The sequence below is a fragment of the Hirundo rustica genome, chromosome Z (assembly GCF_015227805.2).
Source record: "Hirundo rustica isolate bHirRus1 chromosome Z, bHirRus1.pri.v3, whole genome shotgun sequence".
NCBI lineage: Eukaryota > Metazoa > Chordata > Aves > Passeriformes > Hirundinidae > Hirundo > Hirundo rustica.
Genome location: NC_053488.1, coordinates 15,955,798 through 16,244,155, shown reverse-complemented (window position 1 = coordinate 16,244,155; position 288,358 = coordinate 15,955,798). Strand labels below are relative to the sequence as shown.

Sequence of the window (288,358 nt, the reverse complement as noted above, 5' to 3'; positions counted from 1 at the left end):
CCCTGTTAATGTTTTACTTTTAGCTCCTAGTACTTATTCTTTGAGCATATCTTGTATAAAGGCTGGGGGGAGGAAGAATCATAGGTTTGCACTTGACCATTAGAAAATACTCAAAAATAATTTTCTTCTGACTTTAGAATTAGAAATAAGAGCAAAAACTGATGCACATGGAGTTCCATCAAAACATGAAGAAGAACTTCATTTACTTTGTGGGTGACCCCACGCCGGAACAGATTGCCCAGAGAGGTTGTGCAGTCTCCCTCACTGGAGATATTCCAAAGCCACTTGGAATCAATCTTGTGCCATGAGCTCTAGGATGGCTCTGGTTGAGGAGGGAGGTTGGATCGGGTGACCCACTGTGGTTCCTTCCAAAATTATACATTCTGTGTGAAACTCTGAGAAATTCAGGGGTCGGCTTGTTTCTTTTTCCCTACTGCAATATTATACGCACATTATGAAACCACCTAAACTGACAACTTTTTTTGTTTTCCTCCCAAGTGGATTCATACTTTGTAAGGAAGACCTGGAAAGTTATGTGTTCTAATGGAATGCTGTTGGAAAATGTAGTTTTGATATAATACAGAACAGTCACTTAATCAGTCAGGGTTCTCCCACATGAAATGAGTTCTTGTCAGTGTGACTATGTATCGACTTCTGAACTTCAAGCAGAGTGTTCTGGTCCTGAGCATGAAATGTCTGAGTTTGAAAGTGTTAACACAAAATGTTCAATAATGTTCAAGAAGCTTTTTGGTAACTACCTTTTTCCACAAAATATTTTGGTTTAGATGAATTAATATTTCCAACGGAAACACATTGCACCAAAACTAAATTTTTTTCCTATTAGCCATACACATCCAGTATTTCCAAAACTAGGAGCTTAAAACTCCTATGTTAAACCTCTGAAGATTAGGAGCTTAAAAACTCAAATGTTGACCCTCAGAAGATCTTAAGAAATTTAGTACATCTGAGATTAATTTAATTTTCTCTCTGGTGCATGTGTTTCAGATTATTCTGTTATCAAAAGATTACTTATTAGCACAAAAGCGAATCATAAGGTTCTCATCTTATGAAACATAGTATTCACAGAATCACAGAACAGGTCAGGTTGGAAGGACCCACAGTGGGTCATCTGATCCAGCCTCCCTGCTCAAGCAGTCATCCCAGAGAACACTGTGTGGGATTACATCCCAATGGTGCTTGAATATCTCCAGTGAGAGAGATGCCACGGTCTCTCTGGGCAACCTGTTCCAGTGTGTGGTCACCCACATGGTCATTTTCTTCCTCCTGTTCAGGTGGAGCTTCCTGTGCATCGCTCATTGCCCCATTGTCTCTTGTCCTGTTGCTCAGCTCCATCGAGCAGAGCAGAGCAGAGCAGAGCCCTCCTCTGACCCCTCTCTGCAGACACAGACAGACATTGATGGGGTCCGCTCTCAGTGTTTCTTCCGATCCCACAGCCTGTCCTCATAATGCAGATGTGCTCCAGTCCCTTGGTCATCCTTGTCACCCTCCACTGGACCTGCTTCAGGAGTTCCATGTCTCTGTTGTGCCTGATGAGCCCAGAACTGGACACAGACTCCAGATGAGGCATCGTCTAGACAGAGCAGAGGAACAAAATTGTTGCAGCTTTTGTGATAATCTGTGTAACACTCATACCCAATCTGAGATCAAGAAAACTGCCCTCCATTCTCCTCATTGCTCTGTGCTCATTGCAGGAACAGGCCAGTGTGGAGCAGGGGTCCAGGGGCTGCAGGAGAACCAGAAAAGACCTGAAAGTCAGGCCTAGTCCAGGAACAAAATCAATAGAGGGTTACTGGGGGGGACAACTGCAGTAGACCAGAGGGTGTACAGGAATTATCTGGTGAGAAGACACCAGGACAGCGGATTTGGAATTTGGCGGGAAGAATGAATAATAATGAGCACCGGAGAAAAAAGGCTAGAAGAAGGAAAAGAAGCATCCTTCAAGTGGCTAGAATAACATGTAAATTTTCATAACATTCATAGCAGTCATAGAATCATAGAATGTTAAGAATCAGAAGGAACTTTAAAGATCATCTAGTTCCAATCCCCCTGCCGTGCACAGGGACACCTGACACTTGATCAGGCGGCTTAGAGCCTTATCTAACCTGACCTTGAACACTTCTAGGGCTGGGCTCTCCACATTCTCCCTAGGCAAACTGATCTGGTATCCCAGCATCCTGACAGTAAAGAAGTTAGTCCTTATATCTAACCTAAATTTCCCCTCTTTCACTTTGTTCCCATTATTGCTTCTCCCATCTCTACAGTTGCTGACAAAGTGTCCCTCTCCAGCTTCCCTGTAGGCTCCTTCAGATACTGGCAGGTTGTCATGAGGTCTCCACACAACCTTCTCTTCTCCAGGCTGAAGAGCCCCAATTTTCTCAGCCTGTCTTTTGAGGGGAGTTATCCCAGTTCTCTTATCAGCTTTGTGGCCTCCTCTGGCCTTGCTCCAACAGCTCCATGTCCCTCCTAGGTTGGGGACACCTGGGCTGGACACAGTGATCCTGGTGGGGGTCTCAAAGAAGAGTAGAAAATACTGAGAATTCATATCTAAGGATTCATATTATGCTTTACTGTAGTTACTGATTTGTTTGAGACAGAGAAAAATAGAGAGAAAAAAATGTACTCCAGGGGAAGTTTAAGTACAACAAACAAAGCAAAATACTAAATGTAATATGCAAACCTCATGTTTTCCATGTCTCACTCTTCTGAGGAGGCCTGTGTTCTTAATTTTGTTACATTTTATTTGACCTGCACTTTTTAAATTTGGATGTAGGCAGTACAGCATTTTATGCTTATGTTATGCATCAGATAAATATAATAATAAATTATTTAATTCCCAAGTGCAACTAATATTCTGTGATTGCTAAGATGTCTATCCCGTCAGCCAGTGATGGTTGAATAACCATATCCAAATATTTCTGCCTTGGTAAAGCCCTGACACTACTAAGAATTTTAGTGGAAAATAAAATGGAATAGATTCAGTATGTCACCTGCCAGTTTCACTCTTCTACCTATGATATGGATATCATATTTTTCCATTGGCTGGCCATATTTGTCATGGAAGAATATTGTTATTACAGTGGAGATTATTTTAAGAATTACAGAAACAAACTCATCTCTCCACATTTTAAAGATATTTTTAGGCTGTTTAGAGTTTTGCTTTGGAAGGAATGCATGTTTACTGTAAGGATCTAAACACCACAGAGTGGGAAATGTTATTAGGATTCTCTCCCCAAATCCCCAAGCAGAGCCTACCAAAAGTCAATTAATTCAGTAAATTAGCAAAGTAGTATGTCATCTGAAGGAGTGATTTAATTTGGAATACTTGGATATATTTACAGATGCAGTCTGACCCCAACCTCTAAGTTTACATAGCTAGGATTTTCTAAGCTGCCTGTGTTCTACATGACTTCTGTGAGACTACAGCTGCCTTCTCTTGATGGCTTCTCCTGGCTTGTGTGGGTGACCTTATATGAAAAAAAAAAATTTCCCGTTTTAAGACATGACCAGGCAACAGAATTCTGGTCCAGAGAACACTTTGTTGAATAAGTGAATAAGATATCAGTTCTTTAATAGTATTAATTAAATAGCATTAAAAAATAATGCTGCCTTTCTAACTGTATTAGTTCTAGACATAGCCAGGCATATCATGTGAACTGTGTGCTTCATTTTAGTGGCTGCTGTTCAAACATATGTTGAGAGGGTTCCTGCTCCCAAGATCCTTAGTCAAAATAGAAAAGGAAAAAAAGATTAAAGAATCACTGTAATCAGTGTCTGAAAGAAAACGAAATCCCAGTATTCTTTTGTTTATAGAAGAAGGTATGATTTGCCAAACCACAGCATTTCTGACTTTACCATAAGTTTCAACTTCACATAATTTATAATTGTCAGTAGTTGATATAAAAAATGTTATATGTGAAGTTGAAAAACTGCATGTTTTTCTTATTAGTAGGGCACTAAATTGTAATTTTTGAAAGAAAAATGTGAATAGGCTGTTATTATAAGAACATTTAGCTATTTTGTTCTATATTTTTCCTGCAATGTAATAGACAATGTAAATTTGAAATGCCTTCATTGTTGTAGCACATTAATTGGGTTTATATCATGTTTCATTTTTATATTGGATTTGTAATGTTTTCCCCTGTTCCCCTTGGAAGCTCTATCACGTGGTTTGTCCCTGCTCAGCAGTGCCCATCCTCCACACTGGAATGTAACCCAACTCTGTTCCACTCCCACCTTATCCCTGACGGGGTAGCGACTTGTTCCTGCCTCTGGGCCCGTTCCCCCAGGGAAAAAGCCCTGAGAGAAGGATGTGTGGTCTCTTTGGCATCAGAATGGGGATGAGGAAGGAGCTACTGGGCTCCGGACTCTGCAGGGGCAGGACCCCTAAAAATAAAGCCATGATTTCCCCCCGGAGAAAAGAGCAGACTCTCTGCCTTTTGCCATCGATGGTCGTCTGGGTCCCTCTAATGAACCACAACACTTTGTTCATTCAAAGTAGTTTTTAATGTTTGATAGACTTATGAAACAGGCATTTGGCATTTGGAATTTGGAATTTCATCAAACTCATGATGTTAGATTTAATACATGCCTCTCAAGCCGGGAATGTAGTATTTCAGCGAAATACTTACAGATCCTGAATATACCTGTGTGGACTTTAAAAAAAAAAAAAACAAAAAAACCATGAGATCATTCAAATTTGTTAAGAAATATCAAGACTGAAAGTGAATTCACAAGTGGACAGTGGGAAAAAGAACTTCAAAGTCCAGAAGGAGATTAATAAGTCCCTAAACAAATCCCTTTAACTAATCTTTTCTTAACCTTAAAAGAATTAGTTCAACATACTATGAGGTGTAGGGCACACAAACTCCTTGCCACAGGCATAATTGTATCATAGTACACTGAAGTCAAACACTGCTCAGTGAAAACATGTCTCCTCTCCATGACCACTTCAACCTGAAAAGACATATTCAACAGCTCTAAAAATTACTCCAGCCCCTGAGCTGGAGAGGGTTGCACATTCTTCCCATTCAAATTATTTGTCTTTGCCTGAAGAGGTCTAAAACAATTGATAGATGAAACTGAATGGTAGATAGAATATCAATGTGACTTTCTTTTCCAATATATGTTTTTCAGGTGGCAGAGGCATGAAGGGGTCTCCGTTTCCCATTGAAACTACATATAATTTACATGGAAAATGGCTGAATAAAAGGCCTAAGTAGAGCGTCAAGCTGGGCTGAGTCTGGGTGGGGCTGGCCTACAACCCACTTGACTGTGGGTTCCCGCAGGATGCAATAGTTCATTTATTCATGCTTTTCCAGTTAGGAAAGAATTCTGAGGAGCCAGAACTTCCAGAAAGCAGTTTTATGCTGACCATCCCAAGGTCAAGGACAATTGGCTTTCCAGCTGCATGTGACACAGAGGAATATGCACATTCCCCAGTCCACTTTGGACTTGTGTACTTTTCTGCTATGACGCACTTAAGAAATTATTCAATTTTTCCAACTTAACAGCAACACTGAAGAAACCTCTTCTTTCGTTTGCTGTTCTTAGGCCATTGTGACTATGAGGGGCTAAGATGTGTCTTTTGAAGGTTTATAACCAGTGCCAAGTTCTCATCTTCTCCTAGGAAAAGACTAGGTTGAGTATACTGTGAATACAGTGTTCTATGAGGGCTTCTAATCAACGGTTGTGTGTTTCTGCTAGAGAATGCATATTGAACAGGACCACTTTGTGCTTGAGTACAGGGCATGACAGCCATAACAACTTGTAGTTTGTGGAAAATTCCATCATCTGCCCCTGTTCCTTGAAAATTGGTGGCTTGGTGGAAAATGCCTGGATGCCTAAGAAGGTGCACAGTCACTGCCTTTGTCTGATAGCTGTAGGATCACAAAAGAATGTGTGTCCTTGTTCTTTCAATTTTCACAAGACCCATAAGAAGAGTGCTTGGAAACACAATACATTGTGGGGCCTGGTGGATAGCACTGTTGATAAATAGAAGGGTGATCCCAAAAACCTGATGTGAGTTGTTGAATGACATGAAATATAGAGAGGGTCAAAGATTTAAATTCCGTACCTTGTCATTCAAGAGATAAAAATAGAAATTGTGATATTTCATTTGCTCTGTAAATACATTAAATTATACCTGTGAAAAAAGGATCATCATAACCAGAGATCTGCACATCGGCTTTTGATTTGGAAATAACAACTCAACACCTTTGCTGAAAGGTTGGGAAAACCCACAACTTTTATATTAGGTGACTAGGACATGGAAAGAAAAATAATAATAAGGCACTGTAACTGGTTATACAAATAAATGGATGAGCTCAAGATATTAACTGGGGATTATTAATTCATGTTGCTTCAAACTGAGCATAAATGGAATGAGGGATGAGGTTAACACTTCCACAAAATCTACAAAATGCTTCACCTTATCGTAGCAACCCTAAGTAACTTGCCGGGTGTATTGTGCTATCTTAGCTGGTTGACACCAGCTGTGTCATCTGTCATTTTCATATGCAAAACATATGTATATGTAGTATTTCAGCCTTTTCCTTTTGCAGGACCATCTACATACCATTTTGTGCAGGGTTCTTACCGTGCTTTTTTCCAACAATCAAATACATCCTAGCCAAAATTTTAAAGGTTTGTTTATTCTTTATTTAACCTGATTTGTTTGCTTGCTTCTGTGTGTCAATATTTGGGCTCTTTGCTTTAAAGGTCCACCTTGTGTGGCAGACTACCTTTGATGCTCTGCAAGCCAGAACTCAGAATGAAGAATTCTTTCCAAAGTATTCTCTTTCATGCTTTACTTCTGCCTTATTTAGTACAGAAAATGACCTATAAAGGGTAAAATATCAAATAAAGTGGAAGATCAGAGTTACAGAGCAGATTCCTGTCATTTTGTCAGGGCAATGATGGTAGTTCGAATGACAACCAATTAACACTAAAGATAATATAAGAATTTGAGTAAAAAACGTGGGAAAATATGCTTACAGAAGGCATTCAAATGATACAAAAACAGGTGAGGAAAGACAGGCAGAGAAGAAAGACAAGAAAGACAAGAAAGACCAGAAAGAGAGAAAGAGGGGGAGGGGGAAGGGGAAGGGGAAGGGGAGGGGGAGGGAGGGGGAGGGGGAGGGGAGGGAAGGGAAGGGAAGGGAAGGGAAGGGAAGGGAAGGGAAGGGAAGGGAAGGGAAGGGAAGGGAAGGGAAGGGAAGGGAAGGGAAGGGAAGGGAAGGGAAGGGAAGGGAAGGGAAGGGAAGGGAAGGGAAGGGAAGGGAAGGGAAGGGAAGGGAAGGGAAGGGAAGGGAAGGGAAGGAAGGGAAGGGAAGGGAAGGGAAGGGAAGGGAAGGGAAGGGAAGGGAAGGGAAGGGAAGGGAAGGGAAGGGAAGGGAAGGGAAGGGAAGGGAAGGGAAGGGAAGGGAAGGGAAGGGAAGGGAAGGGAAGGGAAGGGAAGGGAAGGGAAGGGAAGGGAAGGTCATAGGCCCACACTTCTGCTAAGTGGGAAAGAAATGGATGATGAGGATTTTTTTTTTCTTGACTGCAAGCAGACCACATTGACTTTTCTGCTTCTGGTCTTTGAGCTGTACTGGAGCTGAGTGGATTAGGAGTGAGAAAGTTTTGGGGTTGTGTGGGTTTGTTTGTTTGTTTGTTTGGGGGGGGTGGTTTGCCTTTTTTTTGTTTTGTTTTCTGTTTGTTTTGTTTTGTTTTTTCTGCACCCCCCCTCTTTTTTTTCCCCCATTTAATAGAGATAATGAAATATTAATTAGAACAAGAACAGAACACCAGCTCTCCCTTCTCCTAGGAAACTGGTATAGTCACTAGAGCATGAAGTCATGAAAAGCATTACCATTTTCCATGAATATTCTACTATGCGACACAAAGTGAAAAGCACTGGGAGGACAGAACAGACTTCCATTCTAACACTTACAATATGTGTTTTTTTTTCAGGAGGTGGAACTTGTGTTTACATCCACTCTAGAAGACAAGAAGCTAAATCTGTAGCTTCTGTTTCTCAATGTTGGTCCAATCTTTGAGACAAGTGAAAAGGGCAAGCAAGGGGTTTTAAGCCAATTTTTACTTGGAACCAAGTCTGACAGACACATGTAATTGAACCCTGGGAAAACACCAACATCCTCATGAATCATAGTTAGGACTAATTCCAGGGAAACTTTGCAGACAATAAGTGGAAAACAAAGTACTCCCAGGCATGTTCTGAATAAAACTTAAGGATTTCTAATGTTCAGACAAGACATTAGCTGGGAGGAGTAGTGTTTTCTGAATGAGCTGCCTCTTGAGTTGTGTTGTGCAGAAATTGTAAGGACAGTGGTTTCACTGGCCTCTAAACAGAAAACTTAAATAATAGGAAATAAATTGAATAGTTCCTGCCATTCACTGGATTTATTTCTGTGGTGTCCTTGCAAACTGCAAGATGATACTTGCACCAATGATAGATGTTTAACACCAAGACTAAGCGAATCAAGATAAAAAGGTTTTTATAGATCAAGTTTTTCTGAGTTAATGTAGACCTTGTTGAAATCACTGCAATAGACTCCTACAATCAGTTCCATTCTGTTTGAATTACTGCCAGTATTTCCATCTATACTGTGGTTTTTACTGAAACAAGGTTTATATAATATATTTACAGTTGTCCTTTTTTTTTTTTTAATCTTCTTTTTGTGGTTGTATTTGTGTTAGATTGAGAAATACTTTATGCTTAAGGCCAAGGGTTCCTAATTTCTGATGTCTGAAAATTTTTCTTCATATTTATATCATGGTGTTTATTCATTTTTGTAGATTTGAGAAGTCTGAGCCTAATAGAACACAAATGCTACCTTTGGGGCAAGGCATTTGTATGTGTGTGTTTGTTTCTTTTGTGTTTGCTTTTCATGATTTTTTGTTTGTTTGTTTCTTACAAATTCAGGAAGCACTAAGAATGTAATTCCTTATTACAAACATTCAGTAGCAGCAAAACGTAGAATCCCAAAACAACATTGAAGCCTATCTATAGGCAGCCCAAGATTCTTAGATACTAAGCAAGTGAAGATCCTTCAAGAGAAATCCAGAATGCAGAGCAGAATATAACCAGTTCTGAGGCTTTTTTCTCTTTTCTTGTAGTTGAGCAAGAACAACTGGCAGTGTAATAGTGCCTATACATGTTTCAAAGCTGTGAAGAATAAGGCTAAAATTTATTTCAGTTGATCACAGTTTTGTCATTGACTTACAAGGTATCTGGATTTCATTCCAAGGAAGGTTAACAGTTAAATATATGTTTATGTTTTAACAAGAATTAGAAACCCATTCAGACTATTAAGAACAACAATCAGAGCTTCTAATATCTGCTGTGATAGTGAATATTAAAACAAATTGTGATATTCCCATTGCTGGGAGTGAAACGATCAGTAAACATTCTTTGCAGGCAAGGAGGAAAACAAAACAAAACCAATTATTCATGAGAAATATTGTTACGGACCTAATTCTGCCTCCCTTCAATTTTTTATTGTAGTGTCCTTGCAATGCCATAGTGCAGCATTTTGTCACAGTTATATGAGAGACAACAGATCTTTCAATATACAAGGTAACTGTTGCAGATTTTTCAGTGGTAAACTACAAACATACCTCCTTTTTCTATAATGAGAAAATACAAGTATTAACACACAGCTATGGAAGAGGAGCTGCAATTAAATAGTACTTGGACAGATACAAATTACCGAGATTTTATTTTTGGACCAAAACCATAAATCCCTATTTTTCCTCGGATGGAAAGAAACTTTCAAAAGAAATACTGTTTAGTGCATATTAAAAACAAGCTGACTGAAATGAAGGAGGTACTCCAAATCAGGTTGTTTCAGGTTAGGTGTGAATAGGATAAGAATTTTCCTGTCCAAGCTCTGGACATATTGCAGGTCAATTTAAAGACTGCCAGTCTGCAATACCTTCCCTAGGTGGGAGGATGTTAAAATTCTTCTGTAGCTCTATTACTCTGTGTTAATATGCATATTTCAAATTACTAGAACTTACATATCAAGTGAAATCCCTAGTCCCAGTGGGTAATAAATAATTTAAGCCCAAGGTTGTTTGAAAAATGTAGTGCTGATGTCTGGGGAAGAAAAAACACAATATATACAATGCATATAATTAGAAGAAATTTTTGGGAATGAATAATCAAAGTCAGGGAAGCAGTAATAAAATGTGATAAAAAGCAAATGGCATATATCAGTGCAGATTGTCTTAATACCTTTCTTCTGTAATTTTCCAGTCAAAACAAACACAATAATCTTCAGAAGGCTCTTACCTCTCCACTGAGCAACTGGCAATCTCAGTACAAGCAATTCCTTGCCAGAAGACACACATGGACTCAATGATGATGGGTTACAAACCAGAAAATATGAATATTCTCAGAAGTAGGATGTACATCTGAGGAGAACAAAGGGCATATTTCAGGCTAGGACAGAGGCTAAAAAGTTTGTGCTGCCATTCAACACTCAAAGGAATGGGAGATAGGAACCCAGGTGGTTTGCAGGTATCTTTGCAATAGGAAGCCAAAGAAGGAAGGGGAAAAAAGATTTCAAAAAAGAGGAGGTAAGTAACATCAGACTGAAAATACAGTGTATATAGTATCTTATTGTCTAAAGGGTGGATGGATGCATCATGTAGCCTGGTATGTGGTCTGATAATCTGGTATTTGGCTCTTATAATGGCCCAATCTTTTATTTCATTAACAAATTCTGAGTTTATTGCTTTATGGCTGCGAACACAATGAGTTTACCTACTTCTACAGTCAAAGTTCTAGAGAATTTCCCAGAAGCCATGGCAGAAGAGTTAAATTACTTTAGTTTTATTCTCTGCTCTGCTCTGCTGGGTGTTTGCCTAGTCTTCAGAATATATCCTGGAACTCTTCTATTGGTATTCGTGAGGCTTGAGAAGTGTAGGTTTTCAGCCTTTTTTGCTCCTTTTTTCCTTTTTATTGTTTAGCAGTACTTTTAAGGAAGGTTCAGCCTGTCACTGTAAAGTGAACTGTTGCAGTGTCCTATGTGCGCTGACCAGCGCAGCCGCAGGCTAGCTCAGCGGGTTTCCCACTGCGGCAACGTGGAATGGTCGGGGTGGCAGGCTGGGCAAGCCACCTCCTCCCAGTGGGGACTTGGATCCCCCACACCAGCGACAAGCACGACGATGGGAAGGCAACCACGGCAACCGAATAAAAGGCTGACTCCTCTGGACAGGATACACTGTTGGTTTATTGGGGGAGAGGGAGCACGGAGCTCTGCACTCTCTGTCCTGCTGGCCAGAAGAGCCCTGAGAGCAGGCGTGCAGCAACTTTTAAGGGGGGGTGGAAACAGGGGTGGCGACAACTGGTCAGCCAATTACAGAACTTGGGGGTGTAACCAGGGGTGTAAACCACAGAACAGGGGACCAACCACAAAATGCTGGGAGGGGATTTCCAGGGCCCCAGCCTATCACTCGACGCCCACCCTGGAGCTTTCCAGAAGCCAGGGAAGGGTCCTGGAGTGATAGACAGGGCGCTCAAGGGGAGAGAGAGAGGATTGACAACCTGGGTACAGGGGAAGGGATGATTGACAGAAAACAAACTGGGAGCACTTTGGAGTAAACAAGTCTGAACTATAACAGAAATAGGGGGGTACAAGGAACGAACCATTACATAAAACATGTATAAATTCACATAAAACAAATAAAACAAACTGCACACCACCACAGTGAATTTTCCTTTTTTTCTGTTCCAGCTTCCACAACCTTTCTTCAGGCATGTTTATAGAAAGACCCCTTCTTGTATTAATTTTCTGGTAGTTTTCATCTTGATCATCCATTTCCCTTCACTGCAAGGTGGTTCCTTTTCCTCCCACAGATTAAATGAGTAGGTGGATCTGCATGGTCTTTGGTCTACACTGGTCTTTGTAGCCCACAGAAAGTTCTGACCTTTCCTGAAATGTGAGATAGTCCTCTGCACTTCTTGCATCTTTCTTCAGATGCCAGTCATCCTTCTGTATTTTCTTCTTATTTTTGGCCACCTAACATGTAGCTCCATGTACTGATTTCTGATGCACTGATTTCTTTTGATCTTTACATATGTACACAATTTCCTCATTTTTTCTGTCCTGCAAAATACTATTTTTTTTATTCAATAGAGTGATGTGATTAGTTTTTCCACCCTCCATGTGTTTAGTAGTTACTAAAGTGAGGTATGACATATGTCAGCTTGCCACCCATCCCCAGGTGGAGATCCAATGCCCTCCTGCTGATCACTGACATGGAGGGTGACTCATCTTCCCTTCCTGTCCTTCCTAAAGAATCTGTATCCACCTATTCTAACACTCCAGTCACAGGAGCTATTCCATCACATCTCCATGAAGTTAAGAAGACCATAGCCCTGTTAAGATCATCTGATAAGTTCATAACCCTGGTAGACGTGAGTTGTGTCTCGCTCTTGTTTATTCCCCATGCTGAGTGCATTCCCATAGAAGCTGCCCTTGAAGCCAGCTTACTGCCTGGAGTGGTTGGAGTTACTTTGTGCTGTTCTCTTGCTGACCTGTGATCCTTCTCCAGACTCTTGGCTTCTCTTGTTGATCATGGTATGAAAATGGAAGGTGGTAGGGGTGGAGCAGACTGAGTGTCCCGTCCCCTTGCAAGTATAGTTTAAAGCCCTCTTCATCAGTTTACCAAGCCTGTGACTGAAGATGCTCTTCCCCTTCACAAATAGATGGACCCCCACCAGCCCTGGAACAGAAATTATGGGCAAGCTACTTAAAGGTTATACATGCAAATATACATGGTGTGAATCATTAATCTTTTTGCAAAATCTTTGTGACTCCAGGACCACCTTTCTCAGAGTTTGTCCATTTTGTCTCTTTGGGGTTTAAAGCCTACAGGAAGAACTTCCCTCTCCACTTGTGTATTTCTGCACAGTATTCTGTATAGTGCTGGCTGTGCTGAGATCCCAGTTTAAGATCTGTGTGTTCAGGGCTCTGTTTTTATATTAAAAAAAATAATCAAAGAGCTGTGTTTGTATAAATGAAGATATACTTTTCCTAGCACACTCTGTGTGTACTTGCCATACATCAACTATTGGATGAGTGGCTCTTTAAGAAGAAAAACATCCATATGCTATACAAAAGAACAGGGCTTTAAAATACATATGAAAAAAAAATCCATCCATTTTCAGCTTTCAACTGGTCAATTGCATAGATGAAAACAAGCAAAAAGTGAAGTACCCTGAAAACATTAGCTACAAGTTTGAATGTTTCTTATTTTATTACCTGCGGGACAAAATGGATTGTCACATTAACATGAAAAATAGAGAAATCCTAAGACCAAGCTTCCTGCAATTTGGCATATATTGGCTGAAAATCAAAGAGAACATTTGTTTTATTGTTGACATGACTGTGTAGGAGATGCAGATACAGACCATCAATAATGTTGGTATTATTTTTAACTGAAACACTGTAGGACCTTTATAGACATATAGCAAAAAGATAAGGACTTCAGCCTATAACTGAAATACAAAAAGCACTGAACAGAGGCTGGTAGCTTTCCTTCCATTTATGGTAAAATTGCAGCTTTTTTCAAGCAAGCTATAACATGAAAAGGAGTAAAAATTCAATGTCAGTAATATAATTTGGTGTCATATATCAGTGTTTCTTAGCAACAACCCAGTAATGTTCAGTGGAGGCTATGCTCAAATGAAGTAATATTGCATCAGTGGAGAATATTATCAATGAATGTGTATGCTTCAGGTTTTTCTCTGAAAAACTGTGAATGTTACAAGAACTTTGCTGCTCTACATTGAAAACATGAATCACTGGGTTGTTTTGTTTTTAAAAATCTGCATCAAACACAGCTGTGACAAAACCTGCTTCAAAATACTTCTCTTCGTTGTTAAGGAAGATTGTCCTATCAGGAAGTCTGTCTTTCAGCTCCTGAGATTCCTCGCGAGTAACAGACCTGGGATAGGCCCACAGTGTTGAATGTGTATGCGTGTAAAGCAACACTTGAAGGAAAGGAAGAAGAAAAAACTGGGAGGTTTTTTCCCCATGTTCAAGATGCATCATCTAAGATATGCCCGAAACCCTTCTCTCTTAAAGTTCAAGCCATTTTGGAAATCATATAAATCTTTAAAATTTCAGAAACTAGAGGGGAAATAATTTAATCAAATAATACGAGAAAAAGACAAGGAATGGAAGGCATGGAATACTGGTGATTACTACTATACTTTGATATTCTATTTTAATATTTTTATAATTTTGTAACTCTATAGTCACAGAGTCACAGAATGACTAGGTTGGAAGAGACCTTCAAGTCCAACCCAACCCTAACACCTCAATTAGATTAGGGCACCGAGTGCCACATCCAGTCTTTTTTCAAACATGCCCAGGGATGGTGACTCCCCAGGCAGACCACTCCAGTACTTTATCACCCTTTCTGTAAAAAAACTTTTTCCTAATATCCAGCCTATACTTCCCTTGGCACAGCTTAAGACTGCGTCCTCTCATTCTGTCAGTTGTTGCCTGGAGAAAGAGACCAACTCCCACCTGACCACAGCCACTCTTCAGGAAGCTGTAGAGAGTGATAAGGTCACCTCTGAGTCTCCTTTTCTCCAGGCTAAACAACCCCAGTTCCCTCAGTCATTCCTCACAGGGCTTGTGTTCCAAGCCCCTCACCAGCCTCGTTGCCCTCTTCTGGATGCGCTCAAGCATCTCAACATCATTCCTAAACTGAGGGACCCAGAACTGGACACAGCACTTGAGGTGTGGCCTGACCAGTGCCGAGTACAGGGGAAGAATGACCTCCCTGCTCCTGCTGGCCACACCATTCCTGATCCAGGCCATTTGTCATTACCCAAAAGACAGAAAACTGAGTGTGAATTGACACTGTTCTGACAACAATTTGGATCAGGATCAAATTCTCCTCTGCCACACACAGATGTGGCTTCATGGAGGTTTGTATTACCTGCCTCTCTGGTCACTGCATTGTCAAAACTTGAGAAAACACCTTCTGGAAATTTTCATGCCCAATGCACTTTGGAATTGTGGAAGTTCAATTCAGCTTCTCTTTTTCCTTTCTGATCCAAGCATTAGGGAGATACACAGTCTTAGTGCTTTCAAAATATCAATTTTTGTAATGGAGGAGTGCAGGTATAAAATGATTGGACTTCGATAAAAGATTGAGCCTTCCCTTGTCAGAACAAGTTAATATACATGTATACCATTTACTTCAAAATTGCTTTCCCAATCAGTTAAACAGCATTTAAAGTCCATCAGAAGACTTTAGCATCTGAAAAAGACACATTTCATTTCAAAGCAACAAAGCAGATAGGCAACACCTCTACTTGTGAGAGATAAAATCCTGATGTCATTCAGAGAGTATACAAGCACTGATTACTACGATGATGAGGTTCATAAATCCTGGGAGAGAAATAATTTATTTTTCTAAGTCATCATGACAAAATAGAAGCAAGCAAAGAAAGGGGCTCTCAGATGAAATAATTGCTTTGTGTCACACTGTGTAAGCAATCCTCACTCCAAGGCCATGCAGGGGACATGTTGACATAGGTGGATGCAGATAGGGCATATCTCTCTCACTCCTGCTCTGGCCAGACAGGTGCATACCAGCTTTGGCCAGGAACCCTTGAACTCATGTAAACATACCACAGGCCTATACTTTACTCCCTTTGAACAGTTCTATTTGAGGCCTGGCAGCACTGCAATGTTGCTGTGCAGGCTCTGAACGGCGGCCGGCTCCCAGCCGCCGCGCTGGAGCGGGCGCGGACGGACACGAGGGACGCACACGGCCAGCCTGGCACGGCGCAGCGCAGTCCAGGTAGGAGCGTGGGCATTTCTACAGGGCTTCAGGTGACCAAACCTGTACCTAATCCTGCTTCACTGGAGGCTGCAGGAGAAAGCATGGGAAATCTGAAATCAGCATCTCTAAAGCAATGGACCTGTCAGAGAAGTTCTGCCTTGTCTCCAGGGCTTGTCCAGTGAGACAGGAGGGGCTCTGCTCCTGCAGTTTATCCAGGTAAATCACCGTGTCCACTCTGAGCTGCTGATTGGGCTGGGGTTAGCAGCCAGCTTGTGACCGCCTCTATCTGCCTCTCTCTTCTCACATGGTTTTTCCCTTCTCATCTGCACTGAGCATGGTGAGAGGAGAAAATGTGGTCGGGGGAGAAGGTTTTAACAAATTTGCAAGTTGCAAAAGATCTCTGCAGAGCAAAATATACTTTCCATTTTCAGAGCGAAACAAGAAGCTGAAAAAACAGGCTTTTAAACACAGTTTTTCTCACGACAATTTTGTGATAAGCCTCAAAATTTGAAATTTAATTTTTACAGATTCTTTTTTCTTCTTTTTTCCCTGAAAGTTTTCTTTGGGAAAAATAATTTCAGTTTTATGTTTCTGCATAACAGTTTATTGTAGGTTCAGCAGCAAAAAATGAATATATAAATATGATGTGTGGCATAACTTTGAGAAGAAAACGAAATGAAATTTTTACCATTTGAAACAACATTTTTCTGCTGGGGAGACAGCACAAACAATTTCTTGGTTTTCTCATAATCGCATTCCAGTTTACACAGAGACATAAATAGGTGGTATGGAGATGTTACATTTGAGGAAATAAATTAAGTAACTTGCCTACTAATCAGACAGTCTTAAAATCATTTTCTTTAAATCAGTTTCAGGGGATCCTGTCAGGGTGAGTTCCAAGACTTGACTAATCTTGAGCTAATGCAGTAACTCACTGGGGAACTCATGGTCTCATGGCTAAGGTCCACGGTGGTGTTTCACTTGCCCTAAGGTAAATCCCGTTCTTTCAGGAATGGCCACTGCTGAAACATGACATATGTTTGGGAATGCTATGATTTTCTTGCCTCTTTGCAAAACCCCTGATTCTTCTGCTGCATATCCAGACATTTTTAAACATTGGCAGAGTGTTTAGAGTTCATCTGAAGTACACAGAAAATGCAGTTTCCCCACACACTGAAAGCAGGAGTACCTGGACTTCATGAAGGTCTTGCAGTGTTCAATCTAATATTTCAAGTGTGTCTTTTAAGTCTTTTCAGATCTAAAGTTTGACAATAGATTTCTTTGACACTTAGATTTTGACTTATTTAATAAGAGAAATTTTTGAGATGTAGAATGGAAGAATGTAGTTTTTACTTAGGTAGAATTATAAAAGATTTTCTGATTTCTTACAAAATAAAAGAAAACACAAACGTTTAATTTTGAATCACCACCAAATATTTCAAAATCTGTATCCACAAACTTAATAATTTTGTTTTCTTTCCTCTGTACTAAGCCCTTTTTATAAAATATCCTGGGGCAGTTTTCTTCTTTTTAAGAAATGAGAATCATAAACATACATATTTTCAAACTAAAATTTAAAAAATCTTGGTTTAGGCACGTCAAAATTATATATATGATTTAAAGAAATTTCAAAATTTCTTTCATATTTATTTTTCTAATCAAAATTGTTTATTGAAATAATCTCATTTTAATTAATATTTCAAACCAATATTTAATTTACTATTAAAACATTAAAATAATTTATCTGTACTTAAAACAACTGATGCTCTCTGCAGAAATTGAAACTGGTTTTGGTGGCATGTAGTTTGGTGACACAAGAGGCAAAAAGTCTGAAATATTTGGGATTCCTGATTCCTGAAGAGCTACATTCTACCAGATCTCTAATTGTAGTTCTATTTATGGTTTCTCTCATTCTACCATCAAATATTTTTGTAAGATATTTGTCTTAAAAACAAAAGTTAACTCCTTGGGAGATTTTACACATTACACAAGTATACTAAGAATTATGGAGGAACACCATCATGGTTTTGTAATCATACAATCCTTTGAAAACTCTGTAAGCTCTACTCCAGTTATTTCTGACTTCAGTGGTGTATGTTGACTCTTGTCTACAGTGAGGCTAAACTGGTGAAAACAAATCTGTGCAGAAAAAAAGCTTCTGTAGACCCAGCACTGCATCTGAACATCTTCTAATGGAATCCCTGAAAATGCTGCATTTCCCCAGGCACTAGGCACATTGCCTGAAAATGGAGTATGCTTTGAGAATGCCAGAATCTGAGTGACTCAGCAATGAATCCTTACATTACCACATAGTTTTCTTTAGCTGAGGTTTGGAAAGGATACTGAGAATTTGCCCAGAGCCTACTAACTATTTGAACAACAAGGTAGTTGTATCAGATTATGATATTCAGGTTACTGTGTGAATCAATAGTCATGTATTTACTGGCTAGAATAAGAGCTTAAACAGCTATGATAATTTGGTTATTGCCTCAGAACAGAAATAATAAGTTAATTTTTCCAGAGGAAAATAATTTTCATCAAAATTGTAAATCCCAGTTTATTTTAACTACAGACCTACAGAATGCAAGACTATTGGAAATACACTTGTCTTCAGCCAGCTTTTATGGCATTTGTCACTAAGTGGTGACATTATTTTATCTCATAACTAAAGTAGCTAATGACTTGGATGTCCCTGTATGGGCTTCCTCAGTTAACTTAGCAAGTTAGAAAAACTGGTATCCAGTAAATCCTTCATTCTGACTGCTCTTGTCATGCTTGGGCTCAGAAAACTCAGACATCCCGAACAGTAAGGTCCATCATTAGTGACCACCTGCATCCAATGTGGCAGAGAAGCATTGCAGCCATAAAACCATAGGACAGAAAGCAGTTCCTGCCCTACAGATCTTCTGTAATAAGCAGGGGGAAGGGTGCACAGTGAGCAGTGATTGATCTCAAGTCACATAAGCAACTACTAGAAAAATCAGGAGTTTCCTATTTGTCATGTTAACTATTTTGTTGTTGTTATTAAAATTCAGATATCCTCCACTATTTTTGCTATTAAAAGTCATTACTTCTGAAACAGGAGTACCAGTCAAATGGGAAAGCCACAGTGATTAGACTTGTCTTAGGTGCTTTGTTAAGCTCTTTAATCCTATTTTACTTTTTAAATATTAAAATTGAGATATAATTTTAAAATGAATATATGCAATGAATTGCAACAAGACAAACAGCAGAAAGTTTAGCAAAGAATGAACTCTTCAATCTAAACTAAAATTGAATATTTGGTTCCATTTTGAAACAGGAAGATAGTAGAGAAATATGATATATCAGCTTTCAGTGAGGAAGAAATAGTCACTGATTACTAAGCCATTTTCCTGGCATTAATATCATCTGTGGTATTTCAGTATCTGATGCCATTTTCTTCTGTCTCTATATATATGCAACACCAGAACAAATTCATACTGTTGACTTTTTCTGCACTATGTAGCTGGTGTCTATGGAGTTCTATCTTCTGCTAATATAAACGGGCCATTTATTGCATTGCTAAGAACAAAATGACAGAGAAAAAAATCTGTATGAGGTGGACTCCAAGGATCTCAAAGTCTGTGACTCAATTTGCAATGAATCAGGAGACAAGTAATCCAGGAACAATGTAATAGGAGAATCAGAGAAGAGAATGGAACAGGCTGAAGAGAGAAATAAATGTCCATGTCATTTCTGGACAAGAACACGACTAATTGCTGGCAGTGATCAGGAAAGCAGTGCAGCTGTGACAGGATATTACAAAGATGAAGGAGACATAAATTGAAGAGTTAAATTGCAAGTTTTATTTTTAGGTTCAATTTTAGGCTAGATAAAGGTACCTACAGTGCCTTTTTGGTTAGCTTTGCATAGAAATAACATGTATTAGCCAACCTAATTTAAATATGTTAATATTTCCTAGTTTTAGAGGAAATAATGTTTTCATTTTGCTTAAATATTCAGGAAATAATGTTATACTAACCCATGCTAAATCTTCAAAACATTGATTTTCTTGCTTACTTTATCTAATTCAAAATTGTCCCCAGCTGCAACTGAAGCTTTCACTCAGAACTATGGTTTATTTCAATTGTATTTGTGCAAGCCTTTTCATGTACTTGTGAACAACTTGTTTGTGTATTTGTGTTTTGTATTTGTGCTGTCATCGGGTTAAATGTTACCTGTTCTCATAATACAGAACATTTGTCATTCTCCTGATGACCACTCCTTCTTCCCAAGACCGTGAATATGTAAAATTTAATCTTGTAATCTCAGTTAATTGGAGTAATTAGCTCTAGTGTGGCTGCAAAGCTGAGAAGGATCACACACACAAAAAATTAGGATGATCGAGAATGCCTCTTCTCTGTATCCAATCCATGGCACAAAATAGCATGAAGATTTCAAGCAATGTGCACAGTAAAAGAAAATCCTGCTGCTTAAAATAACTTTGAAAGTTTTCTTGGACTTATTCTAACACATACAAATATGAATGCATATTATAGAAACACAAACATTAATTTTTAAAATTTTCAGAAATATCAAGTATACAATCTGAAGTTCTTTGTATTATGTGAGAGTATAAGACAGCTTCAAAACATGTCCAGACAATACCTTAAGTACTTAAAAAAACATAAGCTATGTTAGGGTTTCATAGCAGTGATGGATTGTTCCGCCTCATGAAGACTGCCTCTTTGGGCAGCTGAACTCTTTCACCTAAAGCTCACATCTTCATTCTTTCCCTGAGAGCCAAAAGAATGCCTGTGAACTGGGGGAGTCTGCAGGTATGAATGCCTTAGGCATGCCTGTTTAGGCAGTCTTTATTCTGACTTATTGCTAGCATCAGTTTCTAGTGAGTACTATCATGGTGCTAACCACAGTTTGACTTCTAAATTTTCTCTACTGATAAACTTCCAGCCAGGAGGAAAGCAATATCTTTTGCTTAATCTCTCTGGCAGCAGTAATTGTCCTTTGGGCATCTCATCTCTCCTGCTGCTCCTGTGAAGAGTCAGGCCCTTAAACACCTTGCACAGCACTGACCACGGCACATGAGGCAAGAGAATGGAACACGCGTATCACCAAAAGAGACACCAAGTCACCACACCACACCTTACAAAAAAAATCTGTCTTTAAATGCTGTATCATCTTGGCTTATAAATACTTATGTGTGGAAAACAAAAATTACTTTGCTGATGTCGGTAGCATTTCTCACACCAAATATTTACTGCACAAAGGCATGCTATGCACAGCGTAGGTTATGCAGACAAGACAGTGATAGCAGCCCTCATCTGTTTCTCTTTGGCTTGTTTTATTGCTTGTGATCATTTAACCTCCTAGACAAGAAGACTTTTCTGCAATATTCTGAAAATGATAGAAGGGGATATGGCAAGTTGTTCATTCTAATTTATTCATAAAATCCTATGATACCCTTGATTAGGAATACACAAAATGTGACATCTTTTGTACTGCTATCAACCTGAAAAGTTCCTTTTTCAAACACTGCTTTAAAATATTAATTTGTCAGAATTTGAGTGTTTTGCCATGTAGCTGATGTAACGCCAAACTCACATTGACAAATGTGAGTTTAAATAACAGACTACAGTAATCATCTCTATTGACTGCAAGAACCCTTTAGGATTCCTCTTTTAATTGGTGCTGCAGTTGTTCCAATGCCTTGAGAATTGTTAGGACAATAGTTACGGCTGCAATTGAATAGAGAGCAATAGTTCAGAAATACTCATGCCTTGGTTGGTCTTGCACTTCTTTTATTACATTAATACAAGTACCACTCAAGCATTTACAAAATCTTCTAAGAAAGAATGTGCTTGTATGTCAAAAATCCCAGTCATCTGAAGGGTGCTGTTTGGTGCCACTTACATACTAGTAAGTTGGCTCTGAAGTTGTCTCAAAACAATTTCTGGAAAAGAAATAGAAGTCCTTTGTGTTATGCATGCTAGGCATTAAAAAAAAAAAAAAAAAAAATTATCACACAACATGATCAATAATGTTACTTTAATAATTATAACAGCAGTATAATTGCCATACATAGACTAACTTTTCTTCTGAACCTTGGAAAATTGGGAAAATGTTTTAAATATAGTCTTTGAAACTGAAGTACTTTTTAAAAAATTAGCTATATTAAAATTCCCTCCTCTGATTTCACCAGGGACTAATATTTTTCATGGTTATAGGCACATCGTTACTGAATATTCATATACAAGCTCATCTGGACATTACAAGACCAGAACTTGGCTTCATCATAAGTATTGCAAAGTTTGGTCAATATTTGAGGTTTAGGTATAAATGGCCAGTACTGGTTCATAGTATGAAACTTACATATATATAGATATGTTAAGAACTATTCATTTGAATAGACTTTATTTTGAAAGCCTTGTCAGTTGAGTCTTGTACGAGACATACACAGATTGTGTTCAAAGAGGAGGTTAGAGAACAAGGAAAGGCCTGGATAGGGAGTTTTTGAGTTCTGGCAAGGCTAAGACTATTCTAGGTCAAATAGCTGTAAATAGGCTTGCACATGCTGTGAATGTATGTATGGGGAACATTTTCCGAAGAACCTTTCAGTGGTAAATCACCCCCCATTTTAGGACCTTCACCTGGTTTGTTAAGAATAAAACCCTACTTTGTCTCCCATCTCAGTCCAATATACTCTCACTGAAGCAGTACAGTCTTGTGGACAAGATAAACTGATTTTATTGTACCAACTTGACATCTGAATGGACATGGGATAGTCTGATAGGCTTGGACTATGTATTCTTTCGTCCCTGTAACACTATTATTTTCTCTACCTGGTTGCATCCAATTCTGTGCAATTTTTGAATCTCAGAGGACAAGTCCTTTTGACACAAGTCCTTTTAGCTATTATCCCTAATATATTGTTCTCTAGATGCTTCTTCTGTCATTAAATTAAGATCCCTTTAATGCCCTCAAATAATCATTGGTGTAAGCAGAACAGTAAAGTTAAACAAACATATATGTCTCCAGTGCTGTGAAGTGTGTATTCCAGTGGGCAAATGGTTTTTAAGGAAAGAGCAACATACAAAATAATGTTTCATATTGAGTTATAACTGTAAATTATATCAATGTGTTTCTATAAAAACTAAAATAACATTAAATGTTCAAAGTATTAATATTGCATATTATATATATTACATGCTGTTTGTTAATAACGTAGTAATATAATTAACAATTAATTGAAATGGCTATATGATGTAAAGGGATATTAATTAGGCAGCTACTATTAACTGTGCAGCATTTTAGACAGGAGATTATATTTAAAGGTGTAGCTCTTTTGTCTATATAATACAGGTTGCTTATTCTGAATGGTAAAAGTTCAGAAACAGCAGAAATGCCAAAATTAAGTCTGTTTAACCTTATGTCATCCAATGTATTACAGTGATACAGAATGTGGTTTGATAAAATACAAGCACTGTTATTTAGCTGAAAAGTCACTTAGATGCTCAGATGAAACCACTTGAACCTCTTCCTTAGTCCCCTAGAGAAGGTACTTCTGTGTTGTAAATGCAAAGTGCTGAATAGATATCATAATGTCATAATATTTGTTTTGGTTCCTCTCAGTCATTGCATAACTTTATCTTGCTTATTGTATATAATTTGAACCTTATGTCTACACTTAATGAGTTATTCTCTTTTATTCTTGTTACCATAGGATCAGAGCAGCCTACAAACAGAAATGAGTCGGCCATCTCAGCTCCCAGATAAATATTTGTCCCAGAGTCGAAGCAGCCTCTAAACTAAGTGTTCCATTACCTGTGTTCTTCACTGGTGATGCATGGAACTTGTCTGATGGCCACCAGTCACTCATGGCATCTGCTGGTTTCAGCTGCACTAACTTGTCAGCATCCAAGAAATGTAGACTGTGGCTGTCTTGGGCTGGGGACCCAGAAAGCAGGCAGCATATCATTAGTGGTCCAGTGTGGTTGTTTACCTAGTATAAAATGAAAATCCACAAATCTGCAGTCTGGAATCAGTGTGCACCACAGTCTGTACTAATCCTCCCTTTACTAAGTTTATACCTCTCTGTTTAAATTCCGATTGTTAACCTCATCCCTTGAAATAATGCATGCAGTTCTCTCCATTATATACATACCAGCTTCATGGGAAAATAGTAGTGCAATTCCTTCCAAGGGACAGGGTGTGCCAGTCAAGATGAATTCTTTACTTACATGCCTCACAAAAGTAAGTATGTCAGTCTTCTCATGTATAACACCTAAAGACATTCAGAAAACTTAAGGGAGCTGCTGTGATTAATGCCTATTTACTTATACAAGCAAAGGTCAACAAACATACTTTATTTAAGTGCTTTTTTCTGCATTAAACTAATGTGAAGAATCAAAATATTTTCATTTTCATTGGAGGAATCATGGTTGCATCTAGGTTGTGGTACTTTTCACTTCCATTAAAAATGCACCTGTTTATAAAACATTATAGAGACTTGATTAGAAAGAAAAGGTTTTTTCACAGAACAGGTCAGTCAGAACTTTGTTTCATATCCTCTTTTATTTGAAGATTCATTAAATAATCCTTTTAATTTTTCACCTTTGATAATGGGAGTATTTTAAGGTTTTCTTTCCTGGGTTTTGCTTTTGTTTTTACAAAAGCAATTTTTAAAAATTAATACTCTATCTATCCTCACACTTTGTTTTCTGTTTATTATCCTGAAAATGGCTAGAATCTGTATTTTTTACAACAGCCAAATATTAGTTATCTGGATTGCAGATTATTTATGTGACTTATGGAAAGACTGTTAAGGTTTGGCACAAGCACAGTTCTGCTTTTTCTCACAGCACTTTACCTCTGGGACTAGTGTTGCCACTGCACTGCAGCAAAACACAGGAAAAAAATCACCCTGGCAGATGCAACCTGGTTTCCAGCAAGCCCATTCCAATGAAGCACCTCCTGATCTCATTTTGAAGACCAGGGCTGCTGGGGAGTACAAATACAGCCCACCCCACAGATCTCCGAGTCCCAGAAGCTAGTTGAGTTCAATGCAAAACCGTGTGAACCTGGACCTGGCGCAGCTCTAGCACAGTGTTGAAGTCCAGCAACAAACCAGAAGCTGGGACAGCAATGCTGATCCCAAGGGACAGGGCTGCCCCCTAAAGAAAACATTATCTACCACATGTTTTTTCCTCAGAAGACACAGCCTATGCTCCTATTTATTGTACCTGAGTCTCAGCACTTCCTGGCTTCTATGAGGAAGTGCTGCCTTGAATGCCCCACCAGGGCACATGCTAGGTTTTGCATTTGCACTGTGCTGTGCTATGCTAGAAGCAAAAAGTCCATCCAAAGCACCAAGGACATGCACAAGAAGTGCATGGTAGTTGCTCTGTGCAAGGCAGATGAGGTCAAAACTTGTTAAACTAGAGCTAATAGAGAGTTATTTGTTGCCTGGTGGAGACACTGGTGGTGCTTTGAACTACATTCATAAGCTATACATCCCTCATGCAGTGCACTCCTACAGACTTTTCTCTTTGATCTGTAGATTATAGAAGGTGTGGCCAAATATTCTGAATTTATATATCAAATTCACATGCTAAGAATCACTGTTCCAAGGTGCCTAGGTTCCTCCACAGGCTGCTATAGAGAATTTAAGTTCCTGAATGCCTAGGTGTCAAGTATCAAGCAATCAAAGTAATTGAAAGTGGATTGTATATGTGTTTAGCAGAATGGGGTTCAAATCACACTATTCCCTCGTATTCTATTACCCAGAAAAATCACTTCAGAAATAATTATCTGAAGTTTACTAGAAAAAAATGCAGTGTTGAAAGGAAATTTCAGCTCACTGTTCTCCTTACTGGAGATGCTCTTCAGTTCAAAGTAAGTGGAAGTAGAAATACTCTATAGCTACCAAAGTACTCAGTGTGGGCAGGGACTTACCTGAAAGAAGAGTCCTCTCTTGGCACATGTTGAGAAAGAGGGGAAGTGTTCAGGGAACAGCTGAACAGACATCATTTACATGCAAGATGCGCAATAATATAGAATATTTCTGTTAGAGATAAAAAAATAAATTATGAAGTTGAAGTGATTGTAGGACTGCAATTCATGTCTGGAAACTTCCAGAAATGAAATCTTTGACAAATGTTCCCATAAACAAATGCTGCTCTGACAGTGGCTGCAGCCAGAAATGGGAAGGTGAAACATCTTGAGACAAGTAAAAATAATGGCCAATACTGTCCATTTTTGAAGGGTAAATTTATATTTCTTGTATGAGCAAAGCACTAAAGCAGTCTCCTGGAAGGCCTAGACGAACTCACTGGTTGAACCAAAAACAGCTGGGAAAGTTCTCTGGCAATGATGACAGACACGGGTAGGAAGGCAGCAGGAGTGGTGGTAGAGTTGAAGAGTAGCAGCACAAATAATAACAAATAACAAAAAACAAATAAATAACCCAGCAATACATGCCCTGGAGTTCCTCAGGTTTCTGAGAGAGAATCTTAACAGTTTCTTAAGCTTTCAGAAGAAACTGTTAGAATGTGTACTGGCTTCTTGAAAGTGTTAATGAGCACAGCCAGTTTATGATTCATACTGCCTAGCCAGCCATAAGCTTCCAATTCATCTTTATCTTTCATAACAAGACCTGGAGTTGAGCTCAACACCTTCCATGCTTGCTGAATTGTTTCTTTACATTTCTAGAAACTCTTACTGCACTGATTTTGCACTTATCAGAGATCTGTTCAGTTGCAGCGTGTAGTGTCAGTCTGAGCTGTAATTGTAAGTGTAGTACTTTCCCCTGCATTTGTAACTGCTTTCCTGGCTGTGTGGGTTTGTGGCTGTACCCAAACCCACTGAAATCAGTATAAAGGTTTTATGACTTGTGGGATTTGGATCTTATCTTTCAGACTGGAAACCAGTTAGTCAAATGTACATGAAAATCACAGCGGTGTTTTGAAGCACCTGTATATTGCCTACTAAATTAAGATGAATTAATCTGTCAGGAAGATAGATTTCTTTCTAACGAAAGGGTGAAGTAATCCTTTTGCAATACTCCTTCATGGCTTTTTACAGTGATGCTTTGTATTGCACCTATACAAGTTTCTCTGGCTCACTTAATCACCATTTACATACACTGAACCTCTACTATGGATAAGAAAAACCTCTTCTATGGTTAAAGGAAAACATAACACATTTGAATAGCCAGCCAAAGAGAAACAGTAATATACGGAAGAAATAAAGTTCTGAAATAAAGAATATAGGGGCAGTAATATTGTTGCTCAGGATTGAAATTTATTAAAATTAATAGCAAATGTAATGAGCATGTTCATCTTAATTCAAAGAGTGTACATGATGATACCAAAGGACAGCATGAGGATTAACTGTTCATCTCTCCATTTCAGGTTAAGTCCCTGCTATTAACATCATTGTTACAGGGTGTAGCTTACTCATCTCCCTCAACAGTATTGACAGAGGCTATGAAAATTCTCCAGGATACAATCTGTTTTAGCTCAGGTTAAGGTAAGGGAGTATTTGCCTTACAGCATATTAATCTTGTGGAAATTAATAATTTGTCTGTACATGCTCTTGCAGCATCTGACTACCACTGAAGTATCCTTAGAGCATCACTAAAAGGGTAGATAAGCCACTGAATGTGGACATTTGTAAGTGCGTTTCAAATCTCACATGTATGATTTTTCATTGCCTTCTTTTGTGCTGACTTCTAGGTTCTGAAACAGATTCAGATTTGCGTGTGAGGCTAAAAAATAGGCTCACTGCTTGTTATCACTAAGGGAAGAGAAGCTTCTTTTCTTGCAATGCTGTGTTTTTCTTGTGGGGAAGAAGGCTTATTGTAAAATTATAACAAAATAGTAAAATTGAACCAAGAACCCAGAACCCATAATGATGGATATAGAGAAACCAGGGAATTAGGAGGCTGCATGAATGTGGGAGAGTGGGAAGGAAATCTAGATATTATGCTGTTCAAAGAGGAAGAAATGTGAATGGATAAGAGCACCAAGAAAATAAATTAACAGGGACAATTGATAATTCTGTTGTAGGCTAGCCAGAGCATGCATATTCTGAAAAAGAAACAGGAGGGGAATGCATGGACAGATTGAGACTAGGATGGCACCAGTGAAAAGAATAGCAGAGGAATAAGGGTTTTCTCTTACCATGCCTTTCACTGCCAAGGAATATAAACAATAGGAATATTTGTTTGTTTGTTTGTTTTTCTTTCATTAGGAAGACAGCAAATCTGATACTCCCACCACCCTTCCTCTGGGGAAAAAAACAAAAAAACCCCAATAAATAAATAAATAAATAAATAAATAAATAAATAAATAAATAAGAAAAACCAAAAACACAAACAAACAAACAAACAAACAAACACCAAAAAAAACCCCAAAACATGGACCTCTTGAATTTATATGAAGAATTATTTTCAAAAATAATCTCTTTAGCAAATTGTTGCAAGCCAATTTCTTAACATACTCTTTTTACACAGCATTTAAAGATAATTCATCAGAAGTTATAATATCATTGTTATAATTATCCAATAGTTGAATTATGAAAATTAATTTCACTGACTTGCAAGACTAGACACTCAAAACTAGAGATGCTTCAATTCACATGTTCAGCCTAATTTTTTTTCCCCTGCAGTTGATATATGTATGACATCTGAACTTTATTGGGAAAGAACTTCCAAATTCTCTGGAGTGTTTGTTTGTTTGTTTGTTTATTTGTCTGTATTTTTTCTTTTCTGTTAAAGGCTGTTTGAATTAATGTCTTAAAATAAGCTAAATGTTCTCTGTATTATTTTAACCAGTTTAAAGACATCTCATGTATGTGCCATCCACCAAAATCCCTAATGCAACCGCCCCCATTCAACAGCCAGTCAAGTGTTTTCTTTCTCATACAAATTTCTGTTCTTGCAGCAGAGAACTTACAGGTTTATATACTGAATTTATTAAATTAAATAGACTTGTATTTTGTGCTCTGAACTTTACTGTTCACCTGAGAAGCTATATCTAGCATAGGCACCTGTAAAGGAGAAGTGTTACTGTGCAGCTATATTTTTGATGAACAGCATTTACAGTAGAAAATGCCTAGAATCTCTGACAACTCTGCAAAAAACCCGTTTGCGCAGTCTTGATTTTACTAGCAATACATCAGTTTTAATGTATCTTTTTAGTCAGGAAAGATTACTGTGGTACAGTGATGAAACTGATGCTCTTGCTACCTTGTAGATTACTACAGTCCTAGATTTCAATAGTGCTGTTGCACCAAGAGGTTGCTGTTCCTGTGCAGGTTCCCATGCTGGAGCCCTGAAATGTCTGCCTTGCTTTCTGCTCCTAAAATCTGTCTCTAAAGGGGACAAAGTGGATAAGTGGTTTAATCTTGAAAATTTCTACTGTCCAAAATTGGTTTATGGCCTAGTTTCAGGTTACAGTGTGGTTCAATTTGAATGCAAATATCATAAATATTCAATGATCAGTTTTCAAGATGTGCTAGAGGTTGCCCATGACTTTAAACTACAGTCCTCAGCTGCTTCTTTAGGGTCAGCTTGCTTTTGTCAATCTTGTCTCTATATTTATTTATACATTTCCAGTTAGTCATTGACTTATAATGACAGTGCAGTGGGAGTAGCTGTCTCTCACTGCCAAGTGCATCTTCTTTGCCTGGAGACCAACCAATCGTAAGAGGAAGCAACCCAACAAAATCACAATCATTCTCTTTGGTAATTTTTCAAATGATGGACCAATTGTCTTTCTAACTTCTTTTGTACCTTCTTGGTCTTTTACCAATAAATGCAAGGGAAATGAACGCTTTCTTCTGAGTCCAGAATATATCAGCTGCCCCTGGAAACCAAGTACGAGAAGGTGGAAATATTAACCCAACACCTTCAGTAATATTTTGGACTGCAAAACACTTATGGCTCAGTTCCTTCAATCATAAACTACTTCCTCTGCAGCTTTCAGTAAGAAATTCAGGACAAGATCTAACTCATGTTTAGATGTTGTAGTTCCTGCAGTTATCAAGGGTCTCTCTGCAGGCAGGAGGGATAGACAAATGTATACAGGGATGAAACTTTTAAAATCTCACCTTCTGGACACCTCACTTCCCATCTACAAGCAGAGAGAAGGGACTTCTCTGCATTGGAAATGTATTACTCATGAGGGTAAGTGCACTGAAGAATGTCAGGCATTTGCACTTTGACACTACAGCTGTGTCAGCGCTGGACACAGACCACGTTACGGAGGCTTCGCAACAAAAATGTCAGAAAACTTACTGTGTTGGGGTAACTGTGTGATAGGGAATAGTTTGTTTTGGCCCATGCTTCAGAAATTTCCTTAGGCATTAGTGAAGGCTGAGGAGTTGTGAGCTGTGAGCACAGTAATGACTTCCTTCAGATAGTGAGAGACTGAGAGCCTATTTGTCCGCAGAGATGAGCGTAGCTCTGAAAGCCAGATGAAATCAAGCAGAACCCAAAAATGGAAAATGAATAGTGGTACCAATGATCACAGGCAGTAATAACGAAATCGGTAAGCTGAGAAAGCAAGAATTTCTGTAATGCAAACAACCCTTCAATACAAAGACATCCACATTTTGTGTGAAGGCCTGTCTCTGAAGAATCTGGAGGGAATGTAGTCTTTGAAGATTGCCTAAGAAATAAGTGTTCAAAGTTCACAGGCTGACTTAATCAAAGCAAGTCACCCATTAAGACCTTCACATCCCAAGTGCTTTGTATCTCAAGGCATATTCCCTTTCTGCACTCAGAAAAGGTGTCTTTTTTCATGATTTTGTTAGTGATGGGGGATTTTATAACAAAAATACCATCAGAAAACCATCTGTGCCTCACATTTATGCTAGTGTTGGTTTATTTTGATAGGTTCTGTGATTTCTTTGGTTTGGCTGTCTTCTAGCTGAGGGTAGGATGTGTGCTATGGACTACCATGTCCATTGCCACTACCCCTTCTGCTTCACTTCCTGAAAATCTTGACTAGTCTGGTCAGGGAGGGTGAAAAGCTTTTGCACTGGCAGAGCAATGGCACCCTGCATAGAGCATTCTACAGTGAAATATTCTGTTCTCTTAAACCTCAGATTCTGATGTCTAGAGCAAAATTCTATTACTGGTAAAAATATGAGTGGGACTATGAGGGCTACCCAGCCCTTGGGAAAGGAGGAAGGCAAACTGAATCACTCAGCCTAGAAGAGTCAAATCCAAAGAAGCTTAAACAGCCAACAAAAAAACATGCACCTTCTGAGGCCTTTTCTGGGGGAAATCACTGTATTAACCATTCTCTCATGGTTAGTGGCAGAGGTGCTATAGGATCTTCATGTGGAATAGCTTCTAGTAGGACAAAAGAGTGATCAACAAGTGACTAGCTGGAGGAACAAGGTCTTTATTTAAATGCCCTTGAGGTGCCTTGGTCACAAGACAGTCTGGCAGGGATGCACTCATGTTAGTCCCAGACTCTGCCCAGACTACAATCATGGGTCGTGTCACAAACCCTGGTGACCTGGGAACTCTGCTGGTATTTATCATCCCAGCAAACAGTACACTTGCCAGCCCAATGAATTAAGTAGCTCTGGGGCGGAGTTGCAACACAGTAGGCTCATTAACTTATTGTGAAATAAGCAGAATGTTATGGAATAGCACAGAAGATCAGCAGAGGATACACAGGACCAACATCCCCTTTGTCCCTGCAGGAAGGATTACCAGGTAAAGGCAAACCTTTAGTAAGTCTTGCTGCTTCCAACACTTTTAGGTACATATCTGCTCTGATTGCTTTAACTAGTTTTGAGTCCCTGATCTGCTTGAGTCATACCTTTAGGGCAAATTTTTTATGCTTATGAAACAGTGAGGAGAAGAATGAGTATTGTGATGGTCAAAGGAGCAATTTGTTTCTGCTCTTCCAAGCGGCATTTCAGATTCAATAAAAATTTCATGGATTCTGCCTTTGAAAGAGAAGAGGGGAGCCTCATTCATCTCAAGGATGACGGTTTGATCTAAAAAAAGGAATGAAACCCCAACTGTAGTAGATGGAAGTTAGCTGTTCTGATGCCTATAAATGGCCAGGACACTGATAAATAAATAGCCACAGTGCACAAATAATGGAAACATTACTCTTAATAGCTCAAGGCATTACAAAATATTTTATTAGGCTCCATTATGGGAACTTGGAGGTTTTTTTTATTTTTTTTTTTTTATTATAAGGAAATATAAGAGGGAATTTTGGGATGGGGAGATGAATGGCTCAATATTTTAAAAGGCAGTTAAAAAGCAGTGAGAGACATACCAGCAAAGGAAATTTCCATGTCTAACATCCTGAGGAACTTCCATTATATCTCCAGTGAAAGCAAGAAGAGGTAGTAACCATGGTCTAAGCTGGCAGCCTTCTGAGGGAGAAAGAACAAAATGTTGAGATAAAGAAGAAAAAATGAGAGCTCAAATATTAAAAATTATAAGAAAGACAACGATCATATACTTTGGAGTATAGTAATACAACACTTACAGGATGAAGTGGCATATGTCTGAATGCTGCAAAGAGTCTAGATATATGAAGGAAAAGTGATCTCTCTCTTACTACTGAGGGGCAATGAGACAACAGGAGACATCCAGGTCATTACTACTGAGGGGCAATGAGACAACAGGAGACATCCAGGTCATTATAGTAGGAGAAAGACCAAAGAGATTCAGTGCATCTACTCTATTGCTATCAGTAAAAAATAAGTAATCCTCATCTATTGTAATCAAGTGTAATTAGGTAAAAAATTAGCAAGTGAGTATACTTCAGGCTTATTCTGTCAGCACTGGATTTTGTTTAAGACCTGTTTTTGCAGTTTTATTGGCTTTACATGCTTTGAAAGAGGCCATTTCAATCTGTGACCCAGGACGCTAGAGATATTTATTGTTCCTACTTTAACAAAACCATAAGGTCAAAATGGCAAAAGAAAATAAGCAGCAGAACTGTAACTAATACCATTCATTAGCTCATTCTGTTATTAATGAAAGCATGGTTTAACATCAATGTTGTTTTTCTGTCAAGTTTAATGACAGATTTTCTCATTGGACTCAAACTTTACTTTTGTAACAATTATCATAGTAATAATCATGTCCTTCATTTTGCTGGGAAAAAAAGTGTGATGATTACCACCCATGGGGATAGATGGGGATTAGACTGCTATACAAAATATTGTGTATATTTGTAAATTTAGTCCTTTTGTTTGAAAAATTCATTAACAAATTGACTTGAAGACTTGTTAGATATTATGCAAATGAGACTGGAACAAAAGTTTAGTTTGTTTTCTGTCTAGTCCCATAGCCCTGTGATTTGAGAGCTCACCACAGCTCTCAGCCCTGCTTTGATTATCAGACACCACGTACATTCTTGGAGCTGATTATCTCAGACCAGACTCTGTAGGCTGTGGAAAGGGTGTTCAAATGTTGGCAAGCGATGTTGGCACCCACCTAATTATTTATCTCATTAAATAAATGTCTCAGTGCAATACCTCTGTGTAGTGGCCATTCTGTCTGGATTCAGGTGCTGCATTTGTTGCTGCAGCTGCTGTGGATTGCAAAGTTGTCATGGGTACGTGATGGGCCTGGCCCTGTGGTGTGGCCCTTATTTGAACTTGGCAGATAAGGAAAAGCCAATATTTAAACTGCAGAGTTTAGAACAGTAACCATCTTCTAGCATTAAGGATTTACAGATTTTATTTTAATGATGTAAAAGAACAAGTTAATTCAGAATAGCATTAAACTTTAGTTTGTAACAAATCTTTCCTGTCTCCTATCCTCTAACATACTTATTCAGATGCATCTTTCAACTAGGTATATACAAAAAACTTCCAAGACAATAAATAAATCCTAAGAATGGGGAAGGGAAGATAGTTTCCGCCACCATGGGGGGAAGGAGTTAACTGATTTCTTATAACAGAAAAGCCTGCAAGTCCAAGGTACTGTAATCATGGATGCAGAGGCAAATAACAGGATGTTAAGAGATAACACAGTCTTCCTCCCGAAAATCTTTGAAATTTATAGTTCAGTTACAAAATGTGTAGTTACAGTTGTTCCCAGTTACAGTGCTGGGAATGATCATAAGGAGCCTCAGCCTCTGAAAACATTAACCTGAACCGAAGCAGACCTGTGCAGCTGAAAGCAAGGAATGAAAGAGGTGGGATCTGAAAAGGCTGGCAAAGATTTGGAAAGAATATTAATATATATAAATATTAATGTTTTTCTTTTACATAGAAGAGACTCTAGAAAGTCTTGATGTATGAAGCAGCACCTGAAAAGAGCAACTGAGACAATGAGTATTGCTGCTCTAGTAATTTTTATTCCAACTCTGTATTCCTGAACTGTGATCTCCAACAGCTGCTTCTGGATGGGGGAGGGGAGGCTGTGGTTGGAGATCATTAGCTGGGAGGAAAACTCCCAGGAGGTTACACAAAGCACCATTTAAAAGCTGAGTGCATAACTCAAAGAGAGGTTTTGGTTGGGCTGCATAGACAGAAGACTGGTAGATGTTTGGAGAGTATGACAAAACCACCCCTTTGTTTTCAAGCCATTAGGTTTTAAGTTATGGAAATTAATTAGAGACAGCTCAAGTAGGCAGATGACCATGTCTACATCTGTACTACTAAGTGAAACAGAAGCAGTCACTGATGGGCAATGCCCACACTTACATAGCTTTTGGCCATGGTTTCCTCTGGGCCCCCATCCAGCACTTCAGTACTTGTATAGTATAGTTATTATTTCTGTGGCCAGAATTGTGTGAAGGCTCAGGTTTCAGCCTGCCAGACCAGTGCTTTCATAGCGTGAAACTGCAGGAATGTGCTGCACACCCCTGACATGTACCATGTTGCATACCCAGGGATTCAGACACTGCTGGGACAGTGCTGGGAGAGTCTAAGAGCAAGGAGCCAGCTCCAGTGGTTCAGTCATCTCAGTACTTTCTACTGGAAACAGTTTCCAGACAGTGCTATCCCCCTGGCATTATTCAGGACTTGCTGAATCAGGTCAAAACTATGCCAAAGAGTGTGTTATGTGATGGGGTGATATGGGTCCCAGTGAGAAATCGCATTGCCATTTTATTTCTTTGTTACATTGAATTACTTTCACTAAAGAGAGCAGATGGGATTGAGTACAAGAGGAGTACAGGGGATGACTGGATGCAGTTTTGACAGCAATGGCTGGGGAATCAAGGTACATATGTACAAGTACTCCTCCTGGCACTGCCTGTCCTATTCTTCAGGGTGATAAGGCTTCTCATCTTCCTCTGTAGCAGTGGCCTCCCTTCTGACAGCAGTCCCCAGCTTCACAGCGTTGTACTGGCAGTGGCTTGCTCTGAAGAAGGGAGTGCGGGCAGAAAGATGGATCGGACAAGGGACTTTGTACAGAGATAAGGAAGTATTAATCACACAAAAAAACCAATTCGCAGAACAGTGTTTTTCACCCACTAAACATGTGATTTGGACCTTAAAGTCTCTGAGAAACCTCAGCAGAACCCAAGGTGGGGCTGGATTGCTGGGAGCTTCCCAGAAACCAAGCACTTTTCTCACACTAGGTTCAGCAAGAGGACAATGCCAGAAATGATGTGGATTTCAGATTTTGTGACTCCAGAGCAGCCAGATCTAATATATGTCAGCCAAGCACCTGTGTTTCACTGCTCCAACCAAAGTCACAGGCTTAGGACCTTGGGTAGCAGAACTCAAGTGACAACTGATCTTCAAGTGGGCAGCATTTGAATTACATTCTTTGAAGTTCAGTTCACAGGAAATTTCAAAATGCTCAGGTTTTGGTCCAAATCAAAACAAAGCAAACAAAAAAGGAGTAAAACAAAATATTTGCATTGAACTGGAAATTCTCCTTTTAGGATAAGTCAGCAGCAAGATTATTAGGAAAATGAAGTACAAAGCACTAGATGAATCTGCATTCCTATTAGAATTGTCTGTGAATTGTATCAGTCTCTGACCTGAGAGGCAACTAAAGCAGCTTGTTAAAATCAAAGTCAAAGCAAAGAGGCAGTAAGTATCAATATAGCTAGGGAAAGAATAGGGAAGGAAGTGAGCAATTTGAGGTGAGGATCAATTTTGACTCATGAAGAAAAGGATTTTTGCTGGCCATTAATATATTTAAGCATGAAATGCAATGAATACTGATAAGCACAAGAAAAGCTGAGATTTGATGCTACTATTTCAAAATGCATTGCTTAAAATGTGCTCTAAGAGAGTTTGAGAGGTTTACATGATACAAGAGCAGGAGATTGTGGACCCCTGTATATAAAATGCAGGGAGTATATTGAAGAACATCCATCCTTCCTCTCTGCCCATGTGAGTAAGAAGTTTGGAGTCAAGGGTGTGCATTTTTATCTTGTGATTCTTAGCTGTCAGGATTTAGCTAGGCTCTTTATGTAATACAGTGTGTCGGAGATGCCTCTGTTTCACTTTTCAGCAGTTATTCAAAACTCCCCACACTGTTCTGGTCTTCCTGTCTCTAAACTTCATTAAAATCATCAGGGGTGAGGAAAAAATAAATGAGGCAATCCCAACATATGAGCAGGTATACAGCCATAACAATATTTTGTTGAAACCACTGAAATATGTACATACCAAAGACAGTAATCTTACTATTGTAATCCTTGCCTGCCTGGCCCAGCCCGTGCTTCCCAGCTATTTTTCCACTGCAGATAAACGGATGGGGCTTGATGGTTCCAGTCATGTAGGCAGCTATGAGCTGCTGCTTCTTCTGCAGGGTGACATAAACAGTATCTGTGCTGCACAAGTAGCAGAAGCTATACTTTCTTATGAGATGTGTGTCCAGAATTACAGACTTCCCTCACAATTCCCTGTCCTTCAGTAAGTTAATGACTTGTTTCATATATTAAATTAAATTTCTTAATTAAATTAATTAAATACTCCCTTACCTCCCTTATGGAGAGGCTTTGACCAGGCATGGATTGATCTGAGAGTGAGGCCAGAGGCAAACAGACCTTCAACCCTGAGTCCTTCAGGCAAACAGACCTTCCAACAGCCCTGGCTGCTCACCTCTTCATTACATCAGGCCAATGTCTGCACTAGCAGTTATAGCTGAAAACAACTAATTCAAAATTATAAAAGTGGAAGATTGAATTTATAAAAAGGGGAAACAGCAGTTTTGTGGCAGTTTCTTACTAGAGCACAACTTCTGGGGTCAAAGTCATTAGTGTCCCTGTTAAACACCATGTAGCACCACTCTCAACATAACAGGGGCGTCCTTTTGCCTGTGTCAATGATTTTGTGGGATTATTTCTTCACAGACTATTTCTGCTTGTGGCCTGTGTCAGAGATTTGGGCTGGCTGGATATCCAAGTATATGTTTACAAGAGTCAGGATGGATGGAATGTTATCAAGTACAGTCAAATGCAGTTGGAAAGGACACATCTGTTGGTGCTCCACTTCAGGGCTACAATTGTGATTAAAAATAAAATAACAAAACAATGTTAGGTAAATGTTATTGCCATTGTTTGAAGCCATTTAAATGTTGCAATTGCAAATGACCTCAAGGCTGCTATCTAAACTCCACTAAACTCAAGTAAAGGATGAAAAAAAAGAGCACAGTATAACTTAGAATTTTGATAAAAGACCACTTTTCCCTGTTTGTCTGTTTGGTCTTTCTGATAGTCAGTAATGTAAAAATCCTGTAAAAAGTGTTTGAAGAAAAAGAACGGGGGAAAAGTTACATGCTTAGATCTAATAAACGTACTATGTGTTCACTCTGTATGGCTGCTCGATATTTTAGATATATAAATTCATTTTGAAGAAATGTAATTTTAAAAATTGTGTGCATTGGGGAGGAATATGAGAGGCCAAGTTGAAATAATAAGGATACACAAGAAATCAAAAACAGAAGTAAGGATACCTAAAACACGACCGCAAAAAAGACCTTATTGGCAAATAGAGTTATAGGCAATACAACGACATATTAGGGCAGCCTAATATTGAATGACATAGCCCTGAACAGTTGATGAACTCCAGACAAAGGAGAAAGCTGGACTCACCAAAGCCTGTGGATGATGGTGAAAGAAGAGGAGGACTCAGCTGCTACTGTCAGTAAACCAAACCACATGAACAGAGAATATGTAGTGGAAGCCTTAATTATGAATAAATGACAAATCATTTAACACCCCATGCACAGAAGCAGAGACTCACAAGAGAGTTTAACTATCCAAAGGATGGGTAGGAAAGGAAACATCAGGACACAGATCAATTAACAAGCTCTATACTGAAAAGCACTGGTTGCCACTTCTATTTCTGTGTTAAAAACTGAGACAAGAGGCTCTTCTGGATGTGTTTCTAGACCAGTGAAAAGTACCAGTGAAAAGCAGCTGTTTGAGAAAAGAGTGATGAATGGTGACTTAGTGACAGTGACTGAAATTATAGAGTATATAGTCTCAGGGAAGAAAATAGAGAAAAAGGAGACAATCATGGACTTGAAGTAGGCAACTTTCACCAACTCAAGTCAATAAAAAGTGAAAGGAAAAAGTAATTAAGTTGTAGCAGAAAACATAAGTTATTCTTACCAGAAGGGAAAAGTATTGAAAGAAAGCTTAAGTAAGACAGGAACTTATACTTGATCTCAAACTCACAAAGTTATATCTGAAAAGTGAAATTAGATCAAATTCTAAAACATATAAAATAACAGCATGTGTTGGTCCAATCAGAAGACTAAGGCATAAACCAAACACAGAGCTAGAGAAGAATTCAAAAGGAAACAAGCATTAAGAATAACAAGGGGAAAAGAAAATTATGATTGCTTTTCCTGCCTATTTGTGAAACTGGAGGCAAGGAAATTATATAACTGATGATCCTAAGAAGATTGGAATATTTAAAACTTTTTTTTTTTTTTTTTTGCATGTGACAAAAAGAGCTGCAGACACCTCACTACCATAATTAACATTCATGAAAAAATGTTAAGTACTCAATGTAAAACAGGAAGAAATAAATCAGGAGATCATTATGGAATGTTCTCAAGTCAACCATCCCAGACAGACTTCGGCCTGGGATATTTGAGGACTGAGGTGAATTCTTCAGATTAGCGATTACTTCAGAATCTGTCAAAATTGGCTAAAAAATATAAGTCTGGGAAATGACAAAAAATAACAGCTGCCTTATATAATAATTATTATAGGGGAGAAAGCAGAGGAAAAGGAGGCAGGAAATACTAAACTAATCAATCTAACTTCAACTCACAGAAAAAAAAAACCAACCCAGAAATAAATCCAAAACATATCTAGATTTAAATGATTTGCAAAGTATTTGCAAATGACTTAAATAAAAAGTAATAGCATAAAAACTAACTTGTTAATGAATGTAATTTTAAACCCATTTTCTTAATTTTGAATCATATCACAAAATTACAGGACCTTTCTTTGTTCTGACTTTATTCAACATTTTCTTAACAATCTGGATAACAGCCTTAATAAGTTAGCAGATGAGACAAAGTTGAAAAGAAGTGCAGACATGAATGTATCCAGAGACACAATTCAAATTCAGAATTGTCTTGAGAAATTGCAGTGGTGGAATGAAAAATGGATTAAATCTACATCATGGGTAGACTTAGGTGGAAAATCACTTATTCACTAAGGTGGAAATAATAAAATTTAATGCTCTGATTTATAAATAGCAGTATTGCCTTTAAGCCTTTCTCTTCTGAGCACTATTAGAACATCATGTAGAGAACTTGTTCCCTTTGGGGCATTATATTTCAGAAGAGACATGGGGCAACTGGAGAAAGCCCAAAACAGTGCACATGATTAGAAGCAAAGAGAATGTGATCCATGATGAAAGATTTTAAAAATAGAGACCCTTTGGCCTAGGACAAAGGAAAAATTCTAGAGTACATGGCAATTATTTTCAAACACTGAAGAGAATAATCTGATCACCATTTTCAATGTGGATAAAATAATTCTTGAATTAAAATTTTAGGAAAAAATAAAAGAGGCATTATGGAAAGCATTCTAATAATAAACTTGTGAATATCTGACACAGATAGCTTTAGTAGGTATGGGGTCTTTTCCACTGAGATATTTGGAAAGCTGGTCAAGAAAATACCAAGATTCGGAAAGGCAGGTAAATCCTGCTTTGGGATACATGAATGAACTACATCATGAGTAGCTAACTCATCGTTTTCAGCTGTATTTGGCTTCTCAGTAATTCAAGCCTGGTAACCATGTCAAAATAGTGACATGTCAAGGATGTCAAGCCCATGATGAGCAGGTGGGCTGTTCTGGTATAGGAGCTACTACTCCTACAATTTGAGACTCCACCAATGAAAGGAACTAGTTGTCGGATCCTGTTTAGAGTCACCTACTTTGCTGGAACCCAGCTTTACATTTGATCTTGCCCCAGATCCCATGACAGAGCTCAGGACTTGTCTAAGAACACTGCTGTTCACAGGACCCCTGCTCTTTGGCCTCCCCAAGATACATGGTATGCATTCTATGGCTTTCAGCTGAGGTAAGATATTGTTATGCAACTCCATTAACCAGAAAGGCTGGAGACTCCCCAAACTAGATGACTCTTGAGGCCATTTCTAAGTCAGCTGACTTGAGTCGTCACTGCCATCAGTACAGTTATGAGCACTAAGAATCATCAGAGTAGAAGCAAGCCGGATGAAGAGTTTGAAATAATCATATGCAGCAATTTCACCCAGGCAGTGATTGAGGGCTAGAGGACCACAGATTGTGCGGATGGACAGCCAAAACACTTTCTGTGAATGGAATGGGAAGTCCATGGGAGGACCTCATGGAGGAGAAAAACTTGTCATGTTAGAGTGAAAGGGCTCAGAGATCTGTATTTTGACTGTAAGGTGGTTATGGCTCCATTAAGGTTACTGATGGGAGAATTATCAGTGTAATCATACCTGCAGAAAAGGATCTTTCATAGGGAAACCAGGGAACTACAGACTTATGTGTCTGATTTTTACACCTGATTAGATGGATGATACAGGGTAGAGCTGGGAACCATGTGAACAAATACAGTCTTTCTAAAGAGTCAAAGTGCTACCATCCATCATCTTGGGAACTTCCACGTACACAAAGATAATCTGCTTTGAGAGAAACTGCCCTGTGAGTATCTGAATGACAAAATAATGCAAGTCAGGATTTTTCTCTGTTGATATTACCAGTTTCTCAAAACGGTGAATTGTTGTAAAAACCAAGCTCTCCAGATAATGGTTAATGTTGTCCTGAACAGAAGAGTACCCATTACGTAGAGATGGCAACAGCACATGTTTGATCAGTCAGACCATCTCAAATCCCTTGTTCACAAATGCTTAAGACCTGTTAACTAGAGACCTTAAGCTGAATCATAAATTAAAGGATGCTGCTGCTCCTGGAAATAGCAGACTTCTGAAAACAACAAAGTAAGTTATTCTCTGGCTTTGTTCAGGTTCTTAGATAGCCCAAGAAATTTAAGAATCATCCTTTGCACACTGTGACCTTCACCAGATTCTTGTCTATTGTCTTTTGCATGGCAGCACTACTGTTTTAGTGTAAAGTGTATTTAAACACACAAATAATCAAGCAAGGTCAAGCAAGGTCTGTTCCAGCCTCTGTGTTCTCTTTCCCACCTCAACCTGAGAAACAGAAGAACTTAAGGTGGAGAGCAGGAACATGCAGCAAAGGTTGCAGAAAAATGCGCATGAAACGTAGGTAGACAATGAGCAATAAAATGTAGGTAGACTCCAAGCGATGAAATGTAAAATACTTGGACAAGTGAACTGATTAGGTCTCTATCATGTCAGAATTTAGGAATTCAAGCACAGGAAAGCAACAAAGAAAGACTTGTCTGAAGTGTCTAAACCTTTGGGACACTTTAGACGAAAGCACTTTAGGCAGAAGCTTTACCAGACCCCTAAACTTGGCAGAAGGAAATGGAGGACAATGTGGACAAATAGGTGCAGAAAATGGTCTCAGGCTCTGGATTCCAGATTTGCAATATGTGCCCAGTCACAGTCTTCAAAAAAAACCCTTAACAAACTAAGGATGAGTTTCAGTTAAGATCCAGAGAGCAACAATAGCGCCTTCATAAAATAGTACACACACATACATACACATATACACATACACACACACATACACATACACATATATGTATACTTATACGTATGTGTCTACATGTACATACACATATACATACACATATACATATACAAACATGCATACCTATACATACACATATGTGTTTACATATGCATATACAAGTACATATACATACACATATACCTATACATATACACACACATACACATATGCATATACATGCTACAAAATTGATTGTTGTTTTTCACTGTTCATTTGGAGAAGTTCTTCTGCCTAATGTAACATCTAGGATGCAGGACAATCTGTGTAGTGCTGGAAACAAACCAGGACACCAGCTTTGATATTTCTTGCATTTAAAAAAGAACAGTGAATATATCAGTTGAACCAAAACCTCCATTTCTACACTCCTCCATCTCCCTTCTTCAGAAAAAAAATCAAGCAAAATACCACAATATACACTTTTCCCAGAGAACCAGAAAGTCAGTGTATTCATTACATAGCCACATAGGTTTTTATTTTATATTAGCTGTAGATAATGACACGATGGATGACATAAACAACAGAAAGCAAGAGCAAGAGACCTCAGGTTGTGGCAGAGTGTTCCTTCTTTTTTTACTTTCTTGCTTTGCCTGTGCCTTCTTATCCTGCATGCATGTTCACATTGACTCCTTAGAGATTAGTTCCATAGAGAAAATTTTCTCTTTCCACAGATATTTATTGGTTAGGTAATTATTCTGCTTTCATATAAAGTATTTGGGGGATCTTTGCTCTGTAGCTTTAAAGGAAGTTACCCAGACAACCCACAAACTAAATTTTTCCACATATTGAGAGACGGAGAACAGAGCTGCTATTAAACATTGTTTGTACTTTTACATACAGCAAGCACTCAAGCATTCCCAACTCTTAGTATATGTCTGATCATGGTTGGAATATGCATTTTATTAGTGTGGTTTCTTTTTGTGGCAAGCAATCATGTGTCATGTTACTTTTTTCTGCAATTCTACTTATGATGGAAATTTAGATTAAAAGAGAGCTTCTCTTCTTTCAGCTATTCCTTATTACTTACATGAATAAAGAACATTAAGAAGGTGAAAGGAGAAAAGAAGAAGAATTAACTTCCCCCTGTACAGAATTTTGACTTGCTATCATCCTAAACCCAAGTATTTTTGATGGAAAACACAGTAAAAGCCTAAAAGACTGATTTACTCTCTATAAAGGTTATCACCTAAGTGACCTTCACACACTGCCAGTGGACTTTCTTTCCTCTTAATATTTCTAAAACCGTGACATAAAGGGGGAAACACATATTAATTTGAATCATTCTCTAGCTCATTTCCAAAAGACCAACATGTTCCTTTTACATCTCCCGTTTTTTATTACCATCTAGGTAAGGTCAGTGAAGATTAATTGGAAAAAGGTGTGCTGTATTACTAAAAGCTATGAATTCATAGTCCCTGTGCTTGGGGGCCAGTAAAAAAACCTGTCCTGCTTAATATTTGCATCAATGACCTGGAGGAGGTACTGTGTCCTCTTAACAAGTGTGCAGATAACACCAAACTGGAGGCATCAGTCAATATGCTCAAGGGTGGGGCTGTCTTACAGCAGGACCTACAGAGGCTGGATGAGAGGGCTGATGGGAACTGTGAGACATTCTGCCAGGACAAATGAAAAATCATTTGTTCCCTTGGGGGAAAAGAAGCCCATGAGGTGATACTGAGAGATATTGCCAAACTGGAGTTACCCAGTGAAGCACTACCAGGATGCCCAGATCAGGAGTTGGAGCACCAGCCCCTCAAAAGATGTTGAGGGACAGGGCTCTTCCAGCAATGAGAAAGGAAGGTTGGCAGCACCTCAGAGCAGCCTTCTCCTTGCTACAAGCAAGATGTTTAGAAGACAGAGCCAGGCTCTCCACAGCAGTGCATGGTGGACAAAGGAGACAATGGGGTTAATGAGAACTGAGAAGTTCAGAGAGGAGAAGAAAGGAACCCTCTTGCCCCACAGGACAGTGAAGCAGTGGAGCAGGTTGCCCCAAAATGCTGTGTAGCCTCCAGACATGAAAGTTTTTGAAACCCAATGGGGTAAAGCCTAGCAATATTTGCTCTCTTCACTGACCCTGTATTGAGCTGGAGGTCGGACAGGGGAGCTCCTCAGAACCCTTTCAGGCTGTGCACTTTCTGTGTTTATGATTGTGTTAAACAAGAGGCCAAGAAAATAAGATGATAGATTTAAACTGAAGTTATGAATGCAAAATATTAACAATATCTTGATTTCATCTGTCTTCTGCATTTTTTCATGCAGTTTTTAAAGATAAAAACTCTTTTTGTAATGAGTATAAGTAGTTTTTCACTCAAGAGAAACATATCCATGCTCTCTTTAACCTCAAACAATAGGAATTTTAAACTACTCAGACTAAACAAGCTCTGCAGGTAAAGCAGTATCAATTAAGAGTGCATTTTCCACTTTTGTTGTAGCAAAACCCCAACAACAAAGCATCACTTTATTTTCTTTCAATACAAACTGCTAGACAAAGAAACCCCTTTTTTTCTAGCAAGGACCTTGCATGTGTACCCCATTATATTGACCCAGAAATATATAAATTAACATTGCTTTTGCTGACTATGGGCAACTACTGGCTGCTAAATCAAGCCATGGGAGTTTGGCTGACAGACTTTACCAATACAGCTACCTTTACATTGTAAAACCTCAGATTTTAGCTGTGCTCACAGTAGGCACTCACTGATAAGCAAGTCTGGCAGAAATTACAAAGAGCACTTGCTTCAGACACTTAACAGTGAAGGAACCTCTTTCAGATGAATGATCACAAACTGAGCTGTTGGAATCCTATTTGACACCCTGTTGATAAACACTGCATTATACACTATTGTAAACAGAGCACAAAACCAGACTCAGACATCCTTTTGTTTTCTGCACTTGGCTCCAGAGCATCATGCTCAGGGAGGACTGAACTTTCAACACACAGTTTGGAAAGGAGTGAAGCAGCAACTGCACATACAGTGAAAAGGGTAGGTGTAGGCATCCCTGGACATTATGTCAGAACAAATGGTCAGAATTCAGGTATCTTTACTGAATGTCCTCAAGCCAGACTTGCTTTTCCAGGCTTTTAAAGGAGACTGGAAGGAATCTGGAAGAATGATAATATAGCATAAACCAAAAAGTGAAGAACATGGGCATGGATGGAATTATACATAGTATTAAAAGTAGATATTTCCTAACAGATGCATTTTAAAATGCAACCAATATCTATATCATTGCCAAACTAAGATTCATGCTTCATGAGATACCAATCTTGGGTACTTTACTGTTAATTTCTCTGGGCGATTAAACTACTATCACAGACTAGCAGTACTAAATCTAGTAAATAGTTTAATATCCCCTGAAATCCTCCAAAGAAACTGAGAATAACAGTTATTAAAAGACAGACTCTTCCCCCCCCGCCCCCCCCCCCCCCCCCCCCCCCGATTTTAGTAAGAGACAAGCCAAAAGACCACTGGCCATTTATTATGCTATTTATTTGTATTGGAGTGACTGAGGAAACTCAAAGTCTTTATCCTACACACAAGTGACACACGGCCTTGTGCTTCCACAGATCCAAGGCCAGCTCTAGATAATGTGGAAACTCCACTCTTACCATCTCCTGTCTTTCCAGTCCCTCCACACCCTCAGAAGCTTTCTGATTGAAAAATACTTGGGCTGCTTTTGCCTAAATCTGGTCTTGCTGGTACTGTACTGTGTTTGACAATAGTCCCCATGAAACTAAACCACCTATCATGTGAAGAAATAAAAGACTTTATCTAGTGTAGAGAAAGTCTAGGCAGCTGTAAACCTAGAATATATAATAAATCTATGGATTTATTGTTACCCAAATTTATTTGTACATATAATGTGTGAGCAATAAATTATTTTCTCTGGTTTATCCATGTTATATTTTATATGTTCAGCTCTCCCTGTCACTTGGCTAATGCAAACCAGTTTGTCATAGTCTCAGCTGTTATTATGTTATAGGGATGTTGTATTAAAACAAACCTCATAAACATCTCTGGACCTGGAATCTGCCCCTTTTATCACAGTGCTTCAACCACATAGGGCCAGGATCCGATCTGTGGTTGCAATGTCTAACACAATGAGTTATTAATAATGCTTTTCCATAGCTTCAACATAAGAGGTTAAGAATGAAAGGCCTAACTAACAACCACTAGTTTGGCATCACAGGCATCTCCTGGGAGATGTGGGTATGAATTCCCTGACCAGTGGTAGGAAGTGGAACTTAATATCCTTTGCATATATATTAATGCAAAGACTATGGTATTGCTTGATACTGTTGGGAAAAAAAAAAAAAAAAAAAAAATCTGTTCCTGTGATTTTGAATGAAGAAAAGGCAAGTGATCATTCTGGTGTATGAATCTGTGTGCCCTTAGTTTAAAACCTCAGCAATACTTTTGTCATATGCTTATCAACATGCCGGATTTTAATTCTCTTAAGTCAGTTGGAAATTGATGAGGTCACATCTCACAGTCCATCTCACCCCTGGTACATGTCTTCAGCCCCCTAGAATCATCCTGTTTGTTCTGGGCAGAGCAAGCCTGTGTCAACTGCCCAGTTGGAGACAGATCACTTTCTGCTCACAGATCAGTCTTCGAGGAACACCAGCTTCCTAAGGCAAGCAGCTCCCACTCTGGGAGCACCTGGTTCAATAGCAAGGGAAGGGCAGCACCGACCTGAGCAGCCAAAGGTGCCAGGAACTGCACTGTTCCCAGCCACTATAGTCAAACAACTTCCATATATTGGCACTGCTATTCCTGTACACTAAACAGCAGAAAGCTTGGGCGAGATACAATTCTCTTCTATTCCCAGTCAGTTTCAGAGCGGGCTTTGTGACTTACCGAATGATTGTGAAACTCTTACAACACCGATCTGCGGAGCTCTTATCCCACCTCTGTTTTACGAGGAAGCCAGATGCTGAGCCATTTCGAAGGTGAGGGACACACACGACAGGGGGTCCGCAAGGTCCTTAAAGATCTATGCGTCACTGCTGAGGTCACCTTTGCACACATGCGTCTGCCTCTGGGACTTTGTCAATGCAAATGTTACCTAAATAAACTGATGACACTATGCTCCTTTTTAATGTTTTCTTTCCTATACTGTTTTTCAGAAGGAAAGTCTTTTACTATTTTAAGACAATCCCTAGAGACGCTCTCCGTTTTACTCTAGCTCCCTTCTACACTCACACTCCTCAGCTGGTCGCGGAAGGTGCCGTCTTCCTTTGAGCCATCCAAGACCACTTCCTTTCCACCTGGCAGCCGCGCCCGTGGCACGCTGACACCCCCTTCACCCTAAAATCCTGTTCGTCGCTTTTCCAACACAAACTCGATTGCTAGCCCTACTGAACCCCTGCTTCAGGAGCCCGGGCTCGCCCCCGACAGCCGTCGCGGGCAGGACTGCGCCCACAGCGCGGAGCGGCGGCCGGGGCCGCGCTCCCGCCCGTCCGGCCGCGGTGTGCGCTGCAGTAGCCGCCGTCCCCCTCTAGACGGAGCCCCGCGGCGCAGCCGAAGCGCCGGCACCGGCCGGGGCTCGGGCCGGGGCGATCCTCGAGTGGCGCCGAGCCGCCCCGCCCCGCCAGACGCGCTCCCCCGAGCCGCTCTGGAACCCTCCCCGCGGCGGAGGAGGAGTACGCGGCGATGGCCGCTGAGTGCCCCGCGCCCCGGCAGGGCAGGACAGTCGCGGAGCGGGCTGCGGCAAGCCGACCCAGCGCCAACGCCGCCGCCGGGGGACCGTGCGTGGGGAGGGGTGTTGGGGAGCGCTCCCCGCCGCCCCCGCCCCCGTGCTGACCTCCCCTCCCTCCCTCCCTCCACTCCGCTCGGCTCGGCTCACCGCCTGCCCCGCCCCGCCCCGCGGGAGGAGTGCGGGCTCAGCCCGCCGCCCCGCCGCTCTCGTTCGCGTTTTTTTTTTCTGCCGGTGGCTGCCGCCGCAGAAGTTGGGGCCGGCCGCGGCGGCCGCTCGCTGAGGCGCTCCCATGGTGCCAGCGCCCTCCGAGGGGGGGGCACTCCCGCTGCCGCCCGCAGCGCCGCCGAAACTTGGGGGAAGTTTGAGAGCGAGTCGGTGAGTACCGGGCGGCGGCTCCGCGCCGCTCCCGCCTGCCGCGGCCGCGCAGCGGCTTCCCCGCCTCCGGGGGCGACGGGCTGGGGTCCCGCTCCTGTCCGGCTTCGCCTCCCCTCGCCACGGGTTGGCGGCGTCTGGGAGCTTGCCCCTCGGTCCCGGCCGGTGTCGGAGCCGCTCCGGGAGCGGGACCGCCCGTGTCCCGCTGCTGTGGGCAGCGCGGCGCCAGCTCTGGCCGGGGCTGGGACGGCGGGCGAGAATTCCTGTCACGTCCCGAGCGGTGGGTGATGGAGGGGGTGCCGGGGAAGAGAAGCCTAGCCTCGGAGATCGGGAGGAACTGTTTTCTTCAGAGAAACCTTTTCTGTGTGGACTTGGGTTTAAAAAGCAGAGCAAGACTGGTTGATTAGCTGCCAGCGTCGCAATCTTCCCCGCTGTAATGGACCTAATCAGAGATTTTTTTTCTGTATGGTTTATTGCAGTTTATACAATCCCTGCAATTCCGCCTTTTTTTTTTTTTTTTTTTTTTAATGCCATTTGTCCATAATTTTGTTTCTTATGTGGCGTGCTGTAAGTGTTGCATAGGATAAAAAAACAGAGAATGTTTTGAAAAACAAATACTGCCAGAAGTATGCAGAGGGGTTATACAGCAGAGAAGTAACTAGTACTTTATCATACTAACATCTTCAGTAAAGCTTGTTGCAAACTCTCACGGGATTTAAGCTAGACAACAACTGAGTGAATGTGAATTTGTTACTCATCTTTTCAGTACAGTATATTCTATTTAGAGTATAGCGTACTATTATTAACTTTATGGTGTTCAGTCTCAGCTTTACTTTTCTCTTTGTGTAGCAACTACAGAAGACCTGCACCTGGTCATCTTTTTGGTCATGATTAAGTCAGAAGTAAGAACAAAGCAATTAAAAAACTAGCCCACTGCTTGAGTTGGATCTCATTTTATTGATGCTTTAGGCAAGTATTTACTGATACAAAAAATGGAATTCATTTTTTCAAGATATTTTTTGCTTAAAGACTCAACTATAGCATAGATTTGGATGCTTGCATCAGCAATGAAAATGTAGTTGGGTATAGAATCAGTTTAAGGAGATTTGGTAAGATGTATTTAAATGCTGGTGTTTACTTAAAAGATGCTATTTTAAATATTGAGATTAAAGTACATTGCAATTGAGATGTCTTGTGGCTCTGGGTGACAAATATAAGTATTATTGAAAGTTATTCAGGCAGCTTGAACAGTTTGAATAGAATGTGGTGTCTTTCATCTCCACCACATCTCAGTTTTGCATTACTAGAATAGCTACTTGCCATGTTAATTCATGATGTTAGCATGTTGTAAGGGTTATAAAGGATTGACAAACAAGACAGCTTGCAGTCCTTCTGAGGAGTAATTTCTGACATTGCCAAAAAGTGGTAGTGGTACTTTTATCAAATATATAACTACTGAAACTTGCAGAAAATCTATACCAATGTACAGAGAAGTTATAGACACCCACCAAATACTTTGAAGTATGGGCAGTAATTGTTTTCATTTCCATGGGCTGTTTCCTCTCCTGTCTTGATGTATTTGCACAGCACAGTGTAGCACCATTCAAGTGTGAAAAATCAAGGGCTCTGTGGAGGCAGCCTACAGTAATGCTCCCGGAGGGTACATGGGTGTCTGTGCCACACTGGCTGTGTTGGGGAAATCTATAGAGCTCAGTTCTAAACATCTTTACAAACTGAAGTAACATGTAAATGACATAACCGTATATGACCTCTTGTGCACTCTTCCAATATGGAATGATCAAAACCTCTGAAGGCAAATCTCCTGTTTACAAATTGGTCATAAAGTTTATTCCTTTTCATGAACTGGAAACTCAGGAAGTTTAAGTATATAGTGGTCCTTTTAGTGTATACAATTTCTACTAACAGGGTCTCTTTTACTTGACTGTATGTACCTGTCTAAGTGTTTACATTAACTGGAGCTAGGCCTTGCTCCTGTTAAATTAAACTTTTTGCGGCAGAACTTGTATTTTATCTTGCACTATTGAAAGGAACATTGAACTGAATAAATATAACAACATGTATCTTATTTGAAATGCCAGATTTCCACTAATAAAATAGAAGCTGCAAATATTTGTTATTAAGAAAGCAATGTAGGCAGAGGTGTTTTGATCTCTTTTTTTTTTTTCTCTTATTGAAAAATTAGTGCTTTATCAGACACGACAGCACTTGCTTGCATTCAGACCAGTTGAAGGTCTCGCAATCTTAAGATTTGTGTCAAAACTATTTGAAAGCATTGCAAGTGAATAAAAAATATAGGAATAACAAGAAGGGGAGATAAAGCTGGTGGGGTAAGAAAGGGCAAGGCTACCAGCAGTATAATAATGAGCCTTCTCAGTCCACAGGGGAGTCCTTCAATGATAGGTTATGTAGAGGGTCAGCTTTCTTTTAAATAAAGGGGTTTTCTTATCTTGTTACCAAATATTTGTCTGATGTAAAGACAACTCTTTGGCCCAATGGAGCTGAGGTAGTAAATTCTGGGGAGAGGGCAGTATGAGGAAAACAGGGAGAGAGGTAGTAGGGCTGCTACTTTGGTGTGGCGAAGGCAAAAGGCTGATGCAATGAGATACTAGCTTGGCAGGAGCAGATTTATGTCAGGGCTTGAAGGAACACTTTGTGCTCAAATTGTTTATCACAGGGGAAATCTTCCTTTACCGTACATGAATCTTAGTTTAAAACTTTTGTATGAGGTGGGTGTTTGTTTACACATCATTTTAGTTCATGAGAGATGGAACAAGCATTCTCTTATCAAAGAGCTGGTTTTCAGTGTATGAGAAACAATTTTTCCTGGAAAATTGTAAAGGCTGTTTTCTGACAAAGATGAATGTTGTCCATATCACATATGCTGCGGATGATGAATTGAAAATACATTTAAGCACATATTTTATTGACCTTTGGAAAGCATGTATTCTATTGAAAATACTTTAATGACTAAAATTAGTTATTTTCTTCATTATTAATAAGATAGTATAAACTTCAAAAATGCTTCACATTGGCAGGGTGGAACTCAAATGTCTCACTTGAACAGTATAATGTACCTTGCTATTTGCTGGGCATTTCAGATGTTGTGAGGATGCAAAAGACGGTTAAAATTACTCTTACTGAAGGAATAACTGCTGGAAAACACAACTGGTGATGGATGTATGTGTGCAGACACTTAGGTCACTGTAACTTTTCGGATGTAATATTGCCCACTTTGTTACCATGTACTCAGTAGCTACATGAGTAATCAAGCATTTCTGAGTTTTAAAATTCCATCTGCCATGCTATTTGTACTTACCACGCTAATTTAAACCATTTATGTTTTTCTTTTGACTTGCCAAATGATCCAGACTGCAATGCCAACATCCATACCTACTAAATCATGTTCGGCTTTATAAATTAGAGTTACAAAAGTACTCCTGTTTGTAGTGACACAGTCTGCAACATAGTCTTTTGTCCTGCTTTGCCCATGCTAGTGGTTAGGTTTTGTGGAAGGGATCATGGGGGAAGGTGACACAGGGCTGCATGGAGAACGCTGGAGATGTGGTGGAGACAAAACTCTCTGCACAGTGACTGCTGGTGAGAGGATATGAAACTCTGGTAAATGTAGCAGAAAATTTTAACCTGTCTGAATTTAGAGAATAAACACAGAACCCATTCTGTTGGTGTGGAATGATTTACGCTTCTCTGTTTCTCCTTTTCTGTAGCCATTTAACGAGACTCAGAGCATTAGTGTATTACGGTGCTAGACCTGCTCAGCCTCTGCATCAGCCACAGAGTTAGTACTGAGGATGGGTTCATAATGTGTGAAACCGAACTCAGAATGTGCAAAGCAAAGATGCCTTGCAGCAGGTTGCTGCCTCTGATCAATTAATAAGCTAATTGCTTTTAATCCTAGAACAAAGTTGATATATGAAATCATAAATACAAATAATCAGTTGAATTTAAATAAGACATTCACAGAAATGGAGACCATTAATATTTAGAACTTCAAAAGTTGTTTAAATACTGTCAGAAACCCATTATAGTCTTCAAACTCTGTTTATAAGTGGTCAGTCCAAACGTGAAATATTCTCTTGGATGCACAACAGATTTTATACCAAAAAAAGTCAGTAGTTAACAGACAACAGTTCTGAGGTGAAGTTGGGAAGAGATTATTAATAGCAAGTATAAATTTTACAGCATTTAAATAGAATTTGAGTTTTTACTGACACAAGAGAAAATGGATCAGTAAAACTCTATATTGCAATAAATTTCTAGGATGCATTGATGATTGGTAGAAACTGTACCTCTGTTAGTGTTAGTTCTGTGAACAGGTGTCTTTGTGCCTGACCAACATACAAAAGTTTTAGGGTTTAATCCATACACAGTCTATCTATATAACCTTATTGGTACAACAAAACAACTCCATTTGTACCTGTTGGAGTTTGGGGATAGTCTGACCATGAAATACAACCTGTAGGGCAGAAGAAGCAGGCTGAAAGAACCATCACATTTTAGTCCAACAATCTCAGTTAAATGAACATGCAGTCAGTTTCTGCCTCAAATGCCTGTTTCCCAGCTGCAGCAAGCAGTCTGATTTCTGCTATATTTCTTCTTTTTTTTGCCTGCCTTTTTCATAGGTGCGTTATGTTAGTGCTATCTAGAGAATGAGTTGGGCTGTCCTTCATTGCATGACTGAAAATATTGCTTGAATTTGTCAAGGAATGCTTATTAAACTGTGTTTGCTCAAGAGCCATGTTATGAGCCTCCTTTATAATTGTTCTGAGCAATGCCTTGTTTACTGTTTTCATCCAGAAGAGCTTGAACTGTTTGGTGTTTTGATGGTTTGTGGCATTGCTAATGGCTTTATGTGATGCTATAAAAAGTGAGTGAAAACAAAGCAGGATTCCTTCTAGATGGTGGTTCTTGTCCCTTGCTTTACATGCATTGAAGAAGACTGGTTGTGGTTACTTTGGGACCAAACTTTACCTGTTCTGCCAAGAATAAGGAAGATTTGATACGAGGACTGAGAGAAGAGTAATTAAAAGCTGCTGTATATTTTGGCGTTGATTGCGTTTGTGGCTAAGCCTGTTACAGTGTATCAGGAGCACTGTGGAACTTTTACTTAAAAAGAAACTGCTAAGAAAACCATAGCTTTCGTAATGAGCGTGACAGTTTGCAGTCAGAGAGCGTAGCTCTAAGGACTAAGTCAGATGTTAAGTAAACAGAAAAGAGTGCAACACGGTCAGGACTCTACCATGCCATCTCTTTGATAGGACACATAGATCAAGCCTGGTGAGCTGTGCTTATGCTGGGGCTTTGGTCTTGTAAGTTGAGTCCTGGATGTTTTAGGGCATAAAACAGGGGAGTTTAGCCACCTGAAGGAATGATTTGCAGAATGCAGTGGGAAATCCTGCTCTTTTTCTAGAATCCATTTGCAGGTTTTGGCTGGGGTGCACGTATAACTGCAACACATGCAGCTGAAGTGTTACAGGATGGTGCTTGTTCCAAATAGTGCCAGCCACACTGGTCCAGCATGTGTGAATGAGCTTATCATACAGCTGCAATGTTTTTGCGGTAGGATCAGAAAGAGCGTGTGAGACAGTGCTTTACACTTTTCAGCTGTGATTTCTGACCTTTGGAGAGCGTCAGTGAGCCTCTATGTCTGCTCGTGCTGGGTGTTGCTAACAAACACTGCACAGGAGAGGTGCTTGTTACGTGATACGGCCACTGCTGGCCGGCTGTACACCAGCCAGTTCTGCTGCTGCAGGACAGTGTGTACAGCACGGAGGGACTGCAGCCCGAGAGGGGGAGAAACAGCCCTCCACTGCCCTGTGAGAAAAGCTATTTTTGTGGAACTGTGTGATGAGCTCTGGTATCTTCCGACTCTGAGGTGCTTTAATTAGGATGGCCATATTAGTTAAGAAAACATTTCAGGAAAAGAAGACGCTGTTGTAAAGAAGCCTGTGCCTCATTATGGCTGGTTCTTAGGTAAGTATTTTGTTTAAACAGCTAATTTCCTTGAAATAATGGGTAGCTTTGAGAAAATTAATTTCTTCAGTTGTACTAGATCCAGATTTTCTTGGTGGCATGTAACTTCATCCACTACAAGGCACACACAAGCGTGTTAATTACAGTGGATTCTGCTGGATGGTTCTCAGGGCTCTAGCTGACCACAGAGGTGCTGGTGCTGACATTAAGGAAGCATGGCATTCACCTCTTTGAGTGTGAGGGGCCTGCCTAACTTGCATTGGAGCAAGAGGAACAATATTTGCTTTATACAGCATTGTAAAGCTAGCATGGCTTTATATGAAGGGGAAGTCTTGCCTGACAAATTTGATGACTTTTTGTGATGGAGCCACAAGTTTGGTGGACAGTGGCAGAACAACTGATATTGTCTACGTAGGCTTATGCAGTTGGACGCTGTCCTGCCATCCATCGTTGTCTGTAAATTGGAGAGACACAAATTGATAGATTAATCACTTGGTGGATAAAGAGCTGCCTGGATGGCCACACTCAGAGCTGTGGTCAACATCTCATTGTCCACATGGAGACCAGTGACGAGTGGTGTCCCTCAGGGGTGGGTCCTGGGGCTGATACTGTTCCACACCTCTGCCAGTGACATGGACAGCGGGATCGAGGGCACCCTCAGCAAGTTTCTGCTGACTCTGAGCTGTGTGGGGCAGTCGACACAGGGGAGGGAAGGGATGGCATCCACAGGGACCTGGACAGGCTTGAGAGGTGGGACCATGCAAACCTCAGGGAGTTCAGCAAGGCCAGGTGCAAGGTGCTACACCTGCACTGGGGCAATCCCAGACACACCCACAGGCTGGGCAGAGAGGTGATTGAGAGCAGCCCTGTGGGGAAGGACTTGGGGGTGGTGGCTGAAACTCACCATGAGCCAGCAATGTGCACTCCCAGCATAGAAAGCCAAAGGAATCCTGGGCTGCATCCAAAGGAGCATGGCCAGAGGGCCAAGGAGGATTCTGCCCTCTATTCTGCTCTTGTGAAACCCCACCAGGAGCATTGTATCCAGGCCAGGTGTCTCCAGCTTAAGAAGGACATGGAACTGCTGGACCAAGTCCAGAGGAGGCCACAAAGCTGATAAGAGAACTAGGATAACTCCCCTCAAAAGACAGGCTGAGAAAATTGGGGCTCTTCAGCCTGGAGAAGAGAAGGTTGTGTGGAGACCTCATGACAACCTGCCAGTATCTGAAGGAGCCTACAGGGAAGCTGGAGAGGGACACTTTGTCAGCATCTGTAGAGACAGGAGAAGCAATAATGGGAACAAAGTGAAAGAGGGGAAATTTAGGTTAGATATAAGGAATACATTTTTTACTATGAGTGTTGTGAAACAGGTTGACTAGGGAAGCTGTGGATGCTCCAGCCCTGTGTTTAGGGCGAGGCTGGATAAAGCCTTGAGCAGCCTGGTCAGTGGGGGGTGTCCCTGTGCATGACAGGGGAGATTGGGGTTGGATGATCAATCACAGGGCATTCTAACCCTTCATATTTCTATGATTCTATGATTTTTCAGGCTTATGGTGGATAATGGTATAAGACCTCTATCCGACATATAGGGGAATTAAGCAATACATTTGGCCTCTGTATCTTTGATGCAGCTTGTGGCATAGATGAGTGCATTTAATGGCGTGATGGAAAAAGTAATGTTGTTCACTGTTGTACCCATGTGTTTGTTGTGGCCTGTTCTATTGCCTTTTTTTCAAATACAAAAAGTTGATCTTTTATTAAGGTAATCAGGTGTATTTTGAAAATCATTTCAGGTTCCTTCTCCTCTCCTGTTCTACTACTGCAGGTGAAGGTGAAGAGCTCTCTCCGTAAAAATCCAAGGGAGCTTTGAGGAGCCAGTGTGAATAAAAAACCCATCTATTGAAAGGAAGGAACATGGATTTAGGAAGAGAGCCTCCTTCTGACTAGTTGTTCACGTTGACATTGAATGATATAATGGTAATTTTCATGCAAAACCTTCTACAGTCAAGCTTCTGTTTTCTTTGCTGAAGTTGGAGTTGCAGATTTAAAAAAATAATTTAAAAAATAATTTTGGCTTATTGTTTCAAGCCCAAGGAAACACGGAGCCAAGTTAATCACAGGAGATCTTCAATTAGAAGAGGGAAGAAGTTTTTCACGGTGTTAGAAAGTGTTCAGTGTTTCAGTTTACTAAATCATGCAGAAAAGGAGAAGAGGTTGAAGGATCAAGAGCCAGGGACTGCATATAGATTCTGGATAATTTGTGAAACAAAATGGAGTATGTGCAAGTAAGAAGACGTGAAAGCCTGGGGATCTAATGGCTGTTGGAAAGACTGAAGTTATAGGCTCTGAAGCATAAGTGGACATTTATGTGAACATATAAGTGAACATTAGGTGGCCAGCAATCAAAAGAACATGTTTAAGACCAAGGGTAATGATTTGTTTAAGGATGTTAGAGATGACTGGACTAAAATACAGTAGAAACCCGACTTCCTCAAGATGATTAAAAAATTATAATGTAATTTGAATTGCACCCAGAAGTATATTTTCATATCAATTTAATTTTTTAGAATTACTATTGTTATTGTAAAGATTAAAATGTTTCATGGATAGAACTATGCTAGGAGTAGAAATATTTTTGGTAGTGTAGGACTGATTTTGTCAGTGGCTTGCATCGCTGTGCTTTCCAAATTTCATACTGGTTGCAGCATTTTTTAGCAGCCTGTCAGTGCAGCAGCATGTAAAAATGGTATCTTTGCATCAAACAGCTGATATCATTCACCTACTCATTTTATATGTGAGCATTTGGCACACTTACTGGTTCATTTGTATGGCACTTTTGTGTTTTATTTACTAATGCTGGACTGCGAAAACAAAATGTAAGCTGTTAATTAAAAAGGACTGCCACCATTTGTTGTTAGGACTGAAATAAAAGAGCTGTCTCTCCCTAGTTACTTTCTTGTCTGGAGTTTCTAAACTTTTAAAAGGTTCTTTCCAGGGAACCTGATCTTACAAGAGGCTGCAACTGTTTATGTGAACTGTTCATATACAATCCCATTCATGAGAAGCAGAACTGTGGCTTTCTGGGCAAAAGAAGAATTATCCTTTCTTTCCGCTTTCTACATCTTGGACACCTGCTCTGACCAAGTATCTTGAAAATTAGAGAAGTACATTCATTGCCATTAAGACTGGGCAGCACTACAGAGCAACAGCCTCAGCTGTAGCTTTGGGGCCTGCGGGTCATACAGCTCTCTCTTCTCAGGACTTTTCATTGTTGCTTCATATTCCTGTAGACTGGTATTTTCCAGATGCTCTGAACACTCCCTATCCTAAGCATACAGATAGGTAGTCTTACAAAATGTTATTAAAATACCTGTTCAGAAGCAGTGTGCTTGTTTACGGGCTGTGCCTTGTGGAGCCTTTCAGACAACACTTTCAGGCTGAAATCAGCTTGGGGAAAGTGCTGGATATGCTCAGGCAGAGATGGCAGCTGCAGTTTCAGCTGAGCATCCAGCAGCCTGTGAACACAGCTGCCACCCCGTTCCTCACCAGTCCCTCTCCCTTTCCTTCTGCTGAGCAGAAATTTGTCTCTCTGAGTTTGGACTAATGTAGATGAACTTAGCAGTTGGTGGCCTCCAATACCAGAGAAGCAGGTGATGATCTAGCCCATGTGCTGTGTGTCCATACCTAAGAGGGGGCAAAGCTGCAGAAGACAGTAGAAGTGTGGCACCAGTGGAGGTGGAAACTTGCTAATAAAGAAGAGCAGGAAAGCTGAACAAACAATTATATTCGTTAATGCAATCACTGGACAGAAATCAGGCATTTTCTGGGGTAAGATGGATGCCAGTCTGTGTTTTGTTCCATTGGTGCAGTTCATACACAAGTGACTGGTAGTCATTTATGGATGCGATAGTCACACAAACAGTACTGGATGAATTTGGGCATTAGAAAAATTACAAGAAGAAGTACCAAAAGGACATTTAACAGGCTAGTATTGATACTTTACCTTGTGTAAGTTTTCTGGGATGCATGAAGGGACTGAGACATCAAGTAATTCTTAGAGTGTAGATCAAGGGTGGAGGGTGAGTACTTCTGCCTCAACAGCACTGACCTTTTGTATGTTCTACATTATAAATAGTTGCTTATCGGCATCTCTGGCTTTTCGCATTGATTTTTGATCCCTACTGCTCTTACCATTCATTTCTTTCTCTTTGTCTTGGCAGAGCACTTCAGTTACTACAGGAAAGAGCTAATGCCATTCATTATATTGTTTTGTTGTTTGAGAAAGTAAAAATAAATGCTCACGTTGCTTCGCTTTTTTCTTTGCAGACTCATGGTGTATAGGGTGGGTGAGGAATGATGCTTTCAAAACTGTCATTGTAACTCCTTTCTGAGAAATGACATAAGGCGCTAGGGAACTATCTGCAGATAATTTTGCGGATTTTAGGGGTATTTTGTGTAGTTTTAGTCCTTCTTGATATTGTTTGGCTCAAAAGATGTAACCAGGTGTGTTAGATACTGGCTGCTCTTCCGTGGATTACCAGCAAATCACTGTGTAGAGCATGGTCAATTAATTATTACAAATTTAAGCAAATGTTGAAATGGTAAAGGAGAGCCACACAGACCACTAGAAATATTTGTCATGGGGTCAGGAAGACCCACAAAGTAGCTTCTTTTCAGCTGTTAAAACAGTTGGGCATTGAGAAGTTGTGAAGGAAATTCAAAACAATATCTCCAAGTTTTGCCAAGATTACTCAGTGGAATCACTTGTTGCCAGATGCTCATGCTGAATGAAAGACAACAGCAACCACTGTGGTGGGAATTAGTTTTCTGAAATTGCTCAAAGCCAATTAAGAGTCCAGTTGTTTTATGGGATTATTAATACTCTGTGGACTGTTCTACAGTTTGAATGACAGAAAAGCAGGTAGAAGTTATATTTATGAGGGAAGTTTTTGTCACCTTTATCCTGTTAGCTGTGGGATTGCATACAGCATCTTCTATTTGGTATTTCAGTGTAGCTGTGAAAAAAGGACTGTAGCACAGATTGTGGGATCAGAGTGAAAGATTTGGTCAGTATTTCCCAAGCAGTAGCTCCTGGAAGCGATACGGAGCTTGTGGCTAGGAATGGAGCCATAACCCTGTCCATGACTGCATGGGAGGCTCTGCGCTAAGTTCAGAAAGACCTCAGCCAGTTGTGAGCCGTCGAAGCATGGCACTGCTTTCCAAACCATAGCAGAACCTCACAGGTTTTTTTCTTCCTCTTGGAGGAGGGGAATACTTGTGTGTTTTGGTGTTGTTTTGAGTGTATTGTGCTCTTAGTTTTTATGCAGTCTTGGAATTAGTAATTAGCCAGGTGTTGCTTTTGTTTCATGGATAGCATATCCAACCCAAGAGTCCAGGGAGCCTACAAAGAGACTATTTCTCTTCTAGCTGTTCTTTTTTTGCAGTAGCATGAGCTAAGGTTTACATGAATTAAAGATTTGTGGCTGAGTGTGAAGTTATCTGCTGATCAGACCCCTTTGCACAATTTGTTAACAATCCAGTGCTGTACTCACTGTTTGATTGCTTCAACGGTAGGTGCTGCTGGGAGGAATCTAGCATCCTTTCTGGAGTCTGGTTTGTTGATTATTGTATGACCCAGTTGGCAGCAAGCCTGTCCTATGAGGCACAGGATAATAATATGCTGCCCAGCTATTTTGCTAAGTAGTTGAAATACGATGCCAGCATTATTTGGGACAGATACATCTTTGATAACCCATTGCTGCCAAGTTGCACAATAAAAAAACCCTATTTTTTTCCATCATAAAACTTTACTCCATTGTTCATCAGCAAGCTGACCTTGAAGAGCTCTACTTCTGTTGAGATTTATGGGAAAGTTTCTAGTCAAGGTGTTAGTCCATGCTGTTGCTCCCTAGCAAATCTGCTTATATTAAATTTTCCATACTGTACTAGATCTCTAAACATTTGCTCAAAATTCAGCATCATTTCAGAAAAATTCACATTGGGCTGTCAAACTTATTTCAAAATTATTTTCATAAATCCAGAAAAACTAAAACCTCACTAGTACACATCCTCTAAAATAATCTTAGTTTGTAACTTTTATCTCTGCCACATGATGACATGCCTGCAGGAAGCAAACACTTCTTCACCAGTCTCAGAATGGCTAAAAACTTGCTCTATAGCAAAAATAGGAATCTGGCAGGCTTCAAGTACAAACCAGTCTCTTTGTGGAGACTTACTGCAGGCCCTCGTATACACTCGTTGCTCTGCAAAGTTAATTCAGTCACCTGGTGTGGTTAGTCTGATTTTTTCTTTTCTCTATTTAAATTTCTCTTTTGTTTGAACTCTGCCTGGAAAGTAGACTGGCACATGTTCTCTTATTTTTCAGATCAGTCATGCCAGCTATGCATAAAAGAGCTGGAGCAAAAGCATTCCATATCCGTTAAGTGTTTTATTTTCCAGACTGAAAACTGAATACTTGCAGCTTGTATGTCATTATATGCTTGTCATTCCTAATTACTTTCTGGCATGTTCCTGGGTGTTTTGTAGACAGGAAAATGCATTTGTTTTATTTATTTATTTTTATTTTTTTTAAGCTAGGCTTGGAAAAGGAGAAAAAAAAAAAAAAAAGGAACAAGGCAAAAAAAAATACTGCTACAAGAAAGCCAGAAAGGGACTTTTTACAAAGGCAGGCAGAGATAGGGCATGGGAGAATGTCTTTAAAATAAAAGATAATGGGTTTAAATTAGATATTTGGAAGAAAATCTTAACGGTGGAGGTGGTGAGACACTGAAATAGGTTGCTCAGAGAGGTGGTGGATGCCCTGTCTCTGAAGGTATTCAAGACTGGGTTGGACAGGGCTTTGAGAAACCTGGTCTAGTAAAAGATGTCTCTGCCCATGTCAGTGGGGTTGGAACTAGATGACGTTTAAGGTTCCTTGCAGCCCAAGTCATCCTGTCATTCTGTGAGGTAGAAAACTATTGGGAGAAAGAAATGTGTCGACTTAATACCTTACTCTTTTCTGAAAGAGTAAGTTGCTTTGTCTCTTAGTAAGCATTTTGTCTTGAAGAAGTAAAACTATTGGAAATTAATCATCAAGCATATCGTTATTTTCAAAGCATGTAAGCGTATTATTTTTCTCTGTAGGTATTCTGAATACTGTGGCATCTTTTACCAAAGGAAAACATGGTGTTTGCATATCAGATTTTATATGCACAAAATTGTAAATGTGTACAGTGAAGCAGATTTGCAGTTTTGACCCTTTAGATGGGCTACCAAGTAAGCTACAATAACTCACCTGAGGCTAGTGGTAAATAGAAACTGCACCAGTAATGAAAAGAGTTTCTCAGGTGGCATTTCCTTTGCTTCTTTAGATTTTGTTCTTTCTTGACAGTCACTTGACAGCTTGACTACTCTAGAAATGTGCTGGAGTATTGGAAGCCTGTTATCTCCTGAAATAGCTGTTCCTCAGACAGAATGTAAATTTTCAGAGTCACTGAAATTAAGTCTCATGCAGCTTTGCAGGGCGTGTGTCAATAGACAGGCTGCTTAGAATAGATTCAGATGTGAAATTACACTCAAAGGCTATGGCTGCAAATTACAGCCCAGATTGATTATTTGGGGTGGTTCTCATCTCTCTGCTGTGGGGGCTGTGGTGTAGGCTGCACGACATGCACCCCTGGCTGGGAGCTCAGTTTTCACTGGGCTGATGCAACTTGTCCCACAACTGCCTGGTACCAGGAGAGGCTGGGAGCCTGTGGCAGGAGCCTGCCTTGTCACCAAGAAGGGCTAGTCAAGTCCCTTTGGCAGCAGCCCACAGCAAGGTTGATTTTGGCGAGGCACAAAGCTGCTTTTTGCCAGCCCTATGTACCAGCCAGCACATGTGAAAGGTGACCTAATGGTAGCTTGTCTGTGTGGGTGGTCTCCAAAGTTTGTTAAAGTTGCTGAGGTGTACTCACATCATGTAGTATAAAGTGTCTCCACTAGATGCCTGAATTGTTGTTTTCCTTCTATAAAGACTCAGCAGACGATGAGAAGTGCAAGGCCACCTCGGCCACCTCAGTTTAGTGCCTCATTTTCAGTGGTACCTGCTGAATTTTGCTGGTAATGTGCTGTCTGCTGTGATAAACAGGAGCAAAGACTCCTGCCTCAGGTGACAGTAATTTATTACTTATCCAGTGCCACAGCCATAGTTTGCAATTCAGTCAGCTGTGCTAAACAAATATGAAGACACCTGCCCTAGAGAACTGGCAGCATTCAGGAACAGCAGGGTAATTAATGGTGCTGAACAAAACAAATGCAATCACCTGTGGCTTGTGCTGCATGGTGAATACTTGTGCTTTTGTAGACCGTATTCCTAATATAATGGTTACCGATAGTAGTTGCTTCTTTGTACCTTGTTAAAATAGCTGTAGGAAAATATTTTTCTAAAATCTGAGGTTTTAAAGGAATTTTGAATATAGCCTGATGAAATGACAGAATCCTGGAATCTTTAACTTACAGTGAAGATAATTAGTCTCTTCTGTGCAATGATATGTATAAACTTTTTATTATAAGCTTGTCTCTGACTGGATGAAATAAATAGTAATTTTTCTGGAAAAATTAAAGTTTTCAAGAAATCAAGACAGTTCCAACTTTTGGCTTGAATTAAAGTAATAGTTTCACCTCTCAGAAGTGGCTATGACTCTATAACTCATAAATGCTGGTCTGGATAAACAGATTTAAAATAAAAACCTTTTCAGTCTGAAGAATTATTTTAATGAGTTAAAAACCAGCTAAAAAACCAAGTCATTTCAAATAAATCAAACTAAGTTCAAATAATGTCAAGTGCATTCGTACAAATATCAAAAAATATTTTTTATTGCATAAAATGATACAAATTCACTAGAAATGAACATTTCAGTCTTCCTATATAATTATATATCACATGAATGAAACCAGCTGAATTTTTCTTCATGTCACCGGAAGGGTCTGTTACTGAACTGTTTTTTGCTGCAGGCTAACTGCTGTCAGGCTTTTTTTAATAGAGAAGTGCTTTTATAATGTTCGTAAAGATATTGAAATGCCTTGAAAAAGACAGAATTTTGATAAATGATTCCTTAGTGATGCAAGGTATTGATCATGCAAGATAGTACTACTGGGCAAGGATTGTGGCAGACATAATGCTGCTGCTGGTGCCATGGTGAGCACTGTGTGGACGCACCTCTGTCCCTTGGAGAGCATGCAGCATGCGTAGGTGTTGGAAGCTGTCACCTCCCATGTGGATGGGTCAGCAGAGCCCCTCAGTGCCTTTGAGTGAGCTCCACAGGGTCTGCTACAGGGTCGTTTTGCTTTTCTTCTTTACCTAGCTGGAGAAGAACAACTTCATCACCAACAGCGTGGTTTCCACGCTGCAACCCTTTGGGCTCCTCTCCCTTTTCCTTGCTGCCTCACAAGTCTTACATCTGCTCTGTAAACAAACTGTCACTCTCTAAAGCTTTATACGCAGATCAGGTTTTCTGAACATTTTATCTTCGTTGCCCTCTTTGGCACAGTCTTTCATTTGGCAGCAGTATTGGAAAGGAGAAGCCCTTGCACATGTGCTGCTCCCATTAATGCACTACAGAATTCCACGTGCCTCTGAGACAATGGCATTTTCTCATCAACTTTTTTCCCTTTTGATTTCCACTGGTTATGTTTTTTTTCCCCTCTTGTCCTTGCAAAACTGCTGCCTAGCCTGTAACTCTTTACGCTACCTTGATCCGTGGTACGATATTTAATCTTGTGATACAGCAGTGAGAAAAGCGTATTGAATGTGAGAAATCCCTAGATATGATCAGGTTTTGTTTGGTCTTTTCTGTTTTGTTGTGGTTTTTTTGTGTTGTTGTTGTTTTGTTTTGTTTTTTTCTTCAGATTCTATTCCAAAAAAATGTGTGTTAGAGGAAGCTTCATATTGAAAATTGCTTTAGTGAAACACACAACATCCATCTTTATTTCCAGGTTATGTGTGGGCATGAGAGGATTTGCTGTGGGTCTTGGGCAAATCCCATGCTGTATTAGTGTGACATTGATGCCCTGCTGAGCCAACATCAAAGTCCTGTTTGGTTTTTGGTATGTAAAAGTCTTGGCTTCCCTTTCTTCACGGCCTAAGGTGGTAACTGCAGTGGCCAAACTAAGCATCTGACAGTGCAGCTTGCCTTTGGATCCTAACTGCTGCTTACAAAGCTTTGCAAACATAGCTCCTAAGCTGGCAGGCTGCTTGTCTTCAGCTCCAGGGAGAGCCCTCAATAAAGGCTTTCACTCTCCCTGAGGTCTATTGCAAAATGAGAATGTTCCCTTTCTCTTTGGCATCAACTCAGGTTTGTAAACTTTGATAACAAAAGAAATACTGAGTTTATATTCCAAAATACTTGGAATCTGGTTGTTGATTTTTGGGTACATAGGGCTGTTGCTCTCACACAGAACAATTTTGCCTTTAGAATTCTGTCTGATCCCTTCACACATTTTCTTGTTTATTCTGTCAGAGGACTTATTCCTGGAAAACTTAATGGTAGGACAGTTTCCAAGTTGTGCTGAGGGTGATTGTTCCCTCTTGCTGTGAAAGCACTTGGTGGGATGCATAGTGGACATTTTCCATGTTGCTGATTTTTTTTAGCACCATGGATGGGAATATTCTCATTACCAGAGACAATGAATGGATAGGGTGCGTACCTAGAGCTGGAGATGGGCAGGTGGTAGCACATGGGTGTGATGTTTTGCTGGGAGTTCTGACTGTTGGGCAAGTGGGAAGGGGTGGTATCTGGGAGAGGCTGCAGGAGGTGAGACTTGCCAGGGGTCACCTACTGACCTTCATCTACTCGCCTTGGGCACAGGTTTTCCCCTTGTCCTCCAGCCTGTCTCCTTCTCTTGGACATCCCAGCTTCTTTTTGCCTTTGAGGTAGACCATGGCTGCAGGCATATCAAAAGGTGAGCTCCCATTTAGCATCCAGATGCTTCATTATTTTATCTTTTGGTTGTTATTTTCATGGATTTAGGGGGTAAGAAGGACAAAAGGCACGGCTGGGTTACAAGGACTGGTTTACAGAGGGTTTGAAGATGGGGCTGTTCCATGTTGAGGAATAATGTTTTTTCCCTGTACAGCATTAATCACTTTGCATTCCATTTCCATTATGACAGCTCAGATATAATTACTGATCACCATGGGCCACTTAAATGAATACTGTATATTCCTGTGAACCTTTTAACTTGCTAAATTAATCACATGGAGAAAGTTAATGCTATTTATATTTAAATAAAAATTTGCAAACCAGGCAGCAGGAAAGAGTGTTTTTGTACAATGTTACCGTTTATGCTCAACTGCTTGAGGGAGGCTGGTGGCTTTTTGAGAAATTACGGATATGAGCTTCTGCTAAAGCCAACTGAATGTAATAAAGGGGTTGTTTTTTAAAAAGGGCACTGTCCGCTTGAGTATTGTGATAGTGAGTAATGTTAAATGCCTTATGGGGCAGGGATACAGCCTCTCTTCTCGTTAGTCCTGTTTATTTATTGATAGTCATATTTGGAGGGGTTGGGTTCTGAAAAGAGTCGAATACATATAACAAGGTTTATTCTGTTTGGTTTACTCCCTATTTACCTCCATGTCCATTTAGCGCCTTGCTTGAGATTTGCTCTTGCACATGGTGCTATAAAATGCCTAAAAGTATTAATTTTCAAAGAGGTTCAATATGCATTTCTCTCGCTTTTAATAAAATTTTACAGCCTTCAGTGTTGCCTGCAGGATTTTGCAAATGTATCCTAAAGGCTGAGCCCCCCCCAAGAAATAAGAAAGCTCATTTTTGAGCACAACTTTAAGCTAGTGTCTAGAATGTTGAATGCCTGTGGTAAGCTTGGCAAGTCAAGTAACTTCTTAGTACAGTCCAATTCACCGTCTTTGGCATATGAATTCCTCAGCTATTTAAAACAAAGGAAGTAGAAACATCATCTTTTTCTACATCTTCTTTCTCAGCCCATGAGCAAACTGATGTACAGATATATATGTTGCAGAGTAGTTGCCTTTTCAAGGTGGGCACTACTTAGGTCCCAATTCTGCAGTGCAATTTCTCAGCATAAGCCACTGTAGAAATCACTGGTGCAGGATGAGAACGCATGCATCTCTGTGAAAAGGCCTCATTTCATGTCTGGGCAGTGTTGAGGGAGAGCAACAAGGCGCATTTAATCATGGAAATGTTGGATAAACTGTTTCAAGTGCAGGGAAGGGTCAGTAGTAAAAGTACTGTATAGGACTGAGTCATACTTGTTTAAAAACATAAAAAATCACTTTCCATGTTAAAATAACCAGCAGTTGTTTCCAGCTTCCTGCTGGAATTCATGTAGTTAAATTGTTATCTCATGAGAGTGTGCTCCCAGTTAATAGGATGTCAGCCAAACTTTACAAAGTACAGGAATTTCAGCATGTTTCACCACTAAGCTGCTTTTAGAAGTGAAGACGCATCCTGCCCTCTTTTCTTCATCCTTATCTTTAAGCAACAGTTAAACCATCTCAATGACACTCAATGCCATTTATCATTGTGAGATAGATGAACACTGAACGGGGAAACGGTTTTGCGCTTTGCAATTTTTTTGTCACTTCAGGATCGTGACAAGTGGCCTTTAATTACAAGGATAGACAATTATGTTTATTTGATTGCAATGGAGGATTTAAAAAAATCTTTTTTAACTGTACTACTTAAGATGTTTTCCTCTCAAAAGAAACTGATATATTCGTTTGTATATTTGTTTTGTTGTCTTAGTTCAAATACTAACAGCATTCCAGATCCTTCTTCTCTTGCAGGGAACGTTGCTGTTTATCTCCTGTCATCTCTAGCTCACACTGTTGCACCCAATCCTAAATTCTCCAAATCTTGATTACCCAGAACAGAGATTTGTTTTGTTTCTCTGCTGACCATCGGCGTCGTTAGCTAATACATTCCCTTTGTGTCTTCAAGTCAAATGCAGCTACAGTGTTATTTCTGTGTTTGTGTAACTTGCATGCTTTGTAATCATCAAAATATCAAAAGGGCACCCTTTTCAAAAGTACATATGAATTAATAAATGTGTTATTGATTTTTGTATCTACTGGAAGAAGCATTTAGAGAAGGGAGGAGAAGACTTTATTGAGAAATAACAAAATGACTCATCAGACATACTCGTCCTCTTTTCTTTCCCTTGTGTGGCTATTTCCATTATAAACTAGAGTGATCAATGCCTGCCTGAATGGAATTGAGGAGATAGCTCTCAGAAGGTGAAATATTTTGTAATTTTTCATCTCCCTTCACTATGTTTATACCTGCTAAAGGCTGGAAGAGTTTAGTAGCTCTGAAGAACATTTGTATGGTTTACCTGTGATGTATTTTTCTAAGGGGAAAAAAAAGAAAAAAAATGGACAATGTTCTCCCTTGTTCCTGAAATTCGTAACATAAATGTGTTTATCCCACGCTAGATGGTAAAGATGGACTCCCTCTGACAATTAAAGTTGCTCTCCATTAAGAAGTGTGTGTACTGCACCTAATGAAGCAGCACTTAGCTTTGCTAACATCACTCTGGAGCAGTACAGAAGTTCCTTTAACGCATGAGTGGATTCCCAGAACTCTTGCTTTGTAAATAATGTCTGTGCCCAGTGAGCCCTAATTGATAATGACTGTTAATGTAATACCTGCTGGCTAGGCCTGGTCTTTACTGAAAGAGCTCTTTGAAACTTATTTATTGATTGTTGCAATCAGTTTAGTTTAAAAAAACAAAGAAAGAAAAAAGCCACCAAAAACCCCAGACATTAATTTGATCTCAGTCTTCTGATAATTGTTTTTCTTATTTGAGAGAGTTAGCGATATTAAATTCTCAAAACCCTTATCTACCTTTTTACTTGTAAAGCATGTGGTGGTTTTGATTATGATCTCAGGAGTGGACAAATGTAATTTTCTGTGCAGTTCATGAAAGGCCACCCCAAAACAAAGACATAGAATTTGCCTGCTCTCTGTATCGTGAGGTTTTTATAAACTAATTACTATTTATTTACCTGTGCCGAAAGTGAGGTTTAGTCACAAGGCTGAGATGGCATTTTCCTCCCTGTCCTCAGGTTACTATTGCTTTATATTTGAACTCAGTGTACAGACATCATTTTGAACCTTTGTCCCATGATACAGACTATGGCCAGCTCTGCTGCTGTCTACAAAAGGGATGGGACTTGTGCTTTCATCCTTCTCATGCTTAGTGTTTCTTTACAGGTTTTGATTGGATTGCTATTACCAGAGAATGGATAATGCTTGACATAAATCATCCAATGGTGACATTCATGTCATGTTTTCCTCTTCCCTATCTCCCTTTGTGTACATTTCAGTAGTTAAATTATTCGTGCTGAATAACTTAATGGTTGCAAAGTGATCAGTTTATCAGGGATAGCTGTGTTTGTTTTCATTTTATGTATTTCCACTTCAAAAGTGATTTAGTTATCATTTCTTATGACTTGTACTAACTGATGTAGAAATACCTAGTGGGAGGTGAGATTTACTTCAAATGACCTGAAAAACAGTAGTCCGTAAAAGAATGCATGAAAAAGAATGAATTGCTGATTTTTAGTAAATGTTTAATTAATAAATAATTATTATTCCTTCTTTATTGCTGGATGGTTTTTGCTCTCAGATTTTCACTGCATTTTAGACTGATTTTTAGTATGTATGTCACAGTTTTATCCACCACTAACAAGGATTACAAGTACACTATGTAAAATTTGAAACATAGCTATAAAATCTAGCAGGATATTTGAGTTGGGGTGACTTAAATTTAAGTAGCATTTTGTTGAGAACTAGGTTCTGATTTTAATGTGTCACTTTAAGGGTTCATGTGTGCTTGGAGACTGAATTATGCCCTTACTCACACTGTGCATCTCACGTGTATTTTGGCTGGGCAGTTGCACTCTGAATCTCTTGTTACAAATGTGTCAAGCAAGTTGATCTAATCTGTCCATCCTGGGTCCAAAATGGACATGGGATCTTAGTGGTTCATAATTTTCTCAGAATTTTGCATTCTGCATATTCTGTTGTCCATCATTCCCAGCATGCCCTCTAATGAACCTTCACAGTTCTGGTCTTTGTTAATAGCTTCCGTTTGTTAATAAGACTGCACCTCTGCTGAAAGCGGCTTGACAGCTGCTGAGATTGACAGTATTTAAAACTAGCAGAGATGTTTGCATTTCATTTCAGGATATTAAAAAATATTTTTTGGCTCTTTGACGTGGCAGTTGCCCATCACTTCATGGGGATACCTTCCTGACAGCCCCATGGGATTGTGCTGGTGTGGAACGGGGCCAGCCAGTACTGTCCAGTTGTGTATCCTGTCATGCCAGGAATACATGACAAATGCTTTTGATGAACACCAGCGCCTGGTTTTCATCCTTCTGTCCTTTCTGCAGGAGAGCCTCATTAGATGACATATTTTGGGGGAACCGCAGGGGTATTTAGACTAAGGTCAGGGAGTGATAAGGCATGACTGTAGCATTCCTGGTGTTGTACCACAGCCCCTTAAAAATGGCCTTGCGGCATCCCTCTGAGATTGGTGTCTCCAGCAGGTGGAAATGCCTGGGAGCTGTGGATTGGTACTTTAAGCATACCTGGAACTGGAATCTGCAGAATGGCCGCCTCTTTACTATAAAAATGTTTTATTCTTAAAACACGCTTAAGAATTTTTTTTTGGCTGTGGAACTTGACCCAAGCCAGGGATCTGCCAAGGACCATGGTGAGATAAACAGCCTTCATGGGCAAGGGATAATTGTTCTTTCAGGAACAATGTGCTTGTTAACTCTCCTGTGTTTTTTTGACACCCAGCCCGAGTGGGGGAATATGATACTAATCCTTTTGTTCCTCTTTGGTCTTTCCATACTGAGGTCATTATGGCTTCAGCAATCTGGTAGTGAAGACCTGGACACTCCTCTGATGTTTTTGAGTAAAAAGCAGCAACCATGGTGAATTCCTGTCTTGGAGGAAGGAATGTCCTGATGGATGCTAAGGCCAAATTGACCAAGGATTTTGAACAGGAGGAAAGGCTTGATTTGGTGAAGGTTTAATTTAAAAGGAGAGAATAGCATCTTAGTTTCAATTTCATAATTGCATAAAACTGTTTTCAATGCCTTTCCAACAAGCTTTTTCTTTTTCTTGTGCTTATTAGATTATATAATTGGTTTCTGGTAGTATCAAAACACTAGGAACTCTCTCAATAACATAATTAATCTCTAAATGTTACAATTTAGTCTTAGCAAGGTCTGTTTTCCCAGAACCTCATATTTAACATCAAGACACTTTGAACTGACGCTTTGGTGCTGTCCTGTGGTTTTGGCAGTCAGTGCGGTATTCAAATCATAATACCTAGTGCTTGCATCGCCTCAGCTTTTGATGGCCACCACTATGTCACTGGGCAGTTGTGTCTAGTAATGCCTGGAGTTAATAGTATTCAAAAGCTTAGAAACACAAAGCAGCTTCCTCAGAAGGGTTGTGGGGTTCCATCTTGTATTAAAAATAACATAGCAGCCAAACTAAAAACATGAAGGCTTGGCTCTAATGGTCCTGGTTTTCAGAAAGTGAGCATTCAGGTCTATATGCTTTTATGTATCAATTACCACTACCGCTAGAATATGCATAAGTAGCACCTAAATACACAAATAAAACCAAAACAAAATCTACAAAACCCATGATACATATTGAACTTACTAGCTGCTTCTTAAACAAGATGGCTGCATTAAGTATGAGCTGTTTTCAGCATGAGTTTGCAGCGGGAAAATACCTGAATTCAATCAGTATTTTTTCCCAGCATATCTATCAAAAACTCCTGGAATATTATGCAGAATTCTGCTATACTGTATATAGTCTGCTTCTGTGGAAGCTAATGGGCTCTTGATGCTTCCTCTGGTACCTGATGCAAGTGGCATCTTCCCATGCTGTCAGGGTTGCCAGCACCTGTCCCCTTGTGCAGCCCAGAGAGGACAGAGCACTCTGCCCCAGTGCGGGTGGTGCAGCTACTCTGAATGTTGCTTGTAAATAATTTGGAGGGTGGAGCAATAATAAAGAAGTCATGTAGTTCTTGATGGAGGTATTTGGTTTGCCACAAGCCCAGTCTCTATAGACAATGATAGATCTCTGCCTTTCAATAAGAAAGTTTGTGTTGCACACAAAGGTAAATATATAGGCTGTGGAAGATTTTGGGTGTATTCATGCTGTTCACCCATAGTTAATTAGCAATTCATCTTGGCTCTGTTGAATAGCAAATTAATATGCATCTTTCTGTGTTTCCTTTCTAAAGCTGACAGCTGGCAAATAATTAGCTTTCAAAGCAAGGGTCTAAATGGAAAGGAATATAAAAAAAATAGAAACTGACTTGAATGAAGGTAGCATTTAAATACTAGGATTTTTTGGTGGGTAAGAGAAGACTCCTGAAAATAACTGTGGCTGATATTAAACAAAAGGATAGTAATTTGTACATCTGTGGCATGTTTTTCATATGCTTTTGAAATACCTGAAATACATGTTCTCCACAAAGGACAAACATGAGATTCTTCAAGATTTGGGCTAGAAATAACAAACCCAAGAACTACAAGTGTTACTCTTGAAAACACTGATAATTCTGTGAGTATGAAGTATTTGTCTTCAGAAGCTTAAGAATGTTTGCCTATTATTATTGCCTCGGGCTCTTGAGCTATGTCAAAGCTGCATATTGCATACCATTGTGAGATGCTTTCTTTTTTAATATTACAGACCTTTTTTTTTTTTTTTTTTTTTTTCCTAAACACTGTTTAAGGGGATCTTTTATTAAGAAAAGGCAAAGACTTCTTCTCACCATTACAACTTCTTCTAAAAGGTGAAAATATTCTTTTCCCATATTGATTTGGCTTATTTAAACTTGACACTCATGTAAACTTCTTAAGCATCTATACAGCTGAACTTTAGAGAAAAAAGGGGAAATTCACTTGAGTTCTTCATTCTTCATTTGAAGATTGTTGTAGCAAAGCCAGCTGGGTTTCTACGATGTTTTATATCTCTATAATAATTTCAGCTGAATAGGGATCTGGTCACGACATGTTTGCTCTCTGGTATAAACCTAACTGTTTCAGTTTTCTTCTGCAGGTAAGACCAAATCAGTATCTCTTGATGCTTCCAAAGATAATAATGCTCTTTAAATGAGCACCATTTGCTCATTGGGTGATTTGAAGTACCTATTTGATTCTTATAGTGCGGCAGGCCCTCATGCCCACACAGCTGCCAGCATCAGGGAGGTTTTTGAAGAGGCTGGTACTGCTCACCTGGGTGTTGGTATCTTCTCATAGCAGTACAGTAACTTTTCTTGAGTCATCATATTTATTTAATTGAAAGCAAATTTTCAAGTTGTTGCTGTGTTTAAGAGTAGCTAATCATGATACCATTTGCAAAATCTTTGTTTTACTACAAGACATTTCTGCAACTACAGTTGTGGAAGGTTTGGTGTTCTGGGCTGTTCCCTTAATGCTTTAGGCAGATGTAACTTGGGCTTAACAGGAGCAAGCCACAAGATTTCTGGATGGAATCCCAAACACAGAGTAAACAAATGGGAAATTTACCTCTGTGGGATTGCTGTCTCTCCAGGGTCAGAACCATACTAAAACAAACCTGATGGTGAAGAGAGGATTTGAGCAGCAACAGAGGAGCTACACACAACATTCAGGTCATTTTTCACTCACAGCTGCGCAGGACAGTGTGTAAGCACGGACTGGTGTCTGCCAGTGTTGCCATGCCATGCCATGTCCTTGCTTGGATAGGAAAGGATCTGATTAGTATGAACCATCAACTTCCTTCCCTGCAAGTCATAGATCTGTGGTTTATTAAACATCCAGATTCCGTGGTAAAAGTGCCAAGTGACCCCAGTTTTTTTTCTGTGCAGTTATTTTACAGGGCAAGTACTGCTAGGCTGTTTACCTGGTGTGATTAATCTTTTTTTTCCTCAAGATGATGCATAAAGAAGGCTTTATTCTGCATCCCTCTTGCCCAGTAATACCACAGTGACAGGAGTGCAGTGATGTTTATTGTAATGTTCTGAGTGTTTTGCAGCTGCATGTCAGTCATGTGGAATTAGTTTATTAATCTTGATGAGAAACCTCATCCAAAAGTGAGCGTAAGAAAAGAATGACCTTTTACACTTCTGGCTTGTTCATCATGCGTGCGTACAGAAGAATCTTGCCATAATTCACAGTCCTAACATGGCAGAGAGGGAAGTATCTGGCTGGTGTTAGTTTTGGCAGTTGGTTTCTTTGTAGCTTAAAGTCTCAATTAAACCTTTGAGAGCCTGAGGGATTACTTAAACATACATGGCAATTATCTTAGTGTTCAGGAATTTTATATGTTTATTTTTAAAGACCTTCCTTCATTCCTTTTCTAGGACTGGAATGGAAAAGAACAGATTACCATAAAAGTTTCTAAAATTATATTTATGTATAAAATACGTATTATGATAAAGGATTTCTCACTGGGGCTCAGATTAGGAATCATATTCACAATATTTTTCCTGTTGCTATTCCCTGCTGAATTTCTTCATCTGATAATATTACTGTTTAGGAAGTGATAACATACGCATGTAACAAGTTAATTGTAAAAGCCCAAAAGGGGTAATTTAATTGTGCTACTGAAACAATAGTAGTCAAGCATTTTGGTCTGTGGTTGCCAGTTTTAAATCACCACGATTGTTGTAAATCATGCAAAGGAATTGTGGGGAACAGAACTTTCAACTTTCCATTACAAATACTCCATTTGCTGTCCCGGATCACTCAGCCGGTCTGTCTGATAGACTGCAGTGCTGCTTCACAGATCATTCCCTCAGCAACCCCAGGCAGTAAGAGTGGGGTGAGGGAACATTCCTGAGTACTGCAGTATATTTGAAATCTTAACTATGCAGGTTTGTGGCTAAGAACTGAGTCCACTTCTCTATGTAAATGGTGCATAAGCAGGCACTGGGATTTTCCACATTATGCACACTTTGCACATATGCATAATTAGCTAGTTAGCACTGAAAATGAAAAGAGTATTTTATATGACCTCTGCTTTGCTGTATGAGATGCTTCTCTTTTCTAATTTTAAAAAATAGAATACAGCTCCAGCATACCTGAACTAATTTATTCTCTGCCCTTGTGTGATTTCACTAGTGTATCAGGACCTGGGAGCAACCTGTAGAAACATTCTGGAGAATCAAGAGGGAAAATATTACACTCTAAAGATTTCAGGTAGTGTGTAGGGGGAAATAAGTGTCAATTTTAAAATGTAGTCTTCATAATCTCCCATTTTCAAGCTTTTTATTTTACATACTCATGTTAGCCATGATGTTGGTATTGGACTGAGATGCAGGTTATTCCCAGGAAGACCTACTCCTGTAGTAGGTACTCTCTATTTGCCCTGTGGTGGAGAGAGGGAAGTAGTTCACACTGCTTGTGGTGGCTTGTTTCTTTCTGGGGCATTTAAGAAAATGGCACCTGAAGATAATTACATTTTGTTTAATGAGTTCTGAGCTAGGACAACAGAAGAATCTAGCTGGTAAGAGACTGAAATGCTGGTTCAATGTATATATAGCCCTACTAGTTTGTGCTGTCTAAAATTGAGGGAAGTTGTATGTGTAATGCCAAAATCTCTATTCTTTGTTAAAGTGAGTGGTATTTGGGTTAGTGTCTCCTGCCATTAGAAGGATTCCTAATGCTTAACTCTGCCCTGATCCTTCCTGTGACATTTGTACCGCTTGAGCACATCATATGGCCACAATGCGCATATGTGGGATTTGGGATTTCCAGGATGCTAGTTCCTACATCTGCCACAAATATGTCAGATGTTCTGGGATTCCTAGTCTATTATTTCTGCCTTCCACATTTCACTAACTCTTCTTCTCTTCACTGCTCTTCTTCTCTTAAAAAAAAACTTTAAAAAAATCCAAATAAAAATGTTTCTCTGCAGAAATTTACATCTGCCTTAGTACACATTGCATGGAAACATGTTCATCTCAGAGGAAAAAATACAGCAGTCCAGAATTATTATTCTAATAATAAGCAAAAAGTATTTTGAAAGGTAGGCAATTGCCATTTTATTTTAATAAATGCATATTTATGAAGTAATATAGATAGAACCTGTATATATCTCAATTCAGTTAACAGTAGAGTAACTGATGTGATTTGGTTAACCAGAAGCTAGTGTGATGTTGTTCTTAGTGTGGAGAAGGCTACTATCATTTAAAAGTGTTAGCTGTTTGTGCTTACCAAAGTGTAAGCAGTGATAGTAAAATGCTTTCTGATTGCCTTGGTTTTCTACTATTTTGGCAGCAAATAAAAGAAACAAAGTAATTTTCAGTGAAAAACTCATTGTATCAGATAGATATTTCAAATTTCCCTTTGTGTTCTTTTGTGTTGACATGGCAATAAAAAAACCTGTGCCTCAGCCGTAAGCAATCTTTCGTTAAAAATGAGATCAGTGGCTTATGAACTCTTAACTTGAAGATTTTCTTCTTTGTGCAGATTTAACTCGTTCAAGTAATTTATTTTCTGGAAAGAATTTCCCTTTTTTTTTAATTACTTGAGGACATGATTAATTTAAATTTGATTTGGATTTTAAATAGTATCTTTCATTTCAGCTGTCCTTTAATCTTTTAAAGTAAGATTTAGGTAAAATTTTAAATAATGTCTTCAAACAAATCATTGCCTTTTTGTATAATACCGCAGTGGATACTAAGTTCAGGGGGAAGAAAATAAAATTTTTGCAGATTTTAGCGCATCTTGCTTCTGTAAAATTTGGTTTATTTTCAACTTATTCCCAACTGTATTTTCAGTGTGACAAGAGAATTGATTTGGAGTAAGAGGTAGGAGGGAGTGTGCTCAGTCAGAAGATTTTACATATATGCAAAGTTCTGAGTGAGACTTGCAAAAGATAAGAGGGAAGGAGGGAGCACTGTGAGTGTGAAAGTGAGGAGCTCAACTGGAAGCCATCACAAAACCCCCACAGATTTATGGAGTTTAATCAGAACAGTGAGCAAAGGAGACTGAAAATAGAATTAAGATTCTGATTTTTTTTTTTTTTTTCCCAAAAACAGATCTTCAGGAACTTTCTTGAGGTGCAAAAGATCCATATTTTAAAGTCAGGCCCACAAACTGGATTATTAGACCTTTAGTGAGTGGATGCATTTGGTTTGATGAGTTTGAGGTTAAAATTGTAGAAAGACTCTTGACACTTCTGGGCTGGTAGAACAGAGGATTTTGTAAGATGAGAAATACATACTGAGCACATTTATATGGAGAAATAGAGACCCTAGATGGAAAGGTCAGAAAACAGCATGAGGGAGAGGAAGAGAGGAGTACTAGCACAGAGAGCAAGAGAAGGGAGATGAAGGACTTAAAGTAGACAAAAAAAAAAATTCATCTATGTAATACTTGAGAGAAATTTTTAGACTGTTTCAACACTAACCCACTCCTTTTCTCTTTCCTCCAAAAGGAAAGATATGAGAGGGGAAAGGTCGTAGATGAGTTGTACTGGCTGGTGACCTTGTGACAGCACTGGGACAATGGCCCATCTGGCGTAGCTGTGTGGCAGCTCCTTGGTGTATTTTACCTGTATTTTACCAGAGATCTCTCAGTGAGTAGGAGATTGGTGTGACCTGTAATTGCCTTCTCTTTTCTAGGCTCTGCCTTAGAATGGCTTGAATGTGGGCTTATAAAGGGAACACAAAGTTAGTTCACTGTTCTCTACAATGCCCCCGGAGCAGTTTTTGGATATCTAGAAAAGTTTGGCCTCTGTAGAAGAGTGACACCACCCATGCTGCCTGAATGATGCTTGCCTTGAGTCATCACCCATGTGGGAAGAGCTGATCTGTGGGCCAGCCTAGAGATGGACTGTTGATCAGTACACACTGTGCTGTACGAAACTGTGAGTTTTGTTCATCTGTTTTGAGTCTTTCTTGATTATTTTGAAAATTTTCTCATACACTGTCTTCTGGCTCATGTTGAATGAGAAATCCAAATTTTGGTACCCGACATCCAGTCACCTGACGAGCATATCTACCCTACCAAGCTTTTCTTGTCCTCTGTCTCGCCGTGCCAGTGCAGCCATCCTTGTCCCTTTCAATGAAGTGTAAATAGTGAATATTTTATTACTCTGTTAATTTCTCTACACATGTTTCATTCCACCCTCTTCCCAGGCTTTTTTACGCTCTTAATTCTTCTCATTCAATTTTTCTAATGCAGAGGGAGCATCATTTGAGCTCTTTCTTGCATTGTCAGAGTTGAATCCACCTGTGCTCATTCAGTTATGTCCTTATTTACACTTCCCTATGACAAATCTAGTTCTCAGAGATGTGATAGGACCCACCAAAAGCTGAAAGATTCTTAGGAGTCATTAATCGGGAGTATGAACTCCCTTTGAAGGATGGGACTGAGGGGCATGACATGTATTCTACCTGCCAGTCTTGATACATGCTGTAGTCAGTGTGGCAGCTGGGACATTCTGAAGGAGTGTGTCTGTGGTATGCTTATGAAAAAAAGAGGATGTACTGTTAGCTTGAAACCGCCTTTCCTATGTAAATTATTTAAGTGAATCAATTAATTGTTGGCATGATTTCTCCTGATGGATCTCACTTCAGCTGTGTTTACAGGAATAGATTGCTATTGGTAGGAGATGCTCTCACAGGATAAATCTCTTCCTACTTCAGTGTTCTGTGCACTAGCTTTCACAGGTGAATGAGTACAGCTGATTCTGTCTGCTGGGCTGTCTAGCAGGCTGATAGTCAGAAACAACAGATTCATGGCACGGTAACTACATCTCGCTTTGGTATTTGGGTGTGATTTTATATAATAATTTTTATAAAAAATTAATTAGTTTGGAGAAGCCTACTCGCTGTGGTGAGAAGCACTTTCAGTTTCTCACACTGCTATTGCAGTTTGAATTGCTAGAAAAAATTGCTTTCTTTTTAGGTCTTTGAATAATCAGCTACCAAAGTAAGTTATATTTTATAAAAAACTTAAATCATTGATTGATCTAAAGTTCCAAGTCATAAAATTACTGAAATGTTCTGATATCAGCACATTGTCTGAGGACTTAGTGCTAATTTAGAAGGAAATAAAGCACTCTAAAAATTGCATTAAACCATATCTACGCTTTTTTTTTAGATCTGTGACCAAATTCTGAAATGTTACTTCTATCTTTATAAACATTATTGTGAGTTTCCAGTCTGACAACGATCTATTCTATAATTCATGCTGCCCTGGTGTTCTAACTGCTATCCACTGTTCTGATTCATTATTTTTGGCAAGACAAGGTAGAATGCACCAGAGTTATGAGGAACAAGTTGAATTGAAAGAATTGAAAGTTTGAAATAAGCTGCCTTTTTTTTTTCTTTTTTTGCGGGGTGGGGGGGTGGGTGTGAGTGGAGGGTGCGGAGGGAGGATGTGGAGGAGAGAGAGTGGGGGAGAGAGATAGTGCGAGAGAGGAGATTGAGAGAGAGCGTTGCTCATGCGATGTATTGAGAGTAGGGTGATAGCTGTTTATCTTCTCTTTTTCTCTCTTTTTCTCTCTTTTTCTCTCTTTTTCTCTCTTTTTCTCTCTTTTTCTCTCTTTTTCTCTCTTTTTCTCTTCTTTTCCTTTTTTTCCCCCAGGGTTTCTTTTCAGTAAAACTTTTTTGTTTATCTCTGTATAGGTGACTTTTTTCATTCTGAGTTTGGTATATTAATGTTCTTAAATCATGTACAGGTTTTATTTCCAGAAAGCTGACTTCATTTTTCTTTGTGTCCAGTACAGAACTGCTTACACAAATAGCTTCTTCTAAATAATCTTTTCAAAGACTCACATTGTAACAAACCCTTGATTCCTTAGTCTAGGTTCTTAAATGCTGACAAGGTAAATTAGAGCTTCATTAAATTAATGATTCAGTAATGGCAAATGAAGATTCAAGTTTATAATAGTGGGTGAAGTATAATTGAACTCTGCTTTAAACTTACCATTAACTGAAAGAACAAGGAAACGTAATTTGCATCTGTGTAAATGCACATATTTTGTGGGAATCAGTAGTTGTTATGCCCAGAGGCATTCTTTGTTACATCTACTCAGTTACTGTCTCAGTTCACTTTGATGAAACTTCTGAAATAATCTGAGATTAGGGAGAACTAAAAAACCCACATCTCTTTGCTTTAGGTTCATTTTCTGTTGTAAATATTTGGGAGTCCTTGATAACTTTCAAGTCACTTCTATACTGAGGCAAATAAATTTACAAACACATTAGTAAACATACCTTAGAAATGCAAGAAAACTTCAAATCCTTTTGGTTTTAATAACATCATTTGCCATCAAGGTATAAGTATTTCCGAAGGAAGCTATTAGAGATATTCTGGTTAGGCATATGGGAATCTCTTCAGTGAAACTGAAATGGGAAGAGGAAGGCCTCTCCATTTTTTTTAATTGAAAATGTTAAGTGAGTTTACTTGATTGTCTTTTGCAATTATTCAGTATTTCTGTTGTGTACTGTATAAACAGACATGACAGAATTGCCAACAAATACCTATATGAAATAAGTATATGTATGTAAATACATAAGTAAATTTATATTCCTAATTCAGTCTAATATCGGCTACAGGCTGGAAGCTGAGTTCTGCCATCAGTGGTGTTCCTGCCAGCCCCTGAAAACAGCCTCTTTGAATTCCTGAGTCTGACTTAAGATTGTTGATTTAATATTTTTGGAAGGAAAAACAAACCTAAATCAATGGAGAAGTACTTGGCTGGAGATGTGAATTGCACAAGATATGTGCTCTCACTTGATACCTCAGGTATTCTGGAGGAATTCTCCATCCTTTTCCTATGTAAATTCTAACCCTGACCCCCCCAAAAATTCCTACCACAGATACTTTCTGTTCCTTAATTAGACAACCTTAATTTTTGATACTGATGGTCTTTTAGTTGAACTCCATTTTTCATTGGCTGGATAACATGTTGTCTTGCTCTTTTCCTGAGGTGTATAAAAAAGACTTCAAGCTCAAGAGGCAGTGTGGATGCAAATGTAAATGAAAATAAGAAGCAGAATTTAAGAGAAAATAAATGATGGCTATGACAAGAACTTACAACTTGAAACCAAAACTCATATTGTGTGCAGAAATCCTTTAATTTAAATGTATATGTATATGCAAGGCCAGGCAGGAAAGGTGGATGGAAGGGTACAAATTAAATGCTTAGATTTCCCCAGTGCCTTATTGTGATTGACTTCCAGGGAGGAATTCTGGAGCTGCATTCCTTCTTCTATTGATCTGAGTAATAAAAGAATAGAATATTTAAAATATAATGGAAGAAAAATACAAATTCTACTCTAGAGTGTCCTTTCCTGTATAGGCTTCAGAATTTGTGACGTCCAATTTCTCTTCTGGGTCTCTGTTTCCATGGGTGATACGGGCCACTAAAGCCATGTATAATCTTCATTGAGTTAAGGAACTGGATTGGAGATCTCCCTAGGCAAAGCATTTGGCTCTGAAATAAAATGTTGAGTGTCTTGCTTGAGACCTTTAAGAGATTTTTTTACCCCTGATCTGTTGGCTTCTTTGTTGTAGGGCCATTCTTCAGATTTAGATTTTAGAGACTAGAAATTTTGAAAGTATGGAGAAAGAGAAGACTAAAACCAACAGAAAATGTTTCTTCTTCAGCAATTTTTAGAGTTTGGAAAACAGCTATTAAAAGCCATAGCATATATGGCTCTTGTGGTTTTGTTAAAAAGACAGTTCTCTAGCATTAAGAGTATTTGTTTTTCAAATTTGTGGAGTATTACCACAATAGAAATATATTTAGGGTATTAAAATACATAAAGTACATATGTAGCTTGCAACAGAGGGCAATAGAAAAGCCACAACCAAGATGTAAATCTTAGTGACTCTGCCTGCCTGTTACATGATACCTCAGTGGTGATTGTTGATGAACAAAATTAAGACCAGTATTTTATATTAACAAAAAATTTATTTTGAACATGATTAGTACGTTCACTCATATTCCAGCAGTATTTGAGGCCACAAGTATCTCAACATACTTCAGGAGCAGCTGGTGAGGCCTTGGTGCCTAACTCAGCCTGTGGCTGGGGATCGAGAATGGATGGAAGGGCATTTTAGCCCATCAGCCCTACATGCCTGTGAGCTTCCCAGCCACTTTTCACTCTTGGCTGACTTCAACACCTTTCTTCTTAGCAAACTTGTGTAAACCCCTTTATTTAATGCTTAGTCTCTTCACAGGGGTTCCTTCTTGATAGCAGCAGTCATGCGGGGCTTGGAGCTGTGTGTGCAGTGGTGTTGGTTTTACACATTGCTCTGGATGGCCAAGTGGCATCCAGATTTCCCTGACTCTGAAACAGCTCTAAGTGCTGAAAGGACTGAAAAGCTGAGAACACTCTTCAAAAGTGTAGAAAGATCAGCCCATTATGCTACATAATTTTGAGTGAAACCCAAAATACTCAATAACTGATGAAGAGTTACATTTCTTATGTCAGTGAAATCTGAACCCTCCTAAACTGAAATGGCAAATGTTAGTTTTTTTGAGGAAAAAGAAATGACAGGGAGGCAGGAAATGGAGTAGCTGTATGGGGGTATGACAACAAAGTGGGCTTTTTGTATTTGCTGTTGGATGAAGAGAAGGTTGAAGAAAGTGACCACTCACAGGTTTGAATTTGACCAATTCATAAAACTTATAAAGCCAGTCATTTAAAAGTTAGGAATGCTTTGGGTAGCAGCCAAACTAAGCCCAAACATAGCAGTGATGGAGATAAGGTAAATTTGCTGCTATCCCTCAAATCCCTCTCCTTTGTTTTCAAGAACAGTGTGCAAATGTAGAACCATTTCAAAAATAGAGGGGAAATGGGAGCCAGGGAAGCTTCATCTTTGCCTGAGTTACATACTAAGGCACCAGTAAGCCTAAAATAACATTTGTATCTCTGAATTATAAACCCTGTACTTCAAAGCCTAAAATGTTTACCCACTATGCTGGTTAGTCATGAGCTTTTTTTGATCCAATAAATACTGTTTGTATGTTTCTGTATTAACAGTTTGCCAAGTCATGCTATACACTACATCTTTTCTTAGAGAAGTGACAGTTTTGGCAACATACATTTATCAGGTTATTTTCTTAATATGCTGTATTTGCAAAAATTCTGTATTTTTTTTCTTTCCCCCTTGTACAGTCTTAGTCTGTGAACCACAGTGTTTATTCTTGCTTTAGTTAGTATTAATAGATTTGTTCTTCCATAACAATTGACATTTTATGTATGTATTGAAAAATATTTTATTGAAAAGAGATTAATTGAATTGCGTTAATTTATCTGGCTGTAAAGAATGGGATTGGACCAGTCTGACAGTGTTGTGCTGCTTGAGTTTCTCCATTTCTGTTACACAGGTCACCAGTTACTTTTGTCCAGTAATTTGTTTACTTGAAAAGCAAGTTGAAGTGATGGAGATGTTTTTAAGATTGTTATTATTTATCTTCTAGTAAATTCCAGACTTGTTTCGTTTCAGCCTTGTAAAAGATTTTTTGTTCCCTATTTCTATTTTTGATTCCTCAGTGTCTCATATTTCATTAAAAAGCAATTATTGTTTCTTCCACATACGGATTATCATCAGGTACAGTAATCCATTATGTATTTTTTCTCAATTAACTGGCTATTACCTTGATTATAAGAAGGTACTCCAGACTTCAAAGAACATTTTTAGATCCATGCTCTTTTGAAGTTTGTTAGTCTCTTAAGCGTGGGCATAAGAACTGTCTACAATAATCCAGTAATAGATCTTTTTTCTAATCTTTTCGTTGGCATTTCCCTGTTAATTTATCAAAAGACTTTTCCTTTTAAGTTACCGATATGTCAGCAACAATTTCAGCTAATAGATTTCCGGATTTCCAGCTGCCCAGATCTCAAAATACTTTCTTACAAACATTGACTAAACTATTCTTCATAACTTTCCCCCAGCACAAAAAGATAAGTAGCTGTAGCTGGGAATATGACATATTTCACTTAAGGAACGTGGTCTGAATTTCTGGATAGCACAAGAGCTATCGTGTTTGTCAGGTGAAATTGCTTGGATTTCTGTTTGCATCCTTTACGATGCTGATGGTTTCTTTTAAAAGAAAGTTATTAATTCATATATTTGGCCTTGCACTGCAGTGTAGACCTCCTGACTGTCCTGTCCACATATACACTTGTAACCATAATGCAATGGAAAACATAGATTCATCTTTTATCCTACCATAAGTGCCAAAAAAGAATCAGTAGTTACTCAGCTTAGTGCCGCTAAGAAAATTTTCCGGTTATTGTTATGTCCAAGAGGCAAAGACTGCCAAGTCTGTAAGAACAGAAATGTGGTTCAGTGAAGTATTTAAAGCATGAAGGGCAAGATTTATTGTTAGACTCCTAAGGATATGAATAGATTGAGAAGGGGGGAAAAAAAAGACTCCAGTTTGGAACTAGAGTGTGATCTCTTGTCCAGATTAGATTGGTGTGACAAGTGTAAACAGAATCAAAGGTTTTGCTATCTGAATAGAAAAATAAGGGAATGATGATGAAAGGTTCTGATGTATTTTCTTAGTGTTTCCTAGAAGGAATTTAGGGAATTCCTATGCAGGGGAGAAAGCTGATGAGAGAATATAAGGAGTGAGTTCACAGTTGCAGAACATTTTCAGCTGAGGACATGAAACCCCATTAAGAGTTGGAAGGTAAGAAGTTTGAACGTAAGACAGAACACAGAATCACAGAATAGCTCAAGTTTTAAGGAACTTACAAGGATCATGGAGTCCAATTCTGCCCCTCTCAGGACCATATAGAACTAAACCATATAACCAAGAGCATTGCTCAGACAAACCTTGGGCCCTGACAGATTTGGTGCCATGACCAGGGGAGCCTATTGGAGTGACCAACCAGCATCGCAGTGAAGAACCTTTTCCGAATGTCAAACCTCAACTTCCCCAGTGCATTCTACTTCCTTATGTCCTGCCACTGGTCACCAGGAGAGATCAGCACTACCCCTTCTCTGCCCGCCATGAGGAAAGTGTATCTTGCTGCCAGGTCCCCCCTCAGCCTTCTCTTCTCCAAGCTGAGCAAGCCAACTGACTTCAAATGGTTCTCGTAAGTCCTGCCCTCCAGGGGTTTCTCCATCTGGGTCACCCTTTTCTGGAGACACTTAATCTGATCTCATTCTTACACTGTGGCACCCAAAGCTGTCCCCAGCGCTGGAGGTGAGGCCGCCCCAGTGCAGAGCAGAGGGGACAATCCCCTCCCTTGCCCGGCTGCCCAGGCTGTCCCTGCTGCCCCCAGGACACGCTTGGCCCTCCTGGCTGCCAGGGCACTGCTGGCTCTTGTTCAGCTTGCCATAAAATGGTTGGGATTACTTAAAAATGCATGGGAAGAGTCAATTTTTCCTTCTGTTTGAGATTAATAAAGTTTATTTGTAAAGGTTTAGGAAAAAGTCTTTCAAGACTCAGCAAGTGTCACACATCACAATTGATGCAATCTAGGGAAATAAAGTGCTTTTCAAATAAAATTAGAATACATCTCAGACAAATTGTTTTGTTTTCCTTTGAGTTAAGATGTAGAGTAGTGGTTTAACTGGAAATGGAGAGAAATAAAATACAGGAGAAATAGAACAGAGAGACAATTAGGATTGCTTAGATGAAATCTCAGAAGCACAAATGCTCTGGAAATAGGTGCCGTATTTCACAGGTGCCAGGAATCCTCTTATGCATCTGTTGGTAGCCCAGCATAATGGAGAAGCAGGAACTCCTGGACAATCTTGCAGGACTTGTGAATCCATATCATGTGTCTGCTTGGAAATAGTCCACTCCTTTTCAATGTTCCATGCAATCACAGGGTTTGCAATCTTTCTTCCAAAGTATGTAATTTATACCCTCCTCTTTTTCTGTCTGCTGCCTGCAACTTTTCATTTAGATATGTAAATACACAAAATTGTGGAATCATGGAATTACTGACGTTGGAAAGGGTGCCTGGATATCATCTAGTCCAACCTTTGTGCTCAGAGCAAGATTTCATTCATGCAGTTGTGCTTTGAGTCCATTGGAGTTTTGAGTATCCCGAGACTCCATATCTTCTAAGTAATCTCTTCCACTGTTTTGTGCCCTCTTCAATGCAAAAGGTCATTAATGAAGATAAACAGCATTTACTGTTGGGCTGATTCCTTAGTGGCTGTGTCTCAGCTGGACTTTTTGCCACTGTTTGAGCTGGGCATTTCAGCCAGTTTGCAGTACATTTCACTAGTTTACTTCATCATTAAATTTTTACATGAGGTAAGTTCAAAAGCCTTTCCCGCTTTTTTCAGCACTGGACCTTTCCTTAAGTGCTTTATTGAAGACCAGAAGAATTTTTGGCACATTTGTCCATTTCATCTTGTCCAGATTATTATTTTTTGGTAGGTTAGCTTAGGACATAGTGAGAAGATAATAATTGGGCAAAGATCCTCACATCCCAATCAAGGCACTGACAACTCTGAGTCTGTTTCTTATTTTGTGAAACAAACTAGTTTGCATGGGCCCTATCAACTCAGTGCTGTAATCCTTTTGTTTGCCATGTGGATTACAGTAATCAAATGTGCTTCTGACAAAATATGTGTCTCTGAAAAAAAAAAAGCTTCACCTGTATCACTTATTCACGTGAATCTATGTTACCCTTTCTGTAAAACTGCGGTTTTTCCAAGAATTATTTTAAAGGGAGACTGCTAATCATTTTAACATTTAGCTTATTACTTTACGTACAGTAATGCCTGTTTTTCACACATAATGAACTTTCAGAGCCAAGTGCAAATATAGCTGATGTTGAGCTTGTATGGCTGTTCTAAACTGTTGCTGCTGGCATTTTTTGTGCTATCACCCCTTGCTGCTGCCACAGATAGAGTGACTCACTTGACCTGCAAAAGAGAAGTAGCAATATCTTTATTGATGTAAAACAGCAATTTAACAAAGTTTGGTGGTAAATGCGTCAGCAGTTTAGCAGTATTTGATGGCAAGGTATACTTAGTGTACAGCACAGAGTCAGACAAAACTGTCTAGGAGACCATCCTGTTGAGTCATAAGGTTCAGAAAGGACTCCTCTGTGTTCTAAATTTTCTGATCAGAGTTTAGTTGTGACTGGGTCCAGATTTAGTCCCAGACTTGGTCAACACTTTATGGCTAAAAGATTGTATTGAATGTGCACATTCAATATTTTATGGTATTTAGGTAAGATTTCAAAGTTTAGCATGTTACTAATCACTTACCGAGAATCTTCTAAGGCAGGGAATCTCTCAGCCCCAAGGAGCTAAGGTCCGTGAGGTCCATCCTCTCTGACGTAGAGGGGTGTCCATGGTGAAGGGGATCTCCTGTCACAGAGTTTCTTCTATGCAGGAGAGCTGAACAAGCCTTAGGCTGTCCACTGTTTATGGAGTGAGATGATTGACTTATGGCCATATTTGCACAGCAGCCGTATTTCATTTGGCGCATGCTCAACTAGCCCTCAGCTGTTGAACAGGACTCACGGACCTTAGGCGTCAAGCAAGATTAATGGCCCTTAACTATTGTGTTGGTATCTGTGAGCCAGATGTAGCTGTCACAACCACCCCGGGTGGCTGTTGCGCAGGCAGAAAACAGCAGGGATTGGAGGACATCATCACAGCTGCCAAGAGTGAAACAAAATGTTCTGAGTACAATCAGGTAATCAGAAGTTAGGACATTTCCCTTTGTTGCCCATAAAGTAGCTGAGAGATCTTTTCTTCAGCTGAGCAGGATTTCAAAATATTTTGGAAGGACTACTGGAATAATTTTTCTGTCCTATTGTAATAGGATTCTGACTTTGTCACATAAAGGTCATTTCCCCTTTTTAATGCCATAGCGAGCGTTTAGAAAAAGTAATTTGTCAGTAGTCCTTAATAGTTCATTTCAGTCAACAGCTGGCTTAGACTTTATAACTTTGTTCCACACTAAACTGTCATTTCATTTTTGAAAAAGAGAGTTGTGGCTCACTGCTCAGTTATTGTGTCTGAAATTGAGAGTTCTTTCAAAAGTCAGAAATTAAATTAACACAAGACTCCTTGTAGAATTACATGTGAAAGGGGAACACAGTCAGTTATATTCTCAGCCTGCTTGAAGGTGAGCAGGCTCTTTCTGAAAAGTGTGATAATAGAATTTGTCTGCATATTATGAGGTAGACTAACGTAAAGACTTACTATGTAGGGACTTCTCTCATCCTCTTGTTTTATGATGTGAACCAGGAGTGAACCTGGTTTACTTACAGGTTTTACTTTGGATGACTACACACAGCATGATTTATTTATAGTAGTACTACATATTAGTCATACTTCTGCATGGAAAGGGCTTTCTGTTTATTTCAATTACCTGATTAATTTTTCTCTATGTTGAAGGATTTTCTCATTTGGCAGTTGGGGCGGGTATTGTTTTGGGGTTTTTTAGGTATAAATACAGAGGTGACAGCCTTTTACACATTGCACTGTAGAAGGATTACAGAGAAATATTGATGAAACTTTCACTCACAAGCACATTTTGCTTTCTGTTGTTTAGTGATCTCTCGGTACATTAAAATTATACATGTAACAGGGAGGAAATTCTGGGGATACAAAAAGATTCTTGCTGCTATTTTTTCAGCTAGTGCTAACTCAGTAAAGGAAAATTCTCTTTTAAAATATTACATTTTTCTTGTTTGGTCTAGGGCAGTATGATCCTAGGCATTCAGTTTACATGTACACAGTAGTTCTCTAGATGTTACTTGTAGGGTTTTGCAGACTGATTTTCTTCCTCCTGTTTTTTTAAAGAGCTTGATACTGTGAAATCTTTTTGTTTTTTTGTAGTCCCACGTATTCTTTTTGTTGTCCCACCTACTGGAAACCAGATTATTGTGAATTATTCAAATAATGTGTCTGACTTTTTAAAATGCTTTTAAAAGCTGACTTGCATCCTTGGGAAGAAGTAACTTTCCATGTTGAATCTATGTTATTTTTCTTTAACATATAAATGCTTCTAGTTCAGAACTGTTTGGGATGCTGCTGCTGTGCCAAAATATCATGGCAGCGAAAATGTGCTTAGGAATTCAGAACATAACGTACTACTTTTTTTTATCAGTGTGCCATCTTCCTGAGACTTAGATGCTGTCCTTTTAGAGAAAAATGAAATGTTATTTTCTTAATTTCACCAGTTTATAGGTTACTGTGCTGTAATTTATTGTATAAAGTGGTAGTAGTAGTAGCTGTTGTTGTTGTTTTGGTAGTGAGATACTACTCATCCTCTTGATGGTCCTGAGATTACTTCCCGGGCAGCGGATTTTCACCAGGAATGTGCGTTAAGAATAAGTTGATCAGTCACCTTGACCTCTCTTTGCCTATTAAATGTCTGTTCATTTTAATGTCAAGGTTAGCACAGGGTGCTGTGGCTTGGCAGGCCCTCAGTGGCACGGGTTTTCAGGCTGCTGCTGCAGTTTGAGTGAGAAGCCCAGGTGCTGCGCTCAGGGCCGCCAAGCAGACTGCCCTGCCGGTGGCCTTCCCTGAGGGACAGCATGACCAGGACACACACTGGATTTTGTCATGTTGCCCTCCCACCACAGGTGACCTTTGCTGTTCCAGAACTCATCTCTTGTCCGTTTCTCCTGTTTTAATGTAGGTGCTGGGATGGCTGGACATGGTTGTGATTTGCAGTCAAGCTGAGAGAGGCGTGAAGCATCGTCCATCCCCTGCTGACATTTGAGGTAGTGTAATAATTTTTATCTTACCTGCAAGTGGCTTTGTTACCAGTGTTGGCTAAGCAGATTGATCAGTAGTATCTGTTAATGCCCGGCAGGTAATCCACACAGATCCTAGGATTCATTCATGCATGAGGTGATAATTACAATAGACATTATACAAAATCCTGATTGGGATCTAATTGTCATATTTTAATACCCAAAACAACAGAGATATGAATAGAGACTGCCAGATTCAGTCCTGGTTAAATTGATGACTTCAAGCCCTTCTGTCAACCTCTTGTAGCCAGCATTTGAGACAGAGGGCTAGGTGACTCATAAAAGTGGTTAAAAGCCTTTTTTCCTTGTCAGAGAAAAATTATACTGCATTTTAATGAGCCATTTCCCACATAGAGTGTTATTTAGGATATTAATTGCCTGACTTTAAATGCATGCTATTGAAACAAATAGAGAGAGAAAAAAAAAATCTGTATTTTATGAATGAGGGAGAATGTGAAAATGGCTATCAGAACATTGTTGATAACAATGATAAATCATTGTTTAAATTACGCTTGTAAGTGTCATTGAGTTTGAAAGTACATATTGGTTCTATTTCATGTCTAATTCATTGGTTCTTTCATGTATTACTGAAATCCTAATCAGAATACAGTGGGGTAAATTTGAATCTAACATCACAGAAATACGCTATTGTGTAAAGGATTCGGACCTGTCGTTGCTCATGGCGTGAAGCTGAAAAGCTGTTATCTGGTGTTAAATTGCTGCATGAGACTTTACAGCTGCTATCTGTGTACTGTAGCACTTTTATGAGCACTTGAACTGGCTATTCCTGTCTAAGTGTGCGGTGTTGTACTGTCATTGAATAGAAGAGAAATTCTAGATATTCCTAGCTTTGGTTACAATAACAGTAGGTAAAACTTGCTGTCCTATGTCTGTGTTCTTAATGTTTCTGAAACCAGACGGTAGAGCTCTAGATTCATTCATTGCTCCATGGATCTCTGCTTGGGATATTTGTCTATACCATTTTCATCAAGAAAATTAGGTCAGAATAGTGAAAAGTTACTTGTAAAAATGCTTGTAAAGTATGTATAAATTAGTCATTAGTGACATCCTTAACCAAAGCTTTCTTTGCTGTGGGTACCATGCCTTTTCATACAGAGTTCAGCACACCTGGAAAACAGTTTATGAGTGACTTCTCTTATTTTATAGCTGAAACATGGCCAAACAACCATATAGAAGACTGTTTCTGTGCTCTATTTCCCTGGCTTTCTGTGCCCAGGCTGCCATTTGATCCATAGCTAGACTGCCCATTCCTGAATCCTCCGTGAGCAGCCTAGCATTGAAAGGGCACAGCTTGGACATGGGGTCTGGCCTTTCATCTGAACTCCGCCACAGACTCACTTGGATTCTGTCACCCTCTGTAACCTTGCTGTGTTTCACTTTCCTGTTTGTAAATGAAGGCTAGTAATTATGAACTTTCAGAAGGGAGCAAAACATCCCAGTCCCTAGGAAATGCTGTTTATTTGCACAGTGCTTGTGCACATCAACATCTGATGTGATGTTGATATGGTGTTACCAGGGGAGGATTTAAACCTTTTGCATTTAAGTGTGACTGGTTTTTGTTCTTTTAAGTATATGGATCTAGTCACTTGCTATCAAGTGTGATTACTGAAGAAAAACTTGTGTGCAACACGTGAATTCAAAATAAGGGCTGATTTATGCATCAAGGCAGTTCAAAGCTCTGTCTGCTGTGGTATTCCACAGTTTTAATAATGTTTGGAAAAATATATACTATGAGGAAGTGATTTATTGCATACAGCTGTACAATTTGGGTTGAACTTAAGATCAGTCAGTCTCATCACACTTATGTGAACATGGCTGCTTTCACAAGGTTGGTGTGATTGGTGTCATACATATTTTAGGAGCAGATAGTATCATTGCTAGTGACTTCTTAAAAGAGAAAACCTTTTATGTATAAAATGTATTCTTTTTTTAATTTTTAATTTCTTTTTTCTTAAGATGGAAGCATTTGTTCTCTCCAGAAATACAGCTTCTTGTGATATTAAATTTCTTCAGTACAAGTACTACAAAAAGAAACAGTCCCACTCTTTCCCTTCCACGCTGACGCTTTCCACATGGTCCTGTGGGTGAGGCTGCCATTCAGAGCCCAGGGCTGAGTGATGTGAGGGTGATTAGTGGTGTCCTGATTAAAGGGAGAGAGCCAGTTCCTTAGGCTTTTGCTGACAGGCATCTGTGCAAGCAGCCTTGCTCCTTGTTTCAGTATAAAAACACGTACTGAGCAAGGCTGGTCAGACTTCAGAGGAGTTGGGTGATGTGCTAGATGAGAAGAGCCCCCAGCAGGGCTTTACAAAACTCCCTCCTGTCTTGCCCTTTAGTCTGCTCCTTTTTTTGAACCCTGTGTCTGAGATCTAGCTTGGTATGGGGTTTATACTCGTGAACAGACAGCACAGAGTGGGTTTGTGTCCGAGAAATACTTAGAGTTGTTGTGGGTCAAGGCCCAGGCTCTGGTACTTTGTGAATTTTATCTGTAAATATCTATTTCCTCATGGTCCTGTGTGGGGAAAAAAAGTAACAGCAATGGAAAAATGTGAACGTAGTACTCGGTTTTAATGAACAGTTGAATGTGCTCCAAAGTTTCACTTTTTTAATGAGTTGGTATTGTGATGGAGTTCCTGCAGAGAAGGAAGTCATAAAATCAGCAGGGGCAGACGTGCTGTTCATTGGCCAGCCAGCCAGCTTTGCGCTGGGAGCTCTGTTGTTTATAGCACCTGTTTGTTGCATAGTATCCCATTTTGAGCTGATCAGTACAAAGTTCATGTGCTTTATGTGTCTAAAATCAAAGGGTGCAATGCTGAACTATGATTGCTTTTGTCTCCGACATTTGAAAAGTGGTATATGTGGTATGATAGGCTTACATCCACTACATTGGTGTTATCACAGCTACAGAGCACAATTCATTCCTGTTGTTTGTGAAAGACCTATACACTTATTAAGAAGGTTTTTCTAGTTGCTTTAGTGTTTTAAATGAGATTCTCTTTCTCTTAACTGCAATTATTTATGTCTTAATGCAAACTGTCAGTTTGTTGGGTTTGGGTTTGGGTTTGCTTTTGGGTTTGGTATTTTTTTAATCCACTACAGCTTTACTTTGTGCTGTTGAGATGGTGGGCAGTGCATCCACAACACTGTAATATTCTGTGGTAAGTAAGGAGGGGATTGTAGTCCATGCATTATTCTGCTGCTAGGCTGTGGTGTAAATGCAGACAAGCCATTCTCTTCCTAGCGTGTCCCTTTCCCTGACTGTTAAACGGATAATGCCACTGACTCCTGCTGCAGACTGCTTCAGGATTTGCTGATGTAAAATATTATCTGGCATCATTAAAATACCTCATTAGAAATAGGTCTCTCAAATTGCCTTTAAAATTAATATGGTTGTTTCTGTGTCTTATTTTGCAGACACTTCTTAATTTCTTCATTGGTAAAGTTTTCTTACCGGAAGTGATGGGCATTGGGACAAAGCTCTGTCAGTTTCCAATACACATTTCTAAGTACAACCTAGCATTTCTCTTTATCTCCACTGCAGAAAAAGCCATCATTGTAGTGCTATGATAGCTAGAGGTGCCCACACAGATTTTCTAGGAGGTAAACTCTTTAAACTAGTAACTGTTCAGTAGATCAGTAACTCTAGAGATTACCAGGCATGTTTGTTTGGATTATTCCTCTTAAAAGGCAGGCTTGCTTCATCACTCAATGAGCAATCCAAACTTCCTTAATAATCAGTCACATTTCAAAGCTCTTCTGGGTCCTGTCACATACCCTTCTGTCTCCAGTGCAGTAAAAAAGGCTTTCCATGAGCCTTCCTATACTTCTTGCTCATCAGATCTTTTGTCTTCTAACCCATGCTCATCTACCTCACAGGATGGAATCTACTCCTCTCATATATAAATAGTCAGGAGATATATATATATAGGATATCAATAATGAGCTGAGTGCTTGTGAAAGGTACACCTTCAGGTTTTGTCAAAACACCAATGTGCCTGTGTGCAAGTGTGTTTTAAGTGCATGCAAGCACATGGACACAAACCAGATTCCACTTCTGCTGCTTCCTTGGGAAGAATTCTTTCAGGATCTGTGACAACTGAAACAGCTAAAATTGTGCCATGGTATGTTTCAAAACATGAATTGGAAGAAGTTACTTGAAGCACATGAAAAATCAAGCCATGTACACAATTTGTAGATTAGATTGGCTTTCAGTAAATTCTGTCAGCAATTAGTCAGTCTTCCTATATTTGGAAATACTAGACGCCCTAGCTTCAATAAAAAATTAGAAGCATTCCTCCTACAGCTCTTGGCCTAAGAAGTGTCATCAACAGCTGTATCATAAAACTGCGTATCAAAGGGATTGTTTCAGTATAAAGGTTTTAGAGATCCTGTTTGGATGGTATCTAAAAATGCTTTTAAGCCACTTTGGTGGATGTGGGCATGGTTTTGCTCTGTATGTGAGATGTTTCACCAAAATATACTTTAAATTTCAAAGCTGGGTATTTTGTATTCCAGATCTTACCAGCGCAAGTGGAGGCAGAAGTAACAGACTTTTAAAGAATTTTATGAAAGGTTTGAATAGAGAGCAGCTTTTCTTCACAAGTTATTTCTTACCTCATGGAAACTTGTTTTGGCAGCACTGCATTTAAAAATACGGAGTGATCTCCACTTGCTGGTTTCATTCAGTACTTCTTTCAACTTTGTGCTGATTTTCACAATTAAGGATCTAGCTAAAAATCTTTTTATATGTCTGTAGGAAGTAGCTTCAGCAGTTGTTGAATGCAGTAAGCTACTATTTGGTAGGCGCCCACTGTTTATATATTCAGACTTGTGTGGACTCAAAGCACCAAATCAGCAGGAAATAGGGGAGGGAACAACGCTGGTATGATATTAGAAAAATAAAGCCAACCATACTGCTTCTTATTAACACAGAACTTCTTAAATAGATAATTTTGCTTGCAATTATTGTGAAAAACAGTTGCACTGAATAGGTGTGCTCATATGCTAACTCTGCATCAGTTTAACTGAAATTAAAAGTTGGCTGCAGTCTGCATATTACAGATTCAAAATAAATGAATATACGTCATCTCTTAAACTTACATGAGCTGCAGGACATACAACACTGCACCAAATTAAAATGCACTGATTACTGTTAAACCTTCTGTCAAGAAGATTATTCTTTTCCTGCAGATCAACTGATAGTAAATGTGTGAGTGCTTGGGAGTCCTGAGTGGCCATCCAGAAATGCACCCAGAAATGCTTTGTCTGTCATTTACTAGCTTTCACGTACTGTGCTATTTAAGTTAATGACTTCCTAAATGCCATACAGGCTCTGTTATGTAGTCTTTAATCTGATTAGGAGCACACGAACAATTTAGCATGCGATTAAACCATATAATTAATTTGTCCCATGATAATGAACTGTTAAGTAATTCCATTAGTCTAGGGTAAATACAGGCCTTGAACTTAAATTTTACAACTTCTTGAAGTTGCTTTTTCCTAGAAGAAATGTTTTTTTTAATATAAATACGATTTAAAATTAAAAGCCTGGTCTCTCTGTTTTCCTGAAATTGCTCTTTGAGCAAAAATGACTGGCTATTACCAAACTGTTCTGAAATGATGAAACTCCTGGTGATCTCCAGTGAAACAGAATTGTGTTGTAGCCAAGCATTTTTGAACAAAACATCCTCAATTTCTTCCAGTCACCTTGAACTCAAACCTGCCTTACAGACTTCAAAGAGCAATTTAAGGAAATCAGAGGGAGCGGGGTTTTCATGTTACGGAAAAGCTCCAAGAGATCAGATGTGGATTTATTTATGTTATGTACTGAAACCTAACCAACTATATTTGCCCAAGTACCAGGTAGGATGGTTTTTAATTTGAGTGATAATGCAGGTACTGGCACACAAGAGAAAGCTTGTAGAGATTATGCTGGCTGAACAGTGGAACTGACCTGCTGTGTAGTGACAATTCAACAGCACATGTAAGAGGGTTATTTATTGTCAAGCATAAAATTAATCCTGTTTGTTTTCCCTCATGTTCCAGCCTAAACTCCCAATGTCACACAGTTTGCTTTGCACTGTGACTCCTGTGCTTCATTATTTTTTCCTAATTTCTTTGAGGCGCTAAGCTCTTTCAGTGCTAGGAGAATTGCTTAGCCATGCCCTCATGTTAAATATATAATCTTGCCTGCTTGAAATCAGATGTTTTTTACTGCTTTGCTGGACTGGGCCCACACTACTGTAGTCCTGACAGGATTTGAACTTCAATGCTGGCAAGACACTGAAGACCTTTCGCTTTGTGGTTTAGGGTTTTTTTCACACTTGCACAAAATTTTTTTACCGAGCTGGAAATACCATTTAATCTCTTCATGTAAAGTGTGAATAATTATCTCAGTGAAAGGTTTTTGAGTAAAACCACATCTTTTTAGTACAGATTACTAAGGTATTGGTTCTAGATACAGACTTAGATATTTCTCTTTGCTTTCTTGACATGATATTGGACATTAAATGGATGCATTATATTTCTTCAAACAGACTGGAATATACATTTGCTTAAATAAAGAAATTCTAGCACTTTGCAATCATTGTACAAATAACAAAGCAAAGAGCAAAATTTTGTCTTTTAGATGACTGCTATCTAAATACTACTAATAATTAAAAGTTAAAAGAAAAGAAAACCCAACGAAAACAAAAACAAACAAACAACAACAACAAAAAAGGAAAAGTCTTGGAAGAATTAGTACTATAGTTGAGAAAGTGTTTCTATTTTGAAAAGATTTCCATGCTCATAAATAGGCCCGAATCTTCCTTAATGATACAACTATATGTAGAGCTGAATATCTGCTCAGCAATTCACATCTGCATGTTATGCAGCTAAATGTTTGCACTTTCATGTGAGATGCATCTATTTCACTGCTTTGATCTGTTTTGGGGGCTGAAAGGCAAAGAGGACAATTAAGTCTTTTCCAAGTTCAAATTTTTCTACCTGTGTAGTAGACAGAAATTTAAGACTATAATTGCCATCCTCTTTTAGGATTTTTTTTCTGATGGAGAGATCTACTAATCTTAGAGCTGTGTACCTAGTCCATTAGGTTACTGCTGTCAAAGTACAATACATTTTATTGTAAATAAAGAAGTGGTACACCATGTGCTACAGCTATCCTTAGACTTCTTAGCCAAGTTTTTGGAGATTGACTTTAACAGCTCTCAGTACAAGCCCAGAGAAATGTCCAAATGTGGATTCATTAAAGGGCTCCTTAACCAGATCAAAGAACTGATAATAATTTGGCCTGTTACAAGTTTAAATCAGAGTAATTAACAGACACATCAATCCACAGGAAAAAGAAACCAACTAAAAGCACTAAAGATGTCTCTTGCAATAGAGAGAGAAATGAACTGGGTGTTGAAATTAAAATTTCATATACTCTCTATTCAAAAATTAGAAGTTTTTGTAGGAAAAAAAAGTATTTTTTTAAACCCAAAGTGAGGAATTAATTCAGTATTGCAATTTTAACATTTAAACATTTGAAACCACTATAAATTATTTAGCTGACATAAAGACCTAATTAATAATATAAAGTTGCCTTGGTTCCATAGGTTTAGTTTGTACTTATAGTGTACTATTTTGTCATCCTCAAACTTGCATACAAACCTGCATAGTAAGTGCAACTTTATGTTTCTTTCATTGTTAAAGTTTTGACCTTTTTTTTTAAGTGAAATGTTCCCTTTATGTGGTTTTTGGTTGGTTGGCTTTTTAATTTGGAGTACGTAACTTCTGCTTCTGTGGTATCATTCCTTGTTCTTTCTATATCCAGGATAACAGTACACAGTAGGTGAATGGTGTGTTACTTATATCAGCTAAGACAACTTTTTATTTCTGTTTCTTGCTGTGGCTGAGTATAGAGCCCTGGCAAGGGCACTCATCCAAGGGCTGCTGATGAGTTAATCAAGCCGTAATATCATCAAGGAAGGGAAGAAGGCTTCAAGTCCATTGCAGGTTTAGTTTGTGTTGATCAGAAGGGGTAAAACTAATTTCAGTTGCAGTATGACTCCATCTTATTGGCACTCAGGGGAATGAGGATATGCAGGCAAAGTGATTTCAGCTATGCATGATCAGCTAAAGTGATGTGAATGTTTTTAGGCAAGCACAGTAAGATTACCTCTTGGTGTCAGTGGTCATGCCCTGAAATAACTTTTAAGAAATGTCCATACTATGAAAAATAAAGGCCTTCCTCCCAGAAAAATTCTGCACAAGTACATGCACACATATTTGGTAGTTGCAGTAAAAAAGGTTCAGGACAGACCTGGAGAGCCTGTAGTTATATTCCCTTCTCAGCATTTATTCTTGTTTGGTGGTGGATCTGCTGATGTGTATGCACATGCATGGCACACTGTTGTGCTCTTGCCTCTTTGTGATCTAATGGAATGATGAAACATCAGTGTACGGAAAACTCTTCAGATTAATCCTTCACCCAGTAATTTTGTGGTTTGGTTTGCAGCAGAGAAGCTACCCTTTGTTTTGTACAAGCTGCATATATGCTGCTGTGGCAAGCAATGCTAAACTGGAAGAGGTTACTGGGGAAAAGCTCTCATATTTGAAGCATCCTGAGTTAATGGTGGTGGCAAAAGCAGAAGTGCCATGATAGGTTCAATGTCCTTGTCTTTCTCCTTCCTTCTGGTCCTTTCAGATTCAGAAACTATGTGAAGGTCAAGGTCTCACTTCAAACAAAAAGTTTTCTTTATAAGCAAGACTTCTTCTGGTTAACTTTGAGTGTTAACATTTTTACCTGACCAGAGCAGATGCAAACAACTCAGTGTGCTGTGACTAAACTGTTTCTTTTCTCAGGGAGCTTCTTAGCCCAGTTTTGCCTGTTTATGCTGACTCTGTTCATGTCCCACCGGAGAGATGTTGTGTTTAAATTCACTTGTGATTGACCTTACTCCAACATTGCTATAGAAAAGGGCCAAGATATTTTTTTTCTCCTTTTTATAACTCCTGGCTCCCTTTCTGTACTGAAGTAATTAGCCTGAACTGACCTCTAGCCAAATGTTTCTGTGGTCAAGTTTCAGCTGGCTTGAGGACAGTCAGCTGCTGTAATTTTTTTTTTTTTTCCCGATTTTAACTCTGCTCATTCTTACAAGCTACTGGAGTTGGGTAAGACATAGTATATTATTCTTTAGGATAGTGTATATTACAGACAGTTGAAGGGTTATTTGTTGTTTGGGTTTTTTTTTTTTTTCTTTCTGTTGAATACGAGGCACTTTATTAGTGCCATTCATAGGCACATAGGGTAGATACGTCTGGATTGTAAAAGGTCAGTTTTGTCCTAATGCCTACAGAGAAGCTGTCTTTTGATAGGTTAACACTGAAGCCTCTGAATAAAACTGTTACTATGGACAGCAAGCTCACAAGAGTGTCTTAGAGAAAGGGCAGTGGGTCATTATGGAACAGATATTTGAGAACTTTCTGCAAGGCAAGTAGTTGTCTGATGGTGATGCAGGTGGCACTTCAGAGGACCCTTCTCTCAGAATTTTTATTCTGTACCACCAAAAGTGGTGTCATAATGGGGCAGCTCCTGAATTCCACCAGATTTTCTGCCATGAGTCTGGAGCCACGGCAGTATAGCTCTCACTTAATCTCAAACACTGCTAGAAGTGGCCGTCATGACTGCAGCCCAGCCGAGCTTTGGTGTTTGTGCTGGATGCAGAGGTCACGTCCCTGGTGCTTCACATCCCATGCAGAGCTCCATTTGCCAGGTGAGGCCTTGAGTACAAGCCCTGTCCCAAAGGCTCTGGGTTGCAGCTCCAAGGAGATAGCACAGCTTGGCCCTTACCGGGGTTCTTGCACAAAGGGGTAGATCATGATGCATCCATATTTTCAGATGGGAACAGTTACTGTTTTGAGCTCAGTCCTGTCCATATTGGGTATGTTCAGAGTATACCAGTTGGGTATTTTTCACAGACACAACTTGTCTGAATGGATAGCTCAGTGGGATATCCCATGTGGTTTTAGGCAGAGCCAAGACAGTGTTTTGTCTTGCTGAGATTCTGGCATTTGTAAGAGTCCGCTGAAGAGGCATGATTTGTTTCTACACTGCCTTTTACTAGCAAAAGGGCTAGGGATGAAGCAGCAACTTTGTTAATCTCTGAGGTTTAGGAATGCAAATTAATTCTGTGCCCTGTTTCAGATAGCTAGTTGTTTCGGTCAAGATCTATGTCTGAACAGAGAGTTTCCCAGTAATTGTAGAATAGCTCTTAAACAAGTAATAGCTGCAGCTGGAGGGTGGCTGTTCCCTCCCCTCCATGCTGACTCCTCATTCCCATGCCGGTGCTGCCCTGGCTCTGCTCCTGGGCTGTGTTTTTGGGTAGTCATGATAAAACCAGTCTGCAAACAGGTTCACTACAAGAGATGTTTATGGACTCATTTTAACTGGAACAATCTCCTGATGGAGTTCACTGTGTTGCAGGTATGTAAACAAGTCTGCCACTGCAGGAGGGAACATCAGTACTGGAAGAGGATTGTTTTCCTCTGCAATAACAAGACCTTACTGAAGTGCAGTGTGTTTGTTGACCTCTGTTATGTGTTTCCAGGCTCCTGGGTTAGTGCTTCAGCTGTGAAACCACTCTTCTTGGAAGGAAGCTGAGATGGCTGCCAGTCAGGTGTGCAGGGATGGAAGGGATAGTCATGCTGTGACAGCTGCATGTGGGAACCAACGCTGGTCCCACCAGAGCTGTTCGGTGTGGTTATGAAAAATGAAACAGTGTGCTCTGAATGATGGATTCTGATCGCATTTGTTCTCACAGGAGGACTCCTGTGAGGGTTTGGCCTTCTCTTGTGGCTGTTACTAGGCAGGAAGGAGTAGAAAGGCTTGGAAAATAGTGGTTGGAAGATTAGCAGAGACTGGTGGATGTGGGAGAACAGGAAAGTGTGAATAGGAAGGCAGCATGGGATGCCTGGGTGCTGGGAAAGGAGAGTTGTAAATAGAGTGACATTGTGCTCAGACCTGTGAAAGAGAAAATAAAACTTCAGGGAGAAAGTGGAAGAGCTGAGGGGGAGAATAGACTGATGGGGTACAAGTCGTGTAAGAGGAGAGGATTTGACAAACACAGAGGCACATTTTTGTACTAGATTTATTAACAACAGATAAATAAGAATCCTTTAAATATGAGTACAGATGAAGCAAGGGGACCAATTGAGCTACCTTAAAATGTAGCTGATCTTGGATGAATCTTGTACTGTGGCAGTGTAGCTCCTCTTCTGTGAATTAGGAGGATCGTTGGTCTGTGATTTGTGTTATTAGCTTTGTCTCAGGTCTGTGCATTCCAACAGCTGCAGTTGTCACTTCTCCTGGTCCTGCTCCCCAAGTGGTCTCACTCCCACGCTGCCCCAAATCCTCACTAAAGCACCTCTCTTCCTTTCCTCCCTCCCTCCCTTCCTCCCTTCCTTTCTTCCTTTCTTCCACTCTCCTTCCACACCCCTCTTTAGAGTGACCCATGTCCGCTTGGCAAGAGAAAATTCCTGCTGGTGCCTGGCCAGTCCAGAGTTCCTACAGCTCTTCTCTTCATGTAGCAGTCCCATGCCCACTCAGGCTGGCCCAAGCTTGTCTGGGTGGTGCTGCTGGACGTCCTTGTCCTGATGTGTGTGCTGTGGGGAGCGTTTCCTGTCTTGCTTTTGCAGGTCTGGTTTAGATTCTGCTAGTCGAGAGCAGTTTGAGTAAATGCCACTTATACTGAGCCTGAAATCTGAGAATTATTGAGGGGTTTAAGGAGGATGTGAGAAAATACCTTCTGATTTTCAAGTTATGAACTAAACAGCATGGATGAGAAATCTGGAGTTGGTAATAGTTTTGGGTTCTTGATTCATTCTCTTCTCTTGGTGTAAGAAAATTGAGGGAATTACCTTTTAAATTCAGCATTACTATAGCTTTACATTCTCTCCATTCTTGTGTTTTGTGGTCTTTAACCTTATACCAACTTTGATAACTGTACTAAGAAACTGACTAGTTTTTGACACCCAGGTTTGATAGCATGAATTGTTACTTGATAACACCTACTTAGAGATTGTTACTTATTAGCTGGCTTGGTTGTTTGTACACTTGTGATTTAATCTCCTATTAGGTAAAGAAAGAAGATCTCTAAATGATCACAGTCTGGTGTAGAAACAAGGTCTGTCATACCAATTTATGGTCAGATGTGGAAGTAGAGCTGTTCTCTCTCTGCCGCTTATCTGAGCGAGGTGTCAGTGTATTGTGCTAGTTTGGTGTCACAGAACAAAAAAATGCTGCCTGATTTGTTTCAACATCCATGCTTATTTAGCTTTTGTGATGTAGCTTTAGTTTTGAAAGTCTCTGGTAATCTCTATGGCTGTAAATGGTGAGGGCATAATCTATGGTGTGGATGCTTTCCCCATACTTTCTATGGACACCTCACAGGGTTTTTGGGAGCAAGGTACCATTTTGTGCAGAAGTATGCAAGTCCAGCATGGAGCAGCTGCTGCCCTTCACCATTGTTACCAGATGCTGGTGATAATGGCAGGAGCAAAGTAGTGCCTCAAAACAAGATTGTGTGATGAGGTTGTACAATATGTGTGTGTGTGTGTGTGTATGGCACAAGTGCATTGAGAAACACGAGGAGTGCGCTTTCTTGGGGAAATTGTAAAGGCTTGCTGGTTTGTGCTGGGATAAGTGCTTGCATTCTGGGAGGTTTTAAAGTCATTTGCAGGTGCAGTCTATCAATTGACAATAGTTTATTTTTCCTCCCTCTGTATTTAATGGACTAGAGATGCATAAGCTCTTCTCTTGTAAATACAGTATTTACTATCTGTTCTAGACTGCAAGATGATGTATTACTTTATGAGGCAATAAACAATAAACTAATTGTACTTCTTGTTTAAATCCAATCAAAGAATCAATAAAACTAGATAATAGCTTAAATGTTGTGTCATATTGGTAATATTTGCTTGTAAAGAAACTCTCTTACTCTCTTTTGTTATTACAGAGTTAGAAGTATGGATCTTCGGCATCTGCTGTTTACTTTGGCACTGATCTGTGCAAATGACTCACTTTCTGCAAGTGATGGTAAGTTTTATGATGCCTTTCCATGCCTTTGTGTGTGTAGCTATATATATGTAGCTTTATATAAACAGTATTTTTATATTGAATATTTCATGACTGTGCAACTTTCTTGACTGCAGTAACCCAGGTACCTAATGTGACAAATGCATCCGTTAATCTTTTTGTAAATATAGTGGATGAGGCTGGGACATGTTGCAGAATGAAGGTGAATTTCATAGACAGTTTTTGATGTGTAAGCAAGATGTATCAACGTTGGTGTAACACATCTGGATTTTATTTGCATGGATGTTGAAGTTATGAAAGAATTGTATGGGGTTAATTTTTTTAATGTGAACGAGTGGTTTTTCCTAAACAAGTCTTCTAGTATATTCATATTTTAAGTTGAATATATTCATATCTTAAGTATAGGACTTTTTGGACATACAGAGTAAGCCTTTAAAGACTATCTGCTTTGAATCTCAGGCCAATATGAACAAGTTTCATAAGAAATAAACTTCGTAATTCTTGGGTGGAGATTATGGGATTTCAAAAGAACGTCTAACCTCAACCAGCCAGCTGGGACTGGACTTTAATTCATTTAACAAAACCCATGAACACCAGTGGGACTTGCACGTTGTATCAGACTGATCTGCTTATGCTTGCTGTGATCTAATTATGTAAAGAAGTGCAGCTCAACCTGGTCGGCGCGGCGCTGTTCTGGTCCTCAGAACAGGCAGCAGTAACAGTTTTCCATAACTAATTTTATGTAGTCGTGTCACTGCTTCTCCCAAAGCTACAGAGCAGCTGCAGCCCTGTAAACAGGTGCCTCTCCTGACTTCCTAATCAAAATCTGTGTTAGCAGAGCAAGTCAGAAAGGGCAGTTTGTCAAGAAATGGAGTTAAAAGTGGGATGAAAACACCTTCCACAGCAAACTCTAGATAAAGTGATACAATCTTCAATGAAAATTTCTGACATCTCTCAATTTTTTTTTCTTTAGGTCTATACTTTAGTTTTACTGAGTGCAAATTAAATATCTATAGACTTGCAAGCCATGTTTCCTCAGCCTTTCTCATGATAGTTTTAGAATATGGTAGTAAACCAAAAGGCTCTGACGTAGTCGCCTGTAGTCTCAACTGGCTTACATTTTAAAGGTATAACTATAGCTCTTTGTCCTGATATGTTTCTGTATTTTCTTGGAGTTGCATGCTTTGAATTTCTAGGTATCTTGTATAGGAGAGGCATATGGGATGTTACTTTGATGTTAATGGAGACATTAAGCTGAAATAAGAAATAATTAAAACCCAGGTGATCAGTTCTCAGACAATTTTTCTATAAAATTCTTCATTCTGCTTATTAACAAACAGGTTTGGATAGAAAAACCACAAGTTTCTGTGTTTATTTACTTCAATGTGTATGTCTCACATGCTTGTCCTCTCTGTTATCAGAAAGAGAATCTGTAAGACTGCTAGTTAAGGCTTTTTCTTTAACATTTACCAAATATATGTACCAGCTTCTATTCATGGCCACCACAGAATGGTCAGTAGAACAAAAATAATGTGTCCTGACTTGATCATTTCCCCCGCCATGTCTGCATTTTGCACTAGACTCATTCAACAGTCAAGAATAATCCTCAGGGCAATCTACTGGACCAACTTATATCTCTCTTTAGTTTTAAGAGCACATGAGGATTATATGATCCTTGGCAGATGAGCTGTGGTCCAGATGTCCTAACTGCAGTAAAAATCTGTGTTAAAATAAAACCTGACCACAGCATCAACTTTGTGTGACTTTGTCAATGCTGATGAAATATTAACTTCCATGAGATTACCTTCAGAGCAAAAAAAACCCCCTAAAAATATTTTGTTGGTTTCTGTGCTTAAATACAAGACACAGTACTAAATATTTACATCCTGATTTGTCATACTATTGAAGATTGTGTGTGTGAAGGAAATCACTTTGTTTAGTGGTTGCTAATGATTGAATTGCTTCTAATTCTTTGGCACATTCATTCTGAGTTGGGTACATGCTCAGTTGAGAATGTAAGAGAAGGAAGTATGAATTGAACAGTGGTATTTGAGATAACAGCATGGAAGAGCATTGATTTGCTGTTCTTTTGTGATCTAGGACAGAGTATTAGACAAGGTCTCTTTATTACATGTTTGGGGGTTTTTTCCTACTATGTGAATGTGCTATATCTGAAAAAGTTCTCATGAGGATCCAGCCCCACTCAGGTCATGAATCCTGACAATCTTACTGTGCTCTGCCCAGCAAAGACTTGCTGACACCCTTGTATAAACTTAATTAAATGTGCACTATACTTGTACCATATCTGATATGTTACCTGGGACAGGATCTATGGTATCGTGGTTCCCTAAAAATTTCACTTCAGTAGTTCTATTTCTTCTGGCAGTAGAAGAAATAAAAATTACATATGTTTGGTAGTCTTGTACCAATGCGCAGTACTGAATGAGTGTAATACGGACTTGTACATGGGATGCTTTTATGTCTTGAAAATAAACAAAGCTTAAGTTCAGCCTTACAGGAGAGTGCTTGGAGCTGGCTTTGTGCCATGGGATCAGACCCACCCTAGACAGACTGAAATCCTATACAAGTTTCCTTCTGGCAGGATCAAGGGTATGCGGCCAGCAGTTGGCCAGGCAACTGCACAACATTTGAGACCAGATATTGGACATTTATGCACCTATTTGCTGTCTCCAGGCTGGTATGCAGCTCTGCTTGAGGCTTTCTATTGATTTAGCTTGTGTTTCATGCTCTCCTCTTGCAAAGAAGCTGGCTTCCAGTTCCCTAAACTGAGACTGCAGCTAGCATGAAGTGAGAGGGGCACCCACTGTCTCTGAGAGGGTGATGCTTGAAGTGACCAAGGGTGTCCACTGCCACTGGTCTTTCACTGTAATTCAGGGCTGAGCAGGTCTGGGACTTGCAGCCTTTCCCCAGGGCTGCTGACCCATGTGCTGTCTGTGCCCTTGAGCTGCCTGATGTACAATGACAAGGGCAGAACAGAGGCAGCGGTAGAAATAAAGTAAAGGCCACAATCGCAGGAAGGTAATTTCTAAAGATGCATAATTACCATAGGTAAATGGGTTTTGTGCCTTCAGGATTGGAAAGCACTAGGCCCATTTCGGCTGACAAAAATGTCTTCATCAGCTGTGAAAATGTCAGCCGAATTAGGCTTCTAGGTTGCTTTGAAGATGGGGAATTGTGTGATTTTGACATTTTAGTTTAATTTAGTTAATTAGGTACATAAACAAGAAAGAGTACTGCCTTGTAAGCAGATGTTCATCTGTACAGTATCAATTATAGTTCAGAAAAAAAAAGCTTATATTTGTGTACAGATACAGTCTGTATTTGAGATTTTACATTAGTGTTCAAAACCATATCCAGAATTCACCATGATATTTTGGTTTACTGTACCTGCTGACATCAGAAGCAGTTGAGGGGAACTGCTCCAGACATAGACTGAAATATGTTTAGCAAGCAAAATGAAAGCTGTGATATTGTTTGCTTGTTCCTTCTCTACAACTGATGAGTGTGAGTCAAATAAGGACATAGAGAAAATACTGAAAATTAGTCCCAGTTAATAAAACAGTACATAAGCTTAAGCAGCTCAAGAAAGTTTGTTTTCTTTCAAGAAAATTAATTTCTTCCCAGTGAAAAAACTGGGTAATGTCTTTTACCATATTTTTATGCTAGAACAAAGTTAATTTCAGACTATTGCAGTTACATTAATTTATCCTCTGAAACAAGTTTAGAAAGGCATTCATATTTAATGATAGCACAAAAAAAATTTTTTTGAGTGAACTGGTTTTGACAATTTTAAGAGCAACAAGCCTTAAATTATTGTTCATTTTATCTACTTGGATTTGAAAAATGTATTTATATTTTTTCATTACAACTTTTAAAATTATTTTATGAACATGCTATGCTCAAATATTCTATTTGCATAACTTTTATTTTAGAAACAGACTTAGTTATTTTCCTTTCTGAAGCAAATCCAGTCCAATTTTTATTTCCATCAGGATGTCCTTTTGTTTTACTGTCATTGTACTTTGATGCTTTGTGTGCATTACATATTGATAATAACCATCTATCTCTATGTATGTACTGGATATCAGTGCTCCAGTTGCAGAACTGGAGATTGAATCCATAGCCCATGCATAGGACTTCTGTGTCAATAAAGACATGCCTGAGTGGCCAAGAGTTCTGTGCAGGGCTCCCAGTGAAAACAGAGGACCTGCGGGACATCTGCATCTTCCTGGGATGATCAGAAGCTTAGAGAGCTCTATTAAAAACCATAAGGCTGGGTATCTGATACATAATTACCATATCTTTTCAGGCAATTGAATCGACTCTATTGGCTACCCTTTGTTCTGGGGCCTGTTTTGATTAACTCAGCACTGACTCCTGGGAGCTTGGACACTTAAGGATAAGATTCATCACAGGGATATCCTCTAGTTATGTAAAAAGTCTGCATAAAACTTGTAGATAGCACGGCTGTGCCTTTTAAGCAGAAGCTGGAAGACAGGCAGAGTATCCTGGGCAGTCAGATTTAGCTACAGGTGTTTAGGCAACTGGATTTTGCCCTATGTGGCATAAAGGGAGCTAAATTTAGGTGTCTTTATTTTGAACTGAGCCACATCTTGAACCTGCCTTGTTTCAATGTGCATAATTCTGCTTGCTTTCTTCTGGGTAGTGTCATAGCTGCTCAGCCACGTGTTGTAGGTTTTCTGCTACTGCCAAGGTGAGGGATCTTCTCACTGGACAAGAAAGCTCTCGAGGTGTTGCTGTCACCATGAAGTTTAGCAGCAGAACACATGTTGTCTAAAGACTTTTGTGACACATGAAGGAATTATTGGTATAAGCAGAAAGGTGCCTTTGAATGGCAGCATATTCTCTTCTAGGACAGGAAAATTCATCCATCAGTTCATGTAGTCATTTTCTGAATGGCCTGAGCCATTCAGAAAAATGATCTTGTCTGTCAACATGTTTTGTTATTTTGGTGAACTCAAATCTTATAGATGCAGTCAGTTACAAACCATTTCTCAAGTATTTGGGTTTTTTAAATAACGTCTTTCATAGCCATGAAGACTAGACATATTTGCATATATTACAATCCTAATCTTGTTAGGAAGGGACAAGAGGACAAAACCTTCCTTAGCTTAAGCTGCAAACATTATTGCCTTCTCTTGGCAAATAGTAGTGCCATAGGTAGTCATTCATTCATTTATTCATTCATTCAGAGTGGTCATTTTCTCTTCTTAATTCTTTTCGTTTGGTTTGTCTTTGCAATGGCCTTCCTCTGTTTTGCCTGTTTTCTCAGTTAAATGCAGCTGATATGGACCACAAGTCCAAGCAGAGGTGGCAGTAAAATCTGAGAAGCTGAAAACCCTGATCATTGTGGTGCATCCTGGATGTGGATGCAACCCTGGATGGGGACAGAACTGTTGAGAAGGCAGGTTTAAATCTTCCACCTGAAAACAAAGCCTTTAGAATAGTTGCCCTATTTGCCTATTTTAAGTGTTTCTGAGCAAGAAATGTGTTCCATTATGTAGAAGAAATTGCTACAGACACATTCCAAGAGCCAGAATCAGAAACCTTGGCAGTGAGAAGCATAAGTTATACCACTGTGATCTGGCTAAGCCATTTCAGCTAAAGAGAAGATTCATTCTGGCAGAGAGAAAAACAGTATTTCCATCATCACTTTCCATTGGGATTAAGGATGGCTTTGATGACTAGCAGAAAAATCTGAGGGAAGGCCAAGGAAGTGCACTTCTGAGTTACTTTTACCCCTCTTGCTTCCTACCCAGTAGTATATATTTCAGGTAAACCCATTTGTCTGGGCCTGTGTGAGAGTATCTTATGGAGAAGAAAGTATTTCACTTTGCCTGTCTGTCTTTAAGAGAAAACAATTTGGGATTTCTAAATGTGGAAAACACATGCTGAAAATTAATTGCAGACAGGGCTATATTTTATAAGAAAACTCAGAAAATAAAAAACATATTAAGGTATTTGAAGCATGAAATTTTGCCCCTGAAGTCTGTGTTTAGGCTTGTATCTGAGTAAATCCAGTGGTTTAAATGCTGATCTGGGATGCAGAAGAATTGTCTCCTTTGTCCTGTCCCTCAAACCACATCTGCGACTCCAGCATTTACTGAAGATTTTCAGGCCTTGGGAAATCTTCACCCGCAAGCCTGACAAAAACACTACACAGACAATCAGCTTCAGTCAGACACCCTGTAAAATAACGTACATGCCAAAGTTTTCCCATCCTGTTATCTCTGTCATCCTTAATATTTCTGCTGTTGTGTGTATTTCCTTCATTGCTCTTTTGTTGCTGTCCTATTTTCTTCTCTGTTAAACACAGACTTGCCAATTTGCTGTCCTCTGATTGCTGTGTTTTGAGGCAACTTACAAGAATTAGTAGCTCACCAGTGGTTAGTGCCGGGTGTAGTCAGAGAGGAGAGGTCAGTCTTTTCTCCCTCCCAGTGGCAAAGCTTGTGATCCCAGCAGGTCTTTTCTCTCCTGAGCAGACTTACAGACTGCAGCATAGCCACCAACACACACGCTGGTCCTCCTGTGAACCAGAACTTCTCCTCATCTACCAGGACAGAGCTGCACCCAGAACCACTGACTGATGGTGGCCACTTGTGGCTTGCTTTCAGAGGAGTGAGGCCAGTTTGAAACATGAACTTTTGCCCACACTTATGCAGTGAAGCCTTGTGTATTTATGGAGGAAGATCAGATGAATGAAATCATGCAAAAAACCTTGCACAGCAGTTTGTTACCACTGTGTAAGGAGCTAACAAGTGAGAAAATTCCTAGTTACAATCTTTAATTCCACTTTGTATTTTAAATGTAATTGTGTATTTAATGTGAATTAGAGAAACAGTATGTACTGAACTAGCCTAATCAATACAGTGCATAAACTAAGTCTGCACCAGGGGAAGGAAAAGTAGTCCTAGCAAATAAACACTAGTCTGTATTATAAAAGCGGACTACATGAGTTATAATGAATCGTTCCATGCAGTAAGGTACACACAGAGCAAATTCTTTCAATACTATCCATCTCTAACAGGAAAAAGCACCTCCAGTTCATAGTATACCTTCATAGTATTTAATGAAATGGTCATGAAAAGGGGTGACTTTTCCATTAATTTAAACAATGATGTAGTTATTGTGCAGTAGCTTGCACTGCCTGATTTAAAACATGAGAGACTTTTACAACCAGGAGACTGTGACAGTGGGGATTGTACTGGAAACTGAGAAAAAGTGTAACTGGAATTTGGAGAGCTGTAACTGAGCACACCTAGTTTCTATCAGTATAAATGAGGGAGCATTGTGTGCACCTCAGCAATATTTTGGCGCAACTGGGTGTTCTCCTCAATGGTTCCAAGGGATCAGACCTGAACAAGAAACATTCCAGAGCAGGAGTTCACAAGATGCCGTTCTTGAGTCACATGGAGTGACTCTGAAAGCTTTGCACTGGCCACAACCTGCAGCAGAACCAGATGATGCTCAGGGTTGCAGCAGAACTTCAAGCACAATTGAGTAATTTTGGAACGGGAGCCACCCTCTGAAGTGGTGCCTAATTCCAGCCTGGAGGAATTTTTGGTCACTTGGGCTCCAGAGACTCCCCTGTTTCCAATCTTGGCAACTGCCCCAGTCTTCCTTGTTACATTCTGGCACACTAACTGGTTCCCAGGTGATTATTGACTTCTGAGGATGAAAAAGGGAATGAGATACCATTGGGCAGCTTGGCTGTGGTATGACCCTCCAAACAATTTTCTGGCAAGGTTCCCCTTGGAGAATAAAAGTTCCTGGCATAATCTGTTTCCCTTCTGTACTACTGGAGAGGTGCCCGGATGAACTACAGAAGAGTGATGCAGTAGGTGAGAGGCAGAGCTGCAAACTCTGAGTAGGACTCTCTAGCTTCTGAATCTAGAACAAGTCCTGCTACTTAACAAGACAGAGGTTTCTCTACTTTGCTTGTAATTATTGCCTTTTGTAGAAGCATAATCTAGTAATAACAGCAATGGACAGTTTTCTTCAGAACATCTAACAGATTGTCACTCTGCTAGGGATTTTGAATTCTTCCTGTGTAAAGCAGTGAAGATTTTCTTTTTTAGAAGTACAGGGGTTTGGGGTTTTTTTACAGATAATTAAATGTCTCCTAATAAGTCATTTGGTGCAAAGGGGTGTCAAAAAGCCACAATGTATGCTGATAAAGATGGTGGACTGTCTAAAAAGCCATACATAATTCCAGTTCAGTCCTGTGTTTCATTCTTATTAAGTTGGTCAGGGAGACAGATAGTTGTTCACTCCATGCCATGTGGATTTTGTGAGAACTCTTGACACAGCACTGTAAGAAAAGGTTCCTTAAAAAAACACCATGGATAAAATGGAAGTACTTGTATGGCTTAAAGAATTAATCGAAAGGGGGGGGAAAAAAAGGAACAAATGAGCTCCCACGTGCAAGGGTATTTCCTGTCTAGAGATTGTGCAGGGAGGAATTAAATCGAGATCTGTTCTGCTGGGAGGGCTGTGTGGCAGGATGGGATGGAATGCAGTGCAGTCCTACAAGGCGCCAAGGGAATGATGGGCAAGGAGCGGGTGGGGGCTGCTGAGCCCCGCAGCTGAGTGCACAAACACTCTGCACGGCACTGCTGGAACGGTGGAGTGGGGGCTGCCCAGGGAAACACCACAGATTCACCCAGACCAAGAAGGGTGTCTTCTGTGTGCTATCCCAAACTGCACCCTGAGCGTATTCAGAGAAACATGCTGAAAGAAAATATGTTTAATTTGTATTTGGTCTGGGATTTTGTTTATTTATTACTCCCCTAGAAATGTGTAGGTAGCCAAGAGGCTTTAGGGCTGACACAGAAGCTTCAGAAACAAATTTGAAAACTGACTTGGATCAAGAATTTACCCTTGAATCTCTATCTGCTAGAACTCTCCTCTGTTTTTCGCTTTGTAAAGACAAAATAACGAGACCAATTATATGTCTGGCAGGCAGACACCATGTGCATCATGTTGCTTTTAAAATACACTTTGTGTTTGCTACCTATGCCTACTGTGTAACAGGAGAAACATGGTAATTTGTTTACTATATTTTTATATGTATGTTATATACTATATATACTATATGATTACTATTTATTTACTATAAATAGTAAATCTTAAAAAAAAAAATAGTACAAGTAAAATAATGTCATTATGCCCTTTGAATTTGAGTCTTGTCTCCTCATAGCTGAAACTGAACAAATGGTAATGTGAATTTATTTTAACAGGAAAAAAGCAAGTGTTAAGGAAACAAATGTAGGTAATAACGATAAATGTTAACGTGGTCTCTTTATTATTTGCTGGTAGTGAACAAGTAGTTAATAGTCAATGTAATTACTTCAGTAAAAATGCTGATGTCAGCTGTAGTTACTGTTGTATAGGTTTTAATTCAAACCATCTGTTTTAATCCTTGTATATATCCTGGGTTGATCTTTGCTTGCAGTGAAGTGTTTTTCTGGAAGTTAAAAGTAATTATTAAAGGAATGGAAATTCTGAGTGGTTCATGGTTTGGCAAGGAAAAGAAATGCCTTTTCAAGATCTTGGTGTCTGCTTTAGAGAGCTCCTGCACCAGAAATGCTTGAAGGTGGAATGTAACACAGAGTATTTTCTGTCATAGCCTATGTAATATTTGGGGTTCATCCCAGTGAGGTGTCTGAAAGTGTAAGCCTGATTAATCTCCACTACTTAATTAAGCCTATTTATTTCACAGGGCAAAGGAAATATGAGTGGTTTATTAAAAGGGAGGTATAAAACAGTGGAGAAAAATGTCAGAAATGCTGGTGTGTTTACATAAACAAGGTAATTTACTTTCTAGTGAACTTCTTCATTCTTCAGTGTATTCTTCAGTGGATTTGTAGAGGATGTTTGGTCTTGCTAACTTGTTGAGTTAGTTTTGACTATACTAGTACTGTCTAAAATTTCCCTGTTACCCAAGGATATCTCCACCTGTCTCAGCCTTCATGCTGTGAAAATCTGTTAAGCCACTTTGCAGTAAAAAGAGAAGCATCTAGCGCAGCTCCACAAGTAGTGAAACAGATGTGAGATCAATAATTTATTATCTTTCCTTTCTGATTGCATAGCTATTGCACAATAGGAAGCTTTAGAAGTTTATCAGAAAAACCCAAGGTATCTCCTTATACTCTTGTCACATGCCTTTCAACACACCTAGGGACCTTCAGAACTCAATTAAAGTCCTGGCTGGATCATGCCATACTTTACAGATGTAGAGGGCAAGACTTTGCTCTTGAAAGGATGCACTGGGAGCTCTTCAGGCTATCCAGCTGTCACAGCTGACTCTGTTTAACCTCCCGTTCTTGGCCAAGACAGTTAAGTAGAGTTAAATCCTTCTCTACAAAAATACTTGTAATAATATTGCAAGAACTCTCTTGACAGAGACTTCATGTTAGGGCAAGTAAAAGAGACAAAGCTGTCAGAATGTCATGTGGTGGCCCAAAACATGCAGCTGATACTGTATACTTTTCCAAGTCTGTGAGCATTGTTCATAGTTTAAAGTAGATTTTTCTCTGGTTTGTCCTTTTTTTCCTCTCTGAATCAAGAAACATTTGTTTTTTTACCAGGAGGAACATGCGTTACGGAATCTGGCACGTTTGCATGTGGTACAAGCTTGTGAATGTTTTGTTGAGATAAGTGAGTGACAGCTTCCAGTTGGTGTTCTGCAGGAGGTGAGGGTTTCTTTCCAGAAGTCCTGACCATCTCAAAATAACTATATTCTCCTTGCAGAGCTCCCAGTCTGACATGTTATCTTATCCCCCCAGTACAGCAGTGCTGATAGTCTACAACACCAGTTTTTCTAACTAATTGTCTCAGCTTTCGCAGTTTTAGTTACAGGAAGGACTGAAAGGATTACATCTATCAGAGTTAGCATTTGGTCTGCGTTTTCCAGCATTATAACAGAAGACTTGATTGTAAATTGTTGTTAAATGCTGTTTTTCAGTTATAAGAGCATGTTACCACTGGAATTCAATGTATTTTTTGTTCCAATTTTTTAAGCCAAAAAAGGCACTTTTTTTCTTAAGAGAATAAGGCTTTGTTTTCTTCTGTTTTAGAGAAGTGTCAACAGTTAAGGCCTTGCTATTTAATTTCATTATAGCCCCTGGAAATTTCTCAAGAAACATGAGTTATGACCGTGTCAGTGCTTTTCAATTCATGGGTTTCACATCTCAGCAACTTGCAAAGATGTGTGAAATACAATTAACAGTTCCAGTAGTCCCAAGATACCTATATATAAGCAGTGGCTTTCTAGAAACAGCATTGTTTTTCCCAAGGTCATAGCCTCCCCTAAAGGAAACAGAGTATTAGTCTTAGTACGTGGCTCTTAACCCTGTTTAAGAACACAAGTTGTAAATTAAAATAGTATATGGCTTACACTGGTGGGAATCCTTGATCTAAAGAGAAGTGGCCCCTGTGTGTTCTGATTGCTGTGGGAATCACATCATGTTTCATTTGTAGTTTATGAAAAGCTGTTGTAGTCTTCTAACAAACTAGTTTTAGAAAAGTCCTGAATCCATCACATTGATACTGAAGGTAAAGCTGCCATGACTTGTATATGTGGGGAAGTCTTACAACATTTCCTGGTTGTTAATGCACTGTAGCATTTAAATGCAGCATGTTAGAAAGACATGATTTTTTTGCAAAATTGCATTAAAATGGATCTTCCTTCCTTTTAATCAGGGCAAGTCTTAGGTATAAAATAAGGAATGAAAGTTGTTCCATATTTGAGATGGCTACAGGGTACATATGTCCCTACGAGGCTCAGGCTGTCCTGAATTCTCATTTATTTCAGTGCTAAGGTGTAAGTGAGATGGGGGGGTTAGTTGGGTTTTTTTTTTAATTATTCATGTGGATGGTTCTCACCTGATTGGTGTGAAATTACATTGTTTGTTTCTTTCTTTCTTTCTTGGAGGGAAGCATTTACATAAATGGTCACTGACAGACATACCTGTCGCTGGTCTCAGCAGAAAGGCAAAGAGGTGGCAATAATCTGAGCTCTCCAGATAAGGCTGAGGCATGTTGGCAGAAATGGGTGAGCTTCCAAAGCCATTTACTTGTCCTAAAGAGGGCAAAATCCGTGTGACTCCAGTTCTGTAATAGTGACACTGATCTGAAAGAAGCTTTCAGCATCTGGCTGTGCCATAGAAATTCCTCTATATCCTTGGAAAATTGATTAATATCTGTGCCCTGGCTTCCTAGCTGAAAAGTGAGAAGGCACTTTAAGGATAAACCTCTTAATCTTTTTGAGTTTATCAGATATTATGGTGAATGAAATTGCTGAGGATGTGCAATATACTCTGTCAACAGTATTGCATTTATTGTGCAGAACAAAATGATAGAAAATTGTATCTCCTTTTCCAGTGCTCATGAAGCTTGCAGGCTGCCTCCTCCGCCAAGGCAGGGAAGGGTGGCTGTGTGCTTGTCAGGAGGTAAGGGACACCACCCGCAAGCAGAGAAAGCACTGAAGTGTCCTCCAGTGCGTATTTGTTTTCTGTGTAAATCTGCATACTCTGCAGAAACTATGCTTTTCTTCCAACAGGAAAGGACTTGTGCTAATGTGGGCCCATAACTAATTGTTGCCATGGGAAACTCCGAAATGGCCACCCACACTTTTACATCTGAATGGAGCTTGTGTTCAATATACTGTTCCATCTGTGTGTCAGCATACACACATTAGTGCGTATATATGTTTCTTCTTCTGGTGTAGCATGGTCAAGTTGAATTATGAAAGGTTGCCTTTCAAGTTAAAGATTCTGCAAGCACCTGGAGCACTGTGTCTTGTGAGGCTGCTCCAGTGCTGACATGCCCAGAGTACCCTGTGGTGTGCCTTCAGTTCTTTGATGGGCTCAGAGCTGACAGAAAGGTGCAGCCAGTCCTAGGAAATTTTCACTTTTTCTTTAATTGTTGCCATTGTGACTCTGCAGCCCTTCTCCCCACAGAATAAAATGTGATGTAAATATAAAAATGCAAATGCTGGAGCTTTTCAAAGAAGAAAGTATTGTGTTTTCAATTATAAACCCATTTTCCCCTTTTCTTGTACTCAGGCTGTATTGTCCTGTGTGAAGTTTTCTAAAATAGTTGCACTGTGAGATGTGCATTTGATTTGGAGAATTCCAGCTCAGATGACTGAGGTTTGGAGAAGCTGGAAATGACCTAGCCGTCCTTGGTGGTGGGTAGTGACCGGGGTGTCTGGTGGACAGGAGAAGGCCAATGTCATTGGCACATAGTTTCTGGTAACCAACAAGCGCTTGTGGAAAGTACTTGGAGAAGTAGGTGCTAATCAATTCTAGATATATTTGTTGGTAGGTTAAATTTGACTTATTTTTAAGCTGCTTAGTTTTTGAAAGCTTTTTTAGGTCTGCTACTGAAGCCAAGCTACTTGCTAGCAAGCAGCAATCTAGAGTCTCTAGGGTCAAGAAACAAGGACTTCTCTCACTGTACCATTGTCATTTCAAAGCAGATCTGTGTGAAGCACATGCAAACATATTGATGAAATGTTGTGGAAAAGGCTACATTGTCGCTGGCTGAGCTACACATTTGCTTTGGACTGTGAATTTGGCACTGTTCAGTGAGACGAAAGAAACACCAGCAGTAGAGTGCAGTGCTTGGCTCCCTCCCTGCCTTCAAAACAGTCTAACCTGCCAATTTCTTCTGCATACCCAAATACTGACTGGATTAATATAAATGTTAATTATAGCATCATTTGGGACAGCAAGCTAGCACTTGTTCCTGTCTAGCACTCTCGTCTTGTGTGTGAGCACCTTTAGCCACCAGCAGATCCTTTCCTAAGTAAAGGATATGCCATAGCCATCACAGCAGGATGAGCCTTAATGATCCCCGAACTCTGTGACTTTGTATAATTTATTAGGTTGTTCCCCTGCATTCCTCCTTTTTGAAATTTTTGTTTGAAAGGTTTTTTAAGTCTGAAGTAATAGAGACTTCACATACTATTAATTTTATTTTATTGTAATGATTTTATTTTTTATGATGATTTTGATTTATTATACTTCAGATGACTACAGGCAACTAGAGATGCTTAGTGGGATTTTGAGATGGGATTTACAACTAATTTTCACACTCTTGCAATGCTTGCATTTCCTTAAATGAAAATTTTGCTTTAAACTGGGAGAGCTCACAAAAACCATAATCTTTTACCTATAGTGAACGTACATGCTGACAAAATAGACTTCCACTAGGACATTGAGGTACTGGAGTGAGTCCAGAGAAGGGCAGCAGAGCTGGTGAAGGGTCAGCTGGGGAGGACAAGTCCTGTGGGGAGCAGCTGGGGGAGCTGGGGGTCCTTAGAGAAGAGGAGACTCAGGGGAGACTTTATCACTCTCCACAACTGCCTGAAAGGTGGTCATAGCCAGGTGAGGTTAGTCTCTTCTCCCAGGCAACCCACAACAGGAAGAGAGGTCCTGGCCTCAAGCTGTACCAGGGGAAGTTTATGTTGGGCATTAGGAAGAATTTCTTCACAGAAAGGGTGATTAAACATTGGAGTGGGCTGACCAGGGATGTGGTGGCATCACCATCCCTGGAGGTGTTTAAGAAAAGGATGCAAGTGGCACTCAGTGCCATGGTCTGGTTGGCGAAGTGGTGTTCAGTCACAGATGGGACTTGATGATCTTAGAGGTCTTTTCCAACCTAATTGATTCTGTAATACTGAGAGTACCAAACTAAACACCTCTGCATGTAGGCCACCTAATGACCATTAACCCTTTTCCTCATCTTGAGTAACTTACTAATGAAGAAAAGACCTTACAAAAAGAATGTGAATTTAAAACAAATTTTATAAAAATTTAATGCTCTTAAAATATTTTAAGAATTACTTAAATTGAATTGCATAATTAGTTAAACTGTTCAAGCTACAAAAGATTTCGTGATCTTGGAAAGAAACGTTTTTAGTGAAATATCAATATTGAAGTTGTAAAAGAAGAAGGCCTTTGTTTTTCCACCCTCAAGGTAACTTATCTAACTGCTATCTGTATTTTTGATGAGTTACTATAATATTTTGTATGTGTTACTTGGGCCACTTAAAATATCTTTATAGATCTCCAAGTAGATAAATCTCTGCTTTCAATTCCTTGAAATACAATTACAGATGTTTGTCATATTATAGTTGTAGAACCATGAGCACAACAAGAGTTTCTAATTGACTTAATTTTTCTTTAATTTTGTAAAGTGCTTTACTGGCTAAGATGTATTCTTAGGTGTATGTGTTACTTTAAAGCATGAAATACACTATATAAGGATATATTCCAGATGTAATATTTAATCCTTTTGCCAAACTATCTACTGAAAAATTAAAAAAGTTTTGTCATGAAAGTATTTTTACTAGGTAAGAAAATGGTATTTAGTTGTGTTTTGAACAACATAATTCTGCTATTTTAAGTGTTTGCAAAACAGTTGCTTAGAGGGTATTTTTTTTGTTTGGTGTCGTTGTTGTTGTTGTTGTTGTGTGTTCTCATTTTCCTTTTCATCCATTACTGTGAACTTTAATCATATTGAGCTTAGCCCAAAGGTTTCCTGCGTTCCAGCTTTTAAGCTGCCTAACCTGTGTAAATACATTAGGGCTGTTCTAAACCATTAAAAACAAGGAGAGATGGATGTGTGCAAAGTTCAAATGTGTTCTGCTGGCTTTTATCATCAGTGTGAATCATAGAGCAATTTAGAAGCTTAAAATAGTTCGTTGTTCATAAAACACAGCAAAATACAGCAAATGAAATCTCTTTAGAGGAGACAGAAATACATATATAGCATTTCAGTTCAGTGTTGTGGGAGGTTTCTTACTGTAAGGGACTTTTTTTTCCCATTTGTATGTTTTCTTTTTTTTATTATTACTTTTGGTGTGTTTAAAGTGGTGTGTGTTGAAAGCTGTTGAAACTGAAATCCTTCTTTCATCCTCAGAGATGAAATAGTATGGAAAGTTTAAAATACACGCTTCCAGGACAGAGTTGGATCACAACTCTTGCCCAAGTCAGGATTCAGTCTTCCTGCTGAATTAGTGTCTCTCCTTTTTCTGATATTTTCTGAGACCGGTGGTTTAATTTAACATTTTATGCAGAATGAGTGAATAAAAATGCTCAGAAAACTTATAAAGCCCCAAAAATTACATTTTGTGGGCAAGATACAGAGCCTCCTGTCCGAAACGTCCTTGACATCGGGTAAGCACTACTGAGTGACAGCCAAAACATCACTGTGTCACCAGTGTGATTTTCATACTGAATCCAAAACACAGCACTGTACCAGCTGCCAGGAAGAAAGCTAGATCTATCCCAGCTCAGGCACAGTGTGCCAAACCAGCAAAGCTGAGTGGGGGACTACATCAGTTCAGGAAAGTGTATGAACTCTAATAAGTTCATTGCAATTGATTGGAATTCTTTTTTAATTTTGAATTTAAAAAACAGTAGGTACTTGTAAGAGCAACCATTAACAGGAGGGACACCATTCACATCTGTGTTGGGAAAAGTTAATCCCTCAGAGGTAAAGGGAAGGCAGTACTTGCATTGACAGGCAGGCTAGATAGCAGAGAGCAGTAGTCAGTGAGATGACGTGACATTTGTGCCGGACCTGTTCTTTTCTATGTACTCATAAACAACTCAGCGAAGGAGGCAATTGCTGAAGTTCGCAAAACAAGATTGTTGATGCCCCACAAAGGACCAGCTAAAGAGCTGCAGAAAGTCCTTAAAAGGCAAATGCCTGGGTAATAAATCATTAGCAAACAATGCTCGGTGCAGATAAATGTTGAATGATGCTTGTAGGCAAAATACAACCCTAAAATGTCACATAAATTCATGCACTCCAAATGTTGTGACTCAGAGATGGGATTTTGCTGTTGTGACAGGCGGTCCCTATTAAGATCACCTCACTGTTTGTCACAGCTCCGTTCCTCCCCACACCAAAGACATGCAGCAGAGCTGGAAAAGTGCAGAGAAGGCCAAAAAGGATGATCAAAGCTCTGGAAGAGATTCCTTGAAGGTCTTCCTTCAGCTTCAGTTTTCCCAAGCTGTTACTCCTCAGATGCTCCTACAATTGATGTCCTGAGATGAAGAACCAAGAGCCTCAACAACAAAGGTGTCTCTCACTTGTGCTCACAGAGACCAGCTGGGTTGCTGTGTGCAGACACTCCCTGATGGCAGCACACAGGTTGCATCGAGCTGTACACTGGAGAGGAGAAGCCCGCTGGCATGGCTAATTTTACACTCTATCTCAGTGTGTGCAAAATTGTGAAAGTAATTCTGGTTGGGTTTAGTCCCTCTTATACTAATTTTTGCATCTGACACAAGCTTTCTGGAGGAGCAATCAACTATCAATTATGGTTGATTGAGACAAATACTACATAGCCAGTTTTTAAAAGAAAACCTTAAAAGAGTAAGGGTTTCAGAAGTCTTACTTTTCCATGGTTGTTTTGTTTGTCTGCCAGCCTTAAGCTAGAGTTTAAAAACATTGTGCCCTGATAAAAATTCAGTTATTGAGCAGGAGTAATAGAAATGTAGTAGAGAATGACGGCAGCTCCTGTTTTGTTATGTTCTCCATTCTGGTATTTGTACTATTTCCACAAAAAATACTGGAAATCGTCTAGTCTGTAGTCAGCTTGAGGGAGTCTTTGGCTCCTCTTCTGCTCTTGGTATGAAATGAGTACCATTCCAGTTAGAGTAAAAAAACAACAAAACAAAAACAAACACAGGAAAAAAAAAAAAAGAGAAAAAAAAATTCAGTACATTTTAGAACAAGGATGGGCAGCACTCAGTGTTTCGTCTCATAGTTCTTTCTGCAGCCAGGTTTTTCCAGCTGAGGAGGCTTTATCCGTCCTCAAGAACTGCAGCCCCATCCAAGAACACATGCTCTTGGCAGCGAGCTGGTCCCATCTGATGTAGCAAGAGAACTGAAAATAGCTTTCCTAAGGGAGAGACTTCAGGCATGGATATCTAATGTTGTTAGGTTTTAGGATATTTACTTTGTGTGATTAGAGAATTAGAGATTAAGGGTGTGGGGTTGTGCTGGTTTGTTGGTTGGTTTGTTTTTTTTTTTTTCTTTCTCCTCAAAAATAAGCAGCTGAACAGTTTACCCATAAAGACAAAATGGAACATAGTGAATTGTATCAAACCTGCTGCTGTATATAAAATCCAAATTTTCACCCTGTGGTTTTAAATTATGTGGAAAAATTCAGTCGTTGACATCAATGTTCAGATTTTTTATTTTGTACTGTTTTGTAAGTGTAGTTGGCTTATTTTCCATTTTTTTCATTTATATTAAGAGTAAAGAAGTACGGCTAACAATAATGTTGGATATATAGATCAATAAAACCTTAGCAGTTTTGTTGAGAAAAAAAAATATAAGAAGCATCGTGGAATTTGGATCACCATTTTTTTCTAACAGGACTATGTGTTTTCAAGTAATTGTTAGCAGTGCCTGTTAATTTAAGGCAATCTCACCAGCCACTGCTGTGGGAGGATTATGGCCTGGTCACCCATTCAAGGTGAGACACAATGTCATTTAAAAACAAATCCCTAGACTGTGCTAGTACTACAACTTGATTCAAACTAAGTGGAATACTTTAGTAGTAGTAGTAGTAGTAGTAGTTATACAGTGTGTTGTGATAAATGCTTAGAAAGCTCTGGGTGTCTTTGTATGCAGTGCAGACATGGTAACAGCACCATATATAGAGATAAAAATGACTGCAGTATATGATTCTTAGAGAGGGCCTTACATTTCAGAATATCAAAATAGTTAACAGAGATTTAATACAGATTTACAACATGTTTCATGAGTATTATTTTTATTTAACTGCTGAGGGAAACAGCAGCATAAAGAAACAGTGATTTTACAGAACTGTGATGACTGAGAATGTGCAGACTGGGCAGAGAAACAACTAAAATCCTAATGGAGAGGCAGGTTTTGCATTTTACTGATATTTGTATATTTCTATTATATTAGTAATAAAAGTGATGTTTTTAAAGTATGTGCTATAGTGGTAGATTATAATTTGGTGATATAGAGAGCATCTGTTTCTGTCTTTTAGTTACTGGAAGGGAAGTTCAATAGATTCTTGCGTACACAAGTCAAATGTGGTGTTTTGGGAATGGGTGGAAGAAATTTTTTTTGTGTGTTTCTTTTAATTTTGTGTTCTACTTAACTTCAGATGCTATTCCCCTTGCTGAAAGCATATAGAGAGATTTTGTTTGTAATGCTGGTAACACTCTATATTTTATTAGCTTTCAGCCTCCTGGGGTCAAAAATTCTTATAAAGTATTGACAGCTTCAATTATTTACCAAATGTAATTTATGAGAATACTTTAACTTTTCCGAATCACTTTGTTGGACTGCAGCCTCAAAAATATGTGCAAAATACACAAAGAAAATAATGTATGGAATGTGCTATTTGGTAGTATTGAATTTATGAGAGTGCACTCTCTGCAGATGCTTACAGCAGGTTGTTTCTTGAAAGATTGTTCCATGCCACATAAGAGAGAAGAAAAACAGAAAAGGAGAAGAGGTGAATGGTGATGGCTGAGATTGAAAGCTAGCCACACAGTGGATCACTCTTATCAAGAGCAATTCTCTTTTAGTAATTGTAATGATAATTGTAATGATAATTACATCATTTGATATGTATTAAGTTGAAAGGTAGGACCAACATGGTGTGTATTCTGAAAGAACAGCAAATTCAGAGTTTGCTGATTTTAAGTTGCATTTCTATTTAAGTACTTGTAGAAGTAGATTTTCACTCTTGTTCTGTTTTGCAGTTTATAGTCCTATGCAGATAATTTATTAATTTCTGACAGAACACTTATATTTCAAATGATTGAGTATGGCTGTTAGGCTCTAATTTCCTTCTACAAGGAGCTGAAAACCATTTGCACCCAACAGCACTCAAAATTAAAGGCACTTCCTGGATTTATTTTACTTCATGAGAGAAAATTACAAACATTGTTAAGTGGTTCAGAGCAGGAAATATGGGAAATAGTGATCTGTGCTGAAGGATATCAATTCTGCCAGATCCATGGTACTGAGCATTCATTGAGTTAAACATGGAACTGCAGCCAAAGAAAATACTGGAAAACCAGAGCAATTAAAAACTGTGAATTAAGTATGAAACTATCTGAGAAAAGAAGGGTTAAATGAAGAAGGCTGATACTGCTATTAAAATATTATTTCTGCATTTGAATGCAGAGTATGTTCAAGCAAAAAAAAGTATTTCAGATTTTTCTTTTCTCATAGAATAAAGGAATTTGTAGCAACTAGGTATTTTTAACATAAAACAATGTAGCAAAAAGACAGGCAAAAATTTCATTGATGAGTCTCTGGAGCTCTGCACATGAGTTCTGTACATACCACAGTAAGCATAAGAACCCATTCCTATATTTTGGAAACCTGAGATAGCAAACATAAATGCATTAATGCTTTGAGCTAGGTTACCACCAGAAACAAGCAAACAAATTCTGTTCATGGTTAGGAAATAGAAGGTTTCTCATCATGCTGATTTGTGATTTGACCCTCCTGTCTGCTATCACAAGCTGGACACTCTTGTTTGTGCTTTAGGAAGAATTAAGGGTGATAATTAAGGTGATTCTCTAAATAGCAGTCCACTCTGAAAACAAATCTTGGCTTGGCCTGATCTTATGAGGAGATACAACTGGATTCTGCATGGAGCATTGTCATGGAAGTTAGAGATGTTTTTTTCTATGTCAGGACAGTGAACCCTAAATCTCTGCTGGTTGTCATTAATTGTTGATTTATAACATATGTCCTAGACATGATAAGCTGTTCCATTTGTCAGTAGGACTTACAGTTCTCATTAAAAGGGTTTTTCCTTCTTAATGAGTGGCACTGTGTTTTACTGACAGAAGCACAAGCATTTAAAGCAACGGTTTTCAGATTTGTTTTCTTTTGTGTGGAGTAAGGGGTTCCAGGGAAACAGTAAGATTTACTGTTGGAAATGCTTGTGGTGCATTTATAGAGATACACGACTATCATTTTCCTAGTCTTGCTGCCAGATGTCTGAGAGGCTTATTTCTGAATGTTATGATGATGAAAAGTCTTCAGTAAGATTTCTTACATTGTTCTCTACAAATACCCATTTTTTAGCTCAGTTGTGAGTTGTGTAAAGGTCTTTGGGATAAAACAAACAGACCAGTATATGGAAGTTGAAGACAAACATCATTTGTCCACTAGATGGAAATAGAAGCAGCAAGTGTGTATGTGCATGTTTTTTTTGTGTATTCAACTGAACGTTCTTGTCTCGTCTTCACATGAGAGTAAAGAAAGTAATTTTTAGGATTGCAGTTCAGGAATGTACTGTACAGCAGAGTATGGCTGAAGTGGACTAAAAATGTGTAAAAGAGCTGAAGTAAGGAAGGGGAAGAATAAAGATACGAGGAAAGTGAAAATCAGGGACACTCTGAAAATAATGTATAAATGAAAGCTGCAAAATGCTGGCTCATCAAGAAGGGCAGAGTCTGGCAGAATATGTAAGACTGTTTTGATTTTCTTTTTGTCAGGGTTGACTCATTCTTTATTCTTTTACAGCAGGGAAAAAAATGAACTTGAGTCTTCATTGGAGGGCATATGTTTACAAAAGCCTTGATTCAGAAAAGCCTAACAGTTCTCATATCTCCAGATATTACTGTTTTTATCTGAAGTTAAACTTCTGAAGCCCACTTTATTAAACTGAAGAACCACACCACATCCTTCTTAGTTAACAGTTAATCTTCTGTTCTATGTGAACACTTCTGAGTCATTGAATCCTTCAGCCACAGAAAAAATTAAATCAGAAGAAAACTCTTCAGGTCTCTAGTCCACCCACCTGCCAAAACAGGGCTGAGTTTGAACTTCGGTTGCTCAGGACTTTGTTAAGTTTTGAATGTTCCACAAATTGCCTGGCAAACCTATTCCTATCTTTGACTATCCTGACTGTGGGGCAAAAAAAAAAAAAAAAAAAAAAAAAAAAAAAAAAAAAAAAAAAAAAAAAAAAGGAATATTTGTGTCTAACTGGAATTCCCATTACAGCAACTTCTTCACTGCCTTCACCAGTTCCTAAACTCCCATGATCTCCACAGCTGAAGCTGCTGTAGACCTTCACATCCCCTACTAGCTCTTCCTTAACTGCAGCTCCTGCAAAACATCTCCTTCAGCTGTCCTGCCCAGTGTCTGAATTAAAAAATTGTCACCGACAGACTCAGTTCACCTGGGTTCCAGAAGTAAAATTTTCAACACCAGTACCTAGAGATGCTTTGGAAATAGATTGACCATAACACAAGAATGATAGGCATGCTTCAGTCATGATTGAGCTCATGATAAAGCCACACTGTAACAGATGTCCGTCGGATTTTACATGTCTCCTGTTTCTCTCCACTGATTGTGAAGGTTGCTGACTGTGCTATATACATCATGGATATCTAAAATTGAATTCAATTAGTCACACCTTTGCTGACATAAATGATCACATCTCTATGACTTGTGGGTGTTGGAATCCTGGAAGATAAAGTACAAACTTACTGAATGTGATAGCTGTGGTACTCAGAAGAACCTGTCCTATATGGGGATGTCTTTGCGGCGTATTTACCATTTAACATTGGCAAGAGCATACCCTAATTTACTATAACACTTTTATTGCTACTAAATATCCTGTTAGTTTACTCAAAAATGTTTGCAAATTAAACTAATGTAGGCTATAAATGCTTTCTTGTCTGCTCTGCACATCTCCTGACAAGCTGATAATTTTATCTGCTGTTTCTGTTCCACAGTGCCATAGTATAGTTTTTTGGCTGAGTTTGGCAGTATCACTTTGTTCAGTCTGTGAAAGCCTAGACAGCGTTTTTACAACTGCTGATAGAAAAGGTTGGTCATGGACAGGTGTGTGGGAAAATGTCAATCTGACTGGGAGGTCAAAACAAAACAAAAAATTTCCAGCATCATGGGAAGAAACCTGAATCTGCACATATACACTGGCCTTTTGTTGAAGGTTCACAGGCTCTTTTCTTTCTGTGTTGCTGTGTATAAAAATTAATAGGGATAGAGTGAAAAGGTGTTTCTAACTTGCAGGCTTCCTTTCCCTGCCAAAGAGCGTCATTCTCCAACCAGCCTAAATATCCCTCCTTAATTAGTAACAGATGCAGCAGTACGTGCACAAGCGTTGTGTCAAGAGGACATTTGGAAATCGTAGCAGAAGGTGCTGTGCCAGATAGGAAAGGAGTATGTGAAGCTGAAGCAGGGAGTTGTTAGGAGAGTTCAACAATTGTTTTGTAAAGATAGGGAGGGAAATGGGGCAGCTGTTACGGGTTTTTAGGTAACGCTGCACATCAGGGGCATGAGCCAGACTTCTCTTTACTGTGAGTCTTTATCTGTTATTTAGATTTATCAAAAATGCATAGGAGTTAGAATAGATGTCTCCATAAATGGTCTTCAAAATTATGCTTAAAAAACATTTAAGTATTTTCCTCCTGTCTTTTTTTTTTTTTTTTTTTTTCCCTTTCTTTCTCTATCACATTGTTTTGTATGGGAGGCAGACCATGTGCAAAGATATTAATGACTGTACCAGTACACGTAGAAGAAGTAAAGAACACAGAAGCACACAAAATTAAGCAAAAATATTTTTCTATCCCTTATTTTAACAATGCTGTTACTATACTGCTGGTGTTTTTATTACTTCTGATGATGTTAAGAGTACAGTAATTGACTGTATATATCTAATATAAGTTGTTATTGGGCCCTTAAATTTACTTGCACCAGTCTCAACATACTTAGCTCCTTAATTCTGAATGCTGATTTTGAAAAATTTTGGGGTTTGGTTTGGTGATCTTTTGTTGTTATTTTTGTTCTATTATGTCATTTTGGGTTTGGTATTTTGTTTTTTGTGGGGTTTTTTTTTGTGGTGGTTGTGGTTTTATTATTATTTTAGAATAGTACTCTTATAATTATATGAAGTTACACTGCAAAGTTTCTGCAAGTCTCACTCAACACCATGACTACAGTCCTTATATACCAGATAGGCTGTAATTTTATAAATATTGGTGTTTTCAGCGCATTTTATACCAGACTTTGTAGACTAATCCAAAATACTTGATTTTAAAATTTATTATCTGTGAAAGAGATTTAAATGTATTTTTGAACATTTGGAGAAGTAGGATCATGAATGAGCACTGACGTGCAGAGCCTTTGATAGGCACTGACCCATAACTCCATGACCAAGGGGGTAGAGTGGTGCCTCTGGTGTCATATGAATAAGGAGTGTCAGGCAGTATTGATGTATCTTAGCTCACCACTGCCTCTTCTGAAATACTCTGTGGAGGAAGGATGCTTCCAGGAAACCTGGACTTGAATTTCCTCAAAGCAAATCAACAATGGTTTTGGTTTAAGGAATATGGGAATGAGGTTGGCAGCCCTCCTGCATGCAGTGGCAAGCACTGTCAGAGATACATCATTTTTGTTTCCTTTGGGAATATCAGAACTGGTGCCACATGGTTCCTGCTTTCCTCATTGTTTCTCTGTACAATGAAAAGAGAGAAGTCAGGCTTCATGACAACAAGAACTCAGTGTGACCTGACAAATCCATAAAACCCTGTGTGAGGGCTACAAAACAGTGCCATAGGGTAAGGTAACTGCCCTTACTATGCTGGAGGAGTTTTCCTCAGTTACTGCTTTCCAAGAGTTGGATAATTTGGAGACTTCTCTGTAGACCACTTCAAACAAACTGGCTGGTGTTCAGTCACAATAAGTGTTTCCAGTTCTTAAGTGTAAAAAGTGATTAATGAGGCTTTTCAGAAATATTTTTCAGAAGCACATCAAAATCATTGCCATTCACAGAAATATGGGGCTTTGCCATATGTGTTATATTCTGAAAGAAAGTAATAAATGCTCGTACTTACACCTAACATGCTTTCAGGTTGGGTGTAAGTACCCAGATACTTGAGACATTTTCTACCTAATATTTATATTATTGCATAAGCTTTATTTTTTTAATCTTACTGTACAACACACCTATAGAAACTGCCCAGTACTGTGTGGTAATTACTGGTGAGATCTACCACTTTATTTGCAGTCATGTTCTTTAAAGAATCATGAAAGATCTGTAAAATGTATTCATAATATTTATATTACTGTTGTTAAGCCAGTGTGTTCTTGTGGGATTGAGCAATCTGGAGAGCTTTATAAATACTTGCAAATATTGCTGACAAGCTGGAGGCAGTCCAGTGGAGGGACACTAGGATGGGCAGAGGGAACACATGATAAACAAGGGAAGAGGAAGAAAATGGTTTTATTTACTGTTACCTACAGGAGTTTCATGGACAAAGCAGCTTCTTCTGAGAGGTATGCACAAAAAGTAGGAAGTGGCAATGGTTTACAAACTGCAAGAGAAGATGACCCACTTGAGCATAAGAAAAACATTCTTCTGCAAACAGAAAAGAAACATTCTTTTGCTAGAGAGGACGTAGAATCTCCATCTTTGAAATACTTGAAGCAGGACAGTGCAAGGTCCTCAGCATACTGATCTAACTTCAGAGAAGGTCCTACTGAGGCTGTGAGGCTAAACAAGATGACCCCAAGGTCCCTCCTAACCCAAATGGTTGTAATTCTCATAAAGAGCTGCATCATAAATTAAACACAACTTTATGTCCTCCTCTGCCCTTACAATCCCACTGATGGCAGAATGAGTGAATGCAGTGGTGCTAACATGTTATGTGGTTACAATTTGCCTCAGTCGTCCTGTTGAAATATCCACAGTTGCCTGTAGTTTACCATGGAATTTTCTTTTGCTCTGTATGTGAAAATGTATGCTCAAATTCTGGTGCTCCTGCAAGAATTCTGTTCTGTATGTGGCTGCTCAGTTGAAACTTGCTTGCATTTAGAAACTAAAATCTCCAAAGACCCTGACATCATGGTTTTCTTAGGCTCTCCCAGCAATTAGCACTGACGAGCCTGTGTGTGCTCCCGACAGAGAGTGTCAGAGCACGCTGTGTCCCCGGGCTGCAGAGATGAAGCAGCGTTTGTGCAGCAGCCAGAGCCAGCTGCTGTGGGCTGGGATGTGGCCAAGTCTGGGAAGCAAGAGCAGGAAGCCTGTCTCTTGCGTGCATTTGGTGACCCTTTCGTGGGTGCCAAAGCAGTGTGGAGGAGGGAATAGGTTCTTATTTAGTGGGAACAAAACCTAAACTGGGAGGAAGGGATAAAGGCAAGGGCTGTATTTATGCAGCTGTGTGGATGTGAGCTGAAGGCATCTCGGTGGCCCTGTAGATGCCTACCTGCTTTACTTAAGCGCTTCCATGCATTTGTGGCTCCTTCCTGTAATAATGTCTCTGTATTTCAGGAGAATATTCTTGACATATTAAACTTTTGTTTTGATAGTCCTTTAGAATAAGCTTACCTGAAGCGCAGTTGCACCCAGCTCTCTGTACAGCCTGTACCTGTTATCTGCTGCTGTTAACATTATGCAGATATCCCCTAAAGGTGATCTTGCATTGCGTAACTTCAGGACAGATGCGGGTCCGTATTGGCTGAGACATGCAGGGCTGTGTACACCACCAGAGAGCTAGGCTGGACTGTTTTAGACAAGAGAGAGAAGGCACCAGCACAGCAGCTTGCTGCATGTTGAAAGACTGCGGTGACATGCAAAGAAAAGATTAAGATGGTCTGAATGGAAAAGGGGGTCTGAGCACAATTTGAAGTGTGGATTTTGTGATAAGGGCAGGAAGCAAATGATAGGTTCGTGATACTGAGCCTTGAGATCACACTGACAAAGAAATGCACAGAAACTCTGCATAATCCCTACAGCCTGCTTTCATCCAGAGCCTGAATTAGAACTATATTTCTGTCTCATCAGTCTAGTGCTTCATGCTGAAGGGACATAAATCTCACTGGCAAAGCAGACATCAAAGCAAGGGACATATGGAGTGCCAGCAGTTAGGCATTTCCCATCCTGGCGGTGTTGTTGCAGTTGAAATTCAGGAAGGTTGGCTCATATTTGCTACATATTTTCTTCCTATGTACTTAAGTGGTTTTTTTCACTGTGCAGTAGAGCTGCAGAAAAATAAAACATAAATCTGTGGGTAAGTGAGATTAACCTATGCACTAGACCGGAAGTGCACTAGTTTGGTCTCCTTAGAAGTAACATATTAGCTTTTCAAGAAGTTAAAGAGGGAGCATTTTATTACAATTCTCTTCTCAATTTAATCTGAACAGGCCTGTAGTACATTTTGCAGAAGGGTCCCACAGGGGAATTGTCTAGGTACACCCTGTTCTGTATGAGTAAGCATGGCATAGCTGGCCCCACCCTGTGTTCATTTCATAATTAATTTGTGTCCCTTTTAATGCTAGGATTTAAACTGCTTAGGAGTCACTATGATCTTGACATGCCTAATTTACACCCCAGCTTTCTAAAAAGCTGTTGAAATGTTAATGGTTACTCAGTGTATCTTTGATGTGAGCTTAAAAGATAGCTTTCATAGAAGAAATTGCCATTATGTCAACAAGAAGTTTCTCACCAGAGTGCCTGTGACAAAAAGTAAACCCATTTATAAATTCTGTAACAAATTACTAAATGCTGCGACACCCACATTAAGCAAGGAACTTAGAAAGGATGACAAGGATCCTTTGGACAGTTTGGAGACAGCTTTGCAGTATTTTAAGCATTATACAAACTTTTCATTTGTAATACTTGTGAGTCTTGTTTGATTTGTTTGATGTGTTTATTGTTGCAGTCTTAAAACGTGTAGGTAAGTTTTCACAGTCACATGGCATAGCTGTGGTTCTCATGGACCCTTCTGGACTTCAGATAGCAAAACAGAATTCACACACGTCATAGAATCATAGAATGGCTTGGGTTGGAAGGGACATAAAGCTCCATTTAGTTCCAACCCCCTTGCCATGGGCAGGGACATCTTTCAGTAGAACAGGTTGTTCAGAGTTCCATCCAACCTGGCCTTGACCACCGCCGTGAATGGGTCATCCACAGCTTCTCTGGGCATCTTGTTCTGGTGCCTCACAATCCTCATGGTGAAGAATTTCCTTCTTATATGTTATTCCTAATGTTAATTATTCCTAGTTCTTCATATGTTCTTCCTCAATGCTTGCCAAAATGTATCTTCTGAATTTTAGTAGTGAGCTATGTTATCTCTATAGCAAAAACTCAGTGTTCCCTGTGGAGCAGGCAGGACAACTGTTGGATGCACCCTAATTGAAGATACAAAGATAGATCTCGTAAATCTTTTGGGATGATTTTTTTTCTCTCCCTGGGTTCAGCTAAATTAGCTCATTTCCTCCATCCCACTTCAGGAGGTTTGCTGGGAGCTCTTAGTCCTAGATAAAAAACAGAACTATGTCCTGGGACTGCACCAGGTCTGTCCCTCAGCAAGCAGTCTGCTGCCATTCAGAAATGATGTATCCCCTTGTGCACCCATCAGAGGTAACGTTTTACTTGAAGTCTAGCAGAGTGGCATATCAAAGAGAAAATAGAAAATAGGGGTACAGGGAAGAAGATGTCAAGAGGATGGATGAGACTCTGCTGAGCAGTAGGACAAGAGGCAACGGGCAGAAACTGATGCACAGGAAGTTCCTCCTGAACATGAGGAAGAGCTTCTTGAATGTGCAGTGACTGGAACAGATTCCAGAGAACTGCAACAGATTGCCTGGAGAGGTTGTAGAGTCTCCCATAATGGAGATATCCAAGAAGGATATCTAGGACAGAGTCCTGTGCTGTGTGCTCTGGGATGGCCCTGCTTGGGCAGGGGGATTGGACCCGATGAGCCACTGTGAGTCCTTCCAACCTGGCCCATTCTGTGATTCTGTGAAAGCACCTTGAGGAAAAATGCAAGGAATACATCAGTGGAAACAAAGACCTTGGGGAGGGAAGAAGGGGATGAGAAAAGGAGAAAATGAGAAGTGCAAAAAGATTTCTGTCACTAGTTAAGTGACAAAACCTGAAACACTCAATGCTCTGAAACACCATGAAAGGGAATGTTTTCTCTGATTTTCCCATCACAAAAATGTTAGGTCTTGTCTCTTTACGAACTGGGCTTAAAAATCCTAGCATTGCCTTTCTTTTGACTCTTACCTTCCTAAGTGCCTGGCACCAAGCGTGCTCAGTTTTCACTGAAATTGTACACTTGGATTGGATTACTCCACTAGGCACATTTTCTTCCTGTTGTGTCCTGGTCCCTATAACACAGCATTCAGAAATGGTGCCACAGACTTGATTCTTGAGGGACTGAAAATGAGGTATTTTTGTCTCTTCTGAGAATTTACAGCTTACAAGCCATGATAGCCCCCTTCCTTTTTTTTTTTTTTCATCCCTCCTATTCATCTCTCAAGCTGATCATGGTCCATCATCAGTGACTGGATCCCAAACCTGTGCACTCTCTGTCTTATCTTCCTTCATGTGTAGCTCAGAAATCTCAGAGTAAATGCTGCAGGAACTGCTCCACAAGATTTTCAAGGGAGATGGTGGTGTGTGGAGTGGGGCACATCATAGCCTGCAATAACCTGCAATAAATAAGTCTGTTTCCATCTATCTCTGGTACAATCTCAGCAGTAGAATAAGCATATGGCAAAAGCTCAGGAAATACTCTGTTCCTTTAGTTCTTCAAATAAGTCCTGCTTGTCACAGCTCTGCCTGGAATTCAGAAAGGTTGGCTGTGGAACTTCCAGTTGCTGATGGCTATTTGAAGTGGTGGGTTTAGAGAAGTCAAAAAACCACTTATTTTTCCATTACCATTTATTCTGGTAATGGAAAAATTATTAGGAAGGATTTTTTCACAAGGGGATACCTACCAGTAATATTGGTCCTAAATGACTACTTGTTAAGGGACTTTATTAAGCTGCCATTCCTTTAGTTTGGTATGTCCTTCCTTGCAACAAATTGCCTATTTTTGTAAAAGATACTAAAGAAACTACTTTGCCTGTGGATTAAACAGGGAGTGCAGCTTAGACTTCCCTTGTGCTTGGCTGCACTCCCGCACTGGTGCTTATATAGTAATTTGTAAGTGAGCCTGAGAGGTGCCATTTACAGACAGAAGACAGGGTGGAGTTCAAGAGAAGAGTGGAGGGCTTTACACCTTCTAAAACTGTGAATTTTGTGCTGCTTCTGCCATACACCTCCTTCTGAGCTCTCTGTGTATACATTGTACATAACTTGGGGTTTCTTCTGGCAGTTAAATAGGAATTGTTGGCACTGAGCAGTGAACTGACATGAGCTTGCCCAGCACTGCTTCACTAAAAGTAGAGGAAAGAGCTCATATTGTGTTTGTGTTACATAGCAAGTGTTATTAAGTTTGTGATGTACTGACAAGGGATAACAAAACTAGACTGGCTAATTAAATAAATTGTCATTTACTTCATAGTAGAAAAACATTTTGAACTACCACAAGTTTCTACTCATGTCTGTCTTCCTTGCAGGCCTGTCTTTTCAAAAGCATTATGAAATAGTAATAGCTGTGCCAGTGAACACCTAAAATTCCTTTAGCTTTGTATCCTATCTCTTGTATCTCCACTGGTTGCTTGCCAAATGCACAGTGAAGAACAGCAGAGTGGAGCAATCTCTGAATAATGTGCCTTCCTCTGGTGGTGTCTTGTGGGGTTTGGAGCCATGTGTGGTACCTTGATATTTATTACCTTTGAATGCTTTTTCCCCTAAAGCTGACAATTGCCCTCTTGAACATGCAGATGTAGAAAATTTTTGGATCCTAAATGCCATTTAGTAAGGGTCTTCACAGCTCAACTGCAAGCTGAGTGGAGAAGTATGTCCTTTTGTTCCTTTGAATCTGCTACTTCCTAGTTGCATTAGCTTTCTTTTTGGTTTATGGGTTTTTGGGTTGTTTAAATTTTTCTTGGGGGGGAGGGGGTGTTGTTTGTTTGTTTGTTGGGGGGATGTTGGTTTGGTGCTTGGGTTTTGTTTTGGGGTTTTTTTGTTGGGTTTTTGTTGTTGTTGTTTGGTTGGTTTTTGGTTTTTAATTTAAAGAGACAGTGACTAATCAGGTCAGGTTATCTCTTTCTAGCTCTGTAAATCTCACTGCTTAGCTATCTTTTTTTCAGACAGTGAAGTCCTAGCATATTTATTTTAAAAGATCTATTCTTTAGCTTTTTTGATAGGCCTATCTGAAAACAGTTTAGGATAGGATGTTGATTTTCCTTTCCAACTCTGATCAAGCTGGGGAAGGAGATGTACCTGTGTATTCATGAATGGGTACACAAATTTCTGCTTTCTGCTCCACCCTTGTTTCATCCTCAGAGTTTAACTCTGTGGTAGGACTTGCACACTGCAGCTGGGTGAACAAAGAAAGCCTCATCAGGCAAATCAGCTGCTGCCAAATGTAACAGCAGCTGTTTTGAAGAAGTTTACAGGCTTTCTGCAGTGATAATCAGTGATGGTTCTTTGACTTACCTTCTACAAGACAGCATTAGAGGTACTACTTTGTAATATTACTTCTCTAGATGTTTAAGCAACTGATACTTTAATCTGCTTCTCACTTTTTTTGAAAAGGGCTTGGCACATTTATGGGAAAAAGGATCCTGATTTGAGCTCAAAATATCTGCTGAGTGATTTCTAAAAGAAGAAAACTTGTAAAAACATATTTGATTTATGATTCAGTGAGACATACGTAAGCACGTTTGGAGGCCAGCTGTAGATTAATCTGTCAGCATTTTGCCACTGTTGTAGGAATTTCCAACATGTGCCACCATGTTCCATGCCCTTAGGACTCAAAAGGGATCACTCCTATGTTTGGTTTCCCAGCTCAGATAACAGCACAAACATCTCACCAACAGAGTGAGACCTATACTGACCTGTAATAGCATTATATAAGCAATCACTTCAAGAAAAGTCTGTTGCCTCACGTGATAGAATTGTGTCCTGTGCTAGGGATGATTGCAAATTTAGGCACAATCTGAAGCCTATGGTGCATTGTGGAATTGGAGCAAATTTCCACAAAATTATGTGATGTTCCTAATTCAAAAGTTAGCTTCAAAATACCCAGAAGAATACCCAGAATACTTAGAATGAGCAGTAAGGAATCACCAAACTGTTTCAGGTGGAGATTTCAATAAAAAACAGGCACATGATATTGAGATTGCCTCCTCAAATGAATATGTTAGAGCAAAGATTAAAACATTCAAATACTAGATTTTGTAGTGGGATGTGTAAGGAATGGTTAGCAGATGGCATGTTAGCTTTGCTACTGATACATGTTTTATTTTAACATGTTTCTGTTATCTTATATCTCTGTTTTGACATGTGGACCCTGAATCTAGTCTCACTACTGTTCCCATCTTCCAAGAATTTTTCTCTCGTATGCTAAGGTCACAAAAACTACTGAAGTTTTTGAGTTTTGTTTTACAGTTATCACTGCAGTCTCTGTAATACCATAATTTTAGTTTTTCTCTTCCTTGAAATGTTGTGATTTCATTTGGATGCTTTCTTCAAGCTTAATCATCTAGAAATGAACCTGGAAATTTTATATGGTACACTATAGTATTTCCCATTTTCTTTGGTTTCTGGTTTTGTTGGAATAATTTGTACCTTGAAAATCATATTCTTACTGATAATTTGACTTTTTCATTTTATTCTTCCTGATACAACTAAAAAACATAGTTAAAGATTAAGAAAAATTGAAAGATTGTAAAAAAAATACCTTTCATTTTTCTTCAAGCAAAGCTGGACTGTAAACATATATAAAACTTCATGCTATTGTTTCCTAAACTGGCTTGTTTATTTGTCTTTAATATACATGTTTCTCAGATTTGTTGGACCCTAAGTTGCTGGAGCTGGTTGTACAGTCAACACAGAAATGTTCTTCCAAATTTCAAGTTCATTTAATTGGTATAAATTGTTCTCATTAAGTTCATGTGTGGCAAGTGAAAACAGTACAAGCTGATTCCTTTTGTCTTTCACGCACATTCTTGCCGCTGGAGCCACACCACAGATCAAGACAAGGGACCAAATGTACTTCTGCTTGTGCCTCTTACTCCACCCAGTGTAGCCCTGAATCATTTCTAAGCTGTGCAGAATCACTGGCACTCAGCCTTAAGGCACCTCGTGAAGAGCAAGGGTGGTTTAGTGTTTTCTTTATTCCCCAAAACAAGTGCTTTCACTGCCAGTGAAAAAAATTGGGCTCCTCTATGCCTGGTTGCTTGTTTCCAAATCATGGCTGCCTCCCACATGCCTGGCAAAAGTTTTGTTGGTTTGTTGGTTTGTTGTTGTTGGTTTTTTGTTGTTGTTGTTGTTGGGGTTTTTTTGTTTTTTTTTTTGTTTGTTTTTTTGGGGTTTTTTTTTGCAGCCACACAGAAGGCTGGGTTGACAAACTGATTTGGTTGGAAAATACTCTTTTTCCCCACCATGTCCCCAGCCCACCCCACCACCACCTCCAGCGGTAGCAGTCAGCTGCTTCCCTTCTCTAGTCCATTACATACCACCTGGTCACACAGGCTGTTGGGCCAGGGCAGAGCAAGTGGCCCTGGAGCCTCCTTCTTCCTGCAGCACAGCCAGCTGTGCCTGCTGGAGGAGCTGGCAAGGAACTGCAGTCAAGGAGGAGAGATCAGTATCTCCAGGTGGCAGATCAGTATCATCATATGGCAGATCAAAGCACCTCAGCTCCTTTCTTCAGGGTGTGAATTAAGCCCTTTGAAGTCAGAAGGTAAGATTCCATGTCTCTGCACCCAGAAAGCATGCCAGGAAGCCCATGGAGAAGGAAAATGGTAGATACCACACAGAACAAGGAAAGCTTTAGGGCAACAGTAGTGGCGTGTATCCATAGCACCCTGGGAAGTGTTTGGTGGGGCTGTTTTGACATCACTGTGCTACAGATGTTAAAGAAGGGATGCCAGGCTTGTTTCTAGAGATCGGGCACAACTGATTGCAGCATGGAAAGATTCTCTGTGCTCCCTTGCTTTGATAACAGCAGGAAACCTACAGAGAGATTATCCAGCTTGTACTGACTGAACATCCTGTGTCTCCTGCTTAAGGCAAATACAATGGTTTAGGATGTGATGTGATTTACTGTTTAGGTTTCTCATATGTGTCTTGAGATGTTGAAGGAAATCCCTGATAGTATGGGATACTTCATGGTCAACGAAGGGAGCAAACTGCGTGCAGCCGAGTTGTAGAGGGAAGGGTTCTTGCTAAACATGGGAAGTAGGTCACAGGGTTTGTGAGGATGTTCATGATGATTTATGGCTAGTGCAGTATCTAAATAACAACTTTATCATCTATTGCAATGAAGTAAGAGTTATAATATAAGCAGGTTCAGCTACAAATATGCAGGTTTACAGTCTTTGGCCTTGCAGACTTCACAACTACAAGTCACCAAAACAGCTGTGGAGATGCTTTAGGATTTTTTCTCTATGTTTGGTTGAATCTTACTCACTTTTACTCAGATATCCAAAAGGGAGTGTTCTGTCTTTGGGCTGGATGGACCCTGCAGGCATCCCTGGCAGGGAGAAGGATGCATCTACCCAGAAGCTGCCTGCAGCCTTGGGAGGCTAGTTTGCACAGTCATCCCAGTCTCCAGCAGCATTTAATAGGCTTTTACTCGCTGTTGTGCTCCGAAGTAGATGCAAACATCTCAGCTCCCCCATCTCTGGAATGCATTAATTGTGCAATCATTCAGACTGTTCCTCCTGCAATATCCATCTGGTGTTCCTATCTTAGGGAGAACCACATTGAACATCAAGGAAAAGGAAAGAAAGACGGGAGGGACAGGGAGGATGCGCTTGCGGGAGGAAGGGAGGTGTGATGTGTGCATGCAAAGTCCCAGCTATCACACCACTCAAAGTCAACATAAGTGAGGTTTCTGGGAGTCTGACCTAATAGCAAAAATGTGTCAAATGGTTGTATCAAAACATATTGTTGGTCCTGTAAGTGTGAAGAAGGGCTTTTGAGCTGTGGATTTTAACTGCACTGCAAATTTTGTGTTTTCATTGCCCAAGAGCAGCAGTATGTACTCCGACATCCTTTGTGGAGCTGATCCTGACTGCATGTGGTGTAGCAGAGGGAACATGGTGTTGTTGTGAGGAATATAATCTGTCATGTTTCAGTTGTCCTCTCTTGTCAGAACAGTTGTCATTTTTTTTCTGCTCTAACACCTGCATGTTTTCACCAGGACAAAGTGTATGAAGATAATGTCTGCACCTCTCTTTTTCTCTGAGTCCGGAAGCAGTTAAGTCTTTTGGCTGGCTGGTGAGAGAAGGAACAGAGAGACATATTGTAAAATACAGATGGAATTTTCTGTGTCACCAGTGAGGCCTCTGTCTCCATGTCAGCCTCACTTGTTTACTATATTACTCTTCCATGTCGGGGAAGAAGGATGCGCCTAATATTAAAATTTAGAGGACCATTATTGGATATAACTGCTTGGTTTTCTTTTTATTTTTTAAAACTGAGCTGTTAGGTATTTCCTATTGTTTTGTGAAGGATTAATTTGTTAAAGAGATCTCTGTCATTGCCTGGATACTTTCTGATGTGATCTGTATTTTTTCTTACATTTTCAAAAGAAACAGCTGAGAGCATCTGGAGAAAGAATGATCTTCACGTTTCCTAAGTTACCAACATTTTTTCCTATTTTGAAATAAAAACAGTTACTAGTAATAGTAGTAGTAGTATACTTAAATATATTTTTCTTGTCTTAGGCCTATCTCTGTCTGTGCTAGGCCTACATGCAGAAGCTAATCATATTATACTATATACTATACCAATATTATATCTTGAGCTGATATAGCAGAAATTATTTGCGCTTTATTTCTGGGGTAACCAGCCGAATGTGATGGCTTATGTCATTCAGTATGATATTTTCTTGGTCACTGAAATAAACAAGGTGACAGAAACCCAGAAGTTTGCCGTAAACTCAGAACTTTGCAGATTTTGATGCTGAGTTGAGTCTTGAATGTCCCCTCTGCAGTTTGCACATTCCCTCTGGGAACTGTCTTTATATGTGGTGCAGCGAAAAGTTGATGGAAGCAATCAAGGTAGCTTCTCTAGGCATAATTATTTTTTTCAAAGCCTAACTGCATTCCCTGTTTTAACATTACTTTTAGCTCAGGTATAAAAGGAAGGTGATGAAAGTCACTGGGGAGCCCCTGCTCAGAGACCTCCAACTCAGCTTTGAAGGCCATGGGAGAAAACTTGTAACGCTTGCCTGGCAATACTCAGCTGGATTGCAGGCTGAAAAAGAATTTGTCTGTAGAGATGGAAATAAGCTTCCAGCCTTCAAGTGCTGAGCTCAGCTTTCCTGAGTTTAATCCAGCTGTGACCAGCATTAAACAGTAATGAACATCTGCCAAGGAAGGGCTTTTTAATGGAAATAGTGTTCTTTTGGTAGAGTCTTTACTGCAGAGTTTTAGAAAATAAATCCATGTTTTTCACAGTTTGCAAAGTTCAACTGTAATGTTTGATGTAAACCTGTCCGACTGTTCAGGACCATTCTGGCCTCAAAATCAATGACAGAGAGCAAACATTATGGGTTTTTATTGATGAGTTCACTTCTTAGACACGCCAGTAAGTGCAAGCAGGTCTGAAATGTTGCAACATGTTAAACACACTCTGTGCTTACTTTTGCCATCTAATCCTTTTCCTCTGTTTTGAGCTTTTTCAGATCTAACATTTTGCCCGTAACTTGTGCCTTTCTGCTGAGTTTCTTGAATGTCAACTTTCCACAGAAATATTTTTATCTATGTGTTTTCATTGAAAAATAATTTTGTAGCTACTCAGAATAGCAAAGATCAAATATTCTGAAAGAACCAGTATTTGTTTAAATTAAGGGGGTTTTGTCAGTTAACTCGGAGCTTGTGAATGAGCCTAGGCTGGTTCTTAAGGCAGATGCCAATTTGTGCAGTACCTTCTGACTTTTTGGAAAACCAGAATAAATATCCACCTCTGGCTGTAATACAAACTAATTGGTGTCACTTATTTCAGTTGAATAGCAACATTTGTGCATTGTCTTTTTGTTCTCAGGCAGGTGTAAGTTACTGATACCATAGCTTCTAATCTGCTTGTGTATTATTAATTACTTAGTCAATCTCCTGCTGTGGCTTCTGTTCTCTCCTGCAATCCCTCAAGCACCACTCAGGCAGGTGTTTGTTCCACCAAGTAAGGCAGGAGGGAGCGCTCTCCTCCCTCACAGTCAAATTTGTTTGAGACTGCCTCTCACTGTCCAGACTTGGAAACGGCTTTGAAACTCCTACCTTCAAGATCAGCTTGGCACCAATTAGCCATTCCCTGCTGGCTTGGCAGTGTCCCCTCGCCCTGCTTGGCTGCTCTGTGTGGTGCAGGATGGCAGTGACCTCTCCTAGAGCTCTCCTGGGGAGGGCAGCTCTCTGCCTGTGCGGGCAGTCAAACAAGCTTTTTGTGTGGGGATGAGCAGCCCCAGCATCTTGACAGGAAAAAGCAAACAGCTCTCTGAAACAGAAAGAATCACAAAATTTAGGTTCGTTTTTAGCTTCTGTTTAAGCTTCTTTCTATAACATGCATTTTAAAAGCTTCCAGGTATAGGTGTCCTAGGATTTACAGTTCAATACTTGCCTTCTTGCTTTCTGCATGCTTTTTCTTCCTTTTTTTTCCTTCTATCTTTTTTCATCTACTCTTAGTGGGCTGCTTTTAGCTCAGCATAACATCTGCTGTAACTGAAAGTAGAGGAATATTTAAATATTTTATGAGGGATTCAGCAGTGTAAGTCTCAAGGTAAGGATTTTGCAACTGTCTCTTGAAAAATTCTACTGAAACACGTACCATAATACATAATCCACCTCAAATTTCCAAACTTGCACTGGCTCTGCAGGACCATCAAGATTTAGTAATTATTTAAATAAACTGAGACAGTATGAATTGCTCTATAATCAAGAATTTTTCCTAAGTAAAGGGTCACATTTCACAAGGTCACGCTTGTTGCTATAACAGAAGCAGCTATCTGTACAGCAAAAATATGGGAATAATTACAAAGACATTTTGATTCCAATTTGAATTGCTTTCAAGAAATGTAGTCAACTTTGGGATATAACTTAGTCATCAGTTAGTCATAAACATTAATTTTTCCCTCTTCAGATACTACTTTCTCATTGAAAATTGATCCAACATACAGTTCATCTTTTAGCTCAACATATTTTAAGTACATTACTGAAAATTAACCAAAGCTGGTTAGTTTTCCTTTCATTTTCCTTCACATATCAATATTGCACATTATTTGCTGTAAAACAGGTTTTTGTTTTTACTTTTTGTACTGATGTTTCCTGATTCTAGTCTTATCATTTTGTCTCTATTTTCTTAAACTATATCAATATACCCTTAGACATCTCCTAAGTTGAAAACTTAAGAAAAATACTATCCATAACATATCAAATTTAGAAGACCTATAAGACAACATATTGCACTGGTAAAAAAAATCACAAATAGCAAAATCTCACAAAGAATTTCTATACTGTTGAGAGTGTCTTGGACTTCTGTGAACAATAAAAAAAATGTACAGTTGATATTTGTCCATAGGCATTGGGAGATAACAGTTTTTATCATGGGAAGATCCACTCTTTAGTATGATGCTGAAAACCTGGATCTCAAAAACGAAAGAAAATTCAAAGATCCTTCAGAAATGGTCTGTTAGGAACAAACACATGCTTATTGATGACTACTAAAATTCTGCAACTCAAAAATTTGAAAAATATTGCTGTCAGTGTCTTCCTGTTGAAAAAGAAGTCACAGTGTTCCTCTTTGTGGTTCACAGTATTTGGGCCTTCCAGGACTAGTGCAGTCACCTGCTGTGACTGAGCAGTAACATGGGAACCTCCATAAAACTTCCTTAAAGATATGTTCTGGGGCAATTTCTTAGAAAAAATTTAAATATTCTGAGCAAAACTAGTAAACCACATGGGATGTGAAACAAAGCTGCCAAAATTAATTGTAGTAGGAAATTAAAGAACAACTTTCCACCCAAAATTAAACTGGATTTTTGTTTTTATCCTTTAGACTTGTGTAACTCCATCTTACCTGCTGATGTTGATTCATACCAGCACTAACTAGAGAGGAGTTTTTCACTGACACAGAACAATTTCCTGAAGTAAAATTTCATATCATCATTTAGGGAGGGTCTTACATGACTCATCCTCACAGTTTTTGTATTTATTGTTTTAAAGACAAGTCTAACCCTCTTGAACTCATCATGTTTGACCACTGACCTGTAGAGGGAGTGAATTAATCACTTAATCTCATGTTCCTCGCTGTGCCAAAAATGTAGTATTGGTTATTTTATATAATTACAGCTTACAGTTGTTGATGAGGAGGTGGTGTGATTTTAACACTATTGTTTAGACCTTGCTGAGTTGCAAACTCTTACTTGTGCAGGAGTGTAGATGGAACATCACAGTTCTGAGACTAGTCAGGATGCACACTAAATGCACACAAGTGGTCCGTGACTTGTTTTAAGATCAGTTTGCTCTTACTAAGGCACTGGAGCAAAATCACAACTTCTGGCTTTAATGATGTGTTTGTTGACATTTACAAAGCAGGAGGAGATACTGAGAGAAAACTCAGGAGAGCAAGGAAAGCTGGGCAAGAAGCGAGGTGATGCGTGGTTACTGTAGAAGTTCTGCAGTACCTGCCTTCAGGGTTTCCAAAGTTACAGGGTCTCTAAAGCAGGCAAGGTGTACCTCGTTGTAATATCTAGTGTCAATGAATCAGAAAACTGATTGCAAATGGAGCTTCCTGACTGACTGGCTTTTAATGTGCCTTTAATGTGTGTCTGACACATTGAAGCAACTTGTTGATGGCAGGATGTTCTGAGTAATCATTTTGGATTTAGCAACTGTTCTTCCTTCAAACCATCTGAACTCAGTTGAGGCTCACAAAGCAAACCTCTCTGCTGCGCTTGTTTCTCCCCTGCAAAAAGCAGAGATTTTGGGGAGATGATATGTAATTGTTTAATGATAACTTGAATGAGGCCAGTTGCAAAACCCTTCATGTATTTTGTATAAAATGTTCATAACGTGCTGACTTTAACTGCATATTAGAGAGCTCCTAGAGGAGAAGGAAGTGTGTTACTATAAATGGTATGTAAAACCATTTCCTGATTGACCTCTATTTCTTTGATTGTTTTAAAGGCTCGTTAGATCTCCCCTTATTGATTAATCTTTTGTTAATCCAAATAAAGCATGAAAACTGTATTCCTTCTGCATGAATGACACTCGGGGGAATGAACTCCTCCTTGCCACAGTATTGTTAAAAATCTATGCTTTTATCAGAAATGAAGTCGTCTTAGGCTTGCTAAAGACTACAGTAATTCAAGAGACCTAGGCTGGTCTTTAGTTAACTTGAATGTTTGGGCTTGGTTTTTTCCTGTCAGGAAACGTCTGTGTTTTCAACTTTAAAAAATCACGTCTTCCCTCTAAAAACCTCTTGTAGTCATTTGAAAAAACTAGTTTATGAAATGTCATTGGAGGAAGATGGGAAGCAAGCCAAATGGGAAAGGCTCATTCTTTAACAGCCATCAAACTTCAAGAATATCTCAGTAGCCTTTATTTCAAGTACACTAAAGTACTTCAAGTGTTCTGTCTGTGAGCCTTCTCTGTGTATGCTCTGAAGCTCAGGCTGACAGCACTAGATTCTTAGAAAGACAAAACAGGTGTCAGAGAAAGTCAAATTCAGCAGAGAATACATAATGTAAATAAATCACTTTTGGCAGCCTGTCAAATAAAAATAATATTTCCTCTGTAAATATCTCCACTATGATTTTAAATATAACTGTTTCATCTAAATCTCCTCACTGTAGAAATAAAAGGATTAGTCCAGAGGCTTACTTCTGGCCACCCAGTGCCATAGAGATGATCAGAAGATCTTTTAAGTTCACAGCCAGATGACAGAAATAAAAACTGAAAATATGTGTTATTCCCTTTAGCCCAACTCACTTCTGAGTCATGAGTTTGTATGTTCTCTGGTATTATGTTCATCCTAGTGCTGAATTGCCAATACTTCTGGGGGTGGGGGTGTTTTTCCACTGTTGACTTAATTCCATCAGTCTGATATCATTGACATGATCTCTTCTCTTGTTTGGTATTTACATCATCCTGAATTTCAGATAAAATCAAGATGCATCTAGCTCAGCAACTTTCCCATTTTGGGAAGAACTTCAGATACTCCCTGTTTGTGATTTACAACTTTGTCACATACATTTCCTTTCATGTGCAGAAATCCAGCTGGGATCCAAAGCACATATGTCAACTCATGGCTGTGAGAACTCCTTGGTACTCTGATCTGTTGGTTGGGGTTTTTTCAAATAAAACTTGTTTGTAAATGAGCAGGACTTTTAAATGATCTATCACAATATTGGCTTCATTTCTGACCATTAGGAGTGGAGATTGTCACTTTATAAATACTATTAAAAGGACAATCCTAGTAGGACTACTAGAACTTTGCTTCAGAGGAGACAGAAGTGTTGTCACAGTGATTTTCCTTTTGAAACCTACTAAAAAGAACATTCTTTCAGAAGCACTGCAAAACTGCAAAGACTCATGTTCTTGTTAAGTTTGAGGATGAAACAGGAAAAAACAATATTTTTATTCTTCTCGGGTTTGATTTTTAAATTTCACTTTGAAGTTGGAAACTCAGAGTTCATGATTCACTCCAATAATAAAGCTCTGAATGAGTAAACATCCTGGATTCAGTAATAAAACAGACACTTTAAAAAGCACAGGAGAAATCTGGCATGACAGAATATTCTAAAATAATTTAGTTTTCTTTGGGATGCAAAAGAAAGTGTTATGGTCTAAAGGTGCACAAAGAGTGAAAATACCATATAAGTCCCTGTGTACTTCACAGTCTGTCTAAAGATGAAATAGAGTGGTTGTCATGATGAAGAATTGTGAAGAATCACTAGGACTTGCAGTCTTCAAAAAGTTTTCAATCATCTCTACCACAGGAATCCTTGCACTGCTTTGAGGACTTCTGTTGAGTGCCTGTGGCCTTGCTTGCCTAGGATGGTTTTGTAGTGGCACTTCTCAGGGAATGGCTCAGTAAAATCCTGTGGAGTTCTACTCCAGGTGAAGGTAACAAACGACCCTCGTAGTAACAGCCTCCACATTGTTTTTATTTCCATATTTTTAAATTACTATATGGTGACTGTAACAGGGAACTTCCCTCTGGACTGAAGAACAAATTGTTGCTGCCTTTTCAGAATGCCCTTCAAAGATATTCAGATAGTTGTTCTCTAGATAGAACTGGAATTTTTACTTCACTTGAATAAAAACCAAATTTTACTACTTCAGATGGAGATTGTTGAAAATCTCTGTAGAGTACGAGTTAGGATTTTTCTGTCATGTATGAAAGAGATACTGCAGATATACCAGGCAGCCATTGTTTTGAACAATCGTTAAAATCTGCAGAAGTCTTGAAAGTTTAACAGCGGAAAGAATTTAGAGATTGACTCTGGTCTCCCAGAAGTGGTATGAATTGAAAGGACTGAATGTCAAGAACAAGGCCAGATTGAGGGCCAATATTTCTGTGAGTTACTCCATTCAAATGTAACAAGGACGTGAGCAGGAAATAAACAAGAAACATCAGGACACATTTCTGCATAACCAGCACTGTTTTGATGATGCTTGGGACATAGTGTCATTGTCGTCTTACCCATAGAGTTTGGGATATAGTATCACTGCTAATGCACAGCTGCATCTTGGCTGTGAATGAAACCTGGCACACTCGTGGAGCACTGATTTTATTAGACCTGATGTTTGACACCTGTTAGATTTGCAAGGAACACCTCCGTCTTTCTGTTGTGCTGTCATTACTCTGCAGTTGTCCGTAAACAGGTTTGCTGCATCAGTGCTTGCTTGTCTCTTTCCTCACTGCCCTTGCAGCCACCTGCTTTCTCCTCCAGTCTGTTACCTTAGTATCTCTCCTGGGTGATCCCAGGTACATGCTGATTCTGCTCTACACTATCAGGGTATGCATGTGCCCCACCCAGAAGTTGTCTTCACTGTTTGAACTGAGTAACGGTGACTGCAGGCTTACATGAGCTCACACATTTCATTTGCAATTTGTCAATATTATGCTTGTTCCACCTTACCTCAACTCTTTTGCTGCCCTTCCCTGCTTTACTGTCATAACCACTTATGCCCTCTTGTCCTTTTCTTTCCAAACATGTCATTTTCTCATTCTTCTTTTGTTACCTGTGTCTTTGTCTTCCTTTTTCATCCTGTTTTGGCTCTGTCTACTCCCACTTCAGGTTAGCTGTGCTGAAGCTTTTCCTTTGTTAGAACACTCCCTGTATTGTTCTAAGGCTGACATTTGTGCTGTTTGCTTTCCTAACACCACTGCACAGACATTTGTTGCTGCCAGGTTTTGCAAGGTGTACCCCACAGTACCCAGCCCACCATGGGTGCCGTGCCCTGGCCACCTCCACTAGGCTCTGGGGCTCAAAGCTTGGTCCCCCCTTATCCACTGGTCAGACCAGGACCTGGCTACCCTTACCCAATGCCAGTAGCCACTGCAGTGCAAAGTGCAGTCCCATCCACACCGCTTCTTGTGTATAGGAAGGGAACTAATGTTAAAGCAAGGGAAATAAGTTGCAAAATTTAGGCAGGAGCATTAAGATGTGCCCTAGAGTGACTTTTCATTAAGTTTTGTCAAGTTGCAGTTCTTAAACCTGGGTTCACACCTTACAGGCTTTCTCCCCATGTCCTCCAAATACTTTCCTCTTAGAGTTTGGGAAGGTGTTGGAGCCTTGATTGGGAATACTGAGTTGAACTTTAGCTTCTCTTTCTGGAAAGCTTGTCTTTCTGGTTCTGAGCACCAATCTCTGATAGTTTTGGAGGGGCCAGATCTCAGCAAGGCTAACCACTTATTGTGGTTTTAGACAGCTGTTAACTCTGAACTGTGCTTCAGACTAGAAATTGCTAGTACATATGCAGGAGAAAGGATATTGAAAATTTTTATCAGTATTGCAAAATTTGTATGCACTGAGAAGGGCATGGAAGACCTTTTGTGTTGTTTGCTAATTGCACATTCTGTTTGTGCACAGGACCTCATTTGTGGTCCGTATTTCCTCATATGCCCTGCCATATAATGCTAGTCAATACTGAACATCTCCAGCAATGCCTGTAATAGATAAAAGCATTACATTACATGTTATTATTATTTTACATTTAATTATTATTATAATATTACACTATATTATTATTGTACTTAGTTTCTTGAAAAGGACATTTCAATTTAAGTTACAACTATGTAAGCAATTGAGAATTGGAAATGGATTTGTTACATTAACTGCCTTGCATTTACAAATACCATGACCTTTGGTTTTGCTTGTCTTTATTTGTTGTGTATGAATGCAGGCCAGTAGACAGGGCTTACCTGCAACAGAAATCACTTAATTCCACCACTCACATGGGAGGGCATGGTTTGAAAAGCACATACCAAGTACCATGGAACACAGCACATGTGCACATCCTCTCTCCTCCCTGTACTGTCTCATGGGCAGTGGTAGCGATTATGCTGCATGATTGTTTTTTCACTCAGTCCTGAACTTCATTTACTTAGTGTGTACTACCCTGATGGATCATATACGTTATCCTTGCTGATTTCTGTTCTGTGGATGCTTAATAGCATGGAAAGTGTGGGAAATCAGCATAGCTCTTGGACTTCTATGCTATGGAATGAGCTCAACTTCTACAGGCTTTTATGCTTTTAACTTTATCACTCTCACTTGACTAAAGATGGAAGAAATTTTTTTTTTTTTTTTTTTTTTTTTTTTTTTTTTTTCCCCTGAAAGAACAGACAGAATAGTTACCTGTTTTGCAGGGATGCCTACATAATGTATTTTGAGGTAGCAGTCACCAAATTAATCTTCAGTGCAGAGGTAAGCATCCCATTTTCATGCTTCTAAATAAAACACCTGAATTTATCATGAACTATTAAAATATTTAGACTTACTCCATGGGCATAATATTCTCTCACACAGCATTTCCATTCTGTTTTCACTGTGATACAGCATATGAGAGTTATTAAGCTTTTCTTTGTTTCTGTCAAATATTTTGTACAAAAGGATCTGACTTATTACTGATATGATTTTTTTTTTTTTTTCCCAAAAAATATTGTTCTAGAACTTGTTGGTCCTTTATGGGCAGGTTTTATTTAGGGCAAAAACTAGGTCAGGTTAGCAAGCAGCCTGATGAAGAAGTGACCTGGTTGTTGTCTCCCTGTACTGCATCTCCCACTCTCTGTATAGGATGTCTGACAATTTATTAGTACTAGATTGTACCTGTTTAACATATCATCCACTGACACCAAATGTGGTTCATTTTTCTGCCCAATTTAAACAAATTAGAATTTGCTGGTAGCATAAAAATCAATTATTAAATAGCCCAATCTTTGATGAGCTTGGTGGATTCAGGAGCAGGACCTAATTGACAGAGCATTTACTGCCAATGTACAAATTTGAGCTACAGGAAATAGCACTCCAGCTCTTCACAGCCATTTTCAGTGTTAAATGTAATGAATTCCCTTATTTGTAGTGCCATTTCCACCCTTCTCCATTGCACTCTAACAGTGACACATTGTATGTGCTTTGAGAGTAGATTATATGAAGCAATGTGCTGTTGCATAAGGTTTCATCACTTTTTACTGATTGAGACACATAATTCTTCTGTGAGTTTAACCTTGCTGTAGGTTTGACTGGTACGGGAAGTTCTGATAATGGATAATTCCACATGAACCTTCTAGAATTCACCAGAAACACCTCCTTTTGTTCAGCAGAAGCCCCTTTTCTCATTTTCTGTTTAGTTAGCTTGATTTTTATCAATCAGTCATATGCTCATTATTATTTCACCTACCATAGTCCCACACTAGTAAGTGGGACATTTCTGTACAATTTGTGTACTCTTCCACTGTTGTTCCTGCAGAAGTATGAGAGGTCTGGTGGCAGTAGGACTTTCTCCAAAATGATGATAAACTGTTTTGCTACACCCCAGTTACACATTTCAGTTCTTTACTCTTCTACACTTCCAGCTCTTTTAAAGTTATATTTTATTAGAGTGATTTTTAAGGAAGGGGGAAGGGGGAAGAAAAAAGAAAAGAAAAAAGGAAATTCAACCCTAAAAGAATTAGCCTTCTGACAATTTTTCCCATGTTTTTTTCCTGTTGAAATGACGTATTTGGTCAAGCCACTATCTTGAGTAAAGCGAGTGGTTTTATTAATGACAGTTTGACTGGAACTTACTGGATTAGATAGGAAATGAGCAAGTGTGCACCCATGCTTTGTTTTGCTCTTCTTTGTTTTGCTCTTCTTTGTTTTGCTCTTCTAGTCTGTTTAAAATCTTGGTTTGACAGCCTTTACTTTCAGTACCCTGCTGCCTTTATGCCTAAATGCATTCAGCTGAGCTTTTGCTTACAGTTATCCCATTCTGGGACAGTTTGTTCAGATGGAACTTACACAGGGTCCTGCACAGTGCTGATAATTGACTTGTGTGGGAAACAAGGAATTCATGAATTCTACCCCAGGAATGCCAAGCCTTACACAAGTCAATACGTTAAAGTTTTTTCTGTCAGTCACAAAATCTGTGGTTTCAAAGGCTGGAGACTTGACACAGAAACTGGAAATGTTTATCATAAGATAATATTTCTTTCAAATAGTCATAAAATAAAAAGATATGTATTCATATAAACTGATTAATCAGGAATACTGAATCCCAAACAAAAATACTCCCAATTCAAAAATTGTTGTGTCTATTGAAGGAACATCTGTGAGAGAAAGAATTAATAGTCCTGTAGTGGTGAAGTGGAAAAGAGAGCCCTGGGGATATATTCCTCTGAAATTAGGATGTAAGAGATCAACTCTTAATCTGCATTCTGCATTGCTTATCCTCTCCATTGTAAATCATGCCATTCTTGGTTGTGTTATGATCTGTTTTCCTAAAAGGGTTTGTATATCTGAAAGTGTGCATAAAGCTGGTTAATTCCAGTGAACTGATTATTAACACATTGTAGAGCCTATATCTAAGATTCTGCTGGACCTCTCAAAATCTAATTGAGTTTGACTCGATTCAGTTCATTTCATTATGTTAAAAAGTGACAGTGTGACTCTATTCACCCCTACAGATGAGAACATGGTCTGCATGATCTTTAAATATTGTATGTTCTAGCTGTAAACTCAGCTGTAAATACATCAACAGAAATATTCTAATTTAGGAGAGTTTTCCAATATATAGCTTTCTCACATTCTTAATGTGTTGCAGTAAAAATAACTGTATTTGCATGAGCTGAGGATAGAAACAGGAAAAGCCGTAGCATGCACTTCCTTGCACACTATCTATTTATAGAAGAAGGGAGAGACATGTCTTCATGATTACAGGTATTATGCAGTTGAGGCAATTTTATTCATGTCCTTGAAGTAAAGGCAGAATATTTAATTCATTTTTCTTGTTCTGTTTTTAAACAGTTATTTTTCTTTGGTTTGCTTTTATGTAATAATTTGAATTTCAATTATAAAATTCAAAATTTCTTTTGTTCAGCAAAAAGCTGGAACACTCACACTTTTAAAAAGTTACAAATATAATACTGTTCTTGAATCTTTTCTCCAGTTTTATTTTGGATTTATGTTATAATGATTTGCAGTTTCATGATCATGTGCTGTTTCTAACAAAAACATCTACTACATGAACATTGTTTGACAAATTATGTAAAACTGTGTGAAAGCTCAAATCAAGGTCAATCCCAGAAGCATTCTGGAGTTTTGACAAAGCTGTCAAACACAGAATAATATACCAAAAAAATCAGACACGATCGTAAAAAAAAATCTGTTTAAATATTTTCTGGAAAAATAACAGCGTGATTTTTTCCATTTGCAACAGTTCATTTCAGTTTTAAACTGAAACTTATTTAAAGCTGAGTGAAATAGAACATGCTGAAGAAAAAAACAGCTTTTAAAATTCTTTCCAATCAAACTTCAGTTATTTTAGGGTGTCAAGAATGGATTCTCAATACTTTGGGGAGGTAGGGGAGGGAAGGGGAGGGCAGAGAGGTTTAATCTAACCAGCTTGTGAAATCTATTTACAGACATATGTTCAGGCCTTGTTCATTGTCCAAAGTGTAAAATCTGACAGTTTTATGGGATAAGCAAAACAGAAATTCATACTACTCGTGTATGAGTTACTGCCTGATGTGGATGCTTGGCAGTGTGTAATATAAAGTACACAATTTAAACCATTGAGCCCAAGAAATACAAATTGCTTAGGCATGGAGTGGCTGTTTCTGTCTGAGCCATAAATAAAGGAGTCAGCATTCATGAAGGCCACAATATCCTCTTATGTAGCAGGAAGTGCATAGTGCTTGTGGATGACTGTATCTTAATACTTTCAGTCACAGAATAGTTTGTGATGGAAGGCACCAGTAAAAATCCTCTAGGCCAACCCTCTTGCAACCACCCAGGTTGTCTTTGACTAGACCAGGATGCTCAGGGCCCTGTCCAACCTAGTCTTGGATGTTTCCTGGGTGGGGCACCCACCTCTCTGCGCAATCGGTTTCAGGGTTTCACCACCCTGACGTTAGCACATTTCTTCCTTCTTGTCTGAAATTCTGATATTCACATCTGTGATACTGCCAAAATATTTGCAAAGAACTTTGCATGCATGGTCCAGTAGCATCATGTTATTCCTTTTTCAGGGATCATTTCACTACTCATAAATACCTGACTAACATCTACATCTTAAATGCATTTTGGAGAAATGTTCTTAATAGTCTGTGAAGACAGGCAGATACTTCCATGTGCATTTGACCTTCCTCTGAAAGCTTTCCAGGCCAAATAGGGAACACTGGCAATTAGAACCATCAAAATCAGGAAAAAGTTAAAGCTTTACTTTGGAAGCAGTGAGTCATACCTGCAGCTTTTGCTTTTATATTTCCCACAAGGGTTGTTGTGGATGACTTATTGTAGCAGTCATTTTATGACGTTTCATTGTTTTGGTTTTCAGAAAGAATAGAAATTATAGAAGTGGCATGTGGCATAATATGACCATGCTTAGGAGCCCCCTTATCTCTCTCAAAACAAGGTTATATCCACGTAGCATTGTGCACACAAACCTGAGCAGGCATTGTGGAATGCCTGAGGTATGGGTATGTGTTAAGCTGTGGTGAGTCCGATAGAAGCTCTGTAGTACCAGACCTTCTTTAAAGCAAGAGAAGCACGAATTCAGACGTATCTGTCCTGAACCAACCGAACTGGGGAGAGCCAGCTGGTCCAAAGGCAATGAGCTCACTGTGCTCAGACTTGGTGTGACCTTCCTGTGTGCTGTGCTGGGCCCTGTAGTTTAAGAAGATTTGAAGGTCCTTGATTGCATCTTGAGGTAGGAAACAAAGCTGAAAAGAGGGCTAGAGACAGGACATGTAGGAATGGTTCAACACTACACTTGGGAGGGTTTGGACTGGGCATTAGGACAAGTTTCTTTAAGTGGTCAAACAGGCGTCCCAGAGAGGTCAATACCCCAAGTCTGCCAGCGTTTAAGAGGTATTTGGACAGTGCCCTTAATAACAGGCTTTAACCTTTGGTTAGCCCTAAAGTGGTCAGGCATTTGGACTGGATGATTGTTTTAGGCTCCTTCTATTTGAAACAGACTTTTCTGTTGCATTCAGTTACAGCTGTAGGGCTGGCAAATCCCTACACAGAGTATCAGGCTGTGATACTATCACTTCTACATGGTACAAGAGAGCTTGATGCATCTTTCAAATCTGGCTTCTATAGTCATCTACATGTATCACGTAAGAATTTAAATCATGCCTTATCATACATAAGCGAGTGAAAGAAAATTTAATTATTCATTAAAGGTGCTGAGTTTCATTTTAACAGCAGGTTAGTCTGGAATTTGGATTTGTTTAATGTGTTCCCTTCTGTCCCCTGCTTTTTTTCCTGACAGACGTTTTGCAGTGGCCACAAATCAGCAAATGCAGATCACCTGAAATGGAGACATTTTCATGTTTTTGGACTGCTGGAAATTTTTATAACCTCACTGTTCCAAGAATACTACAGCTATTGTACAAGAAGAGGTAATAAAAGCTGAAACAGGAAAAGAGAAAAGTAATTTATTTTGCCATGCTCCTTAGGTTGTTACTGTTAATTTTTTACTGTGATATGAGCCATACTGTTTTTAAGGATATAAAACCATGTTTTAAGTACTTTTTTTCCCCAGTGTTAGAATTTATTGGTAATTATTAAACAGTTCGCAGCAACAAGCATTATCTGACAGACAATTAAGGACACATTCTTACTAAATTTAGATCCAGGTGTCAAGATCCAAAACTGAACACTGTATGGCTTGGGTAAAGATTTTTTAGTAGGCAACTTCAGTTTATTCTTTATCCATCTAACCTGAAACACTGAGATTCCTTATGTGTGTTCACAGATGTGGAGGGTGGATACAGCCCCTTTCAAATTTTTATTAAAGTTTTGTGAAGTCCCCATTGATCAATGGCTGTGATAAAGTCTGAATGTACAGGTCCAGGGGAAAGGCTTCTCTGATACTGGGATAATGCTTTATTGAGTCCTGTTCAATTATGATTCAGCTCCACTTTAAGCTTTTTCAATTTTCAGGTTGCTACAATGATTACCCTGAAAAAGGACATAGACATTACCAGTAATGACTATTAAGGAAATAGGCCTTTTGCTCACTGGAACAGGAGGATGTGAATTTCTGTTCCCTCTAATGAACAGGGTTTTGATCTTTTTGATCTACAGATGCTTTTTGATGATGGTGATGATATATTTGCATAGCAGACTGAACCTAATGGCAAGGGCGGCTTTCTTAGTTAATCTGAGACATCTCAGAAATCATAGAATCATAGAATACAGAACCGTAAAATGGTTTGGGTTAGAAGGCACCTTTAAATTCAACTGTTTTCTAGGCCACTAAGAGTACATGTGTATCTCAACTCGGTTATGCAGGTTTCTTTGATGGTGGTTTCATTGTAAATCACTATTAACATTGACATGTTTTTATCCCTTTCGTAAGTTTTACAGCTTATCAGCACTGTGTCCTGTAACATCTGTAATTTGTACTTTGTAAGGTCTGCAAATCTCACTCTCATGAATATTGCATTTTTGTTGTCATTCTAGTAATGAGGAAGACTGGAAAGAATGCCCTGATTATATCACTTCAGGACAAAATAGCTGTTACTTCAACGCATCCTACACCTCTGTGTGGACACCATATTGTGTTCAGCTTGCCAGTAAAAATGAAGTATATGATAAAAAATGTTTCAGTGTTGATGAAATAGGTATGCTCCCATTATGTATCTTACCTCTCTAAGCTTTTGCATTACTTAGACTGCATTTAAATATTGCCTCTCAGAAAAGTTAGTATCTAAAATATATGATATATAGGAAGGGATTTGATTTTGTAACACCGTCATGTAATCCACACCAGAAAATACTGCCTAGATTGGAAGAAAACTTAAAGGATAAAAGCAAGTATGTGATTTTTTTTCTGTATACCAGTGGTCTCTCAAATGTGTGCATACTCAAATGAGCTTGTCTTTGCTGTCACTTTGAGTCCTTTCTAACAGATGCTACATCTCCTTGTACAGCAAAGTTGGCATTTAAACCTTGATTCTGCAAAGCTCTGGAAACCAAACACTATTTTGTTCCTGAATCAACTGTAATCTAAAGGATCAGGATGTCTATTATTTCTAGGCTAGGATTTATATTTATAGCAATATGAACTGTGACTGCCTGGGATTTTATAGATGATACTGCTTGTTCAGAGTGCTACTGTACCACCATTAACTGCATATCCAGATAATTTATTCCTACAAATTATCAGAATACACAATGCTCTGTTTTATTCAACTGAGCAAATTTAGATTAGTTTTTTGAAAACCAAAATTCTTCAGTGTACTTCTATATTAGCTACTAAATATTTGTCTTTCTGTGTTACTACAATTATTGTTTTTACTTTTAGTCAGAATCCTAGATATAAATTTTGATGCATAATTGTTTATATCTAGTGTTTTATAATCTGCTATTCAGAAATACGCTTCAATAGGGAATACATTCTTAATCTTCTTTTAGTTTCTTGGGTGAGATTTGTGCCAAACATGTCTATTGCCAATTGGGCAGGGTGCCTTCTTGTTACCAATCTTGCAATGACTTTGTCATTGCAGTATATGAGATTTTAATCAGAAAATACATGGTTAATATACTTTTAAAGTCCTGAAATAATTTACCAGTGTGTAGTAAGAATGGACATTTCACATTGAAAACTGGCTGGTTTATTCCAAATACTCTCTTTAAACAGTACTACCTGATCCCCCTGTCCACCTTAACTGGACTCTGCTAAATACTAGTCAGACTGGCATCCATGGGGATATCCAGGTAAGATGGGATCCACCACCAACAGCAGATGTTCGGAAGGGATGGATTACTCTGGAGTATGAATTGCAGTACAAAGAAGTTAATGAGACAAAATGGAAGGAGGTATGAAACAAATATTTATTATACATTAGTTATAGTGCAGTACAGGCTTGTTTTAGCCCTAACACTTTTGTACCACTATGAAAAACATGTTTGTGATTGCTAATTAGATGATACCTTAATTCTTAAACAATATGCCTATATTTTTTCTAACATTTTCTAGCAAACACTGTAACTTTATCTATTAAGATAGTTGACAGGAGGATAATGAAAAATCCAGAACCACCTGTGTTAGATTAGTAAGTATAAGAGGAGTCAGGTCCATGCAAGTTTTTTCAAGGATAAAATATTTATCTATTGTTTTCTTAAACTTCAACTATTTAAAAAGTGTATGGTGTTTCAGTAATCAGAACAGGAAATGTGTTTGGTAAATATCTCCAAGTCAAACCAGATTCTTCAGAGTACCTGTAAAGTTTTAAGAAGGCAGGAAGGAAGGCGGGAAGGCAGGCAGGCAGGAAGACTCTCAGGTGCAAATTAAAATTTGATACAATAAGCTAATAAAAATAATGCAACATAGATAAGACTTACAGATTTCACACCAGACATCAAGGGGAAATTTTTGAATAGTATATGAAAATATATAATAATTTATTACAAGTCTTTTAAGTTTTCCTTTTGAAAATCACATAACATATCATGTAGCTAGTTTTTCTATTCCAGGGAAGATATTGTACCCATCTTACCTGAATGTATAGGATAAATACCAGTGTGCCATGGCATATTTGCATATGCAGAGCTCTTCTTCAATGCAGTGAGAACATCATGTCACAGTGGAATCCTTCCTTTGCTTTCTTATTAATATGAACTGAATTAACTGTCAGGAAAAAAAAACCCCAAACCCAGATAATGCTGTTAAAAATTTGTCTTTAACTATGAAAGGAAAATTGAAACAATTTTTAAAAAGTCAAATTTACCAATTGAAATGTAATCAGACTGCTTTGCTTGCCTTCACCTCTGAAACACCCTGGTCCCCCTCCTCACTTCTGGTCATTCTCAGTGTTAGCATTTTCTCTTTAGCCTAGTCCTTATTAATAAGAATACAGCCAAACAGGCCTATAATGTCTGTAATGTTTGTTTGTTTGTTTTTTCCCTAATAGTTCTCTGTCTTTCTATCTATACTGGTTTAAGCTATACTTAGCATATTAGCCTCTATTTTAAAGCCTATGAAATGTGTTAAGTTTAGGCAGTAAATCAATAATCTTTAAGAAGCTGAAAATCTGCAGATTTTCAAAAGCAAGAATACAGGTATATATCCAAAAATGCACATTTTCTTGGTCTTTTTAATGAGAGTTTCAATATCAGTTGTATAAATACCTAAATAAAGCTTTGTTCTTGCTCCAGTACCATCAATAATCCCAGAAGACCTTGGGAATAGTTCTTCTCAGGAGAGCAAAGATTTGAATATCAGTGTTTTTTCAGAACAGACAAGGAATTTCTGACTGCAATACTTGCCTCAAGAGACAAAGTCTTAAAGATTATGTTGGGCTTAAGATGTGTATATTGTATGGTTTTGTAAGCCATCCATTTTAGGAGCATAATGAGGGCATAATTCAGTGTGACACTATGAGAGCACAAAAGACAAACTTCTGAACAAAATCCTGTCTGGCCTAGGACAAGAACAAATTTCTGAATAGCAGCATTAGAGCAATGATACAATTTCACTCTTTCAATTCCTTGCTACAAATGCTTTCTGTAATGAGTGTTGAAGCACATTAAGACAGAAATGTCTGATTATACACTGTCAAGTTATATATGTCTGGTTATGAATTATTTTTTACACAAACGATAATCCTTGACTGCTGAAATATACCATAATGCTTTGTACATATAACTAACAAAAAAATTAATTTAGTATTTATTATTGTACTAAGTCCCCCCCTTACTGAAATTTGTTTGTAATTTTTCTACATGCTTTGGGATTATTGATTGCTTTTTCATGCATAGCCTTTATTATTTTTCAATACATTTACTAATAAAAAATAATTAACTTCTAAATTTAAAGAATATTAAACATTAATTAGTAAACTGTTAAAACAGTAAGTTATAAGAGGACCAAAATTATTTTCTGAGAAATGATCTAAACCAAGTTAAATCCACCCTGACATAAAGGGTTTTCATGAGACAGAGACAAATTATTGGTTACCTTTTATGATGTTTCTCTCATATGGGTTTTACTTGATTTAATCCATGACAAATGCTGTTCATCTATTCACTTCATGCTGAACTTTCCTGTTATTGTGCATTATTTGGGTTTATATTGTATTTCATTTTATATTGGGTTTTGTAATGGTTTCTTCTGTACCCCCTGTTCCCATGTAAAATGTATCACGTGGTTTGTCCCTGCTTCTTTTCCCCACCCATCCTCCCACACTGGAATGCAATCCAACTCTGTTCCATTCCCAACTTATCCCTGATCGGGTAGTGGCTTGTCCGTGCCTCTAGCCCCTTCCCCCTGGATAAAAGCCAGGGGACCATGTGGAAAAATCTCTCTTGGCTCTTGGGACGGGGATTGGACTGGGCTCTGGACCCTGCCGGGGCAGGACCACAGGAGAAAGACTGAATAAAGCCATGATTTCCCCCCAGATCAAGGGCAGACTCTCTTTTTGCCATCGACGGGGCCTGCTCTCTCTAATGGAAAAGGTTCACCGCCTCTCTGGAATCTTTAAGGCCCTGAGGAAAAAATCCTTTCAGCTGTGGTTTGTCTCTCAAGCTAGCCGAGGCAAAAACGGAGCCAGGGCTCCGAGAGAGAGAGAGAGAGAGAGAGAGACAGCACTTTCCCCACACCATGCATCCTGTTCCATCCAGGCTCTGATTTAGTCTTGGCTTTTTCCAAGTCACATTATTTGGGATGCATGTAAACCTATTTGTAAAACTTCAGTGAACTATTTCTTTGTGGCTTAATAGCACAAGATAGGTATATATTGAATATCCTTCCAAATGCTTTCCAAATGGATGTTCTTCACATGTTAAAAACATTGTTGATGTACAGCAATGGTTCTCCACAATCTTATGCTCAACTACTACTAGCAGAGAAAAGCAGTCTGCCTCCTCCAAAATCTGACAGGTTGGCTGTAAGAACACTGGAGTTTGGAGTCAGCGGGGATCAGACAACTCCAGAGATCATACCGACCAACAAATAGTGTCTCAAATTTAGGTTGTGTAGCTATAGAGATTATAGGACTGTATTGTTGAAGCTTCCTTCAAATTCCTAAAGGCTGCTCTTTTCCAGTATTTTAAGTCCTAGCCATGATGGATTTTTTTCTGGTATCATCCCTGATTCTGAAGTAAAAGTAGAATATAATATCTGCCACATGGATTTCTATTTTGAGCGCATTTTCCTTCTTTTTGTATACGTTTGTAGGGCTATTGGAATTAAAATGCATATTCTTAGAGGCATAATAGAAAAAGTCAGAAATTTCACCTATTAAGACCTCCAATGTGATTTTCTAAACAGTTTGATATTCAGCAGTATCTAAGTATGTCTCAGCTAATACAGAAGTTTCAAAGACCAACATTTTGATGTTGACTCTCACACAATCTCCATTGTCACATTTTGTATATAGCTGAAGATTTTGGGACCTATACATTATTCTCCAAATAAAAACATTTGTAACATGCAATATGTTCGGTTATAACCATTAAATGAGTAGTGCAAATTGCAGTAATTTTATAACTCCCGTGATATTTTAATAGCATTTTTGACATTCTGCAATCAGTAATGTTGTGTTATAACAGTAAAAAGGATTTATAACTTGAAAGATCAGTGATGGATGTTCACACCACCTACTTATGGCATATAACTGGGGGAAGCTGCCTTTCTTCACTGGCTGTATTTACAAAGCTTGGATTCTCTGCTTTTGGTCCCCTGAAGCACAGACATGCCTGATGACTACTAAGTCAACAGTAAACAGTGTGAATTTTCTCTGAACTCTTCTTGTGGTATTCTTAAAATTCCCAAGAGCAAAAATGCCTTCAAATTTTTATTTCTGAAATCAAGCAGCAGCGTAAAATTTCCAGTACAACTCAAACAAATAAATCACAGTCTTTCTGTCTTTACAGCTGAAACCCAGACTCTCAACAATGGTTCCACTGTACTCTCTGAAGACAGCAAGAGATTATGAGATACGAATCCGATCAAGACAACGAACTTCTGAAAAATTTGGGGAGTTCAGTGAAATCCTCTATGTATCATTTTCTCAAATAGGCATTGGATGCGATCATTGTACAGAAGGTAATGTTATATGGTTGAATACATAGGTAATCCAGCCTACTACATGAGAATCATTTGGGGAGATTGAGAATGTTCAAGTCCCATATACAAGTTCAGAAGTAAACTCAGCAAAGACTCTTTCACAGATCACCAGAGAGCAAAAATAGAAATAACTTTAAGAATCAGAAATAACTGCTGTTGTGCATCTCAAAAAGTCTAAACCAGAATTAAATCTCCTACTTCATCGTCTAAAATAAGCACTTCAGTTGGAAAGAGAAGAATTGTAATTTCTTGTAATACTGTTGGCTAGTTCTCATTTCTAATTTATAGGAAGAGTTAATGTTCTGTACATGTGGCATTTTTTTATGAACCCCATCCACATTAATGGTCAAAGTTTTCATATGAATGAAATTAAAATACTAAGAAAATCTAAGAAAATCTACAGATGGTTTTCTTCAGCCACTGCTACTCAGATTTTTCAGGTGATCCAAATCTACACACCTCAAACAGCAGTGGTGAGCTGATTTGATTGAGAATTTATTTTTGTTTCTTTTGTACATCACTTTCAGGAACTCAGAATTATACTTTAGATATATTTAATGTAATCATAATTTAATGTCTTCTAATGCAATGTTCTAACTTGTTGAAGGAGCCAGACTCGCTGGTCTCGCTGACATGACAATGAGTTACTAAAATAGAGACCTGTTTAACACAAACATAACCATACATGACTTTATTGATGCCTGAAAGCATGTCTGGTCAAAATCTGAGCTGGGAACACAGGCCTCAAACTTGTACCTGAATATTTTATTTTGTTTTTTCTCTGAAAGATCATTTGTGATCATAAATAGAGTTCTAAAGCTTTCTGTCCAGTGTTCCTTAGCCCAAAAAAATAAAAGTGAAATGTTTGTAGGAAATTTAAAATTATGAAAAAATTAGAAAAATCTAAGATGAAAGCTAGGAAAAAAATTCTCTATTTGTAATTTACAATGTCATATTAAGAATAATGGAGTTGCTAGTATTTAAGAGATAAAACATTTCATTTATCAGCATTGTTCTTAATTTCTACTAAATTGCATTTCTGAATTAATTTCTAAATTCTTCATAGCCACCTGCAAGGTAAATAAAAGGGGCTTTTTTTCAGCTGGTTCAGTTGATAATGTTCAACCTTTAAAAGGGAAGTGGAATGTTTTTTGACACCACCATACTTCAGTTTTTTTGAGAGAAAAATAATTTGCTTGTGATTTTGTGTGCTATTAGTAACTTTCTCTGAGTTTGGATGAACAAGTAGCAGCAAGGTCTGTGGCATTATATGCCCTCAGGACTAATGATACCATGTTCCAAGCAAGTAGAATGTTCCTCATGGCTGGTTTTGCTATAGACATTATCTTTATTGATTTTGTTTAGATTTATGAAATCAGTCTGGTTTAGCAAGGAGTCTCAGCAGATTTGTATGTAAATGCATGGAAACTGCTGAGACTAAAAGATGCCATGGATTAAGAATGATACTTCCCAATTCAGTGCCACAACTGAGACTCTCCCAAACCACACCCTGCTCACTCAGTCCCCTCCTTCCCCTCTCTGCTCCAGTGGGAAGGAGTTGAGAACTGACGACACAGAAAGTGAAGATCACAGGTTGATATATGAACTGTTTACTGGAATCAGCGATGAGATAAGAAAACAAACAGTAAAAGCACAATATTAATAGCAAAAGTATACAAAAGAGAGAGTGGCTCACACCCTCTGAGTGAGAGATGCTCACTGAAGAGACAACAAGCAATGTCAGACAATGCCACCACATTTGCCAACCAGAAGTCACACCCCTCTTCTTGTAAGCCAGGGAGTCCTTTTGTCCGCCCCTGGCAGTGACATGAGGTGGTATCGAAGAACCTCCAAGTGCTGGCCAGAACTAGGACAAAAGCACATTTTTATTTCTGCTGAACACAGAACATTCACAGTTAAGTAACAAAAATTTTCAGTTTTTACCACTTTGGAATCCTCAGGTGGTTGAAGACAAGGTTGAAATTAAAGATGTGACAATGATGGAGATTCCTGCTTAAATATTCATGTTTTGTTGTTTCAGAAGTTGAGTTTCCATGGTTCTTAGTTGTTGTCTTTGGAGTGTGTGGGATGGCTGTAACAGTGATCTCAATCATGCTGTCTAAACAACCAAGGTAGAGACTTTTTACTTGTCGAATTTTATGTACCTGTAGCTTAAAAAAAAAAAAAAAAAAAAAAAAAAAATCGATCATTTAAAATTTGGGGGACTAGGAACCATTCTGAGCATTTTTGTCCATTCTTGTAAACTACTTATAACTGGAATTAGTATGTGTGGGGCCTTCAGCACTGAAAAACTGATAATGTTGATGTCCCTCTTTCACTGCAGTACATTTTATCCCACAGAATGCACATGACTGGTTTTTAAGTCCACTCAAATTTTGTACATAGTATTTTTTAATTCACATGCTGTTCAAAAGTTTCATACAAACCTATGTCTATGTATTTGATTTTGTTCTTATCACTAAACTCTACTTCTTGAAGCCAAGGGAAAGAGCTTGAGTCATAGGGGAATATTTCATCTCTGGATAAATTGCAGCTTCTATAGATAACAGAAATAAAATTAAACAAATCACATAATTGCATTATTTGTAAAAATTACAAAATTGTGTCATATACAAAAATGAAAGAATGAAACATACATAAAAATGATAGGTCTTAAAATTAGTTAATCCACTAATATTTCAGGAAAATTTTCAGGAATAGGTTTTGGCAGAATTCAACTTGGATGTCATATCAGTGCTGTTGTACACTATGGAGCAACACCATAGTAAAGACACAGTGCACACATGTGTGTTGTCAATGGTCTTGTGTATACACTTTGAAAATTAACACTGAGTAGGTCTGCACATACCAGAAAATGGTGACATTTCATTTCACATACTGAAATTAAAACAATATGGTGCATTTGGAGCAGAACTAAAAGAATATTTTTTTCATTAAGCAGTAATTTTTTATTTAAGCAAGATCTATGCTTTGACAGAGTTTGATTTCAGGGAGCCATTCCCTGCAATAGCATCCCAATCACAGATTTAAGAGCAAGGCTCCTGATACAATTCATGACAAAAGCTTGATGTATCAGAATGGAACAATGTGCATGTGGCACCAGGAGCTAAGGTCAGCACACTGACCAAGAGGTGGCTTAGTCTCAGAAAATCTTGAGGACTGGAGTATATCTCGGTTAAGAGTTTATAAATATCTTCCATGCTAATCATGAATGCTGGAAGAAGCTTTTCTCCTCTTCATGTGGAGGACCTTCATGTGGAAAGTTTTGCTGGACTGTGGGCATGTGCTCTTTCCTTCAAAGTGCACCATTTAGTGGTGGAATGGCAATGTATTCTGCAGAGAAGCAGCCTGCATAGGTTTTCCATAATGCAAAATATCCAGTCTTGGTTTCCTCCTGATTCTGAAAGATACCAATTCATATTTTCCTCAGTTCTGATCTCACAGGCTCTGAATGAGTCTGTCTAGGACAGATGCCATAGGTTTAGGTCATTAGAGTTGAGAGATGAGAGCTTGAATTATGCTAGGCTAAGAAAGGAGCAGGGCATAGTTCTCCCTCCCAAATGTCTTCTCCAGGCAGTGAGTGGTAAAATTCTTTGTGTGTTTCATTAGAAGCAATGCCCAGTCCTGTCAGAATACCTAATTTGTGGATTCAGCTCTAAAGCACAACTCCTAACCCTGATAGCCCAACCAGTTTCCACTGCCTCTCCAGGGATTAGGTGGAAAATTACCAGACTTCTGGCTCTCATTAGACTTGCTGAGCAGAATACTGAGGATCTGCTCAAAACTAGAAACATCTGAGGAATGCGGACATGCCATGGTTAAGCCAAAGGTGCCTAAATTTCTCTCTAGACGCTCTTTTAAGACTTCTGTGACCCTCTCTGGACCTCACCAAGGTCACTAAAAAGGCAGAAAAAACAAATATTTGGATTTGTATCTACCATTTCCCACACCTTACTTTCTAAAGTAGGCAATTAACCCAGTATAAAGAGAATTTTGAATTTTCCTTTTGTTTACCTGTTGGCAAAAGAAGCAGGGAGGTAAAATGGAAGAGACAGGCATGACCAGCTACTATTGGATTATTATTAAGGGAAAATCATCCTTCTGTTAGAACTGGGGGGACAGAGGGGGTGGTTTGGAGGGGTCTTTTGTCCCCTAAAAAATTAGGAATGCACTTTATGAAGGACTAGAATAGTATGTATTTCCACAGCCTGCAAATGTCCAAACAAGTTACTAGACCTTTCCCTACAAGGGTAAACCCCTGCCTTAATTATATATTACTTGTTGGACTAATAATTCAAAAAGCAGAACTGTCATAGAGATGGCAAAATACTAGCCTAAATTTTTGCAGATGTTTTTCCGTTTTATTTATTAGTTCTAAAGTAATTCACTCTTTCCACCAATTCCCATTTTCTGTTCTCCTATTTAATTTTTTTGAGCATATGCAAGGCTATGGTATCCCTGAAAAAAATTTTGGAAATGTCACAGGTTTGTATCAGGTTCCATTGAAAAGTATGTAAAAAGGGAATATATTGACAGAGCTCTAGGAATTTACTCTTTCTATACAGCACTGAATTGTCAAAGACCAGACTCCAAAATGGATTCCTATATAAATTCAAGTGATTTCAAAAAAGGAAGCATGAAGAAAACTCGTTTCTTAATTTGCCATGAGAGAAAACATTAGTTCTTTTCCTTAGGAGTATTTGAAATCTCATTTTCAAACATTTAGGTTTTGAAGTCATTAAATCTAAATGCAATGTAAGCCTGTCTCCTTTCTAACTTCCTCAAAAAAAGACCACTGTCAATTAAAAGCTTTTTTTTTTTTTTTCCCCCCAGGTTAAAAATGCTTATTTTTCCTCCTGTGCCAGTTCCAAAGATCAAAGGGATTGACCCAGATCTTTTGAAGGTAATGTTGAACTCTAAAATCTGCAATGAGAATCTTTCTTGTAGTAGCAGATAACAACTGTTGTCCCAGGCGGAAATGTTTTGTCGAAGAAAATTCTGACATCTGGGGAGTTGCCAGAGAATTAGTCTGCAGAAAATAATTTTGAATCCCTTTGCAATTATTACATAACTACAGTTATCTTTATAAGTTAACATCATAAAAAGGACAAGTATTTCTACTAATTTCTTTATAAAATTCTTTTTTATGTGCTTTGTAGAAAGGCAAGCTAGATGAAGTGAATTCCATCTTAGCCTGCCATGATAGCTACAAGACACAGATATACAGTGATGACTTGTGGGTTGAGTTTATTGAGCTGGACATAGAAGACCCTGAAGAAAAGAACAGAGCCTCAGACACTGACAGGCTCCTGAGTGAAGATCATCTGAAATCTCACAGTTGCTTGGGAACGAAGGATGATGATTCTGGACGGGCCAGTTGTTGTGAACCAGATATTCCAGAGACAGACTTCAGTGCAAGCGACACATGTGATGCCACCTCTGACAGTGATCAGTTCAAAAAGGCTACTGAAAAAGAAGAGGATCTCTTGTGCCTGGAAAGACAAGATAATGATGAGTCACTTCCAAACCTTGCCAGCACAGACCTGCAACACCGGCATAGGAATACTCAGTCTGAAAACAGCAACGTGTGGGCACCCTTTGAAGACAGTGTTGAGTCAACCCATCTGTCAGTCCATACCCAGATAAGCAACCAGAATTCACTGACAAGTACTGACTTTTACACTCAAGTGAGTGATATTACTCCAGCAGGCAGAGTTGTACTTTCACCAGGGCAGAAATCCAAGCTGGGGAGAGCACAGCGTGAAGGCTGCACAGAACAAAACTTCACCATGGACAACACCTATTTCTGTGAAGCAGATGTGAAAAAATGCATTGCTGTGGTTTCCCACGAAGAGAATGAGCCACATGTTCAGGAACAAGGATATAATGAAGATGGTTACTTCACCACAGAGAGCCTTACCACTACTGTTGCCAATCTTGGAGCTTCAACAGCTGCACCCCCCAGTTCAGAGATGCCTGTCGCAGACTATACGTCAATCCACATTGTTCAGTCTCCACAGGGCCTTGTGCTCAATGCTACCGCGCTGCCGGTGCCAGACAAGGAATTCAACGTCTCTTGTGGCTATGTGAGCACAGACCAGCTGAACAAAATCATGCCATAGGTGCGTGACTAGGTGCGTGTAGAGTTTCACAGCAGAGAGTCAGTTTTGGGCTTGTATGCTGAAACCAAAATGAAGTCTAGAAGTTTTTTGTGGTTCCTATAATTTTATCTGAAATGTTGCAGCATAAAATATACATCAAAATATTCCTATTGTGTTCTGTAAATATTATCTATGAATTTGTCTTGAGGCTGTTTTGTCTTGTTCTTGTGGGTGTTGATTTTTGTGAAATCAAACATTGAAATTAGTGTTTAATGTACAGTAAATTGTTCATTTTGATAAAGCTAAAAATCAGGGGGTCAAAGTGTAAGAATTTAGAAAAAACTGCTGTTGGCAGAAATCTTTATATCATTAATTCGGTACTAATCATATAGGTGAAACCACAAAAGTAGCTTGACTAAATAACACATCTATTTTGATTTATATAAATTGGTAAAATATATTTTAATACTTTGGTCATAAAACCATAAATATTTTCTATTACACTAAATGCTGTAGTTCAATTATAGTGACCCATTTAAGTAATGTAATTGCTGCAGTCCTAAAAAGAAGTTTTCTGGTTTTTAAAATTTTGTTCACAGCTAAAAGAAAAAAATAGATTTTTACAGAGCCATTTTATACCTCCAAAGAAATCTACAGAAAAATTTTGAAATATTGTAGGAACTTAAAAGTAACTGATTCTATTACTTTGTTACAGTAACTAATATACAAATATACATGCAATTTAAAGTTCTGTGTAAAATTTTAAAATATACAACATACTTGGGCAAATTATTTTGTTCTTCATCAGATTCTATTTAATGCTAATAATAACACACTTTTTATAAGCAAAATCTTGTTGACCACAGTATTAAACACTGTGCAACTAAACTTTCACTGAAAATTTTTGAGAGCACTTGAATAAGCTCTGATAATTTAGCAGCATAGTATCTTCATATTTGACCAACTTCTGAAGCCCTTCCAGAGCCAAAGGTATCACTACATTTATTAGTCTGTGCCACATAAATTCTTTATATAAAAAGAATAAACTAAGGACTTCAGAAGTTAGCCAGCAGTTAATTTTTAAAGATATAACAGGATTAAAATACTTCAGTGGAACAAGGGGATCAAGTGCAGTATTGTTCAAACGTGGTTTTCATTTTTGCAGCCTAACAGCATCTCCTCTGACCGTGTTAGGCAGGCTTTCAGAAGGAAAGAAGAGAACACTGAAATTCAGTGAGGAAGCTCTCCTTGTTCTTGCATATGTTAAGAACCTGACAGAGCTTTGCAATTAGCCAATTAATTAATTGATTAAGTCCTTAATTAATTAATTAAGGAGTTGCCTTCCTCAGCCACGGTTTCATCACAGCAGGGTTCTTCTTAGAAAGCATATAGGAATATTCATTTCTTTACTCTGACCTGAACAGAAGTGTATGATGTGCAGCAAATTCAGGTCTTGCTTATGATGTCTCAACTGAACTCACTGATGCTCTTTTTGTGACCAAGTGCTATACAACTGGGCCCAACTACTGGGTGGGATTTTTAAGTTTAGCACGTACTTTATCATAAGTGTGCATTAGATATTCTGCTAACTTGCTGCTATAATTTTCTAACTGCTACTTTATTTAGTTTCATATAAAGTTTCATAGATGATAGACACTAATGCAAGTAATGCCTATGTGTGTGTTTGAAAGAAGTTTCTTACTCTGTTTCTATTGCCAAAAATAGTTAAATACCTCAGTGAAACTCAGAATGTCATTTTGGTACTTTACTGGTCACACAAGCCATGATATGCCGGTCAGAAGATGTGTCTTTCAGTTTCTATTTAACTTTCTCTATGTTAGTGTTTTGTTTGTTTTTCTCAAAGTTTAATAAATGTATTGTCTTTCATCTCTCTGGACACAATGTGTTTTTTTGCAGATAACTAATTTTTTAATGAAAAATAAAATATTTTATTAGGAAAAATCAAATATTTCTCAAAGAATAAAGCATAAAGACACTTTCCTTGGAATAGAATCAATGCGATCAGTGTTTTCACTAATGGATGTCTATGGAGAGATAGGACATATTGCACCCATAGCTGGCCAAGATGTGTTACCAGTTTAGCTGACCCATTTACATGCTACTAGAACATCCTGTGATTGTCAGGCTGGTCCCCAGCCTGTACTGGTGCATGGGTTTATTCTCCCCCAGCTGCAGGACTCTGCATTTGCCTTTGTTGAACTTCATTAGGTTCCTCTCCACTCAACTCTCCAGCCTGTTCAGGTCTCACACGGCCTCCTGGTGTATCAACCACTCCTCCCAGTCCTGGGCCATCCACCAGCTTGTCCCTTCACTCAGGTCACTGATCAATAAACGGAACAAGGCTGGACCCAGTACTGACCCCTGGGGAACACCACTGACTACAGGCCTCCAGCTGCACTCTGCACTGCTGATCACAACCCTCTGAGCTCTGCCAATTCTCAACCCACCTCATTGTCCACTCATCAACCTGTGCTTCTTGAACTTCCTGTGAGGATGTTATGGGACACAGTATTAAAAAACCTTGCAGAAATCCAGGTAGACAACATCCACTGCTCTCCCCGCATCTACCCAGCCAAGCATTACATAATAGAAGGTTTTTTTATTTCCCATGCTGCATGCATCGGTCTATAAGCATTCCAGGGAGGTAACTGGGCATGAAGGTCTCCCAGTAGGGGTGCAGGAGAATTACCACAACCACACACACTTCGCCTTGAGGTGGCTGACCTTTGGTTCTTACCTTTGAAGGCAGCTAGGGAACATTTGTCACTGCTCTGGTTGGCCCGGTCTATTTCCTAATTGGATGCAATGGTGTGAGCTTGCCGTTTTGAAACCCATCCCTAAAGTCCTTCACTTTAAAGTCCATCTCAAACACATTGGCCAGCCTGCATGTAAACTGCCTGCATGTGTTCCCTTTCTTAGAATGACACTTTATTCATAGATAGAGTGAATTGGATAGATAAAGAGATTGGAAACCTGGCAGAGTTTAATCTGTTCTAACATCTCTATTCAGAAACCATGTTGGTTCTCATAAGCAAGGACTCAAGTTGCTCTGCTGGCTGTCTCTTGGTGTCAGTAAGAAGCCCGCTTGGTTTGGAAAAATTTGGATTTAAGCCTCTTTTTATCCATCAAAGACAATGTAAATTTCCATGGCTTAGTGTTACAAGAAACGGAAAAAAGCATCAACTATACCAGTTTCCATTAAGATAAGAAATAATTTTGTCAAACATAATGACTCTTCTTCATGTACTCTATGTATTCGTTAAATAATATTCTTTACTACTTAGGGTGAAATATTTTTTCTGACTTATGATGCAGGAAGTGAGATCAGCTCATTATGAAAGCTGTTCAGTCTGAATGAAAATTAACATTATCAAAGGTATATTTTCTATTTTAAAATGGAGTATTTAAAAAGAGTTGAGTGCTCTTTAGACTTGTCATGATTTTAGAAATGCTTCCATTTAATGATGACAATCTCTGTTGGGAGCACTTTACAATAATTTAAAGCTTAGTATATATAATTATATATGCATCAGCATAGTTGTAAGAATGGGAAGTAATTCTCTGGTTCAAAGAGAAACTTCAAACCATATGACATTGTCTTGGTTTGAAAGACAGGTATCTGCTAGGGAGGGGCGGGGCCTCTCTAGGAATGGAAAATTCCAATCCCCTCCCTCCAAGTTATTACAATTTAGAAAATTAAAGGAGTTTTTTCAGGCAGAGGTATGGGGAAAGGAATAACACTTCTTTACTAGTAAATATAACGGGACAAACAACAACTACAGCAATAATAATAATAATAAACAGAACCAAGAACCTCGAGGGGCTTTGTTTCACAAGCCCGGGGCAGTCTGATCCCTTGGGCCCCCCACCAAGGGCACCAAGCTGGAACGGTGGATACTCCGGGGTTGGTGGCTGGAACGACGGGGTGTCCCGGCAGGCAGGGGGTGTCCCGGCAGGCAAAGTGAGCAGTGCCGGAGAAGCCGCGATGGCTGGGCAGGGCTGACCCAGCTCCAGCAGGGCAGGCGAAGGGGACTCCGGATTCCTGGGCACCCCAGCAGATGATAGATTGTGGTAGAATTCCCAGGACTGGACTTTCTGTCGACAGTGGACTCCTCCCACAGCAAGCCACAGCCTGACTGTCCTCCCCTGAAAATGCCGAGAGCTGGAAAAGCACGTTCAGCTCCCGCAACACTGTGCTTTTCCCTCCCGAAACTCAAGTGATCTTCCCCCACTCTCGGCCACTTTTTTGGTGGGTCAAGCACCCTCTAAGCATCAGTATTTAGTCTCTTAGCACCCTAAGGGGGGCGGGGGGGAGGATTTTTTAGGGGAAAAAAAAAAAAAAAAACCAAAACAAAACCAAAAACAAAAAAAAAAAAAAAAAAAAAAAAAAAAAAAAAAAAAAAAAAAACCAAAAAAAAAAAAAAAAAAAAAAAAAAAAAAAAACCCACAAACCTAACCCCCAACAGACATTTAGCCACAGACAACTTTCTTTCCGGCATTGAGATTTGCTATTTCAAGGGCCTATTACCAGACAAAAACCAGGAGTGCCTGATGCAGACTACCTGATCTGAGATGAAAAGGGAGAAAATGTTTGGAGCATGATACTATTTTTATTAAAGAAGAAATGCAAACTTGGGTGGTGGGAAAAGAAGTAAATTACGGAATCTTAGTTTTGCAATACCAATTTTTCAGTTTAACTCAGAACATCTATTTCACCAAGACAGTGGAACTGGTAAGAATTTAACCAGCTTTTATAATCAATTGACTTTGAAGAGATACAAGTGGATATAGTTCTCTTTTGGAACTGACTCTGTCTAAATGTAATTTAGCAGTACAAATTCTTCTCTCTGACTAATCATTATTAATTGCATACACAGTCAATGCTTAAACTGTCATAGAAACCATGCCCTCAGGCCACAGAGAACCAAGATGTAGTCCAAATCCATGTCTGTGATTAGTATAGCACTTAAACACTCTGGCATAACTGTACTGAGCAAGTGCTTTCCTTATCTTCTCTAATCAGGGCTAATAGAATAGGTAACATTCAGAAGCAGAAGAGAAACGATACCAGCAGTGTCAGAAAAACAGGCACAGCAGAGTGGCTGCCAGCAATCAGCATGATACACAGATGCAGTTATTAAAATCAATGCATCTAGTAAACTGGCACACTGTTTGACAAGTTTAGTTTTTTTATCACTACAGTATTTGATATTTCTCTTGAATAATATAAGCCTATTTATCTTAATATATGAAAATTAGCTGACTAATGATATATTAGCTCCCTGAAACTAGTCTGAAAAAGCAGATCATCCCATATCATGTGGTAATTTGTGACAGATCATAGGTGAACTCCCCTCCTCAGCTGAAAGAAATAAAAGTCTGCAGAAAGTTTAGTGGGAATAAAAGCAAAGTTGAAGAGCTTATGCTTACAACTTTCTATAGCTTCCCATCACAGCACTACAAATGATGCTTCCACTACTGTCCCTGGTCTGCTTTTGAGCTCATACTGAAGGAAATTAAATCTGTTCCATAACAGACACCTGAGACCTAGACATGCTGGGAAACTGATTTTTTTGATTTTTTTTTTTTTTTTTTTTTTTTTTCCCCCCCTGGTAGTAACTTCAATGGATTTTTTTTTTTTAATTTTATATATTATTTCCCTTGAATACAAAACCTTTACAACATTATACTAAGACATAAACTATAGAACAATACTGTGTCAGTTAGCTTCCTCCTACTAAAACTTTTCAGATCTATTTCCCAGCAGTTATCTGTGTAGCATGTACAGTGCTACAGTCTCAAGTGACAGAGGAAATGCCAACCTTGCCCTTCTGAATGAAAAACTCCTTCAGGAACAAATTCTGTTAGCCATCTAAAAGTACTTTCCTTGGAAGAGTAAGGCTCAGGCTTGGAAATTCACTAAAGACAACATGATTTCCAGCTAAAACTGTGCTACCAAATGAGTAGGTCCAACCCTTCTTCAACAGACATCTGAGCACAGTATGGTTGTTATCCAGAGATCATTATGAGCATCCTATCCTCTACCTGTGGCCTGGTTGTGTGGGGCTCCCTAAGCCAACTTTTTAGCTTTGTGGCAGAATTATTTTTTTCTCACAGCGTGGGGAATGACAAAGATTTACTAGTGTCCTGAAATGCCATGAAAATTTAAAGTGACATTCTCTGAGCCAAACTGCTGCTGGAACAATGTGCAACACTGGACCAGCTCCTGAGTTAGTTTAGATTTGTAAACCTGCAGTTTGAACATGCAAAATTTTACTTGGGGTTCATAAACTTTGTAGTCACAGCCAGATACCAAGAACAGACTAGTTGAAGAATGATCTATTTTATGAAAAGCTCCAGGGACACATGGTGTCTTGCTTTTGTACTATAAATAATGGCAAAGTTGTGTCACTTTCTTTTGAATGTGGTTAGTATTAATTAGCTGATCTCTACCAAACACCAATCAATCAATTACAACAACCTTCTGAATTTACTTTGTTGAGGAATGTATGACTGTTTAGAAGCAAAATGTGTGCTTTCAGCTTGGCACTGAAATTGAGCCCTGTCAGTAATACAATAGACACCTGTGTCTTTACAAGTTATATTCCTGATTCCACAGGGAATGATGTAGTAAATGATGCACAAGGCACAAGTACTCCTTTCTCACAAGACTGCCCCCAGCTGTTTAATTTCCATGGGAGAAGGACTAATAGTCAATGGAAGGAAAAGTAAGAAAACATAGAAAATACCATCTAAATTGATAACTTCAGATAGAATCAATAAGAGAAGATTTGATAATCACTAGAAAAGGTACTCCCTAACAAAACATCCTATGGAGTACTGTTAGAACGTGGTGCTAGCAACACTGAGATCACAGGTTTGATCCCTGTATCAGGCATTCACTTTAGAGCTGGTGATCCTTCTGGGTCCCTTCCAGCTTGGAATATTCTGTGATTTCAGAGAAATATATTTCAGCTAATGTGCTCCTTGCCAGACATTTGTGTGGTTTAAACACTCACTACCACCCTGATTTCTTAGGTGTAGAAGAAAACTAGGTCAGAAGGTCAGCATTAGTTTAAAAGTACAAGAGATCCAGAATTACAAACAAATTGTAAGAATATGATTGTTATATAATTGTTATATTTGTGTTTAAAATTGAAATTATAATAGTTTGACCCATCAGCATTCAACAGAAAGATAAATCCAATGCAGATGGGAAAGCACAGGACTACATGAGATTACTTAGAAAGCCAGGAAGTAGCACAATTACTTGAGTTCATTCTTTATTATTCTTCATCTCTGAGATTCGTTAGTCATCTTTGTCATATCCTATTTAAAGTGGATGGAATATCTGTTAAATGCTTCCAAAAAAAGTCTGGGAGTTTTTGTAGGCTTGCACCATGGTCTGCAGGATAGAGTTTTGACATTATTGGAAAGCTGACATGGATGCAGTATAAATAGTAAATAGTAATTTGCAAAGTGATAATCTTCTGAGAATAAAATTATACTAATGACTTCAAGATTTTCAGCAAAAATCAAGAATCTGGTTTTGCATAATTACATTCTCTCTGGAATTGGCTCCAAATGGTTGACATTGATACACTATCATGAAGAATACTTGACTGCTGAAGAATTCAGGTCACAAGAATAACTGATAGACACTCTCTTCCCTGTAGCATAGATTAAGCTTTTGTTTTAATGTAGTTAAATTATTTGGTCTAGCTTTTTGATTTCTGTTTTGCCATAGGTATATACATATCCAGAGAAGCTGTGGATGTCCCATCCCTGGAAGTCTTTACAGCCACGCTGGATGGAGCTTTGAGCAACCTGACCCAGCAGAAAAATGTCCCTGCTGACACCAGGGGGTTGGAACTACAGGAGCTTTAAGGCCCCTTACAACCCAGGCCATTCTATGATTCTATGATCTATGAAAAAAAGTCTGTGTCAGAAAAAGAGCAACAAGCTAGGCTAAAAATTAAAGCTGTGCTTTCCCTCCTGCTTGGATGATGGTTGAAAACTTTTAAAATGAAAGCATTATTCTGACAAGCTAAATGACTGCAAATGTCTCAGACTTTAATGACATATGAGGGGCTTTTTTCCTGTTGGAAACAGCACATACCAGTCTAAGCAACAAAGCACTGGAACACGCTACCTTCATTCCATATGGCTAAGTATTTTATTATGAATTATGCTGCAGATGAACACAGGCTATTCCAGACAAAGGCTTGTAGACTGCAAGATACATTGAGCTAGTTTTCCATCTGTAGTAGTTTGGGAAGTTATTTCTCAAAGCAAATCAAAGCCATTTTACATTGAGCATTGTAGTACGGCTCACATAGAATATTGTGTGGGCTTTCGCTTTCACAGATTCACTGAATGATATGCATTTTAGGAGATTTCAATTGCCATTTAGCTAGGTTTTTTGTGTGTGTGTTGGTTTGGGGTTTTTTGTTGGTTTTTTGTTTTTTTGTTTTTTTTTTTTTTAGTTCTTACTGCATCACAGAACATTCCTGTTAAAACTGCAAGTTATGGGATTCATATAAGGAACATTAGAAATTTACTGCTTACCAGTCTCCTGTTAGAAAAAATGTTTAATTTTGATACATACCATAATCACTACTGCTAATTTTCTTTTTCAACTACTGAAGCTATAAAGCAAAAATTAGGTTATCCTTTGACAAGAAAAAAGACGTAAGAACAGAGGGAAAAATACTATGTGAACAGGAATTTCTGTTCTTTTTCTGCAGAAAATAACAGCTAAAACACATGCTGAAAGTAAGTGAACTTTTTTTTTTCCCCTTAAGGCTCCCACCCCAATACTTAGGTAACAAACATGAAATCAACTATTTTCCAAGGTGATTTTAATGGCTACAGGTACTGTTTTAGCAGGCATATTTGCTCATATGTATATTTATTTTTATATTTATCTATTATCTATCTATATATATCTATTTAAATATATTCTACTATATTACCCTACTTAATAATGTGGTGGGTTGACCCTGGCTGGACACCAGGTACTTACAAAAGCTGCTCTATCACTCACCTCTGCAACTGGACAGGGGAGAAAAAAGGTATAACAAAAAGTTCATGAGTTGAAATAAAGACAGAGAGAGATCACTCATCAACTATCACACAGAAAACAGACTAACTTGGGGAAAATAGACTGAATTTATTACAAATCAAAAATAGGGCAGGACAATGAGAAGTAATAAAAATCTCAAAAACACTTTCCACCCACAGCTCTCTCCCTTCCCAGCTCTACTTCCTCCCCATCAGCAGTGCAGGGAGAAAGGAATGGGGCTTACGGTCACTTCATGTTGTTGCTCCTGCTGCTCAGGGAGAAGACTCCTTCCCCTGCTTCAGCATGGGGTCCCTCCCATGGAAGACAGGACCTCTCCATTTCTCCATTAACTTTTCCAGTGTCAATCCTTCCCATGAGCTGCATCTCTTCATTAACTGCTCTAGCATGGGTCCTTTTCCATGGGGTGCAGCCCTTCAAGAACAACTTGCTCCAGTGTGGGTCCCCTCACAGGGTCATTGGCCCTACCAGTAAACATGCCACAGCATACCAGGAGCCTTCTCTGGCATGGCCTTCCCACAGGGTCACAGCCTTCCTTTGGGCATCCATCTGCTCTGGCACCAACACCTGTGGGACACAGCTGCCTCACCAGGGTCTCAGCATGGGCTGCAGGGGAATCTCTGCTCCAGTGCCTGAAGCACCTCCTGCCCCTCCTTCTGCACTAACCTTGGCTTCTGCAGAGCTGCTCCTCACATATTCTCACTCCTCTCTTCCCTGAGCACAATTACAACTACAGAGTAACTTTTTTTCCTTTTAAAATACATTATCACATAGGCGCTTCTACTGCCCCTGATGGCCTTGGCATTGACCAATGAGTCAGTGGTGAGTCTTTCTTGGGACCCACTGGCACTGGCTCTGCCAGACATGGGGAAAGTTTCTGGCAGCATTTCAAAGAAACGTAGCTCTGTCACTCATGTAGCTCTTCTCACTCTTCTCATGCTACCCAAACTTGGCCATGCAAACCCCATACAAATAAACATGTATTCGTAGGAATTTTGTGTATATTTCTGCTTTCATTATTTGGACAAATATAAACATTTTGGAGAATGCAACAGAAATGTGTACTTCTATACCAAATATCCTTTCTGAGAGATTTCATCCCCTAAACCAGAAAAACAAATCCTTTCACCAAAAGGGATATAACATCTCAAATAGTACATTGATGCCCCAGATGCATGCAAGTACAATTTATACTCCCATCTTATTAAGCTGCTCTGCAGTCTGACACTAAAGCCAAGCTCTGGCACTCTAGAGCAGGTTAAAACCTATGCTCTTCCTTCTATGTGCTCTTCAGAAAACAAAACAAAACAAAACAAATAATTTTGTAAACTGCCTTGAGTCTTGCAAATCTTAACTCCGTGAAGGAATCTCACACATCCATTTGAGATGGCTGTGGTTGTACAGAAGGATGTTAAAGACCATTGAAGTGGCATAAAGATCACCAAAACACTGCTCAAGCCCACACCTAACCATGAGATTTTGAATGTACACAGATGATGCTGTCTGTGAGAAGCAGAACATAAAATAATGTCTTGTCACAGGTCATTGGTGCAGCAGTTTCTCTTACAGAGATGCTCACAATGGCAGTGTTTCCCATACAGGTTAGAAACTCTATAGGTTGCAGTATGCACCTGCTTGCCAGCATAATCCACAGTGGATGTCAAACATTTTTTCAGTGACCACCAGACTCTTGAATTTTCTTGCATGAGAAGTTACTACCCTATAAAAGGACAAAAAAATTAGAATGAACCCTAAATGAACTGTAGATAAAAATTTCATCTTTTGGAAGCATGCAGTGTTAAACTGCTTATTTTAGCAGTAGTATTTTAAAAGCTAAAACGAAAGAATATTTGCTGACTACTAAACCTTTTACAAGCTAAATGTTCTACCCCTAGCTTATAGACTTCATTCCATGTATTTCTGTGTCAAAATCTGTCAAACTTTTTTTCCCCTCAATGTTTATTTTCTGTATTTTTCCCTAGTCTGTTCATAGAAATCACCTTCCCAGAGGTCAAATGACATATTTACATATGGGTCATTTAGCATAGCATTATTACAAATATAACACATGGACACTGGGTAACATTTTTTCTAATCATAAGAATTGGATTTTAGTCTTCTCTTCCTGTCTTCCTATGAATGTAATCCATACAATAAAACTACAGCTATATAACACAAAAAACAGTTTGTGCAATATACTGTGGTTTACTGTGCAGTAAAAGGCTCATTACTCAACATTTTGGTAGAGTTTTCTTTCCATAGTAACCGTGAATGACTGCTGTTTTTTGTAGGTCTAAGAGGAACACTATTTGCTGTGCTTAACAATTTTATTAAGTCTAATTACAAATTTTAATTATAAATTTTTGAAAGTACCAGACCTTCTGAAAAAATTGTGCAATTTACAAGGACAACTGAAACTGTGAAACAGGTTACTGGAATGTGAAGCAGGGAAAGTGAGCTGGAAAACCTGAGTAGCATGTACTGAGTTCCCGGGGCACCTCTTTCTCTATTAGTATCTGTCCATGACACACTTGGCACTGTGTCCTTTCCCCACATGTATCTCAGCCGCAGACCTTCTATCCATAGAAATTATTTTCATTATTTTCTGACTCAATGTCCCATTAGACTTAACCAACCCACAGCTGTTCTGATAAAAGAGATGCCTGCAAAACAGCATTTGTGACCATGACTGGTAGGTTGTTATTTCTCTGGGTGTTTGCAGGTACATGCATCCACACCTTCTGATTTGCCCCTGCTCATTGCGCCAGCACCAAAATGTATTATAGATGTAAAATCTTCCCTCTCTATTACAGACAAAACCAGGTCATCTGAGAAAGCTATGGAGTATTTAGCATTTTAGACAAGAAGTCTATTTGTACTCTAGAATCTCAGAAGATAAGGGTGTATGTCTCAATGTGCATGTCTCAAACACAGATAGCTGGATGGCTGTGGAGACAAGGACAGCTGGTTATAACAGACAAGAGTTGTTGTCAATAACCAATGATTGTTGGTAGTAACACAGTTAGAGAAAGAACAAGATGTGACTGGCGAAGGGGCCATACAGGATCGGGCAGCGCTTTTCCAGAACAAACGCTGTTCCAGTTTCTGAGCACAACGCAGCACAGAGCAAGTGCAGGAATGAAGCCAAGAAGTGGGCATGGACAACAGGAGGGGTCAAGACCATCCAAGACCCTTCCCACACCTTCCCGCATTTCTTTCCTTTCTTTCCTCCTTTCCTTTCCTTTCCTTTCCTTTCCTTTCCTTTCCTTTCCTTTCCTTTCCTTTCCTTTCCTTTCCTTTCCTTTCCTTTCCTTTCCTTTCCTTTCCTTTCCTTTCCTTTCCTTTCCTTTCCTTTCCTTTCCTTTCCTTTCCTTTCCTTTCCTTTCCTTTCCTTTCCTTTCCTTTCCTTTCCTTTCCTTTCCTTTCCTTCCTTCCTATCCCTCTATCCCACTGCCATGTGCTTATAGAGTAGGTCAGAAACTGACATACCACTTCACACTTTTGTAGACCCCCTGACTTTTGTCACCCTCAAGCATGTATGAATCTTGACTACTCCCTTCCCCTAAAGGGTGAAATGTCATGCTAGAATGCAGCTTGGGCTCCAGGAATGCAATTATACAGCCTATTTCAGGAAAAAAATATAACCCTGAGTCCATAAAGTAGATTAACAGGCGTCTCTATCTAATCAGGACACATCCAAGTCTTAAGAGGGAACCTCATCGCACCTGAGGGGGAGGCTGTAAACATGTAGGGGCCGGCCGAGCCCACCGGCGGGGGGGGGGTGTTGGGGGCGCCCCCTGCAGGGCCGGTAGTGGTACGCTCCGCCGGCGGGGCTGGGTTTCCCGTCTTCGCGGCGCGCAGGTTCCCCTGAGGCGCTGAGGAACAGCGGCGCGATCGAGGATCGGCGAAGGACGGGAAGGCCTGATGTGCCTGCTACTGAATAATTCCTACTTTCAGTTAATCTCTCTCGCTTTCCCTCTCTCCCTGTCTCTCTCTCTTTCTCTCTCTATATGTTTTACTGCCATATGCAGCAAAAAATTTAAAACTTAGCCTTCAGAACAGGATCATCAATTACAATAAAGTCGTAAAAGTGATACTGGGAAAGCATGGATGATAAGGCGTCAATGAGGCATTAAAGGAAGGTGTCACTTTTACAGCAGTCAAACCCAGAATTTAAATCTTTAAATTTTTTTCCCCCAATGACATAAATATCATTCAAAACAGGAGTGGGAGGTTTATCAAAAACGCCTTTGGAAGACATAACGTGTAACAGTAATATGCACAAAAATAACAGTGATGAGTTTTCCTGCTGGAAAAAAAAGACAACATTAATAATACAACATTAATTTACTGTTCCAGTTCAGCAGGACTTTTGTACCCAGTGGTGCTGTTGACAAATGCTGAGCACATCCTGTCATCCGAGAAAACAAGTGATGCCATAGAATAAGGAAACACATGAACACAACAGCTCAACATGGCAGCTCCCTGAATTCTATCCTCAGTCAAAATGTGAAGAATGGAACACGGTTTTAAAAGTATAATGAAAAAAAAATGGTGATTGACAAATATAAGGATTGGAAAAGTCAAAGGATTGATATTCATAGTGTACATTTAGATTATCAACTAACTGAATATTAGGAAGGGTAATTGTTTTAAAAATTTGACGGTCTTGAATACATATTTAAAACCCCAATTTAACAAATCATTGCATTGTAGTCAGTTACAAGTCATTAATATTAGTAATTAATTTTAAAAAAATCCCCATTAATTTAACTAATGAGCATTAATTCTTCAAAGTTTACTATATGCTGAGAACTGATAATTTAAAAAACTGAGCTTTGACTTATAGCTTTAATCTCACTGAGGAGAAATCTGGAACTACATGGGTGTCTTTCAAAATACTGTCTTTTTATTCTGCAGCAAGCTTTATTTTATTCTGCAGCAGGGTGTTGCAGTGCCTATCACTGATTTAAAACTTGTTTATAAGAAAATATGTAAGTATCTTTAAACCTAAGTAGTCAAGCATTAGAGCATCTACACAGGTAAAAGATGCTGCATTAATATATACCTGGTGCATTATTCTGTCTATGGAAGTGAATCCAAGTTAACTTTTTAATTGCAGCAAAATTTCCAAATTCAACCACAATATATCAGTTTGGCAGGTATTGTTTGGGCTTTCTGGCATTCACTGTATTTCCTAGAAATGCAAGATCTTAAATAGACTGAAGTTTAATAGTTTTAATTTTTAAAAAGAGTCTTCTTTTTTCTTCTTACATTTTTGCCTAAGAATTTACATGGTGTGAATAAGAAATCTATTAACTTGCAGATCTATTTTTTACATATATCTAGCGATCATTTAAATAAATGGATCATAGTGATGAAGAAACTATGAAGAAAACCAGTGTAGTGAACCTTGACAAACTTTTAGATGAGTTCTCAGAGATAGAAAAGGTAAGTGAAGAAAGTAAAAGACGTTGATACTGCCATCTATAATTATTTTGTGACATTTTCAGAACCTTTTTGAGTGAAAATTTCTTTAAGTTGTATCAGCTTACTGTTTTGCCTCGTAATAACAAATTCATTTAGAAAACTATTTGTACTGACCTTATCCAGGAGTCATAGGAGTGGATTCTGAGAAGCCTTTGTTTCTGTGCTAGAATTTTAATCATCCAGAGGGCAAATTGCCTTCTCAGGAAGAGTGTAGAATATGGTGTCGAAGTTTAACTGTATTACACTGCTTTCACAGGAACACAGAACTATTTAGGCTGGAAGGGACCTTAAAGACCAGCTAGTTCCAACACCCCTTCTGTAGGAAGGGACACCTCTCACTAGACCAGGTGGTCTAGTGCTGGGATATCCTTTCAGAAGTTGTTCCTTGTTCTAGAAAAATGTCATTGCCTGTCAGGAGCACGAGTTCCTACATTCCGTATGCATTGAGCTTCCTTTATCTCTGTGTCATTTCTTAAAAGATTGACCCTCTGAGAAAAATCAGTACTGCGTTTCTTTTTAGAATGATGTTGATCAACTTTCTGCTGATTTCCTGGTCAGCAAATCCATACTAGAGGTAATATAAAAGGAGCACCTGAAATAAATTTAGGATTTCTCTTGGAATAAACTTATTATACCAGGTCCTATACCCACATACTGTTCAAGCTGTTGCTCTGCAAGAGTGTGGACAGCCATATATGCAAAGCATTAGAAAGAATCTTGCAGAGGATTGATCCAGACTCTGGGCTACAAATCTGAGTGGAAGATACTTTATAACTCATGATGTAAGTCAGCATTCTTAGTTCCGCAGGGTAAACTTGGAATAGTAAAGGATTTCAAGTAGCCTCATTCTTCTCTAGAAAGGCATTTCCTGAAAGGGAAATAGTACAGTCTTGGACAGCAGCATTGTGGAAATGTTGTAATTTTTATCCATTTAAAACTCAAAACTGAAAACATGTTAGTATAATGTTAGTCTTTCTCCAATTTTCTAGAAAATATCAGAAACTAATGAAGCAAATAGCCTACTGATTCATCAGCTGGAAAAATGTAACAGATTGCTAACATTAAGCCAATCAAAGGAGGAATCAGTAAAAGAAGGTAAGTTATTTTATTAGAAAGGTATGGTTTTTGCATATGTTCAAGAAGATCTGAGAGGTATTTCCATTATTTTCAGCCATAAAAAATAAAATAGCAAGAATCTAAGATACTGTGGGAAGAGCAGTAATGCCTAATCTTGAATCATGTAATGAAGTCTATCTCATAATAAATATTAATATTCCTATTAATTTTATGACAATTCAGACTATTCAGTGGACACTAATAAAATGTCATTTCCTATTTATAAATGGGAATTATAAGTCTATAATCATAATTAAAAAGTTGTGAAAGGGGGAATTACAGAGAAAACTATAAAATTAAGATTTGTTTTATTCTAGAACTGCTTTCAGATGAGTATTCAAAATGAGAAACAATATCTAGTGCTTAGCATGGATTTGTGGCTGCCTATTCTTCTGTAGTTTGTAAAGCAGCTGAGAGGTGCATCATTTTGTAGGACTTCCATCTCTGGGAAGTCAGCCTGCTAAAAGTTAGGAAGCAAGGTGGGAATAAACTTAGTTTCACACAAGTGGGAGATTGCCAGTTGGATTTTATTTAAATCTTCACTGGGACTTGAATAATTTAGCGTAATCAGAAATTGAGTGTTGCAATTGAGCTATTGAGTGAGTGAAGCTTGCTTATGATAATAGTCTCTTCAGATATACCAAAAAACTCATGGTACAGGATGACAGGGGGGATGGAAACCAGTAGCAGCACAAATGGGAGACAATTTGTATAAACAATGGTTGATGTTAGTTGGCTGCTTTTCAGGAAAGAGATCTTGGTGTCTTCTAAACAGTTATCTTAAAATATTTGTATTATCTTAAAATATCAGTAGAAAAAGAAGCTAATATAGTGGTAGGCATGATGATGGAAGAAAAAGAGAAATAAGCATCGTGACTCTCTAAGGCCTGTGATTTTTATGTCATGTTCTGTGTCGCCATGCCTTTCTCCACGGGGGTCACTCAGGCTAGCTCCTGACCCCGGAGCGACGGCAGGAGTGGGGGAACAGTGTTCCTGTGGTAGAGAATTGGAAAACGCTGAACCTGTGGAGCTGAGGCAAGCTCCTGTCGCCTTTGGCACTGACTGGGACTGAGGCAAAGGACAAGGAGAGACTCTTTCCCAGGATAAATCCGCATAGTTTATTACCAAAGGAAATCCAAGGGAGAAGAGTCCTGAGCACCAGTGTGTACGGGATTATGAACTGAGGGGGGTGGTAGGGGTGGATACAAGCAGACAACCAATGGGGTACAACTGTGGGAGGAGTAAAAGGGAGGAGAATACAACTGAGGAACCAGTGGGGTTACAGACTGGGAGGGATTGTATTGCTGAGTCCAGTGGGGCTTCGAACGAAGGTTGACAAACAGAGAGCATTTTGGGCAAAAGGGGTAGGGATTACAATGCTGGATTGGGAGGATTTGGGAGTAGTGTGCACGGTCTGGGTGCCAGGCAAGGAAAGCACTGGAAAAGGAGGTGTGGTATGAACGTATAAGGGAATAGAGAGGAGGATATAAACTTCAGGGCAAACCATTAATACAATGAACATAGGGGGAAACAGAATAAACCAATTTAGCAGAATACAACAGTTCTAGTCTATACATATCAAAATAGACATAGCAGGACTAGAAAAGGTAACAGAGAGGGAGGCAAGGCTTGGTTTTCGCTGGAAGAAACAAGGTACAAGGAATCAGGAACCACTCCTGTAACAAAGAGCATGGATGTAAGGAGCTTAACCATGCAAGGCTCACTCCCGCTGTGCCCATGCAGGGCCGGCCCTGCGAGGACTGCCAAGGTCAGCCAGAAATCTACATTACCAAACAAGTCTGTACTGATGGGAGTGACTCAGGAGGCTGAGTCAGAATGGAGTTCAGAAATGGTAACAAAGGCCAGACATGGATCTCTACTTGGTCCCGAGTGATGAGATGGGTCTGATATCAAGCCAGAAAATCACTCCCTAGGTCATGACCAGGGTCTAGCGTGTGGCTGCCGCACAACTGCAGCATAGGCCACAGGCAAAATCCTCAGTTTACAAGCAGCTCCCACGGGAAGGAGGAATGGCTATTTCTGAATCTGCTGCCAGCTTTTTTCAATGTCACCATCTATATTTTTCCAAGATGGTCTTGTGCCCAGCCAAAACCCCAGAAAGGTGCATGGGGGAAAAAACACTTGGAGCTTTCACAGGTTTGGTCACAATTTTGGATCTGAAGGAAGACTTTGGTTGTCTGGGAACTTTTCTGCCAAGACAAAGAATAGAGCTGATATGACTCATAGCTGTAAAATTGTGAATGGCACAGAGAAAGTGATTACAGAATAGAATATTAATTGTCTAATGTAATTTTAAAAACTAGGTGGAAATAAAACTTGTTTATTGATTTAAAGCTAACAAAAGGAGAAACTTTTCCACACATTAAAAAAAATAAAGTTAAATCAATTCCACAGAAGCCTGTACACAACAGAAGTATACGTTAATCCAAAAATATTTTTAAAAAATCACGGAAAACAACAAATTTTTTAAACACAAAGACAGTATCTCTCATTGTCCCCTTCTTTATGTGTCTGGAAAGCTGAGAGGATGTACTAATGAAAGCATTTATCTAGCTTTTTTTCATCTTTCCTGAATTATCTTCTAGTGTGCATTGTAAAGTGGCATAGTGAACTGGATGAAACTTTGGCTTGAGTCAGAAACTCTTGTTTCTCTATTAAACACAAAAGTCAGACACTGCAGGACAGGCACTCAGAAGAGGCTTCTTTATTGGTGAAACCAGAAAGGAGTGGGTTTATATAAAACAGTTTGTAAAAAAGGGAAGGAAAATGTGTACAAAAAGAAGAACTAATTCTTACCATAGAACTTATGGTATGTATAAAATGTAGCAGAGAAAGTGAAAGACAACTCAGGAAACCAGAGCAGCTGGGATGACTGCAACAAGAAAGAGGAATGGACTGAAAGCAGACCAAAGTCAGAAGAGAGATCTGAGCTTTGTAAACAGTATAGCCTCACTTTCGTGAGATAAGAGAGAAATTATTATATGAGATAGTTACACTGATATAACTGAAGAGAACAGCCTCTGGAGCTTCTTTTGAAACACAGGATGAAAAAAGAAGTGTGGGTGGCAGAAGTCCAAGTAAAAATATCAGAGCAATCAGCCTGCAATATGAAGTAATGTTTCAGCAACAGGGATTGTCAGGAAAAAACAAATCTCAACAATATTGAAGTCATAGGGACAGTGCAAATAGAGATAGGAGGCAAAATTGCTGGAAGACAAGGATCCTGGTCAATGAGTAAGAGTTTTTGCAGAGATATTAGTAACATTGACAAAAACAAGTGAAAAGCAGAAACTTGGAACAATGTGAGACATCCAAGAGGTGATTCTGAAAGCTATTTGATGAAAATGAAGTAAAATTTGAGTAAGATGCCAAGGGGATAGAATGTATTTAGAAATAAAGGCAATTATCATGTCTGCTCTGTTAGGTTACGGTCAGAGGGGTTCTGGAGTCTCCCCCACCGGAGCCATTCAAGAACCATCTGATTGCAATCCAGTGCCATGTGCTCTGGGATGGCCCTGCCTGAGCAGGGAGGTTGGGCCAGACGACCCAGTAAGGGCCCATTCTGTGATTCTGTACTTACCAGTAAGGTAAATAGATTAATGTGCTTACCAGTAGAGTAAATCCTTCAAGTGTCAGGGCGTGAAATGCTTGTAAATTTATAGTTTTGAACTGAATTCATCATTGGTGCTCATAAAGCAGAAGTTGCCACAGGAACCTTCAGGTAAACAGTTAACATGTTACTGGAGATGAGTAGAGCCTATGAAATGTGGTAGCGACATTAAGAGTATTTCAAAAGGATGTGAAAGGCTGATGTGATTGTAAATTAGTAAGTCTATGAAGTTTCTAAACATTTTTTTCTTTTTTTAAATTGATAGCAAGTGTCTTTGCAAATTTAGTAAATTGAACTTCCACACTGACCCCTCAAAAGAGGTAATAGCATACATGGTATTCAGAATCAGAGTACTTTTGCATCTAATAGTTCAATTCTTTATAAAAACCTTTTGGAAGATCAAAACACTGTGGGATTAACGAGACCCCAAACCCTCTTTAATGTTGACAGGGTTATAGAGGGGTCCTGGACAGCACTGGAGAAGCACAAGGCACCAAATACAGAATTGACACTTTCAGTCTTTACTCAGGCAGTAGTCCTCTGAACTGTAGTCATGAGAATGGCTTTTATAGAGTGATATTGCCAGTTGTGGCTTGGAAAAAAGATTTCTCCTAGCCTTATGTCCCAAGCTGTTTCCCAGAACCCAACTCAGCCACAGTTCCTGAAGTATATTTTGAAGAGTTTGTCCAAAGGCAACAGAAATTGCTTGCAGCAAAGGAACAGGAAGAAAGAGTGCTGCAGAAGAAAAGACCTGCCCTGAAGGGTTTGTGGCTACTAGTGGTAGTGGGGTGGAGGAGGCAGAATTTTATCCTGGCTGAAGAACATTTTGTTTTAAGAAACAACAACAACAACAAAATAGCATTTCACATCCCAAGAAATCTCCCAACAAGTGAGAACATGAGGACTTCTTGATATCCTTGTCAAAATTCTTTCCTAGAACTGTTTCAGGTAAAAGAAGATTTTAAATTCTGAAGGAAATGCAAAGGAAGAAAGAAAATATCTAAAAATCAAGAGGGCAGTGTAACACTTATAACCAAGAGAAGGTGGAAAAACAAAAGCGGCTTGGCCAGTGTATACACTCTCTGAGAGGTCATAAATTAATTTCATTTTCTCTTGATACATTCTTTGCTAAACAAAGACAAAATTCAAAATAATAGTTTTTGTTTTGTGTACACCATTGCAAATCCATTTTAGACAGCTACAAGTCTGACATCGTTGTTTTCTACTCCTAAACCTTTTCTATGGTGGCTAAATAGACTCTTGTGATGCTACAGTTAGGAGCTAAATTCTAATGTGATTTTCTAAACGAAAGCAATCACATTTTTGTCTGTGAAATACTGAAGGGGGTTCTATTTTTAGCAACTTCAGGGTTGTGTATTTGTTTAGCATTTCTAAGGTGTTAAAGGAAAATGTGGTTGATATAATTGCCCTATACAAATACCAATTATAAATGCAAATTAACACTTAGGGTGTTCAGTCCTTCTGCATGTAGGCAATATTCCTTACAGGGAAGGAACTACACAGAATCCATAGCAGATACTATAACAGTGATCCACAAGGCTGCAAATATTAAACAAAACTCTGCTTCTTTTCCTTAATGTAGGCAAGCAAAGCTTGTGGGTTCACAGGATTTTTTTCCAGTCACAAGTTTAAATACATATGAGATTTGACAAGATATGTCCTTTAAAGATAAGAAAGATAAGTAGATAATCTTGGGACTGTATAAAAGAATGACTTACACTTATATATAGTTGTGATTCTTTTTAAAAACTAGCTGCTGCTCTAGTGTTGACTCAGCTGTCATTCCAAATTTTGCATGAATTACAAACATCTGAGTTTATTTCCATACATTTTCAAACAGGAGGAAATTTGTAGTAGAACTAGTTAGTACAAACGGATATGCTGATCTCGTCATTCTGACTTCGAATAGGATTTTTTCCACAGTTGGGTTTGAGCCGGCACAGGAACTGAGGGTCAGGCAATGTTTCTGTGCTGCTCGTGCTCCCTCTACTGGTTTGGGGGGGGGTTGTTTTGGTTTTTTTTTGTGGTGGTTTTTTGTGTGTGTGTGTGTGTGTTTTGTTTGGTTGGTTGGTTGGGGGGTCTTTTTGGGGGTTTTTGGTGGTTTTTTTTTTTTTTTTTTTTTTTTTTTTTTTTTTTTTTTTTAAGGAAGCACGGAACGGGCGAAGGTATCTGCCTAACGTACTTGGCTGCATGAAAAGCGGATTTGATGGAAGACTAGGCTGACGGTCAAAAAGACTGAGCAGAAAACTGAGCCTGTTAGCTAGGATCTTAATTAATCTTCCTCACTCCATTATTTGTAACATAGTCTTTAGTTAAATGATAGACAGATTTCAAAAGGGCTTTAGTCTGATGAGAAGAGTAGCTGTTATTTAGCAATTTTTATGTGTTGTGGAAATTAAAAACCATTCAAGAAATGCAATGGTACTCAGGAAAGAGAAAGAGAAGTTTTAAAAGTAAGCAACCTCAATAGTAGAGCCCCCACTCCTCTCAGTTTTTTCCAGTTTTGCAACTTTACTGATAAATTTACAATGAACATAAAGGATAAAAGTCATATTTAATGAAAACCAAATCCTTTATTTCCTGTACGGGAAGTATATATGGTGTTTAAATATTAAAAATACCATTTAAAAATAAAATTATGAAATACAAGTATGTAAACTGGTAAGAAATTCCATGTATAATTCTGTTGTATAGAATGAGATAATGGAGACATAGCGCATATTTTGAATCTCTCAAACCTTATGTTGAGCCACAAGATGAATGTTACATGGATCAAGAAAGTGGTAAAAAAGGAGTGGGAGACTGCAATGAGTGGATACTCTTGGTCTTGTTAAAAATAATATTGGCAAGGAAATCCTGTCAGGAAAGTTAAGTCTCAGTTTCATTAGATACATCAAATTTCTGGAAGGCTGATATGGAAAACTTCTAATATTACCCAGAAAACAAAAATGTGCTTTTTTCTCACTAGAAACAAACATGTAATAGTTTTATTAAATTGTTTGTATTGCTTCATAAAATTAAATCTAATAAATCATCAAACTAAAAGCTAAAATGAAACAGTAACCATGTAATAATAATCTGAGTTATTTCTACATTCAGCAAAAATACCTACAGTAATATCTAACCAAAATTATTATAAAATATTTAAGAAAATTTTGTAAACAAAGTGTAAATTTGTGAAGACACTATTCAAAAAATACTGGATCTTTTATTTCTTTCAGAATGCAGTACTTTACAGAATGTCATAAAGGGTCTAACACAAACCATTGAAAACCAGTGTAACGTGAAAGGTAAAGGCAAAAAATGTTATTTTATATATATGCTATATTGTAATTTTGAATGAGCAGGCATTTAATTTTTTCATTTATATTTACTGATTTTTTTTCAGACAGAGAAACTTACTGGCAGGCAAAGAGAAACAAAACAATCATCTAAAATCAATTTGTGCAGTAATAAATGTCTGTTACCATTCTCTTACTTAAAAACTGCCTCGGGAAGTTTATTTTAATCAATAGGTGGGCTTTAAATTCATTTTAATGTAACACAGGCAATTTTACAAAAGGTGAGAAAGTATAGTTTATCTGTTGGATTGTAGACTATTCAGGTGTTTATGCACAGTTTTTATCACTTTGTTACACCAAAGTGTCTTAATCCTTAGTATATAATGTTATTAAATGTTATTGCTGTTATCCACACATACTTGACAACTACTCATTTTTACTTGAAAATAAAATAGGTAAGTATTTGCAATATCTTTATACTACAGCTCAGCAGTACACCATGAAGTTAATTTTATAACCATTATGCATTCAAGGCATATTAGAATATATATTAATAAACCTCTAACATTGGAAGTATGTGGATTTTTTAATACTCAAACTGATATTAATAATAAAAAACAATCTATTTTCTCTAAATTCTGTGTTTGCATACTGTTTTCTAGTTTTTGGGAAACAAGTACTTACAAACTTGCATCCTCCAACTTAAAACTGTTGTAGCCATGATAATAGTTTTGCATTTTCTGAGTCAAAGAACTTTGCATCTTGATTTTCTTGAATGCTTCATTTATCAGAAGACTAAATAAAGTTCTAAGTAGTAATACCAGGCAAATATGATTAAACTATTATTTTTCTTGTTAAAAAATGAAGACTTGACAGTATGTCTTTCTGTAATTATGATTATAAGCCTACAAAAAAAGTTTCTCAAAGTTCAGCCAAGTCAAAAAATGCAAGTAATTTCCTTATTCTGCTTTCATGCTAAAGAAATTGTCAAAATGTACTTTTTAGTGTACTATATATTTTTTGTTTATGTAGATGAAAATGATAGACTGAAGGGAACCATTCACATCTTGGAAGATAAATTAAAGACCTGTGAAGAGGTATGTCACAAATTATCATTCTTTATGTAGAGGAAAAATACTCTGTTATGTTGTATATCTTACTCTGTTATGTTGTATATCTTTTTGTTTAGGGTTTGTTATTGATACTCTTATTGTTGCTCTTTTAGTGTTTTTCATGTGTAAGAAGAGAAGGGTTGTTCTCATTACAGTATCCGTGTGAGAAGGTGTTAGAAGAACTACGAAGTTAAAAGTTCTTGGTGCTGAGAACCTTGGCTCAATCTGAGATGTACTTGGGGATTTTTACCTCTATTTAGCTGTATATTCAACTTTACCTTCACCATTCTAATCCCTTGCACTACAATAATTTTTTGTGTGGAAGTATGGTTTTCACATTGACAATGCCTGGCTGTGCTGCCTGAGAATCAGGAGTGGCCTCAGTTTTATCCAGTTTATTCAGGATAAGCCCTACAGAGATAAGAGGTCTCTGTTTTGGGTTGTTGTTGTTGTTGGGGGTTTTTTGTTGTTGTTGTTGTTTTGGGGTTTTGGTTGTTTGTTTGTTTGTTTGTTTTTCTGTATTTCATAATAAATTCCATATATTATTTCTCTACTTTTTATCTATTTTTGCAATGGAGGTAAAACCAACAGCACCAGTCATAGTTTTCTCTTTCCATAGTTCTCTGTGTGAAGAGTGCAGATCTGTTATCTGTTTAGGATCAGGAATCTCACTACCGATTTCCTTTGCCTGGGTTTGTACTATGAGTTAAAATTAAATATTTATACCAGTAGAGCTGTTATCTTGACTGTTTGAGTAAAAAATGAGTAATGCCTTCTGAAGGATATATCTTGCGGTAAACTTATCCCACCCACTAAACACTTGTGAGCACGGTGGGACTTCCTGGTGTCGTTCTGAATGTGCCTGACTATGTCCCCATATACTCACCCCCAGTCAGTGATGGCGTTGTGAGGCCCCCAGGCATTGCTCTGGTGAGTGGCCATCTTGTTACAAGGCTGCAACAAGAGCTTTGGAGTGAGCACCTCGACAGTGGCAGCTACCGACAATTCCTTGATAATTCTGGAGTAGTTACTGGACTGGATTTATGCCAGTAAACTGGCACCTTCAAACTTTTGAGTATCAGTGCCACCAGCATCACTACCTACTGGTATCACTGATGTGTCTATTGCTGCCAACATGAAGTTCTGGAATCCTTCGTATATGCAATACTAATAAAACCCACACTTGAATCCTGCAATCCTAGAGTCAAAAGTCTGCAAAGGTGAAACTGTAGTCCTTTAACTAACAGTGTCAGATCTTGTTCTAGGGAAAGGAATATCAGCTCTCCATTTACCTGCTCTCCTAAAAAGTACAGTCTCTAATTTTATATTAACAATATAAAATTACAAATACAATGAATCTGCTATATTTTTCATCTGTGGACTTCAGCCAGACCATGTAAGATGTAATTAGGCATTTAAATTTACAAGACTGAGGATAAAACAAGTACTGAATTATAGAGTACTGTATATTTTTACATTATGGTTGTGCTTTGCAGAGAGCTAACAGCACAGAAGCTGCAAGATCTTTATAAAACATTTTACATTCACAGGAGTATAAAGATCAAATTGAGAAACTCATGACAGAAATGAAAAACAAAGAGGAAGACCACAAATTAGAAATAACACAGTTGAATTGCGATATAAGGAAAAAATGTAAGTTCTCTTAAGACTGAACATTTTAGCCAAGGGTAAAACATGCAGTCATCTGTAGATGCTAGATTTTGTCTAGGATAAATATGAAATCCACTTCTTGGTGGAAACATGTAAACATTAGAGTGGGCAGTGTTTCATGGAATTTTATGTTTGCTGAAGTGAACAGACAGTGGTAATGGAGCAATAGTATAGCAACATGGGATGAGCAGAAATTCCCCAAATAGTTAGAACAGATGCTGGGAATGTGGGCCTAAAAATCTGAAGGAATGAAATTTTGGGTTAAGTGTCAACTGGAACTTTGCTTTGAACTGTAAGCTAGACTGTTGTTAGAATGTTCTGTCTGTGTTCAGGAGAGTAGGACATTTTCACATATAATACTGCAATGAGAAAAAACTGATTTCTATGTTCATTTTCCTCATTAGAGACATAACCTTAAAAAGTAGGAATTTTTTTGTCATCCATATAGGTGAAAAACACAAGGAAAGTTTTTGTAAATTATGATGCTTTTTTGAAAAGACACCATCTTACTGGGATAAAACGGTGTGGTTTTCATATAGTTTCAGTATGGTTTTTGCTTGAATTGTCTTCCAGTGAAATGTGGACCTGATATTCAATAAAGTTTTAGTATTTGGAAAATTATGTTAATTTTTCATCTAAACATCTTCTATAATCATAATATTTGGTGTTACTGTGTTGCTAGTTGAAGTAAAAGAAAAGGAGTATAGAGAACAGACAGAGAAAAAAGAACTGGAAATATTAGAGCTAACTAGACAGCTGAAAATTCAAAATGAAGAGAAGCAGAATGAAATAATTAAACTGCAGATAGAGGTATGCATTACAAATGGCTTAAAGATGAACTGGGCATTGGGTAAATTTTAGAGAGACTGTGTAATGAAAAAGTGTTAAATAGTACTTATCAGAGAAATATGCTGGAATCTAGAAAACTCAATTATTTATTGTCTTTATGAGGATCAGTGGCAGCTGGTCCCTTCCACAATGGTAACTGACTCTGGCTCAGGAGTCAAGTTCCAACTGCTCTACAGGGAGACTGAATGTTGCTCTGATCTTTTTTCAAATTAAATTGCTTAGAAACATTTTAGATTTTGAGCTGTTAAAAAATTCAACAATGCTTTCTGCTTAACTCTCTTGGTTTTATTTTCTGAATGGTGAGAATATTTATTTTTTAAAAAAAAATTCCAATAAAAATTTCTGATCCTGCAGAGATTTAAGACAGAGCATTCAACACACATTTCATTTCTCATGTTTTAAACCATTCTCATTACAGAAGGAATTAAGGAAATACTTCAGACCTTTCATACATCAAAAAAGAAATAAGATGTGAAAAGTGTTCAGACTAAGTTATCCTTGGAACATAAGAGAAAAGTGATGGTTTTGGAAGTTTTTAGCACCCTTTGTATTTTTTCCTCCTGTAAATATGTAGCTGAGAGGCCTTCAATTTCATTCTTTTTTTCAGAAATGTTTTTTATCTACATGGTTTTAGTTTACCATATTTGTACTACTTTTGCAAAACTTTCAGGCTTTTTTTGAAAAACATCTTGTAACTTCATTCTTTTTAAAATTAACATAAGCAGCTTCATTTTCTCTAGAATTTGTAGAAAGGCTTACTGCTGCTACCCTCAGGTTAAAAAAAAATGCAACTAATAAAAAAGTGAAAATTACACTTAACATATTTAATACACCCTTCCCCCCCCGCCGCGTTCATTCTTACCCTTTTGTCTTTGCTTGATTCTTTCAGTTCAACGCTAAATTGGCAAGAGCTCAGGATAAAACCGCCAAGTCATTTTCAGATGCTACAGTCTTGCCGCAAAGTATCTATCGAAGGGTAGGCGCTTTCATAGCCTGTAGGACACAGATACTGTTTCAGGTTGTTTGAAGCAGCAGTTCCCTGGGGTTTCTTTGTGTGTTCTCTGCCACCTCTTCACAACTGCATTCATAGAATCGTAGACCAGGAAACTTAAACTAGAAGTGAAATCAGTGACACTGATATAAACTCTGTATGCCTTTTGTTGTTGTTGTTGTTGTTGTTGTTGGCTTAAGACTTTGGGATGGCAGAAAAACACGATTCTGCAGAAATAGTTTTTGTAATTTTGTGATACAAAAGACCGAGGAAAATATTTTTATAGAGAATATATATTACCCACAGTAGCAAAATGTATTGTTATGTAATTTTATGCGACTTTTAAAAATTAAGCCTTTGTCTGCACTTTTACAGAAGCTGCAGCATCTCCAGGAAGAGAAAAACAAGGAAATTGAAATTCTCCGAAACACCATAAGAGACTTGGAGCAACGTCTTAATAAAGGCCAAGACCTGCCCTTTAAACGGAGGAGATTCTGAGTAAATGATGTGAAGTATTTCAGTTTCAAACTGTGCATTCTCAAAATAAAAACAAGAGACGAAGAAAGTATATTTTATTGAAAACACTCTTGTCAAATATTCCAAAGGCATGCATTCTGTGTATGTTCAGAACTACTCTCTTGCTAATCAGCATTCACAATAAAAAGATTCAGGTTTTGTAGGAGTAGCAATTTCCCTATTAAACCATCATTAATTATGGTGTATGCTTTCATAGCAATTTTCTTTTCATGAATATTCTCCTCTTCATCCAAGAATCCTTCAAACAACTGGATTTACTTCCATTCAATTAATCAAACATTAGAAATGCTAGGCTATAGACAGAGAAGTTATACAAGTTTAAGTGGCACATTATGTTACTGATTGATACAGATTTATCAAATTCAGTACTTTTATAAACAAAGATCAATATTACACCAAGATTAAACTTGTTTCAGCCCACCTTCTTTTTGATTCTGACTCTGAGTTGTTAACACTACTTTTCACTTCAGGATGATCTTATTGATTTAGTAGGATTTTACAGGCTGCAGCATTATGTATTAATGGACCCTCTTACTGTATCTAAGAGCCACAAAAGTTAAGCATATTAATCTGTTAGTTGAAAACAAAGCAGTTACTGTCTGTATCTTATAATTTTGAGGAGGAATTATTCTGTCACATTGCTTAGGAGTAAGTTTTGCTTGTACATGATTTGTATCCCCAGGTTAGAAAAAAACCCCCAAAACCTCAACTTTCGAATATTTTGTCTTCTTAGTAAAAAATGATTAAAATATCTGTCTTGGTTGTCTTCTGTTCTTGATTGCAAAACATCAGACAGGAGCCCCTAGATCGTAGTTTATGCTCCTGTCCTCACAAATGCAAGCAGAATGTTAGAAGAGAAACAAGAAAGACAAATCAATCAAGAATGCAGACACCTTCCCAGTGGAACTGAAAAACAAACTAGGGGTCAACCAAATTCTTTTAAATCATGAAGCTTTTCACTGATGGAATTTGACAGTAATTCTAAGAGCACCGCTCTAAAAATACACTTCTTTGCAATATTTTAACTCCCCATACCAGTATGGGAGTCAGTATAATTTTGAATTTGAGCCAATAAAAACATTTAATCTGTTCATTTTCCTGCTCTTGCAACTATATGAACTGAGTTAGTGGGACTCCCTTGTTTCTGGAAGATGTTTAATTTGTTTTTCAGGATCAGTTTCTCGCCTTTTCCTGTCACTGTCAGGTGTCACTAGTTTCACTTGCTCCTGCTGGTGGTGAACGTCAGGCAGAAGAGAGCAGACGTCACTGTCAAGACTCAGTGATGTCCTCTACTGCCAGCTGCCCATGTCACCTGCAAGAATTTGGTAGTGCTCCACGACACTGTCAAGTGACAGAATTCCCTAGCTCTTCAAACAAAAGGTGTCGACAATGACAGGATCAGCTACTAGAGGTTGAGTCTGATCCTGTCTGCCAATTTCAAGTTAACTGGTTTTTGCAGCTGTTTTTCCCTTTCTTTCTTAGTTTTTTATCTTGTGCAATTTCCATAATTTCTCCTGGAGGGGCAGTGTCTACATGCTCCTGACTACCTATCTGATCATGTCTGTGACGGCCAAAAAGCCTGTGATGCCAGCCGCCGTGAGGATGATGTCTCTCAGTTTCAGCAGCAGCCTGGTGGTTCTCATGTTTGGGATCATGACTGCCCTTGTGATGGTGGTGGTGGCGGTGGTGGTGTCCATGTCTGTGCAGGCTGGAATGGGAATGCTGGCCTGTTGGCTCGGGTTCTGTCTCTGACAGCTCTTCAGCTGCTTTTTTAGTGATGTTTTCACATACGCCATCAATATCAGGTTCCTGTAAAACAGATGCCTGCATTAAACTCAGGGCACTGATTTCAATTAAACTGGTTGTAAAATATTAAATAACATTTTTGCAGAGCATGAAAGGCACTTTTAAGTTATTTGTGCTATTTTGCTGAAGAATATATGAACATATCAAAAACAGCCTTGTGTCACACCACTGTCAACTAGACAGGGCTTTTTAGCAATTATAATTTCAGTAATTGCTAATAACAGCTATTCTTATCCTAGATCCTATGTGTGATCTGTCTGTGGAGCCAGAACTCTGCACGATGAGATCAAAATTATTCTCACTGAACTTCCATGACTATATATGTACAATTCTTGATAATCCTTAAAAGTATTTCTGACCTTGAAGGATACGTTAAAAAAAAAAAAACAACACTACTCTTATTTTATAGCAGTAACAATAATTTGTCACCTTGTATTATCACTCTTTTAAAATAACTCTTGTAGACTGTGTTTAATGCAAACTACAAATAGTAGTGACGCAAGCAAGCTTGAGTTTGATTCCCAGGTTTTTAAAAGATACTGGTTTTTTATGTACTTACCCATCCCACAAAACTAGAGTAGTTAATTGCTTACTACCTCTATATAGCTCTACAAACAGAATTACCCTCCAAGATTGCATTTACATTTCTGCCAATTATTTGCATTTCTACCAAGGATGGGAATTCAGATAATCAATCAGTCTATTGACTGATTGATTAAGAAATCTAATCTAATTCACTAAGAAAAAAGTTTAAAAGCTATCTGTCAAGATGCATGAAATGTGTACATTTGAAATCGTATCTTTTTGGATTAATCCCACTGAAATAAATTTTTAAATACCAATCAAACCCAGTTTTCTATTATACATAGAATGAGACAAGAAAATACCATGTAAGAGCAGTTTCCACACTTGTTTTCGCAGTATGCAATCTTAATAGATTCTTCCACATACTGAAAGTGCAGGAAGGAGTAGGGCAGACCCAGATGATACACTAGACGACCACATCTAAGGAGAGAAAGAACTCTGGTTACAAATACCTACAATTACATGTCTCTTCTTATGATATCTCATTTTACTTGCATCAATCAACCCACACTGTACAGTTCTCTAGGGAGTGTTTCTGTTCCAGTTCACAGGCAAATCCAGTATCCTCCTTACAAATGCTTAAAAATGCTTGCCCGCTCAGCTGCACTGGCCAGCATGTGAAGCATGATTTCTGGCTGATGTGGTAACTGCACTTCCAGAAGCCTTTTCTTTAGTGGCACTTAAGACTGGCAGGGGTGCACTCATTACAGATCCATTGGGATAATGAGAATGGTTGTTTGTATAGTGATTTCTGCATCCTTACCAAGTGTTTTTATGCAACCTGAAGTATTTTGACTGGTATGGGCACTGTGGTGCACCTGCATTACTGATCTATTGTGCATGAGGGGATTGTTATGGCGCTTGCCACATGTGTGCACTTGAGTGTTCTGATACGCACTTGACTACACAACTGATATGCTCAAAGGAGCTGGAGTAAATGCCGAACATGTACACAAGGGCAGCTTGTTCAGTGCCAGCACACAGTCTCCTAGCCTTAGCTCCCCTCACGTGGGACTGCACGTTTAGAATGAAACCATGCAAAGCTTTCATGGCTAAGACACAAAAAGGACACAGACTCCTAGAACCGTAATGGATCATGGCCAGGCTAATGCTAAACCAATTTGTATTGTACGCATATCCTGAGTGTCAACAGCACAGAACTGGTCAACCTTCCAAATGCACTGGGCAAGGTGTCTGGGCCCCCTCCCAGTAGAAATACAGCCTTGTTCTGTTTGTCTGTTGTACGACATCACCCTTCCTTACTTGGGTATATTTGCTGCTGTAACAGTCAAGATCATTCATTCCACTACTAGTTTCATCCCACAAACCTAATGTAGCTAATTTAAATTCATCACATTACAGAAAAAGAGCAACTTTCTAACTTTGTATTAAGCTTATAAATGGTGTAGTATGAACTTGGAATGTTATTACAGTAATATAACGTAACTAGGATAGACATGTTCCAAGTGTAGGATTTTTCAAGTAACAACCATCACATCAAAATGGAAAAATTGGGATTTCAATTACAGTTCCTACTGCTGCTGCCAAAATATACTTGTGGCAGAATCTTATATCAGAAAGATATTTTCTTCTGAAAATCTTTAAATTTGACCTAAAGACTAATTTTTCCTTATGTCTATGTAGTATTTTCAACAACTCTCATCAAAAAGCTTCCATGAGATAGAAGATTCTACTTTGACATGCATGGACGTAATGAAGTTCTCTGAAAATAAAACCACTATAAAACCATGAACATGTTACCAAATTTTACATCCACTTATGTTCATCTAAATCCACAGTAATTATAAGAATTTTTTTTTTCCAAAATTCCTTATGCAAAAGTAGGCTTTGCTTTTGTAACTTTGTTTTTCCAGTAAATACTAGCACTTTGCTTAGTTCAACATAGAAGCTGAGCATGATGTCTTTGTTATTTGCACATCAATTAAATAATACAGAGATTTACAAATCATTACTCAAAATATATGCAAATATTTTCCCATGTTTGTCTGTAAGCACACACCTGTCATAGATGAGAAAGTCATCCTTGTTTCCATTTAAAGTAGTCCAGACATCCTCTTGTTGCTCATCCTGCTGGTAGACAGTAATGTAGTCTGAAACACGTTCTTTTAGTAGATGAAATTCCCTCCGGGACTGAGGTCCCTGATGGTTGACAACCACATACGAGATGTTGACCAGTCCTTCATTCTCTAACTTTACTCGCAGGTCCTCCAAACTATTGGGAATGTGAAGAAGCAAGACCGTAAATTGTTACAGAATCATGAGGTTTGACATGGATGCTTTTGCTCCATCTTGCTTTTATTACAGCTGTATGATGTGGAGTTCTTCCTTTTCATTTTTATCTTTCCTATGGAATTGCTAGAGAAAGCTTTTATTACTCAGTTATGGGAAATAGTCTAGAATTTTTAAAAAGTCTAGAGTCTTTAAATTTTTTCTAAAATGTAAGAACCAAACACAGCTACCTTGAAAGCCGAACATAAAGCCCAATTTTCACTTTGATAGAGCCAGATTTACCACTATGTTTTAAAATCCAATTCTTAATAAACTTGCAAAGCCTATTATATGTAAGTTGTGCAGCCTAGAGGGGAAAACTAAGGTGTTCTCGCTGTGACTAAAATCCAGATCTGAAACTGGTACTATGAATTTTTAAGCCAAAATAATTTCACAATCCCTAAATGAATCAAAGAGAAAAGCTTTATGAAATTCCTGTTTGGGTCAGCTTGAAATTATTTTATTACTATTGTTACTGACATGATAGCTAATTATTTGCATGGAGTAAGTTCTAGAAAATAGAGCACCAATGTCCCAGGTCTTGGATGACACTTGGATAACACTGATGACTTCCTTGAATGCTTCATCAATTTTTGAAAGGATAGTATTTACCTTAACTTCTGGATTTTTAAAATATATGTAGGCTGAACACAGGCTGAAAACCCACATTAAAAGCACATATTTTGATTTCTTTTTTCCCCTACAGATCTTACATAAGAAAACAGGGATCACAGATCTCTCTGTTTCAGGTGATCTGTAACCATGTTAAAGAATTGTGATGTTTTGTGGCTTTACCATTTTTCGAACATTAATCATCTGTTGCTGTTTCTGTCAGGTGTTCCTGTAGTTTGGGTTTCATTAATGTCAAGCTGATCATACTATTATGTTGTAAACAGAATTTGAAGATTATCTGTCAGTCAAAAATAGGTCAAGAGATGAATCTTATCCGCTGGCACAGAACCCTTCTACTGATCACTGACCCTGGTCACTGGGTCACACATGCCAGCTGTGACGGTAGCATTTGGGGCTGCTAGAGTTCACGGAGTGCATCTGTGGCAGGGCACATGTAGTATTCTTAGCTGGATAACAAAAATTGGGACAAGATTCATGCTTACCTGGAAGCCTGCCGCAGGCACAATGATCAGCTAGCCTGGAGGAGAGCCACCACTGTCACCGAGCCTCTGGAGTTCCACATTGGGTCCTCCTCCCCAACACGCCATTCTGGGGGCTCCTGGCAATTCTGGATCTCTGTCCCTCCTCCTGGGAGGAGACAGAGGGCCAGAACTAGCCCCAGACCTGCCCACATGGCTGGGCTTTACCTGAGAACAGAGAAAATAAACAAAGTAAAGCCAATGCCTAAACAAAGTTCAGACTCTGAAATTCTATGAAGAAAACACAGCAGTATATTGACTCCATTCAGTTGGAAAAAACAAAACAAAACAAAACAAAACAAAACAAAACAAACCCCCCCCAAGCAAAAAAAAAAAAAAAAGAAAACACACAGACACGCAACCCCCCCCCCCCAACAACAATAACAACAACAAAACCACCTGTAAGAAAGAATTTGAGCTCTTTGTTTAGTGCTCAATTTCTCTGTTTTTTCAGTGGAGTTCCTCTATAATAGAGGAAGGTGTTTTTTCTTTGCTTGAAGGTTTTTTGGATTTTTTTTTTGTTTTGGTTTTGTTGTTGGTTTTTTTTTTTTTTTTTTTTTTTTTTAATGTGTTTGAACAGCTACAAAGTAAACATTCAGAATAACTGGAATTTTTTTTAGTACTATTAATCAGACTAAGTTATTTCTTCCTCTGTAATTTCTTTTCGACCATTTTTAACACATCAGTGATTTTAAAATGGCCTTGTTTCTTGTGTTTTGAAATCAATTGTGGTAAGCCAATTTATGTCAGGAAGAATCTAGACCTCTACAGATTCAGTTCACTCCAGATTCCAGAGTAATCCCACTGTCCTAAAAGTACACACACCAACAGTGGATTTGAGTACAGAGTACTACATAACATAGCAGAAAATAATAAAAATTACTTCAAAATTTTTACAAGTCAGTCTGGAGTACCTGGATCCCATTGAGAAAAATCTGTGAAAAAGTCAGGCACTAGAAACAATTTTGCAAAAACCAGAAATGAAAACTGAATATGCAGGATTCCTCAGATCTTACGAAATATCATATCCATACTTAGTTCAGTTAATGTTTATGAAAATCAATGCATATAAGAAATTTTATCAATTACCTTTTCATTTTTTCCATTAACCTCTCAATTTTGCCTTATATCCATTATCAAGAAATATTTAAAATTATAAATGTATAACATTATAAAGATGCTCCTCAACATGTCCTAGGTTGCAGAATTGTATAACTTCACTGCTTACACCAAAGTCTGACAGTGACCACAGAATAGTTTGGAAACAATAAATTCTGATAAATAATATATGTTCCATCCATCTTGTCATAGCCTAAAAGATTAATAATAATTGACCTTTTAAAACAAGAGCCATTTATTGCTACATTTGTGAAATCCAGCTGTCCCTGACATTTCTTTCCTGATGTTCTAGGTAAAGTACTTTGAAGACCAAACTGCGCTCCAGTATATACCAACACAGCCTTTTTCCATTCTTCCCACACATCAGGAAAGCAGTCTGCCTTTATATCCATTACAAACACATGAGACTCTCATGAATTTTGATACCCTTCCTTGCCTTTACAGCAGCCTTCTGCAGCACTGGCATGCAGCACCCAGCAACAACTGTCCATCCTGGGAGCTGCAGGAGAGCCATGCGCTGCCTTATACTTTGCTTCATATTTCAACTTTCCACTTGGTTTCCAATGGAAATTTCCACTGTCAGCCGTTTCAGCCAAAGAAACAAGCAAACACTGTGCCAAATCTTAAGTCATGAAGCTCTTTCACAGCAAACCCAGCACACTTACCCTGTCCTCCTCCCCCTTCTTGGCAGCGCTGCCTGGCTCTGCTGCAGAAGAAAACAGTGTGGGGAAAAGGGCTCCGGTATTTATATGGCTCTTGTTTATCTCACTTTGCAGATACAGTTCAAAGTTCAGGGAGCTTTTTCTGAACGACCCTGCAAGCAAAGGAAACCCCTTGAGCAAAAGTACCCAAAATATTTCTCCATTAACTAATCCCAAGTGGAAACCATTTTTCGTGCATAATAGCAAAGTATTTTTACTATCATGACTTCAAATATGTTGTCATGTAGTTTGTCAGTCACCCCAGTCAGCTGGAGGTAGTGGTACAGTCAGAGGAGGGGGATGGGCCAAGGAGTCATTATTTTCTGAACACAGTGGTAACCACAGTGATGGGGGGAAGGCACTTCTCTATTTACAAAAGTGCTGAGCTAGCAGGTTTTTTCTCATATGCTTTATCTGATATTTGCCTTAGAGAATGTTGTGCTCTGTCTGAGGGCATGTGCATACTGAGCTCCTTTGGCCCAGCTGCCCTTGATTATATTACTCTGCTTTCAAACTTTTCTCTGTAGAACCTTCCAGTTCTTCAACTTTGTTGAAAGTTAGCACCCCGAACTTCAGACATTTAAATCAATGTAGCTACAAGAAAGTCATGAAGCTCTAGCTACCAGCAGTAGGTACCTGACTCTGTGTTTCACCGTTATGTTTTAACCTCAAGACCAGCAAGGTATCTGTGGACATCCAGGTTAAAGTCTTTCCCGATTCTCCTTCCTTGGTGAGAGAATTGTTTATGCTTGATGTGTTTCATTTCAATGGGTGTTTATGGGGAAATAAATGTTTAAAAAGTTGGTGTGCCCTCACAGTTCAAGGTGGTGAGATTGATACTGCTGATACTGCTTAGATCTATGCCCTGAGGCCATCTTCTGCACAGATAAGCATTTTGCTTTAGGGTGGATTAGAGAAAAGGAACTGCTGACCTTAGGGGTTTATGATGTAGAAGTCCTAGGCACTTCTTTTCCACTAGTCAGTAGAAAGAATGAGAAAGAGCTGAACCTGGAACTAGTCTTGGAAGACACAATGCAGAAAACAGACAGACTTCCTACTAGACCTGAAGTTTTCTTTAGAGGTGCAGTGTGCTTGAATTTCTTACCTTGTTAGGGAAACACATCTTGTATTCTTTGTGGAAATGGTACCAAACCCACATATCTGCAGTAGTGCCCTTTACTTGTCCAATCGATGGACAATTTGCCTACCTCCTCTTCAGGTGTGGGGGTTAATCCTCAGTGTTGATAAAATCCTGTAAGGTTGGCTGGAATTTTTTGGTGTGCACCACATCCACCAATTCTTGCATGAGCACTGAGGCAGCCAACAAAAATGAAGCAAGTAGAACTCTGTTAGTAGGACTAATAAAAGTAATGCAGTTCATTGGTGACTGACAGTTGTTCTCTTGCCAATTATAGCAACAGAGGTGGAGACACTGTCAAAGGAAGAGAAATAATCTCCATTTCCTTTTCCTTTTCTTTGTCAAGAGGATGTGGACAAGGTTTGATTAACAAGTGCTGAATCTATAAACTATATGTAATACCACTGAGTGCTGCTGAGATACGCAGATCTCAAGTACTGAAGAACTCAGAGTTCAGACAGAGTAATCTGAGCTGAAGCAGCTGAGGATGGAAGTGGACACACTGAGGAAGGAAATGGACAGTGGTCACTATGGAAAAGTTAGTATTTCCTCCCATACAGTATGCAAAGACACCAGCAGACTCAGTTGCCTTACTGAGAGATGCAAAGCAGCTGTTACTAGCAATTATCACTGTGACAATAAATACTACATGTAGTATTACTTATTATTATATTTATTATAATCCTTATAATACTAAGATGACTTAACTATGTTCACAGTGATAAGACATGCATCTTATTTTTTAACATTCACCTGACCTGAGATCATTGTTCTGCTTCAATATTGAGACAAAAATATTTATTGAGTAAAAAAGTTCCTCTGTCTTAAAGCAAGTGGTAAGAAATACTTTAATCTTGGTTGTGGATTAAGATCGATCTAATTAATTTGGTTAGAAATGTATAAACTAAATATGCCTAAACTCCAGTCTGAAGCATTACTGTTTCTCAGTGGAAAAAAAAAATCACTTCCACAGGATTTTTTTATGAACATAGATAAAGCTCTTAATAATTGTCAAATTAAGAGTCTAGGAGTCCGACCACTCCATTTCTTACATTAGTCCCCTTTCTGTTCATAGGCTTCTGTAGCCCTTTGTTTATAGCTTGTAAAGAAACAATCATCTTAAATATTAAATTTTGCTTTCCACTGCAAGTATTTTCTGAGTTGGTCCAATCTCACGGCAGGAGGCAAGTTATGAACTCTAATTTGGACAAGCCTTCAGTTTCAAACAATAATTTTTTTAATTATCATCCTGTTTCTATTCACTTTCTTTCTTCTTTGGGGGGGGGGATAATAATTCTGGTGGAAATAACAGCCCCCTTCCTTTCTTATTGAACATAAGCTTTGCTCTTTACTGACGTGTTCCAAACTTTTCAAAGCATCAGAGCACAGAAATATAATTTGTTGTTTCTGTTGTCTATATTGGTCATGTACATATTTCTTGGGGGAAAAAACCAAACAAAATATATTAAAAACCCTAACACAATGCCACAATCCCAAAGGACAAGGAATTGTGGCTGTCAGAAACTACATCTTGTTAACGCCTGCTGAGGAGATTTGTAACATGCAAATAATGTGAGGATGGGGCAGAACACAGATTCAGCATGAACCCTGTTGTGAGGCCTTAGGACTTCAGTGCCTGTTTTGCTCTTGTGACTGAAGGATGTCATAAGCACAGAATTCAAAGTCCACTTGCAAATCTTAATTCTCTCTGACAATTGTGTCAACTCAGGGTAGTTACTCATGCTTTACGGTGGAAAATACTGCAACAGCAGCAGGCTGTTAGAGTTACTTAATGTTTATATAAAGAAATTTCCATTCATTTATGAGGCCTTAGACTTGAATAAGTGCTGTTAAAAAAAAGCGTCACTTAAGTGAAGGGCAAAAAGACACACTGAAGTAAAGTAAATCACAGCATAAGGTAACTAAATGCTTACTTCTCAGAATTCAAAGGAAGGAACTAAAGCTGATGTCCTCTGATGTAGGCCTAAAGATTGTTTCACTGAACAAAGGGATAGCTGCTGATACATGTAATTGTACGCTTATAAACAAAATGAGAGTTAAAGGAGCCCTGATCTAGTAGCAAAATATTTGGGTTTTCTGCTTGGAAATTCCACTACAATAATGAAGTACCTATCTCTATTTGAACCTATCTGTAGCACACTGCAATGGAAAGGAAATTAAGAAAGGAAATATTTTATCAGATGTGTCTCAGTTACAATCATTGCACAGATTACAAATGCAAACCGACCCTAGTTGCTAAGTACCTGCATCTATTCTGAGTTCCTTACAGGCTCTGTTTACTTTCTGCATTTATCCAGCAATATTCTATTAGTTCACCAATTCTCCAAGTCACTGCAGTGTCTTAAAACCAGTGGTCCTCTTATCATTTGAAGGAAGAAAAAATTTGCTGATGATACCCAAGAGTTGCTTCAGAAGATCATAGCTGTAGGAAATCGTCCACATTTTTGTGTTTTTACTGGTGTATTTAGTAATATTTGGCAGTCCTGTGATCCACAGAGGAAAACTGAAAATTCCTTCAGTTTGGTGTGACTATGCTGAGGCTCCTGGTGCTTGGCATAGTAAACCAAGAAGCAGATACAGTCATGCAGTGCCCAAAGCAGGGTATCTGTACAGATCTCATGTCCCACACAATGATCTTCCTTCTACAAGAATGATGCAGTTGCACCAGGAATTCAGCAGGCAGCTTTAAGCTCTCCAATACAATTCACTGAGTAAACATATAAAAGGGTTATGGATCTGGACCAATAAATACAAAGTTAAACAAACCTCTACTATACTGCATTCAGACATTTCTCTTTAACAGATCATGCCTCCAAGAGAGTGTAACAGTAATTAAAACAACAGAAGTACCATCAGCAACACACAAAATTCCTACTAAACTCTTTATACACAATAAAACTCCTTAGGAGATGCAGAGGAAAATGATTCATCAGCTAAATTCACAGTAGTTCATTCTAGGTGACTAAATTTAAACGTTTCTTACCAGAAATACCTGCGCAAGGAAGTTGTTAATGATTTACAACAGGTCACACGGGCACAGTTCACTGCACTGAACCCTAGCCACAGAATGGAAGTTAAGACTGCCCAGTACACGGGATTCAGTGGTCGTATACTGTGAACCTGACAGGAAGTTCAAGTCTGTCCTTTGCCTATCTGTTGTGAAATACATTAAAACTGAAGTGAAAACTAGCCCCAGCTAATGAGTAAGAGATGCTTGTATATTAAAAAATTCTCTTTCAAAAATTGTTGCACTGTGATTAAAAAACAGATTATGTGGTTTTGATTAAATTTCTTTTTGCAGCTCTGTATTGCTCTCTTCCTGATAATACAGAAGTGGCTGTGAGCATTATGGTCTGCAAGAGATGTTAGGAATGTTTATGGGAAGATTCAGATATCTGTGTGCAAGATAGAGCTTGTCTTACATGGAATGGAGTCTGACAAACTAAAACACTGATGGCTTCAAATACATATTGACCGTTGATTGTTGATGATACTTCTTTTCAAATAGCAGGGTCAGAGGTGGCCAGAAAGATCCTGAGAAGGCTGAAACATCTCAGCATCAAAGACAGGCTTAAAGAGCTGGGGTGAAGAAGAGAAAGCTTCAGGGATACTTCACTGAGGTCTTTCAGTAACAAAAGGGCTGAGAAAAAAGAGACAGAGGGACTCTTTACATGGGCAGGTAGTGACAGGGCAAGGGGCAATGGTTTTAAACTGAATAAGGGAAGGTTTAAATTAGATGGTAGCCTGACTTAATGAAAGTACACTAGATGATCTTTATGGTCCCTTCCAATCAAAACCCTTCTATGATTCTGTGATTCTATTATATGCTCTAGCATTAAAGCATTTAGCACTTCCAGAAGGTTTCTAAGTTTATCCTATCTCATGAAAAGGTCACATTTTTGCTGAAAATTACAAGTGTTAACTAACAAAAAGTTATTTTTGTGTATTTTGGATAAAATGTGTGAAATAGAAGTTCCCAATCTTCTGATATTACAGTCCTGTATTTTACTTTCAACAGATGCAGTTGTTGAAAGTAACAATGTAGGCAAGGAAAAATTTTGAATACAAAATATTACTTTTGCATAAGGTTGATAATGGGCTGGCAAAGACCAGAGACATATTATCTGACAAATGTATTAGCCATACCTTGACATTGGCAGTCTTCCCGTTCTCCTTACAGCTTTGGACTCCAAGCCCTCGGAAAAAGCAGAATTAGAGTAGTAGAACTGCAACTGCATTCCAGAAAAAGGGATGCAGAATGCAATGCAGAGGAAGTACCAAGTGTTTGAAAGAAAGCGAAGTGAGAGGAGTGAGAGAAGGTTTGATGACATTTTGTCTGAGGGCACGTTTGGAAGTTATCTGCATATGCTGTCACACTACTACGTATCATTACAAATAACAAACACATCGGAAAATCTGCCCTGCAAAATTCAAGCAGCCATTATTGTTGTTTTTACAAAATTACCATGATTCCTTAAGTTCCCATGTGTTTGTATGGACTTCTTGGCTCATTTGAGAATTCACACTCGACACATTGTCTGATTAAAGGCAGCAACACCCACTTTTGTGTCTCCTCATCCCATTTCAAATGCATTGGCTAAACCTGTGGAACTTGAAAGGTAAGTCCTGGTCCCACCAAGAAACAGTCATAATGCCTCAACAGCTCTCCAGTCAGTGGGGGTTTGCACAGATGCTCATTTGTAAGGACTTCATGAAGAACTACAGGAGAGATGAGTCCCAGGTTGGCATTTAACTGTGGCCAAAGTTCTCATCTCTACCTGACTTCTAGTTTAGTTTTTTAATGTCTGCCTCTTGGCAGGAGAACGTTCATAATATTATTAATGTATGCCTTATATTATTTACTAATTATTATTTACAAATCAGGAACATAACAGTCTTAAGGATTGTATTTAAGGAAGTGCAGTAACCCCCACAGAGCCCAGAGTCTGCATCCCGCATCCTTCTTTAACCATCAGCATTTTATCCAGCCCGTTAAACTGCAAGCTGAAATTTTCTGACTTCTTCTTGTCAGAAAAAAAAGGAAAAGAAGAAAAAAAAAAATTAGTTTCTGATGATCCTGCATCATAATCCATGCCAAATTTCCTGTAAAAACTCAAAAAAGGAAACAAAATATGACTGTGAAGTGAAAAAAAATTGTAATGATTTTAAGAATCACGGCAGTAAAGTTGCTGAAAATTCTCTTCAGCTAACAGGCATTCAGGAGGAGAGACAGACCAGAAAACCAAATGCAGAAGAGATCCCATGACTACACTGAGTAATAATTAATAGTAAATGCTCTTTAATTGTATTCCCCTTTTTTCAAAGGCTTGTTACTTGTAAATGTTTTTGTTAACTTTTTTTAATTCTTTACCACAAATGTTTGCCTACATAAGTTACAAAATACAAAACTAAAGGACAGTGAGGAATTTCAGTTGTCCTGAAGCCAATGCAGGCAAATCATTATGCAGTCAGCAGCTCTGGCGCTGTTTGAGGCTTATGGTGTGGATCATGTGTGAGGCTGGTCTTAAGAACTGAAGTGATACAACAGACAGAAGCTGGGTGGTCTTCCAGTAGAACTTTGCTTTGGTAGCTGCTCCAGCTGCGAGTCTGCAAAGTGAGTACTCACATTTTAATCAGCACAGCGCCGGTCAATGTGACACAGAGCACACGTTGTCTTGTGTAGATAGAAGATACACTGGATTGATGGAAGGCAGTGCCAGAAAGAAAAAAAAAAAAAGTTATTGAAGGGAAAAAAATATTCCCCTAGACAACAGGAAGAATTCTGGGTTGCCCAGCTTTCCAACTTTTTATTGCTCTTAATCTTATCTTAATTGCATGTGGAATGACTCCCTGACTGTCTCCAGGTTTTAGAGTAAAGTTTTTTGTGAAGATTTTATGCACCTATCAGCCATACATAATTTCACACAACAACAGTATGATTCATAGGTGTACATTTTGTAGGATGATTACCTGACCTGAGAGAGGAATAATTTAATTATCTGTTAATGTTTCTGCTTGTATAATGCATGGAAGAACAGTTGTGGCCTAGGTCAAAACATTTTCTTACAATTTAGCTTTAACCCCTTCCAGACTCTGTAGATTTTCATGGACTGAGAAAAAGAGTCAGAAAACCCACCATATTTTAATGTGCTGTGTCCACTGGTGTTTATTAAAAAAAAAACCCCATAAAACAAAAATGCTTTCGCAAATTAGGTTAAAGATTTGGTTGTGAAACATTAGGGTCACATCTGAAGAGGTACTAACTAGATATATGAAATCTGTAATAACAATGTCTGTGTATGTTATTTCTACTCATGATGCACAATGCATCCCCATACAAAAAATGCATATTTGTATTTTAACAATAAACACAGATAACTGTTTTACAGAGGTTTTCTTTAAGATGTTTTCCAGACAAGTATTGACCTAGACAAGGCCTGCTGAATTTATACTGGGAAATGATCTTTCAACACAACACATTTTTTATTTATATGTATGATTCTATATTATGGGATTAAAAGAAAAAAAAATAGCTAAGTACTTAACTAATTTCTTTAGGCAGGCTTCTTGTAATCCTGCAGAATCCAAATCACTATGGTTTATGAAACTGAGAGACAGTAAGTTACTAGACTTGCTTCTTCCTCTAGATATTTAAAATTATTTAAATGACAATATTTAGGTAAGAACTAGAATTCATCTACCATCGCTTGCAGTGCTCAACAGACACTGATCTCCCTGATTTCACTAGTCAGCTGATCTTTCTGGAGTCACAAAAATATGAAACTTGTAAACAGTAGATAAGACTTGGCATGGAGCTCATACATCAGCAGATAATACTGAATAGATATAAATGCACATCCTGTCCTAGCTGGACATTTCCTCTAAAAATAGAAAGATAACCAAGGAACAGGCTGACACATTTGTATCACAGGAGTAGGGTTTAAATATTTTTTACATCAATCCAAAATTCTACACATTACAACTTGCATTTCGTACACCATCATCTTGACTTCCATTAACTCCTTACATCTTCCCTTCACTCTGGAAATAGTAAAGAAATAAGAAGGATTAACAGAACATCTCTCTCTCAGAAGCACAATTCATGTTTATTTTCCTTTAAAACTTTTAAAACAGACACTGATATTATTGCCCTTGGCATACCTATCAAAGGGGCTCCACAGAAATGCTTTCCTCTTGCACAACAGCCCACATCTGGCTTGCTCTAGGCATGACAGTAAAGCCTTCTCATGCACAGAACAAGTCACCGTGCAAGGGAGATGTACTGACTCATCTGATGCAGAGGAGATTTCTTGTAAATGATTGATAACACTACAGGAACGAGCAGTTGATTTCGTAAGAGTTTTTCTGAAAGAAGACACCAGTAAAGGCCACATTGCAGCTACTTGTATTCTGTACCTGGCTGGTGAATAATTTGTTATTGATGTGGGAGATCCAGGTGTGCTATGAGTGCACTAAGCAGCTTTCAAAACTCTTTTGGGAGCCAGTCAGGACTGTCCAGCAGGCAGGATGTAGGTCAGAGGCTGCCAGGTGGCTGGCCTCGCACTAGATGATCTAATGGTCCCTTTTGGCCTTCATTTATTATCTGAATCACCTGCTTTTGGACAATAGTTATCTACTCAAAGCTGCACATAAGCAGGCCTTCTGAATTCTTGGTTTCACATCTCCAGTTTATTACTTTCTACATTTCCTCAGACAAAGAGGTGTTTCTTAAAGAAGGAAAATATAGGATTAATAATTTTCTACTATTAGTTCAGTACTCATTTTTGTCTGTTTGCCACTTCACAGCTCCAGCTGGGAGAGGCTCACGATGCTCAGCCTGGACAGATGTTCTCAGCCCTGTTCAATGCTGCTGGGAGAGGCTGGAGATAGAAGAGAACATCTACACTTCAGTAATTTTCTCAAACTCAGCAGAAGGTTATGTCCTGGAGAATTACCATGTTGATTTAATTAACACAGGATCTCTAGTGTCATTGAGGTGATTCTGGAAAAGGAGAAAAACATAAATAAATTTTAGGCATATAAATGGCTAATACAGGTTGAAGTAGAGATATTGATAAAGATTCTTTAGATGTTTGGTTAATATATTCTATCTTATGTAAATAAAATGCACTCTAAACCAGGTAGTTTGTAGACTTACTAAAACTAAATTGCAGTGTTTTGTAACACAGCTCTTGGAAATCTTAAGAGGCAGTGCTGGAAAACAACACACCCATCTCTGAGAAAGGAAAAGGAGAACATAAGAGTTACAGCTTAGTCAGTATAATTTTATATTTGAAAAGCTATTACGACCAAGCATGAACTATTCATTTAAAACCTTCAGCCTAACCTCACCATAAAACTAGAAGGGGGAAGCCATAGGAAAAAAGAAATACAGTGGAAAATGCCATGGGGAGAAAAAGTAAATGGTCAGAGCAAACCATACATTAATCAAAAACAAGCAAGCCACCATCACTGGATAGGTAGAAGGTGCTGCAAGGGAAAATTTTAGTTCTTGCTTTGTACTCTGCTACACTGAAAGCTTTAGCAATATTTCTATTTGGACTGTAAACTATCGGAGACACTATCTAATAAAAATTAGATCTCCACTAGTTTAAAATAAACTTTCATGTGTCTTTAAATGCAGGCAGCATCAACATTGCTTATGTACTGTTGTGTACCTGTCTTGGTTTGAAAAGACAGGTATCTGCTAAGGAGAGGCGGGGCCTCTCTAGCAATGGGGAATTCCAATCCCTTCTCTCCATGTTATTATGATTTTGAAGATTTTAAAAAAAAAATTTCAGTCAGAGCTATGAGGAAAGGAATATAACAGTCCTTTACTAGTAAATATAACAGGACAGACAAACAACAACAGCAATTATAATAATAATAAACAGAACCAAGAACCTCGAGGGGCTTTGTCTCACGAGTCCCGGGCAGTCTGATCCCTTGGGATCCTAAGAGCACCAAACTGAAATGGTGGAAACTCGGGGGCTGATGACTGTAAACGGTGGGGTGTCCCGGCAGGCAGAGGGGTGTCCCGGCAGGCAGGGGGGTGTCCCGGCAGGCAAAGTGAGCAGTGCTGAAGAAGCTGTGATGGCTGGACCCGGGCTGACCCAGCTCCAGCAGGGCAGGCGAAGAGCTCTGAACTCCCGGGCACTCCAGCAGACGACAGAATTCCCAGGACCGGACTCCTCCGCCAACCGCGGACTCCACGCAGCTAGCTGTCGCTCGTCCATCCTCGCCGGAAAACCGAGAGCAGCAAAACCACCACCCTCAGCTCCCCAAACCACCACCCTCAGCTCCCCGAGCCTTTTCCCTCCCACTAAACTAAGTGATCCACTTCTTTTGTACGGAGCAAGAACCCTTTTAAGCATCAGTATTTAGTCTCCTAGCAACTTATGGGGGGAAAAATTCCACAGGAAAACTTAACCCCCAACAGTACCAAAAACCAAGAATGGGTGTGGCAGGCAACTCCTAGGTTGCAAATAACTGTCTGAGCAGACCTACTGACAAGAACAATAGTACCATTATGTTAACAAGGCCATTAAGCAATAAGCACCATGGAGAAGGGATGAAGTTCATAACAAGTCAGTTTTCATGAATTAACATGGGCAAGCTCATTAGAGCTACTGCATGAGGCTGTTCTTCTCTCATCAGCTTCAATGTAGAAGCAGTCAAAGGGTCAATCATGCTGTCTGTTCTGACAAATTATTATACTGGTTTATTTGGTTGAGTACGTTTTCATCTGGTGAGAGGACATGAAACCTGGATGACTAGGGGTCCCCTGAAGACTCTAATATAGAAAAGAAACCCAAGTTTCACGTCGTCAGCTCAGACAGGATGGCAGGGGGCTGTTTGCAGCCAGTGCCATGCACTTGCTGAGTTTTCCTAAGGTGCCTCAGCCAAATAGCCCAGGAGCTCTGTTGGAGCTGCATGGTACTGTCTGGGCCTTTCCTTCCTCAGCTGTGGGGACCTGAAGCTGGAGAGGCCCAGCTGGGCACCATGGAGTGAATCTTGCTGGGCAGTATTTCACTTTTGACTTTTCAGCTTTTGATGCCACTTTATGATACCCATTTTGGGCACAGCTCAATCGAATTATAAAGCAACACACTGTTATAGAACTGCGTAGAAGAAGAGCTGTGTAACAGAGTCAAGGGGCATGGAATGAAGGGAATCCTGTGGGTATGAGTCCTGCCTGTGAGGGTGTATGTGGCCCTAACACCACCTGCCTTCCAAAATCTTCTGGCATACCCGACTAAGGAAGGCACAACAATGCAACTGCAAAATACATCTAGAAGGGGAGACACAGGCATCCGTTGTCTGCAAGAGGAACAAAGATGACAAGGGACTGGAGCATCTCCAGTATGAGGACAGGCTGCAGGAGCTGGGCCTGTTCAATTTCAGGAAGAGACACTGAGAGGGGACCCCATCAATGTCTGTCAGTGTCTGCAGGGAGGGGTCAGAGGAGGGAGTGCTTGATGGTGCCGAGCAACAGCACAAGAGACAACGGGGCAGTGAGTGATGCACAGGAAGTTCCACCTGAACATGGGGAAGAACTTTACCAAACAGGTGACCAAATACTGGAACAGATTACCCAGAGAGGCTGTGGGGTCTGACTTCACAGATACTGAAGAACTGCCTGGAAACAATTCTGTGCCATGTGCTCTGGATGATCTTGCTTGAGCAGGGAGGCTGGAACAGATGACCCACGGTGATCCCCTCCAGCCTAACCCATTCTTTCACACTAAACTCGTTACGCTACACAAATGGACTACAACTCCCAGCATACCGCGGGGTGCCGAGCCCCGCCCCCGCCGCGCGCGCGCCCTGTCGCGTGGACGGTTAGCGCGGGGCAGGCCGGGAATGCGAGTCGGGATTGGCCGGCGTGCGCCCCGCTTTCCAGCGTGCCGGGCAGCAGGAAGCGGCGGCGGTGGAGCGAGAAGCGGCGCGGCGAGGAGCTGCTCCCGGTGAGTCCCCGGCGGAACCGCCTCCCCACCCCTCGGAGCGCCGCGTCGTCGGGCCGCGACCCGGCCGGGAATTGAAAAGGGATCGATTTAATGCGCGCTTTGATGACGTAATAAGGACTAACGAGGCGGTGGCGCTGCCGAGCGCCAGGCTCGGGCGGGCAGCGGTCAGGTCCCCTGTCGGTGCGCCCCGCGGGACTCCCGTGCCTGCCGGTGCCGCCCGCACCGGGCCCGGATCCCCCGTGCGCGGCGAGCCCTGGGCGCGGGCCAGGCCTTCCGCCTTCGCCCGCTCCGGGCACTCGGCGCCCGCTCATTGGCTTCTACGCCTGGGGCGAGCGTTGTCCGCGCGTCGCAATTGGCGGGGGTCGCGCTGACTGACACCGGGGACCGCCAATGGGCCGCGGGTGGCCGCGGGGCGCGCGGGCCGCAGCCCGCGGGAGGCGCGCGCGGGAGTTCCGGGTGGGGCGGAGGTGGCGGCGGCGCCGCCTGGCGGCCTCTGTGCCCACGATCCCGGCGGGAACGGCACTGACCCCGCGTCTGTGTTGCGGGATCGGTATAGGGGTCGAGGCCTGCGCCGTGCCTGAGCGTTGGTTTTGAGGAAAACATGCGGCAGTATGCATGAGAAGTTCCTGCTGCTGCACTGCACAGGCGGCGGTTCCCCCTTTCCCAAGATGGCGGCGTTGTGGGCACTCCGCATCAGCTCCGCCGGGTCACCCGACCTGCCCCAAGCGCTGCCCCGCCTGCGCCTGTGGGATCCATGTGCGCGAAACAAACATCTGGTGCCTGAAATCCAAGCAGTTCCAGATGTAGCCCTGGAGAATAGTAATAATAACATGGCTTCGTTGAGGTGGATTTACAAAAGCAGCTCGGCAGATTATATTCACATCGCATGAAATGCATCCAGGGCTACAGGTTCCATAATGCTAAGGCAGCATTGCAGTGAGCCTTGCAAGGAAATTGCACAGACAACTGACGTGGTCTACTCTCTGTCCCTCATCTGTGAACCTGCTCATAAGCGGGAATTTGGATCACTTCTGTCTATCTTCCTTGGCTGCTTTGTTTTCCCAATTGTACTTTCACTCCTTTCTCCACGGCAGTCGCACTCTTATTGAACATGTGCTGTTTTGTCAGGCCTTTTTGTGCAGTATGACAGGTTTTCAAAATGAGAACACTCAATGAATGCTGCAACTGCATTTAGATAGACAGTAAATCCACATTTTTACTAGTTCTATGTAAACTAATGAATTAATGAACTGCCTGACATCGGTTGCATGTTTCTTACTATGTTTTGTAAGAGTTCTAAGAAAAAAGCTTTTTAAAGTATCTTGTGTTTGCTGGGCTAAGGTTGCTCTGTTATTTTGAGGTTTGAGGTGTTTCTTTTAAGATACCCCTGCAGTCAGTTTGGAAGTAAAGTGAAGGTCATGGGAGGTGAAAATCATGAGAGTTGGAGATTAAATTTTTGTTATAAGGAATTATGCTTTTAATTGCAAGTCATCTGCCCTCTTATAATGTGTCAAAAACGGGCAAGAAGAATTAAAATGTGAAGTAGGTAGCTGACACCTTCCCACATGAGACTTTATGTGAAATACCAGGTGGTGAAAGAAAGGCATGAACTTCTGGTTGTCTGTCTTAGACCCACCATTACAGATGAGGTGAAAAGAATGCATCAGCAGGATCTGCTCTCTTGTGCCTCATCTTCCCCTGCAGGCTTGTCTCCTCTGCCCACTGGAAGACCCTGATAGTTGTTTCTATTGCAAAATACGGACTGTAGCTTAAGGAAGAATTTGCTTTGATGCTTGATCTTTGTGTACTGTCGAGCCTCTTCAACAAGAAGGGAGATTTAATCCATGAAACAGAGCAGCCAACAAGCTCTAAGTAATGTCCAGGTGTTAGAAAAACTATTTACTTGTTGGTAGAATTGCCTTCTTAATCTTATGAACACATATTTCAGTGATCTTAGACCTGAGGGCAGGCTAACAAAGTCTGGGAAAATGGGTGTACCACTGATAGTAGACACAGAGAATGCAGAATTTAGAGGCTACAGGGACATGTATCAGAAGCCCCAAAATAAGGAAGAAACAAGTAAAGCAAACTTAGCAACTGTACTGGAATCAGCTCCAGCTGGGTAACAGGTAATTCTGGCTGGGGGAAATTGCAAGGGCCAACCCAAGAAACCGCTGATCAAAAGAAGAGAGACTGAGCATGTGGACTAATTAACACGGGAAGCAAGAAAATCATTAACCAGTAGAAAAGGGCATACTAATAAGAGAACTATGTTACTTGTAACTAATGAACACTAATCCTTTTGCTTGCTAAAATTTATAATTCATAAAAAAGTTTTCATAGTTGGGTACTTGATTTGTGCAATTCCACCAGGCACCCAGGCTTGCACAACTCTGAAATAAATAATCAGTGTTACCTTGAGTGTGTAGTTACTGGCTTGTTGCACACTAGGCAACAAATCTGACATCTGGGGGCAACATTTCTGTTGTTGGCAACATAGCAATAGCAGGTAGGGCTGGATTTCCCTAAGTAGTTGCTTATGCTCTAGTTATTTCATTCTCTTGGCAAAACGACTTCTTCACGGGTGACTTTTTTCTGAGAGACAAGAAGGAGTGTGTTTTGTGCTGTAAACAGGAGCTCCATAATTCTTTTTTTCTGCAGCATTTTGAGTGTAAGCCACATTAGTTTGGGAGTTGAAGATGAGTGTTGGTGCATGGATCTGAAGTGATTTTGGCTGGAGGTATTTTGTGATGTGCTTTCGTTGAAGCACTTGGATGCTCTCTAGGGGTTCTTCTGTATAAGCAGCAGACTGCTGTCTGCATCTCATCCACAGGCACTGAGTTCCGCTAAACCTCACCAGGTCTGAGGTCCTCTGCAGCTTCCATCCCCAGCTATGTTTATTGTGTTAGTAAAGGGAGGAAGGCATATCAGATTACAAGCATTATGTGTCTCTTTCAAAAGGCTGGCAAAGAATACTTTACAGAGGAAGAGGTGTAAGTAGGATGGATGAATAAGCCTCACAGCAAATGAAATCCCTGGCAGTTGTGATGCACTCGAAGTTGAAAATTGCTGCTCTGTTACATCTATATTTAAAGGAAATAAACATCTTGTTGTCTTGGAATATGTAACCTGAAAATGTGTATTCCGTTTCATCTGATGAAAACTGTTTTTTGGGTGATATTTTATCCTTCTCTTGTAACTCCAGGGGGAAGGGAGTGGATGCCTCCGGATACTGGCCTAGCCATTAAATCCAGGTGGGGCAGTGTTTCTTGTCTCTTTCACCACCCCTCCATCCTCCAGGGGGGTCATCTTCTGATAATGGGCCATCAGGGCCCACCAATGACATGACACATTCCATCATCCCATTGGGAGATGCTCCACACAGTGGGGGAGGAGCCAGCTGTTCCTAGCTAGATAAAAAGTGGGACTGAAGGACACAAGGTATCCTGTTTTACCACTGTATTCCCAGAGGAAGACTGGACTCATCTTGCCACCACTGGACTTTCTACAGGACCATCTCTACTCCACAGAACCACATCTGTTACTCCAGGAGGAATTTATTTGGACTGCTTCTAACATCCTGACCACCAGGGTGCCAGGTCATATCCCTGACTCTCTCAGGGTTTTTTCCAGGATTTTTGTTTGCTTCCTTGCTTGTTTTTTTGTACTACTACACTTGTATTTTTCTTTTTTGTTTTTTTTTAATATTCCTAGTAAAGAACTGTTACTCCTATTCCCATAGCTTTGCCTGAAAGCCCCTAATTGCAAAATTATAATAATGTGGAAGGAAGGGAGTTTACATTCTCCATTCCAAGGGAGGCTCTAGCTTTCCTTGGCAGACAACTGTCTTTCAAAACCGACACAGAATTTAGCACCCAATGTGGGGCACAAGGGCATTGAGAGAAAAAGGAATAACAGTTCTTAAGTGCCCACATTCTTGTGTACTGGATATCATGTGGTCTGGCTTACCCTGGTTCATATGGCATGTGGTGGTGACCGTATTTCTCCCATTTGCAGGCCCTTATCTAAACATGGGCCCTGTAACTAAGGCTACTGTGGCTGTCATCCAGTTTGCTATATTGGTTAACAAGGTGAGGAATTTGTGGGTTTTTAAATTCCTCTGGAAGGCAGGCACATGGATTCAGGGCTATCATACACTAACTGTGTGGTTTTGGAGTTACTTTAACAATGGTACCTATTGTGAGGAAATTACATTGGAGGGAATTTTTTTTGCAACCTTTCACTCAGCTCTTTGGGTCTACCCCACCAGTTTTTGAAGGGTTCAAATCTCTGAATGCTAATGATATCATACAGTGGCTAGTGTTGTTGGTATGCCTGTTCTGTTTGACCTGGATAACCATCCTGATACCTACGCTAGGGAAAAAGGATACTGCCCCACAGCCTGACCCTGCCCCACAGCCTGCCTCAGGAATAAACCACCCAGATCGGGTGAAGGAGATCCGTGAGATGGGCCAGATGCTGAGGGAGTACCTTTCCCCTGTGGTAGCCTCATTAGCCCCAGCTGCTGGGAAACCCTCCCCCTGCCCCGACAAAGGAGAGTCTGATGGTGCAGCAGCGGAACCCACAGACGTTACAACCGTCCAGGTTCCAGCTGAACCACAGGGGCAGGCACAGCCAGCAGCAGTGGCCCCTGTGGAAACAAAGAAGTATAAGGTGAAATCAGAGCACCCAGGCAACAAGGATAAGAAAGGAGGACCCTCACAACCCACAGCGGAGTCAGAGGTTGAGATCATCACTGAGTCCCTGACATATGAAAGCCTCCGTAATCTGCAAAAAGATCTTGCACGATGGGGACGTGAGGCTTATACAGCCTGGTTACTTCGGGTCTGGGACCTTATAGGTACAGGCGTGCAACTAGATAGTGGTGAGGCAAGGAATTTGGGACCCTTGACCCAGGACTCAGGTGTGAATCAGGTATTCGTAAGGGAGCCAGGGCCCCTTTCTCTCTGGGAGAGGCTTTTAATAAGTGTAAGGGAGAGGTTTGTTCACAGAGACAGAATGCAGGAGCACCATCATAGAATGTGCTGGAAGACCCTTGAGGAAGGGATCCAACAGCTGAGAGAAGTGGCAGTATTGGAGGTACTCTTTGGGAGGGGTGGACAGCATGATAATGACCCCGACAAAGTCAGGTGCACAGGGCAAATGCTGTGGAATCTGGCAACTCTAGGACCATCTCAATACGCCACATACATTGCAACAATTCATCCTGATAACAACCGAGAGACAGTGGGTTCTGTAGCCAACAAGCTTAGAAATTACGGGAGTGTGATCAGTGGCCCAATGCAGGCTCAGGTCTCTGCTGTGGTTAAGATACTCAGAGAGGAGATAAGGGAGGAGATGAGGAAGAACAGCTCCCATGTGGCACCGGTGCGAGTTACAGGCCCCAGAGTCAGAGCTCAACATCCCCCTGCTAGAGAGAGAGGGTACACCCCATGAGCTGACCTGTGGTACTTTCTGCGTGACCATGGGGAAGACATGGGAAGGTGGGATGGGAAACCCACTTCTGCCCTGGCAGCACGGGTGCATGAGCTCAAGGAGAGAAACACTAACGGAGGGGGTTCCACTAAGACAAAGGTAGCCTCAGCATCACATGACCAAGCTGCCAGGTCTTATAGGAGTGAGGCTGATATGTCAGATCCCCTTGAAGGATCCTCTACCATGTATGCCCAGGAAGGGAATAATGACCAGTGCTAGAGGGGCCTTGCCCCTAGCCAGGAAGAGGCATGGGAAAACCAGGTCTATTGGACGGTGTGGATCCAATAGCCTGGCACATCAGAGCCACAGAAATATGACGCTTCTGTTGATACTGGTTCGCAGTGTATCCTGATGCCATCAGGACATGTAGGGACAGAACCTATTTCCATTGCCGAGGTGACAGGTGGATCACAGCAACTGACTCTGTTGGAAGCTGAGGTGAGCCTGACCAGGAAGGAGTGGCAGAAACATCTGATTGTGATGAGCCCAGGGGCCCCATGTATTTTGGGCATAGACTTCCTCCAGAACAGTTAATACAAAGACCTTAAGGGACTCAGGTGGGCTTTTGAAATAGCTGCTGTGGAGGCAGAGGGCATTAAGAAATTGAATAGCTTGCCTGGACTGTCGGAGAACCCATCTGCAGTAGGACTCCTAAAGGTAGAAGAGCAACAAGTTCCAGTTGCCACCTCGACAGTACACTGCCGACAGTATCGGACAAATCGAGATGCCGTGATCCCCATCCACAAGATGATCCGTGAGCTGGATAGCCAAGGGGTGGTCAGCAAAACCCACTCACCCTTCAACAGCCCCATCTGGCCTGTGCGCAAGTCTGATGGAGAATGGAGATTGACTGTGGACTATCGTGCCTTAAACAAAGTGACTCCACCATTGAGCGCTGCTGTGCCGGACATGCTGGAACTCCAGTACGAGCTGGAGTCCAAGGTAGCAAAATGGTACGCCACAATTAACATTGCTAATGCCTTTTTCTCCATTCCTCTGGCTGCAGAATGCAGGCCTCCGTTTGCTTTCACCTGGAGGGGCGTGCAGTACACCTGGAACCGACTGCCCCAGGGGTGGAAACACAGCCCCACCATCTGCCATAGACTTATCCAGACTGCACTGGAAAACAGTGAGGCTCCTGAACATCTACAGTACATCAATGACATCATTGTTTGTGGGAACAGGGCAATGAAAATGTTTGAGAAAGGAGAGAAGATCATCCAGATTCTCCTAGAAGCCGGTTTTGCCATCAAGAAGAGCAAAGTCAAGGGACCTGCCCGAGAGATCCAGTTCCTGGGAGTAAAGTGGCAAGATGGACAGCGGCAGATTCCCACTGAGGTCATCAATAAGATCACCGGGATGTCTCTGCCAACCAGCAAGAAGGAGACACAAGCTTTCCTAGGCGCCATAGGTTTCTGGAGGATGCACATTCCTGAGTACAGCCAGATTGTGAGCCCTCTCTACCTGGTCACCCGCAAGAAGAATGATTTCCACTGGGGCCCTGAACAGCGACAAGTCTTTGCCCAGATCAAGCAGGAGATCGCTCATGCGGTAGCCCTTGGCCCAGTCAGGATGGGACCAGAGGTGACGAATATACTCTACTCAGCAGCTGGGAACAATGGCCTGTCCTGGAGCCTTTGGCAGAAGGTACCTGCGGAGACTCAGGGCTGACCACTGGGATTCTGGAGCCAAAGCTACAGAGGGTCTGAAGCCAACTACACTCCAACAGAGAAGGAAATCTTGGCTGCCTGTGAAGGAGTTCAAGCTGCCTCAGAGGTGATTGGCACAGAAGCACAACTCCTCCTGGCACCCCGACTACCAGTGCTGGGGTGGATGTTTAAAGGAAAGGTTCCCTCCACCCATCATGCCACCGACGCCACGTGGAGCAAATGGATTGCCCTCATCACTCAGCGCACCTGCACTGGAAACCCGAATCACCCTGGGATTTTGGAGATAATTACAAACTGGCCAGAAGGTGAAAACTTTAGTCTCACGGATGAAGAGGAACAGGATCAAGTGACATGTGCTGAAGAGGGTCTGCCATACAACCAACTGCCAGCAGAAGAAACACGCTACACTCTTTTCACTGATGGTTCCTGCTGCATTGTGGGGATGAACTGGAAGTGGAAAGCAGCTGTATGGAGCCCCACACAACAGGTTGTACAAGCTACTGAAGGAGAAGGTGGGTCAAGCCAACTTGCTGAACTCAAAGCTGTTCAACTGGCCCTGGATATTGCTGAAATAGAGAAGTGACCAAGGGTCTACCTCTACACTGATTTGTGGATAGTGGCCAATGCTCTGTGGGGTTGGCTGGAAAGGTGGAAAAAGGTGAACTGGCAGCATAGGGGAGAACCAATCTGGGCTGCAGATGAATGGAAAGACATTGCCACTTGGGTTGAGAAGCTACCTGTGAAAGTCCACCATGTAGATGCCCATGTCCCCAAGAGTCGGGCTAATGAGGAGCACCGAAACACTGAGCAGGCAGGTCAGGCTGCAAAGATAGAGGTGTCAAAGATAGACTTAGATTGGCAACACAGGGGAGAGTTTTTCCTAGCTTGATGGGCCCGTGATGCCTCAGGTCATCAGGGCAGAGATGCCACTATAAGTGGTCACAAGACAGAGGGGTGGATCTAACCATGGACAGTATTTCTCAGGTTATCTGTGACTGTGAGACGTGTGCTGCCATCAAGCAGGCCAAATGGGTGAAGCCCCTATGGTATGGCGGACGATGGTCCAAGTATAAGTATGGGGAAGCCTGGCAAATTGACTACATCACCCTTCCCCAAACCCGCCAAGGCCAGCGCTATGTGCTGACCACGGTGGAAACCACCACTGGATGCTGGAGACCTACCCTGTGCCTCACAACACTGCCTGGAACACCATCCTGGGCCTTGAAAAGCAAATCCTGTGGAGACATGGCACCCCTGAGAAAATCGAGTCAGACAATGGGACCCATTTCAAGAACAGCTTATAAACACCTGGGCTAGAGAACGTGGCATTGAATGGATATATCACATCCCTTATCATGCACCAGCTGCCGGGAAAGTTGAACGGTGCAATGGACTACTTAAGACTACCCTGAAGGCACTTGGTGGGGGGACCTTTAAAAATTGGGAAGTGAACTTAGCAAAAGCCACCTGGATGGTGAACACAAGAGACTCCATCAAGCAAGCTGGTACTACCCAGTTTGAACATCTGCACACAGTGGATGGAGATAAAGTCCCTGTGGTACACATGAAAGTTATTCTAGAAAAGACTGTGTGGATTAACCCCACCTCAGGCAAAGGCAGACCCATCCATGGGATTGTTTTTGCTCAAGGCCCTGGTTCCACTTGGTGGGTAATGCAGAAAGATGGAGAAACCAGTTGTGTACCATCGGGGAACCTAATCCTAAGTGAGAACTGTATGTAAGAGTTCATTGTGTATAACAGAGTTTATTGATTTAGGTATAATGCAGATGGTAATAGAATAAGGGGTGGATAATGTCTTGGATTATGTAACTTGAAAATGTGTATTCTATTTCATCTGATGAAAGCTGGTTTTTGGGAGATATTTTATCCTTCTCTTGTAACTCCAGGGGGAAGGGAGTGGATGCCTCCGGATACTGGCCTAGCCATTAAATCCAGGTGGGGCAGTGTTTCTTGTCTCTTTCACCACCCCTCCATCCTCCAGGGGGGTCATCTTCTGATAATGGGCCATCAGGGCCCACCAATGACATGACACATTCCATCATCCCATTGGGAGATGCTCCACACAGTGGGGGAGGAGCCAGCTGTTCCTAGCTAGATAAAAAGTGGGACTGAAGGACACAAGGTATCCTGTTTTACCACTGTATTCCCAGAGGAAGACTGGACCCATCTCATGGCCACTGGACTTTCTACAGGACCATCTCTACTCCACAGAACCACATCTGTTACTCCAGGAGGAATTTATTTGGACTGCTTCTAACATCCTGACCACCAGGGTGCCAGGTCATATCCCTGACCCTGTCACGTTTTTTTCCCAAGATTTTTGTTTGCTTCCTTGTTGGTTTTTTTTTTTACAACATTTTTTTTTTTTTCCTTTTTTTTTTTCTTCTTTTTTTTTTTTTTTTTTTTTTTTTTTTTTTTAATATTCCTAGTAAAGAACTGTTACTCCTATTCCCATAGCTTTGCCTGAAAGCCCCTAATTGCAAAATTATAATAATGTGGAGGGAAGGGAGTTTACATTCTCCATTCCAAGGGAGGCTCTAGCTTTCCTTGGCAGACAGCTCTCTTTCAAAACTGAGACACTTGTGTTTGTGAGTTGCAAAATGTGACTTAAATATAAAAAATTTAAGAACTGTCTGTTAACCAAGTAGATTGGTGGGATTGCAAGAAATAACTATGTGAATATTCTGAGATTATGCGGCTGTGGTGTTGAATAAGTAACTGTGGATACGTTGCATCCTTGTAGTATTTGCTTTGAGGGTGGTAGGTCCCTGCTGAATCCAAAGGAGAAAGAAATACCCACTTTGGTTGTTTCTTCATGTGTCCAAGTAAGACAATATTCCACATCATTAACTGTGCCATTTCCTACTTGTCAGTTAACACTGGGTAAAAAACCTGTTAGCAAGACAGTTCCTCCATTGGTTTTATAGTCCTAGCAAAAGTGCTAGTTAGTTCACATTTGTATAATAACCTGACTGTGCATAGTATTCTTATTCTCATACCCCATTTGTTTTGCAGACCAGGCCTTTTGCCATGGAAGCTGAGGAAACGATGGAATGTATCCAGGAATTCCCTGAACACTATAAAGTTATTTTGGATAGACTGAATGAACAGCGTGAGCAGGACCAGTTTACAGATATCACTCTGATTGTTGATGGTATGTACAGGCCTGAGAACCCATTGCTATTCAGAGAATTCTGAAAGCTGTGCTGGGATGCTGTTGGATTTTTCATGGTCAGATGTCACACTAGGCTGTGAACAAATTCTTGGTTCTGTACCTGTGTGCAAGTTACTTGCAAAATTTCATCGTCGTGATTAATAATTTTGCTTCTGTTTTCCCAAACAAGACGAAAATATTTTCAGATAGATGCTCTCTTTGAAGCTGCTGTGGTATATAATGCGCTAAGGATTCCCAAAACATTGTTAATATATTTTTCTCTGACTTGAGCTGTCTGACTGCATGCAGAGAACTTTTACAAATACTGTGTTTAAATAAAAAAACCCCACACCTTGAAATAGTATTTACTTCTCACAGCAACTTCTCTGATATCTGTCTACTATTTTAATGTATACTTAAATGTATAATTAAAAAAGCATAGAAGCACACACTTTTAATATGTGTTCTAAGGCATAAGAACTGTTTTAAAAGGATGAGGAAGATACAAGTGCTTATTATGTCCTTAGAAAAGGTGGTATGTGATAGATCACTTAAGTCTGCTTCATATTCCAAACATGTCTTAGAATGGATGAACACTACTGGGAATATAAGCAGTATCCACTAGGACAGACTTAGCTAAAGGAGTACCACCTGATATTTAAAAGGATAGCAGCAACTCACTTGAAGAAAAAGGATCCTACAGAGTCTAGATTAGAAGGAGGTAACCAAATGAAGAAAAAAAAAAATTTCTTCATGGATAACCACAGTTTCACTGACAGCACTTGCCCTGAATGTTTTCTCCTGCTCTGTCATTATCAGATCCATGTGTTGAACTCAGAGCTGGTTTTGAGTGCAGCTGTGTAGTTCTAATTCATGTTGCTTCCTTTATCCCTTTATCCCTGTACCACTCCTCCACTGGGGAGAAGAAATACAGACTCTGGAAGACAGAAAAAATAGAGCAGAACCACTTTTGCTCTGTGGTGTTTATGCTGGCAGTGATGATAACACACATCAATCTGTAGGAGCAACAGAAACATGAGACACACAGAGCTGAGCCCAAGACATACTGAAAAAAGTTAGCATAGACATTTCCCATAATTCATTTCTTAAATGTCTGAAAAGAGGAACATGTGAGTGAATGAGTGAGTGAGCTGGTTAAATTACAGAGCTTTAGCAAGGTCAGCAATGGCAGCAAGGTTTCCTCTGAGAGGGGATGCCAGCTGCAGTTGTGTCCTGTGTTATAAGGGGAAACAGTCAGTATATGCTGCTGGAATAGATGTTTACACTGTGTGGTCTTCTCTTCTACATCTGCATTCTGCAGTATGAAGGGCAGAAGGTGTTACCTCAAACCAAAGTTTTTGTCTCCCTTTGCAGGTCACCATTTCAAAGCTCATAAGGCAGTTCTTGCTGCCTGTAGCCAGTTCTTCCACAAATTCTTCCAAGATTTCACTCAGGAGCCTTTGGTGGAGATTGAAGGTAATCTGACTTGTGCAAATAAAAGCATTCAGAGTTCTGTACTCAAACTGGAAATTATTGTAGCATCCTTAATACAGGCCACTGCATAGAATTATAGAATGCTTAGGTAATATAATGTTGGAGTAATACAATGTTAAGATCATCTAGGCTCAACTTCGCCTGCCATGGGAAGGGATTCCTCCTACTAGACCAGGTTGATCAAGACCAAATCCAGCCTGGCCTTGAACAATTGAACATGCTTAGTTATTGCAGTTAACTTTCTAGATATTAGTATTTGAGTTGTATGAGACAGCTACCATCACTGCAAAGAAAACCTCCCTGAAGAAAAATCAAAATTAGAACAGTATTAAATATATTGGAAGGGAAAACGCGAGATTATGTAGTGCTTTTCCATTATTTTTTTCCCTTCTTTCCCCTAGTAGTACATGGCTATACTACCTGCCTGAGTATATGTTTTTAGAACTAGCAGTACTACACAAAAGCTTTCCCAAAGGAAAGCCATTCTGGTCAGCTGAAAAGGGCTGTCAGTGATTGCCAATGTTAGATGTCTTGGCTGGGATGCAAGAGCAAGACAAACATGGATCAATACTTATGCGGTAGGCAGAGAGGAAATGAAATTCGTGGAGAAGCATTTCAGCCTCCAGGAATATTTTTGTGTTTAAATCTGTATATTAGTGATACATTCCTTTTATCTTTGTCATGGCAAAACTCCACCGTTGTTTCAGACTCATCTTTCTGTAGTAGATTTTTTTATTCCAGCGTGAGTGGGGTGATTATAAAGGTCTCTTCTAACCCCAGCCATTCAGTGGAGCCATTTAGGGTATGATCTTTTTGAAGATGTGGCTACAGTACTGTGATCAAAATGTTGTGCAGGCAAATGTGCAAGATTCACTGGGAAAATGAGGCTGTGGAATTGTTAAGGGTAACTTGTTTCTCTTGCCTGTATACAGGTGTAAGTAACATGGCATTTCGTCACTTAATTGAGTTCACCTATACAGCAAAGCTAATGGTACAAGGTGAAGAAGAAGCAAATGATGTTTGGAAAGCTGCAGAGTATCTACAGATGCTAGAAGCAATTAAAGCACTTGAAATCAGGTAAGCACATAAGCCTCTTCCCAACACTGGAGGAGAGAATCTCAATAAGGCTTTTGTAAGTGCTGGCTGCCAGTATTTTGCAGTGCTGTTCCTTATGCTGGAATCTCCTTAACTTGTGTATAACCATATATTCTTCTACTGTAACATACATGTCAGAATTACAGAGGTAAGACAAGAATGTCACATTTGTTGGGACAGAATTTGATAACAAGTGAAATAGCCTGTAAATGTTGCCAATATTGTAGGGCTGTGACTCTGTGGTAACTGATAGTTGGTCTCTGTGCTGCCTGATGGTCCACACCTGATTGACAGCTGGCCTTGCAGTGACAATGTGTCTCTGGTAATCAGACAACATTAACAAGTTTGTGCTGGAGTCTTGATTTTGTGCAGCTTTCTGCTATTTCTGAGAGAATAAGCAGTGATCTTAAAACCTCTTCCGGCAAAATTAACCTCTCAAACTTCTTGAATGAACTGTAAAAGTCAGTAACTGTTAAAGTCAGTTTCATCTGGGTTCAATCAAATGTTGCTGCAGCACCTGTTATCCAGTACCAGGAACTGTAATCCATTTTCAAAATCTAGCTTGAAAATGTATGTGCCAGTCCCATCATGCTGTTTTTCATCCCCTTCCATTTCACTTCCACAAAGTGCTCTCATGTTCTCATTCCTTCTGCATGCTACACTGGTTGCTTTTGGTACATGGTTCAGGGGATCATTGCAAAGTACCTGTCATCTTGTAGACATCTGAAATCCAGGCTGTATGAAGCTGGGTTTAGCTGTTTTCCTGTGTGTGAACAGACTAAGGTGCCATTTATACGCTGTGGCCTGCATTACATCATTAGTTACACATCTGACAGTATGACTGGAGACACTGGGCAAATTCTTGTCTCTTGTTACTAGAGAGCCTGGAGGTGATAGGGAGTGCAATTACATTCATCATGGTGCAGAGGAAGGTTAAAAGCACAGCTTACTTCGGTCAGTCTACTTGATGGGAAGGTAGCCACTTATTTTTGAAACTGATGATCAGTAGTAAAACCTGACTTCAAAGCATTGACCCACTCAGCTGTGTCTGTGTTTGAGATGCCATGCAATCCCTGACATTTTGGAGGAAGGGGCTTGTGTGTTACCCTGGTTTTTCTGAGTTTTTTATAGCCTTTTGAATTTTCATAAAAAGGAGTCAGATCTTTTTAGTTACTGTACAATATTAGAAGCAGTTCTACCTTTTTCCCACAAATGTAATGTAAACAAATCCTTTGTTTTTCATTCTCTGTCCTTTGTCTGCATATTTCTAACCTGAAAACAATTGTAACTGACAGTTGGTTTAGCCACTTGGCTGAAAGGTGAAAAACCCCAGAAGCCAATCTTCTGCTAGACCCACAAATGTATAAAAAGTAAGAAATAAACAAAGAGGCTCTCTCTCCACCTGGACTCAGCCTTGAGCCGGATCGGAGGAACCTCTGCGCTGGAAAATCTCTCTCCGTGTGACTGCTTTGCGAATCGCGGTAACACTTGTGTGTGTTACACAGGGAGAACAGCACAGAGCTCAGGGTTGTGTTTAAGCCCAGAAGATTAAGCTAAATAAACTCCTTTCACATCCTGGTGGGTTTTTTTATGTCAGCTGTTAGCAGTATGCCTTCCTGAATTATGGGATATGTTGACCCTTGTGTGTATAACCGTCATGAAGCCACAGCTAAAGTGTTTTCTGACAAGCTCTAAGGACTGCTTGCGATTGCACATACTCCAGAGCTTATGAGGTGAATAGCATAGGAGAGATTTGAACCTTATTTCTGAGTAGGCAGGTCAAATAATTAATTATTTTAGAGGAGTTTTCTTTCCAAGTACAGAATTTTACAAATTTTTAGATAAGTCATTAGGTTAACTGGCTTTTCTTCTTGATAGATGCTTTGTATCATTCAAGCAGCACTATTTACTTTAAATACTTAAAAATATTTATCAACTTTAACAATGTTATTTTGCTGCACTAAGGAGTGTAGATTAAGGGCACATTAGCTTCTGATGTGCACACAGATAATGTGGTGATCATTCAACTTTGAGAAACAGCTAGGGGAGTGTTGGATGCAGAACCTCATTACTAGGCAGGAGTTATGTAATTGCTAATTGATCTTAACCATGTTTATGCAAATGCTTTTCAGGAACAAAGAAAATTCATCACCCTTAGAATCAAATGAAGCACAAGGTAAAAATAAACCAAAAAAGAGGAAGATTGCTGAAACCTCTAATGTTATCACAGAAACACTGCCATCTGCAGAATCAGAGCCTGTTGAAATTGAGGTTGAGATTGCTGAAGGGACGATGAAAGTGGAAGATGACAGCATTGAAACCCTTGAAGAAGTAGCTTCTGCAGAGCAATCCATAAAGTACATACAGACAACAGGTACATCAGATGAATCTGCTTTGGCTCTTTTGGCAGATATCACCAGCAAGTATCGTCAGGGAGAGAGAAAATGCCAGATCCAAGAAGAAGGTGATAGTGCAACTGACTCCTCATGCAAACAGGTAGAAGGTATTGAAATTGTGGAACTTCAGCTGTCACACATGAACAATTTATTCCACTGTGAGAAATGTAACCGTTCATTTAAATTGTTTTACCATTTTAAGGAACACATGAAAACACACTCTGCTGAGAATTACAAATGTGACATATGCAATAAAAGATACCTACGAGAGAGTGCTTTGAAACAGCACCTCACCTGTTACCACCTTGATGAAGGTGGTGCCAACAAGAAGCAAAGACCTGGCAAGAAAATACATGTATGCCAGTACTGTGACAAGCAGTTTGACCACTTTGGGCATTTTAAAGAGCACCTCCGAAAGCACACAGGTAAGAACACTGATACTGCCCTCTGCATGTGGCCTTCATTCTAGTATTTTGGGCTTTTGCATGTTTTGGGGAAATAGATGATATGCTGAAGAAAATAAATGAGTCCTGAGTGCTAGAAATACTTGGCTTCTAGTTAAAACTAAAATGGTGGCATGTCTTTTTGTTTGTTCGTTTTTTTTTTTTGTTTTCCATTGACGTAAATTTTGGAGGGGATTGAGTTGATTAAAAATAGGCGCCTAAAGCCAGAAAGTAGAAAGTAAACTTCTCTGTCAAGTCTATTAAATCTTAAAGATTTTTTTTTTCAAAATACTTCATTAAGACATGTCCCTTTTTCAAAAATACCAAACTGAGGAACTACTTTCATTTTCTAAATTTTCTAGGAAATATTTCTGTTGAAATATCATTTGAATCATAATCTTCTTGGTAGAATAGAGACTAGAGAGATTCTTTATCTAACAGAAGTTCTGAGCAAATGCCTCTTAGACATAAAATACCCTCAAAGAATTATGTCTTGTAACATCTTGTTTGGAAAGTTATACCTTTCCTCTTACCTCTTCTATGATTTGAATTTTCCTGGTAAATTAAGCAAAACTACTAAAACTGGCAAAACATTTCTAGTCATTATAGTACACTTTTTTTACTGTGAAATCTACCTCTTTGTACTCAAAAGATGCTACCAAGATTTCAAAGTGATTTGTGCTCCTCCTTTCTTCTTTTTGGTATGAGAGATTACTTGTTCATCTCACTGAAAAGTCTGCTGACTGAACAGACACTGAGAATGACACAGATAACTGAATATAAAATATACATGGTGTTGATCTTCTAGAGGTTTCTGTTTAATATGCCAGTCTTAAGTAAAAGTTTAATGGAGAGTACCAGCCTATTTCTTTTGCAGCTTGTTATTGTTAAAGCCTTTCAATTAGAATGTCTTAATTTAATTAGAATGTATCTGTGTATGGGACTGATGGGTATTGATGCATGGCAGTGTCCAGTCTATTCCCAATAGGCTCTTAAAAGCTCCTTTTATAGACAGGCTTTATCCCTCGTAAAGCAGGGAGTGTTTCTCCATTATAAGAAATTCAAATAAATGCTAGTTAACAAAAATCTATTCAGAAAAAAATTGTGGCAAGTAACCAGAGTAATCCAAAATACATAATATGTTGGTCGCTCTTGCAAAAAAGTATTTTCAATTCATCAAAGCAAGTTAGCACATCACAAGAGGTACAAAATACTTACTAAATATATATTGATCTAATACTATAACATATAGAATCTAATTACTTATAGTTTAGCATTTTCAAAATACTTAAGCTTAAAATCAGAACAGATATCAGCATTTAACTGTGGTCTCCTAAGGAGTATGAAAAAGCTCCCGTTCTATTATAGACTTTCTGAGTTCTGAGCTCTGTATAGTACTGGTTGAATGCTAAAATGAAATTGAAAGGCCTGTGAGAAAATGTCCTAGAAATATTTATTGTTGTTGTTCAATCACTATACCAGCAATTACATTAAAATAGCAATGGGGCAGTAATAATGATGAAATGGCTTGGGTTGGAAAGGACCTTAAACATCATTTAGTTCGACCCTCTGGGGCCATGGGCAGGGTACCTTCCAGTAGACCAGGTTGCTGTGAGCCACATCCAGCCTGAACACTTCTCAGGGATGGGACAACCACAGCTTCTCTGGGCAACTTGTTCCAGTGCATCACCACCCTCTGGGAAAATAATTTCTTCCTAACAACTAACCTAAACATACTCTGTTTCAGCTCAAGGCCATTCCGCCTTTGTCATCATCACTACATTCCCTTGTAAAAAATTCTCTCTGACCTTCCTGTAGACCGTCTTTAGGCACTGAAAGGTACTCTTAGACCTCCCTGAAGCCTGTTCTTCTCCAGGCTGAACAACCCCGATGCTTTCAGCCTGTCTTCACAGCTTAGCTACCAGGAGGATCTGCTCCATCATTATTAGGGCATGGAGAGGAGACTAACTGGTCTGTAGTTCCCTAGGTCTTCCTTATGTCCTTGTTTTGAAAGGGTTATGCTTTTGCTTTTTTAGTCATCTTGAACTTCACCAGACTGCCACACCTCAAATTTTATGGATAGTTGCTTGACAGCTTCCTTTATCAGTTCTCTCAGGACCAGCAGATGCATCTCATCAGGTCCCATGGACTTCCTGTTTGAGTTTGTCCGGGAGCTCTTAGGTCATCCATGCATGCTCTGTAGAATCATAGAATCACAGAACAGTGTGCACTGGTAGGGACCGTGAAGATCATCTAGTTCCAAACCCACTAGTTGATTGGAGAAAGTCCATGATTTTTGACCTGCAAGACTGAAGGCAGTTTAGAGTCTTCTGCCTTTCCTGTACAACACTCTCCAAAAATGTAGTATTTTGCAGCCACGGAGAGTAATGTTCCCACCATTTAACATCTTTCTATAGCTTGTAGGTGTATAAGTGACAGTTAAGCTACTTCTGAATTTCTTCGGAAAAGCTAACTAGGAACTTGTAAATATTTCTGAAGATTGTTTTTCCACCTCAATATCCAGTAACTACTGCATGCCTGAAAATGCAGGCTTCTAAACTAGTTAGGATTGATCCTCATGGTATTCACTGAAATGGCTCAGTCTCTTTTAGAGTTCATTATCCATTTGTTTCAGCAGTGGTGTTGGTGTCAGTACCTATACAGATTATTACAGACTTTCAGAGGAAACACCGTCTTCCAGGTTTTTTTGTAATTTAATTTGCTTGAATGTCATTGTGCTTGTGCATGGTGCAACACCTTTTGTTCATTACCACTTGATGACAGCACAGTACCTTGGATGATAAAAAGACCTGCTTTCAGCTTCCCCTGCTGTTGTCCTTGGCTGGCTTCTATGTTTGAAATGAAGTGGCCAAACTGAGGAATTTTTATCTTGCTTGTGCCCATTTATGTCCCTCTGTGCTTTCTCTTTGGTGTATTTGGGAAAGTTGGGTGCAGGGGTTTTTTTTAGTATTGATGCACTATTATTTCACAATCATTCTGTGCCAGCTTTGTTTTCTGGAGTTCAGTTTCAAGCTGTTATTGCTGAAACTGAAAATAAAAGGTTATATTATTTAAATACTTTGTTATTTAATATGTCACTTTGTATATTGATTAATGTTGATTCTTTAATTGTATCTATTATCAGATGAGAAGTGTGAAATTGCTGCTGTTTCTTTAAAATGTTTTGCCATAATAGAAATAAAATTTCCACAAATACCTTAAAAGCTACTGGTAATTGTTACACCGGTTTTCTTCTAAATGAGAGTTATGACCCTAAATATTTTTTTTCCCTTTTATATTGAATTTTCATTTCTTTTTCCGCAGAATAATCCAGTTGGCCACATCTTTATAGTGTATTTATCAACCTAGGCAAGAGAGGGGGGAAGAAGAGAGACCTGGAAGAAGACTGAGTGGTTTTAACACTTAAAATCCTTGTATCTGTCTTAACAGGTGAAAAGCCCTTTGAGTGTCCAAACTGCCATGAACGTTTTGCTCGGAATAGCACGCTCAAATGTCACCTGACAGCCTGTCAGTCTGGAGCTGGTGCTAAAAAAGGAAGAAAGAAGCTCTATGAATGTCAGGTGAGTAATAGAAGTAGGTGATTCTGAGGTTTGGTACCTCCCTCCATCCAGGAGCATGGGAGGACTGAACAGGAGAGGCAGTGAGAATGGGTTTATATCTCTAAGAGCTACTTCAGTAAAAGAATATTAAATCACGGACTATGCTGGGTTGGAAAGGAACCACAAGTATGGAGTCCAACTCCCAGCCTGGCACAGCACACCCCAAGAGTCACACCATGTGCCTGAGAGCATTGTCCAAATGCTTCTTGAGCTCTGTCAGGCTGGTGCTGTGACCACTGCCCTGGGGAGCTGTTCCAGTGCCCAACCACCCTCTGCGTGAAAAACTTTTTTATATCCAGCCTAAACCTCAGGCCATTCCCTTGGGTCCTGTGACTCGTCGCTGTCAGTGCCTGTGCCTCCTCTTCTCACAAGGAAGTTGTAGATGGTAGTACGGTCTTCAGATCACATTCAACCATAATATGCAGATAAATTCTCACATCTAAGAATCTCCATTTAAAATAATGGAATTACTGATGTAGAGCCTCACAATACTTATATAGAGATTCTTCTGGGTAGGCTGCATTTTACTGGTCTTTCTGCTTCCTTTTCAAGGTTCTTGACACAGTGATCTAGGCCTTTCCCATTTCTAAGCATGCTTCACTTAAAGTGAAGTTCAAAGTACAAGTTTTGAATACAAAATACAAAGTCCAAAATGCAAATTATTATTTAATTTCTTGTTTTATTATTCTCTGTTTGATACCAAGCATACTGATTTTGTCTGGAAAGTAATTCCAATTTATGATGGCAATCTGTAGTATTTTTTAAGCAAAATAAATGCTGTAGAGATTGCTAGGGTACTTGGTAACTATATGTAACTGAGATTTGAAAAGCTGTTGAGTTAAATCTTACTTCATTTTTAAAGAGCTGATTCAAGTCATTCTCTAAACTTCCTCATCCTCTCACAGATGTTGTGGATCTGGATTTGTCCCTTCAGCCTGCAGATACTGCCACAATTCTTTGATAAATTTTTAGTTTTTCTCTTTAGAACTAAATTTGAACAAGTCTTTGTTCACTGAAATAGAAGGAAAAAAATGTACTTTCTTGAGTCCTTTTGGTGCTCTTCAGGTGTATGTTTTGAATACTGAATTAAATTCTGTGCTGCAAGAACAGTAATTATATGCTTGGGCATTGCTGATAGTAATTATCTTTCTGTATGACTTAAGTAATTTTGAGTGCTTATCTATAATATTAGTATTTTAAAAATACTGTATACGCGATCTCTTTCTGAAGTGTCAGCCTGGGGGAATAAGAGTGGGGCAATAGTATTACAACTCATTTTAGCAGACTTCAGCAGCAAAATGGATATGTTTGTCTCAACTAGACAGATCTGCTCTTGAGCTAATCCTGTGCAATACTCCCTCCATCATCTTTCTGTGCTGTCACTGAAACTTATGAAGAGATAGAACATCCTGTTTCAAAACTGTTTGGCAACAGTGAAGGAGTGTTGAAATGTGTTCTTGTTGCTTTCTACAGGCAAATACGTTTGCATGGACAAAGACTCCTAAGCCTGTGGGGTTTTTTACTCCAAGCCTGACTCTACCCCACTCTTCTGTCTCCTCTACCCTGCATCTCATTTATTTCTGCAGTTTCTGTGTGTTGTTTTCCAGCTATTTACCTCCGGTGACAGCTAAAGAGAAGGAACTCCTATGCTTTGTGAAAACAGCGTGTCTGCTGTTGAGGCAGTACTTTTGGCTGGAAGAGAATGGGAAGGATGGAGTTTTAAACATTTTATCTGCTGAAATCACTCAATTGTTTGTTGCTTTTTTTTTAAATCACAAAATGGGAGAGTTCAATCTAGCCTGTTAAAAAACCTCATGATGTCATGAGCAAGTAAGTGAAAGCTGATAAGGAAAAGTTAAACAGTACTGCATCTAGAGTGTCAGTAAAACAACAGTTTGTATTACACTTCATTGTACCCTACTAATGCATAAATATCTTTCCACCCAGAACTCTAGTGCCAGACATGTATTGATTGAGGTATGATACTGCACATGAATTTCAGATGAGAAAACTTACAAATGCTCTACTGACTCGTGAATTTTGTAGGTATCTTATGTATGCACAACTCAAAATAGCTCAGCTGCTTAAAAAAATAATAAATATCAAGCCTCCTGTTCATTTGACACTTTCTTCTCAGCTTTTACCTGTAACTTGTATGTTTTTTGAATCCAAGTAGCAAGAAGCTATACAATGTGAAGCCAGGTCTTCATGTACTTTGTGACATTTCTGTGGGCCCCGTTTAACACATTGTATCTTTTGTTTCAGGTTTGTAACAGCGTGTTTAACAGCTGGGATCAGTTCAAAGACCACTTGGTAATACACACTGGTGACAAGCCCAACCACTGTACCTTATGTGATTTGTGGTTTATGCAAGGCAGTGAGCTGAGAAGGCATCTCAAAGAAATGCACAATATTTCAGAACTGTTAGTAACAGAAGAGGTTCTTCCAGTGGAAGCTATGGAAGCTGAACCAGTAACATCAATGACAATAATAGAACAAGTTGAGCAAGTGCATGTCCTACCAGTAATTCAGGTACAAGTGGATCCTGCACAGGTAACTGTGGAACAGATGCACCAGGATCTCATACAGGACAATCAAGTGAAAGGCACACAGATGGAGGAACTACAAGAACAAGTGCAGATTAGTTACTTGGAAGTTGAACACATTCAGACTGAACAAGGTGCTGCTGAAGTTCATGTGGAGCAGTTACATGTTGAGCATGTAAATCAAATACAGATGGAAGAAGTACAGGCAGAACTAATAGATGGAACAGACCTTGAACAAGTAGAATATCAAAGTGTTGATCAAGGAGAAACAGAAGAAAAGGATCATAATCAAGCAGATGATGCAGATAAGGAACATAATGAGCAAACTGAAGACTTAAAAACACAACAGTTAGTGGACACACAAAATGCAAAAGTGGATGATTAGGACAAATAATGACACTGCAGTTTTAAGAATGAAATACCAAATTATTTTTGTTAACCTTTACATTGTTATTTGAACCGTCACCGGTCACGTTTCCAATATGCTGTCCATAGGAAGCTGGACAAGTGGACCAAAATTAGCTTTCTTCATGTACAATTAAACTTCTCTCATATGTGAAAAATACTTCCCCATTCATGTAGTGCCATGGAACAGAAACTACCACTGACACAGACAACTTTGTGAGATTTTTAGCAATGAATAGCTTGTATAATTGTTATACCATTCCTGGGCATATGTAAAAGTAATTTCACCTCTTTTCCTCTTGCAGTAGAAGCAAAGGCTTGTATAAATTTGCAGGATGTCTGCGGCAGGAGAATCAGTAAAATCTGAGGGGTTCTGCTTTAAGTGGCAATTATGTCCCTGTGAATTTTTGGATCTTAACTTTCAGGCTGGGCTAAAAGCACTGTTGCTGGAGGTCTCTAAGCACAAAAGTCCTGTGCCTTTTCAACACTGAGTGGTTAAATTTCCACCAAGTTTCTAGTTTCTTAGTTCTGTAAAAGGCAGTGTAGGTAATGTTATAGTGCTTTTTATTTTTGCTTGAAATTGCCGGTTACTGATTTTCTTTTTGCATTAAATTTAGAGGCGGGGGGCTGAGGGAGGGAACAGACTTCACTTGGAGGCAGAAGGACACCTGAAAAGGGACACTTAAAAATAGGAAAAGCTTGGTAGAGTCTGTGATAAACATGATTTGGAAGAAAGCTACAACAGGCTTTTCTTTTATAAATAATCATTTTTGAAAAGGAATATGTTTAAACATAAACATAGAGACTTGTCAATATGGTATCAGGTTCTTGGTTTTTTTGAAATTAAATTCCAGCACTTGACAAAAAGATGTGCTAAACAAAACTAAAAGCCATAGGTATGAGTGATAAACTGTGGATTGAAAAGTAGAAGTGTAAATAGTTTAATCAATATTAGAAAATAAAACAATACCAACCATTAAGTGTTGTATTATTTGTTTCATCCAGTCTATTAAGAACAACTGAGTAACTGGCAATTAAGTGCCAAGTTCCAGTGTTAAGGATCAGTCTCATTTTTAATATGATTAATTGCTTTTTACTGTAAAGTTAGATCCTTACAGAAAATGCTTGTCTATGGTCAAGGATGTTAAGAATGTCTTAATTACTGCTGGAGGTTTAGAGGTACTCCAAACTCCTGCAGAAACTTTATTTTCAAAGCCTTAAATCAAGGGAAGAATTTTTGCAAGGACAGTTCCTACTGCTCTCTGTAATACTATAGATCTTAGTTAAAATCAGGCTTTTTTATTCTGTCTTCAAATGCAGAACTGCTTCCTGGGATTTCTGCTTTTATTTAGTTTTATTCAAAATTACTGTGTTTTGTCATAGCCTTTGAGAAACTGTTGCAAAAGGAACATGGTTCTGAATTAAAATTTCAAACACTTTGACAAATGTAACTTGCATTCTTTTTTGTGTTCTCTCAAATGCAAGTAATCTGTGACAAGATTCTGTGCAGGAGAAAGGATGTGGCCCAATGTTAATCATGAGAGTAAATTTTAGCTATTTATACTTTGCTTCTGATAAGCAGCTTGTCTTCTGATAACATGGAGGGGACAGGCCTCTGCTTAGCCGCTGAGCTGTAGAATTTTTTATGTATAAATGCATATAGACAAAGTCTGTCTTGGTGGAATTAATAATCTGACTGTGCTTCTGACCAACAAAACTAACTTTTGTGTAGTTTTTAAATCAAATGTAAATGGAGCAATTCCACAGAACAATTCCATTGGCAGCAAGGTCGTGGTTGGTAAGCACAGTTGGGCTTTTTCTTGGTTCTGTTTGCTCTCCCCTTTTCAAAAGCAGTTCATTATGGATTTGTAGGAGAGGAACGGTGCTCTGCGGCTGTGCCCAGCGGAGTCTATCCCGATTCCCAGTGAGGCTGGGCGGAACCACGGTGTCCTCTCCTCACCCTAGGGACATGAAGAAGTAACTCTGAAATAACTCAAGAAACTCTGAAATAACTCAAGAAACAACTGCTACAGAGGGCCGTTCCCCCGTCCCCTGTAACTTCCTTCCCAAATGACCGAAGCCCAAATTCTTGGAAGTGGCGTCCCTCGTGCCCGTTTCCGCACCCGCTGACCTGCAGGAGGAGGGAAGGTTGCGGGGGATGGGAGCACCCGGGCCGCGCCGCCGGCCGGCGGGGAAATGGCGCGGCCGCCGCTGGCAGCAAATGGCGGCGCCGGCGGGGCTGTGGGCCGCGGCCGCGGGCGGGCCCGGGAAGGGCCGGGCCGGCGGGAGGCAGCCGGCTCCCCCCGTAGGGAGCTCAGCCAAGGGCCGGGGGCTGCGGGCCGGCGGACGAGCCTCCCCGCCAGCCTCTGCCGAAATGCTGCCGGAGGCGATTTGGGAGATTCGGTAGCAATGCGCCGCTGTTGTTTTACCCTGTGTTGGTTTGCCTGGAGACGAGGTACACTGCCGAAGTGGAATCATGGAGGCGCTCCAAACGCACCTGGACGCCTTGCTGTGTCACCCGGTCCAGGTGATTTGCTTTGGCAGAGGCTGGATGATCTCCAGAGACCCCCTCTAACCTCAGAGAATCTGCGGTTTTTTCCCGAAGAGATTACTTGTGCAGCGTCCCGCATCTTCCTAAAGCTGAGCCGTCTTCAAACCCCTCAAGGCAACAGGAGGCAGCACCTCGGTGTGAGTCCCCCGCGTTGCAGCTGTTACTTAAATGCAGATTGTTTCAGGCATACACGTGTTTTATCTGAGACCCTCTCACACTTGGCACTAACTGGAGCCTGAGGTAAAACGTTTTGATTCAAATAAATCTCATCCCGTGTTTGGCCTACAAAATACATGACAAATTTCGTGGGAGGAGCTGGGACATACTGCAGAGTTTTCTGGGTTGGGTTGTTGATTCCTTGGACAGTGCAATCGGTGTTCCTTCAACTTCATAGCCAGGAGGGGCAGTCTCCGTCAGAGCAAACCTCCTCCTTTAAGGATGTAGTCCGGCACCTCAGTTCATCTACCCAGGTAGATTTGTTGATATCATGGGTGCACAGGTGTTTAGGTGGTCTCAGTTAAGGAAAAAAGCTGATCCTTGTTATCAGAGAGAGACGAGTATTTGCTCACGTGTACATTAAAAAAACCCACCTGAATTTAAAAAATATAATTCTATCAAAAAGGGTCCTAATTTTTTTTTTTTTTTCTTGCACTAAGTAATGTCTTTTAAAATATTTTGTCAGATGTACAGCAGTTCCAGGGCCTGAGCAATCTCATGAATGGAAATGAGCAAATAATTTGGTTTATTTATTTTTCCTGAACATTTTAATTTTGTCATCTAGTGCCTTTCGTTCACTGATGGTTGTTTTCTAAATAGTACCTTATCCGACAAATAGAGATGAGGACTTTAGGATTTTAGTTAGTCTTTGATAATCTGACTTATTAAAGAAATTTGGGTATTGATCTAGTATCAATACCCAACTGTGATGGACAAAAACTCTCTAACAGTTTAAAGTTAGAAAGTGTATATTTATTAGGGCCGGGCAGCCCGTGGGATATTTCCCTAATTCTCACTGTGAAAATCACAGGTAATTACAAATCCTTTTATTTACAAAAGTGTTGAATACCCCAAGTACAAATACATATTCATACCCCTGTCACCTCCCATTCCTCACTTCGTATGCTAATTGACAAAAAAGACTATTAAGCATGCGTAGTTTGTTTCTTAAAATGAGTTGGGGGTCTGTTCTGGGGAGAGGTCACCCGAAATGAGGAAGTAAGATGAGTCTTCCTCGTCCTGACCTTTCTACCTTTTCAATGCATTTGTGACAAAGAATCCTTGGTAGAACTTATAGTTTCCTGTGTTGAATGGGTTCTTTAAGCAGGAAGTCTGCAGTTATCTTATATCTCATATCTTATTTACCACATTTTGGTTTTTTGTTACAAGCACAGCTACATAAACATAAAGCTGACAAGCAATGAGTTACTAAATCCGGGATAGCTTATCTAAGATCCAGCTTCTGTTAACTGTGAACAAAGCTTACCTATCTACTTCAGCTAATTCAGCAACTTGTTATCTTAACTTTCCTAAAAATCCTTAGTTCTTCAAAATTAACGTCTCAGTCAGTTAGTTTGGAAATTAGGAAATAAAATAACTGAACATGCCAATTCTCCTATTCTTACACTTGCTTGTTTGAGATCTTTTCAGAGTGTTGTTTTAAAAATTGCAGCTCTGAGGTGTTTAAAAAAAATGTCCAGTTGTGGAGTCCTTAGCTTTGCCAGATGGAAAAACAGTGATTTTGTGAACTAACACAGGATCTGCACTATTGCAAATACAAATAACTCATTATAACACATTCAAATGTATTGATTCTGTTTTGAAGGCAATTTAGTTGCCCTGGAAGATAATTGGGTTTTTCATATTGCAGCCACATTACAGTAAACTGATCTGTTGGCCCTTTGCTAAAAAGGATTTTTCTTTGGTCCTGCAGGTTGAACTTCATGGCAGGATTTTCTGGACTTCACCACTGATGAAGTGTTCTGGAGTGCGGCCGCTGCAAGTTCCCACTCCACGAGGTATAGACCCAAGGAAATGCAGCATTGTGGCAGCGGTAGTGCTTTATGCGGGGGAGGTACATGTGACAGAGATGCTTGGAAGAGATATGTTAATAAGTTGCTCTTTGTGTGAGTATTTAGGGTTGTTGCTCTTTTTTAGAGGCCGGGTTAGTTGGGGCAGAAGAACACAACAAAATACACCACGTGATTTTGAACCGTACTGACAAGTGATGGGATTAGCTCCTTACAGCTGGAACAAACATCATACAATTTCTTCATGGCCGGTTTTAGCTTCCACTGTTTGTTCCAAAGCCCTAGAAGTTGGGCATTTGCTTCTCTTCCTGATATTTACTGGGAGTTGGGAAATAAACTTCAACCTTTGAAATTCTTGGCTAACACTGAGAAAATCTCCAGCATGGTTCTTCCGTGTGTTTGGAAAAAAATAGTCCTTCATGCTTAGAATCTCTCTCTTAGGACACTTGGCAAATATTATTTAGCTCAACCTCTAATTCTTCTTGTGAAGCACCTAAATGGCTTTTATTTTCCCCCTTATAAAATTTTTTCCATGTTTTTTTGTGGTTACACAGACTAAATAATTCTGCAAGCATGCAGTAATGGAACTGAAAATACTGTCCAGTCTTCTGACTTTCTCTCCTGAAGTGTGAAACCAAAAGCTCTTCTCATTGCAGGTAAAACAAGTTACCAAGAAGGGTAACTCCAAACTAGAAATCAGTGTATCGCTTGCTTGAAATACCAGATGACTTTGCCTAGTGTGGGAAGTGTAGGGTAATACGCACTTTCTTATATTAGTAAAATAAACACAAATGTACTCAGTACCCTGAAAAATTACATGGAAACCACTAATATTTTCTAAGAAATTATACATTTCTGATAGTGTACAGGGATTTTCATTGCTTTCAGCATTAGTGAAATGAGTGTCTCTTCTGGTTGTGAATTGGTATTTTAAGATGTAGAGAGAGTTAGAGATTATACCAGTCTAAATATCTGCAATGAAATAATTGAAAGGATGGCTGTGGTAGTGATAAATCTTGTTAATGCTGCATGAGACAGATCTGCTTGTTGCAGGGTGGATTACTGGGATACATTTTCTGCTGGTTGTCATGGCAGTCATCAATCCATGCAGCTGTACAGCAGTGCGTTAATCTCTGCATGCCATGTAATCCAGTTTCCAAATTAGGTTGTCAGTTCTGAGCAGATAGATAACAGCTGGATTAAATGCTCTCCATTCACCTTGCTGGAAATTGTGCCCAGAGTCCAGCCAATACTCCTCTGATCTTCTCAAACAAACACAGTGTTATACCATGGAGCAATTTTGTGTTAACAGCAGTGTAGGACTTGCCTCAGTGTCCCAAGCCCCATGTTTTTCAGGTGCTTATAATAAATAATTGCTCTCAGTGTGAATTACTACATCATTTATGTTTTAAAGATTGTATCAGAAGTATAAGGACTCTTTAGGCCCTCATTAAGATAATCTGGTTATTACACTGTGCAGCAATGCGTGCTGATACTATCATGACTTTTAAAGCTCTAATTGCAAAATAAGAATGTGTTTAATCTGGAAGGAGCTTGAAAAATGTATTACCTGCAAGGCAACTAGAGTGTGCTTGGAAACTCATCTGTCTGAACAATTCAGGACAACTACTACTGATGTGACCTGATCCCTCCTTTGTTATTTTGCAATTACTATATGTTATTATTTTGCAATTACTATATTATTACTTCCACTGCATTTCCTGTGGCTTGCTGAAATGTACTTATGAACTTCAGTGTTTGAGAAAGTTCTCATGAAGTCAAGGTGAGCAGGCTCAGTTCTTATGTGCAAGGTGGCATCTGAGAGGCTGTGTTTGTGTGAAATGGCAGGCCTGTCCGCTACAGCAGTCCTGTAGATAGGGCAGTTTTTTGGATAGCACAGTTGAAAAAAATCCATTTTTCTTCATCCCACAGTTGTCTCCTCTGCCCTGCCAAGCCACCATGAATTGAGCTAATTGTAGGCTGAGAGGAGTGGCATGAAACTGGGCTCATAATTACAGAAGGGGAATGTAATGGTGCTTCTCATTTTCAGTTTCATTTTTACACACAACAGAGTGGTGTAAGTTTGGGGTTTTCTCATTGGTTATTGGTTCCACAGAATCCACATTTAGGAGCTTGTTTTTCCAGGAGTCAGGTTGAAGAGTCTGTTTCAGCTCATGCCCAAGTCCAAAAATTATATCGTAGGACTGAGCCTGGGGCTCTGCTAAATAAAGTTCCACTTCTCTGCCCAAGCATGATGTAATTGCACCAGAGGAGAGCTGATCACTGAGTAGTCAGTGTGTAATTCCCAGTGGCACATTCCCATTAGCATTTAATAGGGAAGTCTTGCTTTACTTTCAGTGGTGTGCAGGGTCATTTAAGGTACTGAAAAGCATGCCACAAGGAGCGCAGGGATTTCAGTTTTCCGGGAATGTTCAGCATTGTGCAGCTGCAGCACCACACTGAACAGAGATACTGCAGACCTCTGTGTCTGTACGTGTTGTATTCTCCTGCTTGGAAGGGAGCACATCCAGCCTGGGCTTCCTTTACCTCTGCTACTGCAGCGAGGGCAGAGGGCAGGCTGCAGTCTCATCATTAAGGGCTTGTGTTTGTAACTGGAAATGCATTCTGGAGGTGTCATCCAGAGGATGGAGCTGTCCTAAGGCTGGGGACATCCATGACAGCTTGAAAGTGCTCAGATTCCACAAGGATCGGATTTTGAGAAGGAAACATCAAAGGAAAATAGTTCAGAAGTAGTACTAGTGCAAAGTTTCAGCTCTTCTGCAGAATATGAATGGCTATTTTTTATCTTAATTTGAAGTGTAATCAGCTCCCTTTGGAGATTTTTCTGGACAGCAGTTAATTTGTAATTAAAGATTGACTTTTTTTTGCAGAAGTAATGACTTTCAGAAGTATTTTATTTCCATGTCTTTGTTCTTGTTCTTCCTTGGGGTTTTGGGATTTGGCTTTTTTAATAATTATTTTTATTTTATTTTAATCCCTCTGCTTTTCTGTCCCAACCCCCTTTTGGCTACTTGGTATCATTTGAAACCTTACTAAGTAGGAAAAAAAAAAAAAATAAAATGCAGGTTTCCCTTAAGAATCAAAGAGCAGGAGCATCAGTAAGAGCTGGGTTTGCCCTTTTTCCCAGATGTGGATTACATCATCCTCTTTGCTGGTCTTTGGTGACCCAGGATCCAATGATCGTCTGAGAATATGTTTGGTAGAAAAAGAAAAGATTGAAATTAAGTAATACCTGTAGTCCTAAACATGACGTGAAAATGTAGATGTTAAGCAAAGTATATTGAATATTTATGGAATGTATTTGAGCTGCTGAAACCTCTGTTCTTAGCAGAACAAGCACATTGAAACTGAGGCTTAATTATTACTAAATATCACATTACTTTATTCAAGTGTCTTCCACAGAGCTGTGCCCGTAAGCCTGATGTTGAGAAATTATTTCTTGACTTTCCTTCACATGAGGGTGTGATAGTTGCATACATAACTTTTGTGTGTAAATTGCTACTTGGGCCTGCATCACAGTCATTGAATTGCCCTCTCTCCAGTTTTCTAGAAATTTGCTTTAATGGTTTTCAGTGCTTATAAGATAGTTGAGCAGTGACAGTATATTGAAAGACTGCATCTGAGTTCCTTCTTCTGGGTTAAGACAGGGATTCAAATACACCACTAAGGTTTAAGTAAGTGCTCCAGTCATGAGACTGTTTTTCAGAAGCTCTTTTGACCTGGGTTCTGTTGGTTTTGTTGGTTTTGCTTAAAAGTATACAGACCTTGTTTTTGTCCAGATGTACCTGCTTCTGTGCTGGTAGGCACTGAAATGACAATTAGTTGCAATACAGTACCCCCAAAATTTTATCCTTCAGAAGTGCTTTGTGAAGTTTGGCAGCTTTAGCACAGGGAGTTCACTTTTGGTTTTGGTCTCAACTAATCCTCTGAACAGTAAATAGGGCATGGCATGTGAAGGGGATTTCCGGCCTGTGAGCAGGAGATGTCTGCCAAGGCCTCTGAAGTTTTAAAGATTATTTGCACTCATGTTCTGTTTGTACAATTTGTACAGTCAAGGTTTACATCTACTACTATAATTTTCATCTGTGTAAGGCATTCTGCCAATAGAGGGATTGACAAATGCATTTCAGTACAGAAGTGATATGGACACGCTCAAAAGATATCTGTGTTTTGTCTGATTCTTGGAGTGCAAACACTAGGTCATCCAGTGAAACCACTGAGGAAGGATGAAAAGAATTTGTCTATTAACAGTGGTTTTTTCTGTCTTCCTTGAATTACTAAGTTAGAAGTCAGAATTAAAAGAACGTCTAAGTTACTTGGAAATAATAATTGCATGAGAACTCTGTTAGAATTGGAATTCCCCTATGGGCTGAAGGAAGGGAACTCAGCTTCATCAAGCCATATGAGAAGTCCCTGTATAAATTTTTTTTTTCATCTGATTTAGTAGTATTGCAAAACTTGTTAAAGCTCGGAACTCTGTCTTACATTTAGTGCTGTAAATAAGAGCTTCCAGAATTAGTAAACGTATTCTTAAGACTCTTTAACATGATGTGAATTCCCATTGTTGGTACTCAAATACAAAAGGTGAACAGATTCTCCCTTCATCAGAAATGAGATTCCATTGTTTCCATTACATCCATCAGGCTAGCAGTTGTGTTCTAGCAATGTTTGTGGTTCAGTTTCAACTTTGTGGTCATCTCTGTGTGATTGTCTTGGGCGTATAGTAACAATTCATTAAAGCTGTTAGCTTAACTCCTTTACTTCTGTATGGGAATTGTGCATACAAGCAGTAATTTTTGTACATTTTTTTGTTCCAAAGGAAAAATACGTAAAACATCTTAAAGGAATATTATGAGTATCATTATTAGGAGTAAAAAGCCGGAATTGTAACACTGTCTAGAGTGAACAATGACTCTACATGTACATCTAATTTACTTTTCATAAAGAAGAGAGTATGGCAAGGATTAGTTGTCTTTTTGCTTGGCTTTGGATTCAGCAGTGCACACAAATGGTGTATTGTGTTCAGTTTTGTATCATGTTTGTGAAAAATTGTGGAATTCTAGATCGAGAGTGCTAGAAGTGCAGGATATAGGCTTGATGCTGCCTCTGAATTGGGAGTGGGCTTTCAAATTAATGGTTTTCTGTTTTCTTATGTTGAATAAATAACTCTACAGTGTTGAATAGTAGAATGGTAAATAACTGTATCTTTGCCTTTAGAGTGGTTAGGGTTGCCCCTAGGTTTAAAAATGAGAGACATTGAGAGACATGAGAGAAATGTGTGAAGTTCTTTGGCCCAGTTAACCAAATTATGCCAGCCCTGTGCTTTAGAGGTTATGAGAATAATCTCTTTCCAGTTCTGTTGAGCTCTGCATGGTGTCATCAGATTAAATGGTGTGATTAACTGGGTTAAGTACTAATTATATGGAGAGGATGCAAGAGATATGCATTTTCTTTCTTTTTCTCTCTCAGCTAGTGCTGTGGCAATGAGAAATGCTGCTGTCTTGGAGAGACATGAGAGTAAATATTGTCAGTGAAGGTTCTGTGAGAGACCTTTGGAGGAATCAGAAAAAATAGTTAGTCTTTAAACTGCAGGCTTAAAATCTTGGTGCCAGCAAAGCAGTTCTAGCTCTGGTACATCACCAGGTAAGATTTAATGAGGACAGTATTGTGTCTACTCTGAGATGCTTGCTGGATAATTTCTTCAAGTACACCTCTTCAGAGCTGATCATGAGCCTGCTTCCTGAGGGGTTTCAGACTCTTAATGGAACTTATTTATTAGATTGAGGACATAGGAGCTCAAACAAATCAATCCCCTTTTACCTGAAAATACAGCCATTACAACATGCAACTCTGCATTTGCCGACCTGTTTCCTGCTATCACACTGTGGTGCTAAAATGACATAATATCATTTGTAAAATACTGTGAAGAGTAAAGATTTTGGTCTTGATGCTGCGGTTCCTTGTGATTCACGTTTTTAATAATCAGGAAGATGGAAGGTGCCCTTTCTTGAGGAAAAACTGTTGCCATCATGCCTTTGAGCTTGGAGTGATGCACCCAACTCATGAGAACTTGGCCTTTTACTGCCAGAGGCTTTGACTGTTGTCCTGATAGTACGTGACATCCTACTGTTATACTGCCCAGAACCTGACAAGTCAGAGTTTGTCATGAGAGAATGTGACCTTCTGGATTGCCAGCTGTGCTTTGTTCAGATTTCAGAGTATCATAAGCATTTCTTGTTTTATCTTGCTGGCCTCCTGGTGTTAACCTGCTGGGTTTGGAAAAACTGAACAGACTCTTCCTTTCTGTCTCTTGTTCCCATTTTCCCCTATTTGCAAAAGCTGTCCTAGAACCCATAACAGGTCTTGTAACTTTATGTTTGTAAATGCACAATCACATGAGCCACTAGTGATACTGTGTATGCCTTTAGTAGTATATGCAAGCATCACTATGGTTTTAAAGCCTTTTTTCCCCACTATGTTTTCTTGCTGGCACATAGCTTCATGTACATACCACCTAAACAGCAGTTTTGTTCTTAAGTGTCTCAACAAAACTCCCACTCAATAGGTTTTATAGTTTAATTACAGTGATGGGGGGGGGGGGGGGGGGGGGAAGTTGTGCTCAAACAATTTGCACCATTAAAGTAGTATAGACTCTTACAATATTTTGACTCTATCCATTTTCTTTTGCTTAAACACTGTTTGTGAACTAATACCACTGATTGTTTTCCTATTGTCTTTTCCCCTCCACCTTACAAAGTAAAATGAAATTAGAGTTTTTTCTTTTTCATTGAGTTCTGCTGCATTCAGGCAGTTGCTTTTCCTTGAGGTGATGGAAGGATGCTGGAAAGGGGTGTAGCATTAAGCAAATCCAGGATAGGTTAGTCAGTGAATGAAATGCTAGCAGCATTACATTGTTGTCTATTTAAAAATAGACTGCTATTTCAGAACTTTAATAAGAATAGCTTATAAAGTCATCTGCATACCTCTAGACTCAGGTGCATTTCTGGATTCTAACGTGAAATTCTCCTGCAGATTTCTTTAAGGAAAAGATTGAGGAAAAGTGAGGAACTGGAGTTTCTTACCTATAGACTTTTAAATAAACTGGGGATTTTGGATTGTATTACGTGTATGGTGGTTGTCCACAGAATTGCATCACGGGAGTGGATGCTTGCAGGGAAGATTATAGCTTAAAGATGTTCTAAAATTTGTTTATGCTGTACTTCTGCAAATATGTGCCTTCTGCTTCCTTGGTGAACCTATGCTCCCCGAAATCATGGACTGTCATTACTATCTGCGTTATACCACAGAGTTTTGTATAATAATAAAGTTACATGTAATACCATGGATTTATTCCTAATTTTCATTTTTGCAGATTTGTCTAAATCTCTTCCCTACGTTTGAACATTGAATGTGTTACTCATTATCATTTTAACAAAGTATCAGCTGTTACAATCTTTTTTACTCAGATTTGTTCTGTTCCCTACTAAGGAAACATAGTTCACACAGCCCTTCATTTTCACAGTAACAATAGTAGCGAGAACAGCAGTAATACTTGTAATAGTAGTCTGAGTTCCAGGACAGATACTCAAAAAATGTCTGTAAGATCAGCTAATGAAAGTAAATGCTAGTGAAATTTATTAACGTTAATAGTCATTCAAATCAGGAAAGCTTTTGCTGTTTAAATGTGATATGAAAACTAGCAAGGGCTTTGCAGATTTGAGATGTAGCATCTTTTTCACTTGACTGTCTTTCAGTGGGTCAGTAGCAAGGTCTGTATTGCTTGGAGCTCTGCAGTGATCCTCTTCTGCGGTTTCCCAGGGTATTAGTCTGTGCCTGTCCTCAAATACTGTCTGCTCAGCTGATCCTCACAGCAGGAGAGGTCAGTTGCCTAAATGTGCTGGCAGCTTCCTCAGCACACACTGCTACATTTGAAAATTCAGTTTGAGGCAGCATTATGAATTTTTCAGTGCTCCAAAACCAGGTCAGTTAAAAAAAAAAAAAAAAAAAAAAAAAAGAAGCCTAGGATGCATGTGAAACATTAAACTGCAATACTGAAGCCAAAGTTGCAAAAGAGTAAAATCTAATCAAAGTAAAATCTTGTTTGAATTAATATCCCTCTTAGGGATATGCACCACACAGATGAAGCTGATAGAACAATTCAATTTGCAGTGGGCTGTCTCAAGTGGTTTTTGCTGCCTTTGTACTGTTTCTCTAGATCACAGTTTTAAAAATACCTATACTGATTTCTCAATCCAGTGGAAGAGGAATCTTTAGTGGGCAAGATGTCTTTGATATACAGAGTTTAGTGACTTATGACCTGTAGGATGTCAAATAAGATCAGATTTCTTCCTGCTGAGCTTCTTGCTACATCTTGAAGATTTGCCATGCATTAACCAGTTTCCAGAGGTTAATCAAAGATTCAGCAACCCTGGGGAGCTTGTGCTTGTTCCCCTGTGGCTCTGTGCCTGCAAAGCCTGGGGACATCATACAGATGGCAAACCTGGCAGCAGTGCACTACAGAGGTTTTTCACTGTGTGGTTCCCAAATAGAGTTCCAGAGGTGGTAGCTGGTGTGAAGGGCATGTGGTCTGCATGGCAAGGGGACCCCTTTGGTCTGAGAAGGTGGCACACCCTTACATTTCTAGAGAAATACGTCTGGGACTGTCTTCCATTTCCGTGTCATTTTCTGGTGTATTCTAGACATTACCAGTCTAATGGTCAGTGAGATGGGAAATACAAATACCTGTTTTTCTATCTAGATTTTTTTCTCTCTAAAACTCTAGAAGTTCTCAAAGCTGCAGTCACGTAGGGATGTTTAACATTGGCAGGGACAGAGGAGTTGCAACAACACTTTCAGGGGATAATTCTTCAGCATATTTAAAACCAAGCAGACAGTCTTTATGATGCTGCTCTCTTGTCACTTTTATATGGGTATTATATTTCTATATCTGTGTCTTCTGTTGCTGAGGAATACAATTAATGTAATGCAGCATTTTCTTAATACTGATTCAGAGTAAGTCTCAAGTGTCTTAAGAGATTACTCTGAAAAATCGCAAGCTCCAGTCAGTATAAAGTATGTTTCAAAGTGCAGTGCAGGATTTATATATTTTCAAGTAAGTCCCTGGAGAATAATACCAACGGCTTGTCCTCTGTCCAGTTCCATTGAAAAATGACCTTAACGTGCTTAATGTTTTAGTGTTGAGTACTTTCGAGTAGTGCATATAGAGTGATGCAGCTAAATTTGATTACCTTGTAAGAGGTACCCAAAAGTTTCCATTTGCTAAGGCTCAACTAATAAGTCAGTGGGGAGCGGTGAAAGAAAACTGATAGATAGTATGAAACAGAACACTTTCTGTTTTCCTTGTATGGAAGCGTATTTCAGGTTTCTCGTCCTTGAAAATGACAGGGTGATTTTATTGTAGGCCATCTTAGCAATGCATATCTGCCTAAATATGTAATCACTTTCTTGATGTAAGTGAAGACTGATTGCTTCAGTGATTTCAGCAGGACTCTTAAGTATTGCCTCTTTCTTATTTCTTGGACTATAGTTTGCTTTATCTAGAGCATTTATTTTATTTTCATCGAACAAGGAGTCAAACTAATATTTAATGAAATAACCAAATTAAATGGGGGGTTTTCTTCTGTTATTTAAAAAGCTAATAAAGACTTCCTTGCATCTCTGTTGAGTCAGAACACATAATTAATGGAAACTGATTTTATCTTGGAAGAACAATTGTGAGGCAAATTAACCTCATTTACATTATACATCAAAGAAGGAAATAAAATAGACTGGCCAAGCTAAAGTTTTGAAAGGGTAAATTTAATTTCAAAATACAGTCAGACTTCAAATTAATCCCTCCCCTGTATTTTAAAGACCTGGGAAAACAGTGGGTTCTACTAATAAATTCTTTTTTGTCTTTGTTTTTAATGCTATTTTCTGCACAATTCAAAGACTAATTTTAATCTCTTTCTAGCTGTTTTATCAGCAGTGCTGTGAAAGGATGAAAGGAGTTGCCCCCCTTCAATCCCTCCCCCCCCCCCCCCGCCCCCCATTTTAGTTTCTGTTTCGCCAGTCTCAATGTACTTGCTTAGTGTCGTTTGTGTTACGTTGATTTTCTTTTCCATATACCCTGTACATTGCAGGCGGTGGATTTGATGTGAGACTCCACCAGCTGGGCTGCACCTAACCTGTGTTGGCGGGGTTATGTAAGCTCTGACTGCTGAGGGCTCTGTGCAGCCTTCTTTCATCTCGCCAAGAGCTTATTCCAGCCTGGCGGCAGATAACCTCTAGGGAGGGGGGAAGGTGAGTCTGTGCTGCACCCTGACACCCGTGTCACATGAAGTGCCTGTCAGCGGCCCTGCAGGACTCCCTGAGCTGCTGCTGCCAAGCAGGCGTTGGCGACCCGAGCAGGTGAGTGTGTGCTTGTGCTGGCCCAGCCTGGCCATCTGCCTGGGTGGGTCTCTGCGGGTCATGCTGTAGCAATCCTGGATGCAGGAAGGTTAGCTTGCTGAAGATCATGGAGAGATCTTTTAGGGGTGGACCACAAAACAGGGCACACCAGTGTGTTTTTCCTCTATTTCTCATCTCTGGTTTTGGCAAGAAGGAAGTTGGACTAAATGAATGTGAGAGGTTGCTTAGATCTATAGTTGTGTGCCACAGTGACCTGTGCTGAATAGTCCTCAGTCAGCAGATCTGGCAACAGGCTGGTCAGGTAGAAGCTTTGAGAGGTCATGTTCCATCAGATTCCAAGTAATTTGGTTTGTCTTTGGGAGTCCATTCCAGAATGACCATGGGGTCAATCCAAAAGATGAAGGTTTCAGTTTTTCCATTGAGGTTAGGGGACACTTGAGTAAACATCCACCTGTATTCTGCTTCAGTATGAAGGGCTCAGGCTTATTAAACTTTTAAATAGGTTGCAGAGGTCCCTGTCCTTTGCTCTAAGTTAAATTTGTAGAATTTAAGTTGCAAGCTAGTGTGTTCCAGTGTAGAGGGGTAGTTTTTGGCTGTGTTTTTCCTTTTTATACCAGAATTTCTTGGGGTTTATTTGTTTGTTTTGTTTTGTTTTGTGGTTTGGTTGTTTGTTTGTTGTTTGATAACAACGTGTAAAACAGGCATTTCATTGTGAGGAAGGAGTGAGTACAGTAAAACTGTTTGTTACCTCTTCCTGCTTCCCTTCTTGGTGCTGTGGCCAGTAAGTGAGGTTTTGCACAGAAGCCTTGAAAGTGTTTATGTTCTGTTTCTGCCAGGGTTGCTGCATATGTTAATGTTCTCTGTGTGAAAACAATGCCATGTCTTAGGCTAAGAACAATAGAATAATTTATATTGGTAAAGACCCTTAAGATGATTGAGTCCTACATGTAATGGTTTGACAGTGCAGTGAAATGCTCCCTGTGCCTCTGCTCCAGCTTAGATTTACCTGTAGTCTGCAGTGCCTTAGGGCTGTACCTGCTTCAAGTGGAGCCATGTCTATAAGCCACAGTCTCCTCAGGGCTATACGTGCTGCAACATATGTTTACTCAGGCGCAGTCCTTTGAAGTGCACCTGCTCCAGTGTGGCCTTCGTGGGCCATAATCCCTCCAGAGGTGTACCTGCTGTGGCACAGTCACAACCACAGCCACAGATGCTTTGAGAGGTACCTGCTCCCATCATCTACAGGTCACAGTCCCTCCACCTCAGGTTCACGCTGTAGCTCCGGCCCGTCCAGTGGAGCAGCACCGAACTGGCAGTGGTGCCCTGCCCACCTGCCAGCCCAGGCATCACTGTGGCTGTCATCAAAGCATTGATAACATGGTGATAAGAATGATGTTGTTCATGTCTGGTTTTCATCAGACAGTAACTGGCAAACTGAATGCTGTGCCAGCTAACAGTAGTAATTCTGGGATGTATGGAAATGGGTGGCATGTGTGCCTGGGCAGAGAGAGCAAGTAGTTTCTGGAGGTTCTCCACAGTCAATGCCCTGTTAGTATTTCCTCCTACCTGACCTGGGAACATACAGGTCTGTGTTCAGCCCATAACCATGCTGTATTTTGTATTTTGAATTGTTGGGGTTTGGCGGGATTTTAAACAATTCATATGAAGCTCAGGAATGTATTTTATATAGTCATTTTGCTTTCTGGCAGTCACAGAAATAAGACTGAGAGTGCTTCTCACGTAAGTCAAAAAAATGTGCTCAGGACAAACCTTGAACAAAAGTTGACTTCCTTTGGCCACAGCAGCCATGCACTCAATATTACTTGAGCATAAACACAGGAGTTGAGCTATTACTTTTGCTGTGGTGTCTGTCTGCACAGCAGAACTTGTGTGTCACCTGTGGTCTGTGCTACAGGTCTTGCAGGACTTTTCTGCTGGGCTCTAATCTTTTGTAAAAGATAGGTGTTCTATACACAGGAGTATACTAGGTTGTTGGTATCTTCTTGCAACAACTGAACATTCAAAGCTGTGATTAAAAAAATGGGGTCAATATTTTTCTAGCAGATGAGTTAAAAAAAAAAAAAAAATCCCTGCTACTTTAAATTCAGTTTTGTTCCAGAGCTGGCACATGGTGCATATAGTCTACTAAGCAGGAGGCATGCTGTTCTTCAAGGGAATTTTTAAAAATTGAACGAATCCCCTACCCTAAGGAAATACCTTAAAAATCCTCATCTCCTCAAGCTAGACAGCAGAGGGGCTGAAAAGAGAACTCTAGTGAATGAGTTGCAATATCCAGTGACATCCTCATTAAAACTGCCTGGTATTCTGGTAATTTGAGTGATAGGAAATCCTGCAGTATAACTTCCTTCACATTCACTCTAATAGGAGCTGCAGCAGTTTAAGCACTCAAAACTGAGTGGATTTTTGCCTTTCTAAAGGACCGGTTTAATGAAAGAGACCAATTTGCAAAACACCGTTCTTGGAGCATTGGTCTAGCTGCTTCTGTGCTTTCATGTGCTCCATTCAAAGCTTCTTAAAACCAGGTCACTTTTTATCTATCTGTCAGGATGGGATTTTAGGAAACTAAGTCTTTATACCCAGTGATGTCTTTCTTGTTTTAGTTCTTTTTCCCTGTCATTTTGAAATTCCTTAGAGTTGTGATGCAGGGTTTAAACTGAGCCTGCAGCTGAAGCCTGAGGGTAGTTAGCACTTCTTAGAGTAGGAGGAGAGTGTCAGTTTGAAAAACAATGTTAAACAGCAACGTTAGGCTGGCACAAGTCTCAGAGGATTTATACATTCGTTAGCTCTGTCTTGTGTTGCTTTTTGTAGTGGTTTGCGTTTGGTTTTGGTTTTCTTTTGCTTTCTTATTTTGTTTTTTTAAAGTGATTATTTGGTCAGATAAATTCTTGTGAAGTTCTTCTCATCACTTGTCAGCTAGACTGGAGAAAAAAAAATAAACTCTTGGTCCTTCATTGTGTTTGGATCGCGCCTGATTTCCTTGTTTTTCCCTTCTCTCTTAGAATTATTTTCTTTTACAGTCAGTGCCCTTTTGTATGATATCAGGATAGATTTTGCTGGGTTTGATTACTGGCAGGAATGTAGGCCATAAATAGATGGTATATATACTGCTAACACCAGGAGTACTGAAATAGCTCATCTCAAAAGACAGGGAAAACCAGGCCAGCTGGCCAAGTGCCAGGAGTTTGCAGGGTTGACAGTTATGTGCCAAGCCTGAAAGGGAGATTAATGGTAGTCTGTGCTCTAAAAAGTGCATGTTGAGCCCCAGGAGAAATTCTGCAGGAGCAAATAAAGGAAGGAGGCATGTGCTGGTGCCTCAATGCAGTTTTGCCGTTCTCTTGACTCCTCTGTCCCCACAAGGTTCTGGCATTCCCATATGGTTTTTCTCTGTGATCCACATGGACTGGGCTAGCTGCCTTCTGTGCCTTGATGGACTGTATTCACAGGCGCTTGTCTGCAGAAATGTGTTTGATTCTTTCTTCTTACACAGTCAGCCTTTTCTGTACAACCACTTAACTGCAAGGGCACCGATAATTTTTGCAGAAGATGGTGGTAGTTCTGTGTTTCTTCTTTTGCAGAAGAAGAATTTCCATACCTGCCACTCTGGAGGCTTTAGCCATAAGTTACAGCTGTTCTTTGGTGGTGAAGATGTCACTGCCCAGCTAAGGACACTTGTTTAAATAATAGTTTGTACATAGCATGCCTGATACTGCTCATGGAGGCTTCCAGACTTTTTATATGGACAGCCTGTGCTGCTATTCTCAAGATGAAAGAGCACAATGGAGCCAGAATTCTGCCTCTGAATTGCTGTTGCACTGGACAGCAGACAAGTGGCTTCCAAAACCCCTGCTCTGCTAGAATGTCATCCACCGCTAAAACTGTGAAATAGGGTTAGTTTCATATAAAGAGTTTTTCATTACCTAGAATACTTTTATAATTGGGATGTGAACAGGTTAAAGCAGAAAACCTGTGGGCCAGAACTCAGGCAATCCTGAAAGAAATCATCCTTTTCCCAAGTGGAGGAAAAACAGAATGTAAGGTGGAGTTTGGGTTTTTCAGTTTGTGTGGGGAATGGTGTGTCCTTCCACAGAGATCTTTTTCTTCCAAGGCATAAAATACTAGAATTAGGGGGAACATCTGGTGCTAAGAAAGTGGTTTAGTGAGAGAATACAGAAGAATTTTCTCATTTGTCACTTGGTCTCTTCCCTAATAAGAATATCAGGATTTGGCCGTTAGCTGTATGTACACATACAGTATTTGTCAGGGGTTTCACTCTATTTAGATACAGAGAATAATATGAATATGTATTATTTTAAGTTTCTGTCAATCATAAAAATGGCCCTTTTCTTCAGACATGAGCAAGCCAAAAAGAGTAACAAAGGAATTATGGAAATAATAAATTCTTCCTGTGTCCTAGTTACAACCTGCATCAGCCATTAATTTGAAGCACACACAGTAAGAAGCATCCCTGGTTCAGAGAACTGACAGAGTCACAGACTCTGAAGAAAAGCCAGGCTTTCTGCCTCACCCTGGTGCAAGTTTGTCTGTCAGCAATGTGGCTGCAGCACAGAGCAAAATTTCTTCAGTGTGTCTCAAGGCAGGGAGCGGTGTCCCAGAGCATGGGTCAGTCATGTTGGCCTCTCTGAAGGAGCAGACAAGTGCTTCTGTACCACTCCAGTTCCCATTTAATGAAACCATCACCAGCTGCCTTTTCTTTGCCTTTAGGTCGTGCCTCTGACCTCTCTTCCTCTTGTTCACAAAGGGGATCGGGTGATTTAGAGGGCAGCTCCACCTGGCAAATGTCACGTGCCTTCTGCTAGTGTGGCACCTTAGGTGACTGTCTACCTAAGCTTCAGGCAGTGAGTTACTGCTCTGATTCACTCCCCCTCAGTCTGGTGCTTCTGTCCTGGCGGTCGGGTGTGCTGCAGGCTGAGAGCAGGGGAGGTGAGCGCTGCCACTGCCTGCGCTGTCTCAGTTCTCGTGCCCAGCTCACCACCCTCAGGCATGTAGCTGCATGATCAGCACTTGCTGATCAACTCCTGGCTTTCAAGGTTAAAAGAGAAAGGTAAAGAAGAAAAAAATGGTGTGCTGCTTTAGAGGTAAGTGGCTGCTTTTGTATTTAGGGTAAGTACTTCTATGTCTGTGCTGCCAGAGTTAAACTGATGAAATGGTATGGGTCATGCTGTCATTCAGTGAAGCGTGTGGCTGTTATGTAAAGGTTTTAATTGCTTTCTTCATCTGTCTGCTCAGGAATGCCATGCGTCTGGCAAAATTTTGAGAAGGCTCAAGGCGTTAAAGAAAGCTCATCTAAATAAAGGAGGGTTAACGTGACATTGCAGTTACTTAATCCTGTATTGTCCTGCCATGTGACTGCAGGAATACTGAGGCACAGCATTTCTTTTGCCTGGTACACAGACTGCTTTTCCTGTCATCTTCCAGAATCAGTGGCTTTGTTGAACACACCATGGGAAGGAAACAGAAGGACAGCGTACTTCTTGCAGCAAGGCTTCCACACAGAGCAACATTTCCAAGCTACAGTGACAAGCTCACGGGCTGAAGAATGAATCAAAGGCAATCCCTACAGTCAGCTTTTGGACTTTTACCAGAATCAAGGAGAACTACGCTCTTAAGGTCAGCTTTTCAAAATTAGCTAGAAGTATTTGGACTTACTCGGAGCACTTAATCAGCTTTCTGTTTGACCTTTATCTATCAAGTTAGTTCTCAAACGATCAAGCTAAAATCTGAATATTTGTGTCAGATATCTTACATGTGTCAAATGTACTGCATAGACAGTGAGCACCTTGCCGCTTTCTTGCACAAAGTTTGCAGCTTCAATTCAAAGTCTCTTTTACTTTGCAGCTGAAGATCCTGACACACTCTATTAGTGAGGAATGGATGTATACAGCTTCCAGTTTTATCTTGGATTTTGAACAGGACATGCAATATCTAGATGTGCCAGATTTGTTTTTGAACAAATTTTCAAACTAGCCTTTGGACTTTCTGTAAGCTGCTTTTTTTTTTTTTTTTTTTTTTTTTTTTTTTTTTTTTTTTTTTTTTTTTTTTTTTTTTTTTTTTTCCCTGCGTTTGTCACTGTGTCCGTAATGTGCAGGATTGCATATTCATACAAAATTATTTCATTTCAACTTACCAGGACATCTTGTTAAATGGGGAAGTGATTACCCTATAGACTATGACAACAGGATATGTGAATGAAGGAAGTCTTGGAAAATACCGCTGTTCCAGGTGGCATCACGAGGACAGCAGAGAAGATGATGGGCACCAGGAGTGCCATGGAGAAGATGAAGAGGGTAAACAGCACAGGCTGACCCCATTTGAGAAGCTAATGCAGGATATGTGTCATAATGAAAAAGTGGTGAAAGAATTAGCCCTGGGAAAAAGAATTGCCTTCTATCGAGTCAGAGGAGAAATAGGAAGTGGGAATTTCTCACAAGTGAAGCTTGGAATTCATTCCCTAACCAAAGGTAGGCACCATTATATCCTGAGTGACCTATAAAAATGGCCTCCTATGGGAAGAAAGATGTTGTATAAACCTTAAATATACATACAGAGTGTGTGTATATGTGTGTGTGTATTTTTAATGTTTTTGAGTTAATCTATGGGCAGGTTCACACATAAATGCTCATGGTTGTATTAGGTTTCAAAGAAACTAGAAACATTTTCTCTACATGGCAGCTGTTACAGGAGGAGTTCATCGCTGCACTTCATGGAGTTAGCACATCTTATCCCGTGGCTCAAACACCACAGTGTGAAGTGTGGTATTGTGCCTCCCCTCCTACAACCTGCCATGTCCATCTGCCTTTTTCTCTGCCCCAGCTCCTGGACTCAGGGATACAGGTGATGGATGCCCAGGATAGCAGGCTAGACATGCTCCTGCCTGCAGCCAGAGGTAGCAAAGCTTCCTTTGTTTCATCACAAATTTTACTGGTATGGACAAAAAGTTTTATTAGATCATGGTAATTTTGCTGAGAAACACTATGCCCACTTAACTGACTCATTTGCTGACTGTTCTTTACTGTAAAAAGCTGGGATGGGGCTATAGGTGTGGGAGGAACAGGTGCAGGGAAACAAACTCTGGTATTGCCAAACTGGTGTTGAATTATCCGTTATTTCTCATGTTTTAATTATACAAAGCTCCCTATCTATTTCTTGTAGAAAGGACTAGAAGGGCTAGGTAACTGCAGTAGACACTTAGTCATAACTAAGAACTTGTCATCAGCGGTCCTGTTTCTTCTTCTTCCTCTGTCTGACAATAATAGAAATTGTTGTTTTCCATCAGGGTGACTAGTTTTCTCTGTATCTTTGTACACTACTATCTTGCTTTTCTTCTAACAGTCTTTACTTTTCAGTTTGATTGACTCCCCTTCCTTACATCCTTTTACAGGTGAGACAATGAGACATGCCCCAAAACTGTATTATCTATTGTTATTTTTGACAATCACCTCTTTCAGCCCAGATTTAAGTGGGGCAAAAGCTCACAATTATCCCTCAGGTGCAGCAGTTGGTGCACAGGGAATCTAAGTGGAGAACCGATGGTACTTAATTTTTCACATTTAAGGCTGCTAAAAACCCAAGGGTTGCTTTAACTGGGTGTTGAGTTTTTGGTTATGCTTTTTTCAGAAAAGCGTCTCTGTTCTGCTTGACCCACACTTCGTTTCCTCTTCTGTGATATGTCTTTTCTTCCAGAGGTAATTGTTTTGTGCTTATTGTTGGAGAAAATGCTGCTCCTGTACTAGGAACACAAGGAATGCTAATGAAAAGGCAGTTGGACATTTGATCTGGATTAATCCTTTGCTGAACTTACTTAGGAAACAGGTTGCTTTAGTATCTGAATAGACCTGGCCAAAAATTTTTGAACTTCAGTGAATACAGTAAGCTCAGACAAACTAAATACCAAAACCAAAACTTTACTTTTAATGGAAAAGGTTATTTTTCAACAGAAATTTCTGTAATTCTTTTTCTTTTGTTTGTAACTGTTTTGATTAAAATGTTCAGTGGAAAGGGAGTTGATTTATTGATGCTAAGTTTGTAACGGTCATGAGGAAGGAAGAATGAAAGATAAACATTTTCTGACTCATCTCTACCTGTGAGCTTATCTGTGCTAATAAAATACAGTACATGGACAGGAGAGCATGAGCATGCACATAGGCATTCATATATACACATTCACCACCACCAAAGAGCATTCTGGTTTTTGCAGTAGATACACATTGTTGTGTTGGCAATGAAAATTATGTTCCCACAGAGTGTTAATGAGTGCAAGTCTTTTAATCTGATGATAAAAATACAAGGCTTCATCAAAGATGCTGTTCTGATCTCTGTGGTAGAGGGCGATGTATGTGTCAGAGGGCTGTTCAGCTCTTCAGTTACTGCCAGTTTTAATACAGTCTCTCTCCTGTATCATCCTGTACCAAAGAGGAAACAATTTATTTTTTACTAAGATGAGCCTTTGTAACAATTACATATAGGCACTTTTCTGTTGCCCTTATGATCTGTTGCAGCTGGACACATTATTTCTAGAGAGAGAGAGAAACAGAGAGAGGAAAAAGTTTCAGGACCATACTGGATGATGAACCCTGTTTCCCTCACAAAGGCTGTCTTGGTTTTAGAAAACACAGAAAAATTGTTGGTGCTATGATGTGGATGCCATGTCCTGGACAGGTGCACTCCACTGGATAAAAAACTGGCTGGCTGGACCCAGGGAGTGGTGCTGAAAGGATTCTATCCATCTGGGGCTAGTCACTAGCAGAGTTCCACAGGGCTCAGTATCGGGGCCAGCCCTGATTAATGTCAGTCAGTTTGCAGATGTCACATACATTGGGTGGGAGTGTTGATTGGGAGAGCAGGAAGTCTCTGCAGAGGGATCTGCCCAGGCTGGATCCATGGGCTGAGGCCGATGGTGTGAGGTTCAACAAGGCCCAGGGCCGGGTCCTGCCCTTGGGTCACAGCAGCCCCAGGCAGTGCCACAGGCTGGGACAGAGTGGCTGGAAAGGACCTGGGGGTGCCGGTGCCAGCAGCTGAACGTGAGCCAGGGTGTGCCCAGGGGCCAAGAAGGGCAATGGCATCCTGGCCTGGATCAGCAGTGGTGTGGCCAGCAGGAGCAGGGCAGGGATTGTCCCCCTGTGCTGGGCACTGGTGAGGCCACCTCAACTTTTCACTACAAGAGAGACATTGAGGGTTTGGAGTGAGTCCAGAGACAGGCAATGGAGCTGGGGAAGGGTCTGGAGTACCAGTCCTGTGAGGAGCAGCTGAGAGAGCTGAAGGTGTTTAACTTACAGAAAAGAAGGTTCAGGGGAGACCTTATCACTCCCTGCAAGTGAGTCTCTTCTCCCAGGTAGCAAGGGACAGAATAAGAGGTCATGGCCTCAAATTGTGCCAGGAAAGGTTGAGGTTTAGTTTGGACATTAGGAAGAGTTTCTGTACCACAGGGGTAGTCAGGCCTTGGAATGGGCTCCACAGTGAGCTGGTGAAGTCACCATCCCTGGAGATACTTAAAAGATGTGTAGATGCCATTTAGGGACAATGTTGACAGGCTGGACTTCATTATCTTAAGAAGTCTTTTCTGATTTATGTTTCTATATGTGTTGTGTTATTCAGAGGCTTTGCCCACTGAATTAACCTGAATTTTGGCAGAGATTTTCTTCTGAAATTCGTGGAGCTTTCTTGCTAAGGAGTGTAAAGTTCCTAAGCCCTGTATAACTTTTATTTTACATGCTTTCCAGCTGACAAAGGAAGTGTGAGAGCACAGCTGAATGGAAGCAATTAAGAGCATTCAAAATTTATAGCTAGTAAGAAGTTAGTCTAATGTGACACGAATTGCAAAAGCAGGAATGTCCAGGCATCCATTTTGTTTCTTTGGTGTTTGTTTGTCTTTAACTTGGTTCTGTTTGAATTTTTTTTCCTTCTGCCATCCCTGCATACACCATTTCTTCTTGAAATTATTTCCCAATGTTTTCCTTGTTTCTGTTACTAAGATTTCACCTAGCACTTTTCAAACCTCATACACTGAATATAGTCAATCAAAATCTCTTTCAAGACTTTTTGTAATTATTGTGGTAAATAAGCTGCCTGCTAAAAATGTCCTTCTGTTCAGCACAGCTGCAAAGCAAGAGTAATAGAGGATTTTTAAACCAAGCATTGTTTGTAAGCAGAAGAGTTTAGAAAAGAAAAGGAAGGTGTCAGATTTTCTGCTCTCAAGGTGGGCTGGGTTTCTTTGCATGTTATGCATTTGCAACTGCAATGATGTAGATTTAAAGGAGCTTGGTCCTGATTTATGGTGGTGTTGGAGTAGGATCAGGCTCTTCAGTTCTAAACCTTATTTTTTCCCCTTCCTCTTTCCTTTTAAAACTTTGCAGGGAAACTGACCAGGAGGAAGAGTGGAGCAAAATAAAAGGGAAAAAATTATCCTAGAAGATTTTATTTTAAAGCCCAAATGTCCCCAACTTCTATAGATCAAGATGGAATGATGAAATTACATGGTTAAGATTGTAAGAGTTGTAAACATTTAAGTTGTGCAAATAAAACCGACTGCAAGCTGCTGCTCTTTCCTCTTGGTTTAGGAGATCAATGTGCTATGAACATGACAAGGGTCTTCCACTACGTCATCAGTCAGAGCACTGCCAGCATCACTGTGATGACTGACAGTCACACAGACATCACACAGATGACTGACAGTGTCAGTCACTGCATTTCCTCCTGGTTCACCCACCTCCACACCACACAGGAGGTACCTGCTTCCCTGAAGGGCTCTCCCTCAGGTCCGAGAGAAGCAGTGTGACCAGGACAACTGCCCTGTGCTCAGCACAGACTCCTGAAAACAGGCACGTCAAGGGATAATTCAGCACCTTCCACCACAAGAATCACATGTGCTTCAAGCATCTGCTGCACTTCAGTAGGGTGATCAATTGATATATATATTATACTAAAAATACATGAATATACCAAACACGGAGTTTTGTTGATGTGTACACATGCATAAGTATCCTTAACGTTCCTTTATGTATGTTGAAATATGAAACTTGAGTTAAAACTTGATAACATTCAGTACAAACTTGAAAGTTTTTATACCTGAACATGTGTAAAAATGTAATAGCCTTCTCATTCTTTTCTTACAGCAATAAGTGAACAATACCTCTTTTATTCTAATTTTACTAGAAACCAAGGTGAAGTTTGTTCCTGGAAGATTTATTAGAAGTGATTAATTATTAGTAACTTTGTGATTGTTTGACTAAGTTAGTCTTGAGGGAAAAAGAAATCCCCAAACAACTAAGAATCCCTTCTTCCCAGGAACAAACAGTTGTTTCTGTTGCTGTGATCCATTTTAATTTTGCTGTCCTGACAAGTTATACAAAGCCACTGTAAACCTGTTATCACCAGACTAATCCTTCAAATACCAGCTATATTCAGAAGAATAAAGACAAAAGCTGTAACCTACAGACTAATACAGGAACATAAGGGCAACTGTGATTGACTTATTCATACTACTTTGGGCTACCCTGGTGTTGTGGTGTAGCTGCAGATACATATACGTGTGTTTTGTGGTCTCTGGCTTCACTATGTATGTTTCCCAAAACACATAGGACTTAACAGCAGCTTTGCATTACCAGAACAGCATATGCCAGCTAGATTTGCTGTCTTACAGGATCCCTGTGACTTACTCTACTTCACTGCTCAGAATAAAATAGCCAAAGCCTCTAAATTCCCCACAAGTTTCTCTTTCTGGTTGGAAACAAAGCACACGAATTTCGCACCTCCATTAGTCTCCAAGTTCCTAGCTCATCTGAGGAGCTCTGAGCTAACAACAAAAGCACTGACTTACAGACTTTCCCTACCAGCAGGGGACACTAACAGCAGATGCTGTACCTTCAGACACATATTAGCGTGTCACAGCAAAGCACACCAAAGCAGCAGATGACTTGATCACCCCTTGGAATACTCCACCAGCCTTCAGTTACCCCAGCACTGTGTAGGATGTTGTAGACAGAAAGGGGGAGGGGTTGTGTGAAAAGTTACAAGACTTAGTAGGCCCCTGCAGCTTAGTATATACTACTGAGGTGAAATTTTATTGCACTTCTACAACCAAGCGTTGTTGTATGTAAATAGTATTACCAATTGTATCTATTGCATTAACAACATGGAAAAAAAAAATGTCTTTATTCTCAGAGAAAGTTGCAATTAAGATTTTGGACAAGACAAAGCTAGATCGGAAGACTCAACGTTTGCTGTCTCGTGAGATATCCAGCATGGAAAAGCTGCACCACCCAAATATTATCAGGCTGTATGAAGTGGTAGAGACACTCTCAAAACTGCACTTGGTGATGGAGTATGCAGGAGGTGGGGAACTCTTCACTAAAATCAGTACAGAAGGAAAGCTGCTAGAAACAGAGTGTAAAATAATCTTCTCACAGATTGTGTCTGCTGTGAAGCACATGGTAAGTTGCTCTTACACAGGCATGCTGCCTCTCACTACTCTTAGCACATTTTATGGGTATTTCTTTTGACTTTCAACAGTAGATTTACTGTTACCCAAAATTTTAGGCCCCACATTTCTAAAAAGCAAAACAGCTACAGAAGAGCTATGCTAAAGGTATCTGAGGGTTTTCACATCCACCTCAAGTTACTGCCTCTCTACTGACAGCTTTTGGGAGGAGACTGAATTGGAAACACCTGGTGGGTGGAATCACCCTTTTAGCACCGGTGTTCTGTTTGCTTTAATGTGCTGTGGGCACCAGTGAACAAAGCTTCATTTATTCCCTCCCTGTTTCAAAACATAAGATCAGTCACTCTTCAGCTTCCAGAGAGGCTGGTTAGGTGTGCCAAACATCCGGCTTGCTTATTAATGAATGTGGGAGTCTGTCACTTAAAGACAGTCAGTTCCTGCTCCTCACTTCGATGCAAATCTGTGAGGTTAACACCCAACAAGTCATTCCTTGTCTAGTCTTCAGTATATATACTTAGGATGATGCTATTTGTGTAGAGCCCAAAGCATCTTGTCAAGGCAGAAAAGGAGCAATTAACTCCTTGGTACATCGTCTCTAAACCTCACAGAGTAATTACATCTACTTAAAAAAAACCAAAAAAACAAACAAATGAACAAACACAAAACCAAAACAAAAACACACCAAACAAAAAAAAACACGGAGAACTGTTCAACAAGTCTGAGAAGCAGCATTTGTTAAAACTGGCTCAGGGTGCCCTCCGGTGGCTCCTGTCCTCCTTGCCACATAATAGCTTCTGGCAAAGTCAGAAACAAGGGTGTTCTAGAGACTGCATGGCACACTACTCGTGGCTTACATAAACAGCATGCATTTCTTATATATATTTGATGAAATGATTGTATGTACTTTAAGTAGTGGATTAGCTTCAGCATTTTATCCACAGACCAGGAACTGAATTTACATTTCAAAATTACACCATGTTTGTTTCTTAGAAATACACATAGACTATCAAGCTGGCCAACCTCTTCATTTGTATGCAGAGACTTCTGCATATTTCATTTTTGCTATGCCATCACATAAATCCCATCTCCCTGCTACCAGTCCACCAGTGCAGCAGATTCCTGGCTGTTACTCATGAGAGTTAAAATAGGATGCTAAAGGGTTTCCTTTACAGCCTCCAGATCTATACAATGTTACTCCAAAGGAAACGGCACAGAGTGCTCATCCATTCCTTCTAGTTATTCCAAAGATGAAGCTAAACTCTTATTTTAAAAAGGTACGTCATGACTAAGTAGAACAAATTCAGTTTTGAGTCCTTAGCTACTACTGGCATTCCGAAGGGAAAAAAGTAGAAGTTATGGTGTATGTATTACAGATTTCTAAAACTAGAACACTACTAAACTTGGTTGTCCTGCAACATGAAGTACTATGAAGCCCAACTCTGTGGTCCTTTTCTCCTGCCACCACCAGTTCCTCATAGGACATTAGAGCACAGAATGTAATGGTAGCAAATTTCTTACTTTATCTGTGATACTGTTCAATTGATGAACTAAATGTTTAAATCTGTAAGTTACACATAGTAACTGCAAAAACTAGTGCTGTAAACCCCCCAAAAATAGAGATTTTGCACATGAAGGTATCTGGTCTTGTAGGGATTAGCCATGCTGCCCTCACCCATTTGCTTCATGAAAATCACAGAATCATTAGGAAGAGACCTCCGAGATCAAGTCCAACCCAACCCTAACCTCAACTAAACCACAGCACCAAAGTGCCAAAATTGTTGCTCTTAGTTAACAAGTTGAGAGTCCTGTCTTAAAAAATCCCAGCATCCTTCTCCCCCTACTCAAATATTGTTGTGTCTTTGGAGAATTAAGTTAGATTTGTTTAATATTTTTCCAATTGCAATACTAGTTTCTCAATTTGCCCAAGATAACTCCCTTTCTCCTTCAGGGTAATTAACCTATCAGAAGCAGCCATTGAGAACTTTCCTGGGAACAAACCAGTACCAACTTTTCCTCTTCTTCCACAGCATGACAATAATATCATTCACCGGGATCTGAAAGCAGAAAACATCTTCTATGCCAGTAACACCTGTGTTAAGGTGGGAGACTTTGGATTCAGCACAATAAGTAAAAGAGATGAAACTTTAAAAACTTTCTGTGGCTCTCCTCCTTATGCTGCTCCTGAGCTCTTCCGAGATGAAAACTATGTTGGCATCTATGTAGACATCTGGGCACTGGGAATCCTCTTATACTTCATGACGACAGGTAGCATGCCATTCCGGGCAGATACAGTAGGCAAACTGAAAAAGTGCATTCTTGAAGGGACATACACTTTGCCTCCCTGCCTCTCAGAAGATTGCCAGAAACTGATAAAAGGAGTCCTTCAGCCAGTACCAACCAAGAGATACTCTCTCAAACTGATTATGAACAGTGAATGGATGCAAGGAATACAGTTCCCCAAACCTTTACAGACATTTAAACTGGATCCTAAGTATTTATCAGACATCAGTACACTCAAAGAAGAAGAAATGGAAGTGAAAAATATTCTGGAAGACCTGGGAATCACAGAACAGCACATTCAAAACAACCGGGGAAAAGATGCACGCAGCTCCATAACAGGGGTCTACAGAATTGTGTTGCACAGAGTACAGAAGAAAAGGGCACTTGAATCTGTTCCTATCATGTCCCAGCCAGATCCAAAAGAAGACTTGAGAAACGGAATCACTTCTTACAATGGCATTAAGCACACATCCAAGCTGTGTTCTATTTTGTAAAATTGCACTGCAGGCTTTATGCTCAGCACATCTGACAAAGGGGATTATGCACACATCCTTAAGCTGTAGTGTTACATTTTTTTGTAATTTTTGAATAAACCAAAAATGCTTCATTTTCTTTGCATTTCTCAGTTGACAGTAAAGCACTCAAAAACAGCTCTCATGTGTTTGTTTGGCCCTTTCTCCAGACACTTGGTATAGCCAGCGCAAGAACCCAGTAGCTGAAAAGATCATGAGTGGAGGGGATCTTTTAATAAACACCATGCTACTGCACTCAACCCATTTGGGAGATTTCTCTGCACAGGCATGTAACAGCTAACTTCTGAAAAGCTGTACTTAAGCCCAACACAACTTGACCACTGCGAACCGGGACTGTTTTACCAGAGAACTATATTTAAGCCGAGACCAGACCATAATCTAAACAATTGCAAACTCTGCTTTTGAACTTCATCAGATTTAACAAGTTAAGTCTTAAAAAGCATTTTATTTTCTTTCCAGAAACATCAAAGCTATTGTTGGCTGCAGTTCCCAAACTGCCATGATTCCAGAAGACAAATGAGGATCCAGTACTTTAACCCTGCACATGTCGGTGCCTGACTGGTTGGGCTACCATCAATTACCCTTCTGACGCCTTCCACTGCTTGCACAATTCTGCCAGCCTGGAACTGCTTGGACTCCAGCTGCACTCCAATAAAGATAGATTTAAGTATACCCCAAAACCCATGTAGTTTTAAGTTCTTGCCTTAGCCCTTATTACCTGTAGCTGAATGCAAGCAGCAGCAAAATCTGCTTATATTCACTGAGCATTACAGGTTTGTCCTCACTCCTTTGCCCTCCTGCTTTGGCAACCAAAGCTGGCACAAAGCTGATTTTGACACATGATCACTGCAAGTTAAAAGCTGGACAGTCTGACAATTCCAGTTGTTCTGAGCATCACCAAAATGCAGATGCACTGATTTTCAGCTTTAATTACTTATTCCATGCTTAGATCTTCAAAAACATCAGCACCAGTGCCAAGGACAAGTGCGGCAGCTGTTCTCTGAACAGGGACAGCTGACATGCCTAAGCTAAAAAGTAGAACCTATGAGTTTAGTAAAGATAAGATACCCAGGGCAAGGTGTACACAGGTACAGCTGGTGCTTTCACATTTAAAGGCAGGATGCCTTATCTGTCACAACACCAGTGAGACAATAATTTCATTTAGAGGGAATAATTCATATAAAGGAGCAATGAATGGCTCTGAAAAGCCACATATGGGAAACTGGACTCAGTGAGGCTGAGGTGTGTACAAAGCAAGAACCAAGCCTTCACGGATTTTCTGAGGGTAATAATACCAATTTTTATAAAACAGTAATTAAAATTAATTCCATTTCATAAAGTGGGTATTAATTCCTCCACTATAAACAGTTTCCACATAAAAGGATTTTAAGTTATCTAGAAACATAGCCCTGATAAAATTGTTTTATACCAGCCTAAGCAACTCTTTTTTCCACTTTTGTAATGGAATGACACTAAGAAAAAAGATGCAGAATGTCCACACAACTTGTGAACCCACAACTCTGGGTTTTTACCAGACCCAGCTTCCTCTTTCCTGTTAAAGAAAAGTAGATCCATCCTAAAAAACCAACAAGTCAGCACTACTCCAACAGGTTTCAAATATTTCAAACTTTATTTTAATAAAGGATCAGCCTCACAGACCTGTGAGGCCTGTGCCAGTAGCTCACTTGTTGGCTTGTCCACTGCCAGCAATGGACTTTGTTCCATTACACTTTGTTTTACAGGTGCCAAGATTAGGTTTCATGAGGGCAACCTAAACCAAAATATTTGCAAACACTATCATCATGCATTGCTCCATCATTTTCAGCAGAACAAACAAATTAGTATTCATCAATTTGTAACAACCAACTATTTTACCAAGGCTTGACTGTACAAATACAGCAAGTTATCAAATCCTAGTGAGTGACAGGTAATACAAACACTTCATTACACACACACAAAAAATGTAATTAACAGAAATATTTTTTTGCTACTTTATATTAGATAATGTAGCTTTGTAGAATTAGCAAAGAAATAAATTCAATGAAACTTCATTCTGTACATTAGCTCAACTTAAATATATATATATATGTGTGTGTATATATATATATATTACAAGCTTAAAAGGCTCATATCATAGTTCATTTCCAATCTGGGCTTTAAAAATCTACCAGAATGGACTCCCCATAACCACTGTAAATCTATCTACTGCTTGCAAAATGGATAGCTTTAGCTTGCACGTTGGGGATGAGGGAAAGAAATAAAAGACTCCATTCCTACAGTATTACCAATAGTGAGAAGGACTTCAAAATACAAAGCCAAATGCAAAGCTAGAAAGAGTCTTTTGGAAATGTATTATATAAAGACAACTGATACGCTAGAGTTTCAGACAAAGTGATGAACATCACTCTCTTCCTTTGTTTGCCAATTAAAACAGCTCCACAACAGCTCTAAATTTTATCTGAAAATTCCACTGTCTTGGATATTCTACTAAACAATACATTATGGTGCCAAATTAATGATCCCCTTTCTTTACAATAAAAAATTTACTACCTGCCTTCTTTCCTCCCAGTCTCCTGTGACTTAAAATGTAGGTATAAAACACGTAAGATGTTAGGAGGAATTACATAGCAACACAGTGGATCACAGAGTTTCTTCTACGAAAACTTGTCAGCCTAGCTGTTCTTGATCCAGTCATTTTGACAGGAAGAGAGATTCTGTGCCGGCAAGGGATGGTTCTTGGTTCTATGCCTGTCCCAAAGCAATTGGGTGATGGGAGGCAGACGCGGGGATGAAAGGGAAGGTGATAAAGTGAAAGAGAATTGCAGTATTCAGGTTGACTGCTTATTGTCAAGGCACTGAGAACCCTAACATTAAAAGCTTTTTGCACAGACTTGAGTACTAGTAGAAGTTAACAGTGTAGGTTTCAAGTCATTTTACATGGAAGAGCAGGCAGAAGATTCCTTTTTATTTTTTTTTCCCATTCTGTGTATGAAGACTTTGTAATAGACTACAGCTACTTATCAGCAATTCAAAAAGTTCAAACATATTAAGGAATCCCCACAGCACCTGACAAGTCCCTCTATCTCCAATATACTCCTGATTTTAGTGTTCTGAAGATACTATAAAATCAGCACACCATATTATGATTTTTTTCAAGGAGCCTCAACAGTTTTTTCATGCTCCAATTAAGTACTACTGTACACTGAAACTTCAGTGCTACTGCAATCCTTTTTCTCTCTCTCTCACCCTGCCCTCACACCTCATTTTCTTTCCCCACCTCACAGAGGTATCTTAATGCTCCCCATTGGAAATGGCGACAGTAACGCCTTCAGATTCTGTTGTTGCAGGGATTCTTGGCACTTTCTTAGCAGGGCTTGGGATGTGCTAAGAAGAAGGGAAAAAAAACATTAAATACAGTTTTCTAGTTCACAGACATTCATACTTCATGGCTATCCAACTCTCAAACAACATTCATGCTACAATGGATGGCTTGGCCTTAAGTCAATCAGATTGGTCATGCTTCATGCAAACAGGTTGTGTGAGAAGAGCCAGTTTGTTCTTCTTTCATTCTTGTGCAGTTTCATTCTTTTTATGATGAAATGTACTTTTTAAAATCACAGTTTCAGCTTTTTACTTCTGGCTTATATGTTACACATGTTAACAAAATATTCAATGTAACTCGTAAAACCACTTCCTCTTAACATACATGCACATGCCAAGACAAACATGTAAATGGTTCCACCATTTACATCAAACTTTAAAAGAGTGCCGAGTGTTCACCTCATGAACAATGCCTGAGTGGACAACTCCAACTCTTGCTTCCAGAGGTCCATCACTCATGAGTGGGCGCCGGGCATAAGTTCTCCTGTGTTTTTCATCCACACGCACAAGGTACCATGTTCCTTCAAAGAGATCCTCTACTGAACACTGTGGAATATAATTGGCTGGAAGAAAGGGAGTAACACATTGTTACTTGTTTCCTGATAAGAATTTTACCCACACAGGCCTTTGGAGATTGGATGGACTGAGACAGAAAAAAGCAAGCCAGCATTTTTACTTCACACATGATGCACCAAATGAACACAAGCTATGCAGAAGTAGAAAGGGTTGGACATTTCCCTCATTCCACACCCTAATCATTTGAAGTCAGGTGGATTAAGTGATAAGCATTTTGCTGTAGGAGCAGGAATGACTGACATTTATTAGTTTCTTACCCAAATGATGTGTTTCCTGTCTGAGCTTCATGTTTTCAGCAAAGACATCAGGTGCAATACATTTTCTTGAGTCAAGTCTTGTTTTGAGATCAGAAAGGCTGGCAGTTATTTTGTCTAGTGCAGAACCTGCAATATAGAACCATCGTGTAAGGTAGAGTCAGTACTGAGAACTGCACACTAGTACGTGAACATTTCAGGTGAACAATTCAAAGTACTTTGCATTATAGAATCTGAAGTATTGGTCATTTAAAAATATTCCCAATTAGCAACTCAAAACATTTAACAGAGTTTGAAGACTATTATTTATTTGTTCACGGAGACACTTAATCACTCCCTGGAGCTGGAAATTCTCAGTGTGGCACTACTGTCATTAAGGCACTGCCCTGCAGCTTTCCTTATGCTAGTGGGTTGTGTAACAAGGCATCAAGAGCTGAGCAAGGGGGTCAGTTGACATCACCTCCAGTCACTCACCAGGAGTGGCATCCTGTGTGACCCTGATGGAATACAGTGTAGCAGCAAAACCAGAGCCATAGGAGAACACGCTGATTCTCTGTCCCGCAAGCTGCTCTGGGGAGTACCTGCAAATCATACAACAACTTTTTAATGTCAGAATTACGCCAAAGTGCCTGTTTTAAAAAACTAGAAACTGCCTCTAGCTTTGGAAAAGCAACCAGCAAATTACAGTGTCTGTAATATACATTTAACATACTATGTGCATAAATGCTTACTTCTAAAAACACAAATTCAAATACTGCTGTTAGGAGTTCAAAAGCTGCCTAGAGCAAAACATGCCTGAGAAATGCCCAGAATATGAAGGCAGACAGATTTCATTCTTAAGCAAACTAAAAAAAAAAAAAAAAAAAAAAAAAATTAAACACATCTTGGAAGTCAATGTCAGGATAAAGAAAAATAAAAGGAAAAAAAGGGAAAAAAACCCCAAGAAAACCAGGAGGAGTAGTTTAATGTAAAATTAATATGATTTTGCAAAAGACTGTATTTGAAAAAATAATTAAATGCTAATTTAATTTGGCTTTGCTTATTATAGTAAGACAGAGAAGACATTCAGATTTTTTTTCCCCTTCAGGAGTGTTTCTAGGGGAAGGAAAAGGAGAAAAGTTGGGGCTGAGAACAGATGCTACCTTGCAAATAAGATCCTACTTTTCAAGGCAGCAAGCAGCTGTTTTTGGATCAGCTTCTGACAGGTATTTTCCACCTGCTTGTCATTTGAACTGAATGTGTGTGCAGAATTGTGTTTTAACTTTAGTTTTCCTGCTTAAGGCAATCTCATAGGAAAAGGTTTGCTAGATGATGCTTTTACAAAAGACTTTCTGAAAAAACCTTTTATGACTTTATTCATAAACAGCTTTTCCCAATTTTATGCTTACTGGGCTAGGAGAGAGGCAAGGCAACCGTAGACTGAAGGGGTATACATATTTCCATTCTGATTGGATACAAGTAATGAAGCTTTGGTTTTCTGATTGAAGAGCTCTGCACTAGCTTTCATAAAAGCTTTTTCCACATCTCTATCAAAGTATGTATCTTCAAGTTTTATATCCCTATTCAAAAGAGGAAAAAAAAAAAAAGTTCAGGAACAGTTACTAAAATAGCAGAAATAAAAACACACTTTGGATGTGTAACAGATTATGTGAGTAAGGAAGACAGCAGTGATTCTCACCTGAAAGCTTCCAGACCACTGAAAACACCAGTTGCTGTTTCTGGGTTCTGGTCACTGAGAAAGTCATTCAGCAAGAGTCTAGCCACAGATTTCTGTACCAGTTTACAGTATGGAGAATGGAAGATCATGAATCCAAAGTCATTCAAGGTGAAACGTCTGTCTGTCCCCTCTGGAAGTGGGAGAAGGTTTGTGTTACAACCTATGTTTAGTACTCACTTCAATTATGGAAATAAAGCAGGGAGCTGGCAGGACACCAGGCATCGTAACATGCTGGCATAGAAGAGACACATTCAAGTACCACTAACTATTGCTGTCAAGTGCACTTAATACACAGTACTGCTTTTATTTAAAAATTCTTTTTTTTACCACCTTTTGCACCAGCTAACAATGTTTGCTCTTTCTTTAGAACAAAAAGCTGCTTAACAGAATCTCTGTATTTCTACCCAGAATTTTGACATAATAATCAACTTAATTTGCCTCTCTTCACAACTTTGTGCCTATTGATATAATCAAAGCAACTACTAAACATATTGGGTTAAAAAAAAAAAAAATCTGTATAATTACGTAACATTTAACTATTAACCTAAGTTTCTTAAAAGCCTGGATGGAGGTGGGTAATAGCATGCTTTTAGCAAAGGCACTATATGTTACACCAACAAATGCCTGTACAGACTACTGCTTACAGACTGTCAGGAATTTAGCCAGAACAAAATTAAATAATTTCTTACAGGAGAGAGCAAATATTTCAATCACTTCAGAACATACAAACATGAAGAGACTCACAGACTAGTTTTAAATCAGGTACTAAAACTGTCTGCGTAGTACAGTCCAGCATCTGCCAATCCTGCAATATCATGAGAGGCTACGCACCCTTTTGCCACTGGGCGTGGATTTTGTTGCGATAGACGGTGTAGCAGCGGTCTAATGCACTGAGGTAGCACTGTATGGAGAGTTTGCCATCCACTACAGGATATTCAGAGACCATGTCTGGTTTATAGAAGTCATATGCATGCTGCATGTGGGTTCCACGCAACCCTGGCAGACAGAAATCAATAGAAGTTGTAAATTATTCAGCTGCTTCAAGTCAATTGGGATGTGTCAGTTGGCACATGCGGGAAAAGAAGCAGTTTTGGCCCCAGTTCAACAGTTTTTCATGGCACTTCTGGTCTTTTAAGGTAAAGTTTCACAACCCTCAATTGCCTGTAAAGTAGAGTAGGACTGAGCATGACAAACACATGCAATAAAGGATTGTCATATTGTCCTGGAAGTAGAAAGTTGTTTTATTCAGCTCTAGTATTACTCTGTCAATTTTACTGGAGAATCCACAAGGAAATCAACAAATAGGAGCACCTCTGATTGTTCCCTGCTGCATCCTGTAACTGGACTTGGCCGAGTTAGCCCATAGCAAGAGGAGACAAAGAACAATTTCCAACATTAGTGGGAGTTAATCTGCTGTTTCACCAAGGCACAAAAAGCAGGGAAGAAGCTCCAGGGCAAACACAGTGATCTGACCTGAACAGTGTACATTCTCCCACAGGACTAACCTCTCTCAAAAATCAACGGTGCGTTTGGGCCAACCAGCATTGCAACAGCACCAGCTCCCCCAGTGGGTCTGGCATTTCCAGAGGCATACACAGCGATGTCTCCAGCCACCACGAGGGCATAGCGTCCTGGAAAAAACACACAGGAAGAACGGTGAGAAGGAGCCACGAGTCTGGCACATCTTAACACCCATAACCAATTTTGAGACTTTAGTTATTAAGGAGGTGACACCAAGATTAAAGGGCTCTTCAGTTTTGACTTTTCTCCCATATTTCAATTGGCAATCACCAAAATTTACAGAAGACCTTTAGATTAGTAGGTATGTCATTATTCTTCACACTATAACTGAACTAGTGGCAAATGCCCAGGCCATTTAAGAAAAAGACTTCAGAAGAGAAAAACAGTTCACACTCTGGATTTTATATGGTTAAACACAACCAATGTCATTGTAGGGCAGACTGATATAAGGATGAAGTAAGTTTTAAAAAAAATACCCTTGACTTACCATCCCAGGAACTGGACTCAATCCAGTTAATAGCATTAAAAAGAGCAGCAGTGCCTCCATAGCATGCATTGGTGGTGTCGATTCCCTCTACATCTGTATTACCAGACTCTTCAAAAAGCTGCATCAGGACAGTCTTCACAGATTTTGATTTGTCAATTATGGTCTCCGTTCCAACTTCTAATCTCCCAATACAATCATAAGAAAGGTTGTTCCTCTCCATGAGCTTCTGAACCACAGTCAAGCAGAGGGAATTGATATCCTCACGGTCAGAGCAGAACCCCATCCTTGCCTGGCCTAGCCCAATGGTGTACTTCCCAGCATCTACGCCATCATACTTCTCCAGCTCTGTCTGGTCAACATACTGAGAGGGAAAATATATTTCCAGTGCCACAATTCCCACATCTTTGGGCCAACAGGATTCAGCATTCACTGGAAGAGACCCAGGCATCGTGGCAGATCTTTAAGAAAAAAAAAAAAGAAAACCATAAAATCATATGATTTACTCACATACATTTAGAGGAAACTACTTTCAGTTCCTGTAATTGTACAGAAAAAAAATGTGCTGCATGTACTCTATAATGTCATTTGCAAAAGACATTTGCCTCCGGTGAAGCTTTGGTACAAGTATATTGGAAACATCATTACAGTTTTATAAGATTTTTTTTAGTTAAGTGAAAATACAGATTTCAGACCTGGAGATAAACAGATGTAGGTTAAGCCCAAGCTATCTCTCTGAAGCAAAACACACCCTTATCATGTTAAGTGTTGGAAAAATTAATGTTCTTACTTCTGCTTATATGCAAAATCTCAACTTTGCATATAACCAAGCTAGAAACAGTAGATGTTTTCATTAGTGTAGCTAGTTGAAAACCCCTACTAAGAAATCATTGTCTTAAAATAGGTCAGGACTCTTCAAAACCGTTTTTATTTTTTAACAAAGAGACATAGGTAATTTTGTTTTGTTTATACTTGCAACAAGGCAGAATTACTTCCGTGTGGGGGTTTTTTTTCTGTTTTTGTTTTCAAGGGGTGTTGGTGTTCTTTGCGGGTTTTTTTTTTTTATTTGTTGCTTACTCTATTTTGGCATTCCAGAACACTGGAACTCCTAATACCATGCCTGAAGGAATATTTCACGGGCTGAGACGAACAGCGTTCTCGGTGATAGGCCGAGTTTCCTCATTCTAACCCCACAAACTTTCCTGTCACCACATTTGAGGATTTACTACTCCCGAGGACGCACTGCACCCTGTTAGTGCAACCCTCCCTCAATTACACAGCCCGGCACAATCCTCCTCGGCTTACATCCTGACACGGCACTCGTCCCTTCAGCGCCCAGCTCCAGGCTTCCAGAAGCCAGGACAAGCTGCGCGAAGGGGACAGAGAAAAGCCCTACAGCGCCACATGCGGTTTTAAGCAAAAGAACCCATCTCGCCTTGCTTGTGTCCCCCGCTGCCGCCGCCCCCACCTCAAGGTTATCCATAACCCACCCGGGAGCCAGGCAGGAGACACGGGACCGCGCGCACAGGGAGCGCCGCCCGCGCCCTCCGCCCGTCCCCCCTCAGCCCCGCGCGCCGCCCGCCTCTTACACGCTGCGGAATCCCATGGCCGCCTCCTGCGGCGGTGCGCATGCGCGCCGCGGGCAGCGCGCGTGCGCAGCCGCCGCCGCCGCGCCCGCCCAGCGCGGGGTGCGGGAAGCGCCGGGATGGCGCGGTCGGCATCGCCGCCTGGCGCGGGAAGAAACCCCGACGGGAAACGAAAATGAATTCGCTAGCTCCCAAAATCTCAGCGTGGGGGTTTGCTGTGCGGTTTTTGGCTTTGTTTGTTTGTTTTTTTGGACCATCCCTCGGCATCTCGCTTCTACTTGCAAAGCGGAGCGGTGCCGTATCGCCGTATGGTTTCTCGCTTTAAACTAGACAGATAAAAAACCCCAAACAACCCACAAACTGAGCAAAACCATCATTATTTCTGTCTCCTGGAAGCTGTCGGGTAGGATTCTGGATTTGTTACGGTACAGCAGCAGGCTGATGCTCTTCGTGGAGTAGCCGTCGCCGATTCCCTAAAGCCAGAGCCAGGGGAGGGAGGGTGCTGGTCCAGAGTTCCCGGGGACTGCGGGGAGCAAGGGGTGTCCCTGCTCAGCAGCACCGTGAACAAGTCACACGCACGGCCTGGGGACACAGAGCAGCGCTGGGGTCCAATACGTGGCTACAAGGGCTTTTATCCCAAATCTGCACAGGCACTGCAGGAAGAAGCTTTCTGGCTCCCAGATGAGGGTAGACACACTGCCCACAGAGACATCCCAAGGTATCAACTGAGAAAAGGGCTTTGGGGTCCAGCTCTTTTTTTTTTTTTTTTTTTTTTTTTTTTTTTTTTTTTTTTCCTCATTTTTTTCAAAATGGAAAGTTCCAGCTCATCAATTTCTGCAGCCAGCCAAGGGTAAGCTGTGTACTCAGAGTAGAGCTCACTGCGGCTCCAAGGGCCAGAAAGCTTAAAGTTGGAGGCTGTAAAGCATCTCAAAAGGCTTAACTTTGTTTAGGATTTTTACAAAAATCATTGGCAATCAGTTTGGGTTGGAAGGGACCTTAGAGATAATCTCCTTCCAATTCCCCTGCCATGGGCCGGCGCATCTTCCACTAGGACCAGGTTGCTCAATGTATCCAGCCTGGCTTTAAACACTTCCACGGATGGGGCATTCACAGCTCCTCGGGGCAAACTGTGCCAGTGCCTCACCATCCTCAGTCACAGTAAAGAATTTCTTCCCCGTATCTCATCTAGATGTACTGTCTTTCAGTTTGAAACCCTCGTCCTGTCATTACACGTTCTTGCAAGAAGTCCCTCTCCCTCTGTTTTTCAATAAGCTCACTGTAAGTACCAAAAGGGTGCAGTGAGGTTTCCCTGAAGCCTGCACGGAGCATCTAATGGACTTGATGAGTGATGGTCATAGAGAAGAGCAGCTTTTAACCGGGCAGTGAATTATTGGAAAAATCAGTATGCCAAAAGGAATTGCATTATTGGTGAGCATTGTTGAAAACCAGCGTTTTCTGTGCTTGCTCCTTGCAGAATTTTGATATGCTAAAACTGACATTCAAGTGATATCACTTGCTGCAGTTCTCTCATCAGAAAACTTTGTGCAGAACACAACTAAAGGGAGGGTGTTTCTGTCGTGATCCCAGACTTGCCAAATACGAAGCTCACCAGGAAATGATACGGCATGATACCAGGAAAAAATACAGCATCTTGAGTCAGTCAGTCATTACAGAAAAAAAAAAATTGTTTACCCAGTGTAAAACAGACAGTCTTTTGTCTTCCTGGTCAAACAGCAAACAACATCCTATCATTGAGTTTTTACTGAAAATTAAAACTTTCTCAGAAGTATGATTTGTTTTAAAAGAACAAGAACCCCAAATGTTTTCATTTATGGAAATGAGAAACATGCTTTCATGTTTCATGTCTCCTTATGATTCTGCTGGGAACGAACGAGAAGCGTAAGACAAGTCTCTGCTATCAGAAACACATTTGCTCGCAAAGACTAGTGGCATTACTGTCTTTCTAAGGAATTTGAGCATATAATGTCAATAATTTGATTCTGTATTTCCTGCCTAAGTTTTTAATTCCAAGGGAACGCTTCACTCAAAGGTGGAAAATAAGTCCCGACCTTGTTTGCTACAAGAGCTGCCTTTGGCTCCAGAGGACCGGTGGGACGGGCTGTGCCCCCGTGGCAGCCCCGGCTGTGACATCACCCGCTCGTCCCCGCAGGTGACACTGGCGCGCACGACACCCGTGCCACCACCAGAGGTCGCCGCGTCCGCCGGGACTGCGGCCACATCCCCGCGGGACGGCCAGCGGCGGGATGGGCCGGGACGGGCATCCCCGCGGGATGCTCGCTCACCTGCGTGCGCCGGGATGCGGGCGAACTGCGGGGACGGAACCCTGGACGGAGCCGTGCGGCCCCACCCGCGGGGATGGCGGCACATCCGAGCACCGGGCTCCGTCAGCAATACGGGTGGGCGCCGCGATGCCCACACCCAGCGGCAAACGCCATCAGGAAAGAAAGCGGCGGCATCCCTTGGGGCACCACCCGGCTGTCTTTGCCTGGGCGACGAGACCTGGCGTGGGCAGGGACACAGGCTCGGTCCGCCTTTCCCGGCTCGAGAGGGCGACGCTGTCACGATATTGAGAGGCAATCAAGGGACACACTGAAGCCTTCTCGGCTGCCTCCGGGGCGGGGGCAGAGCCCCGAAGCAGCCGCTCACCGCAGCTCACACAGCCGGGGGCGTCCCCCGAGGGCAGGACGGGAGGCAGCGGCCGGGAGCCCCATTCCGGGATGCAGTTCTTTCGGGAGGCGCCTGGTTGCCCGGGCAGTGATGCATCACAGGCCGTGATGCTCGGGACAGCGGTCGGCGCGGGGTGCGGGGCACATAAGTTAGGATACCCTGACACACCATTTGGGGGTGGATTTTTTTTTTTTTTTTTTTTTTCCCCCGCCTGCCGCTCTACGGGCGTTCCTCGGAACGTGCTCGCATCCACTGGAAACCGCTCCCAGCCCCGCCGCCCCTCTCGTGCTTCCCCCACGCGGCTCCGCAGTCCTTCGCCCCGGGCCCGAGTGCCTCCAAGGCCCCAGCCTCGCTCACCGGTCGGAGGTGATGGCTCCCGGTGTCGTTCCTGATGTCTCTCCCGATGTCTCTCCCGATATCGCTCCCGATGTCGCTCCGCACGCACTCAGGACAGCACCGTCCTCCGGCGGGCGTGCGGCCCCTTTAAGCAGCTGCACCGCCCGTCGCCCGGCGGGAGGCCTGAGCGGCAGCGCCGTCCGCCAATCAGAGCCGCGGCTGCCCCAGGTCCTGCCCCCCACGCCCGGCCCGCGGCGGGCGGAGCGGGCGGGGGGAATGGCGTGAGAAAGTGACGCGGCGTGGGCAGAGGGCGGTGCGCCAATGGGGACGCGGCAGAGGCGGCGGACGCCCAATGGGAGCCGTGCGCCTTGCGGAGACAGCCAATGGGAGCGCGCGGCCGACCGCGGGTGAGGGTAGGACGGGCTCGGGCCGGGCGCGAGGCGGTTGCCTGGCAACGGGAGTGTCCGCGTGTCCCAGCCCGAGCCGCCCGGAGTATCCCGGCCCTGGCGCTCCCAGGCCCCGGCGCATCCTGACCCCGGCCCATTCCGGCCCCGGTTTGTCCCGGCTCCCTCCCATCCAGCCCCCGAAGTGTACCGGCCCCGGCGTGTCCTGACCCCGGCCGAGGCTCGCACGGGGCTCTGCCAGCAGAATTGCTTCACGGAGGATATGATGGATATCCTGCCCTGTCCTGCCCTGCCCTGCCCTGGATCTTCCCATAACATTTTCGTCCGAGCTCGTTAAATCCTCCATGTGCCAAGCCGCATATCACGGGGTTACTGCTGTCTGGCAAATTGGCATTGTGTGGATTCTTCCTGCCAGCCCTGCTTGCCTTTAGGCCGTGCAATGATTTATTTCCACCTAATCCATTGCTGCATACCCCTAGAGAACTGGAAGCACAAACCTCTGTTGCAGCTGGAAAGCTGCTTGACAAAATCAAATACAAAATTTGTAGCCTGGATTAGTGGGTTGTAAACCACTGCCCAAGACAAGAAAATGTACTCCCTTAGCAGCTGTCGAGTTCTGTGAGATCTGACTGCTGAGGTCAGGAGAAGACACCGCCTTGCTCTCCTCACACCACGCCAAGGCTGTTGATCCACCATCACAGGGGCAGGTAAAAATACTGCTAAGGAAATGGAAAATCCATCACTGAAAGTGTTAACTCCTGTGCCGTTTGTTCAATCTGTTTTGAACTTGTGTTAGTTGTGCCATTGTCATGCAAAATCATCGCAGATTTGTCACATAACTATCTGTAGTGCAAGGATTGAGAAATACTACTGAGAAAGCAAGATAAGTGCACGTGCTACCCTGCAGTCCCCTGATAAGCTTGTGCCAGTCACTGTTACAAGCTAGTTCCATTTGTTATTCTGCAAAAAACATGTTGACAAAATGCAAACTCAGTTGGTGATGGTGTCGTTACATCATGTAGACGCATTCTTACCTCCTGTGCCTACAGACAAAAGGGACTTGTCAGGAAAGTTCATCTGCTCTGGGACTAAAACTTCAATTCCTTCTTTTCCATTCCTACCCCCCCCCCCAAAACAAACAAACAAACAAAAACCACCACCACCAAAACCAACCACCAAAACAACACCCAAACAAAACAAAACAACAACAAAAAAATCAACCAACCAACCAACCAACCACAAAAACAACAGCAGCAACAACAACAACAAAGAGAACCAGAATTGTATCTTTGTTATAGACATCACAATGGGCTTCTAATAACAGCCTCTCAATAGGCACTTGGTGGCAAAATATTTTCTGCCACAGCTATGCCTGGATTGCCCTGGCTTCATAGAAGAGGTTCATGGAAGGGGGGCAGATGGAGCAGTCCACTTCCCCGCTCCCTGGAGGATCAGCTGCCTGTGCCCAAGGCCAGCACTGGTTCCTATGTAGTCCATTCAGGTGGCCTGTAATGGACTGCCCTGGAGAAAGCAGTGTGGTGGAGCTGTGAGGAGCCTCCTGAGCCACCTTCTCCCTTTCGCCTGGGAGCCGTATTCAAACTCAGGCCATTGCCAGAGGAACACCATGAATGTGCCTGTGCCTGGTACGACCCTTGTGGATCCCGACCCAGTGGCTTGACTTCACACCTTCACCTTTGACCTACTCATCTCTACAGACTTGTCTGGAAACGTGGTCCCTTGGTTGACCCTGTTTTGCTGTCACTGGACCTGCACTAGGTGTTTGTTTGGGCACTGTGAGAGTGTGCCCTTGCTGAGGTCGCTGCCCTGCTGCCTTGTCATGGCTCTGGCTTCACCTGCTCTTTCTGCTCCTGACAATACAAACCGCCTCAGCTGGGAGCCTGCACTCTGGTGGGGGGTTTCTTGCTGATAAATGTCTTATTTGCTTTCAAAATGGTGAAGTCAGAATTAGAGTTTGTAAATTTTGGGGGTTTTTGTTTGTTTGTTTGGGTTTTTTGGGGTTTTTTTGGGGGGGGGGGTGTTTTTTTGGTGTTTTTGTTTTTGTTTTTTGTTTGGGGGTTTTTTGGTGCATGTATAGTCAACACTAAATGCAGATCTTAAAAAGAATCTTTTTTATTATGTCTTCTACAGATGTCATAAAGAAACCCTACCAAAATTACTAAGACTAGTTTGGGAAGTTGATTCATATTATTGCTTTCTTTCCCATGGTCTATTTATCTCTCTTCTCTAGAGATTAACCTGGTCTTTATGCTGTTAAAAGCATTTTTTTTTTTCCTCAGGATGCTTATGGTTCCAGATGATAATTTAAATTTATATCAGATGACCTCTTCTTGCAGACTGGTTTGATGACTAATGCTTTATAGCCTAAGATCTAGACCGTATTTCTTCTTATTAATCACTGCTATTTATTTTATAATTGTTGTCAATATTCTTCTTATTCAGCTTTATGACATTATTTGCTTTTCCTGCCACAGACTATATTACAAGGGAATACGTATAAAAATTACAATTGTTTCTTCACAAGAAATGATCCGCCTATGCTGCTGTTGCAATAGTCTACAATTGTTTTACTAATTTCTCATAAGGATTGCATTAATATCATTAAAGTGATATCTTTATGGTGAATCTTATTCCAAACCTCTTAGTTAATTAATTATAGTTCTGTAACCAAATTGTGCTCCAGACATGTAACTCCACAATTTCCAGCCCAGCTAGTGAGAATTTCCTTTTCATGGCTTGTAGAGCTTAACCAGTCAGCCCTGGGAGATATTAAATCAAAAATTGTATTTGCATATTCTGTTTATTAATTTAGACTAATGCACCAAAATGAATGCTGAACCTCAGTAACCCTAGAACTGGAAACCTGAGAAAGGACAGGTTGTTTTAATAAAGATGGTACTACCAGAGAAACTCAGCATAACTCAGAATAAAATTGTCTCAGAAAAATGCTCAGGTGTGCTAGTCAGAGGGCAAGCACGTATCCTCTCTTCTGCTAAAATCCAGGCTGTTTTGGTAAAAGAGGTGTTTGAATTTGAGCCTCTGTTAACATTTTTCAGCTAAGAGTGTGTGGTTTCAACTGTTTTGAAAGAAAAGTGTTTACAGTCTTATGACTCTAATCTGACTAATCTAATTCTAACTTTAAGCGAGAGTATCAAATACAGGGTGCTGGGATTTTTCTCAGGGTGTCTTAATAAAACCAACAGGTTGTTTGCTTCTGTTTAACAGATCTTAAGCAATGCTATCTGTGATTTTTAAAGACTTAGAGGCTGTTACATCAAGTTAATAACTCTTAAAATAAATGAAAAAGTGAAATGATAATAATCTGTTAAGCTGTTTCTTAAAAGTGCTTAAGAGAGCCTTTATTGGAATTCTCAAGAATATTAATTACAAGCCTAATTTGGACTTAATTAAATGGAAATTACACTTCTAAGCCACAAAAATACTCACTGGGGTTTTCAAATGCACCCAAATACATCTTTTAGGCACCTAAACCCCTTGAAAAGAGAGCTTTATTCAGCATTTTCAGTGAAAACAAAGTTATGTGCCTTTATAATCTCTTCCACAAAACAAGATATTGAGATGACTTTAGCAAAAAAGGCATTGATTTTATTTTGTTGCCAAGCACAAAATAGCAAAGGTCAAAAATAATGCTCAGACAGAGAATATGAGGTCACTCAGGGGAAGGTTTGGAAACTGGAAGATTTTTCGTTTACATGTTTGTGTGTCAGCATTCAGGGATAAATGAAACAGTATGAGGCAGTGGATCTTTCAAGTGCTGTTTTGGTACTTCATATACCAATATCAGGGAAGAAAGGGTTTTTAGATTGAATGACAGGTAGTAGTTATTTCTAATTCAATTCTCAAAAGAATGCACAGGAACCAAATTTTGAAATACAGGTGGCAGCAGGGAGTGGACTTTGTAATCTTATAATCTTGCAGTTTGATCTACTGATTCCAGGATAACCTGATAGAAGACATCACACTGAAGAACTGGAAGATGTAAACAAAAATATCAAAGCCTGTCTTTTAAAATAGGTCCATAAATGCAAAATTTCAATAACATTTGAGTTGCAGATCTTGTTGGGTCTTTAATTTCAAATATGAAGAAAGAATTGCTAAGTCGATAAGAATCAAAGATTTGGAGGCCAGAAAAGCTGACAGTATAAGTGTGTACTGCTTTCCAAATGGAAGAGTGAACTGCAGCTGTGCTGTGATCTTACAGCTGTCAGAGGACAGGTCCACAATCCAAGAGTGCATGGAGCTTCCCAGCAGCCTGTACCTAAACCAGCATGGACCCCTTCCCTTCCCTTCCCTTCCCTTCCCTTCCCTTCCCTTCCCTTCCCTTCCCTTCCCTTCCCTTCCCTTCCCTTCCCTTCCCTTCCCTTCCCTTCCCTTCCCTTCCCTTCCCTTCCCTTCCCTTCCCTTCCCTTCCCTTCCCTTCCCTTCCCTTCCCTTCCCTTCCCTTCCCTTCCCTTCCCTTCCCTTCCCTTCCCTTCCCTTCCCACCTGGAGAGGTTGTTCCATACTCTAGTCCTGTGAAATGCTCTCTCCCATAGCACAGCTGTGGAAATGTGGTACAGTCCTTGCTTTAGTCAGTATGTTGTGTATACCCTATACTCTCAAATGGTCACTGGTTGCATTGACGGCACAGCTCTGAAGAGCTGAGATGCCATCATAAACACACCTAGAAATCTGAAGGAGGCAAGAAGGTTCAAATTCTGAAACGCAGATCAGAACATGGGGAATAAAATAGAACTGCCAGAAAGAGTAACCTGCTGATGCCATGTTGTAAAGTGCTTCAGCAATTTTGCATTCCTGGTGCTCTGCTGACCTGGGCCCAGGGGGATTGGATTCTGTGTGATACCCATTAGGTAATTATCTGTGTTAGGTAATTATCCAGGCAGTGCAAATAAAATGGCGGAAAGCATGTGCCATTTCAGCTTGCATTAGCCAGGGTCATGTCCTCTGCCTCAGCAGTGTGCCAAGCACAGTTTGGGAGGAAGAGCTTCTGTGCAGGCTCAAAGTCAGAGGGCAGCTCCTGCTCCCAGCAGCATGCTTCCTGCACACTATTCCAGCAGGCAGAGGATGGAGCTATGCCAGTGTACATGCTGTACAAAATATTCCCTAGACTCTGGAAGAAGAGTTATATCAGTTGCCTTATCCCGGTCAGAAGGCTGTTGGCTCCTAAGAACAATAATTTTTTCTCTTATCTGTTTTGGAGGGAGTCAAATTTTTTCACCAGATTTGCATCTGTAGGAGTATGTTGTTTATCTCTAGTGACCTTGCAGCTTTTGTTCATTTTTCTTATTTAGGGAACCTACCAACAGCTGCTTCTGTCCCCTATCATTGGCCTTGCTTTCTCTCATGCTTGGAGGATGTAGTTTTACATAAAATTTGAAAGCAAACACTAGAGGCAACTCAGAGAACTCATTTAAGTCAAATGCAGTAATTGAAAAATAGTAATTGCTGAGGGAAGAGGAGAAAGAGTGGAATTGTGCTGCTATATTAAGTATTTTTGGCTCACAAGATGCGTGCATTTTATGGCACTTTTAAAGACCTTCTCCCTCATTTGCTGCTTTCTGTATCCATGTCTGTGAGAAGAAGTGCTGTTGATGTCTTTGTGGAAATACTAAATTACTTTGAAGCTTCTAAGGAAGGAGGGAGGGAATCTGGACTATGCTACACAGGAGAAGGCAGTGCTGTACAGTGGAAGAGAGGCCATGAAGTGAGTAGTCAGACTGTCATCATTGCTAGTCTTCAAAAAAAGGCTTTGAGGGACAGAGGTAATCCTCAGTCCTAAGTATGAGAAATTCAGCAAAGTGAGTAGGAAGGACCCATCTGAAGGATCTGAGTCTTTAAATGAACAAGATTTGAATAAACAAAAGCAATAGAGATTATTTTTATTGCATAGCTCTGAGTGCCACGCTGAGTCCTATGAAGAGGATAGGATATCACTGAAATTATATTTCATGATAGTAACAGCTGGGAGCAGAGATTGTTCAAAACAGGTAAAAGACATGGTTTTGGCAAACAAGCTGTAAGTATCTGAAAAAGTAAGCCTATATAAGATGAAGACGAAAGAAAGATTAATGACTAGAAGAACATAAACAGAACAGGAGACAGCAGAAAGATGATTGCAGACAGGGAAGAATAAGGACCAGGGATATGACCGGGAAAAATGGAGGAATGAGAAGGAACAGCATGTTAAAAAAACAAATTGCAGGGGAGGTTGCCATATAAGTAGAGTGAGAGAGAGGAAGATTTAAGTCTGCCAAAGTTCCAGGAGGTACAGTGAGCACTTACTACAAGACATTACCAGGAACACCTTTGTCATTTGTGCGATCATCTGATCAGCATCGTTCTGAGTACAGGTTATGTTTTCTGCCTCTGCTTTCTCTAGCACATAGAGATTTTAAGTCATTTTAATGCTACAATCATCCATCATTCATGAAATCTGGTATCCTTGCCTGCAGTGCCGTATGCCACGGTATCTTCATCATGGGTCTTGCTTCATTCTGCTATTGCTTCTGTTTTTCTGTTTGGTAATTCTGGTTCTTCTCTGCTTTCTAACATGTGATTTGCTCCTATGAATCTTGTGCTTCCTCTTCTTCATCATTTTTTTGATTTTTCTATCCCATGGATTCACACAGAACTTTTTGCCTTTCATGTGGAGACTAACAGAGAAAAAAATTGTTGTCAGTTTCAAAGAAAAAAAAGTAAAAATCCCACCTTTAAAAGTCATTGTAATTATCACTCACCTATGAAGACCACAAAGTTCAACTTGGTTAACCTTAAATTATATTTTATGCTGTGTTTATTAATTATTTTTCTGGTTTCAAATACATTAGGATCTAAATTTTACGTGATTAAACTTACATTCCAAAATCTGAAAAAAGGCTTTACTACTTCAATGCAAAAAGAACCACAGTGCAAAGCACTACATTTCTATGGCCAATAACTAAGCAGACTATTGTATAGTTATTATGACTGTCATGATTATTATTCAAAAATCTAGAAAATGTACCAATTTAATCCGAAGAGTGTGATATTGTACCAGAAAAAAATTAGATATAGTTTATGTACAAAAGTAAAGCTGATTTAATGAGTTTAGGCAAGGGGTTTAGGGCTCAAATAATTGGAAAAGGCAGAGAAGTCTTCAAGGTGCTTGAGTAATTTTTCAGTTCTGAAAATAAGGCTAGTGTCAATGAAGGCTGAATAATACTCAGTATTATTACTGAAAAAAAAATTAACAATCAAGTTTAAATAGCAGAAGGAAGGAAAGTTCTTAAATCACATACAATGTTATTTTTTTGAATTTGTGTTAGCTTTCCAAGATTCTACTTGTTTAAATGCTGCCTAATAAGTTTTAACTTGCAGTATCCCTTTCACGTTACTTGCAGTGAAGGACACAAAATATGTCTTACATAACAGCCTCTAGGTGACATACGCCATCAGCTTTCTGGAATTCAAAATACTCCACTCGTCTGAGAATTCCTTTGGGAATTTTATCGGAAATTTTCATGCAACAGTTAAAGGCCCCAGGAAGCAAAGCTAAAAAGAGGAGTAGCAATGTTAGAAACACAGATACAAAAGGAGTAAATCATAGTTTGACTGCACAGAATCACAGAGGGGTTGAGATTGGAAGGCATCTCTGGAAGTCATCTGGTCCAGCCCCCTACTCAAACGGGGCCATCTGGTCCTTGGCTCCTGCTTGAGCTCTGCTCCCCATCCCTGATAATATGGTTAGCTTAATTAACTCCATTTTATGAGACAAGCAGCCATTCTGTGACGAAGCAAGTCACGTGTTCATGCCTCTTCCCTCATTATCAGGCCCTGGAGGTCCTGTGAAACAGAAGACAAACAAATCAGTTGTCTATTTCTGTTCCCCCAGCCTACTATAATTCTTTTCCAGATGCAGGGCTTAGCATTTCCCCTTATTGAACTTTTGGGTTTCCTCTCTGCCCATTTCTATGTCAGGAACACCATGTGGTACATCAGCAGCTGCTCCCAGTTTGTTATCATCTGCAGACATGTCACAGGCACATTCTATTCCATCATCCAGGTCTTTAATGAAGGTGTTGAACTCTATTGTCCCCCATGGTGACCCCTGGAGTTTGTGCCACTGATTACAACCCTCTGGACCTGGTTCTTCATTCAGTTCTCTGTCTGCCTCAATCTTTACTCATCTATCCTATACTTTGTCAACTTGTCTATGATGATATTACAGGAGACAGTAATCAAAACCTTTCCTGAAATCTTGGTACACAAAACCCATATCTCTCTTCTTGACCAATAAAGCTACTCACGTTATTGGAGATGGCTATCAGGTTGGTCAAGCATGATGTCCCCTTCACAAATCCATGCTGACCACTCCTGATGACCATCTTGTCTTTCAGATCTTGGGAAATGCTTTCTTGGATAATTTTCTTCATCGTCTTCCCATGGGCAGAGATGAGGTTGACCAGCTTATAGTTCTCTGGATCTTCCTTCTTGCTCTACATGAAGATATGGGTAATACTTGCTCTCCTTCAATCTTCAGGAACCTCTCCCACTTGCCATGACTGTTCAAAGGTAACTGACAGTGGACTCACAATTACGTGAACCAGCTTCCTCAGCACCGGTTGTAGTCCATCCTGTTTGTCCTGTGGCCTTATAGACATCCAGTTTTTAAAACTGCTCTCTATTTTGGTCTTTCTCCACTGGCAATAAATCACCCTTGCTGCAAACATTCCCTCTGGTCCCAGGAACCTGAGATTCTTGTTAGTTTGCCTAGCTTGCATGCTAAAGAGTAAGAAAAAGAAAGTGTTGCGTGCCTCAGCCTTATCCATGTAATATGGCACCAGTTGCTCTGTCCATTATAGCAGTGGGTTTTCATGTTCACTCCTCTTTCTTTTGTTATTTATGTAATTGTAGAACATTTTGTCACATGTCACATATCTTGACAGATTCAACTCCAGCTCAGCTTTGTCTTTGTCTTTCCTAAACTCATCACTGCACAATCAGACAGCCCTATACTTTACTTGGGTCGCCTGGCCATGCTTCCACCCCTGTGTTCCACACATTGTTTTTAGGTTCTGGTGCAGTTAAAAGTTCTAAGCACACCCAGACAGGCCTCCTGACACATTCCTTGAGTTTCTATTTGTCAGGACAGACTTTTCTAATGCTTGGAAGGGGTGATCCTTGAACACCAGCCAGCTCTGCTTGACCCCTCTTCTATCAAGGATCACATTCCATGGGATTCTTCCAAACTTCTGAAGAGGTTGTAAATCAGCCCTTATTAAATCCAGGGCCATAATCTTGGTTTTTGCCCTTCTCCTAGAATCCCAAACTCCACCACTTTATGGACATTGTAGCCAGTGTTGCCTCTGATTTCATGCCCCTGACTAGGCCTGCCCTATTTGCAAGTCCACCCAAGTGCTTTTCTGTGCAAGTTCCTTGATTATTTGTCATGGAAGGGGTCATTGATGCACATCAAAGCTTGTGGATTGCTTCAGCACTCTTGTATTGCCCTTCCAGCAGATACCAGCATAGTTAAAGTCCCCCATGAAGACTAAAGCCTGTAAATCTGAGGATTTTTCCAGCTGTTTGAAGAAGGCCTCAGCTTCTTCTTCCTGGTCAAGAGGTCTGTGGCAGACTCCCACACTACCAAATTACCCCTGTTGGTCTGCTCACTAATCCTGGCCTGTAAGCTCTTAGCCAGCTCATCCTCCATCCCCAGGCAGACTCCATGCTTTCCTGCTGCTCTCTTGCATAAAGGCCAACTCCCTCTCCTTGCCTTCCAGCCTGCTGTTCCTAAAAGCCCATATCCCTCAGCTGCAGCACAGCAGGGTGACATGAGCCACCCCTGAGCGCATGTCCTTGGGCTCAGTGAGGTCCGAGCCCTGCACCTGCAGCCACACGTCATACTTTTTTGCTCCCCATGCTGCACACATGAATGAAAGGGCAGTTTGGAGTGCTGTCAAGGGCTGGTTGTCTTCACAGCCTGTGCAGTGAGATACTGTCCTCAGTTTCCCCCACAAGAGAGATTGGTGCTTTAAATAACAGTTTCCTTTACCCCTCCTTCTGCATGCATATGTAAAGGCTCATTACAGTAATATAAAACTGATTTTAAATGATTTATTTTTACTTGAGGAAGATCACCAATATTAATGACACATGAAGTGTCAGGAGTATAATTTAAAAGCTCTGCCTTTTTAAGTCAAATCAGGCCCATTATTTTTTTTGTCTTTTTGAAATAATTAATGCTTTTGCTGAGCTTTGTGTTTTACCCTGAGGGCTCCCATGGTTGAATGTGTCTCCACTATGGAATTATCTCCTGCAGATTTTTTCCTGTTTGCTAATACCATCTTGAAAATAAAAAGTCACTGAACTTTAAAAAGAAGATCATAAATCTAGGGGTTTTTTTGGTTTTTTTTTTAAGACAAATACTAACATTTT

The 288,358-nt window shown here is 39.8% G+C and overlaps 6 protein-coding genes across 21 annotated transcripts; 4 read left to right on the top strand and 2 right to left on the bottom strand.

Annotated features, from left to right (window-relative positions):
- The first annotated feature begins 47,870 nt into the window (after nucleotides 1-47,870).
- Nucleotides 47,871-166,634, top strand: GHR (growth hormone receptor). Of its 8 annotated transcripts, none has more exons than XM_040089780.2 (13): nucleotides 47,900-48,026; nucleotides 64,008-64,118; nucleotides 64,880-64,973; nucleotides 76,704-76,948; nucleotides 88,679-88,763; nucleotides 101,813-101,892; nucleotides 151,816-151,945; nucleotides 153,012-153,172; nucleotides 154,192-154,370; nucleotides 158,427-158,598; nucleotides 160,661-160,751; nucleotides 163,474-163,543; nucleotides 163,800-166,634. In XM_040089780.2, the coding sequence occupies exons 6-13, from the start codon at nucleotides 101,823-101,825 to the stop codon at nucleotides 164,760-164,762; spliced, it is 1,836 nt and encodes a 611-aa protein (XP_039945714.1). In that variant the 5' UTR covers nucleotides 47,900-48,026; nucleotides 64,008-64,118; nucleotides 64,880-64,973; nucleotides 76,704-76,948; nucleotides 88,679-88,763; nucleotides 101,813-101,822; the 3' UTR covers nucleotides 164,763-166,634. The 8 variants fall into 8 exon arrangements, 7 of the variants coding, with proteins under 7 accessions (XP_039945712.1, XP_039945713.1, XP_039945715.1 ...); XM_058424057.1 differs by lacking the exon at nucleotides 64,008-64,118 and adding an exon at nucleotides 55,826-56,009 and having other exon boundaries at nucleotides 47,905-48,026; XM_040089779.2 differs by lacking the exon at nucleotides 64,008-64,118 and having other exon boundaries at nucleotides 47,895-48,026.
- A 12,574-nt stretch (nucleotides 166,635-179,208) lies between these two features.
- On the top strand, nucleotides 179,209-192,504 carry CCDC152 (coiled-coil domain containing 152). Its single transcript, XM_040090406.1, has 8 exons — nucleotides 179,209-179,295; nucleotides 180,324-180,429; nucleotides 187,324-187,392; nucleotides 188,416-188,480; nucleotides 190,046-190,148; nucleotides 190,849-190,976; nucleotides 191,905-191,991; nucleotides 192,382-192,504. Exons 1-8 carry the CDS (start codon nucleotides 179,209-179,211, stop codon nucleotides 192,502-192,504), a joined length of 768 nt encoding a protein of 255 aa, XP_039946340.1.
- Nucleotides 192,505-192,561: 57 nt separating this feature from the next.
- Nucleotides 192,562-200,330, bottom strand: SELENOP (selenoprotein P). The gene is made up of 5 exons (XM_040090405.2): nucleotides 200,159-200,330; nucleotides 198,339-198,542; nucleotides 196,955-197,167; nucleotides 195,237-195,354; nucleotides 192,562-194,352 (listed from the first exon to the last, which is right to left on the bottom strand). The coding sequence occupies exons 2-5, from the start codon at nucleotides 198,527-198,529 to the stop codon at nucleotides 193,699-193,701; spliced, it is 1,176 nt and encodes a 391-aa protein (XP_039946339.1). The 5' UTR covers nucleotides 198,530-198,542; nucleotides 200,159-200,330; the 3' UTR covers nucleotides 192,562-193,698.
- An 11,879-nt stretch (nucleotides 200,331-212,209) lies between these two features.
- ZNF131 (zinc finger protein 131) lies at nucleotides 212,210-235,640 on the top strand. Of its 5 annotated transcripts, XM_058423970.1 has the most exons (8): nucleotides 221,401-221,442; nucleotides 222,523-222,661; nucleotides 224,036-224,137; nucleotides 225,088-225,232; nucleotides 227,383-227,746; nucleotides 227,849-228,071; nucleotides 231,540-231,670; nucleotides 233,975-235,640. In XM_058423970.1, exons 2-8 carry the CDS (start codon nucleotides 222,538-222,540, stop codon nucleotides 234,638-234,640), a joined length of 1,755 nt encoding a protein of 584 aa, XP_058279953.1. In that variant the 5' UTR covers nucleotides 221,401-221,442; nucleotides 222,523-222,537; the 3' UTR covers nucleotides 234,641-235,640. The 5 variants fall into 5 exon arrangements, with proteins under 5 accessions (XP_039947256.1, XP_058279953.1, XP_039947257.1 ...); XM_040091322.1 differs by lacking the exon at nucleotides 221,401-221,442 and adding an exon at nucleotides 212,210-212,320 and having other exon boundaries at nucleotides 227,383-228,071; XM_040091323.1 differs by having other exon boundaries at nucleotides 227,383-228,071.
- A 4,206-nt stretch (nucleotides 235,641-239,846) lies between these two features.
- On the top strand, nucleotides 239,847-264,967 carry NIM1K (NIM1 serine/threonine protein kinase). Of its 4 annotated transcripts, none has more exons than XM_058423972.1 (5): nucleotides 239,847-239,894; nucleotides 255,127-255,318; nucleotides 255,839-256,169; nucleotides 261,868-262,136; nucleotides 264,172-264,967. In XM_058423972.1, exons 3-5 carry the CDS (start codon nucleotides 255,878-255,880, stop codon nucleotides 264,916-264,918), a joined length of 1,308 nt encoding a protein of 435 aa, XP_058279955.1. In that variant the 5' UTR covers nucleotides 239,847-239,894; nucleotides 255,127-255,318; nucleotides 255,839-255,877; the 3' UTR covers nucleotides 264,919-264,967. The 4 variants fall into 4 exon arrangements, with proteins under 4 accessions (XP_058279955.1, XP_058279956.1, XP_058279954.1 ...); XM_058423973.1 differs by lacking the exon at nucleotides 239,847-239,894 and adding an exon at nucleotides 249,533-249,669; XM_058423971.1 differs by lacking the exon at nucleotides 239,847-239,894 and adding an exon at nucleotides 254,574-254,786.
- A 1,597-nt stretch (nucleotides 264,968-266,564) lies between these two features.
- On the bottom strand, nucleotides 266,565-277,635 carry HMGCS1 (3-hydroxy-3-methylglutaryl-CoA synthase 1). Of its 2 annotated transcripts, none has more exons than XM_040091328.2 (10): nucleotides 277,522-277,635; nucleotides 272,894-273,351; nucleotides 272,391-272,516; nucleotides 271,717-271,881; nucleotides 270,847-271,015; nucleotides 270,557-270,727; nucleotides 269,643-269,749; nucleotides 269,172-269,297; nucleotides 268,738-268,901; nucleotides 266,565-268,341 (listed from the first exon to the last, which is right to left on the bottom strand). In XM_040091328.2, the coding sequence occupies exons 2-10, from the start codon at nucleotides 273,339-273,341 to the stop codon at nucleotides 268,249-268,251; spliced, it is 1,569 nt and encodes a 522-aa protein (XP_039947262.1). In that variant the 5' UTR covers nucleotides 273,342-273,351; nucleotides 277,522-277,635; the 3' UTR covers nucleotides 266,565-268,248. The 2 variants fall into 2 exon arrangements, with proteins under 2 accessions (XP_039947262.1, XP_039947261.1); XM_040091327.2 differs by lacking the exon at nucleotides 277,522-277,635 and adding an exon at nucleotides 274,480-274,522.
- Between the last annotated feature and the right edge of the window lie 10,723 nt (nucleotides 277,636-288,358).

Excerpts from the sequence above, each read along its gene's own strand:
- CCDC152 (XM_040090406.1), top strand. The coding sequence starts at position 179,209 with ATGGATCATAGTGATGAAGAAACTATGAAGAAAACCAGTGTAGTGAAC. Across the intron at positions 179,296-180,323 it reads AGTTCTCAGAGATAGAAAAG|AAAATATCAGAAACTAATGA; the intron begins GTAAGTGAAGAA and ends CCAATTTTCTAG. Across the intron at positions 191,992-192,381 it reads CGCAAAGTATCTATCGAAGG|AAGCTGCAGCATCTCCAGGA; the intron begins GTAGGCGCTTTC and ends GCACTTTTACAG.
- GHR (XM_040089778.2), top strand. The coding sequence starts at position 101,823 with ATGGATCTTCGGCATCTGCTGTTTACTTTGGCACTGATCTGTGCAAAT. Across the intron at positions 160,752-163,473 it reads ATGCTGTCTAAACAACCAAG|GTTAAAAATGCTTATTTTTC; the intron begins GTAGAGACTTTT and ends TTTTCCCCCCAG. Across the intron at positions 163,544-163,799 it reads TTGACCCAGATCTTTTGAAG|AAAGGCAAGCTAGATGAAGT; the intron begins GTAATGTTGAAC and ends TGTGCTTTGTAG.
- NIM1K (XM_040091330.2), top strand. The coding sequence starts at position 255,248 with ATGAATCAAAGGCAATCCCTACAGTCAGCTTTTGGACTTTTACCAGAA. Across the intron at positions 255,319-255,930 it reads AGGAGAACTACGCTCTTAAG|GTGGCATCACGAGGACAGCA; the intron begins GTCAGCTTTTCA and ends CCGCTGTTCCAG. Across the intron at positions 262,137-264,171 it reads TGTCTGCTGTGAAGCACATG|CATGACAATAATATCATTCA; the intron begins GTAAGTTGCTCT and ends CTTCTTCCACAG.
- ZNF131 (XM_040091322.1), top strand. The coding sequence starts at position 222,538 with ATGGAAGCTGAGGAAACGATGGAATGTATCCAGGAATTCCCTGAACAC. Across the intron at positions 224,138-225,087 it reads GCCTTTGGTGGAGATTGAAG|GTGTAAGTAACATGGCATTT; the intron begins GTAATCTGACTT and ends GCCTGTATACAG. Across the intron at positions 228,072-231,539 it reads GCACCTCCGAAAGCACACAG|GTGAAAAGCCCTTTGAGTGT; the intron begins GTAAGAACACTG and ends CTGTCTTAACAG.
- HMGCS1 (XM_040091327.2), bottom strand. Across the intron at positions 272,517-272,893 it reads TGAGTCCAGTTCCTGGGATG|GACGCTATGCCCTCGTGGTG; the intron begins GTAAGTCAAGGG and ends TGTTTTTTCCAG. Across the intron at positions 271,882-272,390 it reads ACCGTTGATTTTTGAGAGAG|GGTTGCGTGGAACCCACATG; the intron begins GTTAGTCCTGTG and ends TCTGTCTGCCAG.